Here is a 286,400-nt window from a genome sequence, read left to right on the forward strand (position 1 = left end):
ATGCACTCAGCCTGTATTATACATTTCCTGTTAAATATAAAGGAAATACAATTTTTTCTAATACATGAACCTATAAAAACCTTCAGCCTGGTTTATTTTTTCTTTATAATTTTTGTAAAGTATACAGTGGAAATTAGAGGCGAGTGAGAGGTGGGTGCTACTTGCCGTCTGCTAAGATGTCACCTAGGCTTCTTTAAGTTGCTTAACTTGACCTCTCAGCTGTATTGGTGGCACTTGTGCCTACTGTAGAAATTTAAAGGTGCAGTGTGTACTAATTAGCAACATTAAGCAGAACAGACTTCGGGAGAAATGGAATGTAATATACATAAGTATGTCTATGGTAGTGTGAAATCATGTATATAAAAATCAGTCTGTTCTTGTTTACTTGAACAAGTCTTTTGTGTCCCCTTACAATGAGCAGAGGAGGAACAAACACTGGCTTTTGTATATTTTTAAAGCGCTGGTTGAAAAGCTCCCCACCTACCTTACAGACTTGTTGGAATGGAATTATGTATCCTACGGGATTCGCTCTTCTGATTGGCTCATTTTGAAAGTCCCCAGAGTTAACACTGAACTTGGTCGATCAGCATCCTCCATTGATGCCCCTCAATCATGGAACACCCTCCAACAGACTTTATAGCTGATATCCATCCCCTCTTTTGCAGAATTTAAGACTTTGATCTCTGACCACTGTGTCTCAAATTGTATCTGTTTTAATTAATATATTATTTTGTGAATGATTGTGTGTGTTTGTTTGCTGTTTCTAATGTGCCTGTGATCTCGACAACATTGGAAATGAGGGAGACCTCAATGTCTTTTCAAGAATAAATAAAGGTTTTGAATTGATTTGAATTGAATGAGGCCGCCATCTAGCACTGACCTGTTTCTATTGTAGCACAGAACAGGAAAACTAGTGACATGCATGTTTTTGTATTTAATGAGTGGCTGCAAGAACTGCAGTGTTTGGAAGAGGAAGAAGAAGAAGGAGAAGAAGAAGAAGAAGACAGTATTTATGGTGCACAAAATAATTTTCTGCTTTAGCATCGTATGCAAAGGGCCCAAGATATGGAATGAGCTCGATGATGGGTTAAAAATTTCACATTCCATCTCCATCTTCAAAAAAAAAGCTAAAATTGCAACTTCTGGGAATGTATGATTAATTTACTGATCATATCAATGCACCTACTAATCTATGTATGTAACAACAACATTGGGATTGTCTGTTGTGTGTTTGTTGTCTGTTAGTATGTCGTTGTTGTATCTTGTCTTTTGCCACTTTATTTGTGGGAAATTGGGCCCCCTATTAAAGGCTTTAAATAGCTAGCTTGGGGTCATCCATTTCCACAAATCCAACCATTATGAAAATGTTTACTGAATTTATATAGATTTACATTTGTGATGATGTGTGTGAATAAACTAAACTAAACTAAATATGAATTTGTGTTGATAGATGTTTTTGGTGGTCAAACTTGACAAATGGAGGATCATATTTATCATGGATCATGAGAGCTTTTTATCCTTCACTGTCACATAACCAATGGGAGGGGTGAGCAAGGGAGCATTTCAGCGTAACATCTGAGCACTGTTTATTTGCACTGTAATCATCACAAATGCTGTACTGAGCAGAATAGTGGGTACAGGGTCGACCCTGTTTGTTGTAATCAACAATCAGCTAGCTCTCCCTTCATTGTTTGAAAAAGGCACATGGCTTATATAAATCTAATACAATAGCACCTCTAGCTAGCTACCACCAAAATTAACCACACCAACCATAAAGATGAAATAAAACAAAAATTAACAGATGAGATGATGGAGTAATCTTAACTGTGCAGCAGACGTACATTTATTGGTTTATCCAGATTGAAAGCGGTGCCTGTGTTACATACATATAGTTTAAGCTGTAGTGATTAATCACTTCTCACTAGGAAATGTCTCACAATCACCTCATAGTGTGCAGTTACTTAATGCTCTCCTCTGCCTGTGTCAGGCTCAGTTTGAGTGGGTGTCAGGCAGAGAGGTAAGAGGTGTTTTAATGGAGCGAGAGAGTGCATGAAGAGGTGAGAAATGAGAAGTTTATTGGATGGCATTTGAGATCGGAAAGACATAAGATGAGGTCACCTGTTAACACTGGCAGAGAGTGCCACATGAGGGTGGCACAACCGCAGGAGGGCACTGACAGGGAGACAAACTCACACATGCATGCATGCCACTCAAGATATCACTTTCAAGGTAATAAGAAAATACACACACCAAACATATTAGCAGAACCACAGATCCACATGTGCATGTTTGTAAATCGTGAATGTTGCTGGTATGGTTTGTCAGCCAGTGCCACTGCATGTGGTTGTTGAACACGTGCCAGGTCGTAAACACTGCCTGGTGCTCAACCACAGATGTCGCTTCAATCAGCCTTCAGTCAGGCTAAAAAATAAATCCTGGAGGTCCATACCTGTGTGATTACATTCTCTAATTATAGTTTGGAGCAGTAAGTCTAAGACGACTAAACGAGACGGGCCCTCAGGGTGTTGTGAATGTAATTATATCCTGACAATTAATGGGCCTGTTCCTCAGAGAAGTTTGTTATATGATGAGGAACCTGCCGGGTTTTAGCTCGCCAGGAAAGCCTTTGAATTATGACATAATTACAAGGGAAAACATGATATACAAGGATGATAATTATCCCCAAGTACAGTAACAGTAAAAGCATTGCCTTTTATGATACAAGTTATTTCTCCTCTGTGGGCCGGCTTCAGAGTTCAGCAGATGCTGGAACTAAAGACAAAACTCCTGTGACCTCAAGAGCATCATCAAAGTGTTGTTTTATTAAGAGGAGGCTTGATCTGTTGTCATTGTACCAAGTATGTTCAAATGCTAGCAAAGCAGCTAATAAGTTAGGCAGAAAGGAATGCTAACTGACCATGCATGCAAATAGGGAAAGAATAATCGCTACACTTCACAGTAAGACAAGTGCATCTAAGGATGTACTTGTAAATCAAGAGGAAAAGTCAAACTAAGAATGCACTCTTGACCTCTGTGAGGAAAGAGCATCAAAGCCGATCCCCCCCGCGCTGTGACCCACACAGGTGTTTTCACTTACATTGTCTAATTAGTTCCTCTTCATGTTCAGCAGGCATGTTCAGACCTTCCTCAACTGGTATCTCTCTCAAACACCTGTTAGCTGTTTTGCACCTTGAAGGGCAGGTCAGCTTACACAACCTTGCATTGTTTCTAATGTGGTCTGCCCATCTTCAACTTGGCAGACGTGTAATCAACCAGGATGCATGAAAACACCTGTTAAGGTAAGTTTAGCCTTTAATATATTACTTTCATTAAAACACTTGCCATTTAGGTTCCTGTGAAATGAAATGATGGGCTTCTAGAAGGTATCACAAGTTGAAATATCATCATTTAAAGCTAAATTGTGGGGATAAATTTACCCTGTGTGTAGCAGGGTTACCAGTTTCTCAACACAGGGGCTGAGATGACCAGGATCTCCTAACCCTTTAAGTTTCTGTTGACTGACCTGATTTGGCTTACAGGAGATGGAGTTAAGCTCAGATATTTATTACAAAAATTAAGCAATACATCTACGAATATACAGAAAGTTGGCTATTTACACCCAGCATTGGCGTTGTCCAAAGGTGTTGGGTATTGAGTGCAGCTGCCTGCCACAATGGCAAGAAGCTTTGGACTGGGAGGACTGAGGGAATTGAGAACAAAGTGCTCAAATATCAGGGGGTCAAAGATAAAATAATAATGAAAAAAAATAGGGCCCACAATTTTGTGCAACTCGCCAAAATGCCTTGTTCGGGATATGGACTTGTCATCCATCTGGTCTCAGCGTCATCACCAGCCTCCACCATCAGTGTCTGGACTCAAGGGGGGGTTTGGCCGACATCCTCTGATCACCAAATTCTGTTCAGCCCAAGTGCCAAAGACTTCAAGTAATAATCCATATAAGATAAGATAAGATAGTCCTTTATTCGTCCTACAACGGGGAAATTTAAGTGTCACAGCAGCAAAGTAGACAGTCTTTAAAATTAAAGAGGTAAAAATAAACACATCTTACAACATATCTATATATATTATTGTTTATAGAGTCTGACCACTGCAGGAAGAAAAGACCTGCGGTATCTCTCCGTGAGACACCGGGGGTGAAGAAGTGTCACTGAACGAGCTTCCCAGTGTTGTTATGGTCTCCTGGAGGGGTTAGTGACATGTTGTCCATCAGAGAAGATAGCTTTGCTATCATCCTCCTGTCAGCCACCACCTCCACAGGGTCCAGCGGGCAGCCCAGGACAGAGCTGGCCTTCTTCACCAGTCTGTTCAGCTTCTTCCTGTCAGCAGCAAAGATGCTACTTCCCCAGCAGACCACTCCAAAGAAGATGGCTGATGCCACCACAGAGTCAAAGAAGGACTTCAGAAGAACCCCCTCCACACCAAAAGACCTGAGTCTTCTGAGTAGAGAGAGTCTGCTTTGTCCCTTCTTGTACAGTATATGTTCTGATAAACAATCTTTACTTCATTTAATTGTGTATCACCTGTGTTTCTCCTGCGATGCATATTGAGGCTCTTCTTTAAGATTTAAAGAGTCACCTAGCCAAAGACAAAAAGCAAGTATCATGATAGACATGAATGAACATTAGTCAGAATGATCATTTAGAACCTGGAAACCAATATGTTCTTCCTGTAATGATTTTGTATGAGTATATCATTCATTAAAAAGTATTACCCAATCATCATTTAAGCCCTGAGGCTAGAAATGAGCTTTGATTAGTTATGAGTCAAAGATAATTAAGAGGTAGCTAAATGGAAATCATACCTATACTCTGGAGCAGATATTTTATGCTCATAGCAACTCAAGTGTGTTCTAAAACACTGGTCAGGTGCCCGGGTAAATATTGACTCAAGTTTTAATTGCTGTAATTATTCCTCTTGTCTATTAGTAAACCATTCCTAATGTCCTCATTCTGTGTAAAAATGTGTTCAAACTGTATCACAGGCTAAAAGGAGATGTAAGAAGTGTTCCAAAATTTGATTATTGTTTTTGTAAAGTGTCTGTTAAGACGGCAGGAAGAAAAAACCTCTGTAAGATCTGTGCTGAAAAGACAGTTTTGCAGCTTAATGTTGAAATTCTTACTTACACCCATTTATACACTTCCATCTCTCCGCCCTGTCAGCTCACATCTGCCCTGGAATTTTTCAGCCTTTTCATATTTTCCACTCTCCTGCCATCCCTCCCAATGCAACTTTGGAGGAAAATCAAAAGAGAGAACAAGAACATGATGTGTGCTGTATGTAAAGTGTGTGAGTACGAGCATGTATGTGACAGCCATGAAGACAGGCAGGTGGAGGGGAGGCAGAGGGGTGGGCGCGGGGCTCTTGACGTGCCAGTCAGTAATACTTTTCCTCAGGTCGAGGAGTGCTCACCAGGAGGGTGTGTTGCTGCTGGAGAGCTCTGTAATGAACAGAAGGCTGGCTCGGTGCCTGATCAAATTCCACAGCAGCCTCATATCTATCTTGCCTTCCAAAAATGTTCAGCATACCAGTGGGTTTTATTGACTTGTCAGAGCAGACAGCCGACTGCAAGCTCTGCCTTGTAAGGTGTGCAGTTAACAGGTTTCTGAAGTAGGAATGTCTGCTGATGACTTTTCATTTGTTACACCTTTTCATGCCTTAAGATTAAATTGATAATTAGTGTGGTGATTACAACTACAATATCTGTTTGAACAGGAGTAATTCAAAACAGATTTCAGTTTTTGACAGGAAGGACTGGAGGTCATCAGGTTTACAAAAAAAAATGGAGTCCACTATTAGTTATAGCTTCATATTGGAAACTTGGAGACTTAAATCACATGGGTATGCAAAAGATGCTTGGAAAAAGGTTATGCATTGTTGAAAATCCCAAGTTCACTCATCAATCATCAATGACTCTACGAACCATCTGGAAGTAAAATAAATATTGTCAGATCCAGGATAATTAAAAAGTTCTCAACCCCTTTTCCAAATCTGAAACTCAATTTTTCTAAAGCTTTCGACATCCTGAATGACGTCTACCTGCATGGGGGGGATTTTACCCTTTAAACTCTGCTTACTGGTTTGGTTAAAGATGATGCATACATGGTGGAAGCTATTCTGCGGCTCCAGACTAAGCTGCTTGAGATCTGAAAAAATGTCATATGGGTCAGTCGCTGAGAGTCTGGAGCATTGACTGTATAACAATATGGACACCATGCCTCCATCTCCTTCCAAAATACTGCTTTGATGGGCGCTGACATGTTGCGTTGGTGGAGCCAAGGTATGTGCAGAAGCGATCTGGCTGTTGAGGCTGTGGGACAGACATCATAACCCTCCAGCTAACCAAAACACACAGGTAGCTCACAGATGAAACGTCAAAAATCCCTCAAGTCAGCACAGCCAACAGCAGACCAGTTTCATGTGTCGGTTTAAAGCAGACACTAATGGCTACGCAAAGTTCAGTGACTCTTGTGTCAGTGTTATATTTTCTCTCTCTATTTCTTTACTTTGCTAATCCGGTAAAGGACACTGCAGGAGTCTGTATTCGTCAACAAAGCTGTCAATCAAACATCTTTCTAACCTCTAATTAATCAGTTAATTCAAACAAAACTTCTCCGACAAATCAACACTTGCATGATATGAACAAACTGCATTTTAGAGTAAAGCATATCTGACATGTAGACCTATCTTCATTTTCTTGTGTGACAGATGTTCCATCTATTATAATGGAGGAGGCAGGCTTTATGACCTGTACTGCAGCTGGTCACCAGGGGGAGCTCTAAAAGTTCTGGCTTCACTCAGGATAGCTGTTTGTCCATGTTTTTATACAGCCTATTGTCTTAAGTAACAAAGAGGAGAGTTTATTACATCTCTGTCACCCACACCTCCTCTTAGCTTGAAGCTACAACTTGAACCTACATCAGCATAATCCCCTGAAAGTCTAAACCTAGATTTTGGAAAGTGGGTTGCATTTTGGGTGATGAAGGCTTCAGACTTTGACATGGAATTGAAATGCACAGAAAAAAGGGGCATATCTTCATGTTAATATTTTGTCCATTACATTTGACAATATACTGTAGCATTTCTTTTTTTTTTTTTTTTTGTTAAGTTAATTTTTTGGGACTTTTGCCTTTATTAGATGAGACAGCTGAAGAGGGACAGGAAACGCGGGGAGTGGAGAGTAGGGGAAGACATGCAGGAAATGGTCACTGCCGGGAGTCGAACCGGCGACCTCTGCAACGAGGACTAAACCCTCTGTATGTGGCTATAGCATTTCATATTTTTAAAGGAAAAAATTATGCCTTAGTATTTTTGTTTTGCACAAAATGTGCAAGTGTGTCATCTCCACTACCTACACAGGGAAGATTGCATCAGATCATCATTTTTTGCCATATTGTTTATTTACTGTAGAAATGAGGATTTTGAAAATACTTTCAGAACAGAGTTGAGGAGGGGTTTTTTTTACCTTCAGGGTACCCTAAACATTTTCAGTAGTACATTTAGTAGCTGATGTTTGAGACTGCATTCGTGTAAATGAGGCACAAACTGAGGCTAAATGTGAGCATGCAAACTCCAGAAAACATCCTTCTTCCTGGCAGGGCTGTTCATGGTATTTCCTACGCTTCTGCAGGATGCGTGCAAACACTGTTACTGACTGGAAAGCATGGCTTAACTTTCGCTGGTGAGACTGAGTCAGGCTAAAACAGCAGTGGTAAAGTGCCAGCGCTGACAGATGCTACTGTGCTATCTTTCTCATAATGACTTTAGCCTCCCACCCACTCCTCTTTCTCTGTCTTTCTACTCTTTCCTCTCACCCCCCGTCCAGCAAACACAGTTAACTGCATGACCATCCGCGATGAATGGCGGTTAACAGCTGCCTCTTTTTTGATGGGTGCCTGTGAGAGCATGTAATTGCATTTGGCCGTGGGTGTACATGCACTCATTAAACCAGTGTCAGTGCCCATTACATTCCACAGCAGTGCAACTCAGGTACAGAATGCAAATCCTTGGCACGAACACTGTGCTCCTCAAATGCTTCATTACTCCAACACATGAGAGGCCTTGATAATTAGCTGTAAACCTCTCCGAGTGAAATGGTCTGTCACTCTTAGAAAAATAAATATGAATGGTATTCATTTATTTTATTGTGTCAATTCATGAATTTTGAACAAACACCCCAAAAGTGTCTACAGGTTATCAAATCTAAATTAGACACCAGCTAAATGAAGTCAAATATTTAACTATTAGTACAACGAGGATGTGTCTTGCTGGGATAATTTAGCTGGTCCCAGTTGTTGGGGCTCAGAGAGGATAAAATCTGCTATGCTGGGACTGATTCCATGCTGGGATCAGATGCAGAATTCCAAAAATGCCCATCTACATGCCAAGATTCACTGTTGGACCTCTTTTTATTTTGTTGAACCATCTTACAGTATCTTCCTGTGCTTTTTTGTGAAACACAAATTTATCAAAGGAAAACCTTATTCAGGAATGTTCTGGAAAGTCATTTGAGAAATTTCAACCTGACTGCTGATGGGAAGGAGGCTGGTGGTTCCTCAAAACCCTCAAAAACAGACCTCATGCTCTCTCAGTGGCCTTCAGGTCTTATATCCATCACATATTGTGATGTGTTAGGTCAAGCTGTGTCCATTGTTATAGCAGGGGCCTCTCTGGTGTGTGAGACAAACCATCAGTCATGTAACAGCCTGGAAGGTGCACTGTCTGCATGAATTCCACTATAACACTACAGAGACAAGAGGACAAGACATCTCACACAGGAGACTCAGTGATGGACATTAAACTGCTGCTGCACGGCTTGTTTCTCTGCAAAATGTGACACGACAGAACATCCATGACTTATGAGAAACGGGATAGCAGCTGACAAAAGGATGAGTGATGGAATTACTTGATGGAGGCCCCAAGCGTGTGATGCTGCACATGTGCAATGTAATGCTTGTGCAGGCTGACACCTAGTGGACAATCTGTGCATGCACATAATCCTGCACGTCATTTTATCATCACCACACCCAAAAAACCCAGGTGATGGACCTCTGCAGAGGAGTAATAGATTTCCTTTTATAAATAATACATTTAATGATATTGTTGGCAACCCTTTTGCAAACATAATTGTTAAGTGAAGAGAGAGCAGAGTTTGGATGTGTTTCAAATAGGCAGGTTCCTTTTTTTTTAAATGATTATTATAGTGTTTGGTTTCATCAAACACCACAAAATTAAGGAACATGTATCTATTGGGGCCCTTTCTCTTACCTACATACTAAATCTGTCTTTGGCATCCTTGTCAATAAAAAGACCCTCTTGATAATATCAAAATATGATTAAAAAAAGGAGATACAGTCGCTTATTTATCCCCTAATTTGTTCCCTGACCACTAAGGATTTTTTCCACCTCATTAATGATTAACTGAAGAAAAATGTGGGATGTAATACCATCATTGTCCAACAGATGGCGTAGCGTGTCCAGCTTACTGATGGACACAGGCTTTCCCCATGAACTAGGCCTTTATCAGGACATTGTTTACCACATTCAAACACCACATGAACACTCAGCTTAACCACATCCACCCACAGCGTTGAATCAAGGAGTTAACTCACTCACATGTCTGTAATATAATTTAAGTAATTATACAATTCCAGTCGATTTTAAGAATTTGTTGTAATGATATTACAAAACCACCTTGCATGTCTTCAATGTGTTGTATTAAGGCTATTAGGACATGGACAAAAAGTGATTTGGACCGGTTTGGCACGCCCTACAATTAGATCTGGTGGGACACTGTTGCGACTGTGTGCTTAACTGTTTTCTGGTGACTGAAATAATGAGCTATAAAGAGGAGACAAAGGGAGTGTATGTGCATGAGAGAGAGAGAGAGAGAGAGAGAGAGAGAGAGAGAGAGAGAGAGAGAGAGAGAGAGAGAGAGAGAGAGATCCCTCCATCCTTCCTGGTGGGAGGTTTGAGATGCGCTGCGCAGACCCGTCCGCTACCGACGCATCTTCCTGGCCTGCCCCCCTTCTCTCTCTCTCTCTCTCTCTCTCTCTCAGTCTCTCTTTCTCTCTCTCTCTCTCTCTCTCTCTCTCTCTCTCTCTCTCTCTCTCTTCCTCGCTCTCTCTCTCTCTCAGTCTCTCTTTCCTCCTTTTCTGTCTGCCACTAGCCTACCTACTACCTGAAGCGAAGTGCACGGAAGCCGAGAACCACAATCTGGCGCGTCGGCTGGGCCCTGTGCGCGCTATGCTGCGGTAAAAACCCGGGCCGCTGTTTGCGGTGTTTCCAGGGGATGTAGAGAGGGACGGGAGGCACCGCGCCGTGTCTGCTCTGCTCTGCCCAGCCCGCTGCATCGCTGAGCGGCCTGTGAAGCACACAAGATGTCGACCAGAACGCCATTGCCCACGGTGAACGAGCGTGACACCGAGAATGTAAGTGCTGTTGTCCTCAGACGCCGGTATGGGAGCTGGAGAAATATGAGCAGGGATTTGGCTGTTTTTGGCGCACTGGTGGTCGGTGCATGTTGAGCAGGGCTTTTTGTTGCTAATGTTGCAGAGCCTCCCGATCAATGAGCACTCAGCCTGTTTTTCCATTCTGACAGGAATAAAGCGCAGGGAGCCTTGGATAACCCAGAATAGAGGTGCAGTTCGGTTATGTTTGCCCATGTTGTTGTGTGCCACTAACAACGCACTGCGTCAGTATGCTGCCTTTAATGATACATGCGAAGCTTGAATGTTACAATGTGGACCATTAAAACGTTGCTTCTGAGGCCTACAGGACAAATCATGTTGCTCCACTCGTGCAACTGGAGGTATTTTCTGGTCCACAACGTCAATATTTAGGGAGGGTGGGGGAGGATGTTGCCCTACTTTTCAATGGCAACGCTTGGTAGCATCGCAATGTGACATCCATCACCTATTGGGCCCTGTTGTAACTGCATGCTTAGAGTGAAGTAAGTAAGTACATTTTATTTAGTATAGAACCTTTCATAGAATAAAACCACAAAGTGCTTCACAGGAAAAATATTCAAATTAAAATGAAATGATAAAACATTCAAATGAAATCATAAAACATTGAAATAAAATCTTAAAACAGTAAAAGAAGCAGACAATAGTATAATTAAAACATTAGTCTGTACAAGGGGAGTTGAAGGCCTGTTTAAATAAATGTGTATTTAAGAGTTTTTTAAAAGTGACAACAGAGACAGGAAGAGCATCCCACAATGTTGGTGCCACCACTTAAAACGCACGGCCACCTTTTGTCCTTAGACGAGCTCCAGGGAGAACCAGCAAGGCCAGGTCAGAAGACCTGAGTGACCTACTGATGAGGTAGGGGTGGAGCAGGTCTGCGATATATCCAGAAGGCCTGACCATGCAGAGCTCTATACACAAAAACAAGAACCTTAAAATGAATTCTGAGTTAAACTGGAAGCCAATGTAGGGAAGATAGAATCAGAGTGAGCTGAGGAGACGAAGAAGAGGAGGAGGAGGGAGCGTGTTATTATTCACCATTCTCCTGCCACGACAGTGAAGAGCAGCACACAGACATGTATTTATCCACAGGCTAAAGAAATAGCTGCAGATTTCTTCTCATTCACTGTGTGTGGAGGAATGTTTATGAACGACCACCCCCTCCCTCCAGTGCTGCTCGCGCGCTGTCGGTCACGCGCACACAAAGAACAGCATTATAATAAAAGGGATATCTCTGCTGAGATCAGGATTGCTGTGTGTATGCTGACAGGCTCTGACATATCTAGGTTTGTCAGATTTCTTTCTAGAAACAAGACGAGGCACCGGCTAAAGCCTCCTATTAAACTGTGTTACAAGTACAAGCAGAAGAAGTAGCCAGAAGCTGTTTTAAAGGTTATTCCTAGATTTTTAAAAATAGGACTTTTGTTCCAGCTTGAGGACATGGATCAGCATCATCTTCAGGTTATCGAAATAAGATTACAAAATTATTTTCTTAAGTTATATAACAATCCCCAATGCAACTTTACATCGCATCTGATCATTCTTTGCTGCTGCTCAGTGATGCATCAGCTCAGAGGGGGTTCTAATGTGACCGTCTAACTGTCTGATGCTGCTTTAGCTTCCAGAGACAAGGGTATAGACCGCTGAACGGCTATTAAAACTCAGCTCAGCAGCACTGGCAGTAGCTGGCCAGCATAGCCTGCCTCTGTTTGACTCCATCAGGCAGCCCCAGGGCCCACTAGCAGCTGAACTGCATTGCATAACAGCTTATTACTCAGAGAGACGAGTGGCTTTTAGTGCAGCAAAATAGAAGAAGCTCCTCTTGTTGCTTCCTTGTTTTTATGTGTGTCTGCTCAGGTGTGTGTTATGTTTTTATAGGTCTGGCGTCCCTGAAGATGTAATGTCAGTGGTTGCGAGTAAATGGATGGGAGGGTGAAACTAACTTTGTGTGTTAACCAACCACCTGCACACATGCCAGCTTGCTTCATTTTCAAAATTTAAGACCCTTCCAAGTTTAAATGACAAACTCCCCTTACAGCAGATGTGAAGAAAATTGATTCAGAGGATAACAGCTACTTTTTAGTGTGAACATTTACCCACTGCATGTATAAAAAATGGGCCCAAATTTCCATCATGGAGGAGGTTTTGGTGCATTAGAAATAAGGATGCTGACTATGATTGGCATCAAATCAACATTTCTCCTTCCTTGCACTCACTCTCTCACAAACACACACACACACACACACACACACACACACACACACACACACACACACACCGTCACATCAGGAAGTGTTTCAAACCTGCAGTGTAGCTCTCCCTCCATCAGGATGTGGGATATCTGAGGTGATGTGCACCCTGCAGGGTGTAGCATTTCCCCCCCGTGAAAGGAGAGCAGGGGAGCCTGGGTAACCAGACCAACGCTTTATTCTCTGGCTGGGGTGTGGTGCTCTGGAGCAAAGGATCATGGGATTTCTGACCTGGACTGACATAAGCAGCTGCTGTAGGGGAGTGGAGTTAGACCAACAGAGACTGTAGGCAGCCTGTGCCAACATTGTACTTATACCAGGCTGTTACGTATTCACCTTCACATCTCGTATCTCAGGGACACTTTTTGTTTTTGGGTTCAGCCACAAAGCTGCTAACATTGTTATAAGTCTAGACTCTGTTCTGAACATTTCTTTGGTATTCTCAAAGACTCAATGTCAAAGGAGTTCTATTCCTTTTGTTATCAAACCTTGTCTTGTGACTGATAAGGTCTCTAGGTTAAGAGGTTAAGGTGTCGTACAGGAAGAGAGGAAGAAACCTGATTCCCTCCTTCTTTTGTCCCCTTCATGCAGGATACCACTCTGTGTGTTTACATGCACAGAAAATGTATTGATATATGCTCAGACACACACATTTTCAGCTCAATGGCTCCTGTTCTTGCATCTGAGTCATCTGTGTTAATGGGTGCATCTTTGTTTGCACAGAGGATATCCCAGCTTTGACATACACACAAATCTCCACTGCAGCACTACTCTGCTGCAGAGTTTGTACGTGTGCAGCCTGTATAGAAAGAGGAAGGAACTTTATTAACTTTGTCCTCAAAAGGCTGAGAGCTTCAGGGACGTATAGTGTTAGTATTTCACCATTGAAAGAGTCTGATCTCCTCATGTATGACTTTCCTACAGCACTCGTCGGTGGATGGCTTCGTTGAACCTCCAGTTCCTCCCACAAAGTCTGCAAGCCGCCACAGCCTGCCACGATGCCGCAACTCTTTCACCTCCACGGAGGAGCACCCCCATATTGGCAATTACCGCCTCCTCAAGACCATTGGGAAGGGAAATTTCGCCAAGGTGAAGCTGGCACGACATGTCCTGACTGGACGAGAGGTGAGACACATTTTTGTTTAGGTTTTACAAATAATTTAGGTTTTATTGTGGCTGTAAGTGATGTCCCAAAGCAACTAATTCCCTAGTTGTTTAAACAGAAATTTTAATTCTGACTAACTGTTCAGTCTAAAGGTAGAAGAACAGTCATTAAACGGTTGAATGTGGGCACAATTAATTTAACATGGCTAAACATGAGATCACAGTCTGCGGGTAAGCAATGTCAAATTGGTTTGCCTGATGGGGCTAAGGTTAGCAGAGCTTGCACCACCAGCCTTTGGTCCTCCTTGCAGGTTAACAACCACATAACTGTTCTGGTTACACATTGCTCTGATCAAGTGGATATATGACAGTCTAACTTGCACTGTGCCGTGCTACGAGTGCCGCCATACGTGCTTCTTTATGTCCAGATAGTAGAGTACTATTGCATTGTGGCAATAGCCATTAACTGAAGCTGCAGCCTGGGCTAGTGGCTGGTGGCTGCACTACATCTTAAACACAACATATGACCAGTATTTCAGGTAAACAATAATATAAATATAAACTACTAGTTTAACTGACTAGTAATTCTGCTGCTGAGAGACAACGTTAAATCATATAGTTGACTAAACACGCACATCCCCAGAGGTTATACAAATCAGTCCTCATCACAAAAGCTGTCACCACAGTTGCTACTAGAGTGTGACCAAGGCTGCAGCTCACCAACACCTCAGTTATTGGTTAATGCAAGGATTATTTTCCTGGTTAATGCTTAGTTTCCATGATGTTTCTACGTTGCAAAATAAATCCATCACAGAGTGAATTCTTGGTGAAAAATAATAAGAAGAATGATTAAAGATATTGAATAACCATAAAAAAGCACAGATGGTACCTGAATTTTTCTGAATTTTTTCACAAAGGTGTGAGATTGATTTTATTCCTTTGACAAAGTTCTTAATAGACAAATCATTGCAGCTCGAGATCATCCACTTGAAATAAACACATTTTGGATTGTGATATAGTTTTAACCTTAATTAAAGGTGACATATTACGCTTTTTTCATCAAAATATATTGGTCTAAGAGGTCCCCAAAATATGTCTTTAAAGTTTATGCTCAAAAAAACACTTTGTAATCAGATTTTGGCATGCCTGAAAAGTCCTCTTCTTCAGCCCTGTTCAGAACACTCTGTTTTCTCTCTGACCACGCCCCCTCAGGAAGTGGATGTGCCCTCAGCTCTCCAGCACGTTGATCTAATGTTTACATGTTAGCTGAATATACACGGCTGCTCACAGACCGCGCTACTTCAACCCTCTAAATCTGATACAGAATCTGATCCTGACCGAGAGGCGCCTGCAGCAGGACCTTTTTGAAGGATTGGTCACAGATTTAGTGTTTCTTGTTGTTTTATTTGTCAGTATGTCGACGTGTGTCTTGGTACACAGCTACGAACCAAGGGAGAGGTTCCGGTGGCTGGTGGTGAGGCTTTCAGCAGTGTGACTGCCCCCTGGTGGCTGGCTGCATTATAGGTCAAAAAATCTGTCTCCCCCATTCATTTGAAAGGGTGAGCAGTCAAACTTTAAAAAATAAATACACGTCGTAAGAATGTTTCTCACATCCGTATGCTGTGGTGATATGTAGTTAGTATTTGAGTGTTTTGTGTTCAAGGCCTCTTTTTCCTTAAAAGTTTCTTTTTCGTTAGTTATTAGAGTTTAAAAAACGGGGTTTTACTTCCGGGGTCCTTTGATTCACAGCCGCCATGGAGTGAAACTTCAAAGGACACACAGCGTCTTGTGACGTCACGCTGTAGGGTAGAGCTTATTACAGTGGCTTCACAGGCTCTGGCTGCACAATGGCGGCGCCCAGGAGCGGGATTTTTTGGCTTCAGAACCGTACAACGGGAGGAGGTGGAGCAACGCTGTCCATTTTTATTTACAGTCTATGCTACGAACATGTAGCTATGTGGCTATGCTAACTAGCGCTAGCACTTTTCCACGAAAAATAAAAATCATCCACTAGATCTTCAAATCTGCAGACGTGGGGAGTAAAACCGACCTTTGTGTTTATTAAGATAGCCTACAACTAGCATGCCTCCCTCCCAAGCTCCTTGTTAGCACACATTTGTGCAGGTAATGAAAAACGGAGGAAGGGTTCAGTATTACTTTATACAGTCTATGGGCTGAACAAGCTCCGAGCTCTGACTCCGTGACAGACCGGATATTGTTGTTACGTAACAAAAACACAGAAGTCTGAAACGGCTCGTTTCACACACATTTACAGAAAGGTGGAGAAATCAGAACAGGGGCAGAATGGATTTTTTTCACTTTCGGGGGGTTTCTAGACATGCCTGGGGCACATATTTCAGGTAGAGAACCATTAAAAGTCGATTTTGCATAATATGTCACCTTTAAACCAGAAGAAACTCATTGTATTAAAAATCTCTTTTTCAATTGTTCTGGCCAAGATAGTCAGCAGCAGTAAGGCATAATATTACATTTCTGTGTCACAATGTCACAGAAACAACCAATCATCATATTATCAATTATCATATGTTATGCAAAGTTGGGTGTCAACATTGTCCCAAATGTTCAAACCCTGAAAAATCAGCAAAAAAAAAATAAAAATGTAAGTGCGTTTTATTTGGAGCAGTGTTGCCCCAAATAAACTCCCCAGTGAGGAAAGTAGTTATTGGCTGTCCTAAAAGTCGCTAGAAGTCGCTACATGACATCATCTCCTAATTTGCATAACGGAAATTGTAATGGACGCTGTAGGAGAGATGAGTAGCCTCCAGGGAGAGAGAAAACAAGAGTAAAAAACGTCCTTAAATATGTTTATAACTACACTTAGGAGCCTACAACAAATCAAAGTAAAACATTAAATTTTTCAACCGTAACATTTCCAACATTTTTATTGTAGACAACCTAAATTAACAATCTAAGTGGACCATAAAGAGACAGTAGGCAGGATCAGCCAGCGGTGTCTTCGTACATGCGTGATACATTTGCAGTCTGGATGAGGAGGGATGAACGCCCCCTGCGCTAAATGTAGCTTAGGGGGACTCACAGCAGCATCCACTGCTCGTTGAGAAGAGTAAGAACAATACATGCTTTCACGTCAGTCTCCAAAAGTCTTCAATGACACCAGAAAAAGTCGCTAGATTTGTTGCTAGAGGGGTCTGAAAACTCGCTAAATATAGCCAGAAAAGTCGTTAAGTTGGGCAACACTGATTTGGAGGTCTGTCCTTCTGGAACCACCATGTTATTTATCAGAGAGTGAGGAAGTAGATCAGGAAACCGTTAAATGTGGGTTAATGTTACTAGCGTCTATTTCTTTAGCATGAATTGACAAAACATTTATATATCTGGCTTTTAAACAATGTAATGAAATAACTCAGAACTTCTGCCTGAGCTCAGACAGATATTTATCAGCAATTTTTTTGACATGTAGATTTAAACTGCCATGATCCCACGCTCTGCAGAACATCATACAATCACTTTTTTGTTATTGTTTGAATTTGAAGCAGCACATTTGAGTTAACCTTAGGTCATCAGCTCGTCTCAGCTTACATTTCCCATTGTGGTAACATTTAAGCATCCATCAGAGAAATGACAGAGAGGACAATCTATTTATGGATCTCCCACAGAAAAATGAAATGGAGCAGATATTTTGTAATGCTACGTTTATTTGCTCTGAGCTTTTTGGCCTAAATATGAATGATGTCCTTCTGTCATGCAGATATTGTACTTCACAATGTTAGTTCTCCTGTCAGGTCGAGCTCTCTGCGCTCACTCCCACACGCAGTCATGCACTGCTGACCTGTCAGGGTGATGGACAAACTGCTTTGGTGTGTCAGTAATTAAAGCTCCTGTTTCCCTAAGGAGAAAACAACGGCCTGTGATCTGTTCTCTGTCCTTCACTTAGCTGTGGAGCTCTCACTGATCAACCTCACACACTCTCTCATGACCGCCTGTGCCCTTTTATCTTCAGAGTTTCAACATGTTCTTGGTCATAACACAGCATCAAGATGCTGAATATTCCTCCAGGTCAGACCAGTCACAGTTTGATCCATTCTGCATCCTTTCATGCTAATCCTAAACAGGCACATTGGGTATGCGACCCACTGTTTGCTGAGAAGGTCAGGCCCAGCTTTGTGTGCCTGAGTGCCTTTGCTGGCTCATCAGAATGCAAAGTCATGGATCAGACTGAGGAGAGAACAGGTGGAAAGAACACAACCCACTGAAGCTGACGTTATCTCAGCTTCAGCCCAGCCAGACTCACAGCAGCAAAGATTTTTCTGAACTCAGAAATCAGGAAGAGTTCTGTGGAGAAAAATGGGCTGTGTCCTCCTCAAAGTGTCCTCTAGGAGGGTGACTTCAGGATGAGGGGAGACACACACACACACACACACACACACACACACACACACACACACACACACACACCCACACACACACACACACAGGCGCATGCTTAGCTGTGCTTATGGAACTATTTGCCTCATCCATATGTCTTCACTTACCCACAGGGGATGGATGATAATACTTTTTTATTAGCAGTTTATTTAGTTTAGTAAAACTCCCATATGTCATTGTTTTGGACATTTTTTGCAGAATTTTTCTTTTTCAAGTAACATTTAATACTTTTTTTAATATAACAGTTTTTTTTACAGTTAGAACAAAGTACAAAAGAATAGAATAGAATATCTGTATTGTTAATGTAACATGTACAACTAAATTAAGTAATTTAGTTAAATAATTAACAATCATTTTGATATGCTATCCTTCTTTCTGCTTACATTTGCCATATGATATGAAGCAGAATAGAACACATAAAAAGGGCTGTTTAATATCTCACATTTGAGGAGCTGGAATAAAGAGATGTTTAGTTTTTTCTATACTTTAAATTTATTTGACCAAGTTGATTCAATTAATTATTAATTGATCAACTGAATGATCAATTTACAGTTTTTTCCCTCTTAATAACATATATTCTGCAGCAGTTCTCTTTACACTTACACAGTACAGTGAACAAATGTAGTGAAAGAGCTAAATATAGACACAAAGCTAATCAAATGGTATACAGCTAAAAAAAGATAAGATACCATGAACTCGCAGCTCTTATGTGGAAAAGTTATGAAACTGATAGATATATACAGTAGGTAAAAAATGAATCCTAGTTAGACAAACTGATCTGAAATCAACAAAACCACAAAAATACCTTTAAAACCTGTACATTAGAATACACCTAAAAATCTTTTTATTATCAGTTTCAGCAAGGAATGAAAAGAGCAAAAAAAGTAAGACCATTTTGCATCAAAGTTAAACATGCAGTTGATTATATCTATAAGTACCAAAAAAATAACATTAAGAAACACTTCAAACATTAGGTTTATAAAGAGAAAACATAGCAATATTACTCTTTAATACACCTAATAGCATGGTGTCCAATTTCACTTTTGTCATGCTAAGGGTTGGAGGCTCAAATGTTATGATATTTTACCGCTTTGTTTCAGGCTGCAAGTCATACAAACATAAAACAACTTATTTCATTAACCAATAGCTATTGTTTTTGTTCTATATGTTTTACAAAGTAAAACTCGTGCTCTGTAGCTACTTATTTTTAAAGGCAAACTCAAGACCTACCTTTTTAAGTCTTGCTTTTAACTAAGTTTTATTTTTATTCTTAACAGTTTTATCTATTTATTTATTTATTTATTTATTTATTATCTATTTCAAATTTAGTCACTTTTATTCTACTGTATTTATTTATTTACTTTAAGTCTCACATCTTATTTTCTTTTAATGGTTTAATATTTTAGTCTTTTATTATCTTAGAAATGTATTTTACTTTGGTGATTTTAATTTCCTGTTTTGAGTTTTAACATCTTATTTTACCTCCAGTGTTTCCTCATTAAGATAACATGAGAGCGTTTCCTCAGTTCGTTCAGCAAATTATTTAGATTTTTTATTTATTTATTTTTATTTATTTTATTGTTTTTATTACTATTGTTGCATATTGTGTTGTTAACCTTAGGATTGTGGGGTGGGTTTGGGGTCTGGGCTGGGGATGGGATCTTTTTCTTAATTTATTCTATTTTAAGTTGTTTTTCTTGTACAGCACTTTGTGTTACAATGTCATTGTATGAAAAGCGCTTTACGAATAAAGTCTGATTGATTGATTGATACTTCACAGAGCAAAAAGCTGCTGAGGGGCTGAGGTTGGGCCTAGTAAAACTTGTCTTAAGCGCTAAAGCAAAAAAAAACTCTGCTATCCGAAAAATACGTTAAACTCTTTATTAACCAAAAGGATAATCAACTCATGGTATCGGCTCAAATGATTAGTGATCACAGTGATCAAAGAAAAATAGCAGTCAATGCGAAATACAGCGACCCAGCTCATCCTCTCTCTCCAACTCCAAACAAAACGTAACAGGTGGCTTAATTGAATAGAATATTCCCGCCCCTAACATATGACCCACTATTTAACGTATCAATGTTACCACACAATAAACCATATCATAAATAAACAACAAAAAAAATACCACAAAAAATATTAACAGTAACCAACCCTGAAGCTCAAAAGTAGATACAAAAAACACCTTCCAAATCATTCATTCATGACTCCTAAAAGCTTCATCTGCATCAGAGGGTGGCAAGACATTGCATGGCCTCCATCCAGTAGATACACCCCATAATTTGTCTCATTTGTTCAAACCAAGCGGCAACCTGCGGTCTAAAACTATGAGTCAATGCGGAAGTGTTAAAAGCTGCAGTTCATCGAGGATCCGCTTGTGGCTGGCTCCGGAAGTACCGGAAGTCACATACACATGAATGGAGAAAAGACGATCTTTGCAGCATTAATAAACATGTTTACAGCCTGGTTCAAAAGATGAGTGTAGTCTGAATAGCTCATTTCTCGATGTCCTCTCACTGTGAGGGGGGTGAATTTTTTTCTAATTCGGCAATTTTGAAGATATTGAGATTACCAGTCTTCCAATGAGAGGCACAGCTGCCTGTGGGAACACTGCAGCTGTTGGCTAGGAGGCTCAAAGCCCGCCTCTTTACGTCACACTGGCTCGACAGAAGCAATATGGCTGCCGCAGCCGATTGGTCTCAAAACAGCTCTTCAGAAACAGATGGGTGACGTCACGGATACTACGTCCATATTTTTTACAGTCTATGGTTCAAACTTTAAAATTGTATAAACGTTCATAAGGTCAAACTTTTGCAATGTGTGTGCAAACTGTTTGCAAACACTCATGATGCAATAACAATGATATGGCAATTGATTTCTGCAGCCCCACTAGTAACTTTCAGTGTATGAGATGGGACCTACTCAGCTACAGTAGCTCCCTTCAGAACACAGAGATCATGACCCTGTGGTTTTCGAAGAGCACAGAGGGAAATACAAGTGGAGGGGAACACGTAGAAAACTCATCAGCACTCAAGTTCTGCAATGACTAAGTTTCCTCCTTCATGTCCTCTATCTGAATATTCACACGTACGCCGAATCACAAGACCTGCATACGGTGAAGAGCATATGGGCCGAGTGTTACGACTGCGCTGAATAATTAACAGTGATGCACATTGCCCTTCTGTCACTGTGGGGCTGAATTATTCACCCTCATGTCCATTAGAAAGAGAACACAAACACTCACATGTGATGTAATGCAATTCATGTAATCTCTCATTCTGAGGCTCAAAAGGCAAACATTGGTACAGTGCGCTGTGAGGAAATGTAATGATATCTCTGACTCACGCAGAGGGAATAACGGAAGAAGGAACAATAGAGTGAGAGGTGAGGCCGGCTCAAACACCTGCAGGCATAAATCGACACACACATGCCTCCACCTGAGTGTTGTCCATGACAGGAGGAAGCAGAGGAAGGGAGTGAGGTCTGTCTGTGCGCCTGCCCACCTAACGCAGGCTGCAAATAGACACCACCTGCGTACTGCATGTGTGTACAAACATGGAGCCTCTCTGCAGTCCTTCTGCTCTTTCTTCTCACTGCTAGACTCCCTTTTGTTTTGGCAGGCGTATTTTGGGGGTTTGGGTGCATTTCAATGTCTCTGGAACTTGTATTTTAGTCTTGAAGAAACACTGCTCAGGATATATAACCTGCACTCTCTCCACTGTGACTCAGCATTTGCTTCGTGATTTCCCCCGGAGCACAATGCTTTGGAGTAGAGCCAGAGTCTGCATCCACTGAAGCAAGTTTATTAAACTCTCGTGAGGACAGAGCCACAGTAATGCTGCTGTAATAAATAATAATATATTCTTGGATAGTATCATTAATCCAAAAGGGTTGCCCCACCTCTTTCTTCTTACTAAAGAAACAGTAGAGAGTGTTGCCAGCTCAGTTGGTTCTGCACAGAGAGGCTGGGAACTGATAATGGTTTATCAGATTCCCTAAGTTTATAAGATTTGTAACCTATACCACAACATAAGAGCTTCAGAGCTGCCCACTCTTTCCCTGATGCCAGAGGAAATTGGCTGCCATGTTAATGTGTTCGATTTAGGCTCTGAAATCACCTCCTGTTGGACTTTGGTATTCAAGAAGCATTTTTGCCTTACTGCAAGTGGTAACCTTACATCTTTTGGTGTAAAATATGACAGTTGTGCAGCTAGAGCTGATGTCTTTATCTCTGTGGCACAGCTGCAGGAATCTTTTGTCTTTCCTGTCCACCAGCCTTATCTTTTTAGGACACTGGTTCTTTTAAGAACTCAAGACTAATTATTATGTTTTCATTTAGTTCCTGCGTTTGCTTGTAATGCAGACCATCTATTAACTGTAAAAATAGCCTCCCTAAAGAGTGATGCACAGGATGTTATGGGCAAGGTGTTTGTCTGTGAAGGTTCTTTCTTCCCTATTCACACTGTTAATCAGGATGTTAACCAGCAGTTCAGTCAGACAACTCGCGTTTAAATTGTTTATAGTAGCAGCAAATACATATTCATGTTTGGCGCCCAGGCTCCGGCCTCATCACCACCTGCAGATAAGTTTACATGCAGCCATTGAGGAGTGATGAGCAAAACATACTGAACACCCCCGGACCCTGCAGGTGGATGCTGGGGTGGCGGTGGGGATGAATGAAAATTCAGCAATAGGCATGCAGGCAGCAGAGGTGTTGACAGGCAGAGGGAGAGATGGTAGATTTTCCCAGTTTAAGTAGACCGCCAATTTGAGAGGCAGAGGGCGGGAGTGGATGATGGTTATGAGAGTGGGACATGTGACGTGTATAGCAGCGCAGCTCGAGTTGTCTGCCTGAACTAGCTAGCAGGCGTCACTCCATTTCTGTAAGATTTCGAGAATGAAAGTAACCCTCAAGGTTCAACTTCAAGGTTCAAGGTTCAAGGTTTCTTTATTACCCCCGGAGGGCAATTTGTCTTTCAGTCAGTGGTGACACAAACAAAAAAGTCACACCAACATCAAAACATTCAAAACGGTAACAACAGTAACAACATGGAAACAACAATTATGCGGCATCGTTAAGCAGGCTAGCTGCTATCGGTACAAAAGAGTTTCTCTTCCTCTTTGTCCTGCTTTTTGGCATCGCGAATCTACGGCCTGAGGGAAGCCGGTGAAAGTCAAGAAAAAGAGGATGGCACGGGTCAGACCAGGCCTTGCTGAGGGTCCTGGCTCACTGAAGGCTTGACATGTCAGGCAGGGGCGTGGCCGCAACCCAGCTGCATATCTTCACTATAGCCTGCAGTCTATTTTTATTTTTTAGACTTGTTGACCCATACCAGGACATCATTGAAAAAGTTAAAAGCGATTCAATAAAACAGGAATGAAACATCTTCATAAAAGTTGTGTCGAGGTTAAAACCCCTGAGCTTCCGTTATTTAAGTCCAAGAGCTTCTCTTGGAGCTTTTCTCAACTTTGATTTAGCATTTCAAAAATGTCATCATTACAAAACAAAAAGTAAATCCACTCAAAAAGGGTCCTCAGCCAACTGACAAAAGCTTGTACAACTAAAACGACAGCTTTAAATACCTCATGGTTAAACCACATTACTACTAACAAGTACAAAATGCAACAAACTTTAAAAGAGACTCTTTAAATTAACAATAAAGTTTGGGTTAAAGTGTTTGCTATCTGAAATTCCAGCAATGTTTTAAGGTTGTATGTGGACAAAGAAAGAAAAAAACAGGGCATTCTGGTAAATGTAGGCTGCACTACTCAGCTAAGAGAACAACTCAGCCTTCCTGCTCAATATAGCATGCAATGAGGAATTTACTGCTTCAATTCACTACATTTACCACCAACACTAGCCGGACATCCACATCAAATGTGGTGACATCCCTCAAACGACAGACAATAAACAACACGTTTCAAGATTTTAACAGGATGAAATGATCTGCACATGCAAACTCAGCTCAGGCAAGTGTTTGTGATAAGCATTTCAATCAGCTGATGTTTAAATCTGCATAATTATCAGTGATTTATTTTGTGCAACCACAAAAGCCCATATGTATTATTACAGTGCAATAACATTACGTTGTAAAACTGTTGCTCACTAATCAGCATAATGTACCTCTACTTGCTGGTGAGTCTGCAGTATGGCTCAGCTTGTCTCTGTGAAAGCTGCTGATGGGAACAGGTCTGTTTCAGCATGCACTTTGGGGTGATTATCAAGATGGATGGTTCAGACTGCTGCAAAACAAAACCTGCCAGGCCAAAGAGTTCATCACCTACATGCAGAGTCAAATACTTTAGCACAGGCCTGGCTGCCACAGAGGGAACATTTACTTAAAGACCTTTTGTCTGTTTGATATTGTAGGTGGATGCTTTTACACACAGAAAGCCCATGTTGTGCTTGTTTTCTGTGTGTGTGTCACGGGATATTTTTTTGTTCATCAGCACAAACAAATGTGTATTTTTATCTTTTTTTATATCCTCCAGTTAGAGCTCCATCTTTTCACAAATTACTGGATAGAAGAGCCTTTAGGTGTGTTCAGAGTGAGCGCACAGATCCAGCTGTGACATGTTTTGACAACACTGCCTCAGAGCAGAGTAGTGAAATAATGAGGATAGTTCTTTTTCCACACAAGCTTTCACTGTGCAACGAACAGCACAAATACAAAGCTAGAATTAGTTTAGACATCTTGGTTATTTTTCATCTCTATACTTCCCTCTCTCTCACATTTTAATTTCTTTTTTTTTCTGTCTGTGTTTTTCTCTCTGTAGGTGGCAGTGAAGATCATAGACAAAACCCAGCTGAATCCCACCAGTCTACAGAAGGTGAGTGTTTGTGTGTTTTTATGGCCACATGGTAACACTAATGTCTCCGGTTACAGCACTCATGTCTTTTCCATTAGTCATTCCTGAGTCCTTGCCGTTCTGTTACTTTGCTCTTTGAACTCAGGATGTTCAATTTTACATAATGTAATCAGATGTAGTCAGGAGAGACCACAAGGCTTGTTTAATCTCCAGCCCCCCTCCTATCCCACCGTACTCCTGACTCTCTGTTGGTTTGTGGTTAGAGTGGCTATAAATACTCCTGCCTGCCTGCCTGTTTGTCACTTACCCTTTTGTTGCAGTCATAACCAATTATAACAAAGGGTTAGGGACTGTTTCCTGATTACTGACTCCAAATCCTGCTCTTTCTGCTGATTAATCGCACACACATGCACACTTACAAACTCATATCCTCATGTTCATGCCCTCATGTGGAAAGAAAACAGTTGCTGCTTCAGTATGAGCACGATTTACCTCCTGAGAGTGCGAAAATATTCTCAGTGTGTAGGTGACAAGAATTTATTCACAGTCATGACGCCATCATAGCATCACTCGCCACCTTTGCTCTTTTGATTTATTACTGTTTCATAAAGGATGAACTAATAGCTTAGCTAGTGATGATGACTCATTATAATAATGTACCATTTAAAACCACCACACCTACATAAACAGTTGATATCTTGATGGATCTCTTGGCCTACGTCTGTCCTAAAGCTGCCAGGGTGAGAAAATAATACTACACCAAGCAGCCTTAATGACAAAATGATAACAATTACTTCACAGAGTGTCTACCATCACACATTGGTCACAAAAAACGGCTTGGGTCTACGTAGCTAATTATCGGCACACACTGTACGTGGGGTGACTTCTTTTCTAACGCGACAACTCTGTGTGTCAGGTGAGTGGGTAACCTGTGTGTTTGGTGTGTTCACAGCAGGTTTCAGGGCTTAAAGAGTTAAATATTCGGCCCACTATGAGACTCATCATGGAAAAAGAAAGATAGTTCATTAAATGAGAACATTTTCAGAATGTACTTGTCGTTATTTATAGGTTATTATGTTCTGATTTTACTGGTCCGGCCCACTTCAGATCAACTCAGGCTGTATGTGGCCCCTGAACTGAAATGAGTTTGACACCCCTGGTCTAAGAGGTCCCCAAAACATGTCTTTAAAGTTTATGCTCAAAAAAAAACTTCAAAATCAGATTTTGGCATGCCTGAAAAACCCTCTTCTTCAGCCCTGTTCAGAACGGTCTGTTTTCCCTCTGACCACGCCCCCTCAGGAAGTGGATGTGGCCTCGGCTCTCCAGCACGTTGATCTAATGTTTACATGTTGGCTGAATATACACACTGCTTACAGACCGCGCTACTTCAACCCTCTGAATTTGATCCAGAATCTGATCCTGACGGAGAGGCGCCTGCAGCAGGACCTTTCTGAAGGACTTGGTACACAGCTACGAACATGTAGCTATGTGGCTATGCTAACTAGTGCTAGCACTTCTCTATTCAAAATAAAAATCATCCGCTAGATCTTCAAATCTGCAGACGTGGGGAGTAAAACCGACCTTTGTGTTTATTAAGACAGCCTACAACTAGCATGCCTTCCTCCTAAGCTCCTTGTTGGCACACATGTGTGCAGGTAATGAAAAACGGAGGAGGGGTTGAGTTGTATTTTATACAGTCTATGGGCTGAACAAGCTCCGAGCTCTGACTCCGTGACAGACCGGATATTGTTGTGACGTAACAAAAACACGGAAGTCTGAAACGGCTCGTTTCACACACATTTACAGAAAGGTGGAGAAATCAGAACAGGGGCAGAATGGATTTTTTTCATTTTCGGGGGGTTTGTAGACATGCCAGGGATATTTCAGGTAGAGAACCATTAAAAAGTCAATTTTGCATGATATGTCACCTTTAAGATTCAGAGTTTTTGCCCAAATAAGGACATGACTGACTTGACTCCCGGACGGGAACACATAGCTGTTGGCTAGGAGGCTCAAACTCCGCCCCTTTTACGTCACACTTTGCCTGGTTGAGTTCCGCATTTCCAATATGACTGCCACCGTCGATTGGCTTCAAAATAGCGTTCAGGAACAGATGGGTGACGTCACGGATACTACGTCCATATTTTATACAGTCTATGGGCTCCACTGGCAGATCTCTACTGCGCTGACTCTCCTTCAAAATGTGCAATATGTCAGTGCCTATCACAGAGCGTATTTTGGCTTCACATTTGTGCAAGTGGAAAATGAAATGCGTCATCCATCATTGCATACAGTCGATATTTCGCTCTCAGTGTGAGCTTTGTCTGGTGATAATCCCAATTGCTGCAGGAGATTGGGCTCTTGTTGATTTTCTTTATTTGGGTTGTAGGTGTTGAGCCTTGTAAGGAGTCCTGTAAGGAGTCCTGTAAAAAATTGGCTGAAGCTAATTCTACAAAGCTAACAAATTCTGGATTGATTGCTAACTTTGCATTTCTATGCTAAGTGCTAGCTATGATATGAACTGCAAACCATTTTATAATTCACACTTCAGTGATCAGTTTAACCGAATAATTTTCACATTTGCAGGGATTCTTCCTCTTTTTCTTCCTCAAGACAACTCAAACATACAATATGCAATATACAATATCAGCCACGCCCACAGAGTATTGAGAAAGATCTGAATGACAAAATATGCTTTGTTTTTTCTCAAGTTTGCTAATAGTCATGAGTTTTTATATTCACTTATCTATTTCTGGATGCTTACTGAGACTCTAGACTTCAGTGTCATTGGCAGAGGAAACTGATCAGTGTTTGTTATTGCAGGAGGAGAAGGCTGTGGCAATCATAGAGTGTGTAATATAAAAGAGGAAACAAATAATGGATTTAGTTCTCAGCTTCATCCTACTTGTACATTTGTAAAACAAACCAGTTTTTCGCCCATTAGGTCACTGGCAGCGTTCTTTAGTTTCAAGCATTGTTCTCCTCCTCTGTTATTTGCTTGGATCTTAATGGGATCCGCCTGCACTTCTTCAACCAATCAGCACTGAGACGCTGCAAGAATATCAAGCTTTCTCCAAATCCCAGACACGTCTAATCTGAAAGAGATAAATTTCATCATGCAAGCTCTTTTGTTAAGCAGGCTATTGTGAGGGTTCTAATCTGCACACACGCACATACACACACATTCACAGCTGAGTAATGAACATTTGGAGCCATTGTGTGTGTTTGTTGAATTAACATTCTGAATATTAACTGACTCTGACTTCATCGTTTTGGGACTTGTCTAGGTCATGAGTGGTTACACACCCGGTGGGTCAGGTTGTCCGCTGCCTGGTGATGGGCAAGGCAGACATATCATGTAAGACTGTGGACCAATCAGAATGTCTGTGATCAATTATTCAGTGGGCCTTTCAGATGTCAGCTGCAGCAGACCTGAGAGTGTGAATATGTTTTTCTGGCTTTCTAAAGGGATTAAGTTGGTGTAAATACATGCTTACACTTCAAAGTTACTATGTGTATGTACATGTTAAATTCAGTGTGTTTTTTGTATCTGTATTTGAGTGTAGGGACAGATTTATCTCTGTTTACACAGTTGTATATTTTGATATCCTTCTCTCTGTTCTATAGATTGCTGTAATGGTATACATAAGTGCCATCTGCAATGCAGAAACTGGTCTTATAATGCAGCAGTCGTCTCCTGGATTGAATCGATTGTCTCATTGACTCAGAGTGTCCTACCCTATCCTTGTAAAAGCTCTGCTATGGATGCATTAAAGGCAACATCAACCTTTACACAGTTTTTCCTGGTTACTCATGTAACCTCAAGGAAAAAATAAAAACATCAACGCTGTCAGTCAGAGGTTTTCAGTCCCGGTGTTTAGGGTTTGGAGTGATGTAACCACATTATTCCAGCTGATGGCAGTGATTTTTATGATTTCTTGGTTAGAATAAAAAGTTGTGGTACAAGAGGGAAATAACTAAAAACCTTCAGAGGTGATGTGGATCATCTTAACCCCCTAACAATCAATCTGTACAAATGTTTATCTTCCATTCTACAATTTGAACAAAGTTTTGCTGATATAAGGAGGCTTATGTTTAGTTTTTTTGTTTGCTGTCTTACACAAGCCCGTCATCATGTTTAGTAGTATAGAGTGGATTTTACTTTGTCCCTTGAGGGCTGCTCTGCCCACTCTGTTCACATCATGACCCCGTACCCAGAGGAACCAGCAGGAAAATCTGACAATCAATTCTTTTAAAATTGAAAAAAGGCATCACAACTTCTGGATTTCTTTCCCTCTAATATCCATTAACAGAACACTCATAGTGGTTCTTCAGTGCAGCTCCTTGGATTGAAAATTAATCACCCATATTGTATGCTAATGAGGGATGTTACAAAGCGACTAATATTCAAGTCATTTAAATGGAAATTAAAATTTGGACTAATTGACTAATTTAAAAGTAACAAAACAGTTATAATTGATCGTAGTCTGAGGGAAACTGATGTCAGAGTGTGGCTAATAGCAGAGCCAGCACCTCTAACCTTTGGTGCATAAAGTGTTTTGCCAGACATGTTGCTGTGTCATTATCTTTTTTTGGTGTACTTTAGCCAAACATTACATTTCTTGCTGTGGCCCACCTTAATCCTCTTCACACAACTTTGTTGACGTACTGCGTCACAAATAATGTAATGTGACATTGGCACAGCAGGTTCTAGCAGATCAGTAAAACTTCTGCAAAATTCTCACTGAGGTTTAATCTGGAGAGATTTCTGTTGCTGTTAGGAACCGACAAGCGGAACTGAAATTCATGTGCCTCATCCATAGACTGTATAAAATATGGACGTAGTATCCGTGACGTCACCCATCTGTTCCTGAGAGCTGTTTTGAAGCAAATCGACGGCAGCAGCCATATTGGTAATGCGGAACTCAACTAGGCAGAGTGTGACGTAGTGTGAGTCTCTTAGCCAATGGCTGTGTGTTCCCGACCGGGAGTCACGTCAGTCATGTCCTTATTTGGGCAAAACTCATAATCTTAATATCTTCTTAACCGTCACGTTAGAAACAAATTCACCCCCCCGTACAGTGTGTGTCGATAGAGAGATTAGCGTTGTAGGGCCAAGCCGTTTTTTGAACCAGGCTGTAAACATGTTTATTAATGCTGCAAAGATCGTCTTTTTCCCATTCATATCTATGTGGTTTCCGGTGTTTCTGCAGCCAGTCTCAAGCGGATTTTCGATGTATTGCAGTTTATATCACTTCCGCATTGGCTTCATCGTTTGAGACCGGAGTTTGCTGCTTGGCCTCATCTTATCCACGAATCTCAGAAATCTAGAACAGGTTCCAAGTGAGAACCGGCTCTTGATTCTCAAGCCTTGTATACATCTAAGTAATACAGCTTAACTGCAGTGTGGCAGTAACCATTAACTAGAGCCACAGCTACAGCAAGTGGCGGCTGGCAGCATTACAGCTTGGACACAACATATCTTTCTAAGTAGCGGGAATTGCTTTTTCTAGGGGCAGATAAAAACAACAGATGGGTATAATGACTGACTGCATGATGAATGACTCACGCTTTCGGACATCAGAGGTTGAAGGACTCTCTGGAGGTGTCTTAACTGACCTCGTCTCCTTCTCTCACTCTGCCTCTGAGTTGATTAAATATTTTGTGCTGAGGGTAAATCTGAGGAAGGATTGAGCCTAGCAAACGAGGCACCGTGTTGTGTTTTTTATTAGTGATCCTCTTTGTTTATCAGTGTGTGTGAGTCAAGTTGATCTGGCTGCAGTGCTGTTAATGTCCACTCTTTCATGTCAGCCCGTCAAATGCCACTGATCTCTCTTTTTATGGTCTCAGAGGAGCCAGGCTGCAGGCACACCATCTGGCTCTGTAGGCACAGCCAGGGATCTGGCAGATCCTATACAGACACACACACACACACACACACACACACACACACACACACACACACACACACACACACACACACACACACACACACACACACACACACACACACACACACAAGCCTGTATGACACACAAACACCGGCAGGAGATCCTTTGGTTTATGAAAAAGGTTCCAGCTGGCAGACACTTTTTTTTTTTTTTTTTAGTTTCAGTCACAGGTTTGGCAACATGTCACACATAAGCATGCATTCCTGTACTTATTTCCATTTATCCACCAATTTATGCAAACACAGGCATCCTCTTACTCATCACGGTGTGATCTCATCACTCTGACATCTAAGATCTTTTTCTTGAGCTTATCTTTCCAACACTTGTGTTGTCTCTGTTCATTTGATTTTAAAAAGAGGTGAGCAGAGGCCAAAATTAGTCATGAGGTTAGAATGAAGCCCCGGTCTGTTCCTTTACGGCCCACTGGCGCTCTCTGTTGTGATTTTGTGGCGGTTTCAGTGTAACAGGAAATGAGGTCAGCTGAGCTTCCAAAGCAACTCCTTAGATCTGCCACAGGAAATGCATCACATGTCATCTGTGGTCAGGGATGTTGACGTTGTCATGGTTTTTAGGCATTTTAGCCCTAAAATAGGCCTCTGGTTTAATCCCCTCTTGCGCCGAGCAAACACTGCTCTCATCTCATCATCCCATCACTCTCTGGCTCTGTCGGTAAATAAGACTCATTTCTAGTCATTGTTTCAACCACAGCGGCAACTATCAAATGTTACAGGTTTGTTTGGTTGACCAGATATGATGGATGTGATGTGTCAATCAAATTAAAGCCATTTTCCAAATGTGAAACTCATGTAGATTTGGAAAAAGGTAGGTCTAATGATTTATGAATAAAAATAGGCTGCAGACAGTGAATGTAGCAGAAACACTGGCAGCTTTTGAAAAAGAAAAATGTGGCTGTTAACATTTAATTATACTATCTTTTCAAAAAAGCATTCAGACTGACATAGCCTCACTGTATTTGTGTATTTACTGCCAGTTGCAAAAAGCCCACCACGGGGTCATGCTCTCTTAATGGCTGTTGTTTACATCTGTCTTGTGCCTGCCACTCTGCATTAGCCAATGAGCCTGTGGGCTGGAGGAGATGTGGTCTTGTTCAGATGAGTGGAATCTGATTGGACAGGCAGCACCGTAGTCTGAGATGAATCATAAAATCAAATCAAATGTCAAGGCTGCTTGGTTATGCAATTATGTGTTCATGTATAAGTGTTTTCAGTCTGATTCTGACTTTGATTTAGAGTTTAAAAAGTTGATCCTGCTGCCTTGGCGCTGTGTATCATGAATAAAAGGTTGCACGTGTCTGCAGAAGCAGAGACAGATAGAGACAGAGGGACGTGTCTTTCCTTGTTGAGTTTATTTTCAGCTGCTCAGGAGTGGAGGACAGGACAGTTTGTCTAAATGTCAGTGACACTTTGGATCCCTCTGTCAGCCTTTTGTTTGTCTTTCTGTCTCTCTGTCTTTCTTTGACAAGCAGCGAGCAGTGGTCATTTACTGATTTGTGGTTTTGAAGTACTATTTGCGCACATGCAAACTCGCGTACACACACACTCGCTGGAATGATGAGGACTTCCAGGCCACTCAGCCTATATCAATAATCTCCATGTTGAATGAGCAGCTGTGCTGCTGTGACTGAAATAGTGCAGCCAGTTCCAGTAAGTGTTCCCAGTCTGATATCTGCTGCTCTGCTCCTTCTGCATGGAGACCCTGCTGTAATTAAGGCTAGTTTGGGAGTCTGGGCGCCCCTGGGTGGCTGGAAGTAGGTCACTGGCACAGACTACTAACATTCAGGCACATTGGAAACGGTGTGTTTTCATGTTTGTGATGCACTGTTTGTTTGTGCAGCTATTGTGTTAATCATTTCCTTCAATCACGACCTCAGTTTATCACCTTCATCAACCATTTTGATTTGATTTGAATTTAAGTGAGGGGATTTTGCCTCACAGCAAGTTTCCTTTAATCATCATGTCCAGAACCCATTAAATCCATACTTATTACTACACTGAGTGCCTGTATATATTATTGATAAAAATACAAGACTGGACTCATTATCTATCTATAAGCTCTTATTGACAAGTGCTGTGTCTGCTGTCGCCTTTTTTCCACAGCTCTTCTCAGACTTGTTCTAATTTTTGTTTCCAAGTGGCTGCATGCATGCTTCCCATGTGAGGGGCTTTGGGGCAATGACGTAAACAAGAGTGAGAGAGAGAGATACAGGCAGAGAGAGAGGCAGCAGTAAGAGGCAGAGATAATACGCCGTCTCTGTAGCCCCTCACTCATTCAGAATAATAAAGAGGTTCTGTCTCGACAGATGCGTCACATATTAAAGCACAGGCCTGAACACATGCATATCTGCGTGTATATCTTGTGTGTTTATTCTAGTGTACCGCAGGACATCTTTTGGTTATTGTGTCAGTGTGTTTCCACTCTAATTGACTTTGTTTCCAGGGGGGACCTCTCAGGCCAACACAGCAGCTTATGAATATGGAGCAGGGTTTGCCACACACTAGAATCTTACTATTGTAGCATGCGGGAATTGTAGATTTTTCTGGCCAAAAACAATGTGAAACTCAAACTGAGAATAAGCTGCAAGAATGAATATTCCTTTAACACTTACACGGATACATTTCTGTATTCATTCCAAAGAGAAATCGTAGCCCACAGCAGATGAACACACGGGAATCCAAAAACAAACAGCCAGACAAGATGTGAAGGAAACATCTTTAAAGTGGAATTAAATTTAAGGAGGGATCATGCTTTAATTTCTAAACTATGACTGGTAGTTTTGGATGTTAGTTTATTCTGTTTAAACAGGGATGGTTTCCAGCTCTACACATCTTGTGTTTACTTGTGTGCTTGTTTAAAGAATATAGAAAAATTATAGGGATTTTCTATCAAGGGTTTTAAAAATCTGGGCTAATACAGATTCTGATATCAAGAATAACAAATGAAGTGAAAACCAATCCCATTACAAAAAGCACTCAACATTTTTTATTTAATGTCTTACTAATGCTTATTTATATTTTAATATTATTATTATTATTATTATTATTATTATTAGTATTATTATTATTATTATTATTATTATTATTATTATTATTATTATTTTGTTATTGATTCCCCAATTAGGCAAACAACCTAAATTCATCACAATCATAAAAACAACAATAAAAATGGTTGAAGTCATTCAGGCCACCATAATTCTCATTTTTGAGAGAGCACAAATTCAAATGTGCAACTTATACAGGAGTTGAAGGTAAATTTGTCAGGGACTATTTCACAGGTGTAATAATACATATGGAAAATAATAAATAGGCCGCTGCACACTGAAATGAAGCGTTTTGCCAGCTGCTTCCTCAGGTTCACCCATCTCAATAAAGTCAGAGTAAAGTCAATCCAGTTTGCAGCAGTCAATTTATTATTTTTTGTATGTTCATGCAACTGACCAGCACCTGAGTATGTAAGTTGACTGTGCATGGGAAGCCCTATTTACCTTTTGTATATTAATACATATTTAGCTCCACTGAGGTCTTACAGCAGTAGGGTTGTGTGAGCGATTGATTCAAAATAATCAACAGTATCCATGTGAAGTGTGTTGAAGGGAGATGTCACTGTTGCTGGTGTGCATGTGGCACAGAGGAAGACGCTATGTCAGACTTCATCTGCACACACAATACAACACAAGTGTTCTTGCATTTGTCTTTTTATGTGATTTATTTTAAAACAGGAATCAAGCAGAGGTTTTATTCTCTGTGCCGTCTGCTGCAGCTCTCTGTGTTCTATATGTGCTGCCTGACTCTAATGAGATGAGAGGTGTCAGAGAGAAATAAGAAGAGCAGCTGCAGAGCAAGTAGAGACAGAACACAGGCAGGAATTAGAGACAGAGAGAAAGTACCTGCATGTTGTTGAACCAACCAGACTTCAACAGAGCAGTCCCACAGAGTCGGGCCTGCTCACACTGGTCTGATGGCTGTGTTTGATGACCTAGAAACATGGACTATCACTTATGTAAGGTCTGAAAGGACATCAGAAAAGTTGCACGCACATGATAATATACACACATTAAAACGTGTGTGGCCCACAACTGGGTCCAGCCTCATTTTCTATGAAGTGTTCGATAATTATGTGTAAAGTCAATTTTCTCTATTTTCAAACAGACAGGAGATGAAAGCATCACTCAGGACATTCTTTCTCCCTCAAAGCAAATGTCAGCAAATGTCAAAATCTGTGTTAGGTCTCAGGTAGCTGTAGATGCATAATCCCAGTCGAGTGAGTGTTGAAATTTAACACTCAAACACAGCCTCAGCGCAGCCGGGAATCAGCAGGATGTAAATGATTCAACAGCACCTCTAAGTGGCTGCAAGAGCTCGTCTAACATAAACAGTCTCCCCGAGACAGAGGAGTTTAAATGATCTGAACACTCTCCTTGGAGAAAAGAGGCAGCAGGATGTTATTTTTCATTTTAGGCTGGATAAAAAACTTTTCATAAGTGCATTAAAGTCCTGTCAAAATAAACTTTGTAAAGGAGCTCTGATTCAGCTGTCTTTGTTTACTACAGGAGTAAAGTTTCACGTTGTATTTGCTGCTCTTTTCTGCATGTCCATGTTAAGATGATTGTATTAGACACCAGATGCCTGATTGGCTGTAAGCCTGTGTACAACTCCTCTGCAGTGGCAGGCTGTGTCATGCTGCTGACTGTGTTTGAATGGCTGACTGGCTAGCTGGCTGGGCTGCAGCCTGTCAGTGGAGTTGTAATTCTGGCCCCTTATCTATGCCGGGCAGGGTTTAGTGCTCCAGTGTCGCTGCACCAGTCATATTCCTTAACACAGTACAGTAGGCCTGTGATCCTCAGATCGTCTCATGTTCCTGCAGAGTGTAACCCAGCTTCAGATGGAGACTCACTTTGCTACTTTGGAGTTTATTGATGTTCGGTTTCCTTCACCGAGCACCCTAATAAAAGCGTAATAACATTTTCTGAATTATTTTTCCTCTGCTGCTGGTTTCTAATGCAATTAATGTTCTTTGGTGTCTCCACAGCTCTTCAGGGAAGTCCGAATAATGAAGATACTGAATCATCCAAATATAGGTAAGTTCAAACAGGAGCCTGCAGCAGTTTTATGACAGCTTGGCAGTAATATTTCATTAAAGTTGGATTAGTATTATGAGTTACACTAACAGCCTGCAACAATTTATTTTATTCTAACAAGAGGTTACTTGCAACTAAAAAAAAAAAACATTAAACAAATGCATTTATTTATTCATTCATTCATTTATTTATTTATGGTGGGTGGTGCCTTCTGTAGATATAACAGCTGAAGAGAGGCAGGATATGTGGGGAGTAGAAAGTGGAGTAAACTTGCAGCAAGGGGTCGAGGCCAGGACTTGAACCAATGACCATTGAGCTGGGATGATTGCTGATTTTCCAATATTCGAATGTTCATTAATCTATAAAAGATCAAAAAGTTTGTGTCATTATTATGTTATCATAAATTAAAGTGTTCACTGTTCTTAACAGCGCCTTGTTGTAATGCAGCAGTTCTGCCAGATGGAGGTCGAGCGCATCTGAAAGCTGTCCGCTAACTGCTTTAAATAGAAGAGAAGAAGAATTCAGAAAGACTGTAAATTGAAAGTTAAATGCAACAGTAAACTGTAAAATGCACGCAACGTTGCCACGTCACATCAACATCTGCATGCAGTTCAAGACAGTTCTTGCTACCAGCAGCACCTTAACTCTGCTGGGGGGTGAACATAGAGGTTCAGCGAACAATCCCAGTGACTATGGAATAGTATTTTGGCTTGAAATACCTATCCATGCCGCTTTGGTATGCGCTATAGATTCAGTCGATGGGATGCTAAGCCAAACCAGCGCTTAGCTCATCTGTCATCAAAATTAGCGTTTTGTGAAGTCTCGTTATGTTTCCTTATCAGCTGTAACTGTTTTTTGTTTTTTTTTACCTGTCACGGATCAAATACTTTTGCCATATCACTTTTGCAATAAAAAACATTGAAGTCATATCTGTTAATGTAATTTTTTGGACCATATGCAGTGTATATTGGCCTGAAGAGTAAAGCTACTGTAAATTAGGAATGTACCGATCCTACTTTTTAAGTCCCGATACCGATATTAATACCTGGGCTTTGGTATCTGCCGATAGCGATATTAGCCGATCCGATCCTGGTATTGATTTAACAATCTCTATTCCTTAATGTGAAGATAGAATCATGTTTTGGTAACTTAAGGCTTTTTTGACTTTGTAAACCAAAATAAAGTAAACGTTTTTAAACTGACAGTATCATTATGTAAGAGATTATAAATGTGTACCAGCAGTTTGGTGAGTTAATCTTCATAACCAATAGATATTGTAAACACAGAAAGGCATATACTGAGACGAATAGATCTGCCATTTGGATCGACACTATATATCGACCCCTTATCACCGATATCCGATCTAACTTTTTGAGTCCGATCTAGTCGATATCCGATACCAGGATCGGATTGGTGCATCCCTACTGTAGATTCAGATAATAGTTTCAATTTACTGAGGGTACTCTAACCTAAACTCAGTCAACACCAATGTAGAGCCTCTAATCGTTGCTGTTTTTGTCTCTTTTTTCCTCCAGTGAAATTGTTCGAGGTGATTGAGACGGAGAAGACACTTTATTTGGTGATGGAGTATGCCAGTGGTGGTGAGTGAAGCATTAATGCAGAACCACTTAATGGGGGACTTTTAGTCTAATTTAATTTTGTGGCTTGTTATTTCTACAGTATGGTTTTTGAGCCACTAAATTTGCATACAGACAGACCAAAACAGTAAGGGTGTGTGAGCTTAAGCTGCCTTTATTGCAATATTCAACAATGAAAAACGAATTATTTTCAAACCCTGAACTGTTGCTAAAGCTACTCTTAATTCATTACCTAAAATAGCTCAAAGAAAGAATGAGAAAATAATCACTGGCCATGAACAATAACAGCTTAATTGGTAAAAATGTTCAGATAGATAATTGTGTTTTTCTTTCTGTACTCCAGGAGAAGTATTTGACTATCTCGTGGCTCATGGTAGAATGAAGGAGAAGGAAGCCAGGGCCAAGTTCAGGCAGGTGAGTCACCATCATCGTACCTCTGTCGTCATTCCTTTACTGTTTTCTGAGGAAGGACTGCATGCACCATGATTAGCCTTCGTCACTGACTGCAGAGGAAAGATGAAGCTCTGATAGTTTGGCCTGAGAAAACAAGGGGGTGTCAGATCCTTTAAGATGCTGCTCTGACACCTAGTGGTGCTACAAGAATATCACTAGTCTTTTCATGTTGACTTTTACTTTAAAATTAAACAGAACTAGCACACTTACATTTTTATTCTACGTTTTATTCATTTTGATGGAAGAAAAAAAAAAATCATAAGCCAGATCCTTTTACGTCCATGCTGTTATTTAAAATCTCTCATTGATGGTCTTGGATGACTCAGAGGAAGTGTGTGTGTGACAGTGTGGGCAGTTTGTGTGTCTGTGTGTGTGTCACAGTACAGAGAGATCAACACACAAAGGTAAAGTGTTCGTGTGGTGCCTTTAAGCAGAGCTGGTGGGTGGTTGGCATCTGTCAAAAAAAACTGTGTGCCGTCTGTTTGATTGATGTTGTAGCTATTCTTGCATATATTGGTGAAACTTTGCCGTCAGCTGCCGATACAACTGCTGACTGTGTGTCATAGGATACCAATGACTGGTATAGGACACATATCAGCCTGCAATATTAAAATAGTAACTCACATATTTTCTCAATATTTTTTATGCCTTTCCTATTTTAACTTAGAACTGCAGAGTTTGCTTTCAAGCATGTCTTAGTTATCTGTAATACTTGCCAGGAGGCAAGGCAAGATATCTTCAAATATTTGCTTTTCATTGTGTTTTCAGTTTCTGCTCAGTGAGGTGGAGGTTAAGCGATAATGATTCTTCATGCCATCCCTAGTGCAGCATTTGAGCCTCCGAAGTTAGCTTGATGTTGGAGGATATGTGATATATTAGCTATTTATAATTTAAGTTAAAAAAAAACTGAAATAACAATGCAAAGGTTCGGTGATTCCTGTAAACCAGTTTTTTATCAACAACCAACTACATTTTTGGTTTGATTTGGTTTGAAATTGTTTATTTCATGTCAATAAATAAATAAATACAAATAAACAAAAAGACATACCTTGATGATAAAGACCTATTATATTATTCTTGCCAGTAAGAAAAATGTCTTTACTATTACCATTAGAATTTGATGCTGATGTAGTCCTATTAACATGAAGCTAACATGGAGTCTTGCTAGCAGAAACCCATTCTCCTTTGTAGCACAGTTTTAGAAAACCAAAAAGAATGTAACCTTGCAATAACTGATACTGTTCAAATATTGTATTTAATTGTATTCAATATTTCATATATTTATTCAAATATTTTTATTGTGAAGCAAACAGTGTATCAAAAATACATCCATCTTTAGTTATACAATGCTTCAATGTTTGGAACATTAACACGACAACAAATGAGTAAATAAATGAAAAGACAATAAATTGGAGAGACAATATAAAAATACAAAAATAATAAACAAGGTAACATAAACTATATTCAATATTTTAATATAGTTTTTCATAGTTCCTAGTACTTTGAACAGTAAAACTGCAAACTTCCACTGCTATCAATAACAATCATTATGGAAGGACCGTTTCTGTTATTTTAATAAAAAAAGCAGAATACTTCCCTTCTGCATTCTCTTAACTGAGAGTATTTGCTTAATGTATTTACTGTCTGGTGTAACAGAGAGTTTAACATTTTTTGGTTTCCAGGTCAGTGTGATTTTTGTTTCTTGTAAGTTGACATAGCCAAATTGCCAGTACACATTTCTGGTACATCTGTACTTATGGCTGTATTTGGATAAATACCTGTTATTTTATTTCATAAAGTGTGAAATACATAGTGTCTTATGAAATATTTGTGTGTTTCAGATTGTGTCTGCAGTGCAGTATTGTCACCAGAGGAGGATAGTACACAGGGATCTTAAGGTGAGTACTTCCCTCTTTTTCTCTTTAATACTCACTGTTATCTGACTCATCATGAGTAGTATATTTACAGTATCTGACGTGTGTCTTGGTAAAACTCTCTGTAATCATTTCTATTGTGTTGGTGCTCATACCCTGACAATCCACGTCCATCTCTCCCCTCCTCAGGCGGAGAACCTGTTGTTAGACGCAGATATGAACATCAAGATTGCTGACTTTGGCTTCAGTAATGAGTTCACCGTGGGAAGTAAGCTGGACACTTTCTGCGGCTCTCCGCCGTATGCTGCTCCAGAACTTTTCCAGGGGAAGAAGTACGATGGACCAGAGGTGGATGTCTGGAGCCTCGGGGTCATACTCTACACACTGGTCAGCGGATCTCTGCCCTTTGACGGACAGAATCTGAAGGTTTGTGCTTGTTTAGCTTCTTGGATGAATTACTGGCTATGTTTGGATGTAATACTTTGAAATGGTCTTACTCAAGTTGTTTACTCTACCTGTTGACCTTGCACCCTCTAATCAGACGTACTTATTGCCATGATTAAATCAGTTAACAGCAGTTAGTTCAAAAGTTCAATTTAAGGCCTTAATTCGGGTTAAAGTTCACCTCAGTTCAACACAAGGGATACAATATGCTCAGGCTGGCAGCAGATACACAGATACTCTATCTGTGGAGGGGAAGTTGTTTTACAGGAAGTTTTATGTCTATGTTTAGTGTGACGTGAAATTAACAGGCAAAAAAACTATAGCATGGACCTAAGAATTACAGCTTATGGTCGATACCTACATATTACCTTCATTAAAACCGTGACACTATGTCCTTAATCACGACTAATGTGATTGTTTTAACACTGTCTGAAGCTCCTTTCTGACAGACAATCCAACAGTCACAACCACCTTATGCAGCTATTGGTCAGGTCTGTAAACATGTGAAAACTCTTTATTCATTCCAAACAGACTAATATTGATGATTGTTGGTATCTTCACAAGGTCTTCTATTAAGGTATTATGTTCTTGGCTCATTATACTGGAGTCGAGATGTTTGTATATGTCAGCTGGAAAGTGGGCTACTTGAATAAGCAAATGAAAAGTGGAAAATCTTGTGTCTGTCGTTTGGAAAAAGAACATTCTGAAGATTCATCCATGATTTTCAATAATGCAGCAGTGTCTGAATATTTTTGCAACTTAAGCGAATCTAGCAGAGGTCAAGAAAAAGTGAAGAAATCATGCATTTGGTTGGCTGAGTGATCTGTGGTGTTTTAAAAACTGCATTAATCAATACTTTTACATTAATAATTAATCAGATGACTGGGATGATGTGAAAGGGGTTGTTTGTGGTGGGAAATAATTGAGCAATGCAGTATGGAATCAACGCAAAGTACAGTTGTCCCTGTGTTTGGTCTATAGATGGACTGGTTACTCTGCTTAACAGCTGTTCAAATGTTGTTGGTAAAATGCTGGAGTTACAAAACTGTATATTCTGGTGAATTAACATCAGATACCTCGCAATTAGACGATTTTATGTGTAACAGATTAGGCTGAACGTACTGTGAAAATCCAGTCTCAGTCGTTTGTATTGAAGAGTCAGAGTTGGATCTGTTAGCAAGCCCCATGGTTCTATCTGGACCAAGCACCTGATGTTCACTGGAACAATTAAATTTACTTCACCACAGCCACACATTCATAATGTTTGATAATGTTTGACATGTTATTTGTTTTATTACTTGGTTGATTGTTGACTTTTGTTATTCATGTGGATCTTCTTCACAGCTAACAGTAGAGCTTTCTTTCACTTTAGAGTGCAGCATCACTTGATGCTTTTTCAGCTTAATTGTGTACATTTAAAACCAGGTATCATAATGTCAGAGTAAACGCTAACTTTTGATTTTTCACTTCCACATACTTTGTATAGTTGCTTCATTAGAAACTGTTTCTTTGCATTCAACCCTTAAACACTACATATCATATTTCACTTCTATTTCATGCTCTGTTCTGATGCTCTACGGTGGCCCTGAGAGCTCACAGCACTGCAACTTAAGAAAACACATGCAAAAAGACAAAACAGGAGCAAATTAAGAAAACATCTTCATAAATTTGACAACACATGTGCATCATTTAGAAAACACGCTACAAAGACCACAACACAACACTTTAGAAAAACATGCTGCAAATAGACTGCAAAACAATGGAAGTGTTTCCAGAGGACACTTAAAAGTGATGCACACGTCCGGACGCGCTTGTTGTTGACGCAGATTTTGAGTCACGGTGGTCTTTGCAGCGCGTTTTCTAAATGCTTGGCATGTGTTGTCAAATTGATGAAGATGTTTTCTTAATTTGCTTGTGTTTTGTCTTTTTGCATGTGTTTTCTTAGGTTGCAGTGCTGTGAGCTCTCAGGGCCATCGTAGTATTCCCCTACAATGACATTTTGCATCAACCTGGCACTAATATATCTTATGTGATAAATAATGTTCCATATCATCATCTAAAAAAAAAATCTATATTATTTATTATGCAGAATAATGTGGGCATCTTTCAGAAACAAATTGCTGTTGCAGCCACATCAGGAAACTTCATCTTTTTTTTCTCAAAGTTACTTTTTTTTATGCCTTCATTTAAACGAATAGGACAGTGGATAGAGAAGGAAACTGGGAGAGAGAGTGGGGGCCGGAAGTTTGGATTCAAACCGCCTACATGGGGCGCACAACTTTAACCACTAAGCCAGACCTGCCCCCCTGGAAACGTTTTTTAATACATTTGCTGTACACTACAAACCTTAACCAGCAGATGCAGGGGGAAAAAGTAGCTAAAAACTAGCTAGGAACTAGGATTTAGCAGCTAAAATGTTGGAGGAAACTAAAAAAGAGCTTATAGTAGCCACAGTGATGGAGTTACATCTCTCTCCTGTTGACACTTGTGTTGCTCCAAGTCTGCTGGAGGGGTAAAAAGGCAACTGTGTGCCAAAAGTACTGTATTGTGTTGCTTATATTCATTTCTAATTTGTCATTTGTTTTCCCCTCTTTCCATCTCCCTGTCTGTCTGTCTGTCTGTCTGTCTGTCTGTCTGTCTGTCTGTCTGTCTGTCTGTCTGTCTGTCTGTCTGTGGTGTGTAGGAGCTGAGGGAGAGGGTCCTGAGGGGGAAGTACCGTATTCCTTTCTACATGTCCACAGACTGTGAAAACTTGCTGAAGAAACTACTTGTGCTCAACCCTGTCAAAAGAGGCAGTTTGGAGGTAGAACCAGAATTGACGTTGTGCCTGAAGTTGTTTGTTTGCCATCACAAACACATGTTTTGCAGAGCAGTCTGCGTGTTTTGAGTATAACTGTTGATTACTGTTGTGTGTCATCTGAAAGCACATAATTGCTTCAGTTGTTATTATCAACTGAAAAGTACAATTTACAGTTTGAGAGATGAGGATTTGGAAACATAAATTTTCTGAAATAGAAAAAGGGAAGTGGCATTAGATAATGATTTAATGAAAACATTCTGAGAAATAATAGAGCAGTTTAATTTTTTTCTACAGCATTAACAGACATAAAAATTGATTAAATCTGCAAACTAATGCAGTGTACTCTCCGTGCACACTCATCATTAGAGATGCTTGCAGCTTGTTTTCCTATGCAAACATTATTTAGTTGTCAGTTCCACTCACACTCACTCTGTCCAGGGTCAATACCACCCCTGCATTCAGAACCATGCCCAAGTTCAATACTAAAGATTTCTCCTGTAATAACAACATTTGTTTGTTGTTTGTTTTTTGGCCTAACTGGAACTTATGATGATAAACATACACAAAGACATCATCTGTCTGCTGTGTTTTTGTCTAACACCAAACCGTTGTTTTGTATAAATACCAGATGTGAGTCATGATTAATTATCTGCCATTAAACAATGAATGAAATGGAAGTTGAACTAATTTTACTGGACACACATGAGCTCTAATTATGTTGCTTCTTTGTTAGCAAATCATGAAAGACCATTGGATGAATGTGGGTCACGAGGAGGAGGAGCTTAAACCTTACATCGAGCCTGAGGCGGACTTCACTGATACATCTAGAATAGGTGTGTCCCAGTGTGTGTGTGTGTTTGAATGTGTGTGTGTGTAGATGTCACCCTTAATGTCATTTCCAGTATCTTGACTGTGAGTTATGTTGACATCTCTCTCCGCTATCAGAGCTCATGGTGACGATGGGCTTCCCTAAAGATGAGATCACAGACTCTTTACAAACCCAGAAGTATGATGATGTCATGGCCACATACCTGCTGCTAGGCAGAAAAGCCCCAGAGGTCTGTGTTTGACGGCTCTTACATCATTGTGACATCACCACTTAATGCGTTATATTGTTTGACCTAACCTTCAACCTGTGTCCTTCTGTTGTAGTTTGAGGGGAGCGAGCCCCTGACTAACAGCGTCCTGGGTACACGAACTCGACCGACAAGCGACATCAACAACAGCTCCAGCATTTCCCCCGCCCATCCCAAGGTCACGCGCAGCATCTCGGCCAATCAGAAGCAGCGCCGCTACAGTGATCATGGTGGGGATGATGAGGGTGGTGGTGGAGTTGGTGGTGGTGGTGTCGTAGAGAAGCCAAGTAAAGTAACCCGGTTCTTTCCAGCTCTGAGAGTGCTGCTGGCTGCGTGCTGTGTAAGAGGAGGTTGCTCTCAGTCACTGAGGATGAGCATATATCAATATCAACCCTGCTGATTAGCATTAGAGCACTACAAGCTTCACCTTTGAACTTTAAAGCTTCATTAAGATGATGGGTTTAAAAAAGTAAAGTTTTCTTCTGCACATTAAGTCCCTCACAATCCAGGATTTAACTGTTATGAGGGAAATGTGTGCATTGAATCCAGACTCACTTTTATTTTGCATAAAGTTTATATCATTCATAATCAGCTATGGTCAAGCAGTTAAATCAGTGACTCCACCTCAACACTGCAGTGGAGTAGGAGCAGCTTCCTCCCATGTCATGTGAGCCCCTTTGTGTCTGGCGCCATCTGCTGGCTGGATGCCTCCCTGCAGCTTCCTCAGGAGCATGAGGAGGGAACAGCTTCGCTTTGTACCTGCTCACCTCAGCTTTTATATCTGTTTGACGTTCCTGACAAAGTGTTGTTGCAGAGTTTGTTATTTGACATGTTGTATAATGTCTAAATCCTGGCTTTGAGTGGCTTTGCTTGATGCTACTTGTAACAAAGACAGTGTCCTTGTCTGGTTGTTTTTTGTGTGAAGATGAATTGGGAGCTGTTGAAATAATGCTTTGTTTGTCTGAAAGTATTTAGCTATGCTGTTGTTTGTTTGCCTCCGCCAGTTGGTCCATCAGTGCCCCCTGCAGTGTCGTATACAAAGCGCGGCCAGGCCCTTAGTGTGGAAAGTGACCACAGAGAGGAGTGGGACGGAGCACGTCGGCTGGAGCTCAGCACCTCAAAAGGAGACGTTCCTGCTTCACCACTGGGAGTGCAGGAGAGAAAGAAAACCACAAGTGCTGTTGGGGTGAGGATTAGTATTAGAAGTAATAGCAATTTTATTTATAAAGCACATTTCATTACGTTCAATGTGCTTTACATGGAGAATTAAAAACATAAAAACATTTTTCCAAATAGAACAAAATTAGATGCACCCAACATACATCAGACACAGCAATCAAACAGACAGCAAGTTTTTCTGTACATGCATCCAGTCACAACAGTCATTATATCATTCATACGCTTGAGAAAATAAATATGTTTTCATGGGAGTGAAGGAAATCTTCACACAGTCCTCTCTTTGTACAGTGCAATGCAAAGCAGTTGAAGTCACGTCTACATTCGTCAGGTGCATTAACAGAAAATGCAGAGGGGTGCATAGTGAGAAAATGGAGATGAAGAGAATTAAACAAGTACATGTTTTTTTATTTCTCTATCCACAAACAGACCAACGGATCAATGACTCGCAGGAACACCTATGTATGTGATCGAACCTCTACCGACCGCTATTCAGCTATTCCTAATGGCAAAGACAGCAGGTAAATACAAACACAGTTCACTAGTTTCTGTGATGATCAACAGCTCTGAGTCGTATTTAAAATGCAAAAGTAATTTTAAAGTATTTGTGATCATCTTTATCCTTGGTTCTCAGTCTAACAGAGGTGTCAGGGAGCACCACGTCGACTGCAATAGGCGCCACGCGACCTCGTCACACCAAGTCCATGTCGTCGTCGGGGCATCCTTCAAAGAGCACACTGCCCCCCATCGATGACAACACAGAGCTCAAAGCTAGGTGAGCAGCCTGATCCTTTCACATGAAATAACAATGACTGAAGACTATCATGAGTATTAATTATTCATCTTTACCTTGTAGCTCCTCTCCGCGGGGTCCCTCCACCTCTCCGTCCGCACACAGTATTAGCACTCCAGAGAAGAACCGCTTCCCCCGGGGCACAACCAGTCGCAGCACTTTCCACGGAGCACAGCTCAGAGACCGGCGCAGCGCCACCTACAATGGGCCCCCAGCTTCACCTACGCTGTCGCACGATACGGGGGCTCTCGCTCAGCAACGCAGGGGCACATCCACTGGGATCATCAGCAAGATCACGTCCAAGTTTGTGCGCAGGTTGGTTTAGACAAACATCTACACATGTGAAACACAGGGTTGAACTCATCACTTCTTTCACCAAAACAGAATGAATATGCTGACAGTCTCAAGTCTCTTAAAAACACAAAAATAAAAAGACCAATTCTTAATTTATACGACCTGATAATGAGACAAGGAAGTTTTATATTCATTAATTGGTCTGACAAACTTTGGATGCAGTTTTTTTCTCTCTGTGTGAACTGTCTAAAATGTCTTCAACAGGGAAATTATTAAATGATCTTGGCTCAACTACTTAGAATATTTTCAACTGGATCAAGTCAGTTTACACTTTTTAAACCGTGTCTGATTAAACCATCAAAACTAAGTGTCCAACGGTACTCTAAGAATAATATTCCAACTATATTTACATGCAGCCAGAATATGAATCTTCAAATCTATATATCTGCATCATATACTATATATATATCACATATACAGGGTCTACATCTTTGCTATCGGCTCTATGACCGTCCATGAGGAGCTAGTATCAGTGTGTTAATGCGCACACATCTAGCAGATTATTAAAATGTATTATAGTCAGAATCATTTTTATTGAATGTTAGCATGCTAATGTTTTCCAATTAGCACAGAATCGAAATGCAGCCAATAGGAAGAGTGCAGAACATTACATTTTGATAATCTGCTTGAATTTGTTTATGCTAAGCTGTGGTACTTTCAGAGTGAGATGGAAACATACTTTATTAATTCACGAGGGGAAATTTAATTTTGTCACTATCTTATTTAACCCTCTTGATGTGTTTTTTTCTCAGGAACAGCAATAATGTTCCTGGGTCAACTTGACCCGGGGCATATTTAATTATCTAAAAGTGTCAGAATCCCCAAAAATCCCAATGATCATTATTTTAATCTCAGTATTAACTCCATTACTAACCAATTAAATCAATATTTAGTGCAATGGTGTTCTTTAATTCTCACAGATCATGGTTCAATGTGGATAGCTAACTCGTTTTTCATTAAAATTCATGTTAAAACTTTTTTTAAATGTACATTGGAAAGACCTAAATATAAATACAATAGTTTGACATGACATTGATTTTTGTTTATTTTATTTTAGATTTTTGGTATTTGTTTCATTTTATTAACAATTTCTTTTTAGATTTTTTAACTTTAAAATGGGTCAATTTGACCCGCAACATAACAGGAGGGTTAATGCAGAGTGTAATACAAGTGTAACACACATAAGCCAGAAAATGTACAGAAACAGGTTTAGTGCCCTGCTCAAGGAAAACACACTCTCTAGCCAGCAGTCCCAACTTCCATACTTTGGTCTGTATAGAGACTTTAACCGACAACCCTCCAGTTCAAAAGCCAGGTCCCAACAGACTGACTCTCTGCTGCCCTACAGCCACAATGAGTCGCTGCCGATCCAGTCGAAATCCAGAGCTTGTAATATTCTGTTTATCTTTACAGTATATGCAAACAAACAGAGGCTTCCACACATTTTTCTGACTCTGTTTAAGTTAATAAGAAAATATCTCATAAAAATGATGCCATCTCATGAGAGATGAAGATATACCTGGTGAAGATGAGTCCAGATTACGCGTTATAATTTTGTAGCATTGAAAAACATCCCATGTTATCTGCTTCTTTGAAACCATCACTCTCTTCTACATCCCCAATCCCTCAGTAGGCTCTTTATACATCCACACTGTTACCCTTTGCTGTCAGTTTGACAACCAAAGGATAGAACCTCCTCATCCATACTGCAGTTGGCTTCTTGTGTCACCTTCACGCTGGCCCACCTGGCAGACGCTCACAGCTTTCTCTCCTTTTCTCCCCGCATAGAGCTATGTCTTTCAGGTCGACCCGGAGGTAGGAGAACACAACGCTTGCTGCACCCATGACCCAAAAATCTCCTTGTTCCCACTTTGACTTTGGCCAATGTTTCTTTAACCCTTTACCTACTTGCCTACCACACCCCACCTTTGCCTACTGACACCCTTGTTATGCCGTGTATTTCCTCCCCCTTGTGTCCACTGCCTTAAAAACAAAAAATCCCAGCTCACCAGCTTTCACCCACACTAAGCTAAGCCACGTTATCTGCTTCTCCACTTGCTGGCTCTCCTCTCCTTCCTCTTCCCTGTCTTCATGCTGAGCTTTAGAGAAAAGATCAGGCACATTAAAGTAGCTGAATCAAAGATTTAGACACTTTTCCACTCTGTTCAGATGAGTGGGGATTAAGGGAAGGTAGCATACAATTGAATGGATGATGCAATTGGGTTATTGTTAAGGATATACCTCAAGAAGGCAGATTGATCTCATTGTGTGCTAATCCCTGACACCCAGGACTTTGGATTCTTTCCTGGCATGATGCCTGACACCCCTCTCTTTGTCCAGTGATCATGGGGGTGGTGTTTTTGGTGCAAGGGTTAGCCCATTTGAAATCAGCTCATGGGAGTAACAGTGTATTCCTGGTTTATTTCAGGGTGCCTAGTGAGGGAGAGGCCAGTGCCAGGACAGAAACCCCAAGGTGAGAATTTGTTTGGAACATAGATTTCCCAGTGAGCCTTTGACTCACCTCTACCTCCTTCATCACCTCTCTCCACTTCTCTTTCTCTCTGTCTGTCCTCCGTTCTTCTTCCTCTGTTGTTTCAGAAGTGCGTCAGGTGAAACCAAGGAGGAAGGCGGTCGGGACTCCAAGCCTCGCTCGCTCCGTTTCACCTGGAGCATGAAGACCACCTCCTCCATGGAGCCCGCCGAGATGATGAGAGAGATCCGAAAGGTTCTGGATGCCAACAGCTGCGACTACGAGCAGCGCGAACGCTTCCTGCTTTTCTGCGTGCACGGCGACGCTCGCCAGGACAACCTGGTCCAGTGGGAGATGGAGGTGTGCAAGCTGCCCCGCCTTTCGCTCAACGGTGTGCGCTTCAAGAGGATATCGGGCACGTCCATCGCCTTTAAGAATATCGCCTGCAAAATTGCCAATGAGCTCAAACTGTGACGGCAGATGGAGCCCCAGTCGGTCTTTGGTGAGCTCTGGTTATGGTCTCATCTCTTCACTGGATTAGTGTTGACTCACAGGACAAAAATTCAGCACTGAAGGTCCTCACTGAGCAGATTCAGGGTGGACTCGGCTGGTAACGTGCAATACTGGCCACGAATGTACTGTACAGGGTAGTGGATCAGAGAGATATTGCAAGGTTCGACCTCTGTGATGGAGAGACAGCAAAAACAGCAAACACCCGCCCTTTTTTTTTCTCTTCCGTCCATCCCTCTGTCTCTCTCATCAGCCCGCTGCTCCTCGTCATAGGACACATTCATGTAACACATGCAGTATGCAACTGAAGATGACCATTCTGCAATAATGTTTTCAATCTCTTTTTCTAAAGGCCTACTACAGGATCTACTCTCCTCGCTGAATAACCATTAAAGTAACTGACAGCTAAAATAGCCGCTTTTCCACCTGTGTTAACTCAGTATATAGATCAGGCTGGAGCTCATACTAAAACTATGTAAAAAGAGAGTTGTACTGTATGCATAACATCTGCAGGTACTGTATTGTATATTGATTTTATGTTCTGTACAGAATTTTATTGTCAATATGTCTTTTTTCATGGGGTTTGAGTTCTTTCCTAATATAATTGATGTCTCTTAAACCATTATCCTTTCGGTCTGTGAGTTTTTTTATTCTTTTTTTTTAAGAGCCACCGTATAAAAATAGTGTTTTTAATTTTATTTAAAGAGCACTAAATTATTTTGTTGAATATTAAGGGATGTGCTCCCTTGCCTTTTATGTTATATTTTATTTGCCTACAGAAAAAAAAAAACACTAAGTTGCACCACATAGACTTGAGTAGTAAGTTCAGTTAAAACTGAAAATGTGTTCACTTTATTTTCTCTCAGCAGTAGGTAGGTGAATTGGAGATCCTGCTGCAATTGCACAAGTTTTCCAGGGTGATGTGTATGAACATGAGAGTATGCACCTGTATTTCTTTCGTGTTAGTTTGGTAGTCCTCAATTACAAAAAATGCTGGGTTCAAATCAGTTTACTTTAGAAAGATGAGAGAGGACAGGAAGCCGTTATCCAAAGGAGGATAAAACTATGACACGATCTATCTTGAGGATCCTTTCTAAAGAGCCTGATTTCATCCTGCTACCCGTGTGATTATGCAGGTACTTGTGTATCTCCTTGCTTGTTTTTTTTTTTTTTGTTAATTCAGCAGATTTTGTTGTATTTATTCCATTACATTGTAATGTGCTGCTTTGTAGAATTGAGGCGTGCACTTTGTTGGAGAAAATAAAAGGATTTTATTTGTTTGTACTTATTTAATTTAATTTCTCATATTTAATGGACACCACTAATTTCAAGAAGTCTGTTGTCCTGAAGAAGTGAAGTAGATGTGTGGTGTTTTGTTTTGCCTTGTAGAACAGGTGGCAGCATGTCACACTGAAACAACACGGCACCAACAGGAAGCTCAGATGAGATTCAACATTTAATAATGTAAACTTTTATTGACTATAAACAGGATGATATTAGTCAATAACTTAATCCTAATCATGACACAACGGTTGTATTCTTCACACATGTTAGTCAAAGGTAAAACATTATGAACAATATCCTCTGTTTTTTAGTTTCAGGTCCATTAAGCGTGTGAAAATATTCCCAAAAATCTCCCCCACATTTCTTATGAAAAACTGCATTTTCAATACTTTAAACATTAAAAACAATAAAAATGTAAGTTACAAGGATTTTCAGGAAGATTCTCTTTTTATATTTTTCAAATGATAAAGTTAAACCATTCTTTCTAACATAAGTATCTAACTGGCGTGGTCCCTCTTAAACTTACAAAAAGACTCAAATACAAATTTTTAGCTTACAAGTGGAAAGAGAAAAATGTGTAAACATTTCATTTTGGCAGATTTGTTCAGTTAAACATGTTAATAGGTTAAAAGTACCATTTCATTATTAGTTTCTGTAGATAAATATTTGAGATTACAAATGTATAAACATTGCTGAGTCACATGAAAAGCTGAACGCACAAAAAATAACCTACTGGCTGATGCAAAGTTGAAGGACTCTGAGCATGGATGCTGCATTCATCAGGATGAGACGGCCTGTGAGAGGCCCTGGTCATGCATTAATGTCTTGGCAACGTATCAGGTCTGATCCTAACTTGAGCGGCACTGAACTCCACATGTATCCTAGTCAAAAGGATATGGTTAAGATACATGCGTTTGTCTTTATGTTCACTGAATTCAAGTGGAAGCTTTTAGAAAAGAAAGGAGTAACGTTTGCCTAGCTCAAGTTAGGATCAACTAATCCCTTTCAGTTTTGTTCTGCAATCTCAGAAAACACTCAAAAAAAAGCAGTAAAGAAAACAATGGCTCAATTGCTCAGATCGATGACCAAGTGCTCATAAATCTGAGTTTTCCCTTTGAAGCTTGAGGCCAGCAGGAACTGTCGGTTGTCTATGGAGACCGGAGAGAAGGCCCTTGGTGCCTGGATGTTCAACTCCTGGAAGCGGACAAATTCACCCTTCTTTGCATCCCAGCGATACACCTGTGTGAAAGAGTAATCGCTGCCCAGGATGGCGTACTGCCAGCTGCCAACAGTGAAGGGTTGGAACACCATGGAGCCTCGAGAGGGCATGGTCTGCAGCTCCCTGAAGAGCGCCCCGTCCCAGCGCATCACTTTGGAGTCACCTATGAAGCGCGTCAGACAGATGAAGAGGTCGGATTTGACCTGGAAGTGCTTTACGGAGTAGACGTCCTCCATCTCTGGGATGTCGGTGCGCCTGTCAAACAACTTGGTGCCTTTGTTCCACTGGTAGATGACTGGCCTCTGGGAGCTGCTGGACAGGATGAGGTGAGGTTTGGAGGAGATCTCCATGTACTCTACATCGGTATCTCTGTACCACGGGTGGAGTGATTGGTGGGAGTAGAAGCCGTTGCCGTTCCACTTGTAGATTGTGGTGGATCCGGCCTTGGAGCTGTCTGCTATGACAAAGAAGGATTCTCCATCTATGCGGAACGTCTCCACGTCGTTTGGTTTGCGGATTTTGAGGATGTCGATACCTTGGAGCTTGATGAATTTGTTTGCGGAGGTGTCACGCTTGTAGATGTGTGAACCACCAAACAGCTGAGCAACAATGATGAAGAGCTGGTTGTCTATGACCAAAGGTTTGCAGATCACAGTGGATGTACCTGGTTAAGAGATAGAAAAGATGAAGACACGCAGCTTCATTTTGTCTCTCTTCCTTCTACTAGTTGCCAACCCGGAACCAAATCTTCCAAAAACACACTGTTGACCTTTGTGACTGCCTAAATCATAGTATCAGGTGTCTAAAAGAATGCCCATCAGTGCAGGGATCTGATATGATTATTGGCCCCATTAAAAATGGACCTGCCCCAGGTAGATAATCATATGACAACAACAAACAACAACATTGTAGTGTTAGCAGGTAGTGCCTGCTAGTCAAAGCTAGTAAAAAGTTAGCATCAGTGTTTTTCCACCAACAGTTTTTTTAAATACCACTGGGATTGAAAGTGTACTTGGTGGATATCAGAATCAGTATCATGAAGGAAAATATGTATCAGTCTAAATCTGCTTCTTAACTCCCTCACAACCACAGAGACTTCCACTTACTGTCAATATCATCAAAGTCTCTGAAGACCATCTCCACATGATCCCACTCCAGAAAGCTGCATTTCCCAATGAAGGGTTGAGCAAACACCACATACTGGTCACTCCCAAAGGAAAACGCCTCCACAGATATGGATTCAAACTTCAGGGACTGGTAAGAAGCAAACTCTGTAAGAGAAGACAAAAGAGTCATCCGAAGCTTTAATGTAAGGAAAACTGATCAAAGTTGTTGTCACTAAGGACATATTTTCACATGATCAGACGTACTTATGTTCAGGCAATGAGCAATGCCTCCTACTGGGCATTTGTGGTTTGGCATTATTGTGGGCACCTTACCTTGTTAATTGTTGAGTCCATTCACCAGACCTTTTTTCCTAGTAAACATCTATTTCAAGCTAACTTTCCAGGCTGGTATGCTTCCAGTTGTTGCAGGTGTTCAAGTGTTTTTGTTACTAACTGAGATGACCCTTTGTTCAGGGGCAAGCTATTGCTTTTAGTTCATTTGAGGCATTTATATGATTCTGTACTAATGGAAAATCTCTTTTCACTGGCAGTGCTGTGCCAGTAAATATATCGTTGAATTTCCTACGTAGAAACCAAAAATATATCCAACACTTGTAATGAAGAGAAAAAAAAATTGAAACTTGATTGAGCTCATTAGACTACCCTGGAAATGAGCAATGTCTTATAAGCCCTTTTACATATTGTCCCCAGAATCTATAAAGAAATTGGTCGCAGGTCATTCAAATTCAAAGCCCCATCTGATTGAAATAATCTACCTCCTTCTCTTAAATCCATCACCTCCGTCCACTGCTTTAAATCAAATTCTTTTTATCATTTAAAAACAAGCTGTTCCTGTTTTCCTGTGCTTTTTTAATGCCTTTTTCTTTGTTGATGCTGTCTATTGTCAAGGTTTTGTTTAATGGCAGGATGCTGGGTGGGTCCAGGAGTGAGTAAGGGTGAGGGAGAGCTGTCTTTGTTTATGTATTTGTGTTTGTTGTGATTTACTGTTTTATGTGTATTAATTTGCTTTCTGTTTTGTTGGGACCCCTTTGAAAACGAGATGCTGCATCTCAACGGGCTATCCTATAATAAATACATTACAAATTACATAAACTCCTGTCAACTTCCGGACAAATTCAGGACATCAAGGTCCAAGGATTTTCCTGAACTTGCCTTTAAATATGTCCCACACAGTGGGAGGTTGTCTGTGTTAGACACACTAATATTACAGCTTTGAGTTCAGGTACACAGGGTGGCTCTATAATGGTGACTCTTTCTGGGTTAATGGTGTCAGCACAACATGTATGAGGACATATCTGCACTATGACTGCCAAAGTAGAGCACATAATACTGGGGACTGAACTAGTAAAGAGTATACATCAGCAGAATTTTTTTTTCAACATGTCAGAAAAAAGTCAGCTGAAGGTGGCACAGATGGATTTGTACATTTGCGTAAACACACACAGTGGTGGAGCCAGGGGGTGGCCATGGCCACCTCTGAAAACTGATTGGCCACCCCTGTGGCCACCCTGAAATTCTTAAACATGATTGGCTATTTGCCATGTCAGAGGCATTACTTATGTTGAAATCAGCTATTTTGTTGTTGTTGTTTTTCAACAAGCTGCAGAGACACTAGTTTCTTTGCATTTGAATATTGTTTTTGTTGATGCTTTGACTTTTGACAATCATCTTCATTTGGGTCCTTAAAGAGTTCAGTTCAGCAGATTTAAATGTTCACACTGTCGAGTTACATTTTTTAAACTTAACGTTAGAAATCTACAAAACTGTAACATTTTAAAAATTATTTTATAAAAATAAGTTAAAGTAGATGTGATTATTGGAGGTAACCCTCCTAGGTTTGGGGTAAGCCCCAAATGTTTTCCACGCCTGGCCAACCCTCAACAGTCAGTGCCCCAGTTTGGCCACCTAGGTAAAAACTGTGTGGCTCCGCCACTGCACACGCAGCCCTCTTGGACAATGTCTGGATTTTTTTAGGGGGGCAGTGCATATGTGTAAAGGACTACAGTGATCTTGCTGGATATGTTGTGTTGGAAGCATCTGAGCCCAATTTAACCCCAAAAGTTGCACTTCAAGGTCATATACACACAAGCAGTGTCTGTCTACCTGTGGTGATGCAGTCAAATGATTGAGGCATCAAGTCGTTGATCTCCTTGTCCAGCTGTGCGGCTGGGCCTTTGCAGTGAATCTTATCAACTGTAGCGTTGGTGCTGTATATCCATTCCACCAGCCACTTGAGCTTACAGTCACAGATGAACTGGTTTCCTCTCAGGTCTCTAAAAGGAGAAATTCACTTGAATTAACTTCCAAACCTTCACAAAGCAATCAAGAATGCTCTCTGCTCTTCGACTCGATTTATATTCAAAGCTGCAGTCACTGGAGTGTGACTACTGGCTTTGCTTTGCAGCCCTCACAGCTTTACTTTGAGCTCTTAATAATATCTAGAAAGAGTATGAAAGAGAGCTGATGATCTTCAGGGCGTGATGGATTGCGATCTCTCTGCCTCGCTGCCGCATGTAATTTTAATGGCGCTAAAAGCACCACCCACACATTTTTCAAGCTCCGGCTGCAGTGGTATAATGACACATTGTTCTATATATAGAAGAACTCATCTTTCATAATAGCATATATTATACTTCAAGTTACATAACACTATGCAATTTATCTTTCTGTTCAAAGATAATGAAGGGGTTTGGATTCAAACTTACACTTTCGTCAAGGCCTCAAGACCCTTGAACAAATCTTTGGGCAGAGTCTTCAGGTTGTTGTAGGCCAGACTCCTGAAAAAGAAGAACAAATGGAAGCTTATCTGTTACATTCCATCAGCTGTGCCACTTATTGTTCTTGTTTGGTCATCAATCATGAAAACTGCCTCCATTGTTCCCTCTTTTTGTGATTAGCTGCTAACGATACAGGTTTTCTGTGATTTTCCTGTGCCTTTGTTCCAGAAACTTCTGAATTAAATCCCAAAATGCCTGTGTTGTGCAGTGTTTTTCACGCAGTGAAATACAAAGATTTCTGTTAAAGAGATTGAGCACGTATTGCCACCCTGGAGATGGAGGGCAGGAACATCGCTTATGTGAGTTTGAGGGAACATTAAACTATTTTTAGAGCTGCCTCCTCAGCCATTTTATGACTTCCGCGTCACGAAAATGTGGAGAAAAGTAGATTAAGTGTGAGACGTTATGTTTCTCAGAGCTGTTTTTACATGTATCATATTGTATTAGTCTAAAAAAGACTACTGTTTACTTCTGCATGCCTGAATATCATAAATTGAGATATTTAAAGGATGCTGTAATCAATATCTAATGTTATGTATTTGTAATGGGCCTACAGGTCTGCAGTTTTGTTCAGTTAGAAAGTGAAGGTGACAGGATTTGCTTCACAACTATAGTAACAGTTGTGCCATAGAGCAATGTCTGTGTTGCAAGAAAGGTTGTGTAATAATGAACTCTGTCAGCATTTTACAGTGCTGAACAGAGTTTTCCTGCACCAGAAGGCATATAACACTTTCTAGTGTTACAACTTACAAAAGGCTACGTTACCTTCTCCCTCTCTTACAGAGAGACTACATGTGCACAGGGAAATGTGAGATAAAAAACACACATTACTTACAGATGCACTAAGGTTTTCAGTCCACGGAAAGCATTCTGTGAAATCGACGTGATGTGGTTGTTTTCGATGAACCTGCAAAAGGTGTATAATTAATAAATGCATGATGTGCCAGATAATCCTGATAATCTAAAAAGCCTTAGGGATAGATTTGTTATCCACTCACAGATACTCCAGATGGGGAAGACCAAGGAAAGCATCCTCATTTATAGACTCCAGGTTGTTTGCTGTAAAAAGGCTGTGCAGAGAGATGCAAGCATTTGAACTTTTTCCTGCTCGAAACAATCTGTTGTCCCACTTTAACATCTGTATACTCTGAAAACAGGAGAGAAACCCCCTCTCCTCTTGTTCCTGAATAGTAACCATGATGCATCAAAGACAAGAATTGATGTTGTTTTAGGATTCATGCTTGTTTGTTCTGAAGGCCAGGGTGACTCAGTCAATACTCCACCCCATGAGGCAGATTAGAGGGGATTCCCTCTTCAAAAGGAGGGATTCCCCATAAACAAAGCTGATCCTGAAACCAGATCTGATTCACAACATGCGCAGATACAATGCAAAGCAAGACCTGGAGGCACAGCAGAGAAAACACTCTACCATGCTAATAAAAGGAGGAATCAATTAGACAGTAATTTACCAACCACAATGTCATGGTTTAAGCCCCTCATTTATCTACATTCTCTGTCTGATCATGTGCAGCTAGAGGAGTGGAGGTGTCCTCAACATTAAACATGGCGTTGATCACTGACAGCATGTAACAAAGACTAAAGAACAAAAAGCTCCAGAGAGATTTCTCACAGGAGATGTAGAGCAGGAGTGTGGATGAAGCTCTCCTTCGGGATTTCAGTGAATTCAGACTTGACGAAGGATCTGCAGGAGAAACACAGTCACACTGGTTAGCTTGAGAACATAGACTCAAAACAGTTCCCCCAGTCTGTTACATGACAGTGCAGAAGAAATCACATCTTAACCAGCAGAAATAGCTCAGCTTGTTGCATAAATAGCTGTCATGGAGAGCACTGGTGAGGATTTGATAAGAAAAGAATCAAAATCTGACTTACAGCGATATGACATCGGTGGGAAAACTGCGAGGGATCAGCCCTGCGCTGTCGCACAGCGCGTTATCTTTGGTACATGTACATGATGAGGGGCAGCGGGGCTGCCGGGCTCTCTTGCTGTCCACTACAAGTAAAACAGACGCCACTACGAGTAAGTAGAGCCAGGGCGATCTTTTGGGCATCTTGTGTGTATTTTCCATCTTTGCGAACCGCTGCGGGCACGACGTTCGCGTCGAACAGTCCTGCACATGAACTAGGGTCTCCTCTTTGGTTCCTTTTCCACTTGATCTGCTGCTTCTGCTGCTGCCGTGAGGCCAAGCGACGCGCTGTCCGCTCTTTCTTGTTTATCTCGGTGCCGTCCGTGCGCTACCGTCACCGCCGCCTCTCTGGAGGTGATTAAACCGGGCGTCCCGCACGTCCACAGCTCTGCAATTACGCTGCTTCTTCAGACGAAAAAAAGCAATATCCTCTTGAGAAAACCAAATCTAATCAAATTCGCGCCCTGGTGGCTCAGGAAAATACCAGCTGGCGCTGTGACAAGCGCGATGTGACGGCAGGTGGGGATCCCAGCGGGAGCAGAAGGAGCATCTTCATCCAAAACCACGCCTATGATTTCTGCAAACGCCACATTCGCCGTGTCAGGCAAGCTCCCGGAGGAGGAATCCACCCAATAGGCAGAGGAATGGTGTGGGTTTTTTTTTTTTTTCGTGAATCAGCTGGAGAAAAATTGAAGCTCTGACATGAGCCAGCGGATTGCAGCGTGTGGCGCAGACGCACAGGGGCTGCCTATGCGGGGAGCGGGTGGGAAACCCAGAGACATTGATCATTATAATGAAAATGTGACTGTGGTGTCGCTGAAGCATCCCTACATTTTATTCATTTTAAGCCTCCTTTTTGCATTTAATGTTTCTTATTATTTTCAGGGGATTTATTTCCTGCTTTGCGTTCCGTTTCCATGGCGACTGGTGGATGCAAAATGTGGTTGCCCTGCTGGAGGGGTGTGGGGAAGCCCTCCTATCATGCTGACATCTGCTCTGCCTCCCAGTCAAATCAGCCCCCTCCCCCATCTTACACCCCCTCACAAACAAAGGACAGGTCTTTGCTTCCATGCTGCTTTTCTGCATGACATCATGTTTATTTCACTGCAGAAAGCCCCATAAAATCCCAAATCCTTTCTCATTTTTTTCAGTTTTATTGCCATGAAATATTACCCACACAGTTTAATTGCATTTCTCTCTTCTGCTGTGCCAGACATGACAGGGCTGCACTATAAGGCATTCTTCCTTGCCATCTAATTCCTTAGATCACTCCAGAGTCATAAGATTTATATGTTTACTCACTGCGCCTGGCAGGCTGCATGCGTCAGACACTTCTAGGAAACACGTGCAGCTGCTTTGAAAGGTCTCTGAATAAATGAATGCTGCTCAGGACCTCCAGCCTCTCTCTGTTTCCTTGATGTGATTACACCATTTGATATCTGTTTCCCTCAATAATACAATTTGCCTGTCAAAATAAAGCATGGCATTTAGAGGAGCTGGGTCATGCTGCATCCTGGCAACTTTATTAATGGAAAGGATGGAAATGAAAGCCATTAGCAGTGAGGAGGATACTCTAAAAAGAGAGATCTAAGAGGACGCAGACAGAGGAGAATTGTGCAATATGGAAAAGCTGGAATGGCCGGGAAGCAACAAATGTCTTTTTCTCATGAGCAGCTTTTGGACTAAATGGAGAACACTGGATATTATTGTTGTGCTGCAAGATGATGGGTAGTTCTTGTGCTTCATAAATGCCATCATTCATCAGCAGAATAGAACACACACTGTCCAGCAACTATTTGACCACAGCGATGTCTACAGCTATTGATATGCCAGAGTACGCTGTTTCTAAATTCTTCGAATGGAGTTTAGGATTTGTATCTGAGTTCAGTCACTAATAACCTATTATGTGAATGTCCATCCTATATCTATGGCTTATAAATGGAAATTTCCAAATCAAACATTCACTTTGGGATATGAAGATGAAGAAACGTATAACCAGACCTCCCCACTAGAGGGAAATGAAGGGCCAAGGTGGATACCTGTAAGAGGAGGATTTATTTCTAAGCACTCAGCAGTTGAAATAATTTTGTATTTATCATGGTCACAGGAGAGGGATAATTTCAGAGATTTTGTGATTTAAAATTAAAATTATTATTGATCTGGTGAGAAGAAATGTATGATATTTAATGTCCACACTATTTGCTGTACACAGATGTACCCATGGAGAAAACATTCCCCCTAACTTTTAAATAAAATGTTCTTATTGAGGTTATTTAAAAAAAAAAAAAAAAAAAGACAACTGTTAAAGTTAACAAAAAGATGTAGACCGCAAATACTGAAAAAAAAAAGTTTTGAACAGCAGAATAAAAATGATTTAACTCAGGAAAGTTCAGAAATCAATATTTGGTGGAATTACCCAGATTTTTATATTATAGCTTTCATGTGTCTTGACATGCTCTCCACCAGTCGGTCACATTGTTGATGAGTGGTGTCATGTAACTCTTGACACAAAAGTTCAAGCAGTGTGAGTATACAAGGTACTTGTCTATAGTGAGTTTTTTGCCCACAGGGTATCCTGGTCAGCTCGGCCCCTTTGTTGACAAGGACTGGTGTAGAAGCTAGGCCATCAACCGCTGGACAGGCTCAATTTTACCACATGATTTAGCTAACCTCAAGAAAGTCCAACCCAAACAGTAATGTTGGTGGAAGCATACACTACATTTAGAATTTTTTCAGCCCTTAACTGTGCCTTCAGAAATCACTGACTGAAGTTATTGACTTTCTTCAATTTTTAGAAGTTAACTCAGAAAAACAGAAAATTTGAGCGGAAATTTGTCCTCAGAATATTTTTTGTCTCATTGTTTTCTTGCATAATGACACATCCAATGTTCTACAGGATGTGTTTGCCTTATGAAAATACACTGTGTTTGCTGTTGCTTTAGAACCAACTGGATAATGTGTAGCTTATGTTGCTTAAAATAATCTCAAACTGTGATGCACTAATATCAAAATTCACAATAACTAACTAACTTGAGTAACAAGGCCTGATGGGCTGTCACTACAGTCCTGCTCTACACAACAAGTGTTATGTATTACCTGACAGCCGTAATTTTTACTTTATGAGGTGAAAGACCTCCCACCACTAAAAGCAGCACTTTGGTGAGCACACCTGTGTTTTGCTGTTTGACCTCTCCACCGACATGCTGTCTTAAGGTGTGCCGTCACTCTATAAAGCTGGCTTACCTCCTATGACGTGACTGCTAGGCTTTTGAAACTGATATTCTCTCTTCTTACTGAACTATGAAGTTCACACGCCACCTGTCAGTCACCTGGCTGAGCTGGTCATATACAGAGGATGAGCGCTTTTGGAGGTGACACATGAATAAGATCAATGCCTCCTAAAGGAAGGGTTCACTATAACATTTATGAGACCATTAGACATAAAGTTAACTTCAAGTTGCATCAAAGTTCCCAAAAAATCTTCAGAAATGTAAGTAAGCATAAGTTGGCTTGAACTAAAGGTGGGGAATCTAATAAGAACACCTATGTGTGAAGTCTTTCCCAGTAATGGATTTGATAATACAGTGGAAATGATCGATCTTTGAAGTGATTTGATTGTTTTTTACAGTCATAGTAAAATACTGAAGAGAAACATGAAAATATTTTGTCTGCATAAGATCCCCAAGGGCTATTCCGATGTGATGCACCACAACATCTGCTAGCCATCCCTACTGAGGTTAGACTACATGTCAAACAGTCAAAGGTCAAGGGTCAAAATCTATACTTGCATGCTTTACACAGACAGTAAACCCTCAGGAAGATAGAAATGTGCATGTTTGTAAAGTGCAGCGTACATGGGTGGATATCCTGAACATACACTCTTTGTAAATCTATACCAGCTCTCTTCAAACAGACATCAGTTCCACTTTAGTAACACAGGCTTCCTGTAAGCTCATTAGCAGTTGATTAAAAGGTGATGTTTGGGCAATCCTGCCCTCTTAAATCTCTCTTTAGCCTGATCTTAGTTGTTAGCACCATGTACACACAGGCATAGTAGCCAGGCTTCTTAGAATCCCTGGAGCTGCTGGTGGCCATTGAGACAGTCTTGCTATTTAAAAACCTTTGTGCTGAAGGCGCTAATCCCTGACGTTACATCTTCGCTGCTGTTAAACTGAAGTACAGGCAACGTTTTTCCTCTTGTGGTTGTGCGATACAACTTTTTGGATTTTCAGAATGTTAAAATGAGCTACAGATGCACAAAAGACATGATTGGAAAATAAACTTTATTGACATTTTCATAACTCATACATGATGCTATTGCACATATAACTGTGTATTAATAGCTACACATGTTTGATAGTCACATTTATTCACAAAGCTAGTATTCCAATGTGTAATGTCCTGTTCAAATTACAGAAACCCTTTCATCATCAGAAATAAAATACAATATGTTCTGTACAATCTATCTGCTCCCAGGAAATCACAACATATATCGATTTCCAAACTGCATGCACCCCCTGCAGTGATTCCTCATGACACCTTCCTGGCTGTTAACGCTGCATGCACTCTGCACACTTTGACTTATGAGCAGGGCGGAAGTATTTTTACTTTATGTAAGCAGGGGACTTAAAAAAAGAAAGCCTGGGGGCTCCAGGGGGCTTATAACCAAATCCAATTCAGTCAAATCTTCTTACATCTCTCAGCGAGGTTGCCAGAGACATATGGTTCAAATCAACCTCTTGCAATGAGAGAGAGAAGAACTTGTAATTTGGTTAATTATGTCATTTTTCAACAAAAGTAGGAACATTTCTCTTTTAAATTTACAACCCCAAAATATTCAGATTTAATCGCCCTGACTGCATCTTATTGCAGCCTAATATTTCATATTCACACAACGTCCAAAAGCAAAGTGAGCTAAATATCCTTAAATTATTTTCAGTAAAAATATGTATAGTAATATACACACATGTTGTGTTTTTAAAATTCTGTAGGTATATACAAGTATAATCTGAACTGGGGGATCCTATAGTTATAGGATTGGTGATTTGAAACAGCTTTTTGTAAAAGAGGATGGATGTTCTAACACAGCATATAAAAATATTTTGGGTACTTTTGCACATTTGAATTTCCTCATCATGCTCATGCAATTCCACACACCACACAAATACACATCCAGCCAACCACTTGTAAATCCTTTGACAGTCCGTGAGGTCTAGCAGATAACACATGTCTTTGATTTCCCCTCTGCAGCTGCAAAAGGAACAAAAGAAGAAAGTCAAAGTCAGAGATATAGCTGATGATGCAAACACCAAAATGAGCAGGGTTGAAAGATGCGTCCTTACCTTGTTCATCTCCACCTTCCAGCTTCTTCTTCTCGTCTTCAATAGCCTTCATCTTGGCCTCATGGACGTCTGCAAGAGCTCTCCACTCTCCCCTGTTGATGGTCAGCCCGTCAAACATGGGGGTGATCTCTGTATGGAAGCGGGAGAACTCCTGGAGACACACAGCAAACACAGGGTAGAGAGTTGACAGAATGAAGATTGACATGTTCAGAGAATAAAGGATTGAGGAAGAAAACCAAGTTGCATGAGAACAGTCATTGCCAAAGAACAGTGTATATATATATTAATAATGTGTATTTATACTAAATGTGTTATTATTGGTATTCAGGTACCTTGTATACAAAAGTGCAGACAAAGTCAATAAATCCGCACTGCATCTTGGGCAGCTCAGCAGCGTGATTTCTGTCCATCATTGGCTAAAGGAGAGGAAAAAGAAGCAGACAATCACGTGTGTCATTAAGGCTTTTTGTCATCATTTGGAGTGTAGGTAACATATTATGAGACACTAAATCTTACAATAGGCTGCTGCTCAAGCACTGTCCTCTCCAGGTCTCCTTGCTCCCAGAATTCAGCTGCCACCATAAGAGCAACCTGGAACAAACCAATGGAATGAGAACAACGAAATAAACACTACAATGACGTTACAATCTGAAAGACAGGATCATACCTTGCTCTGAACTTCCCATGGCTTTGTAATGGCTGACAGATCGCAGGCTGTCATCATCATTGCCCTGCGGAAAATATGAAACAAGAATTAAAAATTTTTAATAACATCCAACTATCTAGAGACTAAAAGGGAAACTAATATTCACGTGCACTGCTATGTGTTTACATGATAATCTCCTTCCTGGTTGGATTGGTGGAGACATAGTTTATCTTCTCTTTCTCGTCTGGAATTGCTTCCATACTTTCCACTATTTTTTGGAACATTGTTCTTTTCCTGCAAGACAAGAAAGCAGTCAGATCTTCTCATAAGTCCCTGATGATCATTCAAAAGAATTCAAAGTTTTCAGTGAGGGAGCAGAACTTTTTTAGTTTACTCTGATGGGAAAAAAAAAGCTCTGACTCACTTGAAGTAGAGAGCAAGATCAGTGGCGATAATGCAAACTTCAAACAGATGCTGCACCGTCTCAAACTGACGCTTCTGGAGGTTTATGAAGATGTTCAGGTTCTGTGAATGACAGCAGAGCGACGAGGTTAGGCTGCAGCTTGATTAAAAACATTTGCAGATAGACAGTGTTCAAATCACAACTACTCTTAAACAGGTACAGAAAAGTTATCATAAAGTACCTACCTCATCCTCCATCAGCGTCTTACTGTACTCAAGATGGTGGCGCTCCATAATTGAGGAGCTGTGCAGTTTTGCCAGTGGGGCTAAACTCCTGAAAGAGTCCAGCAGAACAAGAACACAAGTCAGATTTTCAGTGTCTAACGATACATTTGTCCACAATGTCCCAAAGAAATGACCAAAAAACAAACATACTTTGTCTGGTAGAGATTGTTGGTTCCTCTGTGGTCAATATCATGGCAGAATCCAGCAGCCACCATGGCAAAGGCGTCAAGGTCAGTGTAGTACTTCTTCAGCTTACCCGTCTGTGGAGGGAATGGTAAAGACAACCCAGTGTTATGACTGATAGAGTACCAAATCAAATAAATGTGATAAATGTGAGAGACTCACTAGCAGCAGGCAGAACATGGTTTGTCCAACATTGAAGCCATGCCTCCAGTTGTGGTAGGTGATGTCACGGTATCCCCGGCGGACCGTGTACATCCATCGTGTCAGGATCTGCAGGACAAACAGGGCTTCGATGAGTTTTTATGCTCAGACACAAAGTTGTATCGTACCCACAGATGGGTTCCTTGACTAATGCATGCCGTACCTCAGCTGGGACTTTGAATTTCTCCACCACCCCGAGCTCAAAGAAGCAGCGGATGCCGCACTTGATGAGTTCAAGCTCTGACAGGGGGAAGTCGCTGAAGCGGAACTCGCGCAGCTCGACGTCCTTGGCCTCTGGGATGGTGGTTCTCTGCATTGTTTGAGACAAGGACCCAACAATCAGTATGTAATTACAGACAAGTTGATTAGAAGTCTTTAAGTCTACACGCAGCAGTGCTCACCAGCAGCTTGTACATCTCTTTCTGGTCACAGTCTTCTGGTACAGAGCCAAACTTGTCTTCAGTGTTCTGCAGGGAAACAATAGAGTAGAAGGGGTTTTGATTTAATGATCAGTTTCAAGTTTCTTTGAATGGACATCAGGACGTTTGAGCAGAGGCTCACCAGGATGCTCTGCACTTCAGTTAGTGTGGCCTTTGTCTGGTACATGAGCATCTCCTGGGCGATTTCTTTCCTCCATTCAGTCTGGTTCAGTTTGTCGTATGTGTCGCTGTTCAGTGTGGACCAGCCGAGGAACTGAGTCAGAGCCTGGTGATATTGGACAAATATTAAACAGTTAAGTTAACTGTGTGTATCTTGTACCCATAACTTCCCCCTCCTTACAATTTATGTTTTAGGTTAGACTCTAATAACACATATTAAATCCTCCAAAAATTGGAATAATCAGACTATAGAGAGGAACATGATCATATGAATAATATTTTCAGTACTTTTCATTTGGAATTTTAACTGTATTAGAAATATTTTCCGTACTTCTGTGATTTGTTCATCGTTCTCATCAAACGGTTTGCCATCTTTTCTGTTAAAGAAAGTGGCAACGCCAACAATTTCTTCCTTCTTGTTCACAATCGGAAGGGAGAGGACATTTTTAATCGTCCATCCGGTCTCATCCACTGCTTCTTTCTGTCAAATGAATCAAAAACAACTTTCGGTTTATTCTTGTGAATTATTGAATGTTTGTTGTATAAAAAAAATGAATGAATGTAGTGACAGATCCATAGTCAGATAAAGTGTTTTACCTGAAACTGGAAGTAGTCATCTCCTGCAGCATTCATCATGTTGCAGATCTAGGAGAGATAGAAATAATGCTGATTCATGTGTGTTGGGAGATCAGCTGATTCATGAGCCAAATGACTTTAAATGCTCTAAAGAAACAGAACAAAGGTAGAACTTACAAATCCATTCTCAGCGACATATGAAGGGAGTCCGCTGACCAGAGCCCAGTGATCGGCTGGAGGACCGCTGTGAGTTAAGAGAGGAAAACCTTAGTCACCATTCTGACAGCAAACCTTCACTGAGCCATAACCTGGTGTTACAGTACATGAGAGTACTTACGGGATAACTTTAATCTCCTCTTTGTCTTCCAGCAAGTAGTCAATAATCTTGTAGAAGCTGATTTCCTAAAAGTTTCAAACATTGGGGAGTGTTTTTGTAACTTTTCAATTCGAATATTTGCAACTCTATGGTTGAGAATACTGCTGAAAAACAAACATTAGACCTACTCTGCCATCAGGTGTCTTGGGGCCTTTGTATGGCTCCTGATCTCCTAGTTTGATTGGCCATTCATCAAAGAACTCCTGTAGAGAAAAAGACCAAAATCATGTTACAGCACTGACTTATTCACAGACATTACTTCAGCAGTGCATGATGCAACAGATAACTAGTTACACTTTCTTTGACTTCAATCTTTTTTCAGACGTTCTTCTACCCACCTTTTCTTTGGTCATGTCCAGGAGTCCCACAGAGTACCTCTCACACTTGATGTACACCCTCACTGTGTACAAAGCTTTGTGAAACTGCCTCTCAATGTCCGTCAACTCTTCAAACACTTTGCTGGCTGACCACAGCAACACCTGAAGAAAGAGACAGCTCATGACTTTTGTAGAAGCCTTCAGTCTTTTAATTTGATTTCTTGTTTTTAGTTTGAGTCATTTTTAGGACTGTGTGTGCTCACCTGGCTTCTCCTTGACTCTACATCCCACATGTAAGCAGTGTGGGCTTGGAGAAGGACCACATTAGCAAAGTTCATATATTTAGTGAAGAGCTGCAAAGACAGAGAAAAGAATCATGGTGTTTTAAGTATCAGAATCACATCTTCTTTCCATCTCCAGTCACAGCACATTGTAGAAACTCTTTGACTTATCTTTCCTGAGATGACCCCAAGATTTAAAAATAGGCCATGAGAGAAAAGTACTTTTGTCTAGGCCTCACCCCCTGAAAGGATTATAAGTTGAGCTGTCATAGCTGTGACCCGAAGCACCTAGACAAGCTTCTAAATATACAGGTCAGAGACAGGAAGCTGGAGGGTTAAAATTGGCAGTTTTTCCTTGCAAGTCAAGATAAGGAAGTGACCCTTGCACATAATTTGTCAGCCTACTTTAAGTGGTAAAACCAAGCCTCCTTTCATTTTTTCTCACCCACACTTTGAACGCAGTTTTGTTTGTCTCTGAGAGTCATTTCTGCAAAACACTTATAGTCAGTGCAGATCCCCTGCTATTAAGAAAAATGAACATCTTATCCACTCACCTCTTGGTCGCTCTTTGAAAATGACTCTGCACCTTGTTTGTTGAGTGCCATGATGACGCCGATGGGTTCCTTTTGATACATGATGGGAGAAGTGAGCATGCATTTGGTGGTGTATTTGGTCTGTTTGTCCACAAAGTCGCTGAAGTGAGAATCCTGGAAAAACAGGAAAGGGATTAAAGGCTCATATATTACATATATGATGGAGAATTATTGCATGATCTTATACCTCTTTAAAATAAGGCTCAAAGTGTAAATGACTGATTTATTGCATTAGACGTTCTACATTTCTGACACTTTTCCATCTGTGCATCATTCGTAAGTTTGCACTCTCTTGACTGAAATACACTGAATTTATCCAGAGATGATACAATTACAATATTAACTTATGTTACCTTCAATATAGCATGGTTTAGCATGTTTGTTTCCCACATCACAAACAGTTTGACCTTATTCTTTGATGTGTCTAGTTTTAAAGTTATAATCTCTGTCACTAGCTCACCTTCTTAACATCGGCGATATTCTGAGGCTTCTTAGAGTGAGCCGTCCAACCAACAATCCCCATGTCAGTGGGAAAGACAATCTCTACATTTGGGTTCACAAAATTTTTCTCAAATGGAGAATTGTGTGTCACATCAAAGAGGACAGTGGACAGCTCGGGTACTCCGTTGCGAGCCCTGCAGCCGAAGAAGCTGACCCGATCAGCCTGGATCAGCATAGCAATCCTCTGGAGAACTTTATGCAGAGCTTTTTCCATCATGTTGTCGCCCTGCAGCTCTTTTAACAGATCAAAGATGAACTCGGCCTCCTGAATGGTGGAGACTTCCTTGTAAGAGGCCGGATCTTTCAACTGGACCTGGTTGTTGAAGGCAGCAGTGATCACATCTGCTTTGATTTTCTTCTCATAGTACTCCTTTGCAAACTGTGGGTTGTTGTCAAGGAACTTCTCTGCAGTGTCTTTGTCTGCCATGTTGTCCAATTATAGATGATGGATCCCTTCTAAAGCTGCACAAAGATGCTCCCTTACAGCTGGTCAGAGAAAGAGCAGAGCAGTAAAAGTCCAGATGATGTGGCAAAACAGACTCTAGTGAGACATTTCCAAAAATCCTGAATCACAGGCTGGAAGCTGCAGGTGCAACCTTCTCCTCTGTAACAGAAGGTAGAGAGTGGCTTACTGGGTAAGGGGATCCCAGGGGGCACTAATAACTGTGACGCAAGAGTCATAAAGCCCCTGAGCTTTCTTAACCGCAAATCCAAGCACTTGTCATTTCAGAGAGGCCAATCCCATTACAGGTGATGGTAGGTAAGTTATGGCACATGCATGTGTGACCTATGGGGTAAGCAACAAGAGGTCAAAACTGAAATGATTTCTGTGGTTTTCTTGAAAATTTCTTAAAATAAACTGAGATCAAAAGCCCCTCTCTTCTTCACTCATGCCGAGTACAATCTGGAAATGTTGTTGATTCATGTAAAAAAGTAGGATAGTAGTGGGAAGACTTGCTGTATGATTTCAGGAGGATAAGGATAATACCATAACTATAATACCTTGCAAAGGTCAGGGCAGACATTGGCCACTTGATGAAAGCTCTGTTTAAGTGTCTTACAGTGTCTGAGAAGCTTTGTATGAGAGAAAGTGATTAATGTAATGATACAGTGACACCTGGCAAGCTGGAATAACTGACATAGAGCCGGTCTATTAAAATCACAAAATACCAGTTACCAATACTCGGATTTATTGAAAGAACTCATCCTCCAGACGATGGATGTGAAGGTTCATTTTAGAAAGCAGCTACATTTAACCACTGACAGGATTAAGGGGATTGCTGATCGCTACTTGGAATTTAATTACCATTGTTGGCCAGCAAACTGTGATTGTTTCATGTAATCTAATAGTGAGACAAGTACTTCCACAGAATTTTCTAAAAAGTCAGAGATGAGGCATACTGTATAATAAATAAATTAAAGCCTGAATTAACAATCAACTGCTTGGTTCATTTTCAAAAACATTTAATGTTGCAAGTTTTTAGCCGTGCAATACTGGACGTCACATTTATTTATTGGGATTTAAACCTAAGATACCATACTGTAAGCGGAAAAAAGTGATTTAAAATCAAAGTTAAATGGGGCGCTGGTGGCCTAGCGGTCTAAGCGCCCCACATACAGAGGCTTCAGTCCTCGTTGCAGGGGTCGCCAGTTCGGTTTACGGCCGCAACCATTTCCTGCATGTCTTCCCCCGCTCCCTCCCCACATTTCCTGTCTCTCTTCAGCTGTCCCATCAAATAAAGGCAAAAAGGCCCAAAATATAGCTTTAAAAAAAAGTTAAGAAATATTTTAGGAGCTTAAACATCAGGACATTGTTTGTGTTCCATTTTTTTCATTAGGTTAGTTCAGATGTTTTGTTGACAAATGTGGGCTCCTGAAGCATTTTGTACCAAATTTTCAGAGTAGAGGAAGAAAGGTGAGAGAAAACATAAACACTGACACAAGAGTCATTGGACTTTCCATAGTCATCAGTGTCTGCTTCAAACCAACACAAGATTCCGCATTGCTGTGGTTTGTAGACCTGAGGGATCTTTTATCACTAAGTTAAATTTGAGTTTCCAACGGCTCCAGCTAAATGGCTTCTGTGCATGCCTTGACTCCACTAGCGCAAAATGTCACGGTATCAAACATGGACGTAGTCTCGGTGACATCACCCATTGGTTGCTGTAGTCAAACTGTAAACATGTTTATTTTTGCTGTAAAGATCGTTTTCTTTGTACGGATCTGTATGCAGTTTTCCGCGCCTCCAGAGCCAGCCTCAAGTGGACACTTGAGTAACAGCAGTTTTTAGCACTTCTACATCGGCTTCATTTCTGAAGACTGGAGGTTGCCCATCGAGGTGGTATTATGGCCTTGCATGGGAGGAGCATGGAAGTGTGGTTTCCATATAAATATACAGTCATGGATGGCAATGGTGAAAATGACATAAGAGAAGTGACAAAGCACTTTCATCCCATTGAAAAGCCAACTGAGGAGGATGGAGGTGTGTGGAGAGAAAGCTCAGATAAAGATAGCGGTGTTCATTGTCCTGAGGTTCAAAGGAGGCTCAGCCTGCCAGCTGCTTGACAATAAAGGACGCCAGAGTAGTGATGGTGACACAGCAGCTCATGGTGATGATATACAAACAAACAAATGTACCGCTTATCAGCTACAAACAAGTTTGGGGTCAAGAAAGTCAAACTGGCTGGCAGTCTGTTCCCCGGTTACCAAGACTGCAAGTCCTGCCAAGTGCTGCTCCCACTGAGATGAGGACTGCAGTAGTAGCCAAGATCTTAACCATAGCCGTGGCAACATGATCCAAGCCCTGTGGGTCAGATTGAGTGAAGTTCTTCATGTAGAGGAAGTCAGTGTGAGGGGAAATGAGCCAAAATGGTGATTTAGATCCAAGATACTTACTCTCTACTACTTTCTCTCTTGTAGGCTGCAAAATAAGTGAATAATATTATGTTAAAAAGAGCTGATGTGTTATACATGGAGAGAGGTAACCTGTTGCTGATTTCTCCAGCTACAAGCTGAAGGGGGAGAACAAAGTATTCGATATTTCAGCCAGTGCTATTTTAGTGTGACATTTTTTTCACTTTTTTTTTCAAGTCAATTCAGTTTGCTTTATTGGCATGAACAAAGACATGTTGTTGCCAAAGCACACACAATTCATACACATTACATATATATTCATTACAGATATATTCATTACATATTATATATATTACATATTTTATACGCATTAATGAATGATGGTGTTACCCATACAGCATGTCTCAATGTCCTCACTTGATGCGGTATGCTCATAAAACCTTCACCTAAAATCAGATATTATGGGATGGTGCGTCCCTCAGGCTGTGACAGGCAGACACATATTTAGCAGCCAGAGGAGCTGTTGACCCTTCCCCCAGGAGAACTGACAGTTTCTCTTCTGGGGTTAATGTTGGGAAGTTTGTTACTATTTTAGTAATTTCCCTGTAGTGGGAATCTCTTAGTAAAGAGAACTTGCTAATCTTTTTTTTTCCCACTTAAACTTATTCAAAAATATCAAACACACTTACACACTGTTAATAACATCCTAACAAATAGATCTACTTTAACACATATGCTTTGGTGTTGAGTGGGATTAAGTTGTCAATTCACCTGTGGATTAACCCAAATTCTAATCTTCCATTGATGCAACTGTTAAACTGTTATACAGTACTGTGAACATTGCAAATAAGCTAAAGGTGATCTCATTAGCTTGAGACCATTTCATTTACACAGTGAATTAGATTACCAGGTGAACATCCTACAGTAAGAAGTCAAGTCTGTACAATTATCTTTTCTTTCATGCAACACTAGGGACATCAATGTTAATTTCGTAAAAGAGGAGACTTTTACCTGAGAAATATTTCTTTTGGATGCACACTGTGTCTAACATATATCATCCTTTCACAAAAATAAACTATATCCTGTCAGTGTTGATGATCTAAAAGGCCACGAGAGCAACTCTGTCTAATGTCAGCCTCTCAGACAGGCTGGGCTCAGTTCCTACATTTCCATTAAGCCGCTTCAGTACAGAAACATTCTGAAAGACACAACAAGTTAGTAAGTGACTGAACCCTATTAGCATCTTTTTCCCTAAGCTGATAGCTGTGGTTAACTCTTGGTGTCGCGTTCCCTCTCTGAGCTCTCAGCCACTGCACAGACTGCACATTCCCCATATTGTTCGTTAGCAATACTAATCCACTTCTTTAAATAGCACAGTAAAGGATTAACTCACACAAGCTGTTTTGAGCTATTCATCTGGTTTGGACAGTGCGAGACCTGCTCTCGCTCAAGGTCAAGGTCCTGTAGCATCATAATCAGTACAAGTATCACAGAAATATATGTTTTGAATTTTCAAACAAGAATAGAGAAGAGTTGCCATACGAGTGACTGAAAGATTGCACATAAGCACAGCAGTGTTTTGAGCTAAATGCAAACATTAATATGTTCACATTGATGATGCTAACAGTGCTAAACACAGTCCAGACCTGAGGCTGATGGGAAAGTCATGGGTTCTACAAGTATTTGGTCATACTATAATTTTCAAGAAGTGTACTTTTTAATCTGGTGCCAGATGAAAGCCAGGGATCAACAAAAGACAATCCATCCAGAATCTGTCAAGTTTTGCGATCAGAACCAGAAACGCGAACCTCAACACTCCCAGATTTAACATCTGGGAACCATATACCAAATGTTGTACCAATAAGAATATTAAATATTGAGATTTTCATTGAGCAAAATTTGACTGGATGTTGGCGCCACATTAACAAAGGATCACAACAGGACTGTCTACTCTACTGGGAGCATCTGTGGAGCAACTTAAAATGTTCTGGTTGATCAAAGAATCATTTTAGAGATCACCAAACAGTCATTGATATGTTTATAATCAGGAGCACAACTTAAGGAACATAAAACTGTAGTTTATTGAAATTTTAGACAGCAGAATACACAGAACAGAAGATTTTTCCTTCTCATCTTTCAGTCGTGACAGGCTTCCAGGTGCTTAATCCAATCTCTGTATTGATGAACTGGATATGGGCTCTCACAGACGGGACACTCCAGGGAGCTTTCATCCTGCAGACTGCTGTTAGGGGATGATTGAAGGCTATCTCTGGTGGCCACTTCATACGGGTTACGATCCTGCTGTCCCCTCTAATGCAAAAAAAGTCATCAATCAGTTGTAGTTATTAAAACTCAGGGTGATTGAAGCAGTTTTTCCAAATAAAATTAAAAAGCTGGGATAACTGACGCTTCTGATATAAAAAACTGATTGAATCATATTTGTTATGTCAAGATTAATCAATCATAGAGACACCGAAGTAAAAGAGCACACACACACACACGCACACACACACACAATGCTATTTCTGTGATCTATTCGGGGAGCCCTTTTCAGTTGTTGTGGATAGCTTTAATTAAGTTTTTGATTTCAGATTCAGCAGGCTGCTTTTTCAGCATATAAAAATCAAACATGACACCACACAGTCTGCCAAACAGTGGACAGGCAAAGTCAGCCACTAGTTGGTGAATGTGGTGGAACATTAATCATCTAATGAGCAGAACATTTCTCTTAGAGCTACTTTAAAATATATGATGTATACTTTCTGTTTCTCTGTGTCTAGTAACTGCCCTATCCTCTCTCTCCAATAATAAGCTGATGTTCTGCCTGCAGGTTTTCCTGCTTCCCCCAAGAAGCACAATGAATGTAGCTTTAAAATGATTCACTGATGAAGTTGTAATGTATTAATCTAGTGTTTTGCACTATTTATGCCAACCTTATGCGGTTTTGTCAGGTTTCTCACCATCTTCAGTAGTTTGACCACCTGCTTCCTTAAATATAAACAATCCTGCCGCTCATCCTCAAGGTCCTGATGAGAAATCTTGACCTAAAAAATGGAAGAAAATGAATCAGAGAGGTGCTGGTGGCCTAGGTCTAAGCGCTCCATAGAGGCTACAGTCCTCCTCGCAGAGGTTGCCGGTTTGACTCTCAGCCGGTCGACCATTTGCTGCATGTCCTCCCCCACTCTCTACTCCCCACATTTCCTGTCTCTCTTCAGCTGTCCTATCATTAAAGGCAAAAATGCCCAAAAAACATAACTTTAAAAAAAAAAGAAGAAGAAAGAAAATGAATCAGAATAGAGAATTCAACTTAATAATGTAAGAGTAATGTAAGAGTGCCTGTCATACCTCTCGTTTCAGGTCTGCAATCTTTTGCTGATCTGCTTTGTAAACATCTTTAAAAGCCCTTTCACACATGTCCGCCTGGGGAAATTTTTTTTTTTCTTGTGGTGAATATCTTCACTAATATTATGATTGTATGATCTTTGTGTTCTCAATTTTTTAACGATATACATACCTTTCGCTCTAGGTAAGCTGACTTGCACTTCTCTTCATGCAAACTGCGGCGCAGGTCTTCTGTCTCACATCTTTGCTGTTCCTCTCCACTTTCAGAGCGACTGTGATCATCTGTTGAACCTTCTCTGCTTATCTTTAAAGTCTGCAGCTGCTGTCTGAGCTCCTCTACCTTTTCCTCCATTTCCCTGTAACTAAACATGAACTTGTCCATCATGAAGTTGGTCACTACTCCTTACTTTTCCAAACTTTGAGCACTGTATTATTTTTCAGACAGAAGACTTACCTGTTTTGAGTTTGAATCAGTTTTTGGCTGGTCTCGCCAAACTTATACCCGAGGACCTCCAGATTATCTTTGGCTTCCTGTAGGAGGGATTCATAGTGCTCCTGCATCAGGCTTATTTGAACTTCATCTGTAATAAGGAGGGTAGAGGATAAAAATGACACAATTTAAAATATTCAGAGTAAATATTGAAGTTGACAAACAAATGCTTTATAGAACTTTGTACATGCACTATCTTGTAATAGTAACATGCATTATTTTTTACAGTGCATTACAAAGTCCAGATTCTGTATTATTGTGCTTCTCCAGTGCAATCTTGATATCTTAAAAACCTTGTTGTGACAGGCTCTTGCCCCTTGATGCCCCAGTGGTGAATGCTCACTGCCCACTGTCTCTGTGGCTTACCATCTGAATGGTGCTCATTGTGTTGCTGTAAGCAGGCCCGACTGGCTGCGTTCAGCTGCTTCTCCAGCCATAACTCTCTGGCCAGAATTGCCCTCACATAGGCCTCACTCTGCTGGTCATACTCCAGCCACTGCTTGTTCTTCTTCAAGGCCTCGGGGGGCACAATAAAACAATGAGAAGCACATAACAGATAAAGACAGACAGAATGTTGAGCCAGTGGGATGGCTGCAAAGCAAAATCACTCAGCAAGACATGTTTACTATACATAGCCAAACATCCTCATTACAAACAAATGCACCCACAGAGAAGACAGAAAAAGTAACAACAAAAGCAGACACTGGACGTTAACTGAGCAACACATACGTCTTTGAGGTTGTATCTGAGTTGTCTTATGTCGTCAGCCAAGGCCTGTTCATCTGGAGCGGAACCCTGTTTGACAACAGATAAACACAACACGTCCTTGATTATACTATCTGGGAATCAACATTTGCCTTACTCAAAGGAGATTGAAGTGTGACATTTCAAAACATGGTTTGAAAAGTTGTCTTCAAAGCATCATCTTCTCAATTAATATGGCATGTGGTATGCTGTGTGCAAAGGAGTTGGATATTGTGGATAGCAGTAGTTTCTTGTAAAGGAAAGAAGACACTTGAAAATAAATGCTGCCATCTAGTGGTGTAAAACTGGTACACAATATAAGGTTTTTAGAGGCTTCTCACTGAAGACAGTTCTGGTGTAATGCATCATGCATGCTGACTCAATGTCAATCATTCATGTTATTTGTGACAACTATGATTTTCCTACGATGTGAACTCATGATGTTAGTAGCAAAATGGTTGATTCTAGGTAATCATTCTGCATTTAAAGCTAGGTAAGACGACAGAATGATTTAAAGATTTTGCTGGAATTTAAAAGTATTTGTAGGTTGTAATAAATAACTCTTTTAGAACATTTTATATAAAAATATGAAGATATTTATCTGGAATATCTCCAGCTCAACAAGGCATACAGTTTGGTGTTATTGATCATGATCAGAACCAAATTTACTCATTTCAAAATCAAGCTGTTGCTATTCTTTGCAACTTTGTTCTCAAGATACTGACACTTTGCTGAGAAGATTACAAGCTTATTCTTGAGTTCTTCAGTCTCTGATGAATAACTGGATATGATTCTCCTCATCCTCTTACTTACTCCTTCCACCTGATTATCATCAGCCTCACTCAGCTGCTCTGATAGCACAGCAATCTTCTTGTCTTTAGACTTCAGCTGATGACTACCCTCCAGCCTTAGTGTTTCAAGAGTGAGGAATCTCTGCAAAAAGACATTCATAAGTGTGATATTTGTTAACACTCTCAACATCTGTGGACATCAGGAATTACAAAGAAACTCAGCTCGACATAAATAGTTATGACTAGAAACGGTAAACAAAATGTACCTCCACTAGCTTGTTGAGTGCTGAATAATGATGATTAGACTCAACCAGCATCTTCTTCAGATAGTCATTCTCCGTGCTCAGGCTGCGGACAACCACATCAAACTCTGCGTTCATTTTTTTTCTGAGGGAAACTCTATATTTGGAGGGCACCATCTTGATAGACTACGATAAACTGACACAAAAATAATACCATGTGGAATTCATCAAAATATAGAATTCAAAAATAAACATTACTAAATAAAGCACGTTTCCAAATTAACCCTAAAACTGTTTTGCCACAGCAAATGATTACATTTTTTTTAACCTAATGTCATCGTTTGAATTCATTTTCAGTCTATTCCACATGCTTTATTAGTATTTGTGTAGAAGATAATATTGCAAAATCAGCAACTTATAATGAGACTGAAGGGAAATGAGGAAAATGGGTAATATTTGTATTACAAGAAAGAAATCTTTGGAAGAATAAATATGAAAACTAAATCTGCTGATGTGAACAATTGCTAAAGGTATCTTTTATGTGACACCCACGCTATTACTAGATGATTACTCACAAAGCTAATAAGCACCTAAACTCAACCTAATTAACATAAACAACATTTTCATGCCAGGAAGCTGCTTTTTTTGTTTGTTTGTTTGTATAAATTTACATTAAAGCTGTTGTTGGTAGTCGGGATATAAACATCAGTTCAGAGAAAGATTTCGAATGTCAACACTACCCCTCCCCTCACTTCTGTCGTACCCCTGCCCTCAAAAGATTGTTGTGCGCGTTCTATGAGGAAGTAGTGGCTTCCCAGCCAATCAGGGTGACGTAGTGGGGCCGCCACTCGACCAATCAGGACAGAGGGTTGGGGGGTAGCTCTGATTGGTCTGTGATAACAGGAATATTTTATACAGTCTATGGCAGGGGTGTCCAAACTTTTTTCAAAGAGGGCCACATATGATGTTGTCAGAATACCTCAGGGCCAGTGGCTCCTACTGAGACTTAGGAATCCTAAAAGTTATACATGAAATATTTATTTAATATTTAGTATCATTATTTTCCTATGGCAGGATCACGATCTAGATTTCATCACACTTCTTTTTCATGTTTTTTTTAAGACCTTTCTGACCAGCAGACAACATTTTAAGAACTATATAATTACTTTCCTGAGTTCTGAACATTTTTGATGCACCAAATTGTGCCTTTTCTGCACAATTTTATAATTTGATCTTGTCTTGTGTCCTCTTTTGTGTCTTCTGAAGTTTTAGTGTTCATCAAGAACATTTTCACATCATGATAAAAACCTGAATTTGAAAACTTGTCAACTTAAAGAGTCCTTGTGTTTCTTCTTTATTGCCGTCTTGCAGAATTCCCAGAGCTTTGGTTTTAGACAGGTAGTCCATATGAAGCTTTTTGAGACGTTTCTGGATTGACTTTAGTTTTGTTTGTAGAAAGAAACTGTGATTCATTTCTTTGCTTTAAATAACACAATTTAAGATGGAAGCTTGGGGCCATAAATAAATGGACCTTGGGCCGCAATTGGCCCCCGGGCCGTACTTTGGACACCCCTGGTCTATGGAATGAGGGAAATAATAACATTGCTTGATACAAAGGCACTGGAAAACACAGAGATTTCGCCATAATCTCAAATTACTTCCCTTACATATAAGTACCTATTGGTATTATGACCTTTTCTCCAAACCCAGCAGAAAAAAGTAATGTTTTTCACTAGAGATGTGATGTTTGCGAAGGAGTCAGTCTTTTGAACGGCTCTTTTAAGTAAAAGATGAGAACTGATTCGCAGTTGCAAGCCGTTCATTTGGGAGCCGTTTTTATATGCAGATTGCCCACGCTGCCTTCAAGTGTCACCTGCGTGCCCCATGAGTCTTTTGTTCACACTTATTGTCTACACTTTGTTATTGTTTATATTGTTTTGATGGGGATTTGAGTCAAAGAGCTGAGCTCCTGTTTGTAAAGTAGTTCAGGTGTAGAAACACCAGGTGGGGTAGTACAATTTAGCATTCACATTTTTAGAATATTCTTATTTTTATTCATTCATATTTTGTATATACATATATATTTATTCTTATTTACTTTACTTTATTATTTTTTTCTGTATTGTTAAACATTTTTTGCGTGTAACATTTTACGGTAAAGTTGTTTTGCATGGAAGTTATCTGTAGCCTGCGTAGTTTTTATAGTTCCACAAAGTTTTTTAGGTGAGGGAAAATTCAAAATAGTGATCTCACTGTCGAAGCACCTTATGGAATACTTACAATGCCAAATTAAATTATAATCAATATTTCAGAACAATTCCCACCAATAGAGTATATATATTAGTGGGATGTGTAAGTTTGAATTATTCTGATCCAAATCTTATCTTATAATTGTTACCAGTGATTGTTTCCTTGATAAAAACGAGTTACCCCTGGTTGACTTCTAAAAATTAATAAATATAACAATGAGCCAAAGAGCCAGTCTTTTGAACGGCTCTTTGAAAGGAACGGCTCCTCAAGATCCGGTTCCCTTCAAAGAGCCATAAAGCCCATCTCCAGCTAACATCATTATTTAACTACAATGTCAAGGAAAAGAGTTGTTCCTCACACCGCCACTAGAGGGCGCTGCAGCACAACGGAAGAAGTAATGTGGATGGTGAATGAGTCAACTTCTGCACAGTGATGGGAAGTCAAATTGAGTTATACATGAATCATTTTTATAAAGTATGAGGGTATGGATTTGTGTGTGTGTGTGTCTTTCTCGCCTGTTAACCCACTTCACCCAGGAAGAGCTGGCTCGTGTTTTATGCCTCTGAGTCATCATGAGTGAGGCTGATCTCCGGTATCCACTCCTCTCTCCTCTTCACATCTGTGCAGTCCTCCTCCCTGAGGCTTCCTCTGTCACAACGGAATATGACTCGTTTTCTCTGAGGAAACTTAGTTTTTTGTCGAAATGTTGCGGGTGATTGTTGAATCCGCTAATGGGATCCCCAATAAGAGACTTGGAAATCCAGATCCAATTGCTGGTGTTGTCTTTAGAGGTAAGACAAACCATTGAGGATTTAATTCTTTCTTTTAAAACTACTTACTTCTGCTCTGATAACTCTTGTAGATTTGTTAAATGCACATAGAGCTATTACATTTTCATTAAAGTATCTTTTATTTACTTCTATCATTATTTGATCCCCACAGTATCCAGAGCAGCAGTTTACAGTATGCCTACAGCTTGACTTTTATTGAATATTTTGGCAGTGATTCATAAACACAACCAAAGTAAAGCCTTATAAGGTCAAAATAAGAGCAACTCTTTAAGCCACTAGGCTTGCATTTTAGTTAAAGTAGAAAGCTTTATCGCATTAAATGTTGCAAAACATTAAAACAGTAATATATTTTAAGTTGATGGTTTTAATATGTGTTTCTAATACCATAGCAAGGCAATTCTGATATTGTATTTTGTTGTGTTGTAAGGTTTTGATGCTAATTGTAGTTTCATTCACTGCATCTAGGTGAAAAGAAGAAAACCAAAACAATTGACAATGAGCTGAATCCAGTTTGGAATGAAGTAAGTGAGATTTTCATTACTCACCTGAGAGCTGATTACCAGAGCTAAAACCAAGCTGCCTATGTTGGTGATAGATTGTAACTTTCCTTTCCTTTAAATTGCAGGTGCTTGAGTTTGACCTGAAAGGCACTCCTTTGGATGCATCTTCATTCATCAGTGTGGTTGTCAAAGACTATGAAACAATCGGCAAAGACAAGTATGTGTTTGAAAAGCATTTATTGTTTTGCATGTGTCAAAGTGGTTGTGTTCCTTCAAAACAAATGTTCTGTTAAAACGCGTGAGTGAATGACCCTCAGCCCCCAGTCGGTGTTACAAATGACTGCTTATAGAAACACCCTGTTTTCTCTACGAAGGAGGGTTCCTCAGTTCAAAATAACTTTCTCATGACTTACTGTCACTAGCAAAACCCCTCTTCCCCAAACCCATACATGTTATGCTGGGGATTACAAGTAGAACTGAAGGTAGAGATGTGATTTTAATCTTTTGAACTGCTCATGTTTCTTATTAGTTGCTGCTTAAACTACAAAAGCACAGTTTAAAATTAAAAAGTGTGTCTAGAGGGTTATCATGCTATTTTTCTCAGGTGCAGGGTGGCATGCTTCAACTTCTCCAATCTATTTATCACAAAATCTACTGCCACCATGTTATGACTTGTAGTCCCAGAAAGAAGGCGCTCTGTCTCCCTCACAATAGCACTCCATCTGCCTTACCAGGAATGTTTCCTTAAAAGGAAAAAGTCACTTTTTATAAACGATCTCTGTTAGGCTCAGGCTGCAGTACATGTTATTACTCTGCCTGGTTTTCTTGTTAATGAGTTCATTAGTAACATACTGTATATACCGTAGGCGCTCTGTAACATCATAAATCAGACACTTTTCCTGCTTTTAGCAGAGCGAGCAAGTAGGTAGACAAAGAAATAACATTCTCTATGAGTCACTCTGGAGACTGATTGTGTTGTGTTGTAATATAAATGACTCTGTAGTGGGCACAAAGGGGTGGTGAGAGGTAGGAGGGTTTTTCTGCCTCAGCCACGAATGCACTTTGATACTTTTCCATGATCCGTGCTGCCTGAAACGCATGAAGAGGGTGAATAAGAGAGCTTGCGCAGACTTGTCATTGGCACAGCTGTGATGACTAGTAGCAGCTCAGCCTGTCCTGCTTTGCAAAAATGAACTTTAGTTGCAGAATGATGGCGGATACTGAAGATAGATATGTTGGATTTAAGATACAGGGAACACAGCTGTGATCTGTGTTTACAATCTCGGAAAAACTGGAAAATTAATGTGACTCAGAGAAAGCCGAGCAAGGATCTACTGCCCAATCAAGAGAGGCAACCTTACCTGGCTGTGCAGACTTTTCAGTTGTTTGGCAAAGATTCTTTTAAAACCAAACTTGCTTTGTAATATATTAGAAACAGTAGATAAATCAGTGTGTTGGGGAACTGACAACCTCACTCTGGCATTGTGTTTAAAGAGTCAGTTCCTTTTTTCGTGGGGTAGTTCCAAATACTTCAGACCACTTTGAAGTCATGTTTCTACTTTCAGTTGTATACAAATGTTATGCTGTACAGACCAGTCTTGCTTCAGGCCTCTGCAGGAGTAGAGACAATAAATTGCAGTACCAGATATCCACTCCATCTAGTTTTCCACACAGTGACCCTGCTTTTTAAGGACAGCAACAGTTTCAGTCCTGTGCGAACAAGAGGAAAGGAAATCAAGCCCTGAGCATAAATCTGAAAATGATTTTGCTTCTTCTCATGTTGCTTACTTCATACTGCGATTCAACCCGCCTTCTTGGCTCTGTGTATGTCCACCCTGTAAGCAGGCACAGGGCGGCCAGCATGCTTGTGGTAGATGTTAATTGTTTCCATCTTTCTTCTTTCTCTCGTGTACATTTTTGTCATCTTGTTCTTTATTACTTGCTGGTCCTTGTCACGCTGTAAAGTATCACATTTCTTCTCTCAAAACAAGGAGCTGCTGCTTAGAAATGACTTTTAACAAAGTTAGCAAGGGGCAAAGTAGGTTGTCTCTCTGTATGGTATCTTTCATAGATACAGTATCACAGTTTTTCCCAAATGTTTAACACATTTCCAGAGACTGTGGTGGCTCACATCCTTAAAACTCTAAACAAACTATAAAGAGTGAACTACTTTATCAAAACTCCACTAGTCTTGTGAAATGAAACAAAACAGTCGGATACATGTTCTCTCCTCACCAAAACAACAAACACAGCTATTATATGCTTATGCCTCAAAGATCATCAAATAAAAATGATCAATTCAAAACACTACCATCAAATGTGTATGTTTTGGTTGTCACATATTGAAATATATACATGTGTGTGGAAATGTGGTTTTTTTTTGTATCTTGTTTTGTGCAGTTTAGTTCCCCCCACCACCAATATAGCATACAGCAGCCCACTACATGTATGTAACACAAATGTAAAACTCAGTCATTTCACCTCTGTAAGTACAACAAGAAACACTACAAAGAAAATCAGTGCACAGATACAAAAAGGAAATATTAATTGTACTGGAGCACAAAGCCAAACTGACAAAATAAAAAGCAGATAGCAGTGAAACAGATTACTCTGCATCCTGCCTCTCTCTGTTCCTCTTCCTCTGTGTCCTTGCTGCTCTGTCTTCTTGTATAAGTCACTTGAGGTCTCTTTAACTCTGACACATGACTGAAGTGTTCTTCCAATTGAGTTTTCACAGGTGCAACATGTTGTGTTGTTGATACACGAGCTTCAAGTTTTCAGACTTGTGAGCATAGTTCCATCTTTTGTGTGTATAGAAAACTGTAATGGAAGTCAGAGTTGATTGCTTCAATCTAAACCCCATCAAATATTCCAAAGTTATAATTTTGAGGAACTCATCCCCCCCCCAAAAAAAATCCCAATGTGTTGTAATCCATTGTGGTTATTAATCACTGTGCCACATGACATCTGTTTGGTAGCAAAGATAAACATAGCATTGTAGGTGTTGTTGTATCTCAGTTTGTCATAATATGTGAAGAAGTGGGAAGTGGAAACTGTCATCAGATCAACAAGCAATCCTTATTATAAGCACCACACCCATTTAAATGGCTTTGATACAGATTGTTAGAACCAAAGCACCCACCCTGTTGTTTGTGTTGGTGATCCATACTTGTGGTTTGTCCAACAGTTGTTTTCCTCTAGTTTCAATTACATATTGATTGATGTTTGCGTGATTGTCTGACCAAAGGAAAATTGATGTGGTTTCTTTTTAGGCTCATTGGTTCGGCAAAAATCTCTCTGAGGGACTTGGCCGGTGGTCAACTGAAGTCCCTTCCATCCAGGAATGTGCCTTTGATCAACGACAAACAACAGGCAGTCGGGGTGAAAACACTTGCTTAATAACATGAAACTAATTAGATTTATGCATTAATAAGTTGTTCTGACACAGATTGCAGGCCAAGGATTCAACCACTTATCATGTGGCATGTTATTTAAACTATATAACAGAGTTGACAATGCTAACTGAGAATGTTTGTTTTTTTAAGGCAACCATCAATTTGGTCATTGGGTACGATCCGCCTGCCAACACAACTCCAAATCCTAATAATGAACCTGATGGAGATGTGTCTCATGTGGATGGAGGTAATTTCATATATATGATGAAGATGCAGGAGGCAGAACTGACAAAACAGTAAACAATCTTCCACTGATCACACCTGAACCGGGACTCACAAAGGACTAAAATTCAATTTAAAAAGAGGATAAAACATCAACACATCCTCCCAGCACTGGGATTATTTTTTTCCCTGGATTATAAGAGAGGGAGAGCAAACTTTATTGAATTATGTGGGAGGTTTTATAAGAAAAACACAGGACTTTTTCATATGGAAGACTGGGTTAGAAAATTGTTGACTGTCATTATCAGGATGTATATATAACATGTATTATCATTGGTGAGACCTGAACGTGTTTATATTCTGCCTTGTAAAGACAATTTGTTGGCATGCCTTTTAATAATATCTGGCTTTAATTGTAAAAATGTTGGTTTGAGTATTTAATGTACACAAACCAATCTTGTTATTGTGTTTTTCCATCCAAGGAGGCAGTGATGAGGATGACGAGGGGGAGGCAGATGCAGAGGGAGGATTCCAGGGTGGAGGTTCAGGTGCTCCAACTTCTCCAAACCAGCCTGGGAAACCTGGTCACAAGTCGGTCCGAATCAGCCGCAAGACGAATAGAGCCTTGGCCAATAAGCCTCAGGACTTCCAGGTATTGTGTGTTTTTCATTACTTTGTTCCTGGATAATTATAAATGCCACTTTAGGAGGAAATACTGACAGTTTATCACATGAACGACAGCTTTGTTGGCCTCTTACATTGGATATTTGGAAACATGGTCTTTTGGTCCTGCATGAGTGCAAATAATGTCACACACATGACTTTCTGTAGGGAACTTTTTTGTTCTTATAAATGGTCCAGAGATTTATCTGTGAAGGTTTGTTTGTTTTGTAAAATGAGTCAAAATTAATCAACAGTGCCTTTTAGATGAGAATCAAGATTAATTGTTTAATTGTTAGTTCAGCTGCCTCTCTGTTTCTCCCACTGACTAGATCCGTGTCAGGGTCATCGAGGCCAGACAGTTACCCGGCAACAATGTCAAGCCAGTGGTTAAGGTGAATGTATGTGGACAGACCCACAGGACGAGGATCAGGAGAGGAAACAACCCGTTCTTTGATGAGGTAATAAATCCAAACACCTAAAATTCACAAGTGATCACTTACTCTGGCTTTTCTTCTTGCTTGTCTGTTTTAAAAGTCCTCTTCTCTGATTGCAAACAACTCTTCTGCTGCTTTGATAACCCTCTAGGGTATTCCTGTCTTTATCTGCAGTGTTGATATGGCAGTGGATCTTGAAGGCAGTGTAATCAGCTCTCTCTCATGTCTAATTGCTCTGATGCGCATTTTCCCTTGCTTCTGTTTTTTCAAAAGCATAAGCAGCTTCTTAAACAGTAAGTCCTGCAGTATTTGACAGAATTACTGATTGTGTCTGACCTCAAGATTTATCGTGTGTGTTCAGAAAAAAGAGGAATGCTCATGCATGTATGACTTTCTCTGCTATTCAGATGTTTTTCTACAATGTGAACATGCTGCCCTCAGAACTGTTTGATGAGAGCATCAGTCTGCGGGTGAGTAGATATGACAGTTTAATGTCATTTCTTGAAGCAAGAATCAACTCAACTCAACTCAAGTCATTGTCAGTATAAAGTGACATGTAACAGAGTCAGGGGGCCTCCTCCATTATGATCACTTCAATCCACTTTTTATTCTCTGAAACTGTCATTCTGTTTTTCTCTTCAGGTCTATGACTCCTTCTCCCTCAGATCTGACAGTCTAATGGGAGAGTTCAAGGTGGGCCAAATGGACTCTTCAGTCATTTTCTCTACTTTATTTCTTTCTATAAACTTTGAATTTTGACCTTTAGTGTTTTTCACTCACCAGTCAAGACGGAGGAAGCAGAATTGCTGCTTTTATAACCAGCAGGCTGACCACTTTCATAGTGTCCGATGATTTGAATTGAATGTATTGATTTTTTTTTTCTTGCCTACCTAGCTCGACGTTGGCTACATTTATGATGAACCAGGTCAGTATTTTCATATTAAATACATCCTCTTTCATGATGAGTCAATATACTATAAATAGGTGTTGGAAAATGCTGAATAATGTGTCATGTGTAGGTCATGCCATCATGAGAAAATGGCTCCTGCTGAGTGACACTGATGACTCCACCTCAGGGGCAAGAGGCTACCTAAAAGTCAGCATATTTGTAGTGGGCACTGGAGATGATCCACCGGTGTGTTTACCTACTTATTCATCAAATTCCTAAGACAAATTTTAGTATGGATCAGTATAGAAACAGACCTCAGCAAACTCTCTCTCCCTCCCCTCATCTGTCCTCTCCTCATCTGTCCCCTTCTGGCTCCAGACTGAGCGGAAAGAGATGAGTGACGAGCAGGATGATATTGAAAGCAATCTGTTGGTACCAGCTGGAGTCACAATGCGATGGGCGACACTCAGCCTCAAAGTGTACCGTGCCGAGGATATGCCACAGAGTAAGTCCATTATAAATCTCTGTAACCACTGAAGTTTAAAGCTCTTGAAGCTCCTTTAAAAACTTTCTTCTACTTTACCTTGCAGTGGACGATGCCTTCATGCAGTCCGTGAAACAGGTCTTTGGAGGAGACGGGGATCGGAAAAACTTGGTGGATCCATTTTTGGAAGTCAGCTTTGCCGGCAAAAAGGTATTGCACATTTACTTTGGAAGGACACTTTTTTCCTACTGTGTGAATGTTATTTATATTTATTTTTTTTCTTTCTCTTAGCTGAGCACAAAAATTATTGAGAAAAATGCTAATCCAGAGTGGAATCAGATCATTCATCTCCAAGTCAAGGTATGAGCGATACATATTTCAGTAAATTAACCTCCCAGGTTTGTTTCAGCAGACATTAACACATTCTTCTATCTCTCTCTCTGTAGTTCCCATCCATGTGTGAACGCATAAAGTTAACTCTTTATGACTGGTAAGATTTATTTCTAAACAGCCAAACAGGTTTCCATAATGTCACGTTCAATATTTGACACTCCGGTTTAATCTTTGCAGGGATCGTCTCACCAAGAATGACGCCATTGGAACAACATTTTTGAATCTGAGCACAATGTCTTCTTCTGGGGGAGAGATCGAAGGTGAACATATCAATTATATGTTTTATGTTTGATCAGATTGTTATATTGAAGCATGACATTTGATGTTTTTTGTTTGAACAGATGCACGCACTGAAAACAACATAGTGACTGAATGTATGTACCAAGAAACCTTTTGCTTTGTAGCTTCAACAGTTATCTGATTTTAACCTTTCACAGTCTCATTTCTTAAACCTTATATATATATATTATAAAACTTGTAAACTTTACACAGAGCATGTTTGTGTTACAGTGAGCACGGCAGCATCTGAGATCGGATTTCTCCCAGCTTTCGGGCCTTGCTATGTCAACCTGTATGGAAGCCCGAGAGAATTTACGGGCCTGCCTGATCGCTACGAGGAACTCAACTTTGGAAAGGTAAGTCTATTCTATCAGCAGAGGCTACAGTAAGTACAGACATTATATTTAACCTTTATTACAATAGGGACATGATTTGTTTTGTATTGTGTTCCCTGACAGGGTGAAGGGGTCGCCTACAGGGGCAGGGTCCTTGTTGAGCTGTCCACTCAGCTGGATGGAAAAGTTGATAAGAACCTGGATGACATCTCCAGTGATGACATCCTGGTGGCACAGGTACTCATATCTATTTGATTAATACTATAAACCTTGTGATTCAAGTTGTCCTACCACTTCAAAAATCATTAAAGTTGCTGTCCATCAGAAGAGATGCTTGAAACTCACAACACATCCTGTCTAACCGAGTGCAGAAATATCAGAGAAGGAGGAAGTACTGTGTGTGCGCCGTGTTCCACAGTGCGTGCATGCTCCAGGAGCCGGGCGAGCCAATCCAGTTCGAGGTCAGCATTGGTAACTACGGTAACAAGTTGGACTCCACCTGCAAGCCCCTGTCCTCCACCACCCAGTACAGCTATGCAGTGTTCGATGGTGAGAAACAAGTCTGCAAGAGTTTTTTTTTTTTTTAAACTATTTTTTTGCTTCATTCACATTTACAATCTGCTGTTTTCCTTTTTATTTTCCAACTGTGATCCTGTTTGGAAGGTTTTCCTAAGTAATTAAGAGTGGTGTGACTTTTAACAAACTACAGATACATCAAATATATTCAAATATATTACAACTTTTGTTAATTTATGTCTACGCCTTTTAGAGAGAATGTTTAAAAGTATCAGTTTATTGTTAGACTTTACTGTGCAAAGTGATGGTTCACCTTGTATTCATTAATCATGCTGTTAGTCTATATTTAAGGGCTTAAGAAGCCAAAGAGAAGCACATGAACAACTAATCTTAATGTGCAGTCTGCCCCACAATCTGTCTTTAAAATGACTGGGTATGTTTATTTCTCATCCCACAGGTAACCGCTACTATTACCTGCCCTGGGCTGACACTAAGCCTGTGGTGATTCTTACGTCATACTGGGAGGACATCAGTCACCGTCTGGACTCAGTCAACATTCTCCTCTTCATCGCTGAGAGACTGGTGGGAACAAGTTGTATTGACACACCAAATGTTATACATGTTAAAACACGTAGTACAGCTCATATCATGTTTTCTTCTGTCTTTGTGATTTCTTAAAGGAGTCTAACCTTACCTCTTTAAGAACAGCCATCATAGCCAAGCTGTCTGAGACACGTCTGGCAGAGATCTGGCTCAAGCTGATCAACCACCTGATTGAGGACTTGGAGAAGTAAGACAGCGCCAGGCAGCTTCTCATCTGGCTCTGCATGAAAGAATATCAATATGTTCTTTTAAAGTAGTCAAACTGTTTTTTGTTTGAATGCATGTGTATCAATCAATTAATCTTTATTTGTATAGCGCCAAATCACAACAAACGTTATCTCAAGATGCTTTTAAAAACATAGGAGGTCTAGACTGTACTCTATATCAAATTATGCACAGAGACCCAACACCAAGGCAGGGTAAGACTCAGTCTTACCCCACCTTAATCCACCATGTGCATTGCACTGCGCAGTATTTAGCTAGTTACTGCAGTGAGGAAAAACTTCCTTTTAACAAGCAGAAACCTCTCCCGATGAGTTGGGTCTGGAAAGAGGGATAGAGAAGAATAAGAGACAGAGGGAGCGGTGATAGTGATGAGATGAGTAGTAGTAGCTGTTGTCGCTGGAGTCCAGCACGTCTGTATCAGCTGTGCTATGTGGTTGAATCCTGTGTTTGTTTACCTTGATCCGCTTCCCTTTAAGTAACAACGTTTTGACAGTTTCCAGCTGCCAGATCTGGAGAACCAGCCCAATGTGACTCTGTTGGACCTTCAGATGAAGAAGCTGCGCGATGCTGCAGTGGAGAGTATCCGACAGATGGCAGGTCGCATGAGAGAGGAAGCCACAGATGTCAAGGCTACGATTGGTGACATTGAAGACTGGGTGGACAGAATCAAGCAGCTGGCCGAGGAGGTCAGAAGAATCAAACTGTTACATGGAGAAGTCTTGCTCTTTGCAATAAGGAGCTAAGGTTAAAAGATGTACTCAACGTTTTTGTCTCGTTCAGCCTCAAAACAGCATGCCAGACGTCATCATCTGGATGTTGAGAGGGGAGAAGCGTGTGGCTTTTGCTCGAGTCCCTGCAAACCAGATTCTGTACTCCAACTTTAGCGAACAGGCTCGTGGCAAGAACTGTGGACAGACCCAGACCATTTTTATGCAGGTAAAAGAAACTATGACAAACTCAGTTACATGTTTTATTGTCAGATTTCAGAGGGAGTCCTCACTCATAATTTATTTTACAGTACCCAATGGACAAAAACAAAGGTGAGAAGATTCCTGTCCAGCTGCGGGTCAACATGTGGCTCGGTCTCTCCGCCCATGAGAAGAAGTTCAACAGCTTCTCAGAGGGGAACTTCAGTGTTTATGCTGAAATGGTACAGCAGACAAACAAAACATTACATTTATCAAACTCACACATGCATTTTTCACAACTTTTATACACTTTTGTGTAAAATAATCCTCCCTCACAGTATGAGAACCAGGCCCAGGTCTTTGGGAAGTGGGGAACAACCGGCCTGGTGGGTCGCCATAAGTTCTCTGATGTGACTGGAAAAGTGAAACTCAAACAAGAACGCTTTCTGCCGCCGCGTGGATGGGAGTGGGACGAGGACTGGTTTGTTGACCCCGAGCGATGGTATGTTTAAATAACACACTTTATCGCACAAAAGCGCACACACTCCCATGTGCCTCGTGAGCTGTACGGTCTGAAGTATAAACATCCTGTTAAAATATTGCAGAGTCTGAGGCAGTAATTGTAAATCAGTGCTTGTACCAGCCAACCTTGTTACATTTAACTTTGTAATGAACACAATCACAGGAAATGAAAGGAATCTGGGCATCAACCAGTGTTTTGCTTCAGGGGGGCCTCTCTCCCCTATTAGTGCCTCCTTCTTTTTGAAGTGCTAACATTCTCCCGCAGAGGTTTATGTAAATAATATCAGCCCTCTGAAGCTCGTCTTCCTGGGCCATTCTGCTCTGTTTATCATGGATGTACATAGCTTCTGTCTGAGTCACAGACCCCCTCTTCAACCTGCTGCTGTTTTCTTGCAGCTTGTTGACAGAAGCAGATGCCGGCCACACAGAGTTCACGGATGAGGTTTTTCAGAATGAAACACGTTTCCCTGGCGGGGAGTGGAAGCCGGCAGGAGAGCCCTACACAGACGTGGTGCGACATGCCGCAGTTACTCTCACTTTAACACAATCAAATATGAACCTTTTGTGAGGCATTATATGAAAAATGTGGTGGAAGATAACAGAACAAAAGGCTTTCTATTCATAGCCAGCTTCCGATGGTATCAGTTCCTCTTGTGCTTTTGTGCACTGGTGACAAGTGGTTCTGTTTGTGGTAGTACTGACACAAAGTGACAGAGTTTTGGGGAACCTGGTTCAAACTGTAGTTAAGAAATTAACTTGATTCAATCTAATGATTCATTATAGATGCAGAAGGTATATGCTTTAATTAAGGATCTGAGATAAACCCACCTCACGCTTCCTGCTTAGCAATGTTAGACAGACAGAGTTAAGTACTAGTTGTTTAACATAAGGTAAGGAAAGGCAGGGCAAGTTTATTTATATAGCAAATTTTGGCAACGGGGCAATTCAAAGTGCTTCACATAAGACATTAAAGGAAACATTACAAATATTGACAATAACACATTGAAAGAAAAGCTTTTAGAAATCATGAAAAGAAAACATTTGAAAATCCTTGAAGCAAGATAGAAAATCAGGGTTGATTTAGCTGCTAAACTACCAGGTTTTCCTGTCATGAATTTGTTTAATAGCAATTCAGAGCTAAAAGGAGAGAGAATATCTGAATTTATTAAACCACAAGGATCTTTAAAAAGGGCGTCATTACTTGAACTGCATGAAGTACTTCATATATACATCACTTGAATGAATGACAGAGTGTGTGTGTGTGTGTTTTGTAGAATGGAGAAAAGACTCAAAGCCCAGCAGAGTTCGAGTGTCCACCTGGATGGACCTGGGAGGATGACTGGAGCTTTGACACCAACAGGGCTGTGGATGAGAGAGGTAACGCAGAAACACAGCACGGATACATACAAACCCACCTTTTCTTCAAGGCCTTTCCCCATTAGCAAGTGTTGTCCCCACCTACCCCTCTGACCCCCTACCTGACCCTGTGAAGCGACCTTGGGTTTCTTGAAAGGCGCTATATAAATCCCAGTTATTATTATTATTATTATTATTACATTTTCTATTAAATCTCTAGCAACTATGTTTGAAATACCATGAATCTGTTTGCTGATATTCTGTTTTTTCCCTCTAGGTTGGGAGTATGGAGTTACCATTCCTCCTGATGACAAGCCTAAATCTTGGGTTGCAGCAGAGAAGATGTACCATGTCCATCGCAGGAAGAGACTTGTGAGACCACGCAGAAAGACTTCGGATAAAATGGTGTCTATTGAGGTGAGTGAGAGGTAGATTCAAAACACAATTTCAGGATGGAGTGCAGGTTTTTATTGATGTCCTTGTTTTTCTGCAGAGGAGAGAACCAGGGGAAGGCTGGGAATACTCTTCCCTGATTGGCTGGAAGTTTCACAGGAAGGAGCGCTCCTCTGACACGTTCCGGCGTCGCCGCTGGAGAAGAAAAATGGTCCCATCTGACCGCATTGGGGCCTCTGCCATCTTCAGATTGGAAGGGGCATTAGTGAGTTGAGCAATTGCCAAATATGTGGCAGTTGTTATGGAAACACAAGTTTTTTTTTTATGCCATCTGAGTCATATCCCTTCATTATTCTCAAGCATGTGCCCGTTCCTGTCTGTTGTTGGCAAAAAAACAAAGACGTTTATTTTAGTTCTGCTTTTCTCTTCTTCATGTTTTCTTCAGTTTCACTGCAATATTAGCTGAGAGGTGTTCTATTAAGTACCTCACCCTGCTTTTTGTTGACAGGGGGTTGACGTTGATGAAAAGGCCAGTAAAACGGATGCAGCCAAAGTATTTGGTGCCAACACCCCCACGGTTTCCTGCCACTTTAGCAGTAAGTAGCCGAGTCAGATAAAGTAAATTTCCTGATGCTCATCGTTCTTTAGACTTCCTGGCTGGATCTAAGAGATCAAGATAACACTCAATCATAAACAGTCAAATCTGGTGTAAACACAGGCACTTGTCTTATCACCAGTGTGTCAGGTATCCTGTGAGGTTACATTATTTCATGTGGTTCCAGTTGAAACATTCTGAGAAGTGTCGTCTCCCCTCAGGGTCCTACATTTACCATCTGAGAGTGTACGTGTACCAGGCCAGAAATCTCTGTGCCATGGACAAAGACAGCTTCTCGGGTAAAAATGCAGAAGATCACTATGGCTCAAGAAATAATGCACACATAGTATAAGTCTGAACCAACCACTCCATCTCACACCCCCCTAAATGTATCCCCTATTCTTCCCCAGATCCATATGCCCACGTCTCATTCCTCCATGTGAGTAAGACCACAGAAGTCATAAGGACCACCCTGAACCCCACATGGGATCAGACTCTCATCTTTGAGGACATTGAAATCTACGGAGACCCACAAACCATTGCACACAAACCTCCTGATGTGGTGCTGGAGCTGTATGACAGCGATCAAGTCGTATGTTGACTATTTCATCTGCTTAACTTCTCATTAAATCCATTACATGCATATGAACAGACTTTTCTAAGTATTTGTTTGCTGCTTTATTTCATTCACAAGGGTAAAGATGAACCCATGGGTTGCTGTACGTGCCCACCAGTCGTGAAACTGAACCCTAGTGTGGCTGTCAGTCCCAAGCTTCTGTGGTTTCCAGTCACCAAAAAAGGTCGCAGTGCTGGGGAGGTGCTTCTGGCTGCAGAGCTTCTACTGAAGGAGAAGGTAAAGAAGAGATTAAAGAATTTGAGCACACTTAGCCATGAGTTTATAAAACTGTACTTAGGAGATGTTGTTGTGTTTTTCCTCTCAGGTGAATGATGGAGATCTGCCTCTGGTGCCTCCTCGACGGGGAGAAAACCTCTACATGGTCCCCCAGGGAATAAGGCCTGTAGTGCAGCTCACTGCGATAGAGGTACGCCATCAAACCATCCTGCTTCTTTGCCAGCTGCTATAAATTCCCACCACACACATTACATGATCAGACAAGACCAGACCAAGCTTCAAATTTGTGTTGTGGTTGAATTTCTTATGTTTCTCCCTCACTTTCTTTCATATATCCCCCAAGAAATTTGAAGTCTCTTCATCTCCTGTTTTTTTTTTTTAACTGGCCTAAATGTATTTTTCTTTGATCCCAGGTCTTGACTTGGGGCTTGAGAAACATGAAGACCTACCAGCTGGCCACAGTTTGTTCTCCCAGTTTGATAGTGGAGTGTGGCGGTGAGATCGTTCAAACCGCTGTCATCAAGAACTTCAAAAAGAATCCAAACTTCCCTGGATCTGTGCTCATACTCAAAGTGGTACGAAACCTCAAACTTCCCACAGAAGGTACGCAAACACCTATACATGTTTCATGAATCATAAGTTCTAATGTATCACACTCTATTTTTTAGCTTCTCCCAAAAGAGGAGATGTACACCCCTCCCATCGTGCTGAAGGTAATCGACCACCGACCATTTGGCAGGAAACCTGTAGTGGGTCAGTGCACCATCGACTGCCTGGAGGCGTTTCGCTGTGATCCCTATCGCATTAACAGTGAAATCTGCATGTCTGCAAGAGGTATAAAAACATATGCATAGTAAATTAAGACATATTCCAACATACAATAGAGACTTAATGTATCCTGTTCTATGCTGATGTTGCAGTGGCAATGATTGCTGCATCTCATGGAGATGTCATCTTAGACATTGAGGAGAGACCCATCATGAAAACAACTGAGGTTAAAAAAACAACACACTCATAAAAGTTGCAAGATTCTCACCTCACCTTTCTTTTTTCCTTTTTTTTTTTACTGATTAATATTCTTTGTTTGCTTCCCACATTTCAGCTTCAAGCAGAGAAGGTAAGATGTTTTACTTTTGCTTACAGTCTACTCATAGTTATATCGCTAAAATACTGAGTTCATTGTTGTTGTCCATTCTGTAGGAGGAGGAGGCAGTCGACTGGTGGAGTAAGTTCTATGCTTCTGTTGGCGAGCAGGAAAAGTGCAGGCCGTACCTGAAGAAGGGATATGACAAACTGCAGGTGGGAAGATGTTTACACATACTGCAAAAACATACAAAAAATATGTAGTCTTTGCTTTGGTTTGTGTTGGTCTCAAAAGCTGCAGCGACGGCCAGGGTTGTGATCAGGCTGCGACTTTGTGTTTGAGATTTTCTGCTCTGATCCTGATAAAAGCAGTGAGACATGAGGATGATTCAGTGGGTGGATCTTAAAATGTATCACAAATGTAGGTGTTCTGAGAAAACTTACAGGTAGAGTATGAAGTGTAGTTATAATAGAAGGTTTGATCAAAGTTTTTTTTAATTTTTCAAATATGGTCACAAAGAACATTTACATTGAGAACAACAGAGACAACAGAGACACTCCCTAGATGTGATTTGTGATTTGTGATTTTCTTTTTGGATGTCGTGTTTTGTGTTTTTCAGGTGATCAACTGTGAACTGGAAGAGGCTGCACAGTTCCAGGGACTCACTGATTTCTGCACTACTTTTAAACTTCAGCGAGGAAAGACTGACGATGATGAAGATGATCCATCGGTGGTGGGTGAATTTAAGGTAAAGAAACCACTTTTGGAGAAAGTATCACACTCCTTCCCCTATTTGTACCTGAAGGTAGGACTGACAATCTGTTAGATCCTCTCTGCAACCCTTACGACTGTAGGTGTGGACAGCAATACTTGGTACGGGCCGTCCCACCTTGGTGAATGCCAATGTTTCTTTTTGATGACCTTAATGAACTTCACCGTCACTCCTTGAATCTGGTAGTCCTGTGTAGGAGGGACGACAGAAGTAGTTTATTTTCTTTTTAACATCTTAGACATATACTCAGCCAGTGTTTCTTCCATGTGTTCTCCTTTTGTAAGCAAACCAAAATGTACTGGAATTGAAAAGAAGGTGTTAGCAAAGTCAATTCCAGAGAAATATTTAGCTTTTGGATTTACATCCTTAAATAATGTATGTAAATCAGGTACTATAGGAGCTCCAGGTCTTACTGCTTGATTTATGGCTTATAAATCCTGCACTATCTTCCAGCCTTCTTGCCCTGGAACAATGGACTGGGTGAGGCTGGACACTCTAATCACTCCTGACTTCAATAGTGATTTGAAAATTAGTGTAATGCCCTCGGATACTGCTGTCTAAGTTGGATATTCTCTCTGACATGGCCTGTAAGAGCCTTTTGGTGTTAAAGAAACATAGTTCTACATCTTTCATCTCACCATATATGTTGTGGTGTTTTCGCCAACTCTGCCTCCTGTTGAGCTGTAAGTGTACACCACCTAAGCTTGCAGGTATATGTTTGCAGCGTGGGCGAGTTGTAAACCCCTCGATTACCTGCTGGCTCACTGGACTCGTCTGCAACTGTTATAAATTGCCCACGTCAGACCAGGTTGCTTGTCTTTGCTTCACTAAAGAAACATGTTGATCCTTGTACCCTTAGTAGAGTTTCCTCTCCTTGCAGGACACAGGTTATGCCTGCATGTCATTGGTCATCCCAGCAGAGGTTAATTAACCTCACTCTACTTCAATCAGGAGTCACACGATTTGAAGAGAATCTTATTAAAAAAGACAGTAGAAAAGTGATAGGCTGACAATAAGGGCGTGCCACTGTGCTATTGGATGAGAGACTTAGAGTGCTACCGCTGATTAACCAATGACAGCCCCGGTGCATGCAGCTGGAAGAGGGTGAGCTAATAAGCAAGCGAGAGGGGAGTGTTACTACTGCTGTGATTACAGGTATAGACTTCCTGTCTGAACTTCCACAAGAGCTACACTAGTCAGGGTTTCAAAGACTGGTTCTCATAAGCCTGGTCTGCTTGTCCTGAGCTGTGTTTAAAATACATGTGCAATGCTTATTCTCTGGCTTCTGGCATTTTGATCCAGGAAGCACTCTTAATTTTGTTTCTATTTGTAAGTCTGTGGTGACAGATTTTGGTCCTGTAGTAACTATAGGTTTAGACTCTACCAATAATTAAGTCCAATGCTTCCACCACCATTGAATCCCCACTATACATTCACACTACTTAGCAGTAGACACCACCCCTATTCCCAGATTAATGATAGTATTCCTCTATCACAGTCACTGCCAGTAGCCACGCTTTCTTAGCCCTTGCTTGCCCTCTGGTGGATAACTTCTGAATTGCAGTAAATATAAGAGAAATTAATTGGAGGCCACATAACGACACAGGATTATTAACCTCATATGACCGAGTAATTTTGATTTGTTTGACTGTTGAACATCTTTTTTGAAGGGCCTTATTATTCAGGTAGATACTTCATGTTAACTAATTTGATGTGCCTTCATAGAGATATGAGATGTGTTTGTAAGTATTGTATAGAAGGATGCTACATGAAATGTTGTGCTGTCTTGTTTTGTTGTATTCAGGGCTCATTCAAGATTTATCCGCTGCCTGATGACCCAGGGGTTCCACATCCGCCTCGTCAGTTCAAAGAGCTTCCTGAAAGTGGACCTCAGGAGTGTCTGGTCAGGATCTATGTGGTGCGCGGCATTGACCTGCAGCCGAAGGATACAAACGGCATGGTTAGATCTGTAAAGAGCTACAAATTAACAGAAACCTTTGTTCACTAATAAAGATCTGAGTAACAATCATGTGCTGGATTTTAATGTTTAAATTACTTAAACCCTGAGGCTAAAACCACTCATTTTGGATTCTCATTTTAGTGTGACCCCTACATTAAGATGGCATTGGGGAGAAAAACACTGGATGATAGAGATCACTACAAACCAAACACCCTCAATCCAGAGTTTGGGAGGTAAAACTAGCTCATTGTTCAATTTGTATTTGCTCGCTTTTAGTTTGTGTATGAACACAGGGGGGCAGCAAATACATATGTTCTTCATTTTTCCAGGATGTTCGAGATGTCCTGCTTCCTGCCTCAAGACAAGGACCTGAAGATTGCTGTATACGACTATGACCTACTGAGCAGAGATGAGAAAGTGGGTGAGACAGTCATCGATTTGGAGAACAGACTCCTGTCTCGTTTCAGGCCCTGCTGTGGCCTGCCAGAGACTTACTGCATGTAAGTATGCACTTTACATTCATGTGTGTACACATCACATGTGAATATCTTCAGTGCAGTTAATGCATTCTAAAAAAATTACTTTCTAAAGGCAAACACAAAGCTGCAATATTTTCACAGTTCAGGGATCAATCAGTGGAGAGACCAGCTGAAGCCTTCTCAGATTCTCCAGAATGTGGCCAGAGTAAGAGGTGTTCCTCCTCCACGCATAGAGGCGGATGGAAGCTCACTGACCCTCTCAGGAAGACAATACAACCTGCAAGATTTTGGTACTGCCCTTTTGAACATCCTGTTATCATATTATTATTAATCATCATTAGTATTATTAATCCATAGATATGTTACAATTTTATTTTTTTTAATTAAATGTTTTTACATCTTTGTTTTTAACATGCAACTTGTGAAGTACTACATTCTAATTTTGTTCTCTCCATGGTCTTTACAGAGACAAACACTGTGATCCACCCCCACTTGGGCCCAGCCAGGGAAAGGCTGGCCCTGCATGTCCTCAGAGACCAGGGCCTGGTACCAGAGCATGTGGAGACCAGAACCCTTTGTAGCTCTCACCAACCCAACCTGTCCCAGGTTAAGATAGCAGGATTCACACTGCATCATTTGATGTGTTGTTGTGTGATAGTTTGATTTAAAGTCCAGTCATTATTTCCTGTGATCACAGGGAAAAATCCAGATGTGGGTGGACATTTTCCCAAAGAGCCTGGGTTTACCGGGGCCCCCATGTGACATCACTCCACGCAAGGCCAAGAAGTAAGAGATAAAATAAACAAAGGGAATCTGAAATCAATATATTTAATCACAGTGCATTGAAGGATAATGGTACTTCTGTTTTTATTATGTAGATACTTCTTGAGAGCAATTGTTTGGAACACAACTGACGTCATTCTGGATGAAACGAGCATCACAGGAGAAAACATGAGTGACATCTACGTCAAGGGGTACAATACTTATTCTTTCTCTTTCTTTGACTCTTCGTCTGTTCTGCAGTTATGTGTAATTTACCTGATTGTGCATGTGTTCTGCTAAATGAATCAATCCAATCTGAATTACATTTTCCTTAGATGGATGCCTGGTATGGAGGAGGACAAACAGAAGACTGATGTCCACTACAGATCTCTGGATGGTGATGGAAATTTCAACTGGAGGTACATCTTTGGGTTTGAGTACCTTCCTGCAGAACAGTTGTGTGTCGTCTCCAGAAAAGTGAGTGAGATCTTAGAGCACAAACATATCATGAAGTGATTGTTACTCTTATATATTTTTTTGGATGGTATGGTGGAGGATGATGATTTTGATAAAATGTATGATTTTTTACAGGAGCACTTCTGGAATCTGGACAAAACTGAATTTCGTATTCCTCCAAAAATGATCGTCCAGATATGGGACAATGACAAATTCTCCTTGGATGACTACTTAGGTGACACAGCTTTTCATTAACCCATTTTTAACGCTATTACTGTATGAATGAGATGTCTGTGAAGGTTTTCAGGCTTGAGAAATAATGAGAATACAGTACTACAGTAATAGAAGTATGTTTTTTTCCTTTTAATTTCAATCCTTGTCATAGGTTCAGTTGAGTTGGACCTACTCAATCTGATCCCTCCTGCTAAGAGCCCAGAAAAGTGCAGTCTGAAGATGTTACCAGGGATGACGGGCTCGGTGACCTCCAAAAAACCGCAGCCAAACTCCCTCTTTTCCCAGAAGTCTGTTCGAGGCTGGTGGCCATGTGCGATTGAGCAGGATGGGAAAAAAGTGCTTGGAGTAAGTTTTTGTCTACAGCACAGTCTGTAGTTGTCTTCTACTTTTGTTTTCCTGGTCACTTTGTAATGCTGTGTTTCAATTTTTCACAGGGGAAGGTAGAAATGACACTGGAAATTGTGGAAGAGAGGGAAATGCAGGAGAGACCAGCAGGGAAAGGCAGAGATGAACCAAACATGAATCCAAAACTGGACCAACCAAAGTAAGAAATTTGAATCCTCAAAAATCAGAAATGCTTTAAGAAATATAATTTTGTGGGTACATGCATTGCTTTGTCTGAATGTATCTAATGTGAATATTACTGTTTTTCTCAAACAGCCGCCCTGACACTTCATTCTTCTGGTTTACAAACCCGTGCAAGACCATGAAGTTCATAGTATGGCGCAGGTTTAAATGCCTTTTCATCATAGGGATAATCCTCCTGCTGGTTATCCTGTTCTTCGGGATCCTGCTCTACTCTCTTCCAGTGAGTTAACATAGCTTACTGATAATGTATTGATATTCACATTCCTTAAATAACCATAAACATACTGTATATATTTATCTCACTGTTTTCAAATATTTCTTCATTTTTGATCTTACTCATTTTAATTATCTGTCTCACACCTACAGAACTACATCTCTATGAAGATTGTGAAGCCCTTCTCCTAAAGCGCACTGCAGAGAAGCTGTCTGCCTTCCTCTCTGAAGAACATACAGTCCTCATCACTGTTACCATCCCTTGGAAAATATGCAATAACTTCTTTGGCTAAAGCACACTGATCATTAACCTGTGACATAATCAGAAATGTTGGTTTCTTACTTTTGCACTCTCAGTATTACTTATAAATCTTGTGTATCAAATATTTTCTCTCGTGTTCAAATTCAGAAAAAGAAACATTGTGATATTTTAATAAACTCTGTTTTGTAATTGTTGTCCATATTATGTCATATTTTGCACATTTGAATTCAGTGACTGAATGGAAACCAAGTAGATACCAGAAGATTAAATTAAGTGTTTCAATGTTGTGTTGAAAATGAGACTGCTTCATTTAGTTAAGTAAAAAAAATAAACTGATTAAAAAAACATTTTAAAAAGATGGATTGGAAAATTGATGCCCTGTGACACTCCTCTACTACAATGAACAAAAATATAAACCCAACACTTGTTTTTGGTCCCTTTTTCCTTGAGCTGAACTCAAAGATCCAACTAATCTTTTTCTATGTACACAAAAGGACTATTTCTCTCAAATATTGTTCACAAAATTTTCTAAATCTGAGTTAGTGAGTCCTTCTCCTTTGCCAAGATAATCGATCCACTTCAGGTGTGGCATATCAAGATGCTGATTGAGCTCATCTAGACAGGCTGCCTGTTGATTTCAGGATTGATTTTAAGATTATTTTATTGACTTTTAAAGGACAACATGGACTTGCCCCTCTATATACATCTGAGCTTTTATCCCCCTAAAAACCTGGTTGCAGTCTGAGATCCTCTGGCAGTGCTCTGTTAGCTGTTCCAAGGACCCGACTGAAAACTAAAGGGGACAGGTCTTTTCCAGTCAGGGCTACTACATTCTGGAACAGCCTGCCAGAGGAGATCAGCCTTGCAGAGTCAGTCCCATGTTTTATGTCATTATTCAAGACACATTTTTACATGAAAGCTTTTATTGTGTGATTTTATTTAATTTTAGCTCTGATTTTAAAGGTCTGTTTTATAAGTTTGCATGTTTTTAAGTTTTTATTTCATTTTATTTTCTATCGCTTCATTTTGCTTTGCACTTCTTCTTGTTTTTATTTCCTACTGTAAAGCACTTTGATACCTAGCACTGAGGTCAACAAACCAGCTGCTTCTGGATGTGCCTGAAAGTCAACTTAAAACCCAGGGGGGCCGAGCCTTTGCAGCAGCGGCCCCCAAGCTCTGGAATGGCTTGCCACTCCAAATGAGGTCGGCCCCCACTGTTGAGTGTTTTAAATCTTTGTTGAAGACACATCTCTTCTCTTTGGCCTTCTCCTCATGAAGAGGACAGTAATATCCTGATATGTTGTGTTGTTTATTGTTGTCTTCATGTACTTTTTACTTTTTACCTTGTAAAGCTCTTTGGCCAACGCTGGTTGTTTTTAAATGTGCTATAGAAATAAAGTTGACTTGACTTGACTTGACTTATATTGAAAAGTGCTATATAAGTAATTATTATTATTATTATTATTATTATTATTATTATTATTATTATTATTATTATTATTACTATTATTATTGTTATTACTGTTGTTATTATTATTATTATTGTTATTGTTATTATTATTATTATTATTATTATTATTGTTATTGTTATTATTATAATTATTATTAATATTATTATTATTATCATTATTATTATTATATATTATTTTAAAAAATGTGTGGACAATATTGGAGAGAAATAGGCCTTTTGGATACACAGAAAAAGTCTTAAATCTTTGAGTTCTGCTCTCGAAAAATGGGAGCAAAAACAGAAATATTGCGTTTATATTTTTGTTCAGTGTATTTAATATTTGACTATTAAGGGTTTCACGACAGTAAACCCCTTTCTGTTACAGTTGCTAGGATACCACCTCATGATCCCGCCCCTTTTTTTGAGAGACGTGTTTCTATTGGTCCTTGACTTCCTGCCGTCAATGTGTGGCAGCTTGGCAGCTGGCTGCAACAACGAAGTGAAAGTGAACCAATAACTGGACGATCACAACTGGAGTGATATGTACTTTATATAGGATAATTAGATGTCCTCAAAAACTGATGAATCATTCTGAAATGCTTCTTAATCTGATGTCTTAAACAAAGCGGGACATGTAAGTAGTATTTATTTGTCTTAAAGGAGACAGCTTGAGGTTGAAATGGGACTGTCTACCAGAATCGGAGCTAGCTAATATTAGCTAACGTTTACATTTGTAGCCAATCATAGCTAAGTTAGCTCAGGATGATGACTTGTGTTTTTGTCCTGTCTGCATAAAACCCCTCTGAAATAATATCCTGACCTCGGGTTATTGCTTCAGCAAGTGATTTCCCTTTGAAAGTAATATCGAAAGTACAATATTAGTCAGATTGTTGTTTTAGTTAGCTCATTGTAGCTTTCTGGGACCTGTCGACAGCAGCATGTTTATTAGATTTACTGATGTGAAGAAGGCTGTTCCTTTAAAATGACAGTCAGGGACCTAAAGTGGTTCTCATTTAAAGCTGAGACTACAACCCACCCCGACGAGCTGCCTAACTTTAGCAGTCGTCTACGTGGACCAGACAAAGTCCAGAAAAATAACTTTAGTATCTGATCCTACCAAAGGTCTTGGTGTAGCTTTACATCAAGACCACACCGTGGAAGTTCAGAGGTCCATGGCCTGATGTCAAGTCATGTGATCCCAGAAGTTGGACAGTTAGCTTTGTCAGATTCAGATTCAGATTCAGTTTCAGTTTCAATTTCAGAGAACTGTATTAATGCCAGAGGGCAATTTGGTTTGCAGTGTACCAACACTAACAAACAGACAAACAACACTCAACAGTCAGCATGTCAGTGACAACAGCAGTGCAAGATGGGGGTTGTCATGAAGAGTAAAATAATGTTAAAATAGACTAAAATAACTATTTTTAAAAAACAGTAGCCAGGAATAAATACTAAAAAACTAAAAAAAAACACCTTATGAATACACAACTTCACAATTTCACAAGAACAATCTATAACAAATTGTTAAAAACTGCTATCAGCATTCAGAAGTCTGATGGCAGAAGGAATAAAAGAATAATACACCTTGCAAGACTAAAGCTAACATTAGATTAGTTGTTTTGGTATTATTGCAATGATAAAATACACTTCTTTGTCTAGTCATACTTTCTGTTTATACTGGAAGTATGTCTACAGTATTGAGAACAGAAACACTCTGCAGGCCAAAGTCTCAAGTATTTAGTGGGACCTCTCCCTACACAAGTCATGAGCTGTGTGTATTAAACCAGGTTTAAACATGACAGACAATGTCAGCAGTGTAAAAGTATCACTCTGTCTCTGAAAATAATCACTGCATGCAGTTTGTATGACATGTTCCAGTAACATTGGATACATGGGAGGGACTTAAAAGTAGGAACAACTAGCAACAGTTTAAATACATCTTGTCTCAGCACATTTGTTGAACAGAGAGAAGTGTCAACACTTGCAAAATTTTAAACACTATTGGAAACAGCCCTGATTTTCTGCCCATCTGCAATTTTTATTGATTGTTTGAGCTACATCTGGTTGTTTTGAACTCATATGAAGCTTGTTAACAACACACTGCATAATCCGTCCAAAATTCTGTTTGTTTTAACATGTGAATGTTTTTCTTTTTCAAGCAGTTATTACTGATTCATCTTATCATATCCGTCAAAGATGGATGAAGAGATGGAGTCTCAAAGAAGGTAATGCATCATGTTCATGTGTACCTGTGCCTCATGATTTCTTCTGAGGGAATTTCTTAATTTAGGAGGATGCACACAGAATATACTATACTGTAAATAAGGGTGCCAAGTGTACATAAGGAAAAGGAAAGATGCATCAATGTGGTCATAATTGTGCTGTCTAGATTCAACCATGTAACCTGGCCTTTTCATCCATTTTTCTCTTAGCCTCAGTGACACAGCTGAAGACAATCCACCACATGTGAACAATGATGCTCCAAAAGAAGACTCATCATCGGATGCAAAAGATGAACTCTGTTGTGCAACAGAAAAGTGTGACACCACAAAAGACTGTGTGTCAACTGAAAACACACAAGATGATGTAGCATCACAGAACTTGATGGACTGTGGACCTGGATGTGACGTGGATGAATCTGAAGCTAGTACACACTGTTCCAACGTACAGAAATCCAATAGGCCCAGTTCACCTGGTCCTCCCCCTGTTGAAACGACCTTTGTCACTTCCAACTCTCCAAACCCCAAATTAACCCTCTGTCTTAGCATTAGTCCCAGACAGGGTGTCAATACACCCAATGACGTGGAGATGTTAAGTCCAGACAGCCCTGTCAGTAAAACCGTGCTCACAAACAACGCTGCCGACAAGGATCATGATGGCAGTGCTTGTGAGGAGGACTCTAGTTTTGCAAAGGCTCAGGTAAAGGAATCTCAGCAGTCTGTCAAAGACTCTGACTCTGGATGTTCGGCCAAAGAAAGAGTCGTTGTGGTTGCCATGGGAACTCAGGATGCAGAGGTGGCAGAGTGCAGTGCCTCCTCTGATATGAGCCAGGACTTCACTGGAAGCCAGTCAAGAGGAGTTTTGGAAAGGTAATCCTAAACATTTTCATTCTCTGCACCATGTTTTGTCTCTTGTGATGGGTGAATCCTCTTACCTGATGTGCATTTTCCCCATTATGCTGATACATCATCCAGTAAATCAAAGTCTGTTAATCTGTTTTTCTTGTTTTCTTTACAGCGTCTCATTCGCGTTGCGTAACATGGACAAAGCGTGGCTGGGGACGCCTATAGATGAGCTGAACCGAATGCCCCAGTGTGCCCCCCCTCTGACTCACCTGAAAGCTGCGCATAACCACACGGTCACAGTCAGGGTGAGTCAACAGCTTCTTGATATGTGCGTGGTGAGAAACAAGCAGAGTGACTGGGCATCATGCGATGTGTGTCTACACTTTGTTTTAGTGAGAAAGAACAAGAAAGGAAAACATTGGGAGAGAGAATGTCAAGAAGCTTGTTTGGATACAGAGAATGAAGAAAAGGGATGTAGTTCTCTGTGATCCCTTCAGGGCCTGTTGTCAGTAAAGCTCCTATCAAACTGTGTTTTCCACTTGTAGTCTCACAGGAGCTCTGTCAGTGCTGCTGTGGAAATACAACTGACCACTGCGACCCAAGTTAGACAACAAGAATCCTGATTTTCTTAATTACTGTTTTTACAACATCAAATCTTTACTCTAAAGCCAAATTTCAAATGTTAAGTCAGCCAGAAAAGGAACATATCAATTTTGAGTAAACAAGTGTCAAACTTATATTCCCAGGATTCACTTTAAAGATGTGACATTAGACATCTACCTTTTTAAGAAGTTATAAACCTGGAAGTGATTAATGTCTCAATATGACTCTTTCCTGCCTCTTTGTTTCCTGTTACAGACAGATCTCCTCAGAGAGGGAGAGCCCCCTGTCCCCTACCCCACCAAGTTCCAAAATGCCTGGGATGATGTTTCCGTCAAGATGCCCTGCTCTGACAAGAATCTCTTTCCTATGGATTCTGAGGTATCGTGGTTTGCATTCCAGCTTTGCATGCTTTTTTAAAACAAGCAAATGTTCTGCTTAAGTGCTGCACTACAAGAACATTTTAGTAAAATAATTACTTCATATATGTTTTATGTTTCATGTCATGCAGGATGGAGGTCGTGTCCAAAGTCGCTGGGAGCTGATCCAGACTTCCCTGCGTAGAGGGTTCAAGAGTTGTCTGGATGTGAAGGTAAGACAAGAAGACTGAGTTAGGCTGAACAAACTGAGACTTCAATTAGATGTATTGATCTTTAAATGCAGCTGACATGTGGAAGAGCTTGCATTGTTGATTTGAAATGATTTTTATTAGAAAACACCAAAACTACTTATTGTCCTTCTCTCCCTTCTGTTTATGTTTGCTAGCAACTACACTGTGCATTTAATCCACTTTCTAGACTTAATTCACTCTGGTTATTTTACACAGCTCAAACCTCTGGCCTCTTCTTTTCACTTTGTTTTCTTGTGTTTTAGTTAAGTTGGACACATGCTAAGTTTGTGACTAAGTGCTCACAGATTGAGAAATGGGGAAAATAAAACTGCCTTTTGAATGTAAATATTTCTAGTTGGTCGTTTTGTATCATCATTTGAAATATTTTTTTTCCCCATCTGCTCTAAGATGTGAGACTGTTGAGCTCATTGAAGATACAAGTTGAAAACAGGAATGAAATCAGGATTATGGACAGCTCAAGAAACCTTTTCAAACAGAGCTTTTAGTGTTATTGTTATTATGTTACGCCTACTGAGTCTTTTCAAGTATTCAAAACCTATTCCATGTAAGACCACAAGATGGCAGAGTTTGCAACAATAATACTTCAGCTTCATATGTCTTGTATTGGCGCGATGCTTGTGGTCTAAACATATATTTGTGTTTCACCTGCCTTTAAGCTGCTGGAACTATATCATTTCTTTGTGATCATTGATACACTTCTTATTACTCTCCTCTTCAGGATGCAATTCTGCGATACAACGTAGCCCATGCAAAGAAATGGGACTTCACTGCCCTGAATCTTCTGTGCACAGAGGTAAGCTGTCCAAAACACCAACTGTTGACTCATTTTTGTACGAATGATAGATCAGGAATATTTACAGCTTCCTAAAACCTCTGTTCTGTAATGTCCTAACATGTTCCAGAAACACAGTCACAAGTCTGTTTTCATTTTTGCTCATTAACTGGCTATCTGCAATTAAGGAGAACTGACATGACAGTAAACACCTCATCAGTGTCATAGAGCCAGTGGTCTGTTTCACACCTCTGACAGCCTCTGTGAACTTTCCCAGGTAAACACTGGCAGTGTTTGTTAAACTCACCACCATTAATTATGTCTTTGAAATGCACCTTAATGAAGAATGAGCTAAATCTGTTATTCAACATGAGTTGTTATTGCAAAGGGAGACTGCTTTTCTCTGTTTGGCTGCCAGTCCATCAGTGTGTATGGTCCCCTCCCAGTACCTGGGAGTCCCTGAGGACTAAACAGGCATCATACAGTTAGGACAGATGAGCAGCGAGCATGGCGGCAGCAGCTGGTGCAGGTGAACCAGGGGAATGTGTTTTCTTTTTTTTCTCTCTGTCTTCCTTCTCTTTTTCTTCTAACTCTTCTTATCCTCAGTTCAGACATTGAAGGTCTTTAATTACAGAGAATTAAAGACCTAAGAGATAAACTTCTTCCCATGTGGTATTAATCTTTACCTGTCTTTTATTGCACAGATTCCATCCTGAAATCTTGTAGATAGTATGTAGTATTAAATCTTGATTCATTATAAAGACAGAAAATTGTTTTTTAATTGAGTTTGAAGATGTAATCATCTATAAAAAGAGAACCGTTCGGACGTAAAACAACATCCGTTTGATTTAAAAACCCCGCCCCAAACTTTTGCAGAAGCTGCAAAAGAATGCATACATATCCAAAAATGACAAATAAAAATGAGCCTGAACACAATTTTATATTCATACATGTCGAAATGCATGCACAAGCTTATAGACATTGCACCACAATATGATAAAGAATAGATAATAAATAGCACTGACAGGTACTCAGTTAGTAGGGTAAGACAATTGCTTTCAAAGAAAATGTTTCAAAGTCTCTGAAGAAAAGAGGGTAAAGGTTTCCTCCGTCTTCAGAATTTGTCTGAGTCATGATTGAGGTCATGAGTCAGTTTCTCCAGAGGGAGAAGAGCTGCGATCTGTGATATCCACAGCTGCAGAGCAGACAATCACAGCAAGATGCACTTTTACTGACAAACATGAAAGAACTACTGACAGATGTTTGACGTTTTTATCCAAAATAACCCTAACAGTGTGGTTCAACCAGTAAAAAGAAAATGACTTTGAGAACTGGTAATCTCCTGAATCACAGAATGAACCTCTTTAGGAAACATGAATATATGGGTGTGAGCACATGACCGTAGCAAATGGGATAATGTATGTATGTGCGTCTTGCATTGAAAACAAAGGTTTTAACAGCTGGAGAACATTTTATAGGGGTGATCAAGGGTGAAAAAAGTTCTGTGGAATAATTTAAAATTCAATTCCAGCTTTATTTAGTTGCCTACATTTAAAAAATGAAGCTGATTGTGAACTCCTTTTCTGTTTCATGTCTTTGTGGGAGCCATCCTGAATAAGATCATTATCTTAATGGAGCTTTTACATTTGCGTAAAAAACATTTTAGATTTGTTACAATTGACTTTTTCAAATTGATGCTCATTCATTCTCGTCATTGATTACTCAGCTAAATTCAGACCACACTACAAAAACGTCTCTTTTTCCTCGGTCACTGAAATAATTTTGCAGAGTAAAGTAGAAAGCTCAGTAGATCAATAGCTGCCTGAGCCTTTTATAGCTTTATCCAATTTAATTAAAAGCTCCTATTAAATCCGCAGTGGATGCTAAGTGAAGCCAGCTAGACACTTGTTCTTTGCTGCTGAGGAATGGAGCGATGGTGGGCGGGGCTCAAAGAAAGAAAGAAAGAAAGACAAGTCAAGGTTTGATAAAAGTTAGGAGTATTTGAAAAAGACATGTAGGATTTTTAAAAAGAACACTGGTAGAGATAAAAATACCTTCTGTTGTAAACGCTCAAGGTCATTCATGTTTCTATGAGTTGATGGATGCAGGAGGAGTTTTCAGTTAAACACGTTGCACAGGGATGATTAACAGCTGCTACTCCACAGCAGACAGAGATTCACCTTTCACACAGACTGATGTGATGTCAAATCATATAGTACGAGCTGTTACAGCATTCTTTCAGCACACTTACTTTTTCTTTCATCCATTTCAATCATTTCTTCTGCTTCTACCTTTTTACTTAATCAATACTCCTCTTCTGCTATAGTTTGTGGCAAGTTTGAATTTGAGCTGCAGCACTCCTCAGCCAAAACCACCTAATTAAATCTGGAGCAACGTTTGTGCAGCACCGGGGTAATTGTCAAGAGGTACGCTGCCCCTGGGCCGGTGATTGACACTCCGCTCCACGTGTAATAGCCACAGGAGGGGAAAAGAGAGTTATCCAAATTAGGGCTTGTCTGTAAATTGTCTTCTCCCCTGCTAAATGAAACTGTCACAGTGTCACCATCTGATGAATGTCTGAGGGCCGAGCAGGAAAGCAGTCCAGGAGTAAGTACCGCTGGTGTTCCAATAGTACATTTAGCAGCAAGGCAACAAGACACCACAGCCCTCTCTGATTTGGGCTTATGCACACATTTTGTTTCTTTTTCTCCCCTGTTGCCTTTTTGTAAAGTTTCTATTCACTTTTTAAAGAAAAAACATCCAAACATTGATGGGTACAAATGACAGAACAATAGATAGGTAAAATAAACATGTACAATGATAGAGGCAGCACAGACTAAATAAAAGCATCCTCTCTGCAGTTTGAATAAAATCAATATTTCAAAACTTTGACAACTCAGCAGCAGTCCTAGAAAAAGTATTCATAAAAAAGAGGGAAAACCCAACATATTTAATATGTTAACGCTCTTGTGAGGAGTTTGTATCTTGTTATGAAACAGACAGTTATTAATATTGATGCCTCTATATGGCATTTTAATGCAAATGAACCCATCAGAGAGAAAACTAATGGTTTTTAAAAATACATTTTATAAGCTCCTCAGCCTTCCTTTGGGGTAGGCGTCAGGCAACACGCTGCAGAAACAGCCGTTTGATTTTTTACATCTCCACACCAAAGAATCTTTGAGTTACATGTTGGACATTAAAGATAAGCTGATACAATTTATTTATTTTTTTATATTTATTTATTTCAGAACACACATGTACAGGACAAGATCAGCTAAGAGGTGATTCGTCTTGTTTTGTCCTCAGGGAGTTTCAAAATTGACACTAAGTTCCTCCCAGGAGCTTTTAGTAAATGAGAAAGGACTATTAATCTTTAACCAGTTAACTTCACCAAATTTAACTGTACTAACAAATAATTTCCTCAAGTATCATTTCTGGACCATATTTCCATCCATTACTATCATTATTCAAAAGTCCATTTATTTAAGGAAAATAAAACATTCCTGATAAGATTCAAATATGATTCTCTGAAGTTAGGGAGGTTAGCTATCATTAGCTTAAAAGACCCATTCTCTGTCATCAGCGTTACTTAAAGTTCAAACTCTGCTTTTCCATTTACAGAGAATCTCTTACAGTGATTTTAAAAACATTTGACTTATAGAAAAACTTTGCAGATCTATTTCTTTTGGAGAGGAACATGACAATTGACAACACTAACTCTCGCACACTGTCTGACTTGTAAAACTGTATTTTCATTAGAAATGTTCTGGACTGAGACCTTAATCAGGCAAACAGTTTGTTAGAAAAGAGGGTGTGGCTTTAACTTAGCATTGTCATAGCAGGTCTGAGTCAAGTGAATTAAATAGAAACTAACAAACCGTAGCTTCCTGACTGAGAGTAAATAAGATAAGACAAGATAATCCTTTATTTGTCCCACAACGGGGAAATTTAATGTCTCACAGCAGCAGAGTAGACCGTGCAAAACAGTATAAAGTAAACAAGAGCATATAGAATAGCAATTATTAAAAGTTATTAGCAATTGAAATGAAAGAAGTAAAATAAGCATATCTTACGATCGATATACACAACTAAATAAATAGATTTACAAATATTTACAAAACCAAGAATACAGTTATAATGTGCACAGACTTGTAACATAGGTTAAAAACAGCATACAGAACTAAGAAGATGGGTAGAAAAAAGTATTGCACATGTAAGAAGAGAGGGATGAGTGATTTTTGCACATTAATAAATAGACGGGGGGAAACATCAGGAAACACAAAGCAAAAGGAGTGATCCACAATGAACTGTAAAGATATATTCAAGTTTAAGGGATATTGAAGGTTCTAAATAATAATCAAAGACAGAAATGTGATGATTGATCATGCACCGGAAGTTTTAAATCAATGATATAATTTTGTCCACCCTGTGAATAAAGAGCCCCACAAGCCCCCCCTCCCCAAAACAAAAACTTCTTTTGATTAAAAATATTATGTCAGGTAGAAAATAAACACATTAAAGTACATTTAGGACCTTGTTCAAGATAAAAACATGAAATCCAGGTGTGGGTGGGTCGAGCTCCCAGAGAGTGAAAATATTTTGTAAAGAACAGAGTGGATGGAAAACCCGAGTGTAATCGATCATTAGCCTGTGTGGCATTAAATCCGGTTTGTCCAGCTGAAGCCCGGTCCGTCTCCAGTATTTATGTGAAAGGTGTAGTTAATTGTGGGTTTGTAACAGTTGTGGCCAGCTGCTGTAGCCGTGGAAAAAGCTAGAGGATCATCTTTCTGCCCTCTTCCTGCCGCATCACCAACCACCATCTATTAGTCCCACAGGAGCGCTTTATGATGTCTGCCAGCTCATTACTTCTGACAGCATTTAGTCAGACCTGCTCTGCAGCCATATAAACGCCCTCCCCAGCCAAATCACCCACCAAAGACTTCCTGTTGGAAATCACCCTGCCACTCTCTCCTCCATTGGTCATTTGCATTTGCTCCAGAAGGTCCATTTAATCAGCACCAGCTCCTCTGCTTACCTTGATAGAGTAAGGCGAGTGATTGATGGTGGTGACATTCGGAGCCAATACACTCATAAGTGATTGCGTTGTAAATCTGGGTCTATGATGGAATAACTGGGTGTTTATTTTGGAGGGAATTGCAGATGGATGCTGAGGTAAGCTACAGGCTGAAGTATGGATGCCTTGGCCGTGTCAGGCTTGCTCACAGATTGATGGTGAATTCTTCTGAAACAGGCTCCGTGTAGTGAGTAGATCTGCTGAGATTCTATTTCTTCCTTTACTGCTGAAGTGTTGGGATTATTGATACCTGAGGAGTGGGAGTTCACCCTAAAAACAACAATAAACTTCCATCCGCCTTCACTGACACTGAGTTTTCTTGTTGGAAATGAGAGCTCAGAGCATCTTCACTCAGATATTGGTTACCTGTATGAGGTCGTGACCTCAGGCTGCCTGTCAAACAGTTAATAAACCTTCAAGACTTTTCATTAGATAGTCAGCTGTTCTTTGTAGCTTTCAGGGCTTTTCTGTCATTAAAAAAAGAAATAGTCTGTTGAGCTTTCACACATGTTATTTGTCCTGGTGAAGGGTCTAGATCAGGGGTGTCCAAAGTACGGCCCGGGGGCCAATTGCGGCCCAAGGTCCATTTATTTATGGCCCCAAGCTTCCATCTTAAATTGTGTTATTTATAGCAAAGAAATGAATCACAGTTTCTTTCTACAAACAAAACTAAAGTCAATCCAGAAACGTCTCAAAAAGCTTCATATGGACTACCTGTCTAAAACCAAAGCTCTGGGAATTCTGCAAGATGGCAATAAAGAAGAAACACAAGGACTCTTAAAGTTGACAAGTTTTCAAATTCATGTTTTTATCATGATGTGAAAATGTTCTTGATGAACACTAAAACTTCAGAAGACACAAAAGAGGACACAAGACAAGATCAAATTATAAAATTGTGCAGAAAAGGCACAATTTGGTGCATCAAAAATGTTCAGAACTCAGGAAAGTAATTAGATAGTTCTTAAAATGTTGTCTGCTGGTCAGAAAGGTCTTAAAAAAAACATGAAAAAGAAGTGTGATGAAATCTAGATCGTGATCCTGCCATAGGAAAATAATGATACTAAATATTAAATAAATATTTCATGTATAACTTTTAGGATTCCTAAGTCTCAGTAGGAGCCACTGGCCCTGAGGTATTCTGACAACATCATATGTGGCCCTCTTTGAAAAAAGTTTGGACACCCCTGGTCTAGATGGTCCAGAACTTTAGTGTGATACATGAACTGTGATGCTGAGTAGACCATGCAGTGCGTGGGATCTTCCTCTGATCAAAAACGGTGAAACAGAGTTCATGTAGGTGGAGATATTCTGTCTCAGTCTTGTTAGATTTAAGAAGAATGTTTCTACAATGACAGATTTTTACCTTCTATGTAGAAATGTGTACAATTTTCAAACTTAGATTATTTTCTAAACTTTGTCTTGTATATTTGATGTGATTATTTTTTTCAGTGGTGAAGATAAATGAATATACAGTTGTGCTCATAAGTTTACATACCCTGGTAGATTTTGTGATTTTTTTGGCCATTTTTCAGAAAATATGAATGATAAGGAAAAAACTTGTTTTACACTCATGGTTAGTGGTTGGGTGAAGCCGTTTATTGTTAAACAACTGTGTTTACTCTTTTTATATCATAAAGACAACAGAAACTACCAAAGAAATCATAAATTCTGCCAGAGTATGTAAACTTATTTGCACAACTGTAACCTGTCCTCTTTATTAAAATTTTTAACAATGAAAACAAAATGTGCAATCTGTCTTAAAAAAACAAATTAAATGGAAAACAATACAGAAATACAAGCTACCGCACTCACTCAGCGGCCAGACGATCAGCTCAAATATAGAGCTGTTTGAAAGTGTGTGAGGATGCAATATAAACTAAGGGACTAATAGAAGTTTCAGTTCTAAACATTGTGTTTCACGTGAGGTAAGGCACCCAAGAAAAAACTCCCTAAAACCATTCTACACATTGTGATCTTTTCCTTACATGATGCAGGGTCTCTGGAAAAAAAATCTCTGGATGTCAATTTATTGATCCACTGCTTTGACAGGGAGGAGGGCTGTCTCAGATATTTTTTAATGTTATTATTCTGACTTTGATAAACTGTGTGTTTACTTTAAACGAATAAAACCTGACTTTATAAACATGAGAAATGAACTGTTTCGATATAATATGCGTGTTCTTGTTGAATTTATCTTGTACTTGTGAAGGAGTATTAAGGCCATGTTATAGAGGAAAAAAGAGATTTCAAGGGTAAAGTCATGAATTTATGAGACTGAAGCTGTAAATTTACAAGAAAGCATAGATGAGGGAACAAATAGTAACTCTGAGTATCTTGTGAAGCTGTACTTAAATACCGGTTTCTTTAATAACTGAATACTCAGCCTGTCATAAGAACCAGGGCGACTTGTCTATTGTGCAGGAAACTGAGAGTGTTATCAATAAGAGTCTGTACGCAAGTCTGCAACCGCTGTTTGTCCTCAGCTGTTGAGTTTAACTTCACAAGATGATCCATATTCCTCATTTTAGTGCAGGCAGCTGGCTGCTCTTCTGATGTCACCCTGTATGTTGTTTTACATATAGCTGTTAAATACGACTTCTCTCTCACAAAGTAACACGGTTATTCTGGTAAGATTGTGACTTTGTTCTCATTGATTTACAACTTCTGTCCTCTTACAACTTGGTTCTTGAAATCAATTTTTTCCCTATTCTTAATGCGGTGATGATACAAACATAATACACTTTACGTACTAGTTGGAAACAATGAAACAATAAGTCATTCCAGGTTTGATCTGTGAGTCAGCTCTGCAGTGATATCTCATTAAACACTTCTTCTGCCTCTGTCTCTGTTTTTCTCCTCTCCAGTGTATGGAGCCTTGCGATGTGCAACGCCTGTTAGAGGTTGAACTACCCGATATGGTTACCCTGGCGCTCAGTGCTCCTCGCCTCTGCACAATGGTAAGTAAAGTGTGAAGTGCCCAGTGTGTTTAGATGGGTTATTGTGAGCTGTAAGTATGGATGTAAGTGATTGCAGACTGCAGGGTTAGATGGCTGGTGTTTTACAAGATCAGCTCCTAGGTCGCATCTGCTAGATAATGAATTCCCTCTTTTGATCCATATCAGGAGCTGCTTCATTAGAAAAGAGAGATGAGAGAGGAGAGGTCTATCTCATGTCATGTCCAGTCATCCATCTGATGCGCTGTGCTTATGGAATTCTAAATTCTGTCTATCATTGGTATTTTACCCCAACCTGTCCTCCTATAATACACAATATATAGGGATTGATAAACCCCTCATTACATCTGAGGCCTCCTCTTTTATACCCAGCTAATGGAGCTGATCCATGTCACATATATTTTAAATGTCAGCCCCATTTGTCTTCATTTAAGCTCTCTGACATCAATTATATCAATGCAAGAATTCCAAGATTTGTATCTCTGCAATTCAGTTATCCTTTTTCAGAGTCCACACTTTAATTTGATAACTCAGCTACCTCTCTGGGCAGGATGGGAAAATCCCTCTAGTTGTTACAGGAGATGGAAACCAGGGGCAGAACATGAAGCACGCTCAGGGTTAACTAAAGGAGGGGATTTCTGCTACACGTTCACCTCAGTATCATTTTCTAGCACCTGGATAATGAAGCTTTCTGACTCATGCCCTGTTTTGCAGTATTAAGCGTCAAGGCTGGTGTTTACGTGTGTGTTATTAGTGCTGGTATTGATCTGCTAACAGGGCAGCCTTGGGAGGCTCTTTAGCCCTAATCAGTGAAGATGGATGGTCCCTGTTTGTGTGTGACTGAGCAAACCTGGGGGAGAGCAAGAAAACCAGGACCTTAATTACTACCACCCATTTTCCTAATGGAACCCTCCTTGTCTCCTCTGCTTGCTAGATTGCTAAACTAATTATCTCCCCTTATTTGCCCTCAGATGCCCGGCACAGCACTGTCATACCCTTCTGTGTCTCCTCTGCATCTCTCTTTGTCCGTACATTTCTCATTCTCATTTCTCTCTGCTGATTTTTCCCTGTTTGGATTGTTCTCTCTCTAGCCAATCCCCCTGCTGAAGTCAAGGATGAACCACTCCCTGACTCTGTCTCAGGAGCAAATAGCCTGTCTTCTGGCCAATGCCTTCTTCTGCACATTCCCCCGACGCAACTCCCGAAAGTCAGAGTACTGCAATTACCCTGAGATCAACTTCAACAGGTAAAGACACAAAACCCAGAGCAGAAAACTGTGAGATACAAAACAATGATCAGTATCTCTTTCAGGTAATCGACAGAGGAGAAGTCTTTGTGTTTTGAAACACCAGTCCCTTTGTAAGCTGTAACCTTATGAGGGAGCGATCTTAGATGTAGATATTGATCTGGAGTTTGCCTCACTGATCTGTCTGCTTCATGAAGAAGCTTTGCCAGGCTGCTTGATGGGAGCATGATTGGACTTATTGGCATCATTTTGCTTTTTTATCTACTCCTACATGTAGCAGAAAATGAAGTGTGGTGCAGGGTGGGATAAAAACAGTCAGGATCTCTGACAGTGGTGTTCTTTCTCGCAAAGTTAACCGCAAATGTATCCAGAAATGTGCGATTTTTATTAAAGATATAAAACAAAGTGGTAGACTTTGATTGAATACCTCTGTGTTCATTCTCAGGAAGCTAAACTGATTTCCATAAGGGGGCACTACTGCCTTGAAAACCCCAATTACATGAATCCTGTTACTTCTCTGTACTCCTCCTTTACTCTGTGTCCAGCATGTTTACACACGGTTACATTAAAGTTTCTCTTTCATCCATTGGGTCACAGCTAGATGAACTTTCTATTAAATCAGGCTGTTAAACCCAGCTGTAGCTTGTTGTATGTTGTGTGTTTTATTATCAAAGAGCACATTTATTCGTTTGTTTTTTATAGGTAGTTCTGAGATAACATTGTGTGCTGTCACCTTGTAGACTGGAGGGCAGGACCGTGGGCTGGGTATCTCATCAGACTCCCTGTTTTTTTGTTGTGTGTCTCTCTGAGTGGGAGGGTGGTGGAGAGTAGGAGTCATAAATTGATGTTCTCTGTTTCTACCTACTCAGATGCAGTGGTCTGTTAAGAAAGCTCAGGATGGCTAATTGAAACAAATTGACTGATAGATGTTGTTAAACAGCACACCTGTCTTTCTGTCTTGGAGGCTTCTCATAATCTTGACGTGTCAGAGTTTTGGAGTGGAGGGAAGTGATGCATGAGTGCAGTCAGGCTTGAGTTTGTCAGTGCAATGGTTGGTGCTCTCTTATATCTGGAGCACACATTTGCTCTAATCTTGTATTGCACTCAGCTCTTCTGTGGTCCCCTATAAAGGTCAGCTTCTTCTACATTAGAGAGAAAAGTAATCATTGTTTCTGTCTTGTTTTATTTCTGCTTTAGACATTTGATGTGATGACTTTCAGCAGATGTCTCACTCAATCTAGCAGACATTCAACATATTTTATTTATTTCTATAACAGCTGACACGCTTGTTAGTAAGTTGAGATGTGTTTGGATAAGCTGGGGTGGGTAACAGAGTTATAATGAGATATATCAGCCAGCTCTGTTATCACATTTGTGTCCCTATAGGCTGCACTCCACACACTGGACATACTCCAGATATCACCTCAACCTGCTTTTTCTTCAGTTGTTTAAGGCCTGACCTCCTCATTTGTGATCTGTGGAGCTTCTGGTGTTTCCCTTGAGATACAGAAGACGTAGGTTTGGTGAAACCTTGGTAGAATAGTGTTAACATCATACATTTTATATATGAATATTGCAGAGCCTCAGTTTCACAGCAAATCGCTGCTGTTGGGTTGAAACATAGACTGTATATAAAATCATCTCGCTCGGCTCGAAGTGAGGCTGCCACAAAAACTGCTCCTCCTAGAGGCTGGCTGCAGTATAGGTCAAAAACTCTGTCTCTCCCATTCATTTTAATGGGGCTACGGTCAAACTTTAAAAAATAAATACACTTCATATGAACATTTCTCACATCCGTATGCTGTGGTGACATGTAGTTATTACTGGACTGTTTTGTGTTTAAGGCCTCTTTTTTCTGAAAAGTTTCTTTAAAAAAAACGGGGTTTTACTTCCGGGTTTGCTTTGATTGACAGCTGCCGTATAGAGAAACTCTGTAGGACTTTGGGACGCTATGCTGTAGGGCGGAGCTTGTTACTGTGGAAATGCAGAAATTCCTTACTGCGCAGACTCTGGCTGCAGAAAATATACAAGATGTCAGCTTTCTGGAGCGGGATATTTTGGCTTCAAAACCTTACAATAGGAAAAGGCGAAGCGACGCTGTCCATTATATATACAGTCTATGGGTTGAAACCTCATATCTCCAAAACTACAGCTTTTTTAAAATTATTATTATTATTATATTTTTGGCCTTTTTGCCTTTATTGTATAGGACAGCCGAAGAGAGACAGGAAATGTGGGGAGTAGAGAGTGGGGGAAGACATGCAGGAAATGGTCGACCAGCCGGGAATCGAACCGGCGACCCCTGGGATGAGGAGTGTAGCCTCTGTATGTGGGGCGCTTAGACCAGCTAGGCCACCAGCGCCCCAAAACTACAGCTTTTCAGTAAATATGAAGAAGGAAAAACATGTCTTTTTAAATAACAAAACACTGAGTCACAAGGTCTTTTGATGCTTTCATTGGCTGAAATATTGTAATGCCCACTGACCGGCACTAAAAGTGACCAGAAATATTAATTTTTGAAAAAGCAAATAAATATGAAATAAGGCACACCAACATTTTGCTACTGTGTTCTTTTTAAAGGCCAGCAGGGGGAGATTTGACAAGCCCAATTGTAGGAAACCAGAGTGGAGAATAACTCTACATCTCAGTTGATTATCACCTCAATGGAAGCTTTCTCCTAGACATGATGGTCCCAGTGGCAAGTTTGAACTCTTTTCCAAAACTACAAGATGTTTTCTGAGTGAATAATGATCCAATTTGGACTAACGTAGATAATAAAGCATGATATGCTGTTGGATGTGTCCACCTGTGATTGACAGGTGGATGCAACAACAGCCTGTCATCAAGAACAGAGACATAACAACATGTATCCCATCTGCTGTCCCAGTATGGTCACTTCTGGTTTCAAAGAAAGGATGGTGACAGCAGAAATGCTCAGGCTTTGAAAGGAGGTTCACAAACAACTCCATGACATCACATGACTAAACCTTTCGCAGCACATTAAAGGTCGGTTTAGCACCATATAACTTTGATGGTACTTGTAATCCCAGTGAGTCATCTGCTCTCTCTCGGGGGTCGAGCAGTATCGTTCTATGAATCGCAAAAATGGTCACATCAATGAGTGATTCACTACATATTCCCCTCCTTGAGCTCTCTCGTTTTATCTGCGTCTTAATCGTACTCTCACTATCAGTCATCTGTATAGCTGCACGATATCTGCCTCCACATCAAAACGTTAGTATCAGGCTAAGTGAAGAGGCCTCCGTAATAATGTAAGCATCGATTCCAGTTGCAGGGCTGACTCTTTCAGACCCATGACAGCTCTCGGTTGCAGGATCTTGGCTCTGCTTTCACCATCAGCATTTCTGCCAGCAGCGAAATACAGGAAGGAGAAAGAGGGGGAAAAAAAAACACTTGAAGATGAGACACGACAAGACAACCAGTGCAGTCTAAAAAAAGGGCCCTGGATCGTTACTGGCCCTCTCCCTCCTCTTGTAATTGAGGGAGTGTCCGGCACTTTGCTTATCGCCGACTGTAGCGCTCTGTCTTGGACACGTAGAGCAGCAAGCAATCTGCTGATTGCTGTTTTGGCAGAACTGTCAAGGTTTGTCCTCTGCTAAGTGATGGATAGATTCAGGGGGGGAGGAAAGATGGCAGACATATCTCTTCAGCTTGTGTTTTTCTCTGTTTGAAAAGATAATGACACAGGAAGCCTTTTTAACAGTGAAGTTTACAATAAAAGCTCATTATTGAGAAATAAAACCCTGTTTTTATTTCCAAACTAAGCCACCATGACAGGACCTACCTTAATGTGACTAATTGGTGAGGTAAAGCTGTCAGAAACGATGTATCCTCATGCACTTTGTTTATTAAGTAGTGTTACAGTGAATACAAACAACATAATTAATAGGACTTCCCAGGAAAAGGAAATATCTGCAATTTATTTTATGACTAAATCCTTCATAATGAGTTTCCCTTCTGTCTCCAGTAAAGTATGATTTGTTCCTACTGGAAATCCACCTGTGTTATTTCATAGCAGGGCTGCCCTCCAGGCTGCATTAGGCCTAATTGACACTGACTAAGGGGACTGAGCATGAGGGGGTTTCCAGAGCAGGAGCAAGGCTTTGTGTAAGGAATTAAAATTGCTTAGAAAAAATGAATTCAGTATGCAAGATTGTATTGAATGAATTAGTTTTTTTCCATCCTGATGGACTTATTTAACCTGTTTTATTGAATTCACCCTTCATGATTTCATTTCTTTACTTTTCTTGGCCAAAAGTGTCAAGAGGAAGAGATGAATGCTGAGCTGTGATTAGTCATCAGCTTAGATTGCTATTAATGGAGGGAGATAGTCAGTATGGGGTGATTTAAGCGCTCTCTCTCTCTCTCTCTCTCTCTCTCTCTCTCTCTCTCTCTCTCTCTCTCTCTCTCCCATTCAATTTCAATTTTTCAATTCAAAGGGCTTTATTAGCATGGAAAACATACGTAATCATTGCTAAAGCTTAAAAAGAAATAAAACACAAAATGACAAACAATTACAGAATAATAAGATTAAATGTTAAACTAACAGAGCTGTATAGAAGAAAGAAATTATATGAATAATAATGATAATAAAAATAAAAATAACAATAATAATACTAACAACAACAAAAAATAATAATTACAACAGTAGTACTAATAACAACAACAATAATAATAATAATAATAATAATAATAATAATTTCATTTATCTTTAACAGATGACTATAGATTATTTACAGAAATGTAAAATTAAAATATAAAGATTTAAAGAGGAAAGATGTACAGGTCTGTGATGTGTGTGTACAGGTCTGTGATGTGTGTATGTACAGGTCTGTGATGTGTGTGTGTACAGGTCTGTGATACAGGTACAGGTATGTATATATATATATATATATATATATATATATATATATATATATATATATATATATATATATATATATATATATATATATATATATATATATATATATATATATATATATATATATATGTGTGTGGTACAGGTCTCCCTCTTTCTCTCTCCTCCCTCCTCCCTCCTCCCTCTTCTCTCCATCCACCCTAGTTTTTATATGAACCACTGAGAACTGAAACACAGCCCCGGGCACTGCCATTGTATGTAGGATGCAAGTTGATGGGAGAGATACCATACCAGAGTAGAAGCTTGACCTCACTCATGACATGCCATAGCATGGTTGTGCATTGAGCCACAGATAATGACTGAGTGTAACATTCCTGCCTGTTGTCTGCTGGAAAATAAACACTTTTATTTGACATTAAAAGAGCTGTATGAAAAAATGAAACTTTGACATTTTCTCTAAAGATTTAAATATGTACTACTTAACAATATCAGGCCCCCAGAAGTGTTTCATCTTGTGAACTCAGATTCCCATTTGCTTTCTGTTTCAGGATATTTGATGGCTGTTCGTCAAGAAAAATTGAGAAGTTGAAGACTCTGATGTGTTACTTCAGGAGAGTGACAAAAACAAGTAAGCTTTGAAGATGTCCCACATGATGTTGCAGCAGCTGGTTCTTTGCAGTTCTTGCCCATAATTTTGCTGTTGTTGAACATTTCTGACTTTGATTTGTCTACTTTTTTTTTCAAGAGCCCAAAGGTCTCATCACATTCACAAGACAAATGCTGAGCAATTTTCCAAACTGGGAAAGGTATTTCTCTCTGTTTTATTATCGTGCAGATTTATTTAATTTAGTTAAATACATTTACAATAAATTTGATTTTTAATATCCATCCAGAGCAGTTTTTTTCAAATAATGGGTCAGAAAATGTGAGATTAAAACATGTCAAATAGCTTTAAAATTAGATTTCTCTACATGATAATTAAACAATTCAGAATAGTATTGATGTCCAAAAAAGGACCACTCAAAGACTTGAACACATCAGAGCATCTTGACAGCAAATGTAGGCCACCATCACCATCATACATCTGATGATCTCTCTCTGCCATCAGACACAATAAGAGCTGCATTCTGGTAATTGTTGGCCATTTAGCAGGTGAGATTAAGACTAAAATTAAGTGGAAAGACTTCCTGTTCATGCAATTCAATTGAAGATGTCCTCATAAAAGCTTCGAAGGCCTATCAGTGTCCAAGATAAAACTCAGACTGTAAACATTAACGCTGCTCCGCACAAAGCCTTAACAAACCTGCAAGACAGAATATGAGTGAGATGAGATCGGTAGTAATGCTCCTAAAACTAATGCTGAGTTCCAGTATATGCCATTATTTGATCAAAGAATATGGAACATTAGATGAGTTTACTTGCAGCACTTCCCCCTTGGAATACTAATTCACCCCACATCCAGACAAACGCTACTTTCTCAGAACTCTGCATCTTTTAGGAGAAGCAACATTTCTTGAAGCATGCTGGGAATGACCCTTTGATGAATGAGTAACATCCTTTCTTGCTACCTCTTTTACTCAAGTTCCCAGACTCAGCTGACACGGCTGCATATCACCCGTGAGGGGACAATTGAAGATGATGGATACGGGATGTTGCAGGTAGGAATTACTTTATAGGTTATTATCCAATGCCAAGTTGAACTAGTTATTTAATATGTTGTAACAAATTTCCCTGCCAGTGTTCCCATCACTGTAAAATAATGACTTGTTGTAACAGGGGCACCAGGAATTGTCAAACTCTTCTCGATCAGAGAGACCGCTTTGATAAAGCCTGCCTGTTTTTGAACTTGTTGCCTCGGTTTGGCTGAACAAACTGGACTCCGACCAGCCCATTATTTTCCTTCCAGCTTCCAAAAGTCAAAGAGACTGTCCTCTCACTACTTTTCCAATACCTGCATAAAATCAAAAATGTGTTGTATAATTTGTGTGCATATCTGTGAAGGACATTGGTTCTATGTCTGCATTGATTCACCCCATCTCCCACTCCCCTTGGTGTTCCAGGATGTCTGGTTGCATATTTTACGCTGGGTGACAGCTGATGTATACACTTGAGTAGCTCAGAGAGGCAAGGGGTGGAGGAGAAGGCCCAGGGGTGGGGGTTGCGGGAGAAGGAGGTGCACAGAGGAAAAGATGACGAGGGTGAGCCATCTCACTTGGGCGACCCAGTGGGCCAGGAGTCCTGCAGGCAGATTGATAGCTACCTCAGCAGGCCGGGCACCAGCTCTGTGTTGACTTTGGATAGGGCAGAGTGGGCTGTCATTCTGTCAGGGGGTGAGATTGAAGGGTGAGGGGGTTGAGGGGAGGTGGGGGTGAGGGGGTGAGCCAGAGAGGGAGGTGAGGAGCAGAGCAACTGGTGAGAAAACATACACACATGCTCATACAAACACACTGACTGTCACACATTTTGACGTAGCTGTGGGCCAGTGAGCAGAACTCTTCACCCCTGACAGCCTGTTTAAATAGCAGCACTGTGATTGAATGGGCTGTCCTCTTATCCATGCCACAAAAACAAGGAGTGTGCTTGCATGGCATCACATCAAAATATTTCTTCTGTGGTCTCATAAATATTTTTAGCTTTGCACCTCAGCCCGTGTTCCAAACACTGAACTTTCGGACAATGTTTCACACGTCTACAGCCAAGAGCAAGTCAGTGGTGTTTGAGCAAAATGTTTCCAAATGGTACATTAACAACATCACATGCTAACATGCTCATGTTGAGCGGTTGTAAGGTTCATCCTGTAACTGTAAATAGAGATGGATGACTAACACTACCTAGCCTGGTTGCCCAAAAGTGAGGCCAAGCACCCCTACAATGGGCGCTGACATACTGTGTGATGATGTCAGTTGGAGCCAGAGTCTCTATATTAAGGGGTAACTATATTAACCACTTACACTTTTGTTGTACTTGATTTCACCCTCCGGTTATGTTCATTCCTTTGGAACAGCAATAATGTTCCTGGGTCAATTTGACCCTGGGCATATTCAATTATCCAAAAGTGTAAGAACCCAAAAAAATCTCAAGGCACATTTTTTAAAATCTAATTTCTAACTCCATTACTAACCATTTAAATCACGATTTAGTCCATTGATGTTCTTTAATTATCACAGATCATGGTTCAATGAGGATAACTCACTAATTTTTCACTTAAATTAATGTTAAAACTTTTTTAATGTACATTGGGAAGTCCTAAATCTAAATACAATAGTTTTACATGACAGAGATTTTTGTTTATTTTATCTTAATGTTTTATTTTTTTTATTTCTATGAAGTGATGTTGATCATTAACACGACTCCTCTTCTGTCACATGCTGCCCAGATTTTTAAGCTGCATTTAGCTGGTTTGGAAGGCATATTTTGCCTAATATAGACTTTAAACAGGGTCAATTTGACCCGCAACATAACAGGAGGGTTAAGCTATAGATGTATATATGGGACAGATTGTGTGATCATTAAAGATAGTGTTTTTTTCTGTTCTCTTGTACTGGCTGTCAGTTTTGGGATATGTTTTTTTTCCTTGATTCCTTGATTTTGCATCACTTTTCTTTTCAATATTGATGATTGTATCATTTTTTAGGTTTATCTGTTTACATTTCCTGTTGCATTGTTTTCTACAATGTCCAGATTAGATTATTCGCAAGCAGGAAACGTTGCAGTGATCTTCAGATATCCATCTGTGTTAAATGACCCCAGAGGATGACAGATAATAGGCAGACACTAATAGAGCCATTTGTTCAAATAATTAAAATTACAGACCCTTCTTCTTGCATTGAATGTACAGAGCAGGGGGCATTATGTATGTAAACTAGACCCTGTAAAAATACAGGGTCTTGTTTATTACTTGCACACTATGCTCACACTGAGTTCATCAAATGAGTCCCAGTCCATTGGAAATTATTCAAATGGACTGGGGCTGAACTTGTTTATTAAAGCAATGTTTGAGAGCAGAGGAGCAACATATGATGATATAACTCCTGAGAACGGTTTGACTCTTAACTCCTCTGTTGTCTTTAATGTCTCCAGGTGGACTTTGCAAACAGGTTTGTGGGTGGAGGTGTAACAGGACATGGACTGGTCCAGGAAGAGATCAGGTTCATCATCAACCCTGAACTCATCATCTCTCGCCTCTTCACTGAAGCTTTAGAACCCAATGAATGCCTCATCATCACTGGTACAAACAAACACACACACACAGACAATTTTCAGTGCTCAGATCTTACTTTGCATGGCATTACAGATCATCCTGCTCACTTTTGACACTTTCCTTATGTAACCTGGACCTCCATGTTTCAAGTTTGCATTCTTCTTTTGACTCTGTCTTTTCTGACCTCTCTTGTGGTTTCCTTTTCTTCTCTTCATTTTTTTTTTGAAATATGAAAGAAAACAAATATGTCAACAAAGACAGAATTGTGGTTTCAGATTCAAAAAGATGTCAAATACAAAACATAAGACATGAGGTAGAGTACATTTATAACCACTAATTCATATGAATTCTACCAAAACTTCAAATTCAGTATAAAGCTCACTCTAAGCTAATGACAAATGAAGCACATGACCTTTTAAACAATGGGCAATAGCAGACAGTTGGATAGTAAACAGTGTCTGCCTTAAGTCATACTTATTCACCAAATCTCTTTGTAATGTCATGAGTTGAGTCTCTGTGAGAGTATCTGCCTTTGTAAACTCAGGATTGCTTTCATTTTTTCACAAATTATGTATTTGAAGTGTTTTTTTTTCTCTGAACATGATGTTGAGCACACACTGCTTCCACTACTGGGTTTTAGACAGATGGGTGAACACCTGCTTTTAGCTTCAGGCTCCCTTCTCTAGGAGATACAGTTAGTTGCATCCATTGAGCAAGTTGCTGCCCTGGGTCAAGAGCTTTGAGTATACTTGGGTTTTTTTGTGTACCAGTGACATGAATGACTTTACCTCAACAAGTATCAGGTCTCAGCCTGAGTGACTACGAGGACACTTGAGAACTGACCCAGAGCACTGTAGGGGGGATTACTAACAGTTGAACTGAGAGCCCGTAAAGGACACTTGAGGTGGAAGTTAGGGACGTCTGAGCTGTTATGGTTCAGAATAAGAATGGCCAAATTTATGTACGCATACATATTTGACTCTGGTTTACAATGCCCCGTATGTACAGTCACACATACACCTGCTCCACTGCAACTGAAACTCTGAAAGTGATACTCTGATGAATTTATTATTTACAATTGTTGACAGTTTTTCAGGGTTTGTTGCCTCACAGTTTTAATAATATATTGATGCAAAAACAGGGGTAACATGTCACGTTTCCACCAAATCTTGGTTGGACTTTCCTTCTTGAGGGGAGCTACTTTGCAAGGGATTAAAAGGTTCCTCCAAACCATTTGAAGCAGCTAAGATTTGAGAGTGCCGCAGAGACTAAGTGGGATCGTGTTTGTGATGCGTCTTGCCATAAATCAAAAATCAAAGTCCAAGGAAAGTTTTCTATTTGTTAACAAAACACTCAAAATAAATCAATACCAAAAAAGATCTAAATAAACAATGATAATGCCGATGACGGTGGCGGTCAACAAAAAATATTCAACCCCACTCACCCTCTTTGTATACAACCCGCCACCCAACTGAACAAGCAATTAAAAGGTAAACCACACCCATGAACCCAAAACTGGAAATGAAGTACACCATAAAAAAGGAAATAATCATGATTAACGAATAGGACATGCAAATCAACATTATGGCCCCTACACCATTGCTGCAAAGATTTAGAGAACTGTAAAATGGACTATGGACATGTGAAGTCTTCTCAACCCTGCAAATACTAAATCAGAATCAAAGGAAATACAGCTATTGTGATGTTTCTCAAACATGTACACACACACACACACACACACACACACACACACACACACACACACACACACACACACACAGTAATGTCCTTAAACACACACAGATATTAGGACAGGTTATTTATAGGGTTCCACCCAGTTTAGACTTTCTGTGACATTTTGCTCATTTACCCTCAATTTGCAGGAAATGGAGCCAATGTAGAGCAGACAGACAGCGCGCCTCTGCTGCTGCTGCTGCTGCTAACCGTCAATTAGAATCTTGTGGATTGACGGTAACAGGAACCCAACATATTTTGCACATATAAGACTACAAAAGGGAAATTGAGCCAAAGTGGAGCTGGGAATTAAGTTGGCTCTCCAGTCCAGAAACCACACATATATCAGTCTATCCTCTGTGCCTTTTACTTAGTGTACCTTAAAATTGGCTAAACTAGCATTGAGCCTGTCTCTGAGACATTTTCTCTCGTTCATTGAGCCCTGTGTGTTTATTGGGCACTGTTCATTTTTCCCCCATCCTTCCATCCTTTCCGAAGGTAAATCCATCGCATCGATTCGCTTGGGACTGCCCAGTTATCCTTCATTTCTCTGCAGCAGTATTGCTTTATTTTTCAACCTCCAACTCACTCTGCCTCGGTCAACTTGTCTAAGTCCAGCTCCTCCCCTCCTCCTCCTCATCCTCCTCTTTTGGCCATCCTACATTTTTTCCTGCCTCGCAGCTGTACCTCGCCCACCACCGGTCAAAGTAAGGGCAAGCACAGATTACAGTCATAGAGGCTCGATACCGTCGGCCGATGGGAAATCACTGCAAAAAAGATCAGAAAGGTATTATTGTAGGGTTGTAAAAATCAGATGTATAGATAGTTGAAGTGGTGTTATTGCACTGGATGATTTCTTGTCTTGTTGCCCCGTAACCACACTTTGAAATTGCCTTTATTCTCTCATTAGATAATGAGTTTCCAGCAACACATATTTTTTATTGCCATTAAACAAAGACTTAACATAATCTTGCCCGGGAAGGTTTTCCTGTATTTCAGAGGAACATTAAAGGAGCCTTAAGCTTCAGCTCTGGTGACACAAGCGCCATCATTTTCCAGTTTGATATATCCATTTGTTACACACGAGATCATTCATTATAACTTAGCTGTGCATGCAGAAACACAGATATAAATGATGCTCCTCGATGTCTACTTTTGATTGATCCTGTTTGGTGTATCCTTCTTTGAACTTGCATCAGAGAGAAATGTAAATACAGATTAAGCCCCCTGAGCTTCTCCTTCAGCTCCACATCGTTGTTATGATTTAGTTTAAAAGCAGAATTTTTCAAGATTTGATGTTAGAGCCTCCAATCCACACTGGTAATACCACCAACAAGCACAAGCATCACCTGTTATGATCAGTCGATGTTAAACATTCAGTCTGTCGACTTCTATCGTATTCATTACCCTCCTGCTCAGTCAGCCAATCATTATCTTTTCCGTATGGCGCCATGTTGTCTTCTCTGAAACTCCCGTCTCTTCCAAGTCACCTTCAGTGGTTAGTCATCGTCTCCTTCCCCTCCCTCCCATCATTCTGCCCCCCCTCCTTCTTTCCCTCCGCCCCCTCGCCACTTAACTTTATTAGATTTAGACAGAAAGGAATTTATAGCCCAACTAAGGTCATTCCTCCTCTAATGGAATGGACCAGCTACGCCATACATTCATTAAAACCTTGCAGAATATTCCTTGCACGTGCGCAGTGCTTCCTCTTTAAGTCTCTGTTTTTAGACTTTTTGTATCCCTTTCTCTTCTGTTTTTTTCTCCTGTCTTGTAAATCATATTCCCTACCCTTTAGTGGTGTGTAACCGTGATCCTCCCGGTGCTTTTGGAGCTCGGACTCTACATTCATTTTTATCCGAGGGCGTTTTCTGATCGGAAGGTAGAGGGCCACAAAGTAATCTAGTAATGGACGCCTGTATGCCAGGAAGCTGTCATGGTTAGTTGCCATAATAAATTGGATGAAGGTGAAGGAGGAGGAGGAGGAGGAGGAGGACAGCTCTTGATGGAGGAAGTGATATGGGGAGCGTGATGTTTGACGTTAGGAGTCGCTAGTGTCGTAGAAAGTGCCTCATTTGAACGGCTGGACCTGGACAATGATGTCCTTCTTGTTTGCTTTGCCAAGGCTTTACTTTACAAAGAATCATAAGTCTTGTGTGATGTCATTGTGGGGCTGGGCCCTGGCTCCATTACAGGCCATTAGCTTGAGTCATAGATTGTCACAGAAAGGGACAAAAAGATAATAACTCTTATCTGATTTAGTTTGTTTCACAGTTGCAATAATAGTACAACTTGCACCACGTTCAATTTTACATACGTAGAAGCAGTGTGTGTGTGTTTGTCCTTTTCTACAAGATCAATTTTGATTGGACACTTTGATCATCTCGACAGTAAGGAGGTGGAGACTCACATCCTTACTGGGGGGGGATTCTGCTTTACACCTACAAACCTACGTCACTTTATTTCATCCTTTTGTATCAGGAAATGCAAAAGATGCTCTTGAAACTAGGAAGGCAGTGTTTGACCAAAGCTGCAACCTAGTGATGTAAAATGAAGCTGATGTGGAAGTGCAAAAAAACTGCAGTTCCTTGAGTGTCCACTTGAGACAGGCTGCAAAACCCAGGATTAACAATGCCCATTTTTATAGCAGAAATAAAGACTTTTTCAACTTGGTTCAAAAACAGTTTGCGTCAAAATCAGGGGTTCTCAAACTTTTCAGCCTGCGACCCCCAAAATATAGGTGCCAAAGACTCACGACCCCCACTGTCCCTCAAAGTGATTTAATGTGGCTTCATTAAGCTGGTCTGCAGAAAATTAGCCCACCTATATGAGCATGTGGCTGTGTTTCCTTTGCCATTATGAATTAACCTGCTGCTACTGATGCTTTTGATAATGAACTGTTCACTAACTCTAAACTTAGGAGTCATCTGGCAAAAAGAAAAGCAGAAAACTCATTACACTTTATATTTTCAAGGCTTTTATTTAAAGTTTAGCTACTATTTTTGTCGATATTTTTTACTATAATGGGTAAAATGTACTATGTTAAGATAACTTGAAAAAATAAAACATTCTGGAAGACCTCTCACGACCCCCCATTTGTGACTGGCGACCCCCACAGGTGTCCCGACCCACAGTTTGGGAACCCCTGGTCTAAATAGCCCCTTTCTCTATTTGTTCACACTCATAATTCATCTGTTTAGAAAACATTAAGACATTAGGACTTTCAGATTTGTGCTAAGTTGACTGACAGATGGGAGCAATGTATCTATTTGTCAGGAGATTAAAAGGCCCACCTTTGCTCCACTTCAGAAACCAGAGGGTGACCATAACAGAGAGTACTTTCATGTTTCATACAGTCCGCTGTCTGACCCCCTCTTCATGTTTAATGACTTGACCCATGTATTTGAAACACATTAAACAATCTGTCAAACAGTTGTGCTAAATTCATATTTGTAAGATTCTCCATTCCCTGTTGACTCAGCTAGAGAACTCTCTTCTTGTATCACATCTAAACTCTGGCAGTTCATGCGGTACAGCAGAACTTCAAAGTCTCCCTTAATGACATGTTTAACTCCCTTTCATTGGATTACCGTGTAACTCTCTCAGACCTAATGCATAATGTATGGGGCTGTTAATATAGGCATCATTTCAGAAGTGAGCGCTGCTGTATTTGTAATGATGAATGATGAAATCTTTCAGCTCTAAAACTGAGCACATAGCATTACACATTAGAAAATAACCATTGTCTTGGTAACAAAAGTGTGTCACCCTCTCAGTTAATGGAGGATATGGTTATGTTTCATATTCAATAATTATTTTGCAAATGTGGCCAAGGTTAGCTTCTTGTGTTCGAACAATTTCTTCCCATTATGGTTGAAAGCTTTTCATTTCAAAGCCCAAAGCGGATTACTTATTAAATCAATGGCCTTTATTTATGACAATCCAATACAAGTTGATACTGTGTACCCACATGGGGAGCATAGAAAGCACAAAATTTGATTTGAGAAACAAGGCGCTGAAACAGATTTAGCCCTGCTGTGTGCTCTGACTGCTGAATACTGTGTGTAATGTCATTTCATATTTCTTGACTTTCTTTCTTGCCCTGCAGGCACAGAGCGGTACAGTAAATATTCTGGATATGCTGAGAGTTACAAGTGGAAGGAAAGCTACAAGGATGAGACTCCCAGGTAATTTTACTACACAGTGCTGGTTTAGAAGATGGGAGGACCTTTCCAAGTTCCTCTCAGTTCAGTCTCTGATTGTTTTTCTTGCATTTTCAGGGACGACTGGCAGAGAAGATGTACAGAAATTGTGGCCATTGATGCTCTTAAATACAGGAACTTCCTTGAGCAGTTTTTCCCAGAGAAGATGTCCAGAGAACTCAACAAGGTGAGAGAGGTTCCTAGTCTGTATCAGGACATGAAGCATTTTCTTTAACAAAAATGTTCTCTTCATCACCCTGCAGACAATGTTATTGTAAGAAGCTGACATATATGATGATGACTGTAATGATTTTTACTCAGATTTTGTGTTGATAAACCTTGATATATTGTCAGGTACCACCTGCAAAGATATAGCTAACTGCTCTTGGTAGACTTGGTAGTCTTTCACCAGTGCTACCATAGACTGTTAAAAAAAAAAATGTAGTATCCGTGACGTCACCCATCTGTTCCTGAATGCTGTTTTGAAGCAAATCGACGGCGGCAGCCATATTGGAAATGCGGAACTTAACCAGGCAGAGTGTGACGTAAAGAGGCGGGGTTTGAGCCTCTAGCCAACAGCTATGTGTTCCTGCCTGTCAGTCAAGTCAGTCATGTCCTTATTTGGGCAAAAACTCGTAATCTTAATATCTTCTGAACCATCACGTTAGAAAAAAATCCACCCCTCATACAGTGTGTGCCGATAGAGACATTAGCTACGGAGAGGCAAGCCGTTTTTTAAACCAGGCTGTAAACATGTTTATTTCTGCTGCAAAGATCATCTTTTTTGAATGGGCGTCTATGTGGTTTCCGGTGTATCTGCAGCCAGCCTCAAGCTGATTCTCAACGAATTTCAGTTTATAACACTTCCGCATGGGCTTCACCGTTTGAGACCGGAGGTTGCCGCTTGAGCGCTACACAATGTATTGGCACACAATGATTATGTCACAACTCCAATTGCTGAATGTTTAATTTTAAGCAAGTTGTCAGCACTTTATTGAACAGACACAACCTCACATCAACAACTCAAATTCAGCAAAGGTTTGGACACTGTTTACTTTTTTAACGTTTGCAGATCCCTATATTTCATTGAAAATTGTGAGAAGATAACATATCAAACAGCAGGTTCTTTTCATAAAATGACAAAAAGTTTTCTCTTTTTTCCCGTAGTTATATTCTTGGGCATTTCTGCCTTTTATGGCTGGGACAACTGAAGAGAGGCAGTAAATGTGTGGGGGTAGCAAATGATTGAGGTCGGGAGTTGAACCAACAACCACTGCGATGAGTACTATAGCCTCTGTATACTGGGCCTTAAACTGCTAGGCAAACGGCGCCCCTATAATCTGCTCATTTAAAATGTGATGCCACATTGACACCAGGATAAAAAAGTTAAACACTGAAATGGTTGTGTAATACTAAAAAGAAAACACCTGGAGGAACATCTCCCAACTTATTTGGTTAATCTGTAACAGGTCAATAACATGCCTGGGTTTAAAAAAGGCCTTTCAAAGAGGCTGAGTCACTCAGTAGTTAAGATGGCAAGAGGTTCACCACTCTGTGAGAGAGAGTTAAAAAATGTCAGAATAATGTTCCTCAGTGTAAAATTTTAAACAATTTGTGGATTTCATCATCCACAGAACATAACTGAGTTCATCCCTCATCACACACACTAAACTGAGAACAACTATCATATTGATCTCAGTGTGGCAGACTTTTGATTTGATTTGAAACAATTATCAATTCATTTTTCCTCCCCTCCTCCTCTTCCTCTTATTCCCGATGAATTTGTTCCAGGCATACTGCGGATTCTTCAGAAATAACGCCAACAGAAAGCACCTCTCTGCAGTCGCCACAGGCAACTGGGGGTGTGGAGCTTTTGGAGGAGACACAAGGCTCAAAGGTATCTTCTAATGAATTACAAATACATGATTAAAATATCCAATCTTTTTTCGTGCATGACAAGCGGATACATAGAATTACCTGAATTAGATTTAAACTCTCGATTCTCATGCAGGACATAAATATTAATATCTGACACAGGATCCCCGTTCATGTGCATGTTTCCAGATATTCAGTATTTCTGTGGACTGTACGACACAGGCGCTGATGTCGGTCTCTCTCAAACCTCTTTGGTCAATTAGTAGCTCTCCCAGGGTGTCACTCACCCGCTCCTTCCCTTTATTGATCAGCTGACACACATTTATGTTTTCCATTAAAGGGGCAATTGATTACAGGGAAGGGACACCATAAATCCAGGCTGATGCAGGTCTCTGCTGGCTTACACAACATCCCTCTTCATAAGCTCTCATCCTTAACTGTCCCCTTGAGTGCGTCCTGCTGTAAATGAGGACTGCTTATATTTCTCAACACATTATCATTAACTTGTACCTTAATGAAGGAGCTTGTGTTGTGCCCACATGAATGGAGGTTGTGCTGTGCTAAAAATAATACTATGCATTATGAATGAAATTAAGAATGGGGTCAAATGAGTATTTTTGTTGACTATGCCATTTAAAAGTGAAGCTGTTTGTTTCTGCTGCAGCTCTATAAATAGATCCACTGAACTTGACTAAGTCCCTGGTGTTGATATTAGCTTCAAGGAACCCCTGCCAATTAGCCCTTGAATAAGCATAGCTTTTATATTTAGAAGGCAAGAAATTAATTCTACGTTATAGACCTGCCGATGTCAGACTGAGCTGTTGTGTTCTCGTAAAGATTACAGGCCCTTTTTGCAAATGGTTTCCTGTGTTTATTAATCTCAAATCAATATCCATTCTGTTAAATATTTAAAAGCTTTAAGACCTAATGTGCTAAAGCTCCAAGATTGAGTGGTGCTGAAGAGGCCACGCTAACAGTGGTGGATTATTTACTCCTGATACAAATTGCTCCCTTCACTCGTGTTATTTTCTGCCCAGAGCTGCATTCAACATATTGACCAATTACTTTGTTTCCTGCGCTTGTTTCAGTGGTCAATTACACATTTATATTTTGTTGTGAAACAGAGAGACACTAACGAAGCTAATACCTATATTACTGGATTTCTCCCTTTCAACTTTTCAGCCCTGATTCAGTTGATGGCGGCAGCAGAGGCAGGGAGAGACGTGGCGTACTTCACGTTTGGAGATGCTGAGCTGATGAGAGATGTCCATGAAATGCACACTTTCCTCACTGAGAGACAAGTCACCGTTGGTAAGATTCACACACAAGCACCTCTAGTACTTTTGTTAGACTATCTCGACACACCACAGTCACTGTTACTATCCTGTCGGCCCTGCCTCTATTCAGCTGGTACAGTAAATTACATAAGGCATGGTGATGATATCAGGCACTGCCAGGGCTTGTGGGGCTCCTGAGGCCCTTAAAACACTCGGAGGTTGTCCTTGTTGGCGTCATTACAGGGACAGTACGTATAAATAACAGAACGTAGTCTTCTGCAGTGTTAAGTTATTCCACCTTATGAGCCATCTCCGCTCCTCAGCCTATCCATTCAGTCTTAGCTGCAGAGTGGATTACTGCCTGAGCTGACCCCAGCCTCTCCCCTCCCCCTCCTTTCATTTTTCTTCTGTTGACATTTATTGAAGCCTTTCAGAGAAATTCCCCTCCAGCCATCCATTTCCTAAAGTGGAGCTAAAGAGAAAAAGCTCACGGCATGTGTGTGTGTGTGTGTGTGTGTGTGTGTGTGTGCGTGTGATGTATAAACGAGCCTGAATACACTTCCATTTATCTTTGGTTTTTTTCTCTTACAGTTTGTGTCTTTACTGCTTTTCTTTGACTCTTAACCCATTTGTCCTTTTTGTCTTTATCTCTAAAATCCTGTTCCCTCTCCATCCATATCTCTTCCTTCTTTTGACCCCTGCCCCTCCCCCCCTCCCTCTCTGACTCTCTCTCTTCACTGCCCTCTTTTCCCCCTCTACAGGGAGGCTGTACACCCTCCTGCACCAGTACTCCAGTCTGGTGTGTAACAACTGCCGCACAACTCGACCTGAAGTCAGCCTCTACGCTTTCATCCACGAGAAGGTGTCTTCCCCCACGACGGCCGATACCCCTGACTCTGCTAAAGATTCTGGGATGTCCCCTGCAACACTGGACTCTCATTAACACTGCAGAGAGCTTCAACTTCAACCTCCCTCCACGTCTCTTAGCGTCAGACACTCCAGGTTCAGACATTTCAACGAGCTCTCAGCCTCGTGCTTACAATCACTTTCTCTGTCCCACACTCACATTCTCCCTTTAAGTTTGTGATCCCAACACACAAACTACCAAAACACACTTTTGCCTTTCTGATTGGTGATATTATTGGAGCCTTTTAGTATGTCTCCAAAGGGAGTGAACCGAGACTTATAGCAATAGTAAATCCTGGTTGCTGTTAGGCCTTTCCTAGTCTAAGTGTGATGTGGAATTCTTTAGTTTTGGCACACTAATGACATATTGCCAAATATTCATCATATGCATGGTAATGAAAACTTTTCCTTATTTATAATCCAGAACATGATAATCCTCCCATGCTACTTTTGGATGAGTCTTCTCTATTTTCCATACCCGGGCTGTGGTGAGGCTCCTGAATGCAGAGAGAAAATGAGCTGCCATACAGTAGACTATGCATGGGTTACATTTATTTATCAAATACTCTACAAATATATGCTGCTCTTTTATATAATTTAGGATGTCAATGCTCATCATACATATAGTCCCTGAGGCTTATTATGTGTTTCAATAGAAGGGACATTAGTCTGACTTGATGAAACAGAAAGACGGAGTTCAGGGTCATTTTCATCTTCGGCCATTGATTCTATTCGTAATGATCATTTTCTATATATTCAGCAATTAGCACAGTAATGCTACTGTACATGCAAATAAAAGGGGGCGCAGAAAAAAAGAATTGCACGCAAAATCTTATTTTTGTTAATGTTTTTACCCAACATTAATTTTGGGGATCTGATTCTGTTTTTATTATTTACTGTATTTTCTGATTGCCATTCTGGGAACTGTTTGAAAATGGGTTCATAGATAGATTAAAGATTCTAAATGTATTGCATAGCACTGTTCTTCAGTAGCTTTTGGTTGTACTCTTTTTATTATCATTTCTAATTAAACTATATCCTGTGAAATTTGTATTTCTCTGCTTAAATTTATATGATTTACATTTGCTTTGTTATCTATGTGTCAGTACAATACAAGAAAAACCATGGCTTAATATGAATATCAACTATTAATGGGCCTCATTTGACTTTCTCATTCTAATGTCAACCAAATACACTGCAGAGAAATATTGAAGATAAGATAAAATAAGATACTCCTTTATTTGTCCCACAACGGGGAAATTCATGGAGTTACAGCAGCAAACAAAAAGGTGTACAGTACAAGCATATATATGAAAAAAAAAAGGCCATCAGAGACGACAAAGGAGTAGATATAATCTTCAAGATGTTATGAAAAAAGTCAGCCAAACATCAACTTCACAAAGTCTTATTTTGGTGGTAGACTGGGTTGCCTTCATAATAATCTGTCCCTTGTTTTTTTTAAAGTGTATCCTGCAAGAGATGCTGTAGTTCCTTCTTTCTCTTTACTTGTACATCAGGGTAATTAAAGTATCTGCAGATGATCTAAAATAACAGATTTTCTTTGAGAATCTCGTCTTCGTCAAAGAGAAGTAATTTTGTCTCTATCTGCATACTCTACCTCTGCAGTATCGTCTTTTAATTCCAAGAAACCACACATTATTTCATCATCTGAAATATGATTGATTTTTGTTATAACGCGTGCACCAAAGGCTCTCAGACAGATTTGATTCTGCCTCCAAACATGCTTTATTAGATGAATTAGGCTTCCTAAATAACCTCATGACGTGGACTTCCATAAATGGTGTGTAGGCTTGGCTTTGGTAAGTGGATTACACATTATCTGCTTCTCTCGCTCTTTGAACCGAGCCCTGCATTGACCAGATGAGCTGCGGACTCGTGCACAAAGTTGATTTGGTTTGGCAGACCTGACTGTTGATGCTTGATGTTAGTGCCTGTCACCTGAACATTCATTTTATTTTCCAGTAGCCTCCTAGATTAAGACTTGTTTTTGACTGTGAACATTGGCTAAAGCTAAAAACCATGGGCCAGCTGAATTCTGACATACTGTACATACTCTGCCTGATTATTGCATTTCAACAGGTTAGAGAACTGTAACCTGGGTGATTTTCTCATACACAAGCACTAAGCATACTATACACTATATATATACTATACTGTCCTGTGATGTAAGTATTCTTAGCATGATGTAATTTAACACCAAGCCCCATAATGTTCCCCAGTGGCACACGTCTTTTCATCAATGAACACTATTAACAAAACGCCACAAAGCAACTGGTCTGCACTCCATCTTTGTCAGGCTGCAAAGTCGCTGCAACAAAATGGCATTTCAGTTCATAATTGCCTGACCCTCCGTTCTCCAGGTCAGGCCGAGAGCAGCAAACACAGATGCAAATAATGAAAAAAGGAAGGGACACTTTCAGGGAGCATGGAACTTGATGTGTGTTGTTTTTGGAAAAAGAATGGCTGCTGTGTTCTTGGAGTGTGTTCTGTTAAGGTGAGCTTGTACTGTTTGTTCATATTCATATTAAAAACACTCAAATGGTTTAATCACATTTAATGATGATGCTCTGATAGATCATCTTGCATATCTTGCTCAATCCATTTTCTCCTTTTCAGTGATGTGTTGTTTGTCATGATTGATTATGCTGTTCCTTCTGAGCCTGCAAGTATGAATGATGGAAATCTAGACGAAGAGGAGAGAAAGGATTGAGAGAAGGAAAATGGCTTGAGAGAAGAAGAAGGGAGGGAGGGCCAATTATCTTATTGTTTTACCCACTCAAGGTAGGGGCACATCAATCTGAAACCACTTGCTCAAATGACTCATGTTCAGCCTTTATAAAATATTAATTGGCTCGTATAATTAACAGTGAGGGAAAAGACATATTTGTGATGTTACTTGGAGGAGAAAAAAATGACCTGTCTGGATGAGAAGTGTGTGCAGGGGCTTGTGGATTTGATCTGGCAGGATTACAGTAAGCATTCAAAATACAAACACAATAATTATTATTTTTTTGATACTTTTATTCGTCTTATTTTTGTCGAAATCAGAAATTAGAATCGTGTTTTTTCCCTGTGTTCCATTAGCTGATGGCTGTTACCTTTGGGTGCAGCATTCAGGCTCCTGTCCGTGCAGAGGCAGCAGCACCACCTGACAAGCTGGAGGGGGCGTGTCATGCCGTGCATGCGCTCCTTGCTGTGTCACCTTCACCGACACCTGTCCTACTTTACACCTTTCCATGGTGACGACACTTGAATGACAGATCGGTGCAGCCTCAGGTAAATGTAAACTGTACGAATAATGCAATAGGTCACATTTTTAAAAGCACTGTCCCATTTCCCGTGATCCTGCGCGTTTTACAATGAGCACAGACGAGGGGAGATTATGAGGATTTATGTTGACGTTGAGGGATTATTGGTCCTGGGGAAGCGTAACAGAGCCAGAGTGATATGTTTTGGTGTTGATGTCGATGCAGTAGCCTGAAGGAGCCTGTTGTGAAGCATCCTGTAGGAAAAGGTGAGGAAGTTGTTGTAGTCGCAGGTCGGTGCTACAGGAGTAGACTATCATCACACTTCGGGTTGTCCTCGGTTACGCGCGCAATGTTTTTTGCAGCTGCAGGGACTTCACGAAGAGATGCGCAGGCCGTTATGTGGACCTGTTTGATCATAGAGGTTTTAATGTAAAACTATGTCGCTTGGTGTGTTAAAATGTAACGAAGTATATGCTTTTAATGAGAATTGTATCTATTAACATCACGTGCGTAATTATAGTCAGAGATATGTATGATGTGAGCACAACCGGAATTAGTTTCAGCAGATGTTGTTTAGATTGTGATCTGCATACTTCTTTTATTTTTAACTCTGACGTCAAAATCACTCACGCACGCTTCCCTGAGTTTTCATAAATTATTGACGATCATAGCAACAACCAAAAAATCCAGCATGTGTGCATTCATCTCTCCCTAACCTCCTGTCCCCTCTCTCTTATTTTGTCATCCCCCAGCCATGAGTCAGTTCAGGGCATTAGCGGGTTTCCTGAGGAGTGGGCGGGCCGGGGGGAGTCAGTGGCTGCGAGGAGCAGGAGGAGGTGGCCCGGCCAGGAGGAATTGGATTGACCCAAGGAGAGGCTGCTCCTCAGGGGCTGTGCCTGATCCCTCAGCGGTGGCGAACAGCTCCAACTATGTGGAGGAGATGTACTATGCCTGGCTGGAAGATCATAAAAACGTGCACGAGGTAAAGATGTGGAACATGTTACATTCATCCCACATTTGTAATATAGATGTTATGCATACGTGTACATTTACATATAGATGAATATTTGTTTTTGCACATGAGTGGACATTTTTCATGTTCAGAAGAACTTGAAACAAAGTTGGTTTAACAGCTAAATTACAATTATATACTGCTCGTAGATGCATCATTGCAATACTAAAACCAATATCAATACTGGCCGTCCAGTATTTGCATCAGTATCAGCCTGATATTGTTAAAATGCAGAATCTAGTTTGCGTTCAATGCCCCAATCCAATACGCCCCTACAAAACTCAGCAGGTAATGTTAGTCAGAGGTAACAAAAGGATAGCAATGAGTGTTTGTCCACCAGCAATGTGTATTTTCCAACCTTGCTGGTACTGGTATTTGGTATCAAAGTCACTGTCAGGAAATATTATGTCTCCCTTGCCGTTGTTGTCTTTTGAATACAGTTCTGTTTCTCAATTCAGGGAAGACTGTCTGGATTACCTCCCTCAACTGGGGCATGTCCTGTAGCTGCTCATTCTGGTCCTGTGTTGTAGTGTCCAGTCATCCCCTCTGGCTTAGCATCCTGTAAACAGCAGGAACAGTTTTGATCTATGTTTGCAGTATACCTGCTTCCATCTGCTGAATCTTGCCCGTCTCAATGTTTTCCAGTCTTGGGACGCGTTCTTCCGGAACATCCAGGCCTCCAGTCCGTCTGGCGAGGCGTGTGAGAGACGGCCCTCCGCTCTGCTCCAGGGCCGAGTGCTGTCCCACTCACCAGACATGGCACAGAAAGTGGTGGAGGACCACCTGGCTGTGCACACTCTCATTAGAGCCTACCAGGTATCCTGCTCTCACCCAGCCCAGGAACACACACACACAAACAAGCTAACCACACACACACACACGCCAGAGATCAGCTTGCATAATGTGGATTTATGTTATTTACAAATTAAAAGATTGATCACGTCTCATGGGGATCCATTTAGACCTTAATGTAGCGTCTGTGTAAAGAATTAAGATGTCATCCACCTCCAGCCATGACAGACTATCTGTATCTCTACCATGTGTGTGCGTGTGTGTGTGTTTGTGTGTGTGTTTGTGTGAAAAATGCATCAAACAACATTGGCTTGACTCGCCCAAAACAGCTGCAACTGGCACTGAAGGCTGTTTATACCTTGTGTCCTTGTATTAAAAGGAATATACAATTTGTTTGTCACTGCATGAGGTTGTGCAAATTGCAAGATTAACTCCAGCCTTCTTACCCCAGCTGCTTTTCAGAATTGAAATATCAAAGAGACTACTTAAACGAAACAGGTGGTCACATTTCTCCTCACCCTCAAATTAATCAGAGGAACTATCCGAGGGATTTATTAAATTCAGTCTTTTGGCACGAGTGTTACTTTCATTCCCAGCTTGTTGGAATCCTGGGGGGAATAAGTGTGTGTTTCTGTTTACATAGACATTAACACCCTCCCATGGGGCTCTTTTTTCAGAAAGGTCCACCTATAACTGAGTGATATCTTATTCTCAAGCTGTTTATTCTTTCCATCACGATGGCAGCCCCTTGCTGAAACTGTCTTTATCCCTCATCTCACGCTCACTTTTAAACTAGTCTCTCTTCACCTCTCTTCTTTTCTCCCCTCTTCCTTACATCTCTGTCTGTCCATCCATACTTTGTCCTTCCTTCTGTCTGTCTGTGTAGATTCGGGGTCACCATGTTGCCAAGTTAGACCCTTTGGGAATCCTGGACGCTGACCTGGACTCATTCGCTCCCTCTGACTTGATCACAACCATCAGCAATTTAGGTGAGCTTTACGGATTTTGCACGTCACACATCCAGCTCTTATCAAACATCTGAAAGTTAACGTCAACACAAAAGATGAAGACTTTTGTTTGCCTTGTTCACTTGCGTCAAGAGCCACAACCATTCATCATTTTCATTTTAGATTATCTCAATATTTTTAAATTCAAGCCTAAAATAATGAGGTCAGGTTGCTTCTTTATCAACCACCAACCACTGAATGAATTCCCTGAATAAAAAGAGAAGCAAATCCTTAAATTTAGGAAGTCAGAGCCAGCAAATGTTTGAACCTTTTACTAGAAAAATAATCAGTTTAATGGTTTACAAAATACTTGGTCATTTTAATTATTGTTGCATCTACTTCAGGATGTTGTCCTCATATTTTTTATGGCATGAATGAAGTGATACAGGCTGTGTAATGTCACATAGACACAAGTGTATCATCTAAATATAGATCTGCAGTGCTCACACTTATTGTGTGTATACAGAAAAACGTGCATTGTTTTGTAACTAAAAGCATATGGAGTTAACCCCCAGATGGTATATATACATACTGATTAGATTCCTCATATAGATGCCCTACCCTCTAATTACCTCAGTGCACTTGTTGGCTCTAGGATTTCAGTCATAAACATATTATTTACATTTGCATTTTAATTGAAAAGCCTGGAATCCGATTTGTGTCTTCCTGCACTTTATTTAATCACGTTTCTTCATCCCGTGTTGGGTTTACACTGTTCATACATGAGCATCAATACTCCCTTAATATATTTGGTCACAGGTTGCATACCTCATCAGTCCCAAGAGTGTAAGTGGTATTTCTGTATAAAATGCCACACCACTCTCTCTGCCCAGTCCGTGTTTGCGTTGGTCAGGCTAATGCCGTCATTAATCTCGGGCCGAGCTCCTTGTCATTCTCCATTTCATTTAGCGGGCAGAGAGTCAGAGGATGCTGGACAGCCACGGACGGCGATCGAAGTCTACAGTAATAACCAGTAAAGAGAAAGAGACGGAGAGAAACAGGGACAGACAGAGAGACATTGCTTCTGTTAGCTGCTGTTATCAGTGATCTGTGTGTGTCAGGACATAGCGTTGCATTATGTATTGACAACAGGGCTACAGCTTCCTAATGAAAGCTAATGACAGCCTCAGTGGGCCCTTATTGGTCAGCTGATCAGGAGTCTATTCTTGGCCCCGTTTGTCTTTGCTGTGTTCATAATATGATTGCACCTGTCTCCTCTTATGTTGGCCTACGGTCTTGAGCTTGAACAGCTCCCTCAGGTAGGCTTTGTCAGCATGAAAACTTAGGTGGGGCCATGGATACTGACACTGTATCGCCCTAAGTGCTCCTGAAGAACAAGTTTTTTTTTTTAGATATTGATTACAATTTTTAACAGTGTTTTTCATTAAGAATTGGCTTGGAGCAACAATGCCCCTTTAATTAGAAGAAAACCAGGACAAAAGTGATGAGGACAGCTCTTTGATGAAATTGTAATTTCAGTTTGGACTGCAGGCAGCAATTATTTTCATGATCAATTAATCTCCCTGTTATATTTTTTTCAAAATGTTCGTTAATCATTTAGTCTATAAAATGTCAAAAAGTTCAAAAATAATGTCCATCACTGGTGACGTCTTCAAAATGGTTGTTTTGCTCAACTTCATGGTCCAACATCTAAAACCTCATCTAAAGTGTTCAATTCTAAATGGTTTAAAACTTGATGGTATAAAATCAGCTAAAATCACCACAAATAATCTTTCATCATTAAAGTAGAGTAGATTCGTAAGCTTGGATAAAAGCAGGTGTTTTGAATATTTTGCTGCTGGAGGGTTCACTCTGATTGTTCTTTGTTTCAGTCTCTCTTAAGCTTTGCTGAATTGCTTTAGTAAAGTGCTCCATTAAACCAATAGAGCCAATCACAGGTTGTTTGGTCAGCCTCTCTCAAAGGTCTTACACAAACATTTGTCTTACTTTTTGTGCTGTTACAGGTTTCTATGGGCTTGGTGAGTCAGACTTGGACCGGAGCTTTCAGCTGCCCCCCACCACCTTCATCGGAGGAGGAGACACCACTCTTCCTCTCAGAGAAATCATACACAGACTAGAGGTATTAAGTTTGTGTGTTTGTATCCTCACAAGTATGTTGTGTTGAGACGAAAATCCATCACACTGTACCATGCTGTCACATCCCTTTCTTTCCCTTCAGACGTCCTACTGTGGACACATCGGGGTTGAGTTTATGTTCATCAACAACGTGGACCAGTGTCAGTGGATTCGTCAGAAAATCGAGACTCCGGGAATCCTGCAGTTCACAAACGCTGAGAAGAGGACTTTGCTGGCTCGCCTGATCAGATCCACAAGGTCAGCAATGATTAACATCCACGTTCACCCCTATGACAGCACAATATGTCACTTTGAGTTCATGCTCCTCTTAGGGAGGCAATCAACTCAAACAAAAAAACACACGATTCACCACATGAGCTCATTTTCATCTTTAGGTAATGTCACAAGTCACATGAGGTTCCTGTAGGCAGTCAACTTATTGTTGGTATGCTCGTCGTTGTATTCAATCACATGGTCTTTTTTGCTGCATTATCATTCCCACATGAACATACATTGGTGCTGATACAAATTTTCTAAAAGCTTGAGTTAAAATTGTATTATCCATCACATTCTTTTTGCAAAAGTGATTTAGTGTCAAAGTCCATCAGTTGTCCAAAATGTCAGTCAGTGTCAGTCAGCCATCCTTAAGACAAAACAGACACAGGTTGGTTCAGTATAACGGCTATTCATGCCTGTGGAAACTGTTTCTGTGATGTATCCTTAACTTAGTGCAGGGGTTCTCAAACTTTTTGGGGCCAGGGACCCCTTACAGGTGAGAACATTTTCCAAGGACCCCCTCATAATTGTACATTAAGCACATGCTTATTACCATTTGCACTCTTAGATGCCCTTGGAACTATTTGTATTGTAAAACGCATCAATGTAAATACTTCAGACCTGTTCCATATTGATAAACAGAAAAAACTTTAATTTGAATCAAGTAAGTACCACTTGTATACTTTAAAACAGAGGGTAATTTTATTCCTTGTGGACTCAACATGACAGCATTTATACTTTTCAAGTAATTGATCTTAAAAGCTTTCAGAAAATTAACAGTAGCAAGACTGGTATATTCCTTTGAGCCACTAAATAAGAAGCCTTCTGCACTTTCTCTGAGGTTGTGGCCAGGTTCACCATCTGTGTTTTCTGGTGAATGTATTCCTCGCTCTTTCGCAGGAAAAAGTATTTAGTTTTGTCCTTAAATTCCAGGTGCTTTTTAGCTAGATTGGGCTTAGCATCACTTGACAATGTGAACTGATTTAGAAATGGCTCCATGCTCGCGAGCTAGTAAGCAAAGCTAAGTAGTAGCAGGAACAGTTGTGACTGGAATGAAGTGTGAATGAGTGATACGTGACAGATTGATGTGAATGACACAATCATATCAGTTCCTATTGGCCCAAAGCTAACTAGGATGGGAGTAATGGGCACAATATGCTGGTTTCATTGGAGCAAATGGTCCTCATCTGTATATATGCTGTTTTTAATGACACAGATCATTTTTATAATTTATTAGAAATGTATTATAATTATTTCACAGACCCCCATGCTATGGTTTGCGGACCCCCAGGGGTCCCTGGACCCCACTTTGAGAACCACTGCCTTAGTGAATCCATGAGACTTTGTGAATAGCATAGAATGAAATACGTATTACAGTGTGTTGTATGTGAAAAAGTATAACAGGCTTTCAACAGTGAGCACAGTACCTCTTTGGTCTCTTAAAGCGGTTCTTGAGTCCTCTCTCAAAAGTTTAATTTACTGTCCACTTTAGCTTCAGATATCAACAATTACTACTCTGAAATAATCAGTTCACATCAGGTTGTATGGATCGATCATACAACAAATATCATGATAGTTGAACTAGAGAGAGGGAACTTTTATTTTGAAAAAGATTGAATAATGTACGTGACGGTTGTATATTTTAACTTAAAATCAAAGAATCCTTTAGTTATTGCACTATCATGACTTATAAAAAAGAGTGTGTTTATATTGGCACTTACAGTCAGTAGTAGTAACGTCTGTAATTGTATAAACTTCTGTGTTGATCTCTTTAATTTTTAGGTTTGAGGACTTCCTGGCCAGAAAGTGGTCCTCAGAGAAACGTTTTGGTCTAGAGGGCTGTGAGGTGCTCATTCCTGCCCTGAAAACCATCATAGACAAGTCTAGCGCTGCAGGCATTGACAGCGTGATCATGGGGATGCCTCATCGGTATTGTGTATTATACACTTCATCACATCTTTGTTCAACTTAAGTACCTTTAAATTAAATGTAGACTTTGTCCAATCCTCTTCCAGGGGTCGACTGAATGTCTTGGCCAATGTGATTCGTAAGGAGCTGGATCAGATCTTCTGTCAATTTGACCCTAAATTAGAGGCTGCTGATGAGGTCAGTGGTCTGCCGGTCTGTTACAGTTTGAAAAACTGTCAGAGAAAATATTTCAACAATGTATCTGATGCTAGACTTTCTAAATTTTACTATATCTGCAGGGCTCAGGTGATGTCAAATACCACCTTGGGATGTATCACGAGAGGATCAACCGTGAGACGGACAAAAACATCACACTGTCCCTCATGGCAAACCCCTCCCACCTTGAAGCGGTGGACCCAGTGGTTATGGGCAAGGCCAAAGCAGAGCAGTTCTACAGAGGAGACACTCAGGGAAAGAAGGTAGCAGCTGCAGAATCATGCACACAGTGGATTGTTCTGTATTTCATAAGAGCGTAAATCATGTTACTCCTTGTTGAATCATTGATGGGATTTTAACAGGTGATGTCAATCTTGATGCACGGTGACGCTGCGTTTGCTGGACAAGGAGTTGTGTATGAGACTTTCCACCTGAGTGAGCTCCCCTCCTACACCACACATGGTACAATCCATGTGGTGGTCAACAACCAGGTATTTAAGAGTTCAGTGTCTGTGTCACATGTGGACTGGCACAATATCAGACACCAGAAAGCATTTATTTACTAGTTTGATCAGATGCTTACTGCTTTGGTTGTACGTGCCATCATTTCTTAGATAACTAACAAATAATTCTTGTGGCAAACATATTGATTGTAGTGTTTCTTACAGCCTCTTTTAACGCAACATAATCCCCATCATTTTCAAACATGGTTCTTGACTCTGTTGTAATTCTTCTGTGTGATTTTTGCCTCTCAGATTGGCTTCACTACAGACCCTCGAGTGGCCCGCTCCTCTCCCTACCCGACTGATGTGGCTCGGGTCGTCAACGCACCCATCTTCCACGTGAACGCCGATGACCCTGAGGCTGTCATGTACGTGTGCCAGTTGGCTGCAGAGTGGAGGTCCACATTCAACAAGGATGTGGTCATTGACCTGGTTAGTCACTGTCTGCTCTAAATGGGTTCAATCACAATTAAAAGTAAAAGACCTACACATGATCTCTGTTTTCGACTTCCAGGTTTCTTACAGACGATTTGGCCACAACGAGATGGACGAGCCCATGTTCACCCAGCCGCTGATGTACAAACAGATCCGCCGACAGGAGCATGTGCTGAAGAAGTACTCTGATAAGCTGATTGCTGAGGGGGTGGTGACGCTGCAGGAATTTGAGGTTTGTGATCTAATGCTGTTTGCTCTTGTTAGATGTACTGTATAGTGGTAGCTGCTACTGTATGCTGTTTTATTTTGGTATCCCCATCTGCCGTCCTATGTGCATTAAATCACACTTAGATCTTACCCGAGCCTCGGAGTAAATATCTTGTGCTAGCACTGCTGTACTTGAGTTTGAATTTACTGCTGCAGTTTAGTCACAGCCTCCGATCCCTCACATAGAGTATATATTACTCTGTGAAGCTCAGATTCTGCAGCCATTCAATGGAATTGCTGAGGTTCTTCATCCTCAACATAAACTCTGATTGTAACATCCATTCTGGGTTTTTTTATAGCACACGTCAGAAAAATATTGCCATAACTCGCTTGAGTGCTGGTTCCTGGCTTTTGACGGACATTAGTTTCTGTTTTGTGGCCTGCTATTTGGTCTCTTTTAAAAGCGCCATTTGTTATGAAGCCGGGAGAACCATTACTGCCGGTGGAGACTTTTCTTCTCCTCAGTTCTCCCTCTCCGTCTTGGTGTCTCTCTTTTTAGAGCTCCACACAGTGTGATTCAGTTGTGGTCCTTTTAATTGAAGTAAACAAACAGTGCATAGTGTCTATGTGACAGTTTTCATTGTCTCTTTTAATTATTTCTAAATGTCTTTGCAGGAAGAGGTTGCCAAATATGACAAGATATGTGAGGAGGCATACACCAGTTCCAAGGATGAAAAGATTTTGCACAATCGACACTGGCTCGATTCCCCCTGGCCAGGTAAATCTCCTTTTCAAATCAATTTTTTTAAGTAGATTGCTTACTTTAGATTCACTCTTTCTCTTCATGCTAGTGAAGCTGTGTCTCTCTGTAGATTTTTTCACAGCAGAGGGAGAGCCCAAGAGCATGGGCTGTGTCCCCACAGGACTGGACGAGGAGGTTCTGCATCACATTGGACAGACAGCCAGCTCTGTGCCTCTGGAAGATTTTAAGATCCACCCTGGTGAGTTTAGTTGCTTTGTGCTGGAGATATGAGGAGAAAGAAAGACTAACAGTTATGACAATGCTGTTCATAGTGGTTACACCGATATGCTTTGCTAGAAATCTACAGAGACAGAAGAGACAACACTGCAGATCGAGTGGAAATACATGCTGCTAAATGATCAAAGAAAAATGCAGTAAATGTATCAACTTAAACTCTGCAAATGTTTTAGTCACTGGGGAAGATATGAAGTTCAACACATCCTTCCCTAACAGAAGGTGTTTAACCTGCATATCTGATTTTGCTCACAATAGTAATGAAAACACTCACAAGGGTTTTTAGTGTTGTTTACAGTACAATACTTAAGTCCCTTTGGTATTACACTCCTCTCCCCAGATCTCACCTGAGATGTGACTCTGTTTTTACCCTCATCTGTGTGTCTGCGTGTGTGTGTGTTCTCCAGGCGTGTCTCGTATCCTGCGTGGGCGAGCTGACCTGGTGAAGAATCGGCAGATGGACTGGGCTCTGGGAGAGTACATGGCCTTTGGTTCCCTTCTCAAAGACGGCATCCATGTACGACTCAGCGGACAAGACGTAGAAAGAGGAACTTTTAGGTGAGTCGATGTCAACACAACTGAAAACTCTGTGTTCACTCTACAGGGATCTATATCAATCTAGGTTGCTTGGATGAGCTCTCACTGTCAGTACAGTCTCTAAATGTAGAGCACAGTGCAGCTCTGCTTTGTCAGAGGATGAACAGGTTTGAAACACTCAACAAAGATCATTTTAAGAATATTGATCATCATTGTTTTGATTTCATAACCAAGAAGTCTTTGGTAAGTCATCGTCTTCAGATAATTAAAACCTTAATGGCTTTTTCATTCCCACATTTCCTTTTTTATTTCCTAACAACAATGTTGGGTGCTAATTAAAAATGCTTTTGAGCCTTCAGCTAAATCATAACTAGATGAAGTGACATACTCATTTTCAACTTTTTGTCAAAACTAATGAACTGTCATTCAGAATGAACAATAAACTCAAGTACATGTTTTACAAAACTAAAGCACTTTTCATTGTTCTGAACTTTTTGTGATAAAATAACTTAGTTATAAAAAGCCTTTAAAAGCAAGATCTCATAAAGTGCATGGACAAATTAAGAAAACACTTGACAGCTAGAAGGTGACTGAATAACAGAAAGCTGAAAACATAGAAAGACAATGTTGAGGTTGATAAAGAGAAATTAAGTCAAGAGGACAGAAGTGGTGTGAAAGCAGAATTGAGAATGTAGAACAATTTTGAAAGACAAGGACGGTAAAAAGAGCACATTAGAATAAAAACACTTAAAACAAAATATATACTGTATATAAATGCAGATACATACATACATGATACCTATAAGATATTCATTGATAACTTCCTCCATGTCACCCATTTTTAAACAACTCTTATTTTGGTAATGTCTCAAATTTACAACAGTGTTTTGAAATCAAATCATATCGGGGTCAGCCTGCACTGCCGGAGGTAAAGGCTAATTTACTGATGGACAGTCACCTAAAGACAGTAAATTAAGTAATTGAAGGGGGCTGGGGTGGTGAGGCGGGGGCCGGGGGGGTGGGTGTCACAGGGAGCCTGACAGACACAAGACGTCAGCGCAGCCTCCTGGGACCTGTGAAGCCCACATGGTGTTGTCATGGTATGGAAGGAACGAGTGACACATGAACAAAAACCAGCTCCCCCTTTCACTGCGCCTGTCTCATCTGTCCCCTATCATTTCTCCACCAGCCCATCTCTGCTGACGCCAACAACCCCCCCAACCCTACCCCGCCCTCCCCCACCCCACCCCTTCTCCAGCTCCCAATGACATACATCACACTAACTAACCAGAGGCTACAGGGCTTTTTCTTTTGCCTCGCATTTACCACTGACAAATATGTCTTCACATCTGCTCTCCCCTTCAGTTTGCCTGGCTGCAAAAAATAACAGCAGTCATACCTCCACCCTTCCTCTCTGTATCACCTGTTGTTTAGTCAGACCCATCCCTGTGGCAGGTGGGGGTCCATATTTTATTATTTATGATATCTTTCTCTCTCATTGTACTCCAGCTACAGTTTACCCTCTTTACCAAGATCTGTTTTTCCCTCCTCCATCCAACACTTTTTTTCATCCCCCACTCCTCTGTGTCCCTGCATAGTTCTTAGGATCTGAGCATATTGGCATGTTACAGCTCAGTGAGCCTGCTTGCATTTCTGTGATGTACGTAACGGCGTCGACTAATGGATTCAGTCGTGGTGTTCGGGTTGGGTTGCATGCGCTGCGTCGTGCACCCCTTTCCCTGACTAATGGGGCCCCCAGGCAGAGGAAAGTGTGTGTGAAAAAACAAAGGAAAGAGCGGTGGGCATATAGTTTATGAGGCAATCCCTGAGAAAGACCTCATTCTGGTGAGGTTTTTTTAGGTCCTTTTTGGATTGTGCACTGGTGGATTAAGAAAATAAAATCTGGATTTGTATTCTTAACCTCAATTAGTGCTGGGTGCTCTTTGTTTTGTGCTTGTATCAAAGGATTTCTGTAAAGGGAAATGTATATCCTATTAATGTAGAGCAAGGTTCAAACAAAAAAATTATACATTACATTATGTGCCCTCATTAGTCCCTGATTATGGATATCATTCAGGAGGCTGAAAAACAAGATCATCTTATCTTCTAGGAGGAAATATTTCACTCTCAAGATAATAATCAATAGATTTTGGTTATTTCCTGCAGCTCTTCCTCCTGACCATTACATAACCCCGAGCACTGTCTGTGTGTGTGTGTGTGTGTGTGTGTGTGTGTGTGTGTGTGTGTGTGTATGTGTGTGTGTGTGTGTGTGTGTGTGTGTGTGTGTGTGTGTGTGTGTGTGTGTGTGTGTGTGTGTGTGTGTGTGTGTGTGTATAAGAGTATCCTCGAGTAGATGTCATTAAAGTGATCCTAAAGGGGTTTAAGTGATTGTCTGATCGTGCTGGTTTTGAAGGCTGATTCCTACACTGAGAGCGGGCCGACTGGCAGAGCTTGTTACTGCTCGGCTCTTTGCTCCCATCATTTCTTGTTTGGTCTCACGCTGACTGAGGATGAGGAGAGAGGAGGGTAGTCTTCATGGGGTGATTTTATGGGCCAAACCAGATTACGGATTTATTTTGTACTTCTGCTGATTCAGGAACTTTTCCAAGAAATCCTGTTGTTTTTATCACCATCATTTAAGAAAGCTCAGTCCTAAATGATACTTTGTTGGATCAACATATTTAAACCAGCTGAGTTTTTTATACTTTAAATACTACAGGTAAAATAATAGATATGTAATTAGTAATCAATAATTGATTTCCTTCACACTGCTCAGGACACATCTTATTTATCAAGCAAAACAATAACTAGACGCATCCGCTTTAATTTAGTGACTTGGTGTTCTCCTCTGTTGTGTTACTCATGCTCTCTTTGTAACAGATTTGGTTGTTGTGTTTACTCATTTTTTTATGCTCCACATCTTTAAAACAATCTATACAAGTAGATGATTAGGGTTAACAGTTGTGTTTTAACCCATGCTAGCACCATGCGTGTAGTGACTATTCTGACCTGATTTTAGTCATTGTCTGGGTGCAGGAGTGAGGTGTTTTTGACGCGCTTCTAAAAGAGTCCAATGTCAAATCCGGTGTTATCGTTGCGTTACTTCTTGCCATTTATTGATTCAAATGATAAACAGGTACAGACAACTTACTTTGATGGTGAAATACCTGATGAGGATAACAATGCGGTCTAAGACGAGCGGTAAAAACCATGTGCTCTTCCCGTTCCCAAAGTCACTGCTTCACCTGTGCCCCTTTTGTAGCATTTACCCGCCCGTTTACCTGAAGTGCCCCTTGTGGTGATTGTGCGAGTAGCAAAACAAACAAAAAAACAACATAGGTAAAATGGCTCATACAATGCGTCTGAGGATGGAGATGTAGGTCTGTCTATCTGTTGGTCAGTCAGTCCAGCTTGGTCCTTGTTTAAATGTCTCAACATCTTCAACATCTCCAACCCCCACACAGTCTCGGCAGATGTGTGTCTAACATGAGTCTGGTTCTACTCGAGGTCTCTGCCTGTTAAAAGGAAGATTTTCCTTCTTGCTGTAACGTGCTAAATACTGCATAGTGCTCTGCTCATGGTGGATTAAGATGAGCTAATACAGAGTCCTGTTTGTAAGATTGGACTGGATCTTATCCTGGGTCTTTGTTAATAATTTTACAGAGAACGGTCTAAACCTGCTCTGTTTGTAAAGCGTCTTGAAATAAGGTTTGTTGTGATTTGATGCTATGTAGATAAAGATTGATTGATTGATCTCCTGATTTTTGTGTTAATGTAGGCATGTTAGCACAGCAAACTGATGGATGTTTTAATTATGTGCATGCAAACAAGCTCACTTTTGGGTTAAACTTAAAACAACGCTCATTTAAAGTGAGCCGTAGACTCTGTAAGAGAAGTGAGCTCAGCCAACATCAACTTTTTTTATACAGTGGTCATCGGTATGAACGCAGCCTCACAGAGCTCTTGGCATGAATGTAGTTTTGTTTGTACATACCTGTTTTAGTCTAATCTGTCATCTCTCTCATGTTCTGCAGCCATCGTCATCATGTCCTGCATGACCAAGAGGTAGACAAACGTATCTGTGTCCCTATGAACCACCTTTGGCCCAACCAGGCTCCTTACACCGTCTGCAACAGCTCCTTATCAGAGTATGGAGTGCTTGGTGAGATTTAAGCCACACAGAGTGTTTGTAGTGAGTGATGAGTTACCTGATTTGATAAAGACTTTGATTTCAGGTTTTGAGCTTGGCTTCGCCATGGCCAGCCCCAATGCTCTGATCCTCTGGGAAGCTCAGTTTGGAGACTTTAACAACACAGCTCAGTGTATCATTGACCAGTTCATCAGCCCGGGCCAGGCTAAGTGGGTCCGCAATAATGGTATCGTCCTACTGCTGCCACATGGGATGGAGGGAATGGTGAGAATTAAAACAAACCAGGCTGCACTATAAAGAAAAAATGAATAAATTCTGTATCACAATGGATTACTTTTGACATTTAGGAAATATATGTTTCCAATTCTGTCACTACATTTCTTTACACCTTTCCTCCCTGTTCGCAGGGCCCAGAACATTCATCAGCTCGACCTGAACGCTTCCTGCAAATGAGTAAAGATGACCCTGATCACTTCCCTGTAAGTTCACATTTATAATTTACATAGTCCCTCAAACAGAAACCAATTCAGGGAGCCTCATTACCTGGGGATACGTGTCAGAGAAAGTGCACAGCTCTCCGGTGTTCAGCAGTTAAGGTCCAACAGCTTTCTCTTTTATTGGCTATGCTGATGTCATGACCACTTAAGTGATGGCTTATGTGATGATTGCCAATTTCTCTAAAGCTTAAAAGTCTCTTCATTATGGCCTCCAAAGTGTTGCTATTCAGCAGTAGCTCGGGTCCCAAGGGTGAAGTGGTACAAGAGAACATTCAAGGAAGGAACCACAGCTGGCTGTATCAGCAAAAGCTTCCCAGATTCATCTTCAAATGGGATATTGATCAAACTATTAGTGGGAGCATGGTAAGGGATTAGCATTCTGTTCTGTGTAGCTGTGTGCGTACGTGTGTGAGTATGAAAGAGATACAGTGTGCTGATGCACTCGTGCGCTACATCTCCGGCTCAATCATAAGAAAAAACATTTCTGCAACCAACACTGAGACTGTACTTTTTCAACATAGAGTTTAAGTTTTGTTTGCAAAGTCAATAACCTATTACATTCCTTTTGTAATTATTTGTTCTTGCAGGAGTTCAGTGGAGACTTTGAAGTCCAGCAGCTTTACGACTGTAACTGGATTGTGGTTAACTGCTCCACGCCTGCTAACTACTGTCACGTGCTCAGACGTCAGATTCTGCTGCCATTCAGGAAACCGGTAACGTGTTAGCATATTTTTCTCTCTGCTTGTTTTTATTCTAATCTTGCTTTAATCCAGTTCTTGGTCTTTATAGATAGTCTAGATCAGGGGTTCTCAAAGTGTGGGTCGGGACCCCCTGGTGGTCGCGAGACGCAAATGGGGGTAGTGAGATGTCTTCTAGAATGATTTTTTTTTAAGTTATCTAAAAATGTTCATTATTATAATTATTATTTATTCTTCTTTATTTACTATATTTTCTTATGCTTATCTTTCTTTTTGTTTGTACAGTTATTTATTATTATTATTATTATTGTTATTATTATTATTATTATTATTATTATTATTATTATGTATTTATTTATTTTTTGCCTCTCTTTGTTGGTTTTGTGATACCTATATATAATTTGTTAACTTGTGGTGAACAAAGAGATAAAATGCAAAAAAATAAGTTGAATGACAAAAGTTATCTAAAAATTGTAAATTTTGTTTTATAGTAACAAATATCGTCAAAAATAGTAGCTAAACTCTTTGGCATCTATATTTTGGGGGTCGCAGCTGAAAAGTTTGGGAACCCCTGGTCTAGATTGCATTAAAATCGAATATAATATTAAAGATCAATCTAAGCAGTGTAGCATAGGAAGTCCAGATGGTCATTTAATAAACGCTGCTGATGTTGAGGAGACATTAACCTCATTCAGGTGCTATCTTCTTTTTCTCTGATATTTGCTTTGGTAGAAAATGTACAAGGTGTTGAAATATAGTTAGTTTTGAGTTGGTAATCTGTTGGAAGTTATCATTTTAACACTTCTAGATTATTAGCAGCTAAAAAGACAATGACCAGATGGAATGGAGTTTTCACATTTTGGGATAACACAATATATTTTATATTATCCTGTATACAATACCTTCATTCCCAGTGCTTTTGTACATAGCGAACTGTAACTGTTCTGCGTTTCTTTATGTACTTATTATTAATCGAAATTATATTATTTCATTCATATTTACATCTTATTTTATTCATTCTTTCTATTATTTTTTTGACTTTTTCATACTGTGTATAAGAGCATTCTGTAACGACTGAATTTCCCCCGCGATAAATAAAGTATTTCTGATTCTGATTTGATAACCTAATAGATACCATCAAACACCAGTTAAAACATCCAGACGCTTTATAGCTAAAACTGTTTTTAGAGAGACCAAGGCTAGCAATACATCTTGAGTGTGTTCTATGATAAGAAAGGCAAGGCTAGAATTTAACTTTGTAAGCTACAACTTATTTAAAAAACAGTTAGCTACTAAAAGACAGCAGCCATGCCAATGTGACAAATTTTAAAATCTCAGACATCTTAAAAGTGACTGACATTTAGTTTGCCTTGAACTTAACTTTGGACCAAATTCTATTATTAGAACCCATGTCATACAGATGTGGTTCTGTATGTTCATTAGTTGTACTTCTAAAGTATAACTAGTTAACTTTCAAACTTTTCGAAGTGTGTAAAGCATTCTTTCTTTTTTTTATGCACTTCTCTTTTTTCAGTCTCTCATAGTTTTCAGCCACAGTGAATGTCTTAACTGATCCCCTGTCGCACATAAATGCAATGCTTCACGAAGCATGAGAAAATTACTTCCTGAGCAAATTAGCGAGAGGGCCAATAGGGGATAATATTGTTTGTTTTTTGTGAAAAACTCTGAAAGTCTGGACCTGGTCGGCTGAGCACGAAGGGTTTTTATTTATTTGATTGTTGAAGAAATGTTTTGTTTTCCCAGTGCTGATGTTGCGTGCTATATGGTGGCAACAAATTAGCGTGAAAAGATATAAAAACTTTTATCTCTTGAGTTTTTCAAAGCGCACAATGAAGATACGGATGATAGAATCAGTCTGTTGTTTGTCACTTAATAAAACTTTTTCCTTTTTCCCCACAGCTGATCGTTTTCACTCCAAAGTCCCTGCTGAGGCTCCCTGATGCAAGGTCCAGTTTTGATGACCTCGCCAAAGGTGGAGTTTCTTTTTCAATCTCTGTAAAAGGTGAATTAATCACACATGTTGGCCCACAGTACATGACAACACATATTTAATGTCTGCAGGCACTACATTTAAGAGGCTGATTCCAGACGAGGGTCCAGCAAGCCAAAGCCCAGCCAAAGTGAAGAGGATGATCTTCTGCACTGGGAAGGTCTACTATGAACTGGCTAAAGAGAGGAAACAACAAAAACTAGAGAGCGACATTGCCATCATAAGACTAGAACAGGTATGTAATCCCTCTATCCTGCTCGAGCATAGCAGGCATTGTTGATTTTGTAGCAAAATGAATCAAGTTTTTTCTCTTCTCTCTGATTTCCTCTCAGATCTCTCCATTCCCTTTTGACCTGGTCAGAGCCGAAACAGAGAAATATCCCAACGCTGAGCTGGTCTGGTGTCAGGAGGAGCACAAGAACATGGGCTACTACGACTACGTACGACCACGCTTCCTCACAGTAGTGGCCAACAAGAAACCAATTTGGTAAGGGGTTTCTCTTTACTTGTCACCTTAGTTCCAACAAAATAAGTTACGTAAGGACTCAGGCGAAGGTTCTGAAATCCTGTGACTTTCTTCCTTTTCTTTCCCAGGTATGTTGGGCGGGACCCCGCAGCTGCTCCTGCAACAGGGAACAAGTCCACCCACCTCAATGAGCTGAAGAGGTTCATGGACACAGCTTTTAACCTGAGCGCCTTCAAGGGGAAGGACTTGTAAATGGGAACCAAGAAGACCAAGAACCAGGCTAGAGGTGCAATTTCATCTTCAACCACAGTGGTGTTTTAAGTCTGGGGTTGGGAAATTGGCACATTTTCACTTTTTTTTGTGTGAAGTGTTAACCCTTTGTATTCTTATAAACAAGATGAGTCAGATCTTTGCCTGAACCAGAGAGCAATTTCTTTTTCAGAGATGTCCACTGCTTTAAATATCATGTATTTACTGCTAACCAATCCCAGCTTGCAGTCCCTCACCACCTGCATTAAACGTTCTGTGAAAAGCATCACAACAAGGCCAGAAGGTAAAAAAAAAACTAGACAAACTAGCCTTATCCTAGTAAGTTTCCTAAATGCAAGATCACTTGTCCACAACTGTGACGTACTGAGCAAGATTAAAACGGCAAGCTGTTTTACTCAGATTTCATTATTGGTCTTAAGCCATGCCCTATGTATAACAATTCTACTATTTAGTTAGTTTGTCAGATAGCCCAAAATCCCCCACTGTAACCTTAAACCTAATAGTCACAGTTTGGGTAAGTAAAACCACACACAAGCCACAATTCAGGCGTAACTTTTCTTTATTCATCAACTCTATTCAGCTCAGGGCCTTCAGGAGGGCTTTCCAAAAAACTGCAGTATTTTTGTATACCTATGAGTATCGTCTTAAGACAAGTGCACAGAGATTTGTAGCCTCTGAACTGTGCTACTCCTACAACACCTTTGTTTCAAAATGAAAGACAACATATACAAACACATACTTGCTCACATAGTTTATGGGTGCAGTAGCAATAGTACACTCTTTCTACTACTTGTGACAATCACTGTTTTAGAGTAGCTTTGGTACTGTTCAATACCTCTAATGCAGCTCTTCTAAATGATAGCACATATGAATAGTAGTGATCTGTATTTATATTTTTAGTAGCTACGAAACGCACACAGGACACCAACTGGTGTACCTAAACAAAGAATGTGAAACACATATCACAGGTATGAAGACTGTTCTAAAATCCCACACCTCAGTAGGTTTCGTGCCTGTATTTGCTATGGCTACCTTATCTGTTAGAGATGGAGTCTGTATTTATTGTCACACCTCACTTCACCAGGAGACATGAGCCAGCTGGCACAGAGACGTGCAGCCATGTTTTTTACTTAGGACATAAGGCTCAGCTTCCTCTTCGGAGGCTGAGGGATGCGCACATGTAAACATAGAAAAGCCTTGGATGATTTGAGAGAAGTTTTGATGCCTGGCTGTCATGTTGAAATCTCCAGGTGTTTAGAAGCACTGATATTAGTTACCACTGTGCTTAGAAATGTGGCTAAAATCTGCATCTTGTTTAGCCATGCTGTAGCTTACCTTTTCTAGCTCTCAGCTAGTGGATTCAGGCATGAGTCATGTGCAAAGGTCATTTTGGGTATTTGATTATTTTTAATATACACTAGCTGTAGCATTTGATTTTTTTGTCAATGATTGTGTTTTAGTTTTTAAAGAAAGTATGTTCTGCACAACTTGATGAACCTGGGCTTACACTGGTAATAATGAAATGTGCAATAAAAATATATTTAAGCTTAATAACATGCTTTTGTCATGATTTGGGTTGCAGATCATTTTTGACACGGTTGTGTTTCTTTAAAGGGGGGAGAACATATTTTCCATTTTACTTATAAGAAGAGGACTCTGTTCCTGTGCTGAGATCATTGCCCAAAGGACACATTTGGTCAGATGACACTACACTGAGGAAGTGTGTATGTAAGAGCTATTTTGTGTGTCTAGCTGTATAAAAGAACTAGAGTAGAATGGCCAGAATAATTGGGGTTTGTTCATAAATAAACCCATTTATATCTTCACCTCATATTTGGTCCTTTTTGGGGGTAAATTTCTTTAACTCTTAAACCACAACTTTTTCTATCCTTGCAGCTCTACTGTCACCACGGTTTTCTTTTACCTTTATTTCATATTTGTCACATGTGGCCGGATGTGCTGTTCCTAAGAATTACATGTAAACAGACTAGATATAAATAAATATATGAGTGAAATACTTATGGCTTGTTAACCCCCTCAAGTGGCATGAAGCATAAATTAGCTCATCCCTTTTCTCACCCTCTGTGCATCATGTATGTACCCTGTCTATTCCTGCTTCTGAAGTGCATGCAACAGACAGCATATTGAACATAAATGTTATGCCTGGAGACAGAAATTTCCCCAAATACCTTTTTGGATTAATAAAACCAGGTTTTCTTGGTTTTAGTTGGTCATTGCTTATTAAAAATAACACAAAAATGACTTAAACTAACTAAAATAAGCCCGGGGAATGCTCTATTTGAGCTCAACATGAACATTAATACTACATTTTTACTGTTTTTTACATACCCATTTAAAAAGAGTGGCCCAGGAGATGTGTTTAAATGAAGTAAATATTGTTTTTAAATGATGCAAACTACCAATATTAAGTGATTTAACATATGGCGGTTACAGTGAATGTGACAAATTGGGGTGGGCCCATGGGCAGTAGTCTTTGTTTTTATGATTTAATGTTCATTTAATGGTTGACATTTGCATTAACTGTATGGCCTTTTGAAATGCTCTTTATTTTGCACATGTCCTTTGAGGCATTGTAAAGAACTTTGTAACATGAAAAGTACTCTCTTTAAATAAAGATTATTATTATTATTACTATTATTATTATTAGTCTATGTTATAATGTAGTGTGTGCAGTTAAAACCAACAACCAACAACACACCTTTAAATTCATGCAGCAACACAAAACTTAGAGTACGGCCACATTTACATACATAATGAAAATATATTTAATAAACTGGGTTGTTGAATGAGAAAAATACAAATGTACATAGATACATTTTTATTAAAACGCTCAAATAGTGGACTATTATCTTCAATAAGCATTCTCCACAGCATTCACCGCTTCCGTACAAACAGGGTCCAGTATTCCATCTCCACCTGGGGGAAAGAATCACAGCAGTCTGTTGGTTTCTTGGGTGTAACTCTGCAGTGACATCATGACTGCCCAGCCAAACATTCAGTCCTGGTCTCCGTCAAAGCTAGCCGAACTCACCAAACTCCAGCTGCTTAATATCACATCTGAAAGCGACCTCCCCGTGGACCACGAGCTCCACCATGTTCCACTCGCGCGTTTCTTCCAGGACGCACTGGTGCCCGCGTGCTCTCAGAGCGGCTGTGGACATATTAGACGGACAATGTTTGACCTCATGTAAAAAAGTCAAAGCAGAAGACAACACGCGGAAGAGACACATACCCTGGAGACCCTGCAGACGGAGAGTCCGGGGTTTGACGATCCCACAAGATTCATAAGGTCCGTAACAAATTGTCACACGCGCTAGTTTCGGCATTGTTAGATGTGGTCACCTAGGTAACTATAACCAGAGGCGTCGCCAGGAATTCTGGCCCCCCTGAAAGTATAGTGGGCCCCATCACCACAGCCAGCCCTACAAAATATAACATTGCTGCTATAATACTAGATTGCATTAAACAAAAATATATGCTTAAAACTATCCTGGTTAACTGACTCAAATCTAAGCTATGTATCAATTTTATTTATTTTACAATTTCTCCAAATGTAACTGCACAATATTGACTGGCAACCTCTTTATTTGAATCCAAGTGACTTGTTGAATAACAACAAGGGGGCATTATTTGGTATAATCTAACTTCATCCAGTAAAATAAAACTCTAAAAACCTACAGTTTACTTTCAATCAGATCCAGTCACACTTGATGCTGTGAAAATATGACAACTCCCCACTTTAGGCATGAGACGTGCATCTCACGGAGCTGAGACTCCCCTTTTTTCCAGAAAGGAATTCTGAATGTTTGTTTATTTATTCAGACAATTTTAGTTATCTTATTGCCTTTATAACAAAACAAAAGAAAAGCGTAGTAGAAAACACAATTTATTTCAGGCCCATTAAGGGTCCCCCTCCCCTCTTGGGCCCGAGGTTGTCAGTCCCACTTTTCCACCCACTACCACGCCCTTGACTGTAACACAAAGAACCTGTTAATAACATTGCCTTCTCTCTTTAAAAAAAGAAAAAAAGTGTCCAGAAAACCCAGTTGCTTTTTAACAAAAAATTATTTGTAATTTATCAAGTGAGGCTTTATGCTCTAACAACCTTTTGTTAGTGTGTTGTAGTAGGTTAGATACCAAAACATGACACATTTAAAACCGTGTAGATCCCTAGTCTTTGCATAAGGATACAATATACATATTATAGTTACAGCCAATATATAAGAAAATACCTTTATTATATATTTGACTCAGTAGCATTTTTTCACAAATAAGGTAGAATAATTTATGTTAAATATGTTCTAATAGTTTTATAAAAAAAACACAAAACTTCTCAACCAATAGTTGATGGTTGAAATTAGGCTTTTAGCTAGCACTGACATATTAGCCGTGATATTGGTTTATTTGCATTTTTCTTGTAAAAAAATATTAAATAAATTGACACAAGGAGTGATATATAAAGAGAAAAAAAAGGTCAGATTTCCATAAACTAAAAGAAAATACTGATTCCACAATGTGACTTATGCATACATTTAGAGCAGTTACACAAATGCTCATATGCTTTAATAATACCTGTAACTTGCCATAACTAAAAATTGTGTAAAGTGACACTTTTCTTATTAAACAACCACAGTACATTTCTTAAAATTAGAACAGGAATTGATATATCTTTATTTCATTTAGATAGACTTCACTTTCTTTAAATCTTTAGTATACTCAATTAATATCATACTTGGACAGTAAACACAGTGATCACCTCTGGTTTGTAAGTTTCATAAACTTACTAGTCAAATTTACATTTACACCCTGTAACATTAAGACAAATCATACAAAAATAAATCACTTAATTTAAATATTCTGCTCATAAATTTACATTAACACAGTTCTGATAAGACGTTACATTGTCTGATGTAACAGTATCCCTTTAAATCCTGGTTGCTTTATGTTTCATGTGTACACAAGCACAGTATGAGTCCCAGTATGTGGTTTACAATACAGCACTAAACGTCTATAGACTTTCTTGAATATACTGTATAGTTGGCACGATTGACACAACAGTTTGAGACAGCACAAATGGAAATTGCATAGAAGATTCTAGTTATAAAGTGCACCATAATCTTCAGAAAATCTATGGACAGCAGCATGCGGTTTGCACATTGACGTATGGTGAGACAATCAGCCATTTATCATAACTCACAGACTATTTGTCCTCTGTCAAACTGACTGACAGGCTTTATGGACAAAATAATACAGACATGAACAAGGCCAAATTAATCTGGAGTGTATTTTTTTTCCCTCTTCATTTGTTTCCTTATTTCCCCTCAAACCTCAGCTGTATCACTGATGGTCACAAGCCATAAATTCACTATTTTCTTTGGCTGATTCCCCTCAAATTAGTGCAAAACTATAGATAGATTAAATTTGGCTTGAATTATAAGCTCTGTCCTCATTTTGACAGACACCCTGAATAATACTATATAATATAATATTTTTTGTGACAACAGCACAGACCTGTAATATTCTCTAACAATACTTAGCTCATCATCAGCACTTGAGACATAGCACATACATTTAACAACAAACAGCTCTACTTATTATTTTTGTCACAGTTATAGTGTATAATTTGTAAATGATGCAGCACAAAAATGAAAGACACACTTCAGTTATTTCACCAGCACAGAGAGCTTCCTATGATTTACTTCCATTTTTCAGAGCTTGTGCCTCTCCTTGAGATGAAGTCTGGGTTTGAGCCTCCACTGTGGTCTGCGCAGCTGTTCTCAGTGCAACATGAGGCAGTGTCTGCTGGTTCTTGCTCAGGTCTGTCGGTCTCTGTGGCACTTTGATTTGCCAATTTTTGTCCGTTTGGGTATTTGTCTCCAGCGTCTGACCCTGTTTTTGCCTGCTGGAGTCTGAGCTGGAGTTACATTTATTGCACAAATCTCTCATGTCCAGGAGTCCCTGCACCAAGCACTTGACAAACTCTGCTGAACTTGTTTCAGGACTTTCACGGAAACTGGACACGCAGAAGATGATGTGGTCTGACTGAGGGTTGTAGCACGCTCCGTATCCATTTGGAACCACAGGACCGTAACAGCAGAACATCTCTACAGTAGTAGGAACCTGAAAGAAGAGTAAATCCTGCTTACAGCTTTGCTAGTATGTCCAAATGTTGCTGTAGGAGGAAAGGCAAGACTATCCATAGATGTCTGTTGTAAATTTAAACTACAGTTCTGACCTTAATAACCCACCTGCACCAAATAAAAACATCTTTGTGTTTTTAGTTACCTGTTGGCTTCTAATGGGTAGAAAAAATACAGCCTCACTTCCCATGATGCAAGTCAGACGTCTATTATTTATAGCCGCAATTTATCAGTTAAGCGATTGAGGTAAAAATGATTGACAACTAATCAATAATTGACAATTGTTTTACAAGGAAATATCTCTAAATGTTTACAAATTTCTCATATGTGACTATTTGGAGTCTTGTGTGCTACTTTATAGAATTTATTTTCTTTATGGACAGCATGACGGATCAGTTTATTGAGGTCTTCTGACAATTAATGGACAGTGACAATATTTATAAAATCTTGGCTCTTAAATTCTGCCTTCCTTTAGGTGACATATTCATGCTTTCAATTGATTTTCAGTTTATTAGAATCAGATAGATGACTTTACCTGACTAGTTGAGAGGATGAACTGATTACTGATGAGATGAGCTTCATCTCTGAATATTTCCGGCTTCTCCATCTTCAGTTCCTGTGCTATTTCTCGTAGTCCCAGCATGTGATTGTCTATTGCCAACCCCGTAATAGCCTGGAAAGGATAAAGAATACTTATTCTATGGATTTTTCTTTGATATGTTAAGTTAACATTGCTATCATAGTCTGCATGAAGTTAGGGGAATGTTACCAGAATTGTGTACTTTGTCTGGGCGGTAATTGCACCTCGTAACATCTCCATCTTTTCTGCATCCTGGAGAAACAAACATCTGAAAATCAATGCTTGGCTGAAGTTAACTAACAGTATTCACGCTGAGATTCTACACATCAGCAGTGCTCATTTTAATTGGACAGTTTGGGTCCATATCTTCAGGACAACATCTTACGCTTGCACTCTGTTTCCCATCAGTCATTGCTTTTGCAAAGGCCAGGGCTTCTGGTGTAGCTGAGCGAATGTTGTCCACTCTGCCCTCCTGAAAACGTCGTATAGAAGCACTCTCATAGGTCGACACTGGTCTGCCATGACATCTGAAGCACACACACAAAGAGAAAACCTTGTACCCTAGAACTTCAAGTTAATATGATTAGTAAGAAACCTGTTATATTCATCATTTTGTCACCTGTAGTACGCCAGCTGAAGGGCAACTTGTATGTAAGCATCTGGACTCATTTTCTGCTTCTTGATGAACTCTTTCCCGTAGTCGTAAGATTTGTGGACATTCATATCCAGATTTTTCACCTGCCTGAAAAAAACAGTAAATCCTACTGTAAGCTGAAAGCAGTCAATTTAATGGAGCTCATAACTTTTTATATGGCATCTTTTCATATGAACATGCAGCTCATAGTTCACAAGGACGAATAGAGGAAAAAGGACCAAATATCTTGTTGCAAGACTAAAGAATTTACAAAAATTGATATAGTGTAAGTAATTTATAAATAAAAACTAGTGGAGTAAAATAAGACAAAAAAGCTCAGAAGTGTATAAAAAAATTATAAAAACCTGTACATCAGGTTCTAATGTTTGTCCAAATTAAAAGCCAAATGAAAAAAATGGACCTTGGATTTGGTTGGAAAATACCAAAAGAGCTTGCTTCTTAAATATCTAGTGATCAAGTTCTTTCTGTTTTTAAGGACATAAAAACAGATGACACTCTTAACGGTCCTTTTGTGTAGCACTTTGAGAACATTAAAAGAACAGCATTGATTAATTTGTTTGAGATGCCACCGTGAAGCCAGACCTCTGTAGTTTGTCAGCAGAAGAAGCGAGGAGCTTGTGAATCTCTGGAGTGCATTTCCAACGTAGCCTGCGCGGTGCATGCAGATCGCTCACACTCGCAGCCCTGACCAGCTTTGATGGGCTGCCAATCCTAATGCATCACAACAACATAACATCATTTTGCGTTGTTCTTCAGATATTGTTGTATATTTAATGTATGAATGCAAACCCATCACATACACATTCAGCATGTCATGTCTTACATGTATTTTAGTAGATACTCTGTGCACTGCACAAGGACAATTCCCTCAAATGGTGAATGTTCACACACGACGCCACAGCAGCCGTCAGCTCCTACAACAAACTGACACAGTCATGCTTTTTTCAGCAGGATTTTCATTAGTGCACCTAACTGCAGTGCTGGATCATTTAACATTCAACTATTTCTATTTGTAGTTTTATGCTGTACTTTTGTGCATTCATGTGCATGTTTAAACTATGTTCCTTCATATATTATATTTCCTCATTCTGCAGTGAAGAAATTATTAAAAGAAAGATGAAATGAATATACAGTAAATAAGTAATCTGAATTCTTTATCAAAACATCTCCATCAGAGGTCATGTTAATAACCACCGGCTTTTAATCCTATGGGATGATCCGGTTTGCGTCTGAATTTCTTTCAATGTGAATTTTTATTTTGGCTTGGGATTGGCTAATTACCTCCTCCTGCACTTTGAGATATGGAGTTAAATTTTTCATTCTCCTCTCCCTCACATATATTCCATAAATCCATTACCTACTTTTTCTCAGTATCATATGTCTAACCACTTCTCAAAGAAATTGTAAGTGCCCACTAACCTGCATGGGCTTGTCATACCATCGGTTGCCCCCATTCTTGGCCACTCCTCCACCATGCAGCATCAACAGGGCGCGTGTGGTGTCCGTTAGCTCTGGTCCTGTGGCCTCATCCAAGCAGACCAGACACATACAACGCTCGATCATGTCCAAAGAGTCTCTGTTTGTAGACTCTACAGTAAAAAACATTTGAAAAAGTCAGTCTGATGTGATAAATAGACTTGCTAACACTGAGACCTTCCAACTGAAAAGAGATATTTTCATGAAGAAAAGTCTTAAACATACCTCTCATCAGCACGCTCCGGGACTCTGCCCACTCTGTGCGGCCATCCGAAGTGAGTAGACCAATAGGTGGGAGCCGTTCTTCCTCATTGTCAGCCATCTTGGCGATCTTCTCCAGCTGAGTGAGTAGGTCTCTTTCATTCAGTCGGCGGAAGTTGATCACCACATCCAGCACAAAAAACTACACAGAGGTTAAAATTGGATACAAGCTTTTTTAGTTTACTCATGGTTAAGGTCTCACTTTGAATTAGCTGGGAGTCATTGCTTTGGACTAACATAAAGAAATATTTCATAGACAAATAAGGGTATCAGAAAGAATACGGCTGTTGAGGGGAAACAGAGGATTTAAGCAAAATCCCCTTTTATTTCAAATTTCAGCAGTTGTTGCCTTTTTTCTTATTCTTATCAAAGCCAAAATAATATGTAGAAAAAACAAAATTTGACATTTTGTAAAACAAAAAAAGCAACGATTAAGGAAACTATTTCCAACCCCAACTCAGTCAAGGCAGATGTCTGTCTAACATGAGTCTGGTTCTGCTCGAGGTTTCTGCCTGTTGAAAGGAAGTTGTTCCTTACCGCTGTGACTTGCTAAATGCTGAAAAGTGCTCTACTCACAGCTGATCATAATGAGATAAGACTGAGTCTTACCCTGTCTTGATGTTGGGTCTTTGTTAATGATATAACATAGAGTGTGGTCTTGTCATCTCAGTGATGTGACCCAATTGTTTCTCAAGAGGGGTCATTACACCACCAGACAGTGGTTGCCAAATTGAAAATGCTGTCTCTGACTGACCTGTGGCTAAGCTAGAAATGTAGCTGAGGCTGCAACCTTACTACACATAACAGCTATAACGCCCCCACCTGTTAGGCAAGTCAGCTACACATCACTCCTAGCCTTGACGCAATCAAAATGGATGTGTTGTAAAAACTGTCTGTTGTGGAAGACACTGCATGAAGTCAAACTCACTCCCAGAAACCACTTCATGTAATGGTGACAAAAAAAACAACAATAATCCTTGTTCTGAGCAATGACCTGTATATTGGGCGCTAATAGGTTGATAAGAATGAAATTTACTTTTATCTTATTAAGTCTGGATGGTGTTTGTCCTGCAAAGAAAATCTTAAAGCGAAACCGTGTCTGGATCTTGATGCATCTCTTCACACTCAGATATTATTAGAAAACTTGCTGATACCAGAGAGGCTCATTAGTAGGATCTGTTTTTTATGGAGCTTTAGTCTTAAGTGACAACCCTGGTCCACTACTGGTCTAATTGAAAGACTCTGGCAATGTCACTGAGCGTCTATTCTGTGGATCTGGAAAGGTGCAGTGCTGAAACTTGTGCAATGATGTGCAAATGTCACACATATTGTAATAAATAACTTGGAAGAGAGAACTTGTCAGTGAGCTGTGGCTGTTATTCACTCATTTGGAAATGTGTTGGCTTAATACCATCAGAGTCTGTTTACAGTACCAGAAGACACAATTCAGTGATGATCCATATGTTGTGCTGTAACACAAACACAGTGTGTTGTCTAGCTGTCAGTGTAATTAAGGGAAACTGTCACTATAACTATTGTTCTCTGTCTATCATGAGGTGGTCTATTCTGGATTTATCCATGCTATTTGTAGCACTTTATTATCTGCTAAAGCTCAGTGGTTTAGTATGAAAGCTTGTTCTTTACATTCTGATGGAGACAACGTGTCACATGGTTGAAATCCCCCCGGAAAAAAAACACACCAAGTGGACTTTTCTTGTCCAAATCATTTAATGAAGAAGCTGTAGAAGCTGTTAAGAACTCTGGCACTGTAAGCCTTCAGTCTGCTGATTACTTTTACCAGTTACAGATGAATCATCTTTGAATCAATTCTTTTCTCCAACGAACAATTCAAATTCAAAGACTTTCATTTGCTTGAATATCACCAAAAATATCCTTTAATTATGAGGTGACTACCTTTTTTTCTTTGGTTAACAGTTTGATGAATTATTGCAGCCTTCAAAGCAAACTCAAGTTGCAGTTGGCAGCAGTATGACGCAGCTCATATACCCAGGAAAAGCTACTTGTGATTAGAATAATTGTTAAACTAGTTCAAGATAACTCAAGCTTTAGATATGTCTGACCTGGTTTTTACAAGCCACAATGATGTGTTCAGGTTCAGGCATCACGCTGCTCTCTTGAGCCACCAGTGTGTCCCTCTCAGGCCCCGGTAGGCGGTAGGAAGTGAAGAGGCGATAATACTGCTCCATACACAGAGGGGTCCCAGCCAACTGCCCCCGAGCGTAGTCCACCGGCAGAGCACGTCTACACACGGACACACACACGTTAATTTGTATATTACCTATGGATAAAGATCATTCAGCTGTGATTTACTTTAAACATTAACTCACGCATCAAGAAGAGTCTTGTACTCCAGAACACCAGAAATTAAGTGTGCAGCAAACCTAAGAAAGAAAAACATTACATTGTCAGATACTTGTAGAAATACACACATATGGAACACACTGTGCTTTAGTTTCTTCTGTATTTGGAGTGTTAACTCTTTGAATATCTAAGCCACTGTATTATAATTAACAGTATGAAAGCGAAATGTAAATCACCTGGTTAAGGATGCAGTGACGGATCAATACCATGTTAACTAAAGCACAGCCTTCATTGCCTATTAACCTTGCTACTAGCAGGGTGGCCTGGCCTCTCACCCCTCAAGGTGTTCTGAGTAATAACCCTATCTGTCACTGTGTTACAAGGAAGTGTATAATTTGTTATAATCTATCAAAGCCGACCTTTGAGTAATTTGTAAACTTCACTGTCTGTTGGGGTGCTGGTTGTCCCAGCAGTTTGGGAACATGCCCAATGTACAGAGGCTGCAGTGGTTGCTGGTTCAGCTCCTTGCATTGACCCTTTGATGCATGTCATCCCCCACTCTCTGCTCCCCACATTTCCTGTATATAATACAAATCTCCACTGTCATTTCTCAAGTCTTATAATCCAAACTATGCATTTTAGTAGTGGGTTTAACCTTTTCAGGATGCTATGAAATCTTGTTACTGTATCAGCCAGTAATTGATTGGCGGAAAAAGGTCACAATAAGGTTTGTCTTGTGGTTTATCTGTTTGGTCGCACAGTGTCTTGTACCTCAAAGAGTCTATTGGAGCCTTGAAGTTCTGCCGTGGGAAAACCATCACAGGGCTGGAGTTGACAGGTAGAGATAATCTGTTGTTCAGGTACATGTCATTCAGCCAGTATTCATACACCTGCAATCAGAAATATTCAGGCAAAAGTTCATAATGATTAAAGGAAGTTAGAGAACCAGTATAAGGGAATAGAAAATTAGATGAAAAGCAACTTTCAATTTGAAATTGATTGATGATTACACGTGGACTGAGTCGTTTACTTTGCGTTTGTAAATCCAGATCTTTTGAAAGGTTTGTTCACATCAGTTTAATGTAACCATTAGCTTCAGTATCTATAAGATGTTTTTTCTGAAAGGCAAATCTTTCAGCGATTGATTCATAATTTGTATTTCTATTCAAATGTTAAAAAAATCACTGATGTAACTTTGCATTCTCACCAACATGTTATTTCCAGAATAGTTAGTCCTTACTGTATCATCAAGCAACTTGAGAAATAATCACTCATGAATTGTGTTTAATTTGCATGAAAAAAAAGCTCAGTGGTGAAAGTTGAAATCAACTTGTTTGGTGATGAGATATCACTCCAACACTTCACTGTTGTTGGTGTCTTTTTAAATTGTATTTACCCAGTTGGCCTTGTTGGTCCTCCTCTCCTCCAGTTTGCTCTGCAGTAGCTCCCCCACTCCTCCAGGGGCTCCAAACTGCTCCACGATGTTTTGGGTCTTTTTGAACTGCTCCTCAGTGAGCAGGTGCTTCATACACCTCAGGTAGGTGTCCAGAGTGTCCTTCAGGGGCGGGAGAGGCAGCTTAGGGATACCCTGGATAGGATGAGGGATAATACACCTGAATAAATAACAAGTTGTTTTTTTATGTGAAATGTTGGACTACATAAAACTTGAAAAGTGTGCTCTGATACATCCATCACATCACATAAAAAAATGTTAAAACTGAATAATGATAATTAGAATTGTAATCTTATAAAAAAGCCAACATAGAAAACTATTTACTTCCCTTGACTTTGGATGAGAGAACAATTAATTAAAATGTAATTTTCTATATATTAATTCGTTTCTGATTGAATTGTAGATAAGATTAAACTCATGCTTATTCCATTGAAATTAATCTATGCCCATTTAGAGAAATAAGACAGAAATGACATTTACATCTCCGCCTCCTGAGTCTTTGGAGGGCTCTTGGTCCAGGACTGGCATGTTGACGGCGCAGAGGGGAAGACTGTGTCCACAAATACATCAAGATCAGATACAGGTTTATGTGAAAGAGCTTTGAAATTACTATCAGACATTATCACAGTCTAATTAAGGCCGGGTTTCTTTAAATGTCACACTTTCAGGGGTGAATATTTAAGACAAGTTTACATGAGCTGCTCAATAAAGAATATTTAAACAGTTAAAAGGAAAGAAGTCTGGGAGGTGCATAGTGTCATGTTCAAATAAATTTAACAGACATAGTATTTGTTTAGCATCAATTAAATTAATTAATGTAACATAAATGAATCTAATTCAGTAAATAAATAGTTTTACTCACCAGAAGGAACAGCAAATAATCCCAGACGTCCCGGTGCTCCAATCAGGACTTTATCCCTCTACTCTTGTCTCCATTTCGGGCAGAAATCCATTCAAATGTTCCCACTTTGGTCCTTCATCATTGTCTTTAAATCCCCTGCATGGCACGAGCACAACTCCCTCGCTGGCTGAGAAGAGATGCTGAGAGGGTACCTCACTCTCCTGCCAGCCAAGCTCCTCCCAGAAGTCTTTCTATTCGCCGAGAAGTTTATTTGACTCTTCAGATCTTCACCGCACCTCATATTTAGACAGCGGCTGAGTGCCTCACGCAGTCACGAAGAACAATTAGGGTGTCTTTGGCGTAGACTTTGGCGGCCTGAATTTCAGCACTTTTTGCGCGTAATTTTGGCACATGCTTTGCCTCCACCTCGCTGCGTCTTATTGGTTAATTGGCGCTATGTGTTTGATATCAGATACCAAGATTTCTTTTTTCTTTTTTGACGATGTGTTGATTCTTTTTTCTACAATTTTTTTGTAATTCTGTTAGGTTTTCCTTTTTTAATAGACTCAAATATAACATTTCGGCTGATGTATTTTGCAACAGAAAACCATCCCGGTGCATGATTGAACATGTTTAATATTCTTTTCTACAGATAAGGCGTGTTTAAAGTCTGAAATGTGTAATTGATCATGTATCATAAACAATATTTTAAAAGAAGCATTGTATGATGATGAACACTTTTTTTTCCATTTGTAGAGAAAAATACATCTCATATTGCACAAAATAGTATAACCACTCAAATAAATAATTTCCACGAACCCTATCATTCACATAATATTCATTTAATTATGTACATGAATATACATCTATGTACAATCTTTGTTATAATATGAGGCTATGCATTCCAAAGTACATCATCCAAAAACAAAATAAAAGAAACAGACAAGATGCAGATTTCACTTCATGTCCATCTGTTGTTTCTCTCTAAAACACACAGTCAGTATTGCATATTCAGTTTAGCAGCACAACTCTGGCAAAATGAACACAGATTACATTAAAGACGCATACAGTACAGCTGTTCGTTTGTTAAAATACATTTACACATGATCCCTGAATACGATATGAGTCAGTTTCTGATACAGTGCTAAATACTGTTAATGACTGGACATTTATCTCAACAAAACTTTAATCACAATACTCTCACTTGAAGATGAACAAACGCCAGCGCGCGCCTTTCTACTGCGAAAGCTTGAAGCTACTTGATTTGACAACCCCCGCAGGGATTGTCACCAGAAGCAGTGAATAATTTAGCCTGTTACACAATCCTAATCGTGTTAAGCAGTTGATTGAATCTGACAGAATGCACACAACTCTACATTGGCACTTTGACAGTTTTACAAGTTAAAGGTCTTTTACGCATACTCTCCCCCTGAGGATTCCTCCTCTGAATACGACCGCTGCGCAAAGGTTTCAATACCATTCTCATCGATTGTTGTACACAAACCCTTCCTCTTTTTCTCTCGCTGCTCCATCTTAATCGTATCATACAGTCCCGTTGGTCCATCCTCCAGGAGCATGTTACGCTCGGAGAATGAAGGTTTCATCTGTGTCACGTTTTTCAGCAGCAGGAGCGCCGGTGCGTAAAGTACATTGGCGAGGCCCATGCCTAAGTTGAGTTGCACAAAGCCCAGATTGTGCACTATCTGTCCAGCAGCCACGGGCCCCAGGGCATAGGCCACGCAGTAAGAGATGTCTGCGATGGCATACACGCTGCCATACACCGACACATGGCGAACATCCACCAGAAAGCCCAGTGTGGGCAGGAGCGCAGTGTCCACGAAGGCGATGCCAAAACAGATTCCGCACAGCGGGATCATGAGCTGTCCAAAGTTTTTACAAGCTGGCACTGTGCAGGAGCTCGCGCCGATGAACACCATACCTATGGCCCCGTAAAACCACTGTAGATGAGGGTACTTGGCTGCTAATTTGACAGTCAGGTACACACCTAAGACATGTGGGAAGAAGGCAGGGAACCATGTCATGCCGATCTCCCACTGGGAGGAATGCATGGTGTCCTCCATCCAGTTGGCGATAGTTGGCTCAAGGAAGGCGAGAGGGATGTTACAGATGATCAAAGCACCAGCCACTACGGCTATGTAAGGATCAATCATCAGTTTATAGATGGGGGTGCCCACCGGCATGTTTTCTCTCTCTTTGTTCGAGAAAGGTTTCAGTACAGTCAGACAGAAAATACCATCAATGAGGCAGATACAGGCCAGGATCAGGAAGGGCACGCGCTTCCCTGCAAACTCGTAAAGGACCCCTCCAAACGGGGGGGCAACAAGACTTCCAAAAGAGATGAAAGCCAAGGCAATACCCAGCGCTTTGCTCCTCTCCTGCTCCTCTGTGTGCCTGGCTGCGATCAGGGCGATTCCAGCGGTGTCCGCGAAAGCCGAGCCGAGGCCCTGCATGCTGCGCGCCAGGAACAGAGTCGCGTAGTTTTCCGCGAAGGCAAAAATGAGAGTGGAGAGAAACATGATATTGAGGCCGATGAAGAGTGGAAGATCATATCCTACCCTGTCTATAAAGGTACCACTCAGCGGGTTCACGAGGAGCTGCAGGATGGCCTTGGAGGCAAAAAGAACACCAATCTGTAGGTCAAAGTTTCTCTCGGTAACTTTGTGGATGGTGCTGTTTGTGGAGTTGGGGTGCGGTAAAGCAGCTTGGGCAGTATCCGCTGCTCTCTGTAGTTCTACAAGGTAATCGGGTATGATTGGCACAATCACCATGTAAAGCATGTTGTCTAATAAAAGTGCAACACAGACTATTACCATAATAATCCGTTTCTGTCGCTCTGGGTCTTGGATTACATTGCCCAGTTGTTTAGTTCTTTCGCTCATCTGGGACAGTTTGGAGGCGGCAGATTGTGCCAAATTAGTGGCTTGTCCCTCTGTGGTCCCCTCCGGCTCCATGATTTTCTCTCCTTCTGTCTCGAGACTCGTCTTTTGGAAAATAAATCGGATTCCCCCGCTTTATTTGTTTATAGAATTACGCACGCTTGGCACATCTGTTCTGTCGTTATTCTGTTTTCTTATCCAACACCGGGAGCCCTACTAATGAGCTAGATAACTTTCCTCTGCTTTACCTCTTCTCTGTCCCTTGTGCCGTCCGTCATCGCACGCGCCTTTCCACTTCCGTGACTTGGACTCGTTTTATCGCTGTCGTCCCTAGTTGCTTCATTGTCTCATATCCCGTCATTCAGGTGACGTGCTGGTCCCGGGCAGCACTCAAAGGTTCGGGGGTTCACCTCCAGCTCACAGTGCGTAGGACTGGCTGGTTTAGGTCCGTCTGCTGCGTTCCCTTTCTGCTCCCAGACGTTTCCAGCTGTCTCCAGTCACCTGTAACGCGCTGAGCTAAGTCATCATTTCACATCAGCCGGACTGCTTTTTGTCGTCCGTGAAAGGAATACACACTGCAGTTTGTTGACTCCCATAGGTGTCCCCCCCCTCCCCCTCCTCCCCCTCCTCTCCTCTCCTCACCGATGGCTGTGACGCACGGTCCTGCTGCTCTCCAGAAGATGTTTTATGCTAATTAAATACAAAACCCCGAGTGCGCACTGCTGCCCAGTCAGTCGCTTCAAGACAGCCGAGGATGTTAGACTCAGTTTGTGTTATAATAAAGACTCCGTTTTAATTTAGACTGATCTGCTGTTGGATTTTTGAAAGTATGTTGTGGTTTTGTACAGCGCTGCAACCTCCGAATTATTTCGCCTTTAACTCAACCCCGAGCTCAACAACATAAAGAAGTGTCCATTTAAAAATTCAGCTTAACCCTATTATTGTTATACAATTAAATACACAGATTTATGCACTACTTAAAACAAACCGTTTCAGCACCACACTCCAAAGGACAGCTCCACAGAGGACGTCACTTAAAGGATTTTTATATTCTCCAGAAGTTTTCCCTCCCAGTAAATCCTCTCACTACAGTGTTTGTTTTTAAGAATGAAGGTGTACAGCAGGTGTTTGTCATACTCTGAGACTATAAGTTTAAAGACCTGCACCCACACCGATGCAGTCTGACCGAGAGGCTGATCAACATCATCCCTCCCCTTATTGTAGGGACAATAAATCTTAACACTTTCCCTATCATCATAATTGTTTATCAAATTATAATATACCCACTTATGACAAACATATATAATATCTATGTTCTCCTGACTTTTGTTCCAAGTTCCTTACTTTTTGAACTCGGCACAGAACATTTATGAACAATGTATTTATTTTTCAAATGCATCAACTATTTAGTCGTATTCGCTGGATACATGTTGTTGTAGTCAATCTTTTTATGAACCACAAATACATAATGGAAAAAAAACTTCTCGAGATCTTATTTGTCGAGCGTGCAGCAGACATGGAGCGAGTGAACTGTGTGTTCAAAGAAAGCTAAACGCTGCCACCTACCGGTGCAGTGAAGTTTAAACAGCTGTCACCCACAATTATTCCCTTCTTTGGAGACAATCCATCAATAAATCAGATCTTTTGATTCTAAAGTGAAACCATCGTCTTAAGATGTTTTCACCCAGTCACCTGTTATGTTGGAGTTATCAGTCTATTCAGACATTGTTAAAAGATAATGAAACCATTGAACAGTTTATTAAAATTAGACAATAAGAAATAAATAAGAAGTCAGAAAACGACTCAGTATTGTTTGTTGTCTTCTTTGTTTTGGTGTCTTTCATTAGTTTTTTTTTAGAATATATAAAACTGCACAGTGACTTTGGATGTCTTGTCAGCTTAGAGTAGATCTGAATCATTTATACAGAGCAGTGTTGACATCTAGTGGAAAGAAAATGAATTTGTGAAGGAGCCCTTCACCTGAAACCTTAAACGTGGACTAAAACAGATTACCTCTTATTATTTGATTTTATGTGTGATACATAATCAAACCAAGTGCTGGTGTTAGTAATTCTGAGCAGTTTAAATATTGTGACCCAGGTGGAGGAGGTTCACCAACTTGTGAATTAAGTCATGCATTTTCACTGATCTGTTGACCTGATAATTGTGTTGATGTTTTAAGCCTTGCTCATGTTTCTTTAGTTAACATTTAAATATATGTTTCTGCTGGTTTCCTCTGAAAGGTGTCTCATGTCCCTGCTCAGCCAGTAGATGTCCTCATACCCCTTCAGATTTCAGCAGAAAAATAGTTAAATCCCTCATTTTCATCATCAGCTCTTTATCTTCTATAATTTATACAGCGTTTAAATGTCCCAAACCAGTTTACAACATCGTTCTGAGTCTCTTTTTCTTAGTCATTGACTCAAATCAGACACCTGATGCATGTCGTTACTTCATGAAAGAAAAACATTCACTTTAAACCAGTGAAGCCTTTCTCACAGCATGAGAAGTGTTAAACAGCAATTCATATGTAAGACTGGAGATTCCCATCCTCTTTCTCCTTTAGACCCTGTAAAAAAAATGGCTTCTGCTCATGACTCCCAATGACAAGAACAGTTAGACACCCAACTGAGATAGTTTTCTTCACTAAATTTGTTTTATTTGAACAATATTACAGTATTTTAAAGACAGAAACACAAAAAGGAAAACAGAATCTTTGTGTAACATCCACGTGTACTTGAGAAAATGTCTTGCCATTTAGAGTTTTTAAGGAAGTCCTTTTGCAGTCAACCCAGGTGCAGTTTCTCAGGTAGCCACTAGGGGCTGGTAAGAGACAGAGGACCTGGGTCTGGAAACAAATACGTAACATATGTAGTAAAGTGAACAGAAAATACAAGAATGCATCCACATAAATTAAAGGTGCTCTGCCACAGTGCTAAAAGCATTCATTTGCCCTTTCTATATCCACTACCTATACTTACTGTTACAAAGATTAAAGTCTCACACAGATGTTATACTTCTGTATGTTTTCCTTAGAAAGTCAAACAATCACTGCCACTTCATTTGACCTCTTGGTGTAACAGGACTCCTTGCAAACTGCCAGTACCCTTTCCTGTCCTCTCCATATTAGAGGTTTTCTTAGTGATTCATCAAAGCAGCTAAAATACATTTTGGCATAGTACACGCTGTGTTTGCCAGAGAGTGACCAGTGAAGGCCTAATGACGTCTTTGACCACATACCACTTACTGTATGTATAGTTATAAATATACTGTATATGTATACATAACTACAACTTTAAGGGAAATTGGATGGGAGCATTATGATTCAGAGTTGCAGAGCTTCTTTGTATGACAGATTGAAGTCGTTTTTTAAGATACAATCAGTATTATCCTTTGTACCTTTTATCAACTGTAGAAATTTAAAATGTAATACTAATGATTTACTGATACTGGCCGCTCAACACACACCAACAAGTGAATAATAAGGGGAGTACTGGTACATATTTTATTTCAACTTAAAGTACTGAATACAAGCAGCATGACATGAAACCTCCAGGCTTCATTCTTTAAGGACTCAGAAAGAAGATGCCTGTCCAAAGTTACTGTTCAGGACTAATATGATATATATAATAATACAGGGATCGAGCTGTTGTAACGCAGTCCAAATAACTGATTTTAACCCTAACAAGTCAAACACCCAATCATATTTTAGGATTTTGGGGTGGCTGGTTTGATTGGCAGGCCCGTGCTGCCCCTTTTGATCTGCCTCTGATAGTGCTCTCATTCTTATCAATGACCACTGTTTACAAACAGATGAGACAAACCCTCCTAAAATAAAACCATTCCTGTTTTCTATCCTCCTCTATTATGACTCGTCAAAAATGAGAGAGCAAAATACATGTTGCCTTTTTTAGAACAAGAAAATAATAATTTGGACTTTTAATACAGAAAAACACAAGTTAGCTTGTCCTGAAATAAGAAAAAAGATGTAAGAAAATCCTGTAAGGGGTGATTCGAACCTTGCGCTGTACTTTGGAATATACCAGTCAGATTGGTGGATGAAAATGTCAAATTGGCAAAGACACTAAGTATGGATATTACCAAAGTGTTCCTGAGCTGAATGCACTGACTTAAGCCTCAAACCATCAAAGTTCAAGTTCATTTTCTAATGTCTTTGAAACGATTCAGAGAAATCCAGCCTGTTGTTACCTCCCAGACTGGAGATTTGTTGACGTAGACGGGTTAAATCCAGGCTATAAATGTTCGGAATCCAACCAAAAAAGGGGCTCAAAATTTTTCAGTTTTATTTTTAGATGAAGTGTTACGTCACATTAGTGAGAGAACAGCTTTGATAATCACATTTATTTCCCTCAGTGAACATACTGTGACTGGAAAGCTTAAGCAGAGTCATGAAGGCCGGAACTCTGAGTTGTTGGCTTCTGGTTTACTCAAGAGACTTCTGTGCTCGATCTCTCCCTCTCTCACACACACACAGGCATGCAAACAGCAACACAGGATAGTCATAGACAAACAAACAGACGGTGGATACACTTCTCTGTTACTTTTTGTTAAGTTGTGTTTAGTTAAGCATCTTCATGGCTGTTGGGAGGCAACACTGTCATCATAACTAGACTGGCTGTGTTGGGACAAGAACATAATTTTTCTTTTTTTTTTGTTTCATTAATTCTTCTCTGATCTGATTTGGAACTCCAGAGAAGCAAGATAATTGTGTTATCTTGTGCAGTTGCCAAAGTATTTATTTTCAACAGCAAACAAACTGTATCAAGTGCACAGAGGAATATAGTAAAAGTGAAAATGATAGTATTAGTTTTATTTTTTTCACAATTTATCTATTTTATTTTAGAGCACTTTTCAAGACAGATGGCTTTCCAAAAATATGTTAAAAGACACAATCAAGAAAAGAAGAAGTTAATACAGTCACAGCAAAATGCAAGCAAACATTTCAAGCAGAAACAAGCTGAAAGTGATAATCACAATGTAGGTAAAAGCAATGAAAGGTAAAATAGAGTTAACCTTAACTCTAACATAAACCCTAACCCTAACCCTAACCCCAACCCTAATCACAACGCTAATACTAACCCTAACCTTAATAATAACCCTAACCCTAACCCTAAGCCTAACCCTAACCTTAGCCTTAACCTTAATCATAACCCTAACCCTAACCCTAATCCTAACCCTAACCCTGATCCTAATGCTAACCCTAACCCTAACCCTAACCCTAATCATAACCCTAATCTGACCCTAACCCTAACCTTAAACCTAACCCTAACCCTAACCCTAATCCTAACCCCAACCCTAATCATATCCCTAACCCTAACCCTAACCCTAATCATAATCCTAATCATAACCCTAATCGTAACCCTAAGAATAAACCTAACCCTAATCATAACCCTAAGAATAACCATAACCCATAACTTTGTTTTGATTTGTCAGCATGGCGGCCATGCGGCCAATCACGTGAGGATATAGTATACAGGGGATGGAGGGGATGGAGGGGATGCCTGGTATCGTGGCTACATCTGTTCCTTCCGAGAGAGTCTTCTCAAAGACAGGGCAAATACTCACTGAGAGGAGAAATTGGATCAGCCCATCCAAGCTGAGGAATCTGATTTTTATCAATGCCAACCTGCACTGAGGACATTAATAATGTTTGCTCCAGTTTGGTTCTGGTTCTGTTCGCTTGAGTTTGGTTCTGGTTCTGTTTGCTTGACTTGGTTCTGGTTCTTTTTGCTTGAGTTTGGTTCTGGTTCTGTTTGTTTGATTTTGGTTATTGTCCTTCTTTTCTTGAGTTTGGTTCTGGTTCTGTTTGCTTGAGTTTGGTTCTGGTTCTGTTCTGTGGATATGTTTGCATTTTTTTGATAATTTGTACAATAAAAAAGTTTGATTAAAATACTAAACTAAAGTAAGAATGGTTTTGTAACAGAATAAATGCACAAAATTGGGCAATTGTAAGGCTTCTCCTAAACACACTATGCATTAAAGGGTTTCAACACAAACCTTTATTTTTTGCCAAGTTAAGGTAAAATCACATTAATATAATCTTACTTGTAGTTCTTACACTTGAGCTGCTGTCACAAGTAATTTTCTCCAGTGTGGAAGCTTTTCTTAGTGTGTCATGAAGTAGACCCAAACACGGGACACAATAACAAGAGCAAACAACATAAAATGTGACATTTCTGGTTCCTGGTTGGTTTATCTAATACTCAAAGACTGAGTAGAACTGCAGGCTGTATGTAGACATGCAGGTGATCAATGAACCAGAGCACAAGAAAACACAAACTATTTTTGGAACAAAACTTGGGCTAAATAAATGACTTAACTTAAGAATCTTGAAGCTCTCTCTACTACTGATGTGTGCGAACAGTCTATCAAAGAGTACAAGTGAAGATCCAGGTTAGAGATCCCGCTGAGTTCGATTATTGGGTGGAGAGCATGCGAACAGGTTGAGCGAGTATGCATGATTACCAAGAACCCAGGAGCCAGGAGAGTCAGGGAGGGATTGCCATGCCAAAACAACAAATACAGACAGACAGAAGCACAGGAGGGAAAATGGAAAAGCAGAAAAAACACTGGGGCAAGGCCTCAGCAATAACATGATACATAGTTCAAGGCAAATTATTTGATTATCAGACTAGTTCACAGTTTGTTTGTTTATTTATTTATTTAAAATAGAAGACAGTCCATGTTAATGAACATGGACGTAAATGTGACAGATTGAAGCCACAGGCTAATTTCCAGCAACATGGTTTGCGTGTGACTTTCCAATGTCCTGCAGTGATGAACAGGTACAGCAAACAATGTGGGTGGAGGGGGTTTAACTAAAGGAAAGTGGCCTGAGGGCAGTAGAATAGATGGCTGGGTGGAGGCATGATGGGGGTAATGCAACAGCAGGAGAGAGCCCTCAGGGTAGGGCTGAGGCAGACCAGGAGTCTAGGTAGAACTGGATCCCTCAGTCACTGCAGGGCAGATGGGTAGAGCTGCTCTTGGTTACCCTCTTGGGGTTAGTCAGCACTTCCTGTAAGAAGACTGGTGATGTGGTCAGGACTGTTCAGATTGTCCATAGTTGGCTTAAAGCATTCTGGGTACACATCATCAGATCAGGCAGGTGGAGGGCTGGTTGACTTGGGAAGATATCTAACTCAGGGTTAGCAGGCTGGATTGAAGGCTGGAGGGTAGCATGCTTGAAACCAGCAGTCTGACTGTTAGCAGGATTCCTCCTTCAGTCAAAGTATCCATCATGCTCACCCAGGCTTCAGATCAGATAACTGAAGTGCTAGGATCAGTGCGGCCTCCTGGCGCTCTACACAGTCCCCCTGGGAGAACGCAGAGTGGAGACTTAGTGCCTCACATTCTACCTCCACAGAACAGGCCTCTCCCACAGGGTCCAAGGTTGAGATATCTTTTAGTAACAGTTTAGTTATGTCACCCCAAATGCAGGACACAGAAGCACAAGGAAAGGTTTTAGGATTGTTTATTGTTACTTGAAGACTAGAGAGTTATAGAGATTTTAAGGAGAATGTGGGCTCGGTGCCTAAGAATTCAGGGCTGGACAAAGAAACCCTGGAGCCATGACACCATTATGTTTATCTCGTGTTATCTCTGAACAGTGGGCATTGACTAAACATGCTCGTAAAAGCTGAAGTTGCCTGCAGCTGAAGAGAGAAAAAGTAGGGCAGAAATTTATTGACTCTCCATGCATGTGTTTAAAGGCAAATGCCTTTATTATCTGATTATTAAAGTTCCCTCTGTTTACATTCCAGCTTTTCTCTACAGGGGAGGGAGACTTCATACCACCATGACCTGACGCTTACTTTGTGATAAATTATTAACAAATGAAACAATGTGTGAAGTTAAAGCTCATATTATGACTGGTAGAAGGTCTGGTTTAAAACTTTGCATGAAGTTTTTGTTGTTTCTCATGCTCACAGATCAGCTGGAGAGGGAAAAGGATGAAAGAATGTGGGTAGGACAGATGGAAGGAAAACAAGGGTTAGTCAAGCAAATTGGAAAAGAAGACTTGTGGTTAACTGTTTGGTGAAACCTGCAGGATTGGAAACATTTCTGGCTCTGAGATTAACTGAAAAGACTCAGGAAGGAAAGAAGTTACAACAACAACAAAAGTAGGAAAAGGAAAGAGGAACACTTCCTGTTTTTTAGGTGGCTGATAAAACCCAAGTGGTTGTACAAGTTAAAAGACGTGCCTCCACCTGCTGCTGTTACTTTACAAAGGTATCACCCAGCTTCTCCTCCTCTACTGTTTCCCCTGTTACCACAACATGCTAACCACCTCCAATAAAAACAAACCCACACGCATCACAAACAGTGCCAGCACAGTTATCAGCCTCCCCACACCCAGCCTGTCTGATCTCAACAGTGAAGCTATGACACGCAGAGCACACACCGTAACATGACCCCAGGCACCCCTTCTTCTCTTTCTTTACACTGCTCCCTTCCGGTCGTAGATCTCTGGCCTGGAAATGAACCAGGTTTGGCAGGAACTTTGTCTCCTCTGCAATTAGACTCATGAACGACACACCCAGGTTGCTGCTGAGTGTGTTTGTACAGATGTCTTTAACCCCCCTGTTATGTTCGTTTCTCTGGAACAGCAGAAATGTTCCTGGGTCAATTTGACCCTGGGCATATTCAATTATCCAAAAGTGTCAGAACTCCAAAAAATCCCAATCAGATTTTTTTAAATCTAATTTTAACTCGATTGCTAACTATTAAAATCAAGATTTGGTCCAGTGGTGCTCTTTAATTCTCACAGATCATGATTCAATGAGTATAACTCACTCATTTTTCATTGAAATTCATGTTAAAACTTTTTTTTAATTTACATTGGAAAGCCCAAAATATAAATACAATAGTTTTACATGAAATTGATTTCAGTTTATCTAATTTTACATTTACATTTTTTTTATGAATCTGTCACATGCTGTCTAGATTTTTATGCTGCATTTAGCTAGTTTGGAAGGCATATATTGCCGAAAATAGACTTTTAAAAGGATCAATTTGACCCGCAACATAACAGGAGGATTAAGGTACTGGTGGTGTGGATGTTCTGTATTCCTGTTTTCAATAGTTGTTTGTTCTTTACTGAGAGTGTGGTGACACAACATTAAATGATCAATCTGTTTGGATGTTGGAGACATTAAACAGTTAAACAACAGCTGCTGCAATATAAATGTCCAGCTAGCAAACTCAACAACTCACCTCAGATTGAAATGGAAAGCTCTATAGCATTAAATGTATATGCTTTTGTTGGCACTGCATCTCAGCAACATTTGAAAATAAGAAAGGTTGATTGATTGGATAATCCGTGTAGCTGAATGGATTAGAAGCATCATCCCCATGTGTGAAATCCAGTCATTTAATCAAAGCAGAGTGCAGCCGCAACCAATGCTTTCTGGGACGTTTGTCATTGAACAGAGTGGAAAATTGTTTACCATCCCTGCATGACATGTCATTTTAGTTTCAGTGAACAAGGAAAACTGCACGTCCTCTGGAGATAATTGATTGAAAGGCATCAGGGAGCAGTATTTATTACAAATAAATATATGATGCATGGGTTCAAAGTGAGGTTTTGATGCCACAAAATGGTCCTAACATAATTGTAGCAGCAGAACAGAGGATAGTCTCATGGCATACGCTGCTCAGCAGAAGCTGATGAATGTATGTGAGCAAGTTATAATGCACATCAGAGTGTGAATAGTGTTGATTCACAATATTGTCCAGCATATACTGGTGAAAATGAACGGTTTAATGAATTAAAACAGCGATTTCTAAAGAGCAGTGACGCACGGCTCCACTTTAATCCAGATTACACTGAAAGACTAATCCTGTAAAAATAGTTTCCTCAAAGAAAATATGTCTCTCCCTCGTATGTAACGTGTTAGCCGCGTATATGATTGATTTTTTAAGAGTTTATGGCTACACAATGTTGATGAAGATCCACTTCTTTCATCATGCAGTGTATGAATGGTTTGATTTATTAAGAACAATGATTTGATTGGAAGAGCAGCCGTGTTCAGCAGTCCCATTGATTGTCCTGAGTCTGCTGAACAAGAGCTTGCATGTGCATGTGTGTTTTTATGTGTGTAGTCTTATAGGGTTGGGGGTTACGTAACCGGCTTCAGATCTGACATCAACAGATCACTGATGGAGGAAATCATCGTCGATCTGAGGCAGCAGACTAATGTTGACTTGATTTTTGTGCTCAGCTGGGCTCAAGGTCAATGTCGAGTTGTTGGAATCACAGTCTGATTCTGCTTAAGATGAAGATTCGGAGGAACTGGTGTTGATTTGTTGGAATTATGTGCATCTGGTTGGGGAGTGGGCTCATTTTTTTCCACCGGTCTCTGAGCAGCAAAAAGAGGAATTTGAGATGAGAGATGAGATATGCAGCTGCAATCTTCATATTTGAACATCTTTGCTTCTTTGATTGTTTTAAATGAAGCATTGAACTTCCTCTGCCTGAGTTTTTCCGAAATCTCAAATAATGAGAAAAGTGCAATAAAAAAAAGGGAGAGAGAAGAATAGCACATTATTTTTGACCAATAGCTGCGATAATATATTATTGACACTCACATCAGCTTCTGCTGTGATTTGTATTTGGAGCAAGTAGCAACCCCCAGTGTTTGAAAAATGAAGCCAATGCTAAGTGTAAAAATTCCTTTCAGAAACGAATGGGTGAGGTCAAAGAGAACAGACAATGAGGAAAACACTTACATTTGATCTGATTTTTCTTGCAAGTTTGCGACTTTATAATCTCACAAATTTGTGACTTTGATCTCCTGCTGTTGTAGAAATTAGATTATTATGGTGAATTTACAATTATGTGTAATTTTGGAGGCATCTTGTCTACAAAAATGACTCTGTACGCTGCAACCACCTGTAATGTAGCGGTTAGCTGCTAGTGGAGGCACCCTTTTCCAACATCCAATTCATGGCTTGTTGTCAAGTTTAACCCTCCTGCTATGTTTTTTTCCCGGGGCATGTTTAATTTTCCAAAAGTGTCAGAACCCCCAAAAATCTAAACACATGTTTTTTTAAATCTAATTTTTAACTCCATTACTAACCATTTAAATCAAGATTTGGTCCATTGGTGTTCTTTAATTCTCACAGATCATGGTTATATGTGGATAACTCACTCGTTTTTCATTAAAATGTATGTTAAAACTTGTTTTGATTTACATTGGAAAGCCCTAAATATAAATACAATAGTTTAGCTTGACATAGATTTTTGTTTATTTTATTTTAAATTTTGAATTTTTTATTTTTATGAAGTGATATTGATAAATTAACACGACTCCTCTTCTGTCACATGCTGCCCAGATTTTTATGCTGCATTTAACTGGTTTGGAAGGGATATATTGCCTAAAATAGACTTTAAAAGGGTCAATTAAACAGGAGGGTTAAGACACAGATATTTGGAATGACATGATCCAATGAAAGCCAGCACTTACTTGTATGTAATTTAAACTGCCTTTGTGTCATTTAAGATTCTTTAATACCTGATTCTGACAGCACACATCAGTTATAAACTCTATGTTGTTTTCAAAATGCCTCAACTCTGCACAGTCATTACATGAAGCTCGCCAAATATTAGACTGACTTGTTGTGATTGGCCGTACAAGGGCCTGGTCAGCTTGAAGTCTGTGAGAAACCAGACATCCTATTTCTGCCAGAGCAAATAGAACAATATTTTTCTTACAGCCATCCTCATCAATCCTTGTATTATTATTTTTTCCTCCCATAATGCTCAGTGGAATGCAGATTCATATCATAACTTCTTCTCTCCTGCAGAACAGTCCGGACCCTGTTCGACTCTCTTTCTCCTGCACTCGTGGTCGTGTTGCTGAGTAATCCGCTCAAAAAGCCCATATGAAACTTCACTGGTTGACCAGACATAATCCTCAGTGAACTCTAAGTACCTGAATATGTTTGATTGTAAAAGAGGGAAAGCCAATGGGGGTGAAAAAAAGCAAACTGCGGTCTCCTGCCAGATATTTGGATTCAAACTATGATATAATCCAGTGGTTAACTGACGTCAAATCTCTAGTCAGTGTGGTTTAAATGATTAATCTGTTGACATCATCTGTGACGACAAATCATTTCTAGATACTAATAAAGTCTCTGAAGGGAGAAATTATATTTTCATTACACCATTGGCTTGTGAAACAGCTCTTCAGAGTGCCAGTCTCAAACATTTCTGATTAATAATTCTGCAGTTCAGTGTTCATTTGTAGACTTCATTGATTGTGTAGCTCTACTAGGCAGGTGAGCAATGGCTGCCATTATTTAAGACCAATTTAAATAAACTTTCTTAGATTAACGACAGAAACACAGTGTATTATGTAACTTTTATAGTTCCAAGAACTGCTTTGCATGTCTGATCTGTGCAGAAATATTGGCACTGTGTAGTTTACCATTTCACAAAGTCCCAGATTAATGCTTCTTCTTTCAGATAACAAATATAAAACCTACCGTTTTACTTTGATATCAAGTTTATTTTTGAATAATTTATTGCATAATATGCTGTGACAGTAAACATCCGTTTGAGTAGGTTTAGGAAGCGGGGTTAAAAGACTCTTTCCACCAGCTGACAGCTCCATATGTCCTCTGGTGTCTGGGGACTCTAATGTCCACATCCTGACAGTTCTGGTGGAAGATTTGTATTTATTCTAGTAACAAAAAAAACTGTCAGGATGCACGTAGCATGTCTCAATTTGTAATCTTTGTTTCAGATGAATGGCATGGCATGGCAAAAATCTAATCCCTGGTGTTTTTCTCCAGATGACTGAATTAGCTGGAATACACTAGAAAGATGCAGATGACAACAAGTGCTGGGTTTAACCATTACATATGTGTCATTATTGTGTAGTTATGCAACAACCCGCTCTGCTGACAGACTGCCGTGAATTAATCTGCTTACAAACAGCAACTGGGGGTTTCTACTGTATGTGATAACTTCTGTACGTTATCTCCATCACTAGTTTTAACTACACTAGTGGTGGAAAAACTCATATAAGTCATAGAAACAATACCACAAATAGTACTGCTTCATATTTTCAAGTCAAGCCATGCATTCCAATTGTTTATTGGGTCAAAGTACGACCCCAGTTCTAAAAAGAGCAGGGGTGCTGTGTAGGATGTTGATAAAAACAGATTTTGATTTGATTTGGTCAACAAAAGATTTAACTTTATATTTAATTACAAATATTCCAAAGACAATATATCAAAAGTTGAAACTGAGGGGATAGGAACATTAAAAGTTATGTAATTCTGAAATAGCACATTCCAGAGAGGCTGATTTTATCAGAAATTTAGACAAGAAGAGGTTCACCACTCTTTGAGAGACTGCATGAGCAAATGTTCTCTCTGTCTCTTCAGGGTAAAATTGCAAAGAAATTGGGGATTTCATCATCTTCAGAATATAATATAATTAAAAGAAGCAGAGGATCTGGAGAAATCAGCTCAAAAAGGGACAAGGCCAATAACAGATCTGGCAGTGATCTTCAGGCCATCAGGCAGCACTGCATTAAAAATACAGACATGGCTCTGGAGTGGAAATCACTGCATGGGCTCAAAATCATTTCCAAAAGCCATTGTCTGTGAACACTGTTCATCACTGCATCCACAAATGCAAGTTAAAAATGTAACATGCAGACAGGAAACAATAGATTCACAATCCGAAAACATTAGTGTATCCTCTGGACTGAACCCATTTAAGGAGTGTGGAGAAGTGGAAAACTCTCCTATGGTCTGTTGAAACCAATTTTTGGCATTCTTTTTGGAAATCATGACGCTCTGTTCTCTGCTCCAAAGAGAGAGTCTTCCCTTGCAGATCTTAAAAGAGTTTAGAGAGTGTTGTTTATAGAAGTGGGATGCAACACAATGGGAAACATGACCCTGTCCAAGCTGTTTTGAAACGTGCTGCTGTCATCAAATTTAGAAATTTTGCATGTTCTCATAAAACAAATGTTTTCAGCTTCAACATTAGACATGTTGTCTTTGCACTGTTTTCTGGTTTTGAATTATTTGCAAAACATCAAAATGTGTTTTTATTCATATTTTATACAGCGTCCAAACTTTTTCGGAATTGGGGTTTGACATTATAAGTTCTAAATGTGCATTTCCTTTGCTGCATACATCAGTGCTATTTGATAAACATGCAGACTGATCCTACTGCGTTTTGATGATGACTAAGACAAAAAACTCAGACACTTGACATTTATGATCCTTTATTTAATATCTAAAAAATAGCTTGAAAGCTGATGATTCACTCTAGAAGATCACTACATGTCAATAAAACACAGCAAACAGACAAAAAATAAATAACATTTAAAATAATGATTACAATCAAGTTTTTAAGGTTTTGAAGAGATCAACAATCATACAAAATCTATTCATCACTATTCATTGTTTGTTTGGGATAATTGTAAGACATTGTGGGATACTTATACATCTACATGTAAGAGTTAGGATGTGAATAGGCCTGTTTGTGTTGTTGAGGATTTACGTTATCAAGTAATGAAGATGTGCAAGTAACAGAGAGTAGAAACCTTATTTGTGCGTGTTTTCAAGGAATGATTAGTGGCCAGCTTCTCTTCTCTTTCAGACCCCGAGTCTAAACAGGTGTGTTGTGTGTTCATAAAAATCTTTATTAAGCTTTATACTCAATAGTGTATTATATGAAAGCAATAGAATGAGAGGGCGATTTGGTTTTTGAAACCTACAGTTAGAAAATATTGATTATATGATAACCACTATGTCTATCCCTGTGGTTAGACAACAGAAAGTATATAATGTATGTTGAAAATAACGTTTGTGAGGAAAACTCAATCACATATACGTGTATGAAATTAATCATTTATGACATGGTATGCAAATCTTGAAGTTTAAGTTTGAGTCATATGAAGCATTTTATCACTTTAATTTGTTCACTTGCAAAACCAAATTTGAGCCAGGATTATATTAATCATAAATAATTCCTTTTATAGATGCCAATAATGATTTGGATGCAGTTTAAATGTCAAACAGACTTCTGCCTTTGTTTATATGCAAATAGAGAGGCAAGGAGCATGTTCAGTTAATCTACAACCAGAGACTAATCTCTTACTTGTCGTGGGGGCTGTTTTATTGATGAATGGTCCTCTTGTTTGGAGGATTAGTGCACTTCTACTCTGGATATAGAGCACACTGAGGACCTTACTAAGCATGACCAGACATCAGTGCATGTAAACACTTTAACATGTTATTGACAGGCGCTTTGCGAGGGAGATAAATGTTCTGTCTGCAGACCCAGAGAGAGAGAGGTCACAAGTATCGGAAATATGTGACCCCTGTCCTCTGCTGTAACCTTTATGCTAGTTTTTGTTTTGTAGATACAGTTTTGGTCCTTCTCTCTCGACAAAGCTAAGATTGCTGCATTTGTTGACTTGTAACTTATATTGTGTTTTGGCTGTAAGAAAAGGAATGCTGCCTGGCTAAAATGATGATGCTAATATGCAATGATGCCTTTCCTTTAAAGCTGCTAGCAACAGTTTATTTATAGGAATGTTTATATTATAAGACTGCATTGAATCAGTTTAGTACTTGTATCATGGATGTCTGAGTATAGGAAGTGTTCCTTTTTAAATGCTGCTCTCTAAATAAAAGTCATCCCCTACTTCATAAAATTAATTTTCAATGACCCAATGAAACCAGACAAATCATGTGTTTGCTACTGAAGAAACCGAGTCCAATGCAATTACTCTGTGACATTATGAGCACTCTAAGCTGCTTCTCCTGAGAGGAACTCACTGTTCCTTCACAAAATACAACTGCAGAAACAAAGGACAACAAATACAGGACAGATGCTCACAAAGAAATATGGCTATACCACTGATCAAAACACAACACACACACACACACACACACACACACACACACACACACACACACACACACACACACACACACACACACACACACACACACAGAAACACACACGTACACTCACAGACAGAAAACATTTGGGTACCTGTGAGAAACCACTAGGACAGAACGAGTGTGTAATTATTGAATGCTTAGTTTATTTGGACTTGTTCTCAATTTGAGGCACATCAATCTTTTCCCCAGTCAGGAACTGCCAGATGCCTCCTCTGTAGTTCTCATTTCCCAAAGCGTACAGGAAGACGTTGAAGGTGGGAGAGGTCTTGGCCAGGATGGGAGCAATCTGCAGAGACAGGTGCAAAGAAGGTTGTAAGTGCAGGGTTACAGATCTGCTATATCACAGTTTAAAGCTGATTCATGCTAACAGCTTTGTGTTGAATTTCTCTTCTTTTAAGAAGGAAACAGCAGCATGGAGATTTATATGTTTCTAGAACCACTCTTTACTTCTTCTCCACCTGTTATCAGCTTCACAACAACACTCAATACAAATCACATGTCACTGAATGAGCCAATCAGAGGAGCAGGACTGAAGCCTGTAAACCTAAGGAAAATCACAGAAGTGGCTTCAGCAAATTATAATTACTACTACTACTGCTACTACTAGTACTACTAGTACTACTAGTACTACTACTACTACTACTAATAATAATAATAATAATAATAATAAACACACATATATATATATATAGCAATATATATATAATAACAATCATAATTTTTTATAATAATAATAACAGTGATAAGTAGGCCTATTATTATTATTATTATTATTATTATTATTATTATATTGTTATTAAATATTATTACAGATAAATATATGCTGAAGAAACTAATACACATGTAAATAACAACTGCTTTAAACACTAAACGATGTAACTATTTCCCTGTATAAAGTCTTTTCAACATATTTCTATGACTTTCTTTGAATATATGATGTAATTGTACCTCTTAAGCCTCAAACCTATCAAAAATAGAGGTTATTCTGGTGGTTTTATTAGTGGAAAAATGACAAAATCCCAATAAAAAGTGGCATTTGTGTTGCTTGTGAAGAGACAGCTGCACACACAGTTTTAAAAAAAGTTCACACTACACAAGCTGACTTAAAATATTTGAAATGTCTTATCTTTTAATGTATAATTGGTTTAATTTGCAGTTTATATAAGCTGCATTTCTAAATGATTCGAGTTTTAGTGCACATGTATAAACCTGCTATACTCACCATCCTAAGCTTGGGGGAGACCAGGTTGGCGTTCTCAACTGCGGCGTAGAAAGCCAGGACGCCATAGGGGCCCCAGCAGAACAGCATGGTCTTCAGAGGAGTGTTGGGGTTAAACTACAGAAGGGTGGATGAGAGAGAAGGAAAGAGCAAAGAAGGAGGGATAAACATAGAAAGAAATGAAAAGAGGGGAAAACAGAATGAGAGAGAGAGAGAGAGAGGGAGAGAGAGAGAGAGGATCAGAACAAGAATGATTAGTTACCGTTCAGCCATAAGGAGTGAAGAAAAAATGCTTTGTGTCATGAGGTTTTTTTACTCCAGGGCGAGTCACACGCCTGGGATAATGACTGAGAGGAAAACAGCATCTGTGTGTGAAGAAAGATTCGAGCTAGCAAACAGAAAGAGTGAGAAGTAAAGGAGCAGGTTGCTGCATGCCAGGGGTCAAAATAGGCTTACTATTAGTCAGAGTTAAGACCTACAGAGAGAAAATTAACCCCTAAGCTCAAACATCACCTTCTTATTTCACATCTTCTTTCAAAGTTCTTTTAACATTGGTAATTATCCACACTGTCTTTTAGTATCATATTTCAATTTATGTACCGAATATTCTGAGTTCCCCTGAAGTTTCAGGATGCTTAGAACAAGTGAATTATTCATACCCACAACTTCATGTTCTAGGCTGAACTTTCCAAATACATTTTCCATTGCTTAGACATAAAATTCAACATTAAGCACCTATGCATATCTAAGATAGCTTTAATTGAATTCCAAACTGTCCTCAATACTCAGTATTAGCACATTTACACTCAGTATTGAAGCTACCCAAACTAACACTGAGTTAAACTCACTACATCATGATTTCATGGCTGCACTTTACATTAAATTATCCAGAGTTTAGACATGCAGAGTGAAATTTAACTCCTTAACATAAGGTTCAACTTCTTTATGCATCTCTTCAGTGGTTTTAATTATATTTCCTGCTGTCAAACAGTGTCATATGGCTTTTCTCAACCCTGTTTTAAAGCAATTTGATGGTGAAACAAGATAAATTCAAACCCACAACTTTTTGTTTACGGGAGCACTTTCTATGAAATGTGCTCAATAAGCCTGACTTATTTTGCATATTTTAAATCTTTAAGATCTTCACTAAAGTTCAAATAAAGTTCTGCTGGTTTGAGCATAGTTTGGCTGCACATCACATGTTAAATTGAGAGTGAGTCCTGCCCTGACAAGACGCTTCCAGAGGCATTCGAGGATATTCACACACTAACATCTGACACGACTTCTCAGCCCTTCCTGACAATAAGACATGTCTGAACAATTAAATCCCTGCAGGTGCTTATAGCACACATGTCATGTGCTTGACATATTGGGTAGACATTACATAATTGCATTTTTCTTCTTTCTTTTTTTTTGCGGAGACCTCTGTCTTTCCTCTGCAGCCTTTGTGCTTGTAATGAACGTGTCTCCGTCTAACGCAGATGTGTGTGAGTAATGGGCTTATGCAACGTAGAGTGAGGCAGCATGATTTGCCCCTGAGGAACACAACTATTGAACTTCATTCATAGATACAGTTTGTTTTCAGAGAGTGGCTACTGTCAGAAATCCGAACTAAAGAGCCTGGCTTCCCCCTGTGGCAGTGACCTATATATGTCATAGGCTGCATGCTGCCCATTCACTGTCTGATTTGCTTCTCTGAAAGGGACCACGTGAGGGACTTACTCAAAGGAGGGGTGGAATAGATGTTAGTACAGGGAGGAATTTTTATGATTAATTGCTATGAATGTCTCTAAATAAAGCATAAAATGAATTAAAAATTGTTAAGGATTTGAGCATAAGGTTCAATTGATCTGTTAGATACTGCAGCCAGTTTCTTGGGTTTCAAAGGAATCTCTAAATTCCTCTTGATCGTGCATGTGATTAAATGGTAGATTAGAGCGCTGAAGCAAAAAGTAGCCTGTCCTTCTCTGTGCTGCTAGTACAACTCAAGTTTCAGACCTCAGTGTTAATACAAGCATAACTTTATACTTCTGTTCCTGTGACTTTAGCTTATTGAATGCTTTTTTTGCGATGACAAACAATGGACACAAAAATAAAACACAAGTGGACAATAAGTTCAATAAGCAAATTTAAAGTGTTTTCCTTACCCTGGGGTTTCCACTCTTCTTGAATTTCTGTGCGATGGACTGGTAGGAGGACATGACAACAAACATCTGGATGGCCATGTTGAAGATAGCCATGGGGATCAGGTAAGACACGTAGTTTCTGTGGAGGAAAAATGTGCATTAAAGTCTCAGTATAAACCACCCACTATAGAGGATTGAAGACACATACTTATTGATGGCTGTGTGTGTGTCAGGCAGTGTTTGCATGTAACCAGTACCTGTCTCCCTTGGTGTAGTCCAGGGTGCAGCAGGTCCTGAGGGGTTCGTAGTCGTACTCTCCCCATCCGATGAGAGGCATGGCGGACCAGAAGGCGGTGAAGAGCCAGATGAACACAGACAGAGTGATGGCACTGCTCCACTGCAGCTTTGTCCCTGAAAAGAACAAGGTAACAACATTCATCGATACTTTTACTCTCCTTTACTTGAACACCTCTGACAATGTGAATGCAAGCGTCGCTGCATGTTTCATTCTCATTCTGGGAGAGATCACACTACTGCTGCAAGAAGAAGCGTAAAAACCTTGGGTAATCATTGTTAGGTGTTAAGTCGCCTCATCTCCTACGTGGATCCTGCTGGTAATGGTGGCTAAAAATAGCTTTAGGGCTGATTTTCTACCCCACAAAGAAAAGTGACTACTAACACTCAAGCCTCCCAGGTTTCAGTTTTAACACTGTTGGCTCATCAGCTTGTAATAACAGCTCTGTTATCTTTATCATGGCGATCAGAACAATCAGTGACATATTCAAAGACATCAGTCCACTTGTTGATCAGCTGGCCTCTTCAGAATGGCAGCCCGTCTTAAGATCATGAACAAAATGAATGCTTTCTTTGTGTATGTGTGGGAAAGGAAGTCTGTACCCTGCAGATAGAAGTACAATGTATGTGGTTGTAGTTGTGCTTTAGCTGCTGTGCTTTGCAGGTCAAGGTTGACTTACTGGTGCAATACTGGTGGTATCTGTCCCAGGCGATGGCGGCTATGAAGTGGATGCTGGCGAGAGCTGTGACGAAGCCCTGGAAACCGTGAGTCTGGCATCCGTCAGAGCCATAAGGCCAGTATCTGTAAACACAGGATGTGTACGTACATAGATTAATATACTCATAGAAAAATAATACTAAAATGGTTCCTACAAGATGTGCTAAATATGATCATGTTCATACATAGTGACAGAAAAGCAAAAAGCAATCAATCAAGTACCTATTTCAGTACATAGACCTCTATTTAAAGCATGGGTAATAAAATTAATAGACAATGTAATCACTCATGGGCATATTTAAAGAATAAATAATAAAAAATAAGACTCTATATAATCCCTGGAATAGAATCTCTCATCTCCTGATTACAGCCTCACAATCCTGTGCTCATAATGACAGCCTGGATCAGCCTATTGACCGCTCCCCCTGCACCCTGCTGCCCTGATTGCTCCTCTAATACTTAAAGGCTGCAGCTCCAGGTCGATGATTCCCCTCGAGGGCAGATATTACAGTTATATCTACGGTATCATTTGCGCACTACATTTCATTTTGGCCACTGTACACCCCGACCTTGTGAAAGGAAGTGGCGATTACATCACTCACCTCAGGAAGCTGGAGAAAGCGGCGATGGTAGCGTTCATGGAGATGCCACAGTCAGCTAACGCTAAGCTGAAGACGAGGAAATTGCTGGGGGTCCTCAGCTCCCTCACTTTGAGGAAAGCGACGATCGTCACCATGTTTAAAAAGAAGCCCAGCAGACCTTAGATGGAGGAGAAATAAGCGGTTATGATCATGAATGGAGAAAGTGTTTACGCCGGGGTAAATGGTGCGCAAAGCGATGTTTACTGCGCCAAATGTTGCACCGTGACATTTTACAATCAGGTTGTTTGTTTACAGTCTGTACATGGACGTTATTCTGTGATTACACAAAGAAAAAACACAGATCCTTCCGTATCATAACAAAACAGGCTGATGTCAGTGACCGGCTCGTGTCAGCTCCTGTCATAGGTGGATGATCCAGTGGGTTCAGCCCTCGCAGGATTTGGTTGAATTCCAGCACAAAACAAAAAACACTCACCCTCCACCAGCAGACATGATCCCAGGGAGAACACATCAAAATCGGTGAAGCCATCCGGTAATGGGTATGATGAGACCATCCTGAAGCCGATCTGACAATAACCCCAAGGTGCAGCTGTCACAGACTTTTCACTCCTCGCTCCTGCTCGTTTACGATGTGCCTGAATGAGAGTGAAGGGAAGCCCGCTTTTAAAGGGCCATTTCACGTGAAAAGCATGCCCTCCATTATGTAAAGCCCCCCTCTCTCTGTCGCCCCAATCCGTGCAGGAATGCCTTAATGAACAGAACCACACAAACCGCAGCCCTTAATGCGTATTTGCCCACCGCAACAGCAAAGCCCTCAATTAGTTACACAACAAGCCTTTGTGTGTCCGCGCCCCGGTGAGGATGCAGCCGCTGCTGATGTCAAACGACGACGAGACACGTTCGTTGCAGCCAGCTGCTCCGCGTGGCTTTAAGGAGACACAACAGGTGTCTGTAGAGCTGCAGCACCCCGCCATTCACAAAAACACACCCATTTCTTAAGAAAATAACAGCCTCTTACCATGACACTAACACAACATTTATTCTTATACATGTATGGTTCTGCCACAGGGTCTGCATGACTTTGATTGATGTCACACCAACAGGCCACTGCTAAAAATAAACATGTAAATAAGTGTGGAGACGTGGAGTTGGTGTTTTTACCTGCAGGCAATAATAATGATGACAAATCCTGCGTTTTTCCAGATAATTTGACTCTATCTTTTAGTAATTTAGAGGAGAATAACTTAAAGTCATATGCATTGAGTGTGATGTGTTTTAACAGTCAAACAAAGGGCTTATTGTCACTACAGAGGATCCATGTCAGTGTTTTTGATTGCATCTTTATTTATCACTCCTCCCACGTGACAGGACTCTTTCCCAACCATTGTTTCTGAAAATGAACACATCAGCATTTATTTCGTTGTCATTTTCCAGGAAATCAAACTTCTGACAGACACACTGACCCCTAGAGATTAAACCAACTGTGTTGTCTGCCCAAAATGGAAAAAACAAATAGCTTTTTTAGGAAAGGCAGGCACAACAAGAATCAAATAAAAGCTCAGTTCAGTCTAGAGTTTCATGTGTGATAGGGGCAAACCTGCTGTGCAATAAAAGCCTATGTTCTTATTCTGCTTAAGTCGACTGCCATGCATGTTAATGACATGAAATCCAGCCATCATGGTAAGCATACAATGGATTTATAATGCAGGTTCATGCAGTTGCAACATCAATTGAAGCTTTTCATGCCACATAGGGTTAGAGGGGACACAGGCCTGAGATTGTGCGGCCAAAGTCTGTCTCAACCGTGGGATTATAAGATCAGAGAACTTGAGAAACATGGGTAAAAATATGTAAGGCGTAGTAATCATACGTTTGGGGCAAAAGGTCTAGAATTTGTTTAATTTTTTTATTTAGGGACACTCAACATCCTTTAAAAAATGTTAATTATGAAGACATTTCTTCCAAATTCATAAGAAAAATTATAAAAATTGGGATTATTATGAGCATGGGGAGAAATTAAGTTATTTTGTTTATCTCATGATGTTGAAAGATAAATCAACATGTCTTTATTGGCCTCAACAAGACTTTAATATTGATGTTGTCTCATTTTTGCATTGCTTAATTGCAAATAAAAATGTGGTTGCACTGAGAAAAAAAAACTGAGAACACTTTGCTTTCAATATGCAGGAATGATCTAAAACAACTAAGAAATTGTGACACAATTAAGTAATGTTTAGAGGATTTTTCGTGACTCTTTCTCCTGAAATTGTTCATACACTGAAGTTCTAAACTAACACTTGTAATACCTTGCTTTATTTTTGTTCAGTCATCCTGGCATGACCCCCATTCTATCAGTACTTCAGCATTCACCTGCTCTAATGTTATATTTGCACACTAAGAATGACATTGCACCTTAAATGAAGTTCAGCCAGCATACAATGGTCATACAATGTATAAGGAAGGCTTTATTACCCTCAGTAAATGAGATTAACTGCTTGAGAGAAATAAGGAATGTTTAAGTTTTAAAACACGAGGGAGCATGATTGCTCAACACGTTAGAGCCTCTTTACAGACCTGCACCAACTTAAACCATACATACTGAAAACCTGTGACGGCAGAGGATTTTAACACTGAAAGGTTAAAGTATTGAACATATGAAAGGCTACTGTGAAGTACTCTAATATTATTAGACATCCTACTAAAATATTTACACTTAACAGATTGAAGAATGAAGTGTATCCAAGGCTTTTTATGCCCTAACCTTTTCGAACTTAATGCCTCTGTTACTCTATTATGAACCAATTAATCTCTCTTGTAGCTGTTCTTTTATACTCAAACTTCAACCAGACTCTCTGTGCTAAATGTGGGTCAGAATTTAAAGTGGGCTCCTGCTGCCAAGTCAAACACAAAGTCAATTCAGCTCTGTGTTTCGTCATCGCTGCATGCCAGCGTCAGCATCCTTTGTAGTACCAGCCAAGTGTAACACTAAACTTCCAGTGTGATGGGAACTGTGCCAGCTCACTCATGTATTGACTCAAACTGCAAAACAAAAGCTTTACAATCGGAGGAATTTATTACTGGTAATATGGGATTGTATCCAAATGGACTACTGATGTGAAATCTAAGACCAGCATCATCAGTCTAATCCATTCAAACTGATCAAACATAAATTTCTGTTAGCGCTACTGTTTTTCTCTCATTCCAACCAGTTGCATGTTTGTTTTTTGGAGACTTCTTTAATCTGTAAGTGAAACTTATTGACATGAACATAAACTGAAAACAGCACAATAAAAGAGTCAAAAGGGGGATTCATAACACAATGTTAAGGAAAAGTGCATGTCCAATACTTTATCATTTGTTTTGCACCACTTTCCATGTCCTTTATTCTAATCTAATTTTCAGCAATGAAGCAAGTTTGAAATGCTGATGTAACTCTCTGTTGCAGAATGCCCAATCATCCTAAACCAGCAGAGTTATTTTGTTTTCTCTTATTTTGTATGAAACAATATGTTGATCTTTTTGTGTAAATCATAGTCTCTTTAAATGCTTTCAAAATCTTGTTTTATTATTGTTATTTGTGGTTGTTGTTGAAATGATATAATGTATTTTCTTTAATCCAGACGGATAACAGATACATAAAATGTTAAGTGAACATCTGTTGAGTGGCCCCAAGATAGCAGCCACAGGCTATGATATAGGGGCCACCTTGTGGTAAAACATAGTGCTGTCCACTTACAGATTAACAGTCACGGCAGGGCTCAAATGGACAAGCTACATTTGAGAGACAGAAAAAAAGAATCCAAACATCACGGTGGATTATGACCATTTCGGAAGTGTTTTTCTGTGATAATAAATAGGGACGTCTCTGCGCAGCCTATCGGATTCCGGGATGCAATACGCATCCAAATGAAAAGAACGCCAGTCCTTTCGCTAATCCTTGTCTATCCTTTTTATCTCGGGACTCATAGCAGTCGGATCACTATGGGACAGCGAAGCGGTGGGACAAAGCCATGCGGAAGATATTGCTGTAAATGAGAGAAAAAAGCAAGTCTGTCTGACTTCAGTGGGCGCAAACTGGGCGCATGTAGGCAAGCTGCGTATGCGTAAAAGTGGGCCAAAATGTTCCTCGTCCTGCTCCTGGGGCTCTACGTGGCCACAGGTGAACTTGTCTCCCCAGTGAGCTCGTGTCCGTCGCAGTGCAGCTGTTTTTACCACAACCTGAGTGATGGATCAAAGGCCAGGTAAGAGGGGTGTCCAAATTAAAAAACATTTTTTATAACAGACACACACTAGACTATGTTGTGCGCAAAGACGCATCTTTGGAGACGGTCTTGTCCTTATAACAGGACAGATGTTTGCACGGAGGTGAGCACGTGTATGAAAGATAATTCAGAGAGTGCATGCCGGTCCAATTTTATTTAATGCAGGATTATCTCTCAAAGGCACTTTCAACCCCCAATCTACGCGCTTTATGCGAGTTTGGATGGACTGGGAAATGAGCAATTTCAGAATTATAACTTATGGTTATTTTTGCAGCTTGTTATTGACCATAAATTAATACATCCCCTGGACTTCGAAACACATTTAAACTTAATTTTAATACTAGGAGTTATTTTTTTTGTCTTTAAAAATACTTGAGTGCGTAATTTGTGAGGGATGATTTTAGAGTTGTGCACGTTAAAATTTCTGCTCTCTGCCCTTTAGGAGCGTGATTTGCAATGATCCCGATATCTCTCTTGTGCCTGTCGGGTTCCCTGTCGACACGTCCAAGCTGCGAATTGAAAAGACGGCCATCCAACGAATACCAAGCGAAGCCTTCAACTACCTCTCCAGTCTGGAATTCCTGTGGATGTCTTTCAACACGCTGTCCGCCTTGAACCCGGACAGTTTCCGGGGACTGTACAACCTGGAAGAGCTTCGTCTGGACGGGAATGCCCTCACCGCCTTTCCCTGGGAATCTCTTATGGATATGCCCAGTCTCAGACTTCTCGATTTGCACAACAACCAGCTCACCTCGCTGCCCGCAGAAGCCACCAGTTACATCAAAAACCTTACCTACCTGGATCTGTCCAGCAACAGCCTGCTGACCCTGCCGGTAGAGGTGCTGTCCACTTGGCTGGCGGCAAAGCCTGTGCAAGGGCCAGAGAGCTCAAAAATGATACTTGGTAAGAGACAGTGCGCATCCTGACACCCAAACTCATTTGATTAACCTTCAGGTCTTTGTGTAAATATGTTATAATTATTTTAGTACCTTAAAGCAACCTGTCAAACATTGTGCGTAAAAGGAAAGTTAGACGTCAATTTTACGCAACGTTTTTTGAACTGCAGCTCAACATAATAAATGATAAATGTGTAATACATCACGTGCTAATTGATAATATGATTGCCCTATACCTGAAGACTGTATGTTCTTAGAAACACATTCAATTCAATAACCAGGGTAACACTTAACTGACAGTTGTAAGCAGATTAAAATGTTTGTTGATTTTTTTTTTCAACCTCTAACAATCCCTCAGTGGACATATGAGTGTAGTTAACAGTTAAAATGATTTAAATGCCTTAATAAGGACATTCTGACTATTGGCAAATACTTTAACACTTTAAAAGTCCACATATCTGCTTAACTAAATTGATGTGTAGTTCTCATAAATTCCACATTGGCAGCATTTTAATTAAGGAACTAATTTGTCTCTCTATGGTTTCATACTTTGATTTAATCTGCTCCAGTGTGTGCTTTTAGAACCAAAGACATCTAACTCTCCTAATTACACTTAAAACAGCCTTTTACTTTTACTTTTTGGGGTTTAACTTTTGAACAACCTCAATGCACAATGCTGCTGCACTGCCAAGCTAACTGCATGTATAGAACTACAATACAAAGTTAGTTTTGCACTGTCTCATCTCCTGTTTTTACTTGACTCTAATACTCGGCTGATCCAGGTTCAGATTTAAAGGGCCATGCTCCATTCAAGGACAGGAGAGGGAATGACTGGAGTCTGACCTTGATCACCAGACTACCACCACCATCATCATCACCATCTTCATCTTCATCTTCATCTTCATCATCATCATCATCATCATCATCATCTTCACGACTACCATCATTGCCGTAGTCATGGTCATGATGTAGTTTATGAATTAAAAGTTAATCCTCTTACAGGATTAGCATCCTAACATCCACATCGGCCATCTGCAGGCTGCTCCATCACTTTGCACACAGCTGGACGCTCGTCTTCCTCCTGTAGCCTCACTTGTGCCCTCATCCTCAGGTCTCCATGACAACCCCTGGGTGTGCGACTGTCGGCTGTACGACCTGGTCCAGTTCCAGAAGTCTCCCACTCTTTCAGTGGCGTTCATAGACACCAGACTGCGGTGCTCAGCTCCAGAGAGTGTTTCAGGGGTTTTGTTCAGTGATGCTGAGCTGCAGCGCTGTCAGCTCCCACGCATCCACACAGCTGTGGCACGAGTCCGGAGTGCTCTGGGGAACAATGTGCTGCTCAGGTGTGGGACTATTGGAGTCCCCATCCCAGACCTGACTTGGCGTAGGGCGGATGGACGAGTCTTGAATGGAACAGGTGGGTCAGCAGGTCTTTGAATGTCAGGGTCTGCCTCTGTGTTTAGCCTGAGATAAGATGCTTTAGTCTGCACTGTAAAGCTGCTGTTAATTAAACAGAAAGCTTCCAGTGGAGATAGTGAGGTTATAAGTCTAACTGACAGCTGTGGCTACAACAGAGAGTTATGCAACAGTGGGGATAATCAATGTAACATTGTATAATCACCTGCTTGGCAGTCTTTGCACATTTATGAAAGAGAATATTTTACAGATGTTTTTTTTTAGATGTTGTTCTGTAACAGCTATGTTCCTCTTCCTCCACAGTCCAGCAGGAAACCTCAAAGGAGGGAATCACCTGGTCCATCCTCAGTGTCCCAGCAGTGTCCTATCGTGATTCGGGGAAGTACATCTGCAAGGCCACAAACTATGCGGGGAACGCTGAAGCTGTCATTTCTCTCCTTGTCACCAATTTACCCAAACCAGAGGGTAACCAAACCCTCAACGACAAGAGAGCCAAAGTCAAGAAACCCAACCCTGTGGGTAAAGCTGCCTACCAGGAGAAACTGGTGGCCCGATATGTCGTTCCAACCTCCCCTTCTTCTTCTTTTTCTTCTTCTTCTTCTTCTTCCCTGGATTCAGGCCTTCCACCTGGTCTCGGTCCTGACCCCGGACAGGCCAGTTACAGCCTGGCTGACAGAGCCACCCCAGGGCCTGCCACCTCTTCAAACCCAGATACCCTGCTGGATCTGGAGAAGACTAATCTGAGCAACCTGGCAGCCAACACCTCATCGCTGCAGCAGGACCCAGACAGGGTGGTGCGCTCAGTCAAAGTGGTGGGGGACACAGACAATACAATCTCTCTGAACTGGAGAGCCCCTAAAGCAAAGAACACCACAGTCTTCAGTGTGCTGTACGCTGTGTTTGGAGAGAGGGACATGAGGAAGATCAATGTAGGGGCCGGGCAAAACAGGGTCTTCATCGAGGGGCTGGTGCCCAGGACCAAGTACATTGCCTGTGTGTGTGTGCGGGGGCTGATCCCAAAGAAGGAGCAGTGTGTCATATTTTCCACAGATGAAGCAGCCAGTGCTACGGGCACCCAGAGGCTCATTAACGTGATTGTGATCACAGTGGCCTGTATCATCGCAGTCCCGCTCACTGTCATCGTGTGCTGCGGGGCGCTGAAGAGACGCATCCAGAAATACTGGGGGAAGAAATCCAAGGACATTCAAGACTCATATGTGACCTTTGAGACACTGTCGCCCGGCACCAAGGCTAAAGGCCTTGAGGGTGAGTATTTGAACAGACTAAACCCAGAGGAGTCCAACAGGCTGTTGTCCGCCCGCTCAAGCCTAGACTCAGAGGCCACAGCTAAGATAGAGGGACAGCCAAACGAGTACTTCTGCTGACATCATGCTCCAGCTCCGGCTCCTGCTCCACGCCATCTTCCTCGCTCTCAACCGCATCCACGCTCCAGTCCCAATCTCAATCCCCACCCAAATCCACACCCTCATCCCCATCACCAATCCAATCCTCATCTCCACCCACGTCAGTATCCGCATCACTACCCCTACACACGCTCTCAGCATCATCCTGACGTCAGCCCCCCTCCCTCGCGCTCCCACACGCCCACACCCTGGGATTCCCCCCCACCTGTCCCTCCTCGCTGGATCATGCCGCCAACACCGCCACCACAGAGAGCCAATTTTTATCAAAGGACCTTTGCACGCTGCACCATAATGGAAATATCGGTTTAGAGAAGATTTTTAAATTGCACTTAACTTGTTTTTCATCCAGATATAAATGGAAGAATTCATCTTACTTGCATATAAAATGAAACATTCATATATACATGCATTAAAGATAAGACAGCATTCAGAAACACAAGCCTGTAAGACAAAACATGTTTTAGCAAAAGGAGCATAACAATAATCATAATTCATATTTTATCTCACTGCATGGCCCAGCGAAGAAAAACCTCCACATCCTGATCTGACCTAAAGGGAACTCAAAGGTCGATCTTACACTGTTTATATCACATATGTATGTGTATGATTTGTATATACTGTACTGGATGATGTACACTTACATATACAGTTAAGTCTGTGCCTCTGTATATATCCGTCATACGTTCTCGGAGAAGATATACACACAGGCATGGTTCAACACTCTGGTGATGGAGTAAGCCGGAGCTGGAGAGAAGTACAGAAAGGACTGAACTATGACACGCTGTAAATAAGGAGGAAATGAAGAAGATGAAATGTTAAATAATTTCTATTCCCAACAATGAGACACACACTGAAATATCTCTATGTACCTGTTTAGTGCCACCTAGAGGCATCATTACCCCATTCAATGTAGATCTATTCATTCCAATGATATTATTTGAATTTAAACAAATAAACTTTTATATACACATGTCTATGTAGAGGTATTGTGTGTTCTTAAATATCTCCTTTTGTCTCACCAGTTTGATCCTAAACCTGGATTTCATTCAGCAAAGATTTCAGACGAGTGACTGTTTGTGATTGTTTCACTTGAATTTGAAACTTTGTACTATTTTTGTATTTCTCAGGTCGACTGAGACTTTAAGGTATGCCTAAAATAACAGTGATAATGTCTTTATCTATACAGCACATTTTTTTCAACAAGGAAGGACTCTCACTAAAAAAAAAGCAGGAAGAGCAAAAGAAAGATGTTTTAGTTTCATTAATATTGATAAATTACTTATGCTGTGGAAAAAAGTCACAGGCCATTGATAAGAACAACGTCTGGTTTACTGTGAAATCAACCCTGGGGGGAGTTTTTTTTATCAACTAGAGGTAGATTTGCCCTTTAACTCATTTATGATACCCTCCATTTAACCTTTATTGTGTTGAAACAAGAAGGGAATGTAGGCCATAGATAGTGTAAATATGTAATAGCGTATGTTTTATGGACCCAATCTATTGACAAGTTTTGCACTTTAACCAAATGGAACGTTTGTTTCAGACTTAAATCTGCCCATCGCTGATCTCACGTAGTGTCGCCAAATCTTGAGTTGTGGCTGATAGGACCTTGTATTTATTAGAATGAATAGCTGTGAATATACAGGCTTTTATGGATGCTTATTTATGAGCAGGGGCAAGTGTCTATAGGTTTTCCAGGCCCCCTTGAAATCTGATTTGCCACCCCTAATGCCACCCATGTTGAAATCAACAGCTGCAAGTTTCTTTACATTTTAATATAGAACATTTTCTTCTCTTCATACTTTACATTGTGATAATATGCTCCACAATCTTTACCCTAAGGCGGTTACATAGGAGATGAATCAATCCATCAAAAATTGTAAGCAAACTCTTTTACACTAACTTTCAAAAATACATTTCTTTGCAATTATTCGGTAACATTGACAAACATCCTTTTAAATCCTTGAAGAATGAAGCAGAGAATATGAAAAAGTTGCCTTTTTTATTTTTTAACCTTCATGTTAAAGAATTATCCACATTAATAAAACGTATGTATCATACTTAAATATTAATATTATTTGTGGAGACAGAAAGGGTTAATAAGTGCTATTCATTTATTCTTGCATGCACACACTTCATGCCCCCCCTGCATAAGTCAGTGCCCCAGTGTGGCCACCCTAGTGCAAACAGTCTGGACACACCCCTCCAGAATTTTGTGAAAACCACTGAATACGCAACCCTTTTCACAACCCCAATTACCAAAAAAAAAAAACCTTTGGAGGCTGTTTAAAATCTTGATATAACACATTGTCATGGTTTGCAAATCATTTAAACACAATATTTAATTGAAAATGCTATTTTCATTATACATTTGATGCCAGCAACACATCTTAAAACAGATGAGACAAGGACATGTTGACCATTCTTTTGCATCACCTCTTTTTCTAACAACACTGTTTAAAAGTTTGGAGACCGAGGAGAAAGTTTTTGAAGTTTTGGAAAGTGAAAAGTTGTCCCATTCTTGCCTGATTTAGCATTTCAGCTCCTCAACAGTTCAGGTTTCCTTTGTCCTATAATGCATGACAAATATTTTCATTGGGTAAGAGGTCAGGACTGCAGGCAGGCAAGTTCAGCACCCGGACTCTTCAACTATGGAGCCATGCTGCTGTAATGCATGCAGAATGTGGTTTGGCATTGTCTCCACAGAAAAATGCTTTGTCTGGTTGGCAGCATATGTTGCTCCAAAACCTGCTGTGTTCAGCAGTATTGGTGCCTTCGCAGATGCGTAAGCTACCCATGCCATGGGCACTTATGCATCCCCATACCATCTCAGATGATGGCTTTTGAACTGTGCTCTGATAACAAGCCAGATGGTCCCTCTAGAGCAGAGGATGCAGCGACCATGATTTCCAAATAGAATGTCAAATTTTGATTCACCAGACAACAGGACAGTTTTCCACTTTACCTCAGCCCATTTTAAATGGACCCAGAGAGGTCATATTCAGTAGGTTCCTCACACACAGACCATCAGTGATTTATATATTGTTATCTGTACACGTTGCTGAGGAGGAGACTATGTAATGAGAGGTCAAGAAGGTGACCAGGAAGCAAAAGGCTGCCTCTGGTTTCAATCACAGCTCTCTGAGTTTGTTTACTGATGCGGTCACCTTAAACTCTGTGTAGGCAATAAACACCATGCTGAATCTTCACTCTGGGTCAGTTGCGCAGACTCTGTCTTGCTTATCAGATCACTTTGCCAGCTGGACGCATTGCAAAGGTCACTGAAGGCCTAAATAAGTGTACCAAGACAAACTGTTGTTGTTTGAATCCTTCATTTTTAGATTGCTACCAAATAATGCAGCAAGGAAATGTGTTCATGGAGTGAATTTAAGCCCATGCAGGGAATTCCACTACAGAGTCATGTCTATTTTTAATGCCAAAAGATCATGCCCATCCAATATTGGATTTTGGTCCTTGTCCCTTTTGTACATATATTTCTCCAGATTCTCTGAATCTTCTAATGACATTATGAACTGCAGATGATTAAATCTCCATTATTTTTTCAATTTTTTTTTGCTGAGCCATAGAATTCTGAAGCTGTACTATAACTATACTGTATGCTGTATTACCTGTTACAAATCATCCATCAATTTTGAAATGCATATATATTTTCCATAAAATAACATAATTTTTCTGTGTGAACATTTGATATGTGTTTTTGTACTATGTTCAATGAAATACTATGCTGAAATCATTAGCAAACCTTCAAATTATTTTATTTTAATCAACATTTTACAACATTTTAGAAATTGGGTTTCTACAAGGGTTGTGCTCTACACCAGCTTCATTAATGAAGAATCATTTACTATTTGCTTGCCAACCCCTTATCTGCATTGTAACCAAATAGAAAGAGGAACACACAAGTAAGAGGGATTTTACACTTACTGGCTAGCCAAACACGTGTTTGGTTTAATGGCTTGTACAAACTGGATGAGGCATCAGTTTTTATAAATGACATTAGATGCTACCTGATAAAGATCAATTCATCAGAAAGGTCAGTAAATCAGCTGTCAACCTAAAATGCCTGCTAAGTTTTCAAGCTTATGAATGATGAATGAGCATTGTTATTTATTTTAGTATTTTAATAAGAGATCAAGTAATCAGAGAGTTTTACCTGTTTAAACCTTTATTGGGTCAGACCCACTGACACAGTCGGTGTGAGGTTAATCGCGCCTGTCCCTCCCAATAATCAGACGCCACTTGTTCAATGTGCCCTGCTGAACGTCAGGGATTAAGCTTAATAAGCCTCCACCGTCTGCCACAGGTGGTAGCATATGTCTTAGCACGAATGTAGTCCTTAACCTCAGGTATTTTCGCGGACTATGGACATACTTTGTTGCCTGCTGGTTATAGCTGTGTTGATCGTTCAGTCGTATGAAACTTTTGCTCAATGTTTACGCGGTTGTAGCTGTGTAGAAGACCGTCATGGAAGGTAAGAACTGAATCCTTAAACCGAGTCACAGGTATTTTTAACCTGTGTAACTGTGTCAGTGGAATTAAAGACATACGGTGAAGCCTTTAAGAAAACTGTTTAGCTTTGAGTAAATAAAAGATAAGGATAAAGAGGTAGTTTGAGGTCCGGGTCTAATTTGTAGTTCAAGTTAATTGCATTTATGAAGCAATCAGTTACCAAATGTCCACTTAAACTCTTCCTTTTGGTCACAGGTCGCTTGTTTGTATGGAGGAGAGCGCGTTTGGGGCCATACCAGAGAACCTTCCAGATGATATGACCAAGATCCGAATCGAAAAATCTCACTTCACTGAAATACCCAGAGGAGCTTTCTCAAAAACACCCGCCTTAGAGAACTTGTGGTTGAACTTTAATGACATTACAGTGATAAACTCAAAGGGCCTCGAAGGTTTGAGCAACTTAACCGAGCTGCGTCTGCAGGGGAACAAACTGCGTTCAGTACCATGGACAGCGTTCGAGGACACACCGGCCCTCAAGATACTGGACTTGAAGCACAACCAGCTGGACGTCCTGCCGGAACATGCGTTAAAATATCTGCCGGGTCTGACATACTTAGACTTGTCTTTCAATCGACTCACGGTCATATCCAAGGAGGTCTTCCAAAACTGGCCTCTGTATCAAAAACTGCAGAGCATGGAGGAGCGGGAGGCGAGCGTTTCAGGCCCGAACGTCGTCCTGGCGCTCCACGACAACGCCTGGCTCTGCGACTGCCGGCTGAAGGGCTTCGTGGAATTCATCAGGTCTCTAAGCCCCCCGATTATTCTGATGAACTCCTACTTGACCTGCTCAGGGCCGGACTTTAGGGCGGGAAAGTTCTTCCACGAGGTCGAGCTGCAGGCGTGCGTAAAACCCATCGTGTCCACTGTGTCCGAAAACATCAGCCTGCCCCTGGGAGCAAACGTCACCCTACGCTGCCTCGCAAAGGCCCGGCCGGACCCGACGGTGTGGTGGACATATGGTCTGAAGATAATCAGAGGATTTCATGGTAAGAGTGTGATACACACAGCGTGTGATATAGGATGATATCTTAGTTAATTAGATACTTAAACGCATAGTTTAATCTGTAACCCCTCTTTAAGATTAGAGTCAATCTGCATATTGGCCCACAACACCATCAGTGTTGATTAAGAGTGTTGGAGGGTAAAGTGTATGGACCTTATGGTATGAGCCGTGTTGATGCTGGGAAATGTTGTAAACATATGCTCAACACTTAAGCCTTTACTGGGATACTCCCTGCAGATCATGACTGCAAGTATCATTCAGCCATTAACTAACGCAGACACTGTAGTGTCCCTTTATTGCTGCGAAAATCAGCTCTACAGCTGCAAACAATCATCTCTAATTATTGTATGAAAAAGAAGCAGAGGGAGGTAGAGTAACTGTAACTCAAGTAACAGTGCTTTATACTGACAACTAGGCTGCAAAAGAAGAAATAAATCATTTTATTAAAATAACAAGGAACAGCTAAATCTACAGCAGACTTCTCATGAGACAAAAATGTATGAACTGCTGAACTATGGTTTTATACTGATAAATAATTAATGGACACTTACACTTCAGTTGCAAGAGATTTAGGTGTACAAATATTTTGGTTGCCAGGTTGGTAAAAATCACCTTAATGGTGCAACCAATATCAAAATTACCAAAAACTGATACAAGCCTTCAGTGTGTAGCGTTAAAGAATTTCGGAATCTTTGTTGAGTCAGCAGCAGAAAAGATGGAGATTGTTGAAATGATAAAGTGTTATGAAGACATCAATCCAGCACTTAAGATATATGTATAGTGCATCTCTGATAAATGCATGTTGTTCTGCAAACCAAGATCAGATATAAAATGCTTCTGATGAAGGAGCATTTACCACATTTACTGCACAGCAGTATTGACCTGCAAGGCACAGCAGTGGCTTTATGGATGTAGTGCAAATTTCAAAGCCTAAGCATTACCATTGCACAATTTGTTTTATAATTTGTTTGATATTTCAATAGTTGTTTGTTGCTGGCCAACATTTGATATCTGTAACAAACCTTTTATTTTCTTATGTGGTGTTTTTTGTTTGGTCATAAGAAAAAAATGTCATTGGATAATTTGGAAATTAAGCTATTCTGTTTTTTAAGCCTGCGTGTCCCTTTAAATTCAACTTTGAAATCTGTGTTTTTCTCTCAGAGTCTGAGGAGAGAGTGGATGAAGACACCATCAGATCTCTGTTAGTAATCCCCTCCCTGCATGCAGCAGACCGCGGCGTCTACACCTGCACTGCTGTCAACTTTATTGGGAACTCCTCAGTCAGCATCCAGTTAGACGTGCGCTCTCCTGGCGGCTCCCAGTCTGCCCTTCTGCCAGGCGTCCCTGCTCCATCCTCTGCTCAGGATGAAAACGTCTACATTGACATCCGCATTGCTAAACAGACAGTGCGTGGTATCTCCATCGAGTGGTTTGCTGCCCTGGACCACCCAACTGAGACCTGGTTTACCATCCACTTTGGCCGTGTGGAGGTTGATAAGAAAGAAATGATTTACATAGGACCAGGGATCCACTCTTACTCCGTCTCTGATCTGATTCCTGCCACCAAATATGAAATCTGTGTCACCCTCAAGAACCAGACACCACGTCCCGGCCAGTGTATAGTGTTTGTGACAGGAAGTGACATCACAGAGATGGAACAGAGGGAGAAGCTGATTCACATAGTGGTGATAGTTTTAGCCATGGTGCTGGCTGTACCTATAGGTATGTACGCCTGCACAACAGACACTAAGTTCGCCTGCCTGGAGGTGATCATGCAGACCTGGAAGAACCGGCGGAGAGACAGCGGCCCAACAGGGATTGAGCGGGAGCGACAGGGCACCTTCGACAGCCTGCAGGCAGCCAGCGACGAGGGCCTGGTCAATAAAGATTCCTCTGAGGACAGGAAGGTGAGAAGGAGGTCAGATGACAGACCACATAAAGGCAAAGCTGATCAGAGCAGAATCACAGCTGAACTGTATTGAATATTCTTTAAATCAACAACAAAGGAAATCATCAAACTGATCTTGTAATGAAGCAATCACTCTGTGATTCTTTTGGAAATCAGACTAGATAAAACATATCTGTGTGTTTATATAACCTTTATATTGAGAACAATGTCATCATTTCCTGCCTTGGTTTTAATCTCATCTCTTCCTCTGTTCTAGGCCGAGGAGTTTGTTGCAAAGATGTGAATGATGACCGTTATGTCAAGAGTGTAATTCAAGGATTTGCACCACTGTAGAGAATGTGCTGCAGTCGGTTTCTGTATGACATTTCTCTCTTTATCATCATGTGTGATCATGCAATGAGTTTCATATACTAATATCTGCTGTGTATGAAGCTTTTCGATCCATCTAAATGAAGGAATTCTCTCAATTACTTCTGAAAATTACATTTTTTTTAAGTATTTCAGTAGAATATCCATAGTTCATCTCCTGTTTGTTATTCTGTGTTAGTGATTTAACACTGTTTTATATATTTAAATGTGTGCTTATTCATCAGACCATTCATTGTTCTGTATCTTTTGGCTCAACATTTGGAACATCTTTTATCAGTCAATGTAACACAATTGGCGAAAAGGAAAATCTTAATAACCAGACGCTGAGTTTGTAAGATATTATGTCTGTAGTCATGTCGTTATTAAAAATAGTTTAACAAGGTTAAACTGGTAAATATTAAGCTGTATAAATACATGATGTATATGTTGTTAAGATATATTGAGATGATGTATTGCTCTTCAAAAACGCAAGAAGATGTAACATGTATCAGTGTATTTAAGTGAACATGCATGTTGTGGAATTTTTCAAATACAGTTTCCATTAAAAATAACTTTGTGAATTGTTTTTCTTTCATAATGCGTACAAATGCTCTAAAATTAAATGAACGTCTTGTCTCATTAATCTGGTAAATAATCACCAGATAACACACGCATCACTTTGATTTGAACTGATGTGTTATTTAAATGTTTCATGGGAATCCATAATTTACATGTTAATTTTTGATGATAGAATTAGGCCAAATTAAAGGACCAGTCTGCCGTTTTTCTAGCCTGTCTTAAATCAACAGTTGGGTATCCATATGAACTCTAAAACGTGTTTCACTTGTTGGATTAACCCATCTTCTTCATACTGGGGCAGCTGTGGCTTAGTGGTAGAGTGGGTCGTCTCGATTGGAAGGTCGGTGGTTCAATCCCAGCTTCCGCAGTCACAAACTGAAGTGTCCTAAGCAAGACACTGAGCCCAAAATTGCTCCCTCTGCCATTAGTGTATGAATGTGGTGTGATCATAGGTTGTATAAAATATGGCCGTAGTATCCGTCACGTCACCCAACTGTTCCTGAGAGCTGTTTTGAAGCCAATCGACAGCGGCAGCCATATTGGAAATGCAGAACTCAACCAGGCAGAGTGCGACGTAGTGTGAGCCTCCTAGCCAACAGCTATGTGTTCCCGACCGGGAGTCACGTGAGTCATGTCCTTATTTGGGCAACAAATCGAATCTTAATATCTTCTGAACCGTCACGTTAGAAAAAAATTCACCTCCCGTACAGTGTGTGCCAATAGAGAGATTAGCTTTGTAGGGCCAAGCCATTTTTTTAACCAGGCTGTAAACATGTTTATTTCTGCTGCAAAGATCGTCTTTTTCCCATTCATGTCTATATGGTTTCCGGTGTTTCTGCAGCCAGCCTCAAATGGATTCTCGATGGATTGTATCTTATAACACTTCCGCATGGGCTTCAACGTTTGAGACCGGAGGTTGCCGCTTGGGTGTGATTGGGTGAATGTGACATGTAGTGTAAAAGCGCTTTGCGTGGTCAGAAGATTAGATGTGTGTTGCTGAAGTACAGTTCATTTAACATTTACTGTCCATGAAGAAATTTATTTTTAATGCTTTTTAGTATAAGTGAAGAAAGATCCACAGGCCTTGTATTGCACTGTTCAGGTTATAACCAAAAATCTCATGAGAATGGGTCCTCTAATGAGCGTTATGAAAAAGGCTGATTAAAACAAGCAGGATCTTCACTAATGATTTAAGACAGGCATGGAAAATGATAAACCTTTCCTATAAATGGCTTCAAACAATCCCCATATACCTTACAAACTTCATCTGAACTGCTTTCATACATCGTACACACATGCTACAGACAGAACCCAGAAAACTTGAGAGGATTGAATGCTATTGATTCTAATGAGCCTCTATTTCCTGGAAAACTGATTGAAATGAAAGTGACTGAAGTCATTTGATGAAGTGGTGTCTTTACATGAACTGTGGAGTTTCATGTACATTTGTTTAATCCTCCTTGCGTCACTGTACACGTACGTCACAGCTCCCTGTTTACCACTTCTGCACACACAGCACAGGGCAGCATCACGCATGATCTGTGCTGACGGCTCAGACAGATGGCACAACGGATATCTTTCAGCCAATGGCATTGTTCATTTGACATAATACCCAAACACTGGCATCCTCTCTAGTATCCCCTACTGCCGTCACTTATTACCAGATCACACGAGCCCCCTCCTCCTCTATCCATCCATCCATTCATCCACCCATCCATCCATCTCCTGTGATGCAAGAAGATCAGTTCATCTCTGTTGGGGCCCCGCTTCTGTTGACCTGAGATCAGGGTTTTAAACGGCTGCCAGAGATTGGCAGCTCTCATTTTCTGCAGCACAGACACATCTGCTTTCTCTCTTGTTTAGATGTGTTTATATGATTTGCAGGAGGCAGATTGATGCCGTCTCATCACTGTGTTTTTCATCAGACGATGGGAATCTGTGAGCTCAATATCAGCAGAAAACAGCAATGAATTACATCTTTATTCAAGCTTATCTTATTTCCTCCCCTCTTTCATAGTGTATTATTTAAACACAGCACTATGTAACAGCAGATGATCCCCTGGGCTGCAAATTTGAAAGATTAGGACTAAACCATGTATACATAATCATTTATTTCCTTGTTTGTATTTCAATCAGCACATATTTCATTAACCGTTCACATTCCTTACTCCTTCAAACACGTATCTGTTTTTTAAACCTTGTGCATAGTTTTCTTTCATCCAAAGCATCATTGCTTTTTGCAACTTTTAACTCTGTAATCCTCTATCAAATAGCCCCATAATCCCGGCTGCCTCTTACATGGCATAATGCATGATCATTTGGGCTTCTCCTCATATTCCCTCATTTCATTTCAGAGCATTAACAGCTTGCAGCACAGAAAAGTTTTTGTTTTTATGTGTGTGACGATTTTTGACCTAAATTTTAGGCTCTGTTTCTTGAGAATCTCTGGGACTTGCTCTGACCTGAAACGTCATCTATATGTGTATAATCTGACTGAGTTCACAAGGCAGTTTTTACTTTGTCAAATGCAAAAAAAATAATCCCTGCAGTCCGCTGTGCGTCATCAGCATAACCTTGTAAAATGTGCCAGCTGAGGCTGCAGAAAGTTCGATGCCAGTCACACACATCTTGTCCGTCCAAACTAGATCAGGACAGATGGACTATTGGTTTCCAGCCAAGGGTGCAATATTGTACAAAGATGAACAAGTTGGTCCTTGGATTAGAGGGAGTGTAATCTGCAAATTTCATGTTTTATGTAACTCTGGAATAGTGTGCATGTTTTGTGGTGATGTCTACACAAATACCCAGTGAGTGGTTCAGTGTAACTTCATAATTGGGATCGCTCGCATTGAAAGTGGGGCCGAGGAGAGCAAAAGGTCTTGGATCAGGATGATATATTTGCAGAACATCTGGTGAAGTTCATCTAAAAATAACAGCAAAAGCACTTCTGTTATGCATGGCTGTCTACATACAAAAACATTGAAACTCTGATAGTATGCAGGGTCCTGTTTTTCTACTCCACTTTTATACCATGTTTGGACACACTGCTTTGTTCAAATTCTATTTTTTACAATAGCTTAACACATCATGCATCAAACAAAAGCTTCAGGAACAATATGATTCAGGCAAATCTCCCTTAAGGCCATAAAAGCTTCAGTTTGAGTTATTATCATTTGTTTGAGGATTTGGGAACACTGACCTTAAATCCCTATGTGCCCTCTCTTCCTTTCACCTTAAAGCTGAGGTGAAGCAGCTTCTCTTCTGTCTCCAGGTGGGGGCGGTGGTTTGTGTTTGTGTTCTCATTAAGGAGGTGTTGCTCTTAAGCCAGTGGAAACAAAGCTGTGTCTCTGAGTGGAGGCTTCAAGGCTCAAATCTTATCCTGGACAGTTGTCGCTGGTTGTGACCAGATGGGCCGTAATGTGTCAGCAGCTTCCTGAATGTCAGCAGAATCAACTGGGCAAATTAAATCCAAAGTAAGCAGTTCCATGCTATTAAATAGACACTGAAGTACGGAACACTCCTCTCTTACACAACTTAGGGTTACTTATGAGGTTCTTTGATGTTAAATAGTATCTTATTAGCTTGTACTCCAGTAGAAGAGTGTTGTCACAACAGCTCAGAGAACTTGTGCTTGACTTAGATACTGACTAAATTTATGCCATCACATTTTGGAGGGAGGAGAGAGGTCCAGAATTAATATATTTTTTAATTGTATCCTGTGATTTTTTTGTACCTTTCAGCACACCATAGTTAAACTGGTGCATCTTCTTGCTTCCTGTTGCCACTGTGGCGAAAAATGGCACCACTGTGCTTTTGAACGGCACATTTCATTTTGAAAACCTTCCAGTCAGCTCAGTTGACCAGTCAAAAGTAATGACCACTTTGTGTCAAACTGAACTGAAATATCACCAAAGTGCTTTGAGCTAACACCTACGAGCTAAGGATGCACGTGCAGGTAAACAGACTGTCAGCTGGAAACCACAAAGAGCACCATTCAGCAGCAGAACACAGTCTGAGTTTTGCATCTGAGGTTCTTTCCTCATTACTCCTTGCAGCTTTGTTCCACATGCTAAAATTTGGGGGCTTAAGGTTACATCTTGATCAGTGCAATAACAGAGCAGAGGGAGAGATTTTTGCAGCTAAACTACGACAAACCTTGGGGGGGTCGTTATGTGTTTGTATACACAGTTGAGTTCAAGCGGAAAACCTTGAGTAGCTTGCAGACGTTTCTCCATTTCTTTACAGTTAACTTACTTGTGTAATATTATCCATCTTAAAAACACTGGAAACCAAAGTCCTTCCTCTGTGAGCCACTCATGAGATTTAGTTTTGCTGTCTCTTCCTGGAGTTTGTCTTGAAGTGGGGAAAAGGAGTTAGGTGCGCTGCTCCTGCAGCTTGGAAACAGCTGGAGGAGGATTTGGCTCTGAGTAAACAGGTCTCTTTGAACATCGTTTTTAAAAGTAATTTTCTAATAAGACAGGACAGCTGAAGAAAGACAGGCGAGTGGAGAGTAGTGGGGGGTTTCACACAGCAAAGGGTTGTTGTCAGAGCAATGATGCCAAACCAGCGACAGCTGCAACAATGACTACAGCCTCTTTATGTGGATGTGCTAAGATTTAAAGATGTTTTTCCACCAGACAGCTTGAGGGAGATGCTTTGACAACTGACTTTCTGCTATGTGATTCAGGATATGTTGACCTGTGTTGTGATGTGTTGTATGACTATGATAAAATGAGCTGCTGCCTGTCTTTTCTGCCATGGCACCCTTGTAAAAGAGGGTTTTAATCTCAATGAGACTTTTCCTGATTAAATTGATTTTAAATAAATTAGATTAAAAAAAACCTCAACACGTGGTCTGACAACAAAAAATAATGCACATCCGCCAGGTGTTCTGAGCTCCATGTAAATATCACATCTGGTTCCATCACTTCAACATCACAACTGTTATAATATTTGAGGCCCCCTGTCGGTCATGGACGCTTTGAATTGTCTTTAGCACATTTTTAGTCAGTGCAATAATCTCAGTTCCTCCACCACATTAAAATTACAAATAAAGTTATTTATTGGTAGTCAAATTCTGACAGATGTTTTTACAGCAACAGGTCCCTTAAACAAAAAAACACCGGTCAAAACACATAAACCAGCACATTGACAATCATAAACAAATGAAACACAGTCCTTTAAATCAGAAAATAAACATTTCATATCTGATGAAAGACAGAGCCCTACACAGTGCTTCACACCTGCGCAGTGGGATTAAAGGTTCTCCTAATGTGATCACTTTGGTTCCCCTCCCATGGCCTGATCTCTTTAGTCAGTTCAAGTGTCATGAAATCTCTCATAAGGAGCTTGGTTGGATCCCAAAAAAAACAGTCTTACTTGCCGGAATCTGAATGACTTCATTCCCGGCAAGGGATCGGAGGTGAGGAACTTTAAGCCACTAGTGTGTCAACAAATCATTGAAAAAGTAAGATTTACCTGTCACAAAACAAGTCACACATCACAGACTTGATTCAGAAACAAAAGAGGAAAAGTTAAAAGTTAAAAACATTCTGGAAAAAGATGCATATGACAGATATTCAACATTTTATACACAAAGAATTGAGCAATTAGCTGCTTCAGTGTGTTACCTTTCTGAGAAAAACACTCACGCTCACACACACACCAAGCATTCATCTATACCTTTTGAAACAACAGTTGAAAACAAACACACCTCATGGTCTGTTCAGCAGCTATTGTGGAGCTTTTGATCACATGACCTGTATCTTCTTTAAAGTCTGGGTTGGGGAAGTCTGTTTTCTGTTTTCGTATCCTCTTGTCTTTCGGGCCAAAGACAGAATGTATACCTGAAACTACTTTTTCACGACAGCTGGAAAACTGCTTATGCTTCAGGACTGAATGCTGCTTCATGGACCTTGAGGTGAGCTTGTTTTGTCGAGTGTTACTGATGCTGCATCCTCTTCTGCTCCAGTCTCATCTTGAGCTCTGTCACCAGCGCATTGTTCACAGTGTCTCGCCTGGTCGTAGGCGGCCTCTTTTTAGGTTTTGCTGCCACTGCTGCTGAGACGGTGGGCACCGCCCACTGCCTCTCAGCAGGGTAGCAGGGTGGTGGGGGAGGCGGCAGGCATGGAGCACAAGGTGGTGGAGGTAGCGGCCATTGTCTGACAACATTGTTGACGTTGTTGTTGTAGTTGGCGTTCTCCACGACGACATCTGGCTCGTGCTCGTCCACCTCCTGAACTGTGAATTTCTGTCCTGGATTTTCTGGTTTCTTGAACGGGTTTTTGAAGTTCCAGGCAGGCTGGTTTCGCTGTCTCCTCCTGACGCGCCGGTTGGGAATGATCCGGTTGGACTTTTTGTTGCGCATGAATGTTGCCGTGGAGATGATGACTGTGACTATGACCATGAGACTAATGACACCAGCGAGCATGCCTACGATTTGCAAGGGCTTGTTTCTACTCTGCATCAAAAATGATCCCAGAGGCCCCCCACTGAGTTGGGTCTGTAAAAGAGCACAGGGAGAATATAAATCCATGGGGCTGTAGTCAAAGTCTCTTACACAATATGATATGGTGTTGAGTGTTTGTGTGTGTGAATATGTGTGGAAGTAATGCATATGTTCATCATTCAGCCAGAAGTATAATGTGTTGTACAAAATACAAAAATGTAAAATACAAAATTAATGCTTTCTGTCAAAAACAAAAAAAAACTTTAGAATTTTAAGTTTCCTGGTGTTGAAAATAAAACATGCTAAATGCATGATGACCATATTTCAATTCAGTGCTCTAAAGCACTTAATTGAGTCCCTCGAGATCAAAGAGGTTGGTAAGGAAACCATAGCTGAAACCATCCAGCGTCTGAGAATGAAAATATGAATGATGTGAAAATTCAAAACCAGAATTTATTTATGTTTTTTGCGTTTGCGGTGGTGTTATAATGAGAGTATTTAATCTAAACCACTCAGAGAAAAAAGTATGTACAAATGTTTATATTGTGCTCCTGTACTCTTTTACAGACACAGTCTAGTTTTACCACATTACTATGTTAAATAAAAAATATAATTCTTGTTACAGCAGAGTAAAACTAACACTTTGGCAGGATTTACTTATGGCGCAGGCCTCCTAACAATCTTTCTGATCTTGCCCTGAGCCAGTATGCGGGACTTTTTCACAGACGACCAGTAAATAAGAGTTGAAATGAAGATTGTTATTGAAATGGCCAAGATGACAAAAGTCAAAAAAATCCCAAACACAGACTCTGGATGTTTCCTGAGGTCCAAGAAGTATGAGACAAATCTGGATTTGATCTGAAAACATGACAATTGCATTTGTGTGAGATTCAGATTTCAAGAACTACAAATTATTTTTGTAGGCAACAACTTAAATTAATAGAGTAGAAGAAAGGTAGTCTACACCTAGAAATGATCAGAAGTTTCAACAAGTGATGCACAATTTAGATCAATATATCATTTTGCAAAGAGTTTACACCAGGCCTTTTTTAACATAAAACATAGTTGAGCCATAATTATGTCTTTTAATAAATATAAGTGCTCATGGTAGATTAATTCAGGTAGCTTTAATTTGAGACAAAGAGTACTGTATGGACCCACTCTTTGTTTTAAGTGTCCTGCGTAAACCTGCAGCAGCATGAGATATATGTACCGATCATTTAATTGTATTGTAGATAGTAATAACCTTACACAGATTAAACTAACACACTGTTTACATCTACTCTGCTCATACTTACAGCCTCAGTGATGTCGATCTTGACGACTGCCGTGGTGCTGAAGGACGGCTGGCCGCGGTCCCGGGCCTGAACCACCAGAGACCAGGAACAGTCGCTCTTTTTGGTGATGTTCTGAATAATGGCCATGGACTTGATGTAGGACTTGAGCTTGATCTCTCCTGTGTCAGCGTTAATGTCAAAGATGTTGTTGTCCGGATCTGCTTTCATGATGGCGTACTCGATGACGTTGTTGGGAACTTCTGCGTCGTCGTCTACAGCCTGTAGATGAAGATGAGTTTAATTAAAAACGTAATCATTATGACATCATCCCCGAGTCTTACTTTATCTATGATAGCTCCAAACCAAAGATAAATACCTCTATTTTCACTGGTGCTCCGATCACCATAGTTGTCTCCAGGAAGTTGTCATTAAAAGCAGGGGGATGGTCATTCAGGTCCAACACAGTCACAAAGACCTCAGCCAGGCTGTACTTCCCCTCTGAGTCCTCCGCCTTCACATAGAAGTTATATTTGGACCTCACCTCGGCGTCCAAGCTCGCCCACGGCTGTGTGTAAATGATCCCAGTTGTTGGCTGGATCAGGAACCTGTAGAGTAAAGTGGCATTTAGAAAATGAATGCATGTTTTTTCATATAGTTCTGGATATTTTACACTGTGGAAAACTTTATTTTCTTCTTAGTGAAGGCTGTTTTGATGAGATAATATTACTTTAAACCACCATTGTTATTAAGATCTTTTATAGTTTTTTTTTTTTTTGGCTTTATTAGAGAAGAAAGCTGAAGAGAGACAGGAAATGTGGGGAGCAAAGAGTGTAGATTGGGGCGCTGGTTTAGCTCAGTAAGTAGAGCAGGGATCTCATCAATCCTTGTTGCACTGGTTGAAGGACTGATTCCTAATTTGGTTCATGTTGTCCCCCACTCTTTCCCCACATTTCCTGCCTATGTCTCTTAAGCTGTCCTATCAAAAGATTAATCTTAAAAAAAAAAAGAGTGGGGCATGACATGCAGTGAGGGGTCGTGGCCAGGAATGATGCTGTGAGGAGGACTATAGCCTCAGTAGGTGGGGTGTGCACTTTAATCTCTGGGTTAAACCAGCCCTCCATTGGATTTTATTTTTGTGCCTTAAGTGTTTTCAAAGCTGTAATAGCACTGACCGAAATCTGACAGGTCAACATTTAAAGGAGACAAGGTGTAAGAACCAAGCTTTTTAGATATGTGCAAACAGAATATAAACTGCATACTTTTAAAGATAATTAATGATGATCAATCAATGGGTTAATAAATAATAACTTTGATATTTTTGGAAGAATAAAAGTTTACATTTAACCTAATGAGTGAGATGATTCACCACTAAAGAATGGAGCTATGGCTTAGACTAGAGGTAGACAGCATCTAGCCTGCCTGTCCTCAGAGTTAAAATCTGCAACCATTAAACCCACTACTTTGTTGTATTTCATACATAAACAGAGCTGAAAAAAATGATAAAAATGAGCCACAGAGTTGACGTGTAAGCAGACAGCAGCTGGTGCAGAGTCTGGTCTCAATAGAGAGGTTGTAAACAACATGTGCTGCACAACTCTGCACAGATGTAGCATTCAGGGTGCACGGATTAACTGCTGTTGTCAAAAGTAGTTACCGCTCTGAACACCTGAATCTACAAAGTGTTGTTTTTATTCCAACAGACAACAGGAGAAGGATTCTTAGAACTGGCAGGCAGGTTTTTAACTTTACTGAAGTAACTAAGTGAAGAATCATGAACCTTGCTCTCTTAAATTAATGTGAGCCGCCAAAGACTGAACTGTTACAGAGCAGGGTGGGCTTGTATCATTTCACTGTCTGAATTGTGAAGTTCCTCTACACCGACTTTGTCTCAGTGTGAGGTAGTCAGAAGCGAAGAGCCGTCTATTTTCTCCTCCAATCCCATTAGAGGATTAGAGGAATGACAGAGGGTGAGCGGGCAAAGATCAGGATGACATGCTCCTTTGAACAACTCTAAAAAGTGTGCTTCAGAAGGAGCGTAGAGGCAGACCTCTAAAATGCTTCATGTTGTCAGGAGCAGTATGATATTTGTTGATTTATTATAAATATCAAGTTCAAAAAGACCTTTTGGAGCAATCTGTGGGGAAACTGTTTCCAAATGGTTTAAAGCAAACAAGTGCTCACTCCAAATCTCCCTCCTCTGCTTATTTTGGAAATCCTTCCCCTGCACACCACGTGACATCCCATATCTCCTCTAATTCATCACCACAGAGCTCAAAATCTGGACTGAGAGGTCCAAAAATATTCTGTTTTTTTTTATATTCATCTCATAGCACAAAGCAGGAGATTTATTGAGAACAGGGTTGAGATGTTAGAAATGCCCTTCCTAACATACAACTGTCTGTTTACACTGCACGTCTCTGTTCATGTTTCCTTTACTTCGCAGCTCTAAGTGTTTTTAAATCCAGGTCTTTGGTCTTGTAATGCATGCAGATAGAAATGGCATTAGACAAAAAGAAAATGTTGAACTTTTACTGCCTTGATTAACATAGTTTTGAGAATTCTTAGGTGCTGACTCTGTATCTTTGGGGCTCTGTCTGTTCTGATGTAAAGAAAAAACAAGCTGTGGCTGCGCTGTGTGTTATTATAGCTCAAAGAGAGAGCAGTGACTCCTGAGCCTTTTTCTCAGAGGTTAGACTTCTGCTGGAAATGTAATAAAAATCAATCTGAGAGAAAATACCAGCAAATCCTCTGAGGGACTACAGGGCTTAGGTGCAATAAACAGAACCGAGTTCAAATATGAAAAACAAGTCTGCTGTCAGATTTCTGCACAGATTTCTGGCAGATGTACGTCTCTGATTTTAATACACAGAGGTACAATTTAAATGTCAAATGCAGGCTAAGATACAAAGTCAGTCTGGAAATGATTTCCAATGATAGTTACGCCTTTTGTGTCTTTGACAAGTTTTTTTTTTTATATATATATATATACTGATGCTCAATTCCTTGTCCTTGCAATTTTCTCCGCAGACACAACTTCACCCTGCTGTAGTCATGACACAAGGACCAAAGCACAGACAGGAGGGAACACTTTTTAAAGTCAGTGTTTGGTAAGAATTATTTAAACAATTAAAGACAGACTTTAAGGATATCTCTTCATGACATGAAGATAACACTGTTTAGGCATTCATGTTTTTATTGAATTTGTGGAGGCAAGTTAGATATCTAGATAGAGTAATAACGCTGTGAGGATGAGAGGAAAAGTAGTATTGAGTCACTTTCAGATCAAGTTTAATGTAATACTCACAAGTCAGCCCCTGATCCATAGATCGAGTACTGCACTTCACCCCAAAGACCTGAGTCTGGGTCTGTTGCCTGTGGAAGAACAGAATAAGACAAAGAAGAAATTAAGTATAACCAGACAGTGAATATGTTACAGATTTGGTTGTGGCACTAGTATAAATTAGGCAATTTGTGCAAAACTTCCAGAGCAGTCAGTCATCTGAAATTCCTCTTTGAGAGTTTTAGAGCAGAATGTGTCTTACAATTTTTGGCTGATGACCAATATTGCAATTTTGTCTGCCTTCATTTTTACTGTCTACCTCTGACAAACCTCAAAAGACTGATGTTTTATTTCTTTGTGTCTTTTTATCAAGAGACCTGTGTGCCTGCATGGACGCTGAGTGAATCTATGGATAAGAACATGATGTTACAGAGGTCAGCTATAAAAAGACTGATTTTTGATGTCATAGCAACATCATCACAGGCATCGGCTAATCTGTCTGTCTGTCTGTCGCTGCTGGGAAGCCTGTTCGCTGTCTCCGTGAGTCCAAGGTCATTTGTCGGCTGTTCTTTCATCTGATTGAAATTGCCTGGGATCAAGGAAATGATCCTCTGTGTTGTTCACGCGAGCGCAGGATTCATTAGCGAGCTTCTCGTGCCACTTTGAAACCTCTGAGAGGCTGAAAAAGACATGATCTATCTATCTATCTATCTATCTATCTGTCTGTCTGTCTGTCTGTCTGTCTGTCTGTCTGTCTGTCTGTCTGTTGATTTTCTTTCTGCACATATTTCTCTGCTGCGGCTGCATGTGCAGCAAAGCATTAGGAGAAAAAAAATCTGGGAATTTTGTGTTACACAACAAAATGAAAGTGATAGCCATCTGGCAGCTTACCTCGCCTAGCTTTTATCTACATCTTTTACCATATTATCCCAACCCCCACTGCCTAAAAAGACTACATTTAGGGAATTAAAGGCCCTTTTGGGCATTTTGTTCAAATCAGAGTGACGTTTGTGGTGATGGCGTGTATTTTTAGACGGGATGAGGACCTGCTCACCGTGACTGACACCACATTGGAGCCGCCCGGCGAGTTTTCTGGAATTCTGGCGATGTAATAATCCGAGGAGAATTTGGGAGCGTTGTCATTGGTGTCCAGGAGATGAATGACAATGTCGGCTGTGGCACTGAATCTCTCAGGTGTGTCGATCTCAACTGCAAGCAGCTGAAGATTTAAAAGTAGAAAGATTAAAGTGAATAAAAGTCAGCTATAAGTACCAGACACTGGTGTAATTTGTTGGGAGATGTCAGTGTCAGAGATTTTTAATCTAATTTAAAATCGCTGTGGTGCAAACATTGTGCCATTAGTTAACCTTGTATGTGAGAAACTGGTGTTTTTCATAATCCATAGCTGCAGAATCTTCCACTAAGATGGTGACTTGGGCCTCGTTGAGCACAGTCTGAGGGACGACTCGTAGCATCCTTCCTGGTCCGATCAGTCTCAGATTGAATTTAGCATTAGCACCCTGCAAGAGCAAAAACACAATTCATCACATTAATCAGAGTTTCTCATTACTGCAAATGCTATGGAGTAATGTGATGCATGCATCAACCTATTTATAGTCATCTGCATTTGTCATAAAGATGTTGCAAACACATGCATGCAGGATAATCCATGAGAAATATGGTCCATTCAATCAATATAAAAGCTTTGTATGTTTTCATTATCACAGTAATGTTTGAGATATCAATAGGATATCAGTGGCAGCACTCATATTCTCAGTAAAACATAATGTAGCTGGACTAGACGAGCACGCTGTGATGTTGTAACAGTATTATCAGAGAACACATTTGGTGAACATGAGCCATTTGGACGAGGCTGAAACAAGAAGCTGGGAACAGAGAGAGAGACTTGCATAAGCTGACAAATGTCGTAGTTATGGAGAACCTTTTAATTTGTTTGGGCTTTTGCAATTTTAAAAGGATTGTCTGTAATAATGGCCGGCTTAAAATCATTCATAGACAGAGAGGCAGACAGCAGACCGGAAAAAACAACTTTGGGACAGTGAATGTTGAATAAATCAATGTTTTGTATGGCAACAATGTAGCTGTGGCAGATAATGAGTGTATTGCATAATAGTTCCTCTCTCTTGGTTTACAATGGCAGCTTTGCAATGAAATAATATTATTCAAGTGCTATACAATGATGTAAAACACTGACGATTACCTGATCAGAGTCGTTGACGATGATTCTCAGCCCCCGCAGTATCTCCCCCTCTGGTGGATGTTCATACATGGTTAACTCAAAAATATTCTGTGGGCCCTTTTCTCCATAGAAAGTAGGTGGATTATTGTTCAGGTCCACCACACGGATCACCACTGTAGTCACTTCATAGTCCAAGAGTCTGCCTTCAGGACTCACTTCTGATGCCTGGACACAGGGGAGACAAGATACAATGATAAACCCTCTGTTTTTCACTTCATCACTTGAGGAGACTGTGGGTGGGCCAACTTTATCCTTCAGTCTCACCAGATCTGTTGCATTTTCTGTTTTTCAGTTCAAAACAAGTTCAAAGAAATAAAACTTTTGCTGTGATGGCATATTCTAGACATATCCACTATTTATTACTGAACAAATATACTAAAACAATGAGTAAGGACTTTAAATATTATTCATTTACTATTTTATTGTATGGCATTGAGGCTGTGTAAATATATATTCCAGGAGTTAAACTATAAAGACCTGGGCTTTTATTTTGAAAGGGTAATGCCAATCAAAAAGAAGGAGCGGCAAGCTTAAAAAAAAAAAGAGGCAGCCTCTGCTCTATTGAAAATGGAACCAATACACAAGTGCATAAAACTGCAGTTCCTCAAGTTGCCACTAGAGGCTGGCTTCAAAACCTCAAGAAGGCCCATCAGGCCTCATGCAAAAATGCCCATTTTCACAGCAGCATGTTCACAGCCTGATACAATTAACTGGTATTGGTCTCTTTAGGCCATCCTCATTCCTTTGTTCATCAAAACTGTAGCAGGGGTTATCCGTTCCAATAATACTAAGGGTAAGAGTTATGAATAATGAGGCTTAATTAGGGGTATGGCTGATTTAACTGACATATGGCTAACAGCCCGCCTCAGCTTATCCTCTTTGCCTGTGACTAGCTTGACCAAAAGTAAGTTGGAATCAGTATTTCCAATATGGCAGCTGCAGTTGTTGGGCTTCATGATTCTTTAAAAAGCAATGGGTGACATCACTGAGACTACGTCCATGTTTTAGACATTCATATGGTCAGTAACGTGCTGCTGTTTTTGGTTGATAAGCACCAAAAGTTTATAAAAAATATTTCCTCAGTTAAGTTAATGAATAGTGACCTTTCCCCCTCTTTTTACAGTTAGAAATGATATACAACAAGAGGTGGTTACGGGCTAAACATGAAGACAGTATCAAAACTAAACTTCTACATATTTTCCTTTTAAGTTAGTTTAATGGTGGAAATTAAGTAGGGTGCAGTGAATGCATCACAACTTACCTTGACTTTAATGTTAAATATTTCTCTCTTCAGATATATGGGCATAGTCAGCAGTCTGATCAAACCGCTGGTTTTATTGATGCTGAAAACACCATCATCTCCTGCAAAAGAAAATCTGGTGAGCACTTTGGAGTCATTTCAGAGTCAGTCTTTTCTCTTTTGATTTAGTGCTTACTGCTTACCATCTTCAAAGGAATACTGGATTGGGTTTGGGTTTCCAACATCACCATCTCTGGCTTCAACTATGAATATGTCAGATCCCTGTGAGGCAGATTAGGTAAGTAAATACATGTTGTTAAATAAAGATTAAAGCTAAAAATCTTGCCTTTGGTATGATAAGGTAATTATTAAAAACTGACAAACTAATATTTTGGGATTTTTCTTCTTTGTTTTTTTTACTAATCTGCTATGCAGGTATATGGAAAGACTTGAGTTAGGTAAACGTAAAGATACACGTAAACATCTTTAAAAAAGAAAAGGGAAAAACATGGTGAAAATAATAATAGCGCTAATAAATGAACCCATTATCAGTCAAGAGATTTAATTGAGTCAACTCGTGGCTCACGATCAGCTCCCAAAAACATTGTAACTTTTTTTGAAGACTCTTCAAATGAGTCTTCAAAGATTCATGAAATGTCAATGTCAAATGTCATTTTGCTTATTTATTTCCTTTCAGATGAAAGTCAAAGTGTGCTGTCTTCCTGCCATTACCTGCTACTGCTGTGACATTTAGTGTCTGAGGAGATAATGTGACTTTGATCTGCTGTCAGTAAAAGCTTTGATGAAGGCAGCACAGGTAAATGTCAGCAATTAGAGCTGAATGAGTTTTCTTGCTTATGCAAAATAAACATGACATCAATTATAAGAACTTACCAAACTACTTTAAGGTGCTATAAATAATCAATGTTTTGTCATTATGATGTAGAGTCAAAGCAGAATAACACTGTCATACTCACTGGCACTGAGACTTCATAAACGTAGCCAAAATACGGTGTCCCGATAAAAGATGGCGGCGTGTCCTGTTCGTCAATCACATTAATTGTCAGAGTCGCAGAGGAGGTCAGAAACTGCTCCTTGCCGTTAAAATTACCACCTCCATCCTAGAATAAAAGAAACCAACATTTTAAATCCACATTTCAAAACTCTTTATTTTTTATCATATCATTCTAAAACTTTGCTGTAAAGGACTGCACATGACAACAAATAGCTCAGTTTCCCACCATAAACTGTCAGCTTATATTTAAAAGGAAGCATCCACTTTACACAGACTGACTTTTAATTTGATGATTATTTAGCCTATTTAAAGGTTTCGTTCATAACATCAAATACATGTCTACTTTCAGTGTTTGATACAGACATGTTTTATCCTCAAGATGGACCATACATCTTGAATATATCCTTCCTGGTTTAACATCTGCCAAACCATTTTCAAGTCTTCTTGAAACATGTTTTGTTCACATTCACATTTACAAGCCATATTCTCTGCCTTTTGTTGGGGCCTTGCTCTATGTCTTAGCATTACTCGTGATCTGAAAATCCTAAAGTAACTTTAAGTTGGTGTAAATTTTAACTTTTGCCCAACAGAAGTATGAACGTAGTTTTGAAACACCCATTACCTTTGCAATGATGGTAACAAAGTGTGTCTTTGTTTTTTCAAAGTCCAACATTTCCCCCTGTTTCAAACGAAGGACACCGCTGTGTCTGTCCATTGCAAACAAAGTGGACAGAGGATTCTGTAACAGAGAGCAGGACATAAGCAGGGTTTTAAAAGAGACACGTAAGGTCACACGAGAAAAGTGGCTGAACTCCATTTACAACTGCTCAGGCGAGACATCATGGAGTGCTCAGATAGCTGCATTGAAACACCCTGTAGCTACTTGTATAAGGCCGCATCTTAAAAGGTGTCGAACTCTTTGTCCATCTGGATGTAAAGAGCCCATATGCTGAAGGACAGGGCAGGCAGGTGAAAGTTGCTGTGTCCAGCTGTGCACAAATCATGCGTCACTGTCACTCCAGGCCAGCTGTTCTCTGGTTCTAATAGTCCAAAGTGCAAACTAACATTCCCTGCCAGGTCCTGCCATACCAGCCCTCTAAGCCCCCAATGTAGCCTGACACAAATGTAATTGTGATATAATCCTAATTCCCATAACTACACCAGAATATCCAGGCACATGCATAAATGCACACTTGAGCCAGAAAAATCTCACAGATGTTAACCTTGTCATTAGTAAATCTATAGTTTATTTCCATCACACGCAGAACGACATTTAAAGTGAACAGTATAAGCATGTGTTTTAAATGAGTGCTGTTTAAAATCTGTTTTATCTGTGTACACACTGTATTCATTTATCACAGAAATGATACCTGGAGGTAATAGGTGACTGAGCCGCCTGAGCCTGTGTCCCGGTCCACTGCCTCAGCTTGGTAGATGCTGCTGCCAGATTCTGTCGTCTAAGGTAAGCAAAGTGGAAGATAAATTCAGTCATAACATTTACCCTTAGAAAGATCTTGCACCATAGATATGATGTTCATGTTTTTTCATAACTTACTTCCATTACGCTGATGATGGCCGGCATGTTTTGGAACTCAGGTTTTTCATCGTTTGCATCCATTACAAATATTGTGACTCTTTCCACAACCTTAAAAACAAGAAGAAGCATTCATTTTGGTTTAAGTCACCAAAAGGTATCACATCAAAAGCATTATTTCAACACAATGGACTAGCTGTTAATACCTGGCTTCGTCCATCACTGATGCTGACATGGACATCAATAGAATCTTGTTTCTGAGTCGATGAATGAGAAGTTGTTAAGGACACAGGATTAAAAAAAATACTTCACTTTTTAAGACTTCTCATCATGTTCAAAATCAGGACATTTTTCCTTAATGTCCTGAGACCTATCTTGAGTTTACCTCTCGATCCAGAGGTTCTGCCAATGTGATGTTTCCGGATACAGGGTCGATAGTGAAGTACTCTTTGGAGCCCGGATCAAAGGAAATGCCGTAGCTCACCTCCTGACCTTCAGGGTCTGTGCCATTGAGAGAATAGATCTGTGTGCCTGAAACAAGATTCCCTACATTAGTTAATTCAGCCATGACTGTGACTTAAACAAACACCTTCAGAAGACATTTTGTATGTACACAAAATATACCATTTACATATGTATATATGCATATGCACATGTTGTATTCTACACTTAAATACATGAATAAAAATGATTCCAGGTGCACAAATTAACCTCTGAAAAAGATGCCACCTTGTTAATGTCAAATGTCAAATAACCTTGACTGTCCAAAAATATTTGCAAGATCTTTAGTAAATACTTATGTAACATAAATATAATATGAGAATGTTTCCTCCCTCATTTTTAAGTTAAGAATAAAATATTTAAAGTGGCTCCAATTATAAAAATTAGCTCCACAGAAGGAGTTATTACAAAGTCAGGTAAGTCCCAAATCTTCATTGGTCCTTAAACCAAATGTACATAAAATTGGTTTCAAATTAAAACAATAACTCTAACAAAGTACACTTAGCAGTTAAAAAAGCCTCAGCTCTTTGTGTGTGCATGTGTGTGTGTGCGTGTGTGCGTATGTGTGTGTGTGTGTGTGTGTGTGTGTGTGTGTGTGTGTGTGTGTGTGTGTGTGTGTGTGTGTGTGTGTGTGTGTGTGTGTGTGTGTGCATGTGTGTGCATCTGTGTGTGTGTTATTTTACGGGTTTAATGTATGCATTTTAACTTGTGTGATATTCTGATATGTTGGCCAATGTTTAGTTAGTCCAACTCTGGACATATTACTCGATTATGCTAAACGGCACTTTAATGCGTTTACTTGCACTTTTGTATAACTTAAATGTGCTCTTTTGATGTATTGTGGTTTTCTTTGTCATGCTATCATGAAGTACTGTTTACATGAATTCTGTTTTGACCTGCCGGGGACTACGGATGAAAATTAGCCTTATGGCTAACTTTGGCATATTTACATTGATGCGACGCTGAAATGTTCATTAATATGCACTGTCCCTTTAAATAAATCAATCAATCAATCAATCAAAAAGCAAATTCTAGCCAGCAGTAAAGAAACCCCATTTTATGGCACAATTTCTGAGAAACAAACTAATCAAACACATATTGAGCAGCAGTTTAAGTTCCCTGACTGACTGAAGGTATAAAAAGACAGCTGCACCACAATCAGATCCAGCAAACTGTTTTCACACTCAACAGGTGGCTCCAGCAGATGAGCATTTAAAGGTCACACAACATCTGTTCTTTGTCATCGACTGAACTTCTAGATACTGGCAACAAAAGCAAGGCAATTTGTTGATTGATTGCTCCAGCTGCCTATCAGCTATTAGTTCACACTTAATGCCTGAGGTTGACCTCACCGACAGCCGTGTCCTCAGAGAGACTGAACAGTGCCAGGTTTCCATTTTGGCTGTATGGTCCATTGTCGTAGAAGTAGGGGGCGAAGTCTGCTTGAGCTGAAAACAGAGATTAAAAATACAATTAAATGATTTTAATTAAAGTAAGTTTAATGAGTAAGACTAAACACAACAAAAGAAAAGTAACACAGCTAACAACATCAGCCTCAGGTGGCTAATGTTTGCTAATGTTAGCTAACCTAAGCTAAGTCAATGTGGTTCCTTTATCACTCAGTGATTGTTTTCTGGTTCTACACTGTTTTAGCATTGTGTTTTCAGCGACAGTCACAACAGTGGCAACTACTCACATTAAACAGCAAACTGAGCGCTACTTGATTCTACATGTTTACATCCTTCCTATAAAGAGAGCTTGAGATGAAGCTGTCATGGATGCACATGCTCTATATTAGGCTGTAAAGCTGAATGTGAAAAAATCAACATGAACACAGTATGGTGTACGCAATAAGTAGCTATCAGTGTTCTTGTAGGTTTTCCAGGAAATAACCAACTCTAAATTACCGTCAAGAGACATATAAGCAGCGATAAAAGCAAGAAACAGTGACAAATCCTTAATTTAACATTCACAGGAACTTTAACCTAACTAGTCTTCAATACAAGAGTGGCATAAATCAAAATAACAAGCAAGTGCTCATTCCCCAGCTTTCTCTGTAGCTTTAATTGGGATTAGCTACAGGTAAGTTACGTCAACCCCTAAGAAAACATTTCTATACATAGACCTGAGTTCTCTGGGTGCAGGAATAAAACTGTTCTTAATTGTAAATTAACAGTGATCTATATTCTGTTTTTAGCTTTAAATGTTTTATATTCACCTTTGGATCCACATTTATAAAACAGACAAACTTATGATAGTCATAGAGAGTACGGACTCATAAACAGTAAGAGCAACTGACCAAATGAAGCAAGAGCAAGAATCAACAAAGATCAGAATTCAGCATTCAGTTACAAACAATGAAAATCTTCCACCCAGAGTCTTGTATATTTGAACAGGATTCACAATCTAATGCCAGCAAATAATTAACAACAAGCAGGGAATAAAGAAATCAAACTTACCAAAGCAGGCATTCACAAACACAAACACAAACAGCAGTGACAAATGTAAAATCTTTACATTATTCATCCTAAAGAATGAAGTCATGAAAGCGCACCATGAAGACGGCTCCGTCGAGACACCTGAACATGAGATACAGCTTACAAGGTGTATGTGTGTGACTGGAGAAGGCTAAAGGCAGATGCTCACATGTTAATCCAATGACACATCTTAAGAGCTACTCCTGGGCCTCCTCAATCCAACTGGACTGCTTCAACCAAGGACAATGGCAGATCTACACATCGTGGACAGGAAGGGTTCATTTGCAAAAACAGATAACTCCGTTTTTATTAATTATCAAAAAACACATTTCTTTTTTATATAGATTCCTAATAAAGTTACATTTTCAAGATATCTCTGATTAGTAAAGTCATTTTGATTTAGCCAAAGCCACCCAACCTCAGTTGATTGATCATACCAATAGCTAGTATTAGAGAAAATATGTATTTTGAAACATTTTTTTAATTTTTCAAAAGTGAGTTAACTGGTTTTGCAAATGAACTCTTCTTTCTCTTTGGTATTTGGTGTGCTGCTCAATATCTGTCATTTACCACAAATGATTAAAAAAATGTGCAGTGTGGGATAATGTCTAAACACCTTGTTTAAAAAATGTTATTCAAGTAAAAATTAATTATCAGTAAAAACCTTGTTTTCAGGATGTGTGCTTTGTTTACTGAGCTCATGCTGTCCCATACGGTGACCATTTTGAGCATTTTTAGTAAGTTAATAAACTTATATGCATGCATTTTTTATCCTGTACACAATTTATTAACCTTTGAACGTGTGGCAGTGGTAATGATACCATTTTGGATTTCAGGTTGGCCACTGGGGATCATCAGATATCAGGAGTGGCCATGGCCACCCCTGGCCCAGCCCTTGTGCACAACATATAGATGATCACCTTTGCAGGTGACCAGAGTAAATGTAATATACGTACGTGATGTGGGATTGAGTTTTAATGATAAAAGTTTAACACCAAATGTTGTGACCGACTCTGCCGTGGATCAAATTAGAGAGATTAAACTGATGCAGAATCTCAGTGCTGCTATACTGGTCATTTTTTTTACAGCGCCATCTGCTATGCACTCCACAACCATCTGTTGCATTAGGCAAAGGAAAAAATATATCCACTTTTTACTCAATTAATAGGATAATCGTAAAACAGAGGATAATGTAGATGGAAGCAGTGAATGATCTGATGAGATTAGAACTCCTGTTTGGATGTTATGGTAGAATATCATAAGGATGTTTTGTGGGCTTTTGGCATGCGTTTGGAAATTCTAATTTTTGACATTGGCTAAATAGACAAAAATAAATTTTTCCTACATCTGAAATTGATACTTATTTATCCCTTACATTGCTTACTTATTTCAAATTTAACTTAGCTTTTCTTTTTCCTTCTTTGGTTCTTAGATTCTCGCTTTGCGTTAAGTCCCTTTGAATGAAGCCCCATTGATCAACTTAATATCTTCTGGGAATTATTTTAAGCTGACTTATCGTTTTGTTCGATAATCTTATTTGAACCCTTGTAAACAAATGTTATATAATGTTATCCTGGTGGGCCTACATTTTACTAAGAAAATAAGTCCACAGACACCAACCCAGGGTTTAATAATAATTGTACATGTTCAAGCTTACCAGACAGTAAGATTTAAAATATATTTTCAATAATTCAGACAAAAAAAGATTTCCAAAGGACCTGGGTTATCTTATGTCTTGTTCTCTTAAAAGTAAACTTCTGTATCGACTAATGATTTGATAAATAATGATAAAAATATTTAGTTAAATTTGAGGGACTACAGAAACTGTTAATATATTATAAATCAGTTGTGCTCTTTCACCGTCCCTACAGGCACAGAATTAATATGTCAAGTATAAAACCAAAACAATTGTATAGGGCCTATATATGCCGCATTAAAGCATGTTGCATGCAAAGGGATTTACATATATGTATAAACCTTTTACAGTCCATTCTCATACAGAAAATAAATCTACTTTATAATCTGAGAGGTACAAATAGAGCATACAGTACACTGCAGTATACACACTATACACACACATACACAAACACACACAAACACACCATAGAGTGAGATCTGCCTGGTGCTAGAATCAAGCCTTCAGAAAAAACAACGCAGAATGAAATGCAACAACGTTCATTTTTAAGAACTTCAGTAAATAATTTAAGATCAGTGACCTCTGGCAGCAGACAAATTCCCATAATGCACAGTGAGGCCTTCAAGATTAGAAACCTATTGTGTCAAGACTTTAAAACCTGCTGCCCCTTAAGAGCAGAATGCACAACTTTCACCCGATGCTCACACAGTGTATCCACTCACAAAGATCACCTGTCGGATGACTTGTGTATGTTGATGGTTGGGGATGAGGCTTCAGCTTTAATTCTCATAGTCCCGGCAGATGGCAGGCCTAAAGATTAACCCACTGTGCTCTAATCTCTCCTCATCTTGTAATGCACAGAGCCTGTCTGTGGTCGCACGGGCTCCATCAGACATGAATGTAAGACACAATTAGCATACATTATGTTGCAACAAGCAGCCATAGAAACAGGCACGTGTTGCATATAGTATGCAACGCTGTCATAGTTCACAAATGGATGGACTTTTAGCAAAGGTAACATTACCTTGTATGAAATTTCTCAACCTTTGCATATCTGCGTACTTTCTCAAATAAAAACCTGTCGCTGCAGCTCACAGATGCAAGTGTCTGTGCAATGATCAGTGTAAAAAATCATCATCATACGGATTTAAAAGCTCACTGCTCATCTGTAGTCATCTTCTTAGTTTCTAATCCCGTGCCTTCAATCACAGTGCCACATGCTGACCTCTTTGTTGCTGCAGAGAACAGAGCCATTAGGCTGCCTACAGGGAAATTTCAGGGAAATGTTCATAAATTCAGCCTGCTGCTACTGCATGTGCATCATTTGATTTGGATTAACATCATCAATGGACGGGGCTGGGAACCCTGCATCCAAATAAGCTTGGACGGTCCTGTAATACATTTTCAATATAGGCCAGCCATTGATGTGTGTGTATAATGTCTCAGGTCATGTTGTGCATGGACCAGGTGGCTTATGACAGTGACGGTACTACCTACTGTAGAAAAGGAAGTCACTCTCAAAGGGTTTGGCATCCACAACAAAACAAAATTCAAGGTATTACAGCAGCGGATGATGACCGTAGTAGACATTAATATGCTTCCTTTCCGCTACATTATAAATCCAGAAAAGATCAGAGGTCACCTTCCTCTGGTACCAAAGCACATCAGGAAGGCTCTGCAACAATATCAACCGGTTCAAACTGCAGGTCAGCTGTCTGAAACAGCATGCTGGTATGTCCTGGAATTAAATCCAAACACAGTCAACCTGCTTTCAGAAACTATTCTGTAAATGTTTGGAAAAAACTTGTGTTTCAAGAGTTCAGGTTACTTTATTTGTACCCGTAGGTAAACTTGTTTTGCAGCCAGTGAGATCTTAGGTCAATACAGAGTTAGAAGACAGATGCCAGACAGAACCAAGTACTTACTGTGTAAAACATACAAAAACATCCTAAAACTAATCTAACAATAAAAATGGTAAAATGAATAGACATGATAAAATGATAAAAAGAGTGGTTACACATTGACTGCTTTTCAAATGACAGCATTTTAGATGCATTTGCTTCAGAGTATTTGTTTTTAGATTTGCATCTTTATTATAACAAGTCAATAACTTAATCACTTCTAGTTGTTTAAAATTCTCGTACATGCTGTTCTTTCCCCACACATTTATCTTTTCAATCTCTGTGTCCAAAAGAAGCCCTTTGTATTTTCTTGTAAAATGTTACTGATAAAATAAACTTTCCTTTCTTTGACTTTTATTCTAGATGAATCATGAGTTACACCTATAGAAAAGAAGAAAAATATAATGCCCTTTTCGGTGCTTGGCATAGATCAGGCACTCGAATGTTATCTTCATCAACATGTGGGTTTATGTGTATGATTACATTACTTGGTTTGAGAGGAGTGCACGTTTTTGGACATTTATCAAGACACGATGTTAACTGAGAGATCTGCAAGTAGAATTAATTTGGCTCCACTCCTGTTCATGTTTCTGAAACGTGCAGGTTTGTAAAGTTATCAAATTAATATGTTGACTACCAAATGACAGTAAATCACTAAAACCTTTGGGATTACAAGAAATCCAAGCAAAAATATATCCATTATATACATCAAAACTTTTCATATACCAATGATCCGCCTGTCCTCAATATCAATTCACTGACAGATAAGTGTTTTCCAGTAGTTTGCTTGGAGAACAACATAATCAGGGCATGCATGTCTATTTGCGGAGAAAACAAAATACTGCCTTGCTAAACCTTTGCCCTGCTTTTACAAAATACAAAGGCAGTTCTTTAAAAAAAAAAAAAAAACAGAGATTCTCCAGGTCAAAAATAGAAACGGGAACCTGGAGTAGTTGTAGTCTACGGTACTTGTGTCACTACAGGATCACTCTGTCTGTTTGAGCACCTGTTGTGAAGATACCCAATTCAGCTGTACCATTTTGGATTATTAATAATAATCTCCAGCATGGTTTGCCAAGGGCAGAGGTTTGCTTTTAGTCCTGGTCCACTCTAAAACTAGGTCATTCCTTTAATCTCTGCATGTGAGTATACTGTAGGTTAACAGCCCTTTCATTTTATAAAGCTCAGAATGCTAGCAGAGTGGACATGAATCCTGTAAAGACCTCAGAAAGTTATGACTCCTGACTAACACAGGGAGTATAATAGGGTGTAATGATCACCTGCAGGGGGCTAGGAGGGTGTCAGTCCAACACGAGCTATCATACAATTTCAGCAAGAGGCCTGGATGCTATGGAGTTATGGATGTCACTTGAAGCTCTGCAGCTTGCATGATGCAACATTAAAATAATAATAATATAATAATTATTATTATTATTATAAAAACGACTGCAATTTTGCAAACAGTAAAAACGTAACTATCCAAGTACATAACCAAATTGATCTCTGAATTTTGTAGTCCAATAAAATATACTCTGACTGCTAAAACTAAGCCTGTGCTCTTTGACGGACAGGCCCTCTCTAATGCAGCTCTAATGCTCTATGTTCTTTACAATGCTGCCCTCAAGTGGCAAAAAGATGGTGGTGGCTATTAAATGAAAAAATATATATTATTATCGGATTTTTTTTCTGGAGGAAAAGAATAGGTGTCCCTCAGAATAACATTCACAATAGCGCCAGGATACTGACACTGTGTGCACAATATCAGAATCCTTGAACTAATCCAAATCAGTGTAATCCAATCACCATTCATTCACTACCATGACAATTCAAATTTTCGGACAGGGACCTTTTACAGTGTTAAAAAAAAATCAAATTGGAGAGGTTCAAAGTTATTCCAGATCAGCACCAGAGTGATGCAAAAACGTTGCGTACATGTTTGGAATAGTTGGGGTTTTTTCTGCAATGTAGGGCATGTCAATACTGCTCTTCAAGTTCTAATAATAAGGGAGGTGATGAGGTGTTGATAGAAAGGGCTGCTGTTTGACCCATGGTATGTTGTTCACCTTACTTATTTGGTCAAAGCGCTTTTAAAGTGTTTGCTTCCTCGTCTTTGTGTAGCAATTATAGAAATACGATAGGCAATTTTACTTTTTATGAAATTAATTTTTAATGTGCTTATCTTTTATTGTGTCTTGTCTTGTGTTTTATAAGGCCTGAGTCTGAAATAAACTGACATAATAAATGGTATTAAGTTTAAGCTGATGCAATATTTTAAAAAAAGGTTTCTATCTGTATAAGTTAAAGAGAAGTTCTATTTTTAATCTTTTTTATTGCGGCCTTTATTATCTCATTATGTGTATTCTGTTGATCTGTGAAGTGAAGCAATCACACATTCTCATAAAAAAGCTCCTGTGTGGCGAAAGGGGGGCACATACCGTTCCTCAAACAGGGGGGTCTTTATACAAAATTGCAGGGTGTTTTGGGATCACGTGACCACCTCACCCAACACAGGATGTCCCACGCACAGGAGAGCGGTGACGTGAAGCGTGCCCGCAGTCAGCCCACTCGTGCAGCGCGGAGGAGTCCAAGCACAGTGGGAAAGTTTGACAAAAAGTTTTGAGGAGATGATGTTTTAACTTTTAGCTCATTTTAGGAGACTGTTTCCACCGCGCAGACAGTGAAGGTGGAAGAACTACAAAAACCTCCGTGTCCCAGCGTGAAAACTGAAACATTTGGTTTATATATAATCGAAATACAAACATATCCTCGCTCGCTTTCATGTGGAAGTTACTGCGCGCTCTCCGTACCTCCGCGCTGCCTCTCATTCATCCGGCAGAGGAGAGGAGCCCGCGTCCGAGGATACAATGAAGCAGTGTGTGCATGTCCGAGACAATGCAGCAAGATGCTACGAAGGGACCAGGCTGTTTCTCACAAGATCAGGGACATTTTGTTCGATGGCAGAGGCGGACCAGCTAAAGGTTTGTTACATCCACTAACCGAACATCTCAACATCTTCTGTAATCTGGCAGGAAATGACTCAAAGCGTGAAAAAAAAAACAACGCTGTAGATTCACCGGCGCACGGTAGAGCTTGTAAACACGCTGCTGCCATGCGCGTAAAACACCATACACGATGAAAAACGATCAACTCTTTTATTATTATCTCTACTGTCAAACGATGCATCTGATACCTATGTTTTCTTACAAGACACAGGTATAAAGAATGATTGAGCAACGATGCAGTCCACTCTGATCAATAATTCTTTTTTATTATGGAAATCCTTTATGAAAGCATTTTTCCAGATTTGATTATGAATATTTGAAGGCATCATTTTCTCATCTCATGGCACAAGGGACTAATGGCATGCAGAAGTATTCATGACTCTGTATTCATTTGGGTTCAGTGAGGGGGATGTTGAAAATGCTCCTCAACAGAAAGTCCCCTCCCCCCTAAATGAATGTATTAAGTGGCTGCACACATACACACACGGTGAAGGGGGGAGTTTTCCCTATTTCCAAATGGCACGTGACAAAATCCATCAATCATATAGAAAAGACAAACCGCACCTATGAAATCATGAATTCAATATTTGCCTTTAACAGTTAATTGTTTGCTCTAACACCCCTGGATGAACAGGAAAAACCTTCAGGGGGGAATTTAGCTTTCAGCACCTCCACGAGATGCTGTTTGAAGGCAGCCATTAATGTAATTTGTAGAGAGATGATAAACAGAGTGATGTGTGTTTCTGCATGAGCAGATAGTCAGATTTGCCAAACGCTCCAGTGACTCTTGAATATGTAAAAGTGCTCAGCTCAAGTGCTTTCAGCCTGACAGTTTGACGGCTATGGCGTATTAAGCTCAGATAATTGGGTGATATTTACTTACAGAGCACACAATCACTCCACAACCGCAAGGAAACTGTGTCTTTTCTCCCCTTAATGATATGCTTTGTAGAAATTATTCACTCTCCTGTCAGCTCCAAATGGCATATGTGTAGTCTACATTTCTTCTTTCAGTAACATGAAAAAGAAGACAATTTATTCAGAATTAAGAAATCATCAGTACAGATTAAAGTTTGGAATGAAATTCAGTGTAAGAGAAGTAGCAGGAGTTTTTTGGGGGGAGCAGTTCGACATCAACGTGTTCTGGCGTGGCTTTACAAGTGTGGGTTGTCCTCCTGATTGATTGCCTGAAGGGTCTTACACATGGCAGAGTAACACAATACTCCCAAAGGATGGAAGTAATACTGCGTCTAATGATGCAAGATTTGGTTTGATACCACCAAGCTCTGACCAAACCTCTCTTATAAGCTAATACAAGGCAACATCACTATCAAAGATTGCTTGACTGTGGTGATCTTTTCATTTAAACTTACACTCAATAGTTTAACTGAGAGAGGCACAACTGAGCAACAGTTCAGACACTTCTTCAGTTCTGAGAGTCGCTTCGCGTTGAAAAGAAGTAGTGTCCTGCTAGTCATATACAGTACTTCCTGTACCTCCCTGTATCTGTACCATATGTGCTTCACTGTGTTTACTGGCATTAAAACCAGCCCTGTGTACATTAACTCCCCTTTTTGTCATTTGTCATCTTCTACCTCCGCCCTGACCCCAGCCTATCCCAAAGTAACACTGATTTAGCTGTAGTTCTAAGAAATGAAGCAAAAAAACTTTGGGTTGTGCAAACAGCTGATCATACCTGAGGTAACAGCTCAGTCCAAATGTAATCTTCGTTTCTCTTAATAAGAATAACACTTAATATGTTTTCTGTCAAAGCTTGGATTGGAGATGATATCTTTTTCCTTTTTTTAATGACTCATGTTCATCTTTTGGTAGTCCAGTACATCATCAACAATTTGGGGACATGTTGAAGGTGAGCTGCATAAAAAAAAACTTTCACCCATCTTTCCTGCCAGCATCCTGGTGAAATTTCCACACTAAGTTTGAGCTAGCAGTAAACTCACTGTCCGAGTGGGTGGGGCCGATCATGTTTGCATCATGCAGCTGGTGCATGACTAGGCGGTCTTTGTACACCTAATGAAGCTGCTTCATACTTTTACTGCATATTCTTTTTACTCACTTGTTGATACTGGATCCGTCCAATTACACAAGGTAGTGATATAGAGGCGAAAAACTGTCGTCATAGTGTCAGACTCTGATTGGATATCCTTTAAACACTACACGCTGACTTCCACAGGGTCCCTTTCACATCATGCCCTGCCTCCTGAGACCCCCACCCCTCAAATGTATGACAGGGGAAACTTCAGACGCAGGCTGCCCTGAAACTTTCTTGAAATTTACAGAAGTGAATGAAGGGCTTCAGTTTAAGTCTTACTCCAATATAAACATTATATTTTTACTCTCCTGTTATTCAGCCTCATACAGCATTAATCCATCTCCTTTACCCATGGAATGTTTCTTAAGAGTGGAACACAGTTAGCATGTAGATTGTGTTACATTTACTGTCATTATAAAGCATGAATAACTTGTTTGTCTATTTTTTACTGTCTCAACTAAAGTTCCTTTTCTATTACAGCATGAAGCTTTGGGCTCTTCATGACAAAGCTATGACCAACACGAGGACTAGACTCTAGACGTCTAATAACAAAGCCAGGACTTAAGAATGAAGACCAAATATGCAATTGTCTTCATCTGTATCGTGGCTCTGGTCATCATTGAGAAGGAAAGCAACATCCTATCAAGGTAAGAGAATTTTAAAAAATGGTACCTTGACTTTGCTCAAGAAGGTGTTAATCTTTTCAAATGGACCTTGATAAACTGTGGCTCAAACCTCTCACTAACAAATAAACTATTAAAGCCCTTTGAAGTCTTGCGTGTTGCATACTTCATCCGTCTCCTCGTGCACTTTTAAATGGCACATGAAATAGTTAAAAAGTTGCTAGACTTCAGAGATTTGTTGGAGGTGTGTTCCAGTGGCTTGAAACTTTACAGCAGTGAAATTTGGTAAACAATGCTATTACCCCTTCTTGCAGAAAGAGCTACATGAAAATTGACATGACTATAATTTTAAAACCTTTGGACACAGCCAAGCTAACTGTTAACCTTAGTTTCCAGGCTTAAAGCAAAGCTTAGCTTATCAACCGATGGCACACTAAACTATTCTTTTAGTTCATTTTGAACAATGCTGTGATCCTGTTGATGTTTTTCCTGAAAAATAACTCGGCTCAATGTAAGCACTACAGCAAAATACAAAATGTCAAACTCAAAATGTGTCTCTGGTGTGTATTCAACCTAATCTAAGCCTCTGTATCTCATCAGGGTCTCAGATAAGCTGATCCAGCGGCAGACTCCCCAGCAGACCCCACAGACCCCACTGGATTACAACAACTCCACACAAAATGGCTCCCTGTCCATGCTCAAAATGCTGCTCTCTAAACTCACTGGTACCAGTGGGAATTACTCCAATTTCTCTGAGGAGGAGGAAGAGGAAGAACTTGATGGTTTAGGCAGGTACAGTTACAGTGGTGGCCGTAAGCACATATTACTCCTGGCCACCACACGAACAGGCTCCTCATTCGTGGGGGAGTTTTTCAACCAGCAAGGGGAGAACATGTTCTACTTGTTTGAGCCTCTGTGGCATGTAGAGCGCATGCTGACCATGGCAGGAGAGGCGAACAACGGGACAGTGTTGGCAGGAATCTATAAGGATGTACTGCAGGCGCTCTTCCTGTGTGATTTCTCTCCTCTGGAGAAGTTCATTTCTCCTCCACCTCAGGACCACGTCACCCCGGCTCTCTTCCGCAGAGAGTCCAGTGTATCGCTCTGTGAAGAACCTGTCTGCAGTCCTGTAATCAAAGATGTTTTTGAGAGGTAGTGTATATTCTCAAGATATTCCCTGTAATTGATTGAGCTATCAGAGCTGTTCTCATGTTAAAAATGAGTCAAACTGGTTTTGATACTGTTACAAAGAGGGAGGGGCTTCTGATTCTGGAGGTGATTTCTGTACTGTCTTTTTTTCAACTTTTATTTAGTTTTTATTTCAAGGGTGACATCCACAGTCTGCATACAAGACATCTCATATTCTACAAGTTTCAATAGTTAAGCTTTACAGTTGTGCCTTTAAACTGCCTTTATTTACAGTGAACATCAGTGGTGATTACACCGCTTTGAAGAAAAACCTCTTGTGAAGAAGTTTTTAAAAGAATGACCCCTGCTCTGACTTAATTTATTAAGTCAATAAACATTTTCCCAACAAGTCAGTGCTCTCCAATGCTAGTTCAAAGTCTTCTCACAAACAGCCCGGTGTTGGTGTTGCAGTTTTTGGCCACATTGAGCATAATACGGACAATGATGCCAGCTTTGCTTTCAGGTTTTCAGGTTAAGCTACCTTTTGATTTACAGTTTCTGCCTCAAGGTAAAGATGTAGCAGTGCATGTCCATGGCAGCACCATACTCTTGTCCAAAGTCACGGTTGCCTCCAAAATCCCACATGGTTACAGCAAAATACTCAAGGTAGCCTTCAAACTAGTGGGTATCTTCCAGGTGTCTATCATAAACTGTATAAAACATGGACATATTCTCAGTGACATCATAAATTAGTTTCTGAAGAGAGGTTTTTTGAAGCCAAATGATGACCTATTGGAATTGCTGGCTCAACGGTTCACATTGAAGCATGCTTTAAATTACACCACCCTGATAGCTGAGTGTAATATGGAACCACATGTTTATCTCTTACAAACTTTTTTAAAACTTGCGTATTTTAGCACATTCTTAGTAATCAATTACTCTAAATTGTTAACATGTAGAAATTTGATATTCAAACCTAAATCTTTTTTTTTCTACCAGGCTGTAAACATGTTTAATTTTGCTGTAAAAATTGGCATTTTAATGTGTGTTAATAGAGATTCCTTGGCTTTTGGAGCCAGCCTCAAGTGGAGCCTCAAGGAACTGCAGTTTTGTGTACTCTGGTGGCTTCAATTTTCACCACCAGAGGTTGTTGCTTCGTGACTCCGTCTACTACATCCACGGTCTTAAAACAGAATATCTGAGAGAACTCTCCTGTATGATAAAATGATACTTTAGGTTTTTGTTTTGGCTATCAGCTTTAATTATATCAGCTTGCAGTTGCTCAGTTATTCAAGGGTCTGTTTCTTGTTTGGTATAATAAGGCCTCTGAATACTTCTCACATGGTTCTTAGCCCAATTTTCTTTGTAGTAGAACTGACAAATATTCAGACACTACAGACCACCGCAGCATAGTTGTGGATCAATCTAACTATGATTCAGAATTCATAAAGCTTCCAATTTCAAAAAGATTTTATGGGGGAATATTGTCTCTTATCTCTTGTGCAAATGGTTCAGCCACATCTTACTAAAACTATCCCCTTCCTGTCTCAGGTATCACTGTAAGACCCGACGCTGTGGGCCACTGAATCTAACCCTTGCATCAGAGTCCTGCCTTGCCAAGAAACACTACGCTGTTAAGACGGTGCGTGTGCGCCAGCTTGAGACGTTGCAGCCTCTGGTGGAGGATCCTCGCCTGGACGTGAGAGTGATCCAGCTAGTCCGAGATCCCCGTGCCATCTTAGCGTCCCGTATGGTGGCCTTCTCTTCCAAGTACAAGACGTGGAAGACATGGGCGCAGGACGGCCAGGTGCCTGAGGATGACGAGGAGGTGAAGAGGCTCAAAGGAAACTGTGACCATATTAGAATGTCTGCAGAAGTGGGACTGAGCCGCCCTCGCTGGCTGAGGAGGCGCTACATGTTGGTGCGTTATGAGGATATTGCTCGCTTCCCTATGCAGAAGGCAGAGGAGATGTACAGGTTCACAGGGATACCATTTAGTCCTCAAGCAAGGGAGTGGATTCTGAGGAACACCCAGACCACACAGGAAGCAAGAGGGATTTACTCCACCCAGAAGAACTCCTCAGAGCAGGCGGAGAAATGGAGATTTAGCATTCCTTTCACGCTGGCACAGGTGGTGCAGAGAGTGTGCGGACCAACCATGAAACTGTTTGGGTACAGATTTGTAGAAGACGAAAAGATGCTGACCAATAAGTCCATCAGTTTGCTGGAGGACAAGTTCTTTCATTCATCAAAATTTCAGCTGTGAGTCTGCAAAACACTGCACATGGTGGATAGGAGCCAAAAGAAGCCATTACTGAACAGACCAAACTACGCAAAGTTGCCATAAAAGAAACAAGAAGGCCATAAAAATGTTCATACTCACCAATGATGTGCCTCATTTTAAAATGAAGAGCCACTTGTTAAAGTATTTATTTGCATACTGTGTTCACTGAGAAGCCTGGTATTACAGCTTTATGCTATGCTCTGTATTTCATTTAAAATGAAATAATCAGAAGAAGTCAAGCTCGACTTGTGAGCGATCATTATCTAAGATTGCATTCATAGTGGATCATGTTTAGATTCAGGGATAAAGAACAGGAAGTGAAAGTGCTGTATGTTTTGTGTGTGTGTGTGTGTGTGAAAGAGAGGATGTGTCTGCTCATCGGGTTTATGTTGCAAGTGCTTACGTCTGGTTATGTGCACCAGACTAGATCACGGATGGAATCACTGTAGGATCATTTTACCTGTTGTGCTTTATCAGGCTTTACATGTGCAACTCAGGTGACATGAATGTAGTATTTCATTTTGTGCTATTTTCATGAGAAGTATTCACATCTTTACAAAAGTAAGATTTATGTCAGATTATAAAATGATCTATAATTTACCTCACCAAATGGCATTTAAAGACAATTGTCCAATACTGGAATTCTCAAGTTGGAACAGTTCAGGATAAAAAAGAGTATAAGTAAGAAAGGTATAAAATACTTATGAGGTTATATGAAATAAGACTTATTTATACTTGATTTCTTCATGTGTCTTAAACATACAGATGTTTTTTTTATGAAACATTTTAGCAAGAGCTGTAGTTTTTTGGTGTCTCAGCCTGCTGCTCTGAATAGCACGGTTTAAAGTCTGATCTCTTGAGACCGGTGTGTTCGTGGACGCCCAAACGAAACTCTTTTTTTAAAAGGCTTTCAACTCGACAAAATAAAACTCCTTTAAGAATTTAAATACTCCCTATTGAAAGTTTTAAGTTGTGAGATTTGTGTATGTTTGTAGTTTTTGTGACGACTAATATATAAGATGTATGTAGAGTTTGTTACTGTATTAATGTGGCCTATCACTTTAAGTGAAACCCAGGTGCTGTTGAGTTAACTGTCAGTCTTGATGGTATATAAAGGTATCCACTGTGACTCCAGTTCAATGGCTGCATTGTGCTCAGCTTGGCTGAGGCACAGCTGAAACTGCCACGCAGCTCATGGAAAGGGATATGCATTAAAGGTACATATAGTGGTGGGTCTGTACTAACTTAGTGTTTGAAACATAAATATGAATTCATTACAGAAAGCCAGCCTCAAGTTGCCCAAGGACTGAGGTATTTGAGAAAAGAGGGAATACTGTGAAATACCAGGAGCAGCTGAACAAATGGATGCTCTTACTTTTTTGGCTTTTTACTTCTTCAGATACCAACGCAGGCAATAATAATTTAGGAGGAATACACTTTTACAGTTTTTATCTGTTATTAAGATACATGAATAACCGGAAAAGGTTTGTGCTCCAACCTTCAGAAATCAAGCTGTTTTCAACTGAATGAAATGTTGTGAAAAAAGTCCAGATAAGTTAAATCATAAAGTCAACAAGTTCCACTGCCATGTGGAAAGTAAAAGTTTAGTCCAAATTCTTGTAAAGTTAATTCCAAGTTATTTGGAAGTCTTGTTTCCTTTGAATAGTAACTGTTAAAACGTCATGGCATTGTGACATCTGATTTCCATAGCTCTGTTTAAAGGGATTTCTTTGTAACTGAGAACTTTAAAAACATAGGCCCAATAACTACAGAGTCAGGATGTGTGGCTCAGTAAGGTTTAAGAGAAGAGAAATATGTGCCTGAAAGTCATCAGACAAGTCTTCAGTAGATATCTAAGTTGTTTTCTTTAATCTGGTACAACTCCTCTAGTCAGCAGAAACCCTCCACTGCACCTTTACACACAGTCTGTGAATTCTGCTTAAATAAATAGGGTGCTTTTGTCACCTTTTTGAAAAGGTGAACTGCATTCAGGCACAATGTAGCAAAACAATAACAACTGGGCTTCCATATCACAAAGCATACTGGTGAATTTTGTTGGGATTTATTGGGCTGGAGAAACAGTTCTAGCTGAGATTGACTCAGGTTGGCTGTTATCTGTGACTCTTGCTCTAGACACTCAGATGAACATCTCTCTTAAGGACTCATTCTTTCAGGGATTGGGTAATCAGTAATTTCATATTTGTATTTTGTTCAACATCTTGCTGTCAGAGTTTACTTTTAAAACCATCATATTGCAAATATAATGTTACACTCCTATTCTATTTGCATAGGAAACCATGAACCAAAGCACAGATTACACTCAAGCAACGAAATGTATCACATGGATATAAAAGGTAAAGAGTTCCTTCAGTTGAAGTTACTATTAAAATAAACTTTTGTTGTCAGAAATCAAAGAGTAGTTTCTTCATCTGTAAATGCTCCCTCTAGCAAACACAACATCATTTTCAAAACACGCCCAATTACATGTTTTTGCATATCACGTTACACTTTGGCAAAGTACAATTATAATTCCTCAAGTTTTTCCTGCGCTATGAGAGTCCCTTCAGCTGTTCAGCAGAACTGGAACAAATGCAGGCATTTTAACTGTGTGTGAGCCATCTGAGTTTGTAATGGCCTTAATATGTGTGTTTGTTATTTATAAAGTTATAAATTATTGGGTGATCTCTAGATTTATCATTTTGGAATAAATGTGTTCCTTTTACTTTAAACTCACCAAAAGGTTAAATGACGCATCTGATTGTAGCTACAGATACAAAGAAGGAAGTGTAATCATTTGATTTGGCTGCTTGTTGTCTACACTGCCTTGCACAGATTTTTGAGAGGAAATCCTGACTCCAAAAGAATACTAAACAAGGTCATTACTTTGGCATTCCTCCTCCATGGATTCCTCAACATTTTTCTGCTTTCTTATCAATGTTGCTTTTTTAAGCATGAGAATGTGAAGAGCCCGAGGACGACATGGATAACATGAGGATTAATTTGGGATTGTTTACCCTGTTGCACTCTCTCGGCTCCACATCCAAATGCATGCTGTTGCCAGGGATCCCCCAAAAGCTTGAGTGGGAATACAGAGGGAAAAGGCAGAAACAGGGAGCCCATTCAAGTCTGCATTCTTTCTGTCTGTTTCTCACCCCAGCATAGAGAAAGCACTTTAGAGTTCACAGCTGTTTGTCAAGCTGATTCTACCCTCCATCATTTCCCTGATGCAGAATATTCCCACATCAACACAGCAGATGTTACTATCCTGCAATAGAGGAAAAGTCTTGGTGATAAGCCACTCAACAACCCAGTCTGGCCATGTCTCAAGGTTCTTTTATGTGTCAATTTAAACCTCTAGTGGTGCTGTAGAGCAGTGAGGAAGACAAGTGGGATTTTTACCAGCACATAAACGGGGATGCACATGTTCATAATGAACCATGGTAATGTGAGATACAGTTTTGTTGATAATGCAAGGATGCAGGACCTGAGTATGCTGAGAGTAAGAGGGATATTTAGCTCAGCTATCACTGATGCTAGTTAAGCAGGATCTGGTAATTTACACTTGAAAACAAACAAAGTCGTCCCATTCAACCTCATCATAGTCACACAAAGCCCTACCCAGGCCCAGACTGGCAATACTGACAAATGCCACTTGAATGTTTTGCAGCCTCTTTGAAGAGGGAGTGAGAAAGCCAGAATTCAGCACTGCCAGGGCAAGTAGTTTCAAAAGGGTGAATGTCAATGCCGCTTTGAACAATGTATCAAAAGAGCAACAAAGGCATATGTTTGGCCCAGCAGAAATCGAGAACATAGACAAAACTGAAGTGACTATTATACACAAGCTCAACAGAGTTGTGCTACAAGTGGTGGTAGGCAGCCCTCTCCCTTTATAAATTCTATTTTTAATTAATTAATTTTAATTTTAAACTGCAATACTATTATCACCATTGCGTCATGGCATAAAGCTGAGACAAATTGGAAAGGAAATTTATTGTGTGCTGTACTATTTGTGAATTAATACGTTGAAATTTGACAATAAGTTAATTGTATTGCATGGGTCAGAACAGTGTTATATTTCCATACACATATTTTGCCCCACCCCTACAAGATAATAATAATACAATAATACAAATCCATCAATAAATAGGAGGGGGGGATGTAAATACTACATAGACTCTTTAGATTTATAAAGCTGCACACACTTTAGTTTCAATACAAGATTTATTTTAAGAATATTGATCTTATTCCACTGTTTATTAGTTAGATTTTTCTATATATTTTTCGTATATCATATTATTTCATCAAGAATTATGTCATGTCTGATAAAGCTCTGTAATTTATTTTATTTCCTGTAATGCCTTGTAATATGTTTAATTATGCATATACACATTTCCTGAAAGAAAGAAAGAAAGAAAGAAAGAAAGAAAGAAAGAAAGAAAGAAAGAAAGAGGAGAGGTTAACCCTACTAACCCCCAGCCCTCTAACCCCTTGCCTCTCACATGCCAGGTGTGGAGATAATCACAACCCCCCTCAAATTATCCCTTCAGGTGGACCCGTCCATGTAACGTCATACCTTGAGCAGGAAATTACCAATCGATATCACGACTAACAGATCAAACTTTATTGATAATTCAAACAAAATAAGTATCGTTGCTCCTGGAAAGCGGAAAGAAAGAGCGGAAAAGAGATAAAAAGAGGGAAAACAACAAGACTGGTGCCATACAATGTTTGAAGAGGGCACACCTGTTGACTTAATTGACTGAGTTGTAGCTGTCAACGAAGCCAGTGCCACGTGCATCTTGCTATAACAACAGATACAACTATAACTTTAACTGCAAGTCATAAGAAGAAGAACAAGAACTGGAGGTAAAAAGTTTGCAAGGATGCATGCAGAGGACCAGCTTGCACCAGGTGATACAGGTAATGACAGCGTTAACAGAAAAATACTGCTATCACTATGTTACAAGATGACAGTGAAGGCAACATTTGTTTCTGAATGTCCCTCTCCCTCTATTCTAAACTTTAAGGTAATCCATTATCAGCTCCTATGAAGCGTTTTTGTTAAAAAGATTGAATAAAGGGCTTCAGGCACAGAGTCACAGGCTCAATCAAATAAACTGTACATGCATGGGCTACTTATGGAGAAATCTTTCTTCTGTCTCTACCTAACCCATTGTATGCAAGTGGCTCATCTTTTGTTTTTAGTGTTCTGTGGAATTAGTTTTAACTTCAGCTTTATGTAGCCCCATGATTTGTCATTTGGAATAGCAATAGCAATAGCAATTTTATTTATATAGCACATTTCATTACACGTAAGTTCAATGTTCTTTACATAGAGAATTAAAACAAATAAAAACATTCTTCCAAAGAGAATAAATAAAAACAGAAAAACAATAGATACACCCAACATACATCAGACACAGCAATCAAACAAACAGCAATTGTTGCTGCACATGCATCCAGTCACAACAGTCATTATATCATTCATACGCTTGAGAAAATAAATATGTTTTGAGTCTTTTTTTAAAAGTGGAGACAGTTGTTATGGACCTGAGGTCAAAGGCCCCTTCACCGGACCTAGATTTGACTCTGGGTACATTTTAAAAGATTCCCCCTGCTGACCTAAGGATCCTGGTCAGGTTATACACTGTGAGCAAGTCAGAGATGTACTGGGGAGCTGAACCATTGAATGCTTTATGTACTAATAATAGGATTTTGAAATGGATTCTGTATTGAGCGAGGAGCCAATGAAGTGTTTTGAGAACTAGGGTGATATGGTCATATTTTCTTATATGTGTCAGGATTCTAGCTGCTGTGTTCTGGATGAGTTGGAGCTGTCCTATGGAGTGTTTGGATAGACCTGTGTACAGTGCGTTGCAGTGGAAGGTCAGAAGCTAAAATTACACCAAGATTTCTGATTTGCTCACAGTGTTTTAACGAAATTGAACTAAGATGTAGTTGGATCTTTTCCCTCTTTATATCAAAACTTTCCTAAATGTAGCCTAGTTTTATTTCTATCAGAGTCTCCTCTCTTTGGACTCATTACTCACCTGCAATGGAGTTTAAAATCCATGCACATGTTTTGCATTTTTCTCTTAAAGTAGTCAGAAGTGCTTCGATTTTGTTTCAGAGATTTACTTTGATGTTTTATGATATTGTGCTACCTGAGGATTTTATTAGGAAAACATTTGTGTAGTCCATGCTAATGGAACCTTGTAAACAACATCCAACTGTGATAATGAAAGAAAGGAGGAGTGTGGTTGGGGAGGTTTATGGCCTTTTGTGGCTCATGAGTCCCTCCAGTTTGTTTCTCTAGTTTGTTTCCAGCTTGTCTTCTGTGCAGACACGAATAAATCATGATAACCTTTGTAACTTATGACATGCAGCACACATGGATGAATTTGTGACACCATACCGAAGATTGACAACTTTGTCTCACTCTAGTAATAAGGTAACTCTTGGCAATGCTTGCTCCAAGGATGACTCTAGTTTAGACTGTCATGTACTAAAACTATCAATGGATGCACACATAGATTAAATAACTACTTGTGCTGTTTAAGGGACAGGAGAAGGCTAAAGAAACAGGAAACCCACCCTCCTTTATCTACTTATTTTTGGCTTTTTCCATATTCCTCCTCTCTTCAACATCCCCTGCTGTCTAACCGTGGTTTTCTTACCGTAGCTGGTTTTGACGGTAAATGATTGTGGATTGGAAACATAAACACACGCAGGTTTCTCCATTAGTTTCCACCTTAAATGGAATGTGTGTGTTTTTAGGGTGGGTGACTTCTTTTTAGTTTTGACTTCTTTGGGATCATGACATCCACTTTCTATCTTAAGCTATCCAGTATCACACAATCACTGCTCTACTCAAGCCAGGCTCTCCACCCCTCCAAGCAAACACACACATGCAAACACACACACATACCCTGCAGCCCTACCTTGCTTTAAGCACACTCCATCTCCTCTTACTGGCTGGCCCTCACTGGAAGGTAAATAAATCCTGTGGTTGGGGTGGAACACTGAGTGCCCTCATATGCCTCTGGAGCGGCTCTGCCTGAAAGAAGCCTTGTGTTTGGCTCCTGAAGGCTCCTCCACTCAACCGTACGCTGGTTGTACACAGATAGGCTGCTTCTTGGAACATGCGCAACAGGAATTGGCTTATAAAAACATGATTTAAATGTAACACTTTATTGTTTTTTTTTCTGCCTGTTTTGTGAATTACAGCTGATTTAATAGCTGTTGGTACTGTTCACAAAAAGGCTGATATGACTTGAAAGAGCCATGCTGTGATTTGCAGAATCTATTCCCTTTGTTTCCTGCAGAGGGCAGTAGACCCCACGGGATAGTCAGGAATCACATGTTTCCAGCCTATGTGTTCTTGTGTGAAGAGAACATACCACTTTGTACAATATGTTTCTGTGTGTGCAAAGGGGCGTGCAGAGATTCATATATGTATCTTCTATATGCATGTGGGCATATGTGCATTTGCATATGTGTGGGGCCTCTCTCAGGTGACTGCTCACATGTGCAGCGGTAATTGTTGTGCCGTTTTATCTTCCTCATTACAGGAAGTTTTTCCTCCAGCATTGAGACAAAGCAGAAAATGACTCCTGCTTATGCCTGTTCTTCTTCAGTCCATTGTTGGTCTCCCTCTGTATCCTTCACTGCATCCCCAGAGCTCAATGGGACGGAAGTGTGAAAGATGTCCACATCAAAGAGGGTGCAGGCCAGGACTAATCCGCAAATAATGACAGGCATGGACTTAACACACATGTCCCCTTACTCACTAATCTTGAACGGTATAGAGCAATCCTTCATGGGGAACATCGTACGACTAACACCTGCACTACAGCTAGAGGAGAAATAAGAAAAAGAAGGTCTAAAGACAACTTCATTTTCAGTTATGTGTTTTATTATGAGGAGGAGAGTGTAAAGAATTAGTAGGCAAAGCTCAAGTAGTAATGTTGTAGAGGAAGAGTTCTCTCTTTCAGCTGACTCAACCTAGAGTAGTGAACACCCCCTAGTGGGGAAAGTCAAACTGTTTAAACCCTTTTAAATCTGCCTTTAAATGGGAAAAGCTACTGGCAGGACTACAGGCACAAACAAACCTCTGAACTCTCAGGTTAGCAGCCCTGGAGGGAAAATTCTCCCACACTCACCTGTACCATTATTTCCTCTGCTCTTCCTGTGTGAGGAGCCTCTGTTGTTTGAATACAATGGGGTCAGAGAAATCACAGCACCGGTCAGACGCACACTCCATCATTGTGACAGAGAGCGGAGTGACAACAAACGGTGCCACACAACTAGTCTCTTTTTTTTTTACCTGTTTTACTACCTGCCTTTAAGTTGGTGTCATTATAATGTAAATGGTATCTTGCCCTGAATTTGCAGAGTAAATACAGTGTTCTTGTTCTTTAATCTATTTTACCTACAATTTAGCTGTTTGAATGTTGTGTCTTGGCACTGTGTCTGTGCTAAAGGTGATTCAGGTTCCTGTTTCAATTACTCACCCCTTTTCCTCCCTTGTCTTAGATCCCTGAATCAAAACTGGGGTTTTAAATGATATTTAGAGTCTACGTTATACTTACTCATTGAATGACTGAAATAAGGATTAAAATATGATTACTTTCTAGAGTTAATTTAGTTAAATCTGAAACTTAAAGAGTATGTCATTTAAAATAAGATATGGACCAAAACAGCCTCTAAAACAAACAAAAAAAAGAGAAAAATTTATAAAATAATTAGGTATACATTTACAGAGTACCTATTTAATCATTCTAATTGTCTTCTACTATAATTAGATACAAAAGATTGTAGTACAGTTCTGACAGAAATGATGTATTTTAACCAGGAACACATGGTCTGAACTACTTTGTTAAATCCAGAGACTGTATAAAAAATGAACGTAGTACCAGTGACGTCACCAATCTGTTTCTGATCGCTGTTTTGAAACCAATCATCGGCGGGAGCCATATTGGAAACGCTGAACTCAACCGAATTCAACTTAACTGCTGTCGAGCTAGTGTGAGGTAAACAGGAGGGCCTTTAGCCTTTTCGCTAACAGCTACACGGTGCCCGCCTGTCAATCAAGTCAGCCATGTCCTTATTTGGGCAAAACCTGTAAGTTTAATATCCTTGAAAATACCATGTTATAAAAAACATCACCTCCCCTTACAGTGTGTGAGTGTGTAGAGAAATGACCAGGCTGTAAACACGTTTATTATTGCTGCAAAGATCGTCTTATTTGAATGGGTGTGTATGTGCACAGTTTTTAGCACTTCTGCATTGGCCCCATATTTTAAGACCGGAGTTTGCCGCTTGGTCAAACCATGAGAGCCTTAAATGTAATTCAGCTAAATCCATGTTGGTTTTGATGTTGATGTAGCAACATTTTGCAGCTAATTTTAGGTTAGCATGGGTTCCCACAGACCTAGTATCACAATATGTATTTAAATAACATCAAACAGCATTTTAATTTTGTACCCTAAGTTGGATAAACAATCATGCAGACATGTAAATGACAACCTGCAACATATATTGCAAAATGAATAGCTGTGAGATCCTTTAGGGATGCACTGATGTATCAGTTGAGCGTTGATTTGCCCTCATGACAGACAACAGCCCAATAGTTGATACCTGTTTGACAAACTCTGTAGGAATTAGGAAATGTTGGCAGTGTGGGAGTTATAAACCGTCTCTGAGAAAGGTCAGCAACACACAGTTTGTAAGACATGTTGAGAAAGTGACAAGAGGAGGGACTTCTAGAAAATATTTGCATACATAAAATCTCATAGCTCATTTGATGAATACCCAGAGAAGATGTAATGTAAAAAAAAGGTGTTTTCAGAATCACCTATCAGCTGATTTTTAAGCATCTTCTTCAACATCATATGATGTTGTGTCATCCACTAAGTAATACTAAGGTCTCCTGTTTACTCCTTAATCTCCCCGTGAACTTAAGAGAAGCAGTGAGGTTATGTCAGGCTGACATGAAACAAAGCTAACAGTGTGTAGCTTAATAACTTCATGATGCTGAGCCCCAAAGGAAAGGTCTATGTGGAGAGTCATACTTAGGGATTAAAACTCACTCTTTGATTTACAGTATTAACAATAAATTCCCATCACTGCAGCTACCATTGTCTTCATTAAAATGTTTCCTTGCTACACCCAAAACAGCTGCTTTTAAACTACTACATCTCGGGTATAATAGCCACATGGCTGCTGTGTTACCACCACTAACACTGGCTTGCAGAATAGATAGTTTTTTATTAAAAAAAAAAACGTTTCAAGCTTAAACATCTCATTAAAATATTATAATTGTTGCCACCACTGTCTTCACTAGATGTGTCTATTATTCAACTATTACAGACATACTTTGGCATGATTTGGAAACTGATTATGGATCACGTAATCAAAGTCTATAAAGTTGTCTATGATTTTAAACTGAAGATAAGTCAATTTGTCTTAAACCTGATCAGTACAAGGAAATAATAGCATGTTGTCTCTCTTTCCTCTAATATTTAACTGCTTTCCAGCTCACCTTCAAGGGTGGTGATGGGTGGACCCTATCCAGATACATCCAGTGAGCCCCCATAGAAGCCTGTTAATATTTCCCTGTTACCCTACACTCAGTCAGCTGCTCTGTAACCTGCTGCCAATCAGTCTACTTGTCCACTCTCTCAAGTTGCATGAGCTATGATTAGCAATTTCTACCATTATGTATCCTCCCTGCATAATTCATGCCCTCAGATCTTTTTGAATGTCCCCTGGAGAGAACACGAGAGGGGAATCCCACCTTGCTCCAACAAAGCCCACAGAGCTTGTCTTGTGGTGGGAGTGAGAAAATAATGTTGAATTTTTAATTATCCAAACATTGGAATGATTTATAATTGATGAGGAGGAGAGCGTAGGAGCAGGTTTGCCCCTCAACCACCAAGGAAATGAAATGGAGTGGAAAGTGTTGGGTCATTAGGTCGTTAGGGATCGGATGCTCTCCTGATCTAGAGACCAAGTATGACAAAGCGGCAGAGAGGAGATCCCATACACTGACCAAAGTGGAGCTAAAGGTTTCCCTTCCCTCAGTTGAGTCTGCTGTTGTCTGACTCTGTTACTCCGCTGAGTGACAGGGAAGGTTGTCATTGGAGAAGGCTGCTCTGGTTCATTGTGAGAGGGGTAATATGACAGTTTTTAATGGGAAAGTCCTCTGTTTAAAGTGTTACTGACTATGAATGATAATAAGGGGCACAGTAAGGGGACATTAAGACATCTTAAGCCTAAAATGTTTGATGATACTCAGAATTTCCAAATATGTGATTTTTAAATTAGCTTTTCAGTTGAGACTGAACTTAACCTGTTGTTATAAATGATCAATAGTAAGTGTGATCCAGTTTTGATAAGTGCTTGTTTCTGTAACGGAGGCTGTTACAAGCTGTGATGTCATTGTGATCCAAGCTAGTGGAAAATTTGGGCTATTTAACTCTATAACACAGTTATAGAGGCTGTCATTTCTATTTTCTTTCTTGCATACTGCTCAGAGTGATCAGCAGCAGGGTCCTGCTTTTTTTATCCAATGAAAATCACATGCCTGTGATTGGCATTTCCCAGTTTCAACACACAACAAAGGCACTCTGGCATTCAGCTTAACTCAGTCTTTAGTTGTACGTTTGAACTCTCTGAAGCAGAAGCAGAGTGGACACAGGAGCCCTGCTATCTGGAATTTATTCATTTTGATTAGTCACTGAATGTGGACTACAGAAGGCTTTGCTACACGTCTTCAAGTCAGCAGTTAGCATACAGTGTTAGCCGAGATGTCTCCGTTTTCTCTCAGGTCTATAAATTCAACCCTTAAAGATCAATTAATCTGTAGCATTACTAAGAAACTGATTTCTTTTTAAATGCTAACTATGAAATACATAAACCCAAAGTTACAAATATAAAGGCAATTGTAGGTTTATGTGTCCAGAAGCCATAACAGATATTTTGTAAGTGACAAACCTCAAATGACATCGGACAAAGGAGCAACCAAAGTCTAAGCCAAAATTGTTTCTGTCCTCGAGGGCAGGGGGTTATGGGTAAGCACTTTAGAAATGGTCATGTTTTCCTCCGAGTAATTCTTAATCGCTGTGTTTTCATCTCTAGGCAAGACAGTAATGACCGATTCTGAGTGACTGACCATGGGAATGGGCACAAGCTTAAATCCCCTCCATCCCAGGCCCTCTGTGTGCTTTAGTCCGATTCCCAAACGCCACACACACACACACATGGTCGTGCACACACACACTCAGGGTTACAGAGTTGAATCTGCTTTATGGTGTAGCCACCCTTTGATTCACCGCTCAATGAAACTTGTGACTGTTTTAATTAAGGGGAAAATACACTGACAGTGTAGCACACGGAAATCCGCCGCCATGCACATAAAGGGCGCTAATGCTTTTCTTCCTGTCGACGCAAGGCTGGCCCCCTTTTGTCAGACTGACCATTCACTTCTCATTCATTTTCTTTTCCTCTCTTTCTTCTCTTCTTAAGTTTGGCATCGCATGAGGTCTGCGGCTAATGACAGGAAAAACATATTCAAGGCCCAGCCAGGTGAGGGGGCTTCTTGTGGACAGTCTGGACTGACGTTTGGTAAAAGCACACACATTTTTTCCACTGTTTTCTGTTCTGTTTGTGACATAAGTGCTGCAGGGGATACTTTGGGGCTACCAAAACAAAAAAAACGGGGAATACTTTTGCCCTCTTCTGTTGTTTGCTGTGCCTCAGGGCAGAAGTAGTTTATCTCTGCCACCCAACAGGACATGCACAATATCTAGTTGCCTATTTGTCTTTACTCTGTAAGGAGAATTTCTTGCTTTCTTATACAGAGAGGTAACATTTTTGTGGCCCTTTTTGTATTATACTTAAACTTTTTACTCTTTGTAGTTCCCAGTTAAATAACAGAAACATTTGTACTCTCTGACCATCAACCAGCATCCAAAGCAGCTGACAGCTGTCTGTGGGTTCCCATGTTAGTCACAGAGGTACAGTTCTCTGTCGTTCTATTTTGACAGATGTTTCTCAGAGGTTTGTGTATGCCGGTGTGTGACAAGTCCTCTCTTCCTCTGGGGATCAATGTCTGTCCTGTTCTCTTGCCGATCTGATGTTTATCTGCTGGTGATCAATCACGCCGGTGACAGCATGAGGGTTAGTGTTACCTTCCCCACTGCCTCTGAGTGGGCGACTATAGATTAAATACAAAGGACAGGTAATAACGACCAACAATACTTAGATTAATTAAATTCAAGCTAATATATAGTAATTAATGGAGGCTAATTTTTAAAAATAGCAAAGAGACTTCAGCCAACATAATGTCTTAAAACTATTATCCACTTTATTGTTACGTTTGATGGGTTTTTAGTTTATTTATCTTAGTTTTCAGTAGTTTATGACTTAATTGTCTCTTTAATAATGGATGTAACAAGTTCAGATTTAAATCCATTTATATTGTGAAATTATATATTAAGTGCTCAGAACTTTTCATGTCTACAAAAGTACAGAAAAGGCCATGTTTATGTTCTCATAAAGACGCCAGTGGTCCAACAGAAGATGGGATCCTACCTCAGTTGTTCACGCAAAAAACAGAAAAGCCATTTAATACTTTACAGACCTTCTCTCTCTTATCCCTAGCCCAAAATAAAGCCCCTACAGTGAAAATAGCCTCTCTACACAAATGATTGATGATGACTCCTCAACTCACACCAAATGGGCCCAAGTCAGGATTTCCATCCTTAATGCAGGTGTCAGTAATCCTCCTTCGCCTCTTCAAGTGATGTTTTAGCCTGAGGAAATGCTTGACCAAAATCCTTCTTTACTGCGTAGAAACAGTGTAATCTCTCAGTCCTTGACACAGCAAATAAACACAGCACAGAAAGAGAAGCCGGCAACTTTATCCCTTACTTCCTTCCACATTGTCTCGTTGACAAGTTCCAAGGGGAACCTCAACCAGGAGAGAATAGGTGAGACATATTTCTTAGGTAACAAGCCCAAAGGGGCTTTGGCTGGAGATTGAAGGTTAAGTGCACGTACTAATACTCACAAAAGGGAACTTAACACCTTCAGGTATACTGAATGCTTATACTTCCTTTCTGTCTTCAATTTGGTTATCACATCCTCCCTGAAAGAGGACAACTGCTGAGTTATCAAGTTGCACAAAATGGAAAGAAAATCTGGGAACATAAGAGAGTACAAATAAGTTATTTGAAATTTAAAAAGGTGGCTAATCAAATATTTCTGATGTAGAACTTATTTGTCAAATTAAAATAAACCATCTTATCTAGAAAGGTAAGCCAACCTTAATAGAAACTTAATTTCAGATTCTTTTGAGCCCATGACATCACTCACTTTTCTGTAGCCACAGCACATAATTGGAGGTTAATGTCTTTTAACCTCTCTCATAAATTATTCCTTAAGATACCCGAACTCCTCCAGTTGCCCACCCCTCATCTTAATTGGAAAGGACACTTTTTTCCCAGGAGATAACCACGCTGAGGCTTCAAACTTTTAGCTGAAGACCTTTTCTTTGGGACTGCATGTCTCATTTGGCTGCACGTCGTACAGCTAGACATCAGAGGTCATCCAGAAAGAGGTTGGGTACCAAAGTATTGAAATACCCATCGGCAGCAACTGGCCAATACCTACATGCATCATCTCGGGTCTATTATTAATAAGGGTAATACATGTACGAATTCAAGTAAAGATATTAATTTGAGTAAAGCTCCACATTCACAAAGAAAACAATCCTTTAAAGATGCTCAGCCTTTTCAAGAAACACAAACATAGAATATCAAAGTTGTAAATAATTTTTATAGTGATAAAAGAGAGCAAAAAGCTATTTTAAATCATTCCAGGGTTTACATTTTTGTGCTCCTTAGACTGAAACTAAACCTGTTTAGTCCAAAACTTAAAGCTTGACAGGTTGGTTCAGGAATCATTTTAAATCAGTCCAATCTAAACTGAGACCTGCTTACCTCTTTATACACATTTGTTCCGATGTACAGCTTGAGTTTAGATATGGAAAGAAGCTCCTTTGCCCTCTGGTTGTTATCAAAATGAGAACCAAATCATACCTGTAGTAAAATTAGGTCAGTCAAGCATAGCATGCATAACCTCTGAAATACTTTTTTGCTTCCACAATTTTCTGTTTTTTTTTTACTCTTGTTTTGGGGAAACTCTTAAATATTGAGTACAGAAAACAGCCACTAATGCATCAACTACGAAAATCTATCAGCACTGAGCCACCACCTCTCATACCAGATACAGAGACCATCCTACAAAGCAGTGTGAACATTATCATAAGGATCGGATAAATTATGTTAAAATCACACCACTTGACAAACCCACGAATAACTTTCCTCATGCAAAGAGTCGGTTCATTTAGTTTCAAACATTCGATGCAGCTCTAACCTCCCCTGGCAGGATTTGCAAAGAACTCCAAAAACTTCAACATAACTGCAACAGATCCTCTTCCACTTTTCAAATGAATCCTAATGATTCCTCTTTTAGAAACATTCATCCCATTTTAATTGGGGCTCCATACTAGAGCTAATTTTGTCAATCGTTTTTTGATTGGCATTGCATGTGCTGCAGATGCAGCTAATTTTCCAACACAAATTACCTGAACATTACGATTCAAGTCATTCTGGAAAGAGTTTCTGATTTTTTAATTATGACATTTTCAGAAAAGATCTTGAAGGCCCATGAAGAAAATTATTTTTTCCATTATAAATTTGATTTAGTTCAGTGTTTAAAAATGCTATTCTGTGAATTGATGTGCTAAAAAAGATGATTGACTCTTAGTGCTTTAAAAAGGGGAGAGTTAAATATATTTTAATGTCATGAGGGCAGTATGTACATACATGCTGTACATTATCTAACTGAGAAGGCAGTTCTGCATATTAACCTTTTGTAGTTGTAGATTGTCTGTAAATATTTCCCCAAGAGTCAAATAAAAACCAATGGTGTAGCTTGTTGTTGGCTAAAACACAAATTGAACTGTGAAAAGAGGTGTGTAAGGTGCCTGAGGAGATTTTGCTTTGCTCTTTTTCTGTATGACCTGTAAACAAGATTGTTTACCTCAGCTGCTCAGCAAACAGATTTGGAGTTGAGCAGACAAAGCATAAAGCAGGTTTGATAGAGACACAACAGATCCTGAGGCCCAGGATCAGCAGCACTAATGGGATTAGATCTGCCACGCACACACACCAAACACCAAGCTGTGAGCTGACAGAAGAGCTCAGGACTCAAACAACAACTTTCACTTCAAATCACAATAATCCATCCATCTTCCTGAATGAAAACTGATGAATATTATGATTGTAAATAGTCATTAAGCAGAAGACATTTCCAACATAAAGTCTTCTCTGCTCAACTGAGGGGAGACTTTAAATTCTCCTCTCTCGTTCTGCCCCTAAGGGGCAGCAGAGGCCTGCTTTTATAGAGGCAGGTCATCTTTGGGCAATGACTGTCAAGAGGGACCAACAACCAAGAAGACGCCAGAGAGGAACAAAAGACGAAAGTTCACCCCAGCTAAAAATCAAAGTATACCTTGTGGGGAATCCTGTTTATCTTGATTTGTACTGTTAGTAATATTTCATGGGAGTATTTGCTACGAGTTTCGACGGCAATAATTAAATCTTACAGAAAGAAAATAATTTTCAAGGAAAAGAAAAAGTAATCCTCTTTCTCTGTCACACGCACATACTCACACTCTTCAATCGGCGAGCTCGTTTTCCATCTTTCAGCAAACAGGTTGATACTGTGAGACAGAGCTGCTGGGTGGGCTCCTCTGTGGGAGTGGAGGACCCTCGGTTCAAGGCTATCAAATGAAGTGCTCTTTGATAAAAAAAAAAAAAATGAAATGAGGCAAAAGTTTAGTGATAAGTGAAAACCTCGGCTAGAGCAGAGCTCGGGGTTCGGGCTGTGGGATGCGACAAAGATTAATAAAGAGAGCAGGTCTGAGGAGGGAGAGGGTGACGGTGAGGTTAGCTGGAGGGCCAGACCGCGAGAGATGAAAGTGGGAACTCTCTCCCACAGCTGTCAGCAGTTTTTAATGCAAACTTTGCTATTGATTGGCAGAGCCGGCAGGTTCCACCACCAAACTTTTCTAGTTTGGCTGCTTTTAGTTTCTTCTGTGTTGGATGGATTGTTTGGTTTAAGGAGACCAATATCAGGTTTGTCATCTTGAGAATGTATTTTAACCAAAACTGGAGTCCCATCTCTACTAACAATAAATCATCATGCTTTGATTTTGTTGATTGAGACATTATTTGTGCCTGAAAGAAGTGTGTTGTTTCATTTGTGTAGCTGTAAAATATGAGCTAACTGGAGCCACCCTGATATTGTTTGCTTATCCTCGATCCATTTAAAGTGTCTAAAATCAGCTCCTAAAGTAATATCAGATATGTACAAGTGAGGTTTCATGTTGAATACAGTAATCTTTAGCCTTTACACAGCACTGTAATTGAATCAAGCCCTGATCTTTCATCCCTGTAGTTATTTTAAGACATGAATGACACAACAAAAATTGAAATGCACCCCCCTCCCCCTTTCCCATTTCAACAAAAGGTCAGAAATTCAATCACCACCGCTGCTATTGCTATAATAATATATGTATGGGAAACAGCCACAGTTACTGACCGCCAAATTCTTGGGCTGCCTGTGGTCATTTTGTCTTGCCTAAGAACAGAGGCGTCTCTCACCGGAGTTATCCATTAATCCCAGCAGGCAGTACGGGCGTTCAACACCGACTGATTCCTTGACTCTTTCCTCTATTATGGCGTTTTGTTCATTTAAATCCCTTTGCTTGCAGTGCATGTGCACCCTACTGCAAGGTAATGCTATCATTCTTTGAGTTCTGTCTTTTATTTCTGGACTATAGCAGTAATCATTCTGCTGTGTTTCCATAAAAAATAGCCAGTTTTTGTAAGTCTCTAAGGTCACAAATATTTATAGAGATTTTATGTGTTTTGTGTATTTTTTAGGGAGGAGCATCAATGACAAAGCTCTGAAAGGAATACTTTTCTACATAACATACTCTACATCAGATAAAAGCACACACACACACAGATGACTACAGTACTAATCATGTGCTTGACACTGAAAATGTTTCTTTTTCATCGCCTTACTCGACATCAAAACTTTAGTGACTCATCCAACCGGCAACATCGTTTCACGTTTAAGAATTTAGCCTAACTGAGAGCCAGTTAATAATAAAAGTGTCTGTAAGAAGTGCGAGATAAGAGCAAAGGAGTGGGTGTAATGTTAACAGCATGATAGAGTACACAGGAGTGGGAGAGGAAATGTGGACAGGGAGAACAAAGTGAGTGAGGTAAATGCAGGAAGTGGAGTTGAGCTGAATTACACAGCCTCATTAATGCACTGTCACAGCTTTCATTAGCCTCCAAGAACATGCAGCACCAATGTAAATCAGACAGACAGAGATATGAAGCATTTACAAACACATTTTCCAAAAGACAAAGCAGATTAGACAAAGAGATGAAAGCAAATCTCTGCTGTGTTTCACAGTACGAGGCAGTGAATTATTGTGTTTCTTAAACAGAAATTGAGTTACTCTTTGAACTTTTTGACACACAAGAAGCCTTACACACTACATGCTTCCTCACCAACCCCTTATGTGATGTTGATTTCACTAATCGGCAAAAATAATACAAAAAAAATAACAATATATATATTTCTGTTTGTATTTTTGTGCTGTACTCCATGTTTTGCAGAGTAATTCTTCATAAATGGTGAGAAATTGTTCATACAGTTCTACAATATACAGGTCAGAGTTTAGTGAGCCTAAAAGTTAAGGCTAGAGTATTTTAAGAATTGATTTTAAATGTCATCACATATAGAAAATAAAAAATATTGTCCCTGTTTAATGTAGAAACATAATATTACAATTGCACAGTATTCCTGTTGGAAAGAGGAGACAAATGTTCCCTGTTGTGATGTTTTTTTGCCCCTGTGCTGGCTGTTTCTTGCAGCAGGCATTTTTAAACCCTTGCATCTATTACCTTTCACCGGGTAAATACCTAATGCTGGAAACATTTGTCAATGTATGCAGCTGGCTGAACAGAATAGATTATTAGGAAGTGAGGGGAAAAACACACTGCTTCTCCAAACAGCACAAAGCATGCCATACAAAGTGTGTCTGTCTACCTCAGACTGAAAGAAGCGACAGAAATAACCAAACTGACTATTTGGAGATGTGAACTGTAATTTGTGTTAACTAATACGAATATTAAACTAATAATTATTGTTCTAGATTCACTTTTAAACAGCGTTAGTGATGTCAAGTGAATTATTAACAAGTCTGAATGAGACATAAAAAAGACCATGAGACCAGAGGTTGTGTTTGTATGCGTCATGTGTTTAAAAGGCTAAAGTCTTGTGCAAGGAAGTAATGCATTTTTATTGTTTAAAGATTTATAGCTAAAGCCCTGCAGCTCATTCATTGTCAAATGCAGGTGGAAGGGCATAAGTATGTACACACTTATTGTGATTTATTGAAAAAGTGTACAACATTTTAATTAATACTGAGAAGCAAATGATCCAATCAACTGGAAAAGGAAACCTTGTGTTACAATATCTAAAGACCACGTTCATCGGCTACCTGAAAATAAAACATAGATTTGGAATCAGTCGCTTTCATTAATGCTTTCCCAGAAATGTGCTGAGAAAGCAGAGGAACAATGAGGATCAAAGTTTCTGCACAATTCAAGAAGTTCAAGAAGCCTATAGTGTGAGCAAAATATCAGTTAAATACTAATTATAGTTTCTTTTTAAATTAAAACGAACTAATGCTTGCAGCTGTAAAACAGCAGGAGTGAGCAGAAAAACATGTTTTGTGTTGCATGCTGTTTGAGGCAGACAACAGGAGCAACACATGATGCAGAGATTTTCTCTGTTGGGTAAAACATTTCAAAGCTTCTTCAAATATCCCAAAAGCGTCTAGCTGTAACCCTCCATAACAGCTTTACACCGCTAGAATGTGTTCTGCAGTGGTAAAGAAAATGTAAAAACATCAATAGTATACTGGCCTCCTGTTGGCTCCTGTGGCCAGCGTTGTGCAAACAGCAGAAAGTTGCGGCGTGTGAAGGGTAATGGGACATCCAATGCCAGGGGACAGCAGGCGGCAGAGTCACACACCGCTGCCGAAAGAAAGATGAAGTAATCTCAGGAAACAAGTAGACACACTCCACTTCGAATTTCGCCCCAAACAAGATTAAAGTGACATTATTCTATGAGAGTGTGGCAAGAGTATTAATCTTACACATAGAGGCAGAGGCTAGACAAACACACGCGGGCTGCACAAGTATTGGAGCACATTTTTTATTTTGTCAGGATGTGGGGAGGTTCAGAAGTGGCCGAGAAAGCAACATTATCTTATTTTGAGCCCCTCACCTCCCCCCTCCCTTTTTTTTTTTTTTTTACCATTTGATAGCATCTCTGATGTTTGAATTATGAACCAGTTTTATATTTTCACTAATGTTGAATGTACACTATTCAGGATTTCAATAAAAGAGGACAGTGTTGTATCTTGAGACAATTTTTTTTAACAGTACTGATGTAAAATACATGGTACATTTCCCAGCTCATATATACACTAGGCTGCTTCAGGCCATGGTTATATGAACTGCTAATATAAGTGTTTAGAATGGCTGTCACTTAAACTCTGTTGATGCTGAAAATATGTTTATGTTAGTATTTTAAGGACAACACGGAAAAAGTCATAAAAGTGGTAAAAATAACACAAAATATGTGATGGTGGCATTTCAAGGTACATATAACCCACTTTGGTTTATTGTTACCTTATATTTTGGTCTGTATTAGTCATCATAAAACACTTAATAGTGCCTTATTCTGCATTACTAACTATAAAGCCAATGTTTGTACGACATCCCAGGGGACTGATTGTGTGAATTACAATCATACTGTAAGAACCTTTTTAAAGTAATAGTGAGGAAAGCATATTAGCATATGCATATTGAGATTAACTCTTACTTAATAGTGATTTTTGTTGATATATAAATACATTAAGTAAAGTGAATTAAAATGACTTATTTCAGCGCTTATATGTTTCAAATGTGCAAATTTTGAATGCTTTCAAGCAGCTAGTTAATGGTGGATGTATGTGACTAAGTATAATGTGCCACTGATATTAGGTTATTTTATGTGTAGCAGAAGCCAATTAGCATGGTAAGGCATTTAACTCCAGATTTAAAATGCCCAAACAAACATTGGGAGTTTAAGATATTGCTCAAATAGTCAGAGTACAAATGATTTACTGACTCTTTATTTATTATTTCTGTAGATAGTTGTGAAAAAGATTTTTTTGAGTATTAATGTTGTTGCTGTCATTGTTAAAAGTCTTTCACTTGTCATTGCAGTGTTTTGAATATACATTTAAAGATGCACATATAAATAAAGTAGCTTTAAGTACAAGTGAGTTTTTGCTGGAGTACCAAAGAATCCCCACCCACGCCATTTAGGAATTCATCACTTTCAAATCTACTAAGTGAGCGTTACATTGAGGTTTTGTTTAGAACCTGTTGCATAAATAAGCCAGTCTCTAAAAACCCCGCTGAGAAAGACAGAGCTTTAATGAGTGGGGTTTAAGCCCCTCCACCCATCTACTCCACCACCCTCAGCTTGGTCTCCTAATGAGCCATCATCATGCAAAACTGCCAGCTTGATACACATTAATTGGATTTTCACTTTTTCACCAATTAATTGACCAGCATTGTCATGTTGGCCAGCCTCCGAGGGGCTTCTGAGAGAATGGGGCAGCTTCCCCTTTTTCCTCTCTCTGACTCTAATAGCCACTGACTGCAGAGGGGAAGCATTTTTCTTTTCTTTTCTTCTTTACTACAGAGATCAGCTATCTCATTATAGGCTTATGACATTTGTTGGAGCCAATCCCTTTTGTGGAAAGAAAACAGTTTGTGTGCTGCTCAGTTGAAGCCTTTACAGTTTGTTAACCTGCCTCTGCCAGTGCCAGGGCCCCCGGGGGGAAAAGCCTGATGTGCAGTGAGTGACTCAGATTCCTCGCACCCTAGAGGACAGACCACAGGGTGAGGGAGAGCAATCCCACGCAGGCTTGTTCAGCAAGCACCAAAACAAGGAGTGAATGCGGCCATGGCATTTCACAACGGTTATTTGATATGTTGACACATCAGTGGTGTTTCAGATTCTGCCAGGGGGCATGATTGTTCACATGGATCCTGTTAGTTCAAATGCACTTGGGGAAGCTGCAGCAGAACTAAAAACTTATAGGCACCCTTATAGTGTAAAAAAAAAAAAAGAAAAGAAGAGAAACATGACCTTTAGTTAATCATCTACCCAAAACTTATATTTGGATTGCAGGTTCTGGTACCTTGTTGAGTTTGTGTCATGAGTCTGGTTGTTTAAATATTAACAAAGTCTTAATGCTGTTTACAATCCGGCTCCATGGTGCAAGTGAAAACAGCAAGCACATCTGTGCATTGGCTGTCTTAATAACTAGAAGCACTTTGGTAGAACACAGAGATTTAGATATATAGTGTTTTTATTTATCTCGTATAATTGGCCCCTAACTTTGATTACACCCTCTTGCAGAATCGGTATTATTTTACAGCATAGATTTGAAAGCATTTTAACTTCAATCAATGACTGACCAACAGCAAAGGAGAGATTAAACTCACAGTAAAGATCAGGCCGGGCTGATCATTAATCAGATGTTGCACATAAAGAAGGAATCCTGAGGCAGATCGTAGTTTCACTATACTGTAGTTCATTATGCCTGAAACACTTGGTGACCAGCTTCAGGTCACGATGCTTTGAACTATTGATCAGTCCTTTTTTTTGATGCATTGCTCATTTATATAAACACCACTTATGCTGTAATTACATTTGCAAACATTGCATGCGTCCTCCATTATGCTGGGGCAAAAGTGAATTAAAAAACATTTTGATGGAGTGGATGCAGGACAAAATAACAATTATTAAAACAATTGCAGTTGTATCCTAAGAAAAAAAGAGAAAGTAATTGATATTTTGTATTGACAGCACAAATAAACAGGATGTTATTACATTGAATTACAGGATAGGTAACTTTTTGCATCAGTAGCTCTCAGAGAACGGTGAGTGTTATCGATCCCGCACTTCATTTTGACAATTATTTAATGTAATAGTTGTCTAAATGGTTGCACTGTGATGTTTTAGCTGCCCATTCAACCTGAAGTGTATGAAAACAATAGCTGCTACAGCTCTCTGGGGTCAATGAAAGGACACTTTGTCAGCAACTGTTTTTTAAAGGTAATGTTGTTCCTGTAGCTGAAAATAAAGCATTCCTCTTAAATCAATATCCTTCCAGTCAGAGAGGGTTGAAGGTTAGAGGTCGAATCTGGATAAAACCTTTGATTGGATAATCAAGGGTAATAGCCTTAATTAATCGATTGAGGGCTCAGAAAGGGGGAGTGGTTTATAACATATAATGTGTCGGTTCTTGTAACCATGAAGGATTCCATTATTTATCTAAGAGTGTCCATTATGTCACATTGGAGAGAAAAACTAGGCGTTTTTTTAATGGCATCAACATTTAATCAAGCAGAACTTCATTAATCCACATAATTAATTGAGCAGGCTTTCCGTTGCTCCTTTTGCTACCTTTACTTTCTGGTCGGACGGACATGTTTCACCATTATTGTTGTCCCATCCCTCCAAGGGTTGTGAGTTAATCTGCATGACCCAGCACCTGTCACATACTAATAAACACAGAACTAATTGACTTTGTTGGCCCACTTATCAGCTGCCTCACCAGTCAGAGCAACCTCTGAGATTTTAGTTTGTTTACCGCAGGACACAACCAGGTGTGTCTCATCAACCAAGAAAAATATACTTCATTATATCAGTGTTATAGGGTCATTATACTGATGAACTATGTATCAAAAAGTTAGATAAAACAGGGTAGAGATTACAGTAAATAAAGGTTAATACATATTTAATTTTTCCACTTTATAGCTTGTTAGTTATCTCATTTAATGTGTCATGCACAGACAAGTTCCAAACCCACGTGTGCTTATGAGACTTCCAAAAATACGGCTGCTGTGGAGAAATATTCACCTGAAAAACACAGAACTTGATATAAACTAAACTTGTAAACAGTTTAACTCTGAAAACAAGAGACTTTGTTAATTCGGAGCTTGAGAAATAAATTCTGACACACAAAGGTTCCTTTATAAGAATCTTTTTTATTGTTGTTGTTATTGTTTGTTTGAGAACAATGTGTGGAAAAAAAACCTTCAGCAAATTAAGGGTCACCCCAACGTTTTTGGACTCTTGTTTTTCAAGTCAAACCAGTGTACACTGTCCCTTTGTCACATGTTCAATATATTCAAGCTGAATAAGTCTTTTTTTCCAACTCTTTTATTTAACATTTCTCAACATAATGACACAACGGTTACTGACAGCAACAAACAAAGCTTAAATGTGGAACAGTGCGTCAATAACCCTCTTACTCCCCACCCTCCCTAAAAGCCACCCAGCCCAGGAGTTCAGAACCAGACAGGGATGCATGACACACACACTGAAACAGACAAACACATTCAAAACAAAAACAAATGGACCGTTTTATGCCTTTTGACAGTCCTTAAAAAAAAGGAATAAGCAGCTACACACTGTGATATTCAACAAACACTATAGTATAGTCGGACTATCCTCCTGAAAAAATCTGACCAGACATTTGTTTACATTCAAGAGACAAAGCCATCTAGTGTCTGAAGCACTTATTTTTTAAAGCAGAGGAGGATGTAGTGTGTTTTCTTCAAAATAAAGACCTCTTCGTTTTTGCCCTATGGATCCATCTAGCTGTACTTTCTTAGACCTTAAAAGACAACACAGACATAAAAATAAACCACAAAAAAAGAATGTTTTGAGGCTTTGCTCAGCCCCACCAGATGTAGTTCAAGGGAATCAACAGTGACAAATGGAAACTTGGATTAATAAGCATTTTCCTCTGCAGATTTTGTCAATTTTTATCACCTTTTCATTTTTGTTGCAGCATCGGTTTAGCTTCACGGTTAAACCTCATTTCCCATGTACAGAGACCTCAAAGCGGGCATGTTTGAATCTGATCTGCAGTCTTCCCCCGCATGTCATTCCCCACTCTCTCCCCCAAATTTCAAACCCTGTCCATTTCCCCTCCTAAAAAAATTACCAACAAAACAATATTTGCAGCATAACTATATAAAAAAAAATACCTACACAGCTTTATTTCTGGTCTTCAGTTCATTTGGGGTCATGAGTTGTGTGTAATCAAGCTGTAGAGATGGTGGCCTTTGTTTTTATCAGAGGCCTGAATGTGCTGGCAGTAAAGAGGAGTGCTGCTGACTATATAAAACATTGTCTGAGTGTCCTACTTATCCAGCTACACAGCAACAGGAGAATGTGTGAGCTATGTGTCATGCCACACTGTGATCCTACTCACTCTCTCTCTTTCTCTATTTTACTTCCTCTCTCTCTCTTTGTCTCTCTCTCTTTCCCTCTGTCTCCTTGTCCGTTGCTTTTGTTGTCTCTTCCCCTTACACACTTACGTGCACACATGCACACGCACACACAAAGGCCGTTCAAAGTTTTTCCAGGGTATTTCTCGGTTAATTAACAGATTAGTGGTGTGGGGCAGCTCTGAAGTTCAGAGGTCAAGACTAAACCCTCTAACTGGGAGGATAATCAGTGGCAGGTGGGTCCACACTTCTCCTGTTGCCCCTCACAAACCCCTCCCATCTGGACTTGACTTGTGGCAAAATACCCCCCTCCCTCCTTTGGTACAGGCTACCATTGCTCTTGACTCCAGCGGCTGTTAATGCACCTGACACAGAGAGAGAGATGGTGTGAGGCAGAGAGTGTCTGAAAGAGCGGGAGGAGAGGCCTGCACTGGATAAGTTCTGGAAATGTGCCATCCTTTCAAACGCACTGCCAGGACCCATATTTACAAAACTGACCAGTGGGATCCTCTGAACACAGTCTCACTGAATGGAACGTGGACTATAGGACCACAGGCCTGGGTCTAATGCTATAAAATAGAAATACAATGAGACAGACGGCTGCAAAAAGAATAAGGGCTTGAGTCTGTCTTTTTTTTTATTTTTTTTTACCCTGTCTCCATTCACTCCTCCCATATTCCATTCCAGGTTCTGCTTGGTGGAGAACTCCATTGTGAGCTTGTGAATGGGAGACTTTGGGAGTGTCTCTCCTTCTATTAATTAGGACTGGCCAGCGTTTCCGCTCCCCTGTGAGCCCCTTCATTATTATTTCTTCACATTCTTTTGCAAAAGTTAACCCCATTCCTTCTTTCATACTTCAAAGACCTCTGACAAAGATGCAGTCTAGGAAAAAGAGCTAAAAAATGTAAACTCTAATTAAACAGGATCCGAAAATCCAGCATTTGATAGCAAATATATTTATTGTAAGCAACAAAAACAAAAATCGAATCCTTCTGTGCAGCAAAAAAGAAGCGTATCCCTTCTTTCCACTGGAAAAAAAATTATAGTCCTCTCTTGTAGCTTAATGGAATTTGTAAGAATGTAAACACATGACAGAAAACGGGTTAGAAATATGTAATGATGACCACAGATGTCTAAAAGCTTCACAAATGTGCACTGTTAAGGTACATTGATTCATGGAGTAAATACGCACTTATAGAAATACCAACCTAAAATACACCTCCCCTACATCTGTGCTGAACATCAGCAAGAAAAGAAGTCCTGGGGCACATTCTACCTCTGCCCAGCGGGCATCCATTTGCAGGAAAAAAAATCACTTTGCCTCATTAGCTACACACACTCTTAGTTTGTCACAATGCCTTTGCTTGAGTCCTGCTAACAGAGCCCCCCTCTCTCTCTCCTCTCTTTCTCTAGGTGGAGACTTCAGGGGCCAGAGGCACAGTTTGGGTGAGTGAGGCCTTTTCTTTCTAGCCCTCTCCTAGCTGGTTTAAGGGTTGTAATTATCTTTTGCTGGGGGAGGCTGTAAATTGGATTAAAGTGGAGGGTCTCGGCTGAGTGGAGCACCCCCCCCTCAACCCGCTACCCCCCTCCACCTTCAGCCCTCCACTTCCCCCCCATCTCACCACTTGGTGGGCCACACGCTGATAAAGTGCGGAAAACCGGATTTGGATTCAGCCTCAGTATTCATGGCGTCCTGCCGGAAAAAATGAAATTTTCCAACAGAAGGGGCCAGTATGCCTGTGGTATCTGTCCGTGTGGTGTATTTCATCTGGCCTCACTCTTCCAGAAACACCATTACCTACGTTATCAGTGTGAACCGACTCAGCCTGACTGGACGTGGAAGCCTGGCCAACTGCTATCCATATAGTCTCTGACTACCTCAGTATTGTAGCTCTCCTCAGTGCTGCTGGGCTGAATTATACTTTATTTTATTTTATTGGCATTTAGTTATTTAAAATATGCTGTTTGATGTTCTGTTTGCTCATATTTCTCCTATATATCCCTTAGACATTTAAAGACATTAAAGACAAAATGAAAAAGTGCTCTAGATACATAAAAACACATGAAAGGATGATTATACAAACATAATATAATAATTTTGGGTACAGGAGAAAAGAGCAGGAAGGGAAAGGATGACTTTTTGGGGTTGAAGTCGTTTTTCTGGTGATCGTAAAATTCTAATCCTGTCGAGGAATGTCTCCTGGTCTTTACGGATTGCTGGGATACTGGTGCGTGAAATGGCAAGTCTACCTTTCCAAATGATGTGAACCCTGTTTTCATTGAAACTGCACAAGCTTTTACAACTCGTGGCAGGTGCAGCATTTGCATTGAATGGACGTGTCTATGGAGATTGGTGCCCATGACTATATCTGAATCCTGCTTGATGAGAGAGACTTTGCTTTTTTTCCCACCTCTGACTTGTTTAACCTCTGCCTTACAAGAGATGGGCGCAGAAACACCTGTTAAGGATCCTGTTCTGTGATCAATGTCCAGGGGAAAGAAAAATCGTGATGCAGGCTAACTCAACAAAAACAAAATTTATATCTGAATGAAAAGACAAGCCCACATGATATTTTAATGCAGCTTTCTTACTGTTAATCTTGATTTCACAGGTTGTTTTTAAGATGTAGTTTTTCATTTAAAACATGTTGGGCTTAATAAATATGATAAATTGTTTATGATTTACAATCACATTTCTATAGATAAAGTAGTTAAAGTAGGTTTAAAACAAACAAGCTGACACATTAATGCTGATTACATCCATCATTAATAATAATGCAAAAACATATGTGCACTGTATCACACCATAAGGGTTTATTCTGCAGTATGAGTACTATCCTTTCTGTTACAGTAACCAATGATTGTTATCATTTCTGCTCTACCATTTCCTAAATATTTCCTCAATCAGGGACTTACAGAATTTATACATTAAATTTTTGATACCTCTACTTAAGATGCTGAGTACTTCTCTCACCGTGGATTTTTGCTGTCTGCACCCTTAATATACTTCAACAGATCTTAACATTTTTCTCACCTTTTCTGTATTTCTGTGTGCAATTTTTCTGCAAATATATCAGCTAAAGATGTTCTTTGATGTTTGGAAGTTCATTTAGGCTGAAACATGCTTCTTTATTTTATAAAATTCAATATAAATGTGACAAAAGTATCCAGAAAACTTTCAGCAAAGTTACCTTGTAGCAACTGGAAAATGTGTCACAGTATGTACAGTGTCTGATGATTCATAAAAAGTTACAGTAATGCATGATGTACCATTATCTTTCTGAAACACAAACTGCATAAATAATCAATGATGCCTTCAGGATAAAAACACCTTTGCACAAACCTGTCTTCAGGTCAAAGGTTTATACCTCCCACTTCCAAACCAAATTTGTGAATGTAGTGAGTGAAGTAGCACGAGGGTTTTCTCAGAGGTAATACCAAACTAGGTTGAGTGGTCCCCTATTGCGGGTATAATGACCTGAAACCTGAAGAGCAATGAAAGAGAGTCCATTGAGGAGGGTTTTTCCATTCACGTAAAATGTCAATGCATTTTCCAACAGACACTTACAAGGGATCAGTGGACCCTCAAGTGTTCATGAAGAAAATAACCTTTCACTACTACACAGGGATGCTACTCGCCCGAGCCATTCTACGACCATAACACCTCTAATGATTTAACCAAATAGCTTTGGCATTTTAGGGAAGAAAAAATGAAAACACAGGAAAACATCAGCGGCCATTCTGGGTTTACTTATGCCTTCAAGCAATCTGCATGAAATGGTCGAGCAAAAGGCCACACAGAGTGCAGTAGAGCCAGCTATTTTGCTTCTTGGGTTTTAGTTACCAGCATGGAGTTGTTTTTATATAAGACACTAGAAAAACAGAGCTGCAGTTATCTGTGATGCTCTTCTTTTGATGTTCCCTCAGCCGCCCGGCTTGTGCTCTTTTGCTGCCACAGAGATAAATGGGAGGGAGTGCTGTTAGCAGGAGATTCCTCAACACAGTGGGAGCTCAGGGCCGTCACTACGAGTGTTTGTATAAGATATGGGCTGTTTGTAGTACTCCCCACCACTACTTCATTTAGTATTACACACAAGAAATATGTGCGGGAAAAAAATATGTGTTGCTGTTTTTTCTCTCTCATTGTACATCATGACAACGGTCACTCCTCTTTTGTTTTAAGTATTAGAATACTACCTCTCCCATACCAGCCAGACCAGCCATTCCAATGCTTAGAAACTGCGCAGTCTGAGATACAAGACAAGATCAACATTTGACTCCAAAAATGAAGAATTTCATGATTAATTGATGTTTTAAAAGGCAACAAATTCTACATGAAAGTTGAATTTTGCCATTGCAAAAATTTCACATCCATTCACATACACAAAAAATTTTGTTAGCAACACACAAGTACACAAAGTAAATTATAAAAATTTAAAATATGAATATTGTAATTTCAATGACTTCCTTATGGCCCACCTGCAGTACCTTCATGGTCCACAGTTTGGCAATCAGTCTCAGGCATGAAGGGATATGACTTATTTCTTTTAATACAAATAATTTAGCGATTTAATGGGCTCATGAATATATTAATTAATATTACAGAGAAACTTTACCAAATGTTTATGAAAGCAAACACTAACAGGAAATTATTTTGAAAACTTGCAACAAGTTAAAAAATAAAATAAAAACTACAAAACAGCTTCAGATTAGTTACTCTAACAGGTAAGAACTTAAGGACTCAAAAGCGATTCTCAAATCTAGGTCTATGTGTAGATCACCCAAAGATAAGACATATTTAGATTGGACATGTGGCAGCAAATGAGGGCATTCTGTCTCTGTGTTTATTAGACAGTAGCCAGCACCTCCCTTTCATCTTTAATTTCCTGCTGTGTCATCTGAAGACAAAGATCAAACAGGGGACAAAGTGACCCTCCACGCTTCAGGCTCCTCTGAGGAGAGAGAAGAACCCCCACTGCTCTCTCGCCGTGACCTTATCTCTCTCTCCACTTCCTCTTCACATCGCCCTCCTCCACAGCCCGGCCCATAAAAGGTAAAACTTATCAAAGCTGTTTGTCTGCAATGAGTCCAATCTGCATTACTGATTAGTGATTGACTCTGGAGCCACTTGATTCTACTTTCCATGAATAACCGTGTCACCACCCCAAGATCTGATGTTTAGTTGGAGCAACCGTAAGTCTGCCACATTGATTTAATCTGCTTTTAATTCGTAACTCGCCTTCTTCTCTATCTCCTTAGTGTTCACCCCCTCAGAATGGCCATTCAGTGAGCCTCTCCTTTCGCATCAGAAAAGCTTTGATTGCCAATCTGCGTGATCCATGTCAATCAAACATCTGTTCGCCGTTTTTGTCCACTGCTGCACCTGCTGACCTCCAAGTGACCTGCAGAGTAAGCAGTGAGGCGGGAAACCACAGGAAGCAATTTACTCTCCCAAAGCTACCTTGGAATGGGCGAGCCAATCAGGACTCTTCACAGAGCGTCCATTTTTTGATTAAATGTACTCCAGACCAGGCTGCTTATGTTTGATTTTCTTTCTTTTTAACTGCACCCTCAGTGTTACATAGGCAAAGGGGAGGTGAAATTTCTCCCTTCCAAATGGATTGCAATTTCCCCCCATTTAGCACCTGAAGGTAATTAGCTTGAAGAGATTGCAGAGTGAGAAACACGTTCATGGAACATTAACTCTCGCACATTCTCCAGTTGCAGGGAATTAATAGGAAAGATTAAAGTTTAAAGAGAGCAAATGCCATTAGCTCACAAACCCTTTCTCAGGGGCTGCAACCAAACCATGCTAAACCAATGCTGCTTTTAAAATGGCCTTTTTTCCCCCAACAAAATTCATCATGTTACATGCAAAGGTGCATTAGTGTGCACACTTTGATGCATGTGGATGTGCTGCATGTCGCCTGCAGCTTTTCAGTCCTGTTCATTGAGTTTTTGTGTCCTCCCAGCTGCCCCTGTATTGTGCTAATGACTGGCTTTTGCTTGCACTATATTTAGCAGCTAGCTGGAGAAAACGTAAACATGTAAAATAATCAGCATTAATGCTTCCTCTTCTCAAACCTTTTTTCTTGACTTATCTTGTCTTTTTGCTGTGCCTTCTGGGATTTTCAGAGTCTATCTATATGTGTATCTAATCATTTATTTCCATCATACATTGAGTTTTCGTTGGGTTATACTTTTCTCCACTTATTTGCCCATTTAGCCGTTCATCCATCAATCTATCTACCTTAAGGGGATAGAGGAGGAGACGGCAATTGGCAATGAATTTTTAGAGGCCATCCCACTCACAGATTCCATCATAGCCTGAAAAATTCTGTGAGGTAAAAAAAAAATGAAATTGAGACATGGTAGAATTTATTGCCCAGAAAATTCCATTCTACTATCTGATTTGAAAAGTCCAGTCCTCCTAGCTTCAGAAAATCTATTTCCCCTCATTTTAATACCCCGCGTAGCAGTCCTCATAATTCATTCGGGTGTGTTAAGCTCAGTTTTATTAGATCTGAAACAAATTTTGGTGGGGATCCTATAGGTCATTAACCATGGAGTAATTTTATCCTTGTTTCCCTAATGATGCCATAATGGTGAGTGAATTTCTTAACTAAAGACCAAAGAACATTGTGAAGGTCAGCTTCATCTGCAGGCTCCTTCAAGCGCTTCTCGGAGAGATTGGAAAAGTCGCACATTTTTGAGGAGTCATTAATAACCTTAAAGCTGAGAGCCTATTTGCGTTCTCGCTCTCTACCTTTTAATTTCCCTGCTTTGTCACTCTCTCTCTCTCCCACTCTGTCGTTTTTTTCCCCTTGTTCTTTTGATTGCCCTCATGCAGAAAGAAAGGAATGCTGCGTGTATGTGTGTGTGTGTGTGAACGTGGTGAGAGTCAGAGAAAAGAGAGGGAGAGCAGAAATGGTAGTGTAGTGACATACAGATCCCAGATGTGATGCTGCTATAATTTGAATTTTATGCCTTTGTTATCGCTTTAATCATTTTCTTTATTCGTTTTGTTTCAGTGGTCTGGGAGAGACACCTGATAGGGTAAACCACCTAGGGACCCATTTTTATTTGGAATGTGGTGCAAGGTCTAATTAGAATTTGAATTTTGCTGAGCCTTGAAATGGCTGGTACTTTATCCTGATCGCCTTAGATATTGTTCCAAGTCAATCATTTGTCATCGCAAAGCATGCTGGGAAGGTTCTGCTAATGAAGCTCTGGGTTTCTTCGACATTTTTTGCTGCCCTGGCATTTTTGTCCATTTAGGCAGCCTGATGTAGGGACGACAGTGGTTATATATCCATGTTACGACAGCAGCAGGAGCTCAGTGTGGTTGGACTGCTGGTATCACATCCATCTGGACTGACATCATCAAACATCTACACTCTGCAGGGTGTAAAGGATCTGAGTGTCTTTTAAGACATGCATTTCCTACTATCAGAGACAGATTTGGCACTTTCATTCATTCATTCATTTTCTCCCTCCATTATTATAAAGTATATTAAGCAGTTTTGAGACTCATCCCTTTTAGCAGCAGTGACCACACCTAATCTGCTTGATTCAGTCTTTTCACCCAGGCCAGCTAATTTCAGAGAGAAAATCTGAGTCTTATTATGTACAACATATATATACATACATAATTTATTTAAAAGCCAAAGTATTTTTTATTCCAAATATAATAACTTAATAATTTCTTGTTATATATAAAGTTCAAAGGTCGAGGATTGGTAGTTTTCATAAGTTTTATACTTATAATTTTGAGGCCATGTGCAGGTAATTTCCCTTTTATTACTTTGTTACACTTTAATTTTGCCAAACCTCAAAGAAAAATATCACTTCTGACAGCTGTTGTAACTCCCCACATTAAGGTTAACTTTTGAACTCATGATCAGCTTATCAGAAACCGTATTGTAACTTTAAGCTTTTATCATTAATTTGAATTTAAAGCTCATCCTGTGAGTAATTTGGTGTGTTGATTTTGCCCCCCCATGAACAATCTTAACTTATCTCTTTGCTCCTTGTGTCCTGTACATGAGTTTAATCTTATTCTTCTCTCTGTAGATGAATAATGCCAAAACACATCAAGACTCTTTGCCTTGGAAAATGTAAAAAAAGATCTGTCCCAGCAGTGTAAAGTTACTCAGGCAGTCTTAATGCTAATTGTCTTGTTTGCTCTTTAAGATCTTAAAAATGCATCAATTTCAGTTTCAGTATGTTTATAACTTTTCAAAAACTCCTCACAGGAGCTTTTAACCAGCTTTAAAAGTAGAACTAAACTTTGACACATTAATATTGCTATGAAATGAGGAAAAACTTAAAGCTCCTTTCGGTTTGTGTTAATTTTAGCGCCACCTTTAAACAAAGCAGTACCTCTTATCTCTTAGTTGATCTTCTCTTGTACATGTGTATATGTAGTGTTTTCTGACGATGAATCTCATCCTTCTCTCAGTCAACAGTATCACTCACTGTGAATCTTTGCAGTGGGAAGTCGAAGCTGTATTTACTTTATTGCAAAACAATGAACAGACAAACAAAGTTGTAGACAACAACAGACATTAACATAACAAAATAAGTTTCTTGTTGCTCATCAAAAGAAATTGCATTAATTTCAGTTTGTTTAATAAGCCGATAAAAACTCCCCACAGGAGCTTTAGTGAGAATATTTACTTTAAAACGTTAAGTCCATGCCATTATAGTAGTAGTCGTAACAGTTATACATTGAGAATAAATGACATGTTTACAGTAGAATGCCTGTTTTGAGTAATTCTATGATGAAATACGATTTTAAATGCAGGATTTACGAAGTTTATACCGTGACTTTGATACTGGTAAGAGTTTTAAATGTATTAAATTGCAGCTAAGTAGCAGAACACACACCCCATAAGAGAAAGAGAAAACTCTTAAGTTTCCTCAGACCTAGTTGCAAGAATGTGAGAACATTTCTGTGCGTGTCTCTCATTTAGATGGATTCCTCTCAGGGACAGAGCAACTCGTAGCTGTCCTGTATGTCGCTGTGTGAACAGGAGAAGGTAATGGTGTTTTGTCACAGCCTATCTGGGTTAACGTGTGTCCCCCTCTCAGGTCCCCTCCGATGCATTTTATTTCCCGAGCGCCTCCTTCGGAGAGATTGGAGCTGACAGGCGTTAACATTTAGAAATGTACCAATAAATGGCATTCATGGGTGCTGATATGCAGTTTGCAGGTGGTATATCAGGAGCAATGCAGCAGCTATGTATGCAACACTGGATTATTAACTTCAGAGTCATTATCATCTATCAATTATGATCTACCTTCTTTCTGCTACAGAAAAAAACTGAATAAGTAGTTTCTGTATCATTTATGCAGGATGCTGGTATTCAGCTTAATAGTTGTCTGCTTGAGTGGGCAGGTATCTCTTGGGCCATACACAAGGGACTAGACTTTTCTGTTAATTGTGTTTAAATCTAATTGGAACTGAAGTAAAAAGTCTGGAAGTCTGCTTTGAACTCCTTTTGAAAATAAAATAAAATTCTTCTGACAAGATGATGGATCACCTGTAAGTCTACCTGACACTGAAATTAGGGTTTTTAATGACATGCTGCCTCCTCCTAGATGTGAAATTCAAATTCCCTCCCTGGTCTCCCTCCCTGTCGTCACCTGTCCCTTTGACTCGTGTACGCCAAACACAGGCACTTTGTCTTTGTCACTGCGAGCAGGACAATGTTTTTCACCAGCAAGCTTTTGTATTAACCAATCTCATATGGAACTGAGGACATAGCTCATTGAGCACCGTGTTGTTGTTACGTGAGCGTATTTTTCCTTTCATAGGGACCAGGCACAGATTTCTTGTACCTCTCATTTTATCCAAGCTGTGGGGCCTCCTTATTGCTTTATTCATCATTATAACTCAATTCAAATTTGATATGAAGAAATAAAATGATATTCTTTGGTAAAAATGTGTGCATAAATTCAGATTTCATAGGAAAAATATTAAAAAAATGGTCTTTAAAAATAACATTTATTGGAAAAGCTCAATAAAAATGTCTGAATGAGGCTTTGATCTTGGTATTTGAGCTCAACTGGCGCAATGGATGACGTTGGTATGGTGTCACCTGTAATCAGGTGTGGCACCTCTCATGAACGCACGCACTGGCTCTCCTGTCACCCCACGATGCCGTGTTTCACCGATGGCCACAGTAATCCATCCTGAAGCATGAGGGAAAGGCCCAGGCCGGCTCTGGGACTGGGGGCAGTGAGAAGCAAATGAAAAATCAATGCCACACTGACACATTAACTTATCCTCCAATTTCATAACTGGCATTGGGTGTCAGGAGAAATCTGTAGCGTTGAGGTGGGTGGTCGGGGCCTTATTGGCTTTCATGGTCACCGCATGCTCTCAGCTGGTCCAGGAAGTCTGCAAAAGTGGGGAGTTAGATAAAAATAATAAAAGACAATGAAAACTCAAGGACTTCATCAGGTGAAGCTGCTGGGCTCAGAGAGAGAGAGAGGGAGAGAGGTATAGTGCAGGCTGCCCTTTAGGTTTAGCTTAGGAATAAGGACTGATGCATAGTGGACGTAATTTGATTTCATCACTGTTAAGTGTGTCATGTTTTATTTTGTAGGAGCCTTTTCAGGATTCTGACCAGAGATGTGATTCAAACATGTTGATAAACTCATGTCTAACTGGACACACTCAAGATCTGTATATAATTAACATATAACATGTACAACATTTACTGGGTGCGCAATCAGGGCACATTATTTTGAAATAAGTTAGATTTTTTGAAATTTCTCATCCCCAGGGAGACAAACTGTATACAGATTATGATTACTAGTATTATATTATTAGAGGGTTGTGCTATAGATTTCAGAACATGACTGATATTTGTCAGAAGCAATACTTAACAGCATTATACCTTACATAATAACAGAATATGTAATTATATATTATTTAGCTAACTGTTATAGATATGATATACTGTCATTTATGATGGGACAAACATTGCTTTACAGCTGCCACATGGATGAGGCTGCCTGCAGTGTCTGCAGACATTATTTGTTTTTTAAATCGGCCTTATGAGTGCAGGCATCTTCTGATTCTGATTATTTCAAAAAGCTGATAATGGGCCCCACTGATTAATCAGTCTATCTCTAATTGTGAGTCCATGATTTTTGTTCTGTGGTGCTGGACACACTGGCTAGATTTTGGAATTAAAAGACTTTTGTTAAGACTTTATAAAAACAAAAGGGTTGTTGTTTGTTCATAAAGTTGTCAATAATAACAGTAAACACTACACATTGGGCCGCCTTGTGGTGAAGTTTGTTTCAACATTGCAGGGTTTATGGAGGAGTACAGTGCTTTGGGGGACTAAATAGCATCATAGACAGTTTTAATCAGAATCAGAATCAGCTTTATTGGCCAGTTATGCTTGAACACACAAGGAATTTGACTTAGGTAAACTGTGCTCTCTTTGTACAAGTTATAAGAATAAGACCTACAAATAAAAATAAAATAAAAATAATAACATCAGCTATAAATACAAAATAACAACAAATAGGCATGACTAATATGTACATACTAAAATAATATGAAAATATATCATGCGTTATTTGTGAGTGGATGTTGTAAGAGAAACATTCAAATGCATTTTTACTGAATAAGAAAAGTCCTGAGTGAACATTGTCAGATCTCTTTAGCAAAAGTGATTCTTCTTGTGTTAAAAAAAAAAACCAACTTTTTATTTAGCAGAAACAACATTTGCTGCTACAAAATAATTATATTTGAACATAACTTTGAGGAATCAGGGTTATTGTATTTATAAAATCCAGGCTTTTCCCGAGTAGTAAAACGTGCATTTTGCTACAAGAATCCTTCATTGGAATAGAAAAAAGGATGAGAGGATTTTGAGGAGAAATGAAGGAGAAATGATTTAAGAAAATGACACATTTTATCGCTCTCTTTGCCTTTGAAGTTCCTCTTAATTCAAAATAAGCCCTGCGTTCATCTGTCACATCATAACAATAATAATCTACAGCAAGTCAGTGGAAATGGTGGAGAGAAAAATAGCCTTCACTCGGAGAGCCGGCCTAATCAGTACTCTCTCTCAACTGTTAAATGTATTTAAACACTAAATTAACAACCCATAAAGGGCCTCTGGTACACTACATTCAAATTAGAGCCGCTTCTTATTTACTGCCACAGAACTGCAAAAGTGACACTTTCCCTGATCACATTAAGAAAAGCAACCGAGTGACCTTGGAGTAATGGAGGTGGATGAGATACGAGCGCCACCACCCTCATCCTCAAAAACACACAGAGTCTCTGTATCCTCAGCCAGCAGGCGGAGATGAAAAAAAAAGAGACAGAATGACAGAAAGAGGATGACTGTCCTCATCTACAGCGTCATTAAATCATCAGCTAATGTTGTTAGCATCAGTTCAGCTGCTAATGCTGTGAAGAGCGGATGAGATTTATGGGAGTGAAATATGAGAGTTGGAAAACAGAAGAAAGAGAGAAACACTGGAGGTTTTAGTTTGAGAGAAAGCTCAGCCAGCTCACAGTTCACCTCTAAGTTCTGTGCCGGGGGTGTTGGTGTCATCTTGTTTAGTGGGAGTTGATCGTTCACATATTTAATGCTTTAATTACACCTCAACAGCTGTGCACAGTGATTTAAGTTTATGGATGTGAAAGCTCTTAATTATGAAGCAAAACGCATAAAGTCATTTCTGATGGCGGATGCAGACAATTAAATTTATTTAAGATTTTCTGCAGAGGCAGAGTAAACGGCTCTCTGAAAATGACCCTTACTGAAATGCACAATATGCTGTAATGTGTCCTATAATGTATGATCAGACGGAACAGACGGCATCAATCAGGAGGCATCATCGGAAAGTAAAGAGCAAAATCTTGTTTTTTCACATTTACAGCATGCACTCAAACACTTCTGTGAATAATGAAGGACATGAGAGGGACAAATGTGGGAGCCTCAGACTACAGGGATGTACCCCACATTAGGATGTATGGAGGGGTTTGATGAGCCTTTACAGTGGGGCTGCTGTCCCACACAGACTAGTGGCATCTGCTTTCTGTCTGTAATTACAGCTTCTCTTTTTAAGTTTACACAAAACAAAGAAGGAAACATTTAATTCATCACACATAACCTGAACTCAAAGATTTATATGAGAAAATGGTCATCTAAATAATTAATCTGTATTTCATTATTTTTATTAGCTTACTTCTTATCTTTTTCTAGCTTTCCTATGTTTATCTGTTGTTGTCGTTGCTAGGGTCTGAGAGAGAAACATAATATCAAATCCTCAGTATGTCTGGTGCATACTGCAGTTTATTTGACAATAAAGAAGACTTTGAGCTTTGAACTATTTGTTTTTGTATGCGATAAGTGTATATACTGTATATTTATATTCATCTCATCACCGAACAAGACTGTTAGATGTAAATGAAAGGTTCAATAAAGGCTAGTGAGCGGACCTTGAGTTAAGTTTCTCAGGTTCAAACTTGTGTCAAACTCCTGTATGCCGTAATACTTTCACACATGTATAACTGTGTACATGTTTCAAAAATAATAAGAGTAGATATGCTACATGCTGACATTCCAAAACCGAACCTGTGAACAGCATTTTGCATTTTAGACAAGTGTCCCTGAAACAGATGATTGTTTTAAGAGCAGTGGATGTCATTACACAAAACTGAGCACACACACACACACACACGAACACACACACACACACGCACACGCACACGCACACGCACACAAAAGCATAGATTTTGAAAATGTTTCATTTGTGTGCACATACAATATGCATGCAGTGATATAAAGAAGACTGAATTTCTTGAGCTTTTATGAAAAGAAAAGAAGAAGTTGAATCCAAACAAGCATCAAAGCATCATGCCTTCATATTCACATGTACGGCCTTAATGCCCTCACTTAAATAAAAATGACTTCTCCTTGCACAGAGCACAGCAACCCAGACAAAAATGAAAGACCACCACTGGCTGTAAACCCTTTCAGCATAATTCCGTTATTTGTCATGGCAGATATATTAGTCTTGTGCTGGTCACTGACAGTCCTACCCGTTAATAGTACTGATGTGCCTCTTCAGTCAAGTTCTATTCGCATTATTTGGCAAATTGACTCATGAGCGCCGTTTGGTAACAGCAGCGTAATGTGGCACATTTTTCTTTCTTCCTCTCTCTCAGCACCCTTCATTCTCTCTCTCTCTGTTTCTCTGTGTCTGTCCCTTTTAAAGTCTCTGTCCTTTTCCTCCGGCTCAGTGCTCGAGTCCTGCTCTCAGACTGATGATTCAAAATAAAGTAATTCCCTTAAATGTTTTTTAAAAGCTGCAGAAGCCGTGATTTCATGGCCATTATTGATGACATCATTATTATGTATAGGATCTCTCAGTGAATAATAACCCATGATCTGTCATTTTTCCTCTTATTGGCGCTGCAAGTTGTAAAGGTTAGGTAATTTATTTTAATGTTTAATGTGTCAGCTGCTATCGCCATGCACTACTGTCCCGATATATTCCACACTTAAGGCATTATTGTTCCATTTTACTCCGGCTCACAATCCTGGAAAAGTACTTGTCAGGAATAATCCACCAAATCTTATTTAATTATGTAAAGGCCTTTACTGTGGGTCAGAGTGAAAACCCCAAAACCAGTAATAGATTATTGCAATGTAATTCCTTTTTTTTTATACAAGACGACCAAATCAGAAAAGCCATTCATAACCTCTGCATTTAAATTCCCTCCTTTCTCAGAAACTCATTCTAAAGTAGCCATGTATACACATTTTGCTGAAATAAGCCCACAAATGTGCTTTACAGTGAAATAAATATGCAGTCTTGTTGAATATATTTTCTTTAATTTAAGTTTTTGTATAAAACGATGAAAAATAGGGGGACAGATTCTGCTGCAACAAGAAAAAGGGCCCCACATACAAAGACATTTCTGTACAGCATATTCCCCAAAGATGAATAGCTGTTTGGTGGTATGGTCGTGCAGAACAATGAGAAGGATTTCGGGAAAATGGGCTTTGGGGTGGCATTGTACGCATACATTGTGCAGAGAGAGAGGGAGAGGGGGGAATCAGCACGCTTGAGCGCATTTAAATTTACACAAACTCTCTAGGAATGACAGTGATAAATGTTACACTCTATTCTACAATATGTTTAATGCATAGGTCTGAGGAGTTAAGTTTTCCCCTCTGGTACGAGGCTGCTGTTGTAGTTACCACTATATGTTACATCAGATTCCCTTCCATTAAAATGCCAAGTGGCACAGTGAAGACAGCAGGAGAATATGACACTGAATTTGTTTACCTGTCACCTTCCTCCATCCTTCATTCCCCCCCCTTTTGTGTGCATATTTCTGTGTGTGCAGCTCTTTGTGTGTGCATGTGTAAGGGGTCAGGCTTGACATTTGTTCTCTTTTAGATCAGATCAGAAGAAACATAAATATAAAAAGAAAAAGGAACAGTCTCCCCATAATTTGTGACATGATTCTCTCTTCAGATGCATGCTACTTTTTCTGATGTTTGTCGCTTTGCTGACAAAACCTCAGCAGATGCATTTCTGTGCTGTATGGATGGACTGTCAGGCCTCTCAGAGAAAAAAAATTCTATCCTTATCACTGAAAAAATTCAACTGTGACTGACCACATCGCGGTGCATTTCCTGTGCTCTGCCTATGACTGTCACAAAACAAGCAGACCACTGCTGCCGACACACACCGAGAAATCCTTGAGTTCTCTCCCTCTCTTTCTCCCACACGCACACACACACAGACATACACAGAGAAGCACTTGTGTGGATTACGAGCGAGTGTATGTTGGAGTCTCTGACCTGCGTTTGATCTCCTGTAAGCGGGGTCTGCATGAGTAGCTGAGTGTACTTCTATACTGTACGCGCAGCACTGTAAGAGCTGATAAGATAGCGTGCAAGCTTGATCTCTCTTAAGGATAAGTGTTTTGGCTCACGGTGCACCTGGAAAGACACGGTAACACCTGAGTGGAGGTTTTTAAAGTGTACTGTATACCACGGCATCACAGTATATAGCAGTGAACCAACTGGGGATTATACGCACACACACACATAAGAACTTTTATGTTTGCCTCCATCTCTCAGGCTCTGGAGAGATTTCTTTTAAGATCTGAGTCATAAAAATGCTGTTTTTCAAACATACTGCTCTGGACTGGCTGGGATTAACCTAACATTCATTGCTTGAACTTAATAATGAATTTTATTCACCAAAAAGGCAATTTAAAAAAAAGTCTTGGTAAAAAGCCATGTGTAATTATTAATTATTATGTAATACAAGTACTTTTTATTTTTTAGATTTTATTTTTCATGCTTTAAATGTTCTGTTTTTCTATACCTGATTATTATTCTACACCACGGCACTGACATTAATCATACAATCATTGGGAGGTGACATATTAACTTTACCCAAATTTTTGATAGATACTTTTCAATGCCGCCATGTGCTTCAATATGATTCAATATCCATTATTTTTTACCTTTTTAGGATCAAAAAGCACAAAAGCTTTTAAAAATAATAAAACAGATCCCCACTCATATTTTACCAGAAGCTTCTGGAAGCAAAAGGAGACAGAGAGCGAGCTGCAGTAGTCAACATACAGCTAAGGTTAAGACGAGGAGTGAGGGTAAAGTAAACAACACGACAGAACAGCAAAACTAGAAGTTATTCTCTAATTGTTTCACAGTGGTTTGACTCTTAAGAACTTATAAACACGTCAGCACCTCTGCAGAAAAATGTGCAGGGAGGTGCCAGATTTGGTTTTGCTTGCTGCTTCTTCCTACCTGCTGTGTGTCTCTGCTCTGCCCTCCATCACTCCCCTGCTCACTGTCTTCATTCATAAGTCCACAAATACTGATGTCTTTAAGGTCCTTTCAGCATCTGATAAAAACACGCACATTACATTTCAATCTGTGCAGACAGAGAGCAGAGGAGAGAGACCACAATGTCATCAGGTCCCATTATGTGTATTAGTCCTGACCTGCAGACTGTTGACAGGGAGCTTCACAGGACTGTATAGTGACTGACTACCATAAAATGATCAAATTAGTAAAACTACTAGAGTTGCTGTGATCAGCTCTTTTGGCCCATCATCTTGATCTGATTTCTTTAATTTTCCTATCTGCCAATACCGTGTCCCGATCAGTTAACAAACGCACAGATCGACTTGGATCCAGCAGTTGAGATCTCTTGGGAGACATCCCAAAGAAAAATGGGAAAACACACACAGAGAGTACACTCACTGCAGACACACAAACTACCACTCATCTCTTCTGAATTATGAATGACAATTCAGAGAAGGTATTTTATTTGGGTTAAATTATTTTTTGAGAAAAGTCTTATTTATTCTGCCTTTCATTAGTGTTTACAGTACGTCAAATGTGGGTCCGTGTTCAGTGACTTTGTCTTTACCAGCAGCTGGAAATCAAAAATGACAAAATTAAACATTTTGGGTCCCCATGAGTTTATTTTTTGTTTCTATAGTATCGAAACAGGTATCTAAAGTTTCATTTTTACTGGTATCACATTGAAGTTCAGAATTCTGGCGGGACAACCCTGTAACACATTTTAAGAGTTTGGACAATATATTTGACTTTTTGTCTTAACAGTTTTGTTTATTGTTTTTTCACTATCATCAAGGAGCATCTTAAAAACAGAAGTATGGGTAAAACATTTCACAGTGGACCTTTTGCCCACTTCAAGGAACAGAAAATTAATATAAGATGAAGGTTCTCCAAACTAACAAAAATAGATAGCAAAACTAAACAAATGAATAAAGAATCATCCATATAGACAGACTATGAAAGGAAACTGACGGAATATAAACATTAAGAAAATT

The 286,400-nt window shown here is 39.9% G+C and overlaps 15 protein-coding genes and 1 long non-coding RNA gene across 31 annotated transcripts; 8 read left to right on the top strand and 8 right to left on the bottom strand.

The window, feature by feature from the left end:
• The first annotated feature begins 10,011 nt into the window (after nt 1–10,011).
• On the top strand, nt 10,012–50,936 carry mark1 (MAP/microtubule affinity-regulating kinase 1). 4 transcript variants are annotated; one of them, XM_034681722.1, is made up of 19 exons: nt 10,012–10,448; nt 13,661–13,861; nt 25,026–25,079; nt 36,056–36,104; nt 37,640–37,705; nt 38,046–38,116; nt 39,997–40,053; nt 40,219–40,455; nt 43,157–43,276; nt 44,007–44,106; nt 44,219–44,331; nt 44,426–44,579; nt 45,354–45,535; nt 45,955–46,046; nt 46,160–46,300; nt 46,382–46,633; nt 48,461–48,487; nt 49,101–49,145; nt 49,274–50,936. In XM_034681722.1, the coding sequence occupies exons 1-19, from the start codon at nt 10,398–10,400 to the stop codon at nt 49,614–49,616; spliced, it is 2,355 nt and encodes a 784-aa protein (XP_034537613.1). In that variant the 5' UTR covers nt 10,012–10,397; the 3' UTR covers nt 49,617–50,936. The 4 variants fall into 4 exon arrangements, with proteins under 4 accessions (XP_034537613.1, XP_034537612.1, XP_034537616.1 ...); XM_034681721.1 differs by having other exon boundaries at nt 10,013–10,448; nt 49,271–50,936; XM_034681725.1 differs by lacking the exon at nt 48,461–48,487 and having other exon boundaries at nt 10,013–10,448.
• Nucleotides 50,937–51,100: 164 nt separating this feature from the next.
• Nucleotides 51,101–58,713, bottom strand: LOC117811452 (leucine-rich glioma-inactivated protein 1-like). The gene is made up of 8 exons (XM_034681726.1): nt 57,953–58,713; nt 57,690–57,761; nt 57,058–57,129; nt 56,895–56,966; nt 55,988–56,059; nt 55,386–55,555; nt 53,262–53,426; nt 51,101–52,819 (listed from the first exon to the last, which is right to left on the bottom strand). Exons 1-8 carry the CDS (start codon nt 58,147–58,149, stop codon nt 52,002–52,004), a joined length of 1,638 nt encoding a protein of 545 aa, XP_034537617.1. The 5' UTR covers nt 58,150–58,713; the 3' UTR covers nt 51,101–52,001.
• Nucleotides 58,714–62,253: 3,540 nt separating this feature from the next.
• Nucleotides 62,254–68,802, bottom strand: LOC117811450 (cone cGMP-specific 3',5'-cyclic phosphodiesterase subunit alpha'-like). 2 transcript variants are annotated; one of them, XM_034681720.1, is made up of 22 exons: nt 68,249–68,802; nt 67,750–67,902; nt 67,178–67,267; nt 66,936–67,076; nt 66,726–66,800; nt 66,559–66,623; nt 66,399–66,465; nt 66,243–66,290; nt 65,977–66,126; nt 65,608–65,751; nt 65,448–65,513; nt 65,210–65,356; nt 65,008–65,115; nt 64,813–64,922; nt 64,624–64,711; nt 64,400–64,500; nt 64,162–64,269; nt 63,997–64,060; nt 63,846–63,920; nt 63,662–63,745; nt 63,330–63,480; nt 62,254–63,231 (listed from the first exon to the last, which is right to left on the bottom strand). In XM_034681720.1, exons 1-22 carry the CDS (start codon nt 68,714–68,716, stop codon nt 63,200–63,202), a joined length of 2,535 nt encoding a protein of 844 aa, XP_034537611.1. In that variant the 5' UTR covers nt 68,717–68,802; the 3' UTR covers nt 62,254–63,199. The 2 variants fall into 2 exon arrangements, with proteins under 2 accessions (XP_034537611.1, XP_034537610.1); XM_034681719.1 differs by having other exon boundaries at nt 62,254–63,237.
• A 4,397-nt stretch (nt 68,803–73,199) lies between these two features.
• LOC117811453 (centrosomal protein of 55 kDa-like) lies at nt 73,200–76,985 on the bottom strand. Of its 7 annotated transcripts, none has more exons than XM_034681727.1 (9): nt 76,776–76,984; nt 76,463–76,651; nt 75,704–75,769; nt 75,341–75,491; nt 74,939–75,065; nt 74,657–74,846; nt 74,488–74,562; nt 74,076–74,186; nt 73,200–73,452 (listed from the first exon to the last, which is right to left on the bottom strand). In XM_034681727.1, the coding sequence occupies exons 1-9, from the start codon at nt 76,926–76,928 to the stop codon at nt 73,279–73,281; spliced, it is 1,236 nt and encodes a 411-aa protein (XP_034537618.1). In that variant the 5' UTR covers nt 76,929–76,984; the 3' UTR covers nt 73,200–73,278. The 7 variants fall into 7 exon arrangements, with proteins under 7 accessions (XP_034537618.1, XP_034537620.1, XP_034537619.1 ...); XM_034681729.1 differs by having other exon boundaries at nt 76,532–76,651; nt 76,776–76,983; XM_034681728.1 differs by having other exon boundaries at nt 74,103–74,186; nt 76,776–76,983.
• A 2,432-nt stretch (nt 76,986–79,417) lies between these two features.
• Nucleotides 79,418–100,366, top strand: myofl (myoferlin like). The gene is made up of 54 exons (XM_034682402.1): nt 79,418–79,792; nt 80,258–80,313; nt 80,418–80,509; nt 83,565–83,673; nt 83,838–83,934; nt 84,392–84,561; nt 84,902–85,030; nt 85,414–85,476; nt 85,649–85,699; nt 85,901–85,931; nt 86,026–86,141; nt 86,274–86,400; nt 86,486–86,589; nt 86,671–86,739; nt 86,826–86,869; nt 86,950–87,032; nt 87,114–87,146; nt 87,283–87,407; nt 87,510–87,623; nt 87,758–87,935; nt 88,360–88,484; nt 88,583–88,692; nt 89,224–89,416; nt 89,511–89,666; nt 89,749–89,880; nt 89,977–90,140; nt 90,557–90,671; nt 91,435–91,537; nt 91,794–91,933; nt 92,010–92,174; nt 92,418–92,505; nt 92,726–92,803; nt 92,915–93,096; nt 93,199–93,357; nt 93,446–93,547; nt 93,771–93,932; nt 94,026–94,191; nt 94,278–94,351; nt 94,460–94,474; nt 94,558–94,656; nt 95,061–95,189; nt 97,018–97,173; nt 97,315–97,406; nt 97,503–97,673; nt 97,794–97,942; nt 98,119–98,258; nt 98,350–98,438; nt 98,531–98,626; nt 98,750–98,891; nt 99,006–99,105; nt 99,256–99,449; nt 99,539–99,648; nt 99,765–99,912; nt 100,059–100,366. Exons 1-54 carry the CDS (start codon nt 79,705–79,707, stop codon nt 100,095–100,097), a joined length of 6,162 nt encoding a protein of 2,053 aa, XP_034538293.1. The 5' UTR covers nt 79,418–79,704; the 3' UTR covers nt 100,098–100,366.
• Nucleotides 100,367–102,090: 1,724 nt separating this feature from the next.
• parga (poly (ADP-ribose) glycohydrolase a) lies at nt 102,091–136,089 on the top strand. 2 transcript variants are annotated; one of them, XM_034682374.1, is made up of 18 exons: nt 102,091–102,251; nt 103,777–103,842; nt 104,050–104,706; nt 104,855–104,987; nt 105,541–105,663; nt 105,794–105,874; nt 106,632–106,706; nt 114,627–114,719; nt 115,808–115,962; nt 121,393–121,472; nt 121,590–121,650; nt 122,427–122,502; nt 124,925–125,072; nt 130,885–130,963; nt 131,057–131,165; nt 132,770–132,875; nt 134,036–134,164; nt 134,892–136,089. In XM_034682374.1, the coding sequence occupies exons 2-18, from the start codon at nt 103,814–103,816 to the stop codon at nt 135,071–135,073; spliced, it is 2,316 nt and encodes a 771-aa protein (XP_034538265.1). In that variant the 5' UTR covers nt 102,091–102,251; nt 103,777–103,813; the 3' UTR covers nt 135,074–136,089. The 2 variants fall into 2 exon arrangements, with proteins under 2 accessions (XP_034538265.1, XP_034538266.1); XM_034682375.1 differs by having other exon boundaries at nt 103,780–103,842.
• A 1,855-nt stretch (nt 136,090–137,944) lies between these two features.
• Nucleotides 137,945–156,539, top strand: ogdhl (oxoglutarate dehydrogenase like). 3 transcript variants are annotated; one of them, XM_034681153.1, is made up of 24 exons: nt 137,945–138,029; nt 138,168–138,333; nt 139,058–139,287; nt 139,963–140,133; nt 140,996–141,098; nt 143,081–143,196; nt 143,296–143,450; nt 145,251–145,397; nt 145,484–145,574; nt 145,676–145,855; nt 145,955–146,083; nt 146,348–146,527; nt 146,610–146,762; nt 147,413–147,515; nt 147,610–147,738; nt 148,181–148,331; nt 152,345–152,472; nt 152,546–152,724; nt 152,868–152,939; nt 153,545–153,670; nt 155,576–155,648; nt 155,738–155,901; nt 155,999–156,153; nt 156,261–156,539. In XM_034681153.1, exons 3-24 carry the CDS (start codon nt 139,060–139,062, stop codon nt 156,382–156,384), a joined length of 3,057 nt encoding a protein of 1,018 aa, XP_034537044.1. In that variant the 5' UTR covers nt 137,945–138,029; nt 138,168–138,333; nt 139,058–139,059; the 3' UTR covers nt 156,385–156,539. The 3 variants fall into 3 exon arrangements, with proteins under 3 accessions (XP_034537044.1, XP_034537045.1, XP_034537046.1); XM_034681154.1 differs by lacking the exons at nt 137,945–138,029; nt 138,168–138,333 and adding an exon at nt 138,411–138,571; XM_034681155.1 differs by lacking the exons at nt 137,945–138,029; nt 138,168–138,333 and having other exon boundaries at nt 139,035–139,287.
• A 2,687-nt stretch (nt 156,540–159,226) lies between these two features.
• c4h10orf53 (chromosome 4 C10orf53 homolog) lies at nt 159,227–159,851 on the bottom strand. The gene is made up of 3 exons (XM_034682113.1): nt 159,656–159,851; nt 159,455–159,574; nt 159,227–159,339 (listed from the first exon to the last, which is right to left on the bottom strand). The coding sequence occupies exons 1-3, from the start codon at nt 159,747–159,749 to the stop codon at nt 159,275–159,277; spliced, it is 279 nt and encodes a 92-aa protein (XP_034538004.1). The 5' UTR covers nt 159,750–159,851; the 3' UTR covers nt 159,227–159,274.
• Nucleotides 159,386–162,703, top strand: LOC117811688. Its single transcript, XR_004631049.1, has 3 exons — nt 159,386–159,712; nt 162,136–162,240; nt 162,423–162,703. It is a non-coding gene; the product is annotated as an uncharacterized LOC117811688 (long non-coding RNA).
• Nucleotides 161,314–170,179, bottom strand: chata (choline O-acetyltransferase a). Its single transcript, XM_034682111.1, has 15 exons — nt 170,173–170,179; nt 169,791–169,860; nt 169,254–169,445; nt 168,629–168,747; nt 167,884–167,937; nt 167,617–167,797; nt 165,500–165,677; nt 165,218–165,387; nt 164,622–164,722; nt 164,381–164,509; nt 163,763–163,885; nt 163,529–163,670; nt 163,333–163,395; nt 163,099–163,236; nt 161,314–162,543 (listed from the first exon to the last, which is right to left on the bottom strand). The coding sequence occupies exons 2-15, from the start codon at nt 169,836–169,838 to the stop codon at nt 162,112–162,114; spliced, it is 2,070 nt and encodes a 689-aa protein (XP_034538002.1). The 5' UTR covers nt 169,839–169,860; nt 170,173–170,179; the 3' UTR covers nt 161,314–162,111.
• Nucleotides 170,180–171,519: 1,340 nt separating this feature from the next.
• Nucleotides 171,520–173,167, bottom strand: slc18a3a (solute carrier family 18 member 3a). Its single transcript, XM_034682112.1, has one exon. The coding sequence runs from the start codon at nt 173,121–173,123 to the stop codon at nt 171,564–171,566; it is 1,560 nt and encodes a 519-aa protein (XP_034538003.1). The 5' UTR covers nt 173,124–173,167; the 3' UTR covers nt 171,520–171,563.
• Nucleotides 173,168–189,125: 15,958 nt separating this feature from the next.
• On the bottom strand, nt 189,126–202,654 carry rgra (retinal G protein coupled receptor a). Of its 2 annotated transcripts, none has more exons than XM_034681250.1 (8): nt 202,601–202,654; nt 194,437–194,596; nt 193,962–194,118; nt 193,322–193,443; nt 192,605–192,758; nt 192,369–192,486; nt 190,225–190,338; nt 189,126–189,288 (listed from the first exon to the last, which is right to left on the bottom strand). In XM_034681250.1, exons 1-8 carry the CDS (start codon nt 202,637–202,639, stop codon nt 189,145–189,147), a joined length of 1,008 nt encoding a protein of 335 aa, XP_034537141.1. In that variant the 5' UTR covers nt 202,640–202,654; the 3' UTR covers nt 189,126–189,144. The 2 variants fall into 2 exon arrangements, with proteins under 2 accessions (XP_034537141.1, XP_034537142.1); XM_034681251.1 differs by lacking the exon at nt 202,601–202,654 and adding an exon at nt 199,017–199,031.
• lrit1a (leucine-rich repeat, immunoglobulin-like and transmembrane domains 1a) lies at nt 198,054–201,948 on the top strand. Its single transcript, XM_034681252.1, has 4 exons — nt 198,054–198,202; nt 198,666–199,126; nt 200,231–200,536; nt 200,839–201,948. Exons 1-4 carry the CDS (start codon nt 198,081–198,083, stop codon nt 201,918–201,920), a joined length of 1,971 nt encoding a protein of 656 aa, XP_034537143.1. The 5' UTR covers nt 198,054–198,080; the 3' UTR covers nt 201,921–201,948.
• Nucleotides 202,655–206,128: 3,474 nt separating the features above from the next.
• Nucleotides 206,129–210,282, top strand: lrit2 (leucine-rich repeat, immunoglobulin-like and transmembrane domains 2). 2 transcript variants are annotated; one of them, XM_034682168.1, is made up of 4 exons: nt 206,129–206,451; nt 206,685–207,475; nt 208,654–209,399; nt 209,658–210,282. In XM_034682168.1, exons 1-4 carry the CDS (start codon nt 206,342–206,344, stop codon nt 209,682–209,684), a joined length of 1,674 nt encoding a protein of 557 aa, XP_034538059.1. In that variant the 5' UTR covers nt 206,129–206,341; the 3' UTR covers nt 209,685–210,282. The 2 variants fall into 2 exon arrangements, with proteins under 2 accessions (XP_034538059.1, XP_034538058.1); XM_034682167.1 differs by having other exon boundaries at nt 208,654–210,282.
• A 5,084-nt stretch (nt 210,283–215,366) lies between these two features.
• On the bottom strand, nt 215,367–238,909 carry cdhr1a (cadherin-related family member 1a). Its single transcript, XM_034682296.1, has 17 exons — nt 238,861–238,909; nt 229,236–229,331; nt 227,768–227,913; nt 227,589–227,639; nt 227,404–227,493; nt 227,219–227,305; nt 226,471–226,587; nt 225,811–225,954; nt 225,037–225,115; nt 224,855–224,955; nt 223,555–223,758; nt 222,701–222,853; nt 222,388–222,552; nt 221,358–221,425; nt 218,430–218,658; nt 218,075–218,332; nt 215,367–216,830 (listed from the first exon to the last, which is right to left on the bottom strand). The coding sequence occupies exons 1-17, from the start codon at nt 238,907–238,909 to the stop codon at nt 216,270–216,272; spliced, it is 2,598 nt and encodes an 865-aa protein (XP_034538187.1). The 3' UTR covers nt 215,367–216,269.
• chst3a (carbohydrate (chondroitin 6) sulfotransferase 3a) lies at nt 236,442–245,401 on the top strand. The gene is made up of 4 exons (XM_034682769.1): nt 236,442–236,875; nt 239,433–239,599; nt 240,176–240,727; nt 242,255–245,401. The coding sequence occupies exons 2-4, from the start codon at nt 239,520–239,522 to the stop codon at nt 242,967–242,969; spliced, it is 1,347 nt and encodes a 448-aa protein (XP_034538660.1). The 5' UTR covers nt 236,442–236,875; nt 239,433–239,519; the 3' UTR covers nt 242,970–245,401.
• Nucleotides 245,402–286,400: the final 40,999 nt, after the last annotated feature.

Source organism: Notolabrus celidotus, chromosome 4, assembly GCF_009762535.1.
Source record: "Notolabrus celidotus isolate fNotCel1 chromosome 4, fNotCel1.pri, whole genome shotgun sequence".
In the NCBI taxonomy this organism is placed as follows: domain Eukaryota; kingdom Metazoa; phylum Chordata; class Actinopteri; order Labriformes; family Labridae; genus Notolabrus; species Notolabrus celidotus.

What these genes read in the sequence shown, in the direction of transcription:
- lrit1a (XM_034681252.1), top strand. Translation starts at nt 198,081, where the DNA reads ATGTTCCTCGTCCTGCTCCTGGGGCTCTACGTGGCCACAGGTGAACTT. An exon ending in GAGCTCAAAAATGATACTTG is followed by an intron (nt 199,127 to 200,230) that starts GTAAGAGACAGT and finishes CCTCATCCTCAG; the next exon opens with GTCTCCATGACAACCCCTGG. An exon ending in ACGAGTCTTGAATGGAACAG is followed by an intron (nt 200,537 to 200,838) that starts GTGGGTCAGCAG and finishes CTTCCTCCACAG; the next exon opens with TCCAGCAGGAAACCTCAAAG.
- LOC117811452 (XM_034681726.1), bottom strand. Translation starts at nt 58,149, where the DNA reads ATGGAAAATACACACAAGATGCCCAAAAGATCGCCCTGGCTCTACTTA. An exon ending in CTTCCCCATCTGGAGTATCT is followed by an intron (nt 56,967 to 57,057) that starts GTGAGTGGATAA and finishes CACCTTTTGCAG; the next exon opens with GTTCATCGAAAACAACCACA. An exon ending in ATTTGACTGCATCACCACAG is followed by an intron (nt 53,427 to 55,385) that starts GTAGACAGACAC and finishes CTTCTCTTACAG; the next exon opens with AGTTTGCTTCTTACCAGTCC.
- lrit2 (XM_034682167.1), top strand. Translation starts at nt 206,342, where the DNA reads ATGGACATACTTTGTTGCCTGCTGGTTATAGCTGTGTTGATCGTTCAG. An exon ending in GTAGAAGACCGTCATGGAAG is followed by an intron (nt 206,452 to 206,684) that starts GTAAGAACTGAA and finishes TTTTGGTCACAG; the next exon opens with GTCGCTTGTTTGTATGGAGG. An exon ending in GATAATCAGAGGATTTCATG is followed by an intron (nt 207,476 to 208,653) that starts GTAAGAGTGTGA and finishes TTTTTCTCTCAG; the next exon opens with AGTCTGAGGAGAGAGTGGAT.
- myofl (XM_034682402.1), top strand. Translation starts at nt 79,705, where the DNA reads ATGTTGCGGGTGATTGTTGAATCCGCTAATGGGATCCCCAATAAGAGA. An exon ending in TGCTGGTGTTGTCTTTAGAG is followed by an intron (nt 79,793 to 80,257) that starts GTAAGACAAACC and finishes CACTGCATCTAG; the next exon opens with GTGAAAAGAAGAAAACCAAA. An exon ending in CTGTGCTCATACTCAAAGTG is followed by an intron (nt 93,933 to 94,025) that starts GTACGAAACCTC and finishes TCTATTTTTTAG; the next exon opens with CTTCTCCCAAAAGAGGAGAT.
- chst3a (XM_034682769.1), top strand. Translation starts at nt 239,520, where the DNA reads ATGAAGACCAAATATGCAATTGTCTTCATCTGTATCGTGGCTCTGGTC. An exon ending in GAAAGCAACATCCTATCAAG is followed by an intron (nt 239,600 to 240,175) that starts GTAAGAGAATTT and finishes GTATCTCATCAG; the next exon opens with GGTCTCAGATAAGCTGATCC. An exon ending in ATCAAAGATGTTTTTGAGAG is followed by an intron (nt 240,728 to 242,254) that starts GTAGTGTATATT and finishes TTCCTGTCTCAG; the next exon opens with GTATCACTGTAAGACCCGAC.
- slc18a3a (XM_034682112.1), bottom strand. Translation starts at nt 173,123, where the DNA reads ATGGAGCCGGAGGGGACCACAGAGGGACAAGCCACTAATTTGGCACAA.
- ogdhl (XM_034681153.1), top strand. Translation starts at nt 139,060, where the DNA reads ATGAGTCAGTTCAGGGCATTAGCGGGTTTCCTGAGGAGTGGGCGGGCC. An exon ending in TGACGCTGCAGGAATTTGAG is followed by an intron (nt 146,763 to 147,412) that starts GTTTGTGATCTA and finishes ATGTCTTTGCAG; the next exon opens with GAAGAGGTTGCCAAATATGA. An exon ending in GCCAACAAGAAACCAATTTG is followed by an intron (nt 156,154 to 156,260) that starts GTAAGGGGTTTC and finishes TTTCTTTCCCAG; the next exon opens with GTATGTTGGGCGGGACCCCG.
- cdhr1a (XM_034682296.1), bottom strand. Translation starts at nt 238,909, where the DNA reads ATGCACCAGCTGCATGATGCAAACATGATCGGCCCCACCCACTCGGAC. An exon ending in ACCAGTTTCTCACATACAAG is followed by an intron (nt 222,553 to 222,700) that starts GTTAACTAATGG and finishes TTAAATCTTCAG; the next exon opens with CTGCTTGCAGTTGAGATCGA. An exon ending in GAGCACCAGTGAAAATAGAG is followed by an intron (nt 218,333 to 218,429) that starts GTATTTATCTTT and finishes CTTCATCTACAG; the next exon opens with GCTGTAGACGACGACGCAGA.
- LOC117811453 (XM_034681727.1), bottom strand. Translation starts at nt 76,928, where the DNA reads ATGGTGCCCTCCAAATATAGAGTTTCCCTCAGAAAAAAAATGAACGCA. An exon ending in CTGATTCAAACTCAAAACAG is followed by an intron (nt 74,847 to 74,938) that starts GTAAGTCTTCTG and finishes GTTCATGTTTAG; the next exon opens with TTACAGGGAAATGGAGGAAA. An exon ending in ACCTGACAAAACCGCATAAG is followed by an intron (nt 73,453 to 74,075) that starts GTTGGCATAAAT and finishes TTTTTGCATTAG; the next exon opens with AGGGGACAGCAGGATCGTAA.
- c4h10orf53 (XM_034682113.1), bottom strand. Translation starts at nt 159,749, where the DNA reads ATGCCGAAACTAGCGCGTGTGACAATTTGTTACGGACCTTATGAATCT. An exon ending in CCGTCTGCAGGGTCTCCAGG is followed by an intron (nt 159,575 to 159,655) that starts GTATGTGTCTCT and finishes ATATGTCCACAG; the next exon opens with CCGCTCTGAGAGCACGCGGG. An exon ending in TATTAAGCAGCTGGAGTTTG is followed by an intron (nt 159,340 to 159,454) that starts GTGAGTTCGGCT and finishes TCTTTCCCCCAG; the next exon opens with GTGGAGATGGAATACTGGAC.
- chata (XM_034682111.1), bottom strand. Translation starts at nt 169,838, where the DNA reads ATGCCAGTCCTGGACCAAGAGCCCTCCAAAGACTCAGGAGGCGGAGAT. An exon ending in TACAAGACTCTTCTTGATGC is followed by an intron (nt 167,798 to 167,883) that starts GTGAGTTAATGT and finishes GTCCGTGTGTAG; the next exon opens with ACGTGCTCTGCCGGTGGACT. An exon ending in GAGTATCTACTAAAATACAT is followed by an intron (nt 164,510 to 164,621) that starts GTAAGACATGAC and finishes GTGATGCATTAG; the next exon opens with GATTGGCAGCCCATCAAAGC.
- mark1 (XM_034681721.1), top strand. Translation starts at nt 10,398, where the DNA reads ATGTCGACCAGAACGCCATTGCCCACGGTGAACGAGCGTGACACCGAG. An exon ending in CCAGGGCCAAGTTCAGGCAG is followed by an intron (nt 38,117 to 39,996) that starts GTGAGTCACCAT and finishes TGTGTGTTTCAG; the next exon opens with ATTGTGTCTGCAGTGCAGTA. An exon ending in TTGACGGACAGAATCTGAAG is followed by an intron (nt 40,456 to 43,156) that starts GTTTGTGCTTGT and finishes TGTGGTGTGTAG; the next exon opens with GAGCTGAGGGAGAGGGTCCT.
- LOC117811450 (XM_034681719.1), bottom strand. Translation starts at nt 68,716, where the DNA reads ATGGCAGACAAAGACACTGCAGAGAAGTTCCTTGACAACAACCCACAG. An exon ending in ATGTCGCTGAGAATGGATTT is followed by an intron (nt 66,291 to 66,398) that starts GTAAGTTCTACC and finishes TATCTCTCCTAG; the next exon opens with ATCTGCAACATGATGAATGC. An exon ending in ATGACTACTTCCAGTTTCAG is followed by an intron (nt 66,127 to 66,242) that starts GTAAAACACTTT and finishes TTCATTTGACAG; the next exon opens with AAAGAAGCAGTGGATGAGAC.
- parga (XM_034682374.1), top strand. Translation starts at nt 103,814, where the DNA reads ATGGATGAAGAGATGGAGTCTCAAAGAAG. An exon ending in CAGGAGAGTGACAAAAACAA is followed by an intron (nt 121,473 to 121,589) that starts GTAAGCTTTGAA and finishes TTTTTTTTCAAG; the next exon opens with AGCCCAAAGGTCTCATCACA. An exon ending in TGAATGCCTCATCATCACTG is followed by an intron (nt 125,073 to 130,884) that starts GTACAAACAAAC and finishes CTTGCCCTGCAG; the next exon opens with GCACAGAGCGGTACAGTAAA.
- rgra (XM_034681250.1), bottom strand. Translation starts at nt 202,639, where the DNA reads ATGACGGATATATACAGAGGCACAGACTTAACTGTATAT. An exon ending in ATCATGTCTGCTGGTGGAGG is followed by an intron (nt 194,119 to 194,436) that starts GTGAGTGTTTTT and finishes CCTCCATCTAAG; the next exon opens with GTCTGCTGGGCTTCTTTTTA. An exon ending in TCTCCCCCAAGCTTAGGATG is followed by an intron (nt 189,289 to 190,224) that starts GTGAGTATAGCA and finishes CTGTCTCTGCAG; the next exon opens with ATTGCTCCCATCCTGGCCAA.